General features: G+C 39.1%; 3 protein-coding genes and 1 pseudogene across 11 annotated transcripts; 2 read left to right on the forward strand and 2 right to left on the reverse strand.

The window, feature by feature from the left end:
- The first annotated feature begins 928 nt into the window (after positions 1 to 928).
- On the forward strand, positions 929 to 176,260 carry DGKH (diacylglycerol kinase eta). 6 transcript variants are annotated; one of them, XM_032873944.1, is made up of 31 exons: positions 929 to 1,203; positions 8,029 to 8,232; positions 80,570 to 80,680; positions 83,419 to 83,499; positions 107,552 to 107,656; positions 107,931 to 108,063; positions 114,592 to 114,698; positions 115,365 to 115,490; positions 119,989 to 120,091; positions 121,156 to 121,315; positions 123,323 to 123,431; positions 123,560 to 123,699; positions 126,957 to 127,041; positions 132,899 to 132,984; positions 139,524 to 139,623; positions 141,101 to 141,425; positions 142,371 to 142,493; positions 146,098 to 146,229; positions 151,600 to 151,717; positions 152,702 to 152,812; positions 152,951 to 153,047; positions 155,488 to 155,595; positions 157,232 to 157,345; positions 157,592 to 157,726; positions 158,967 to 159,130; positions 162,911 to 163,016; positions 164,616 to 164,708; positions 167,665 to 167,784; positions 168,117 to 168,225; positions 169,896 to 170,026; positions 175,231 to 176,260. In XM_032873944.1, the coding sequence occupies exons 1-31, from the start codon at positions 1,144 to 1,146 to the stop codon at positions 175,318 to 175,320; spliced, it is 3,786 nt and encodes a 1,261-aa protein (XP_032729835.1). In that variant the 5' UTR covers positions 929 to 1,143; the 3' UTR covers positions 175,321 to 176,260. The 6 variants fall into 6 exon arrangements, with proteins under 6 accessions (XP_032729835.1, XP_032729836.1, XP_032729840.1 ...); XM_032873945.1 differs by having other exon boundaries at positions 141,101 to 141,374; XM_032873946.1 differs by lacking the exon at positions 929 to 1,203 and adding an exon at positions 7,050 to 7,325.
- Positions 12,327 to 12,694, reverse strand: LOC116877310 (60S ribosomal protein L10-like). The gene has a single exon (XM_032873950.1). It carries the CDS (start codon positions 12,692 to 12,694, stop codon positions 12,395 to 12,397), a length of 300 nt encoding a protein of 99 aa, XP_032729841.1. The 3' UTR covers positions 12,327 to 12,394.
- Positions 12,755 to 12,880, reverse strand: LOC116877413 (annotated as a pseudogene).
- A 31,579-nt stretch (positions 176,261 to 207,839) lies between the features above and the next one.
- On the forward strand, positions 207,840 to 257,197 carry AKAP11 (A-kinase anchoring protein 11). Of its 4 annotated transcripts, none has more exons than XM_032873953.1 (12): positions 207,840 to 207,964; positions 221,665 to 221,774; positions 226,515 to 226,631; positions 229,849 to 229,896; positions 231,322 to 231,456; positions 232,755 to 233,019; positions 233,592 to 238,095; positions 241,690 to 241,845; positions 246,619 to 246,702; positions 247,480 to 247,526; positions 250,480 to 250,640; positions 253,274 to 257,197. In XM_032873953.1, the coding sequence occupies exons 2-12, from the start codon at positions 221,715 to 221,717 to the stop codon at positions 253,412 to 253,414; spliced, it is 5,718 nt and encodes a 1,905-aa protein (XP_032729844.1). In that variant the 5' UTR covers positions 207,840 to 207,964; positions 221,665 to 221,714; the 3' UTR covers positions 253,415 to 257,197. The 4 variants fall into 4 exon arrangements, with proteins under 4 accessions (XP_032729844.1, XP_032729845.1, XP_032729843.1 ...); XM_032873954.1 differs by having other exon boundaries at positions 207,846 to 207,997; positions 221,663 to 221,774; XM_032873952.1 differs by lacking the exon at positions 207,840 to 207,964 and adding an exon at positions 208,441 to 208,545.
- The last annotated feature ends 31,161 nt before the right edge of the window (positions 257,198 to 288,358 follow it).

The following is a 288,358-nucleotide window of genomic DNA, read 5'->3' on the forward strand; positions in this document are numbered from 1 at the left end:
ACCCGTGAAAAGCCATTCTTGGCTTGGAACTAGATGGAAACAGATTTCCACGCCAGAAAGATGATCGGAAACGCCATTTGTAACGTTTTCAAAGGGCTGGAGGAGGTGACTGGCCATTTATTGAGCACTCACTGGGAACCAGTCCCTTTCTCTAATATGAATGTACTGCTGGAACGGGAAGGCGTATCAACTCCGTGGCCGGATTTCTTTTCACGAAACCGTTAATCATTAAAAAGCAATAAAAGGCAGCACTCTCTCAAGCTCAAACCCTACCGCAGATGCTAACCCATCTGCAATCTTTTTAACATCACAAAGAATACAGCTGGTTCGCGAGCGGCTCTGGAGTGCAGCTACCTCCCTCGCTCAGTGGAAGTCGGTAACTGTCCAGTGCGGTTTCCTTCGAGCCTCAGCGCCCGCAGGAGGGGAGGTGCCCGCGGGCCCGGCAGCCAGCGTTCGGAGGGAGGCGGGCGCGGGCTGCAGGCACCGGCAGGGGCGAGAGGAAGAGGGGTGCCGGGAGGCGTCTCCCGGGACTCTCGGCCACCGCCGCTCGGGTGGCCAGCGCGCCGACCCGCCCGGGAGCCCGGGCTTTCCCCGCTGCTCCCGGAGCTCCCGGCAGCCCATCCCCGGGAACGGCTGCTCGCGTCCGCCCGGCCGCCCGGTGCCCGTGACCACCCGGAGGCCGCTTTCGGTTCCGCGCCTTATAAGGCCTGACAGGGGGGTCACGTGCGTCCCGGGCCGCCCGCTGGGAGGTGGGGGCGGCGGGGGGAGGGGCGGGAAGCGGGGAGGAAAAGGGGAGGGAGCCGGGGGCGGAGGAAGGAGCGAGGGGCGGATTCTGTGGCCGTGGGAGGCGGTGGCAGCAGCGGCGGGGAGCGGACCGCTCGGAGCTGGACCGAGGACGAGGAGGAGGAGGTGGAGGAGGAGGAGGAGGAGGAAGGGACCGGCGCGGGGGCGGGAGAGCGCAGCGCGGCGGAAGCCGGAGACGGCGGGAGGGCCGGTGGCTGGCCCCGGGCAGGAGCCGGGGCGGCGGCGGCGGCGGCGGCGGCCGAGAGGACCTCGGCGAGGGAAGCGCATCCAGCGGCCCCGGCTGCGGCGGCGGGGGCCCGGGTCCCCGCGCCCGGGCGGCCGGCGGGCGCGGGCGGCGCGATGGAGCCGCAGCACGTGCGCCCCGCGCCCGGCGCCCGCAGCCCGGCCTGGGAGGAACCGGTGGGTACAGCGCCCGCGCCCACCCCCTCCCACTTCTCCTCTGCTCCCCCCCGCCCGGGCCGGGTTCCGTTCAGGAAATGGCCTGGGATGAGGTCCCCAGCTGCTTCCCAGCCGGGGCAGCGCTTCCTCCGCCGCCCGGGCTCCTCCTCGCGCGCCGCCCGGAGCGCCTTTGTCCGGCCAGCCGAGGCTCTCCCGGAGGGGCCGCTGGCGAACCGCTGACGACGGCCCTCGGAGGACCGTTTCCTTTGCTTCATCGACTCCTCAACTTTTGACTTGATTTTAGAGCACGGGCGGTAGGAGGAGGGAGAGAAGAATCCCTGACTCTGGGGTCAGCGTGCGGGCTCGGAGGAGACCGCTCTTGCCTCCAGAGACCGCGCCCTGGCAGGCACCTGGGCGCACAGGTTCCCAAGGACCGCGGCGACCGCAGGCTGCTGGCGGCTGGGAGCCTGGAGCCACGCCTCCTGCTAGCCGCTACGGCCCCGGGTTTTCCAGGGTTCAAGGGTTTTGCCCGGGATGAAGCGGGGAGCTAACCTCGATCTCATGCACATGCCACCCAGAGGTTGGGTCATTTCAGGGACCGAGAGGAGCGTGTGCGTGTGTTTTGTGTGTGTGAGGATAAGGAGGAAGAGATCGGGGGGCTTTGGATTTGTTCCCTCAAACTCCTCCAACTTCCTTCTCTCTTCCAACTCAAGACAGTCAGAACCATCTCACATCCCTCCAGGGATTCTACCCCGGAATCCCCGTCTCACTCAGAGCTCTGTAATCCTGTGTGGGCTGCCTTTTCCTTGGCATCGAATTTTGGCTCTCCACGCCCTGCCTCGATGTTTGCTACTCCGTCCTGGTTGAAATTCTTGAACCTGTCTGGAAACCCTCGTCTGAAATTTCTGGCCTCACCCGTGTTCTGTTCAACGTATTCGGATGTTCTTTTCCCAGGGACTCTGCGTGTCTGCTCAGACTGGCCCCCTACCTGTTAAGAGTTTCTAGGTCAGGTGCCAGGCTTGGTTCTCCTTTTTCTTTTCTAGTAGGTACACTGTAGGCTCCTTTGCCCAAATGCATTTCTCTGCCTCTTGTTTCCCCGACCTTTCAAAAGTGTCCTTGGACTCTGACCCATCTGTATCTGCAGCTGTCTTTGCTTTTGCAAATTTGAACATGTTGTTAGGTTGCCCATCTGCTCCTATTTCTTCTATTGTGGTTATCACTGGGGATTAAATTGTTCTTGAAACTAAAACTACAATTCTGTTTTGAAGTTTAAATCAAAGATCACTGAGAACCAAATTCATTGACCTGGTTTTGTTACTTTTTATTTTTTAAGCTTCAAACGTTCCTATATGAAGTCCCTTTTGAACCCAAATGCTTTAAGCCAACACCAGTCACAGTGAAAAATGCCCTGTTATATAGTATTTTACTTTAGGCAACTGATGGCAGAACTACTTCATGCCTAGAAAAATAGAGAAAAAGTTGTTAATGTGGCATTACTTCAAGTGACAAAAATGAAAGTGCTTGTTTTTTTGCCTTTAAAACTAGAGCCCTAACAGAAATGTGTGAATGAACTGTGACACTTTATCTAGACTGCAGAACTCTCCTTAAAAAAATTGGGTTTATTTTCTTTAAACACTGAAGGTCTTTTTATTCACTCAAGAGATTTTATCCCTCACCTACTGTGTTCCAGGACTTTTGGATATAGCAGTTAACCCAAACACGAATCCTTGCATCCTCACAGAGCATACATTCTTAACAGAATGTCTTGTTTCATATATGTTAAGAGTTGAAATTCAGACAGTTAAAAAAAAAATCTTCAGAGATCTCATGTATGTGGCACAAAATGATACTTTAACAAAGTGATTTTATTTGCAAATCTGTGGTCCTACGGGTATGTCTAAGTCTAAGAATTCTCATTTAAGTTCCTTTAAAAAATGTTACCCAAGTTACTGAAAAGTGGCATAGACAAGAAACAGGGTGATAAATTGGGTGGGGGGAAGAATGCTTAAATGTTAATTTCAGTATTTGAATCGAAGGGAGGAAATATCAGCTTTGTCTAAACATGTTTTGAAAGGACACAAAATCCATCAAAATCAGGAATTCTGAAGTTATCTTGGGTCAATGAGCCCTTTAAGAATCTAACCAGACTTGGGGCACCTGGGTGGCTCAGTGGGTTAAAGAATCTAACCAAAGCTATGGCGTCTGTCCCCACAATGTATCTATGCAACACGCATATAAGAATAATAATAAAATTTCAGGCGGGTCAGAGTTCCTGAAGCCCAGTCCGTGGACCCTCAAAGACCATGGGCCAAGAACATCTGCTTTGACTAGGAGTCCGTTTGGCACTTATTGAAAATCTACTGTCTGATTTCAAATATCAACAATTTTAATACTTTACCATAAAAGTATACTCCTTTATATTTATAATAAGAATATTTCATATTGAATAGGAAATATTCACAACACACAGACCCTGAATTATTCCTTATTGTGTATAAAGACGTACCTATAAGGATTTACTCTCTTTGTTCTTTTTTGATGAAACCTAAAACATGATGATACGATTCTACCTAGAACTGTTCAGACAGATGAGTAAACATAATCTCAGGAATTGATGCTGAATAATAGTAAAGAGAACAGAACTTCTGGCTCGCAATGTACCCATGTCTGGAGCTGAGGGTCAGCTACTGGGCTTCATGACATTCTTTGTATTTGGAGATAAAATGAAGTTATTTAGTTAAGTGAGGGCATTTAAATAAACAGTTAGCCTTATCATTACTCCAGCTAGGGCATCAGGCCTAAAAGAAGATAAATGTTAGCATTCGGGTTTCTGTGTATTTTCCTTAATACTAGCTTTGGGATGTAATCAAATCTGTGGGCAGAGAGGCATTACCTAAATTCCTAATCAATACAAAAATATTTTGGTGGTGGGAGGGAAGACATTTACGGAAATAACCCTTACTCATAGATGATGTCCTAGGGTGGGGGTGGGGAGATGGGTAGCTTGAATTCCAGCCAAAACTCCGAAACTGTGGGAGTATTTACAAAGCAGACCTCAGACAGTGACACTAGGATATTAGGGTACATTTTACTTACTAAAATTTGTTTTTTATTTCCATATAGTTTTTATCTACTTGGCTTTGATGGAATGATTCAAAACTAATAGAAAATTAGCAAGGGAAGAGTTTCAAAGGAAAAGGGGCCAAAATATAAATGAGAGGTTATAAGCATATTTGTGCATTAGGCCTAGATGACAAAAGGTTTTTGCCTCAGGTACAGGGATGCCCATAGGTACATGTAGTTGCTATCATGATGAATCTAAAATCTCTTATTCAAGTAACAACCAAGAAAATTTTGATGGAGTAAAGTTTTGAATGTTGAATTTCAAATATATAACAGATAGTATATTGTGGAAATAGTTATAAAGTTTGACTGAAAGCAGACCTGTACTTACTCAGTGTTCTTTGCATGGTTCCCATTGACTAGGAGTATGAGTCCTAGAATGTCACTGTTTGAAAGTCCAGCTTGGGTTCTTCAGTACACAAGTGTAGAGTTCTACATATTTGTGATATAGTGTTTAACATAAAAGCATAGACCATAAGGGACTTAAAGGTTGCAAATGGATATGAAACTTTTTTGTTATAGATAATGATCAATAATAAGACTATAATTTAAAATATCTATCAGTAAGAATATGTGAATATGTGAATGCTAATATTCACAAAGTTGGTATCAGAATGAGAATTGGTTGTGATTTATACATCTTCAGAGTAATAAATTTTCCTTCTTTAAATGGGGCAGAAAGCCCTATAAAGTAGAAACCTAATTTAGTGGCAGCTTCTATTTCCATTTCATCCCAAATGCAGTGTCTGCATGGCTTATGTCCAAGGTTTTAATAGCGTGTTTGTGATATGTTATGTACCAAACAAAGATTTCAGAGTAACAATAATAAATACATAAGACTCATCTAAGAAATTATTTGAATAAAGTCTAAAAACACCAAGTAAGGTAAAAGTCAAGGGAATCTTGTAAATTGAAGAAATAATGTAATATGCCACATATTTGAAATTTGTTTCAGTTGCCATTCTGAGCTACATTAAAATGGTTGAAAATATGGCGCTCTTGACATTGCTATTATATTTTTAGCAGAAATGAAGTGCGTTGCAGGTATACGATATACAGATTGGATATTCATTCTGGAAACTTCTAATTTACGAATAAGAACTGAAAAGAATCTAATGGATCAGGTACTTTACATTAGGTATTACTTGAAACAATCTCCTCAGAAGAGGTAATTAAAGAAAAGAGGGTTTTCATGAACTGCCTTTTGAGGGAAATGAAGTGACATTCCTTCATTTGCCTACACACTGTTTTCACTCTGAGCATTCTATGTGCTAGGGAAACTGTAGAGCAGGGATAATTTATTTAGCATGAGTAGGCTAAGACTGGCTATGCTTTCAAAGTCACAACCAAGTTTTAGAACTCGTTATAGGAGTCTTTGAAGAGCAGGTACAGCTGAGGTTAAATTTTTAATGGAGTATAAATACCTTCACTTTGAGGTATTAATTGCCCAGCTCTTGCACATGAAACAGTTTTAAGGTATCTTTCAGCAGTCAGTGTCTGAATCAGAATGAGAAATGGATTCAGCCCTCTTCTTCAGATCACAGGATGGGCATGGGTGTTCAACAATGTGTTTCAGTTTAATCACTCTATCTGGACTCAGGAACATGTTACTATATAAAACTTGAAAGCCTAAAGTGTGAATACAAACATAATAATTGACAAACTAACTTTTGTTACATGGTGTGCTGAAGTGAATAGAATATTAGCATAGCGATCACCTGATTTTGACTTTGGCCCTAACTCATGACTGGGGCCTCACCGTCATTAAAGGAGAGGTCTGAACTAGGTTTATTCTTTCAAAAGGACTTTTGCTAAGTGTTCTTATCTACACTGACAAACCATTGGACTCATCAGTGACCAGTTAGGTTGGGCTGAAGGCCGTTACTTTGATTATTTTTCTCTTAAAGAATTCCCGTCACAACAATATGTTCTGTGTAGATCTAGAATCGCATATTTACAAAACCATAAGGCCTTGCTCTTAAAAGTTTAATTTGCCTAGCTCCTTCCCTTCCTAAAGAGGACAATAGAAGCTGGAGAAGTAGCTTCCATCAGTTAGTATTTCAAGGCAGCAATCTCCTGTCTTTGAAGATTCAAACCAGCACATTTTACACTTTAATCAGCAATGTGGATATATAGTATTGGGATTGAATATTGTTTCGTCTAACCTCTTTGAACTGTTAGTTTTGACATAGCAATCAAATTAGTGTTGAGAGTAAGATTACAACTAAAAAGAAACAAAACAAAACTCCAATAGAATGCTAGTTTGGAGGACCCTTAAAGGTCATGTCAGCTGAAAAAGTAGAAGGTCACATCAACTGAAAAACTAGGAACGGGGACTGAAGGACACGAACACCGAAGAGATTAAGTGCTTTACTGAAGTGTGAAGAGTCTCCCACAGTCTAGCGGGGACTTTTTGCCCTCCTTAAAAACACAGCTAAGTTTAGAGTTCTCTGAGGATGACAAGAGGAATCTGTCATCTTAGTGTCTTCTCCCCCAAGCCCTCCCACACCTACATGGGTTCTTTGACGCTCAGCGTGCACACCCCGCCGCGAGGCTGCTATTCCCAAGTGCCCGCTTAGCCCGCTAGTTTGGGACGAGTTGTGAGCGGTGGCCGCAGCCTGTTGATCCCATTTCCTCCCGCTCCGGTCCGGGTTAGGGAGTGGCTCTCCCAGGACCTCCAGTGTTTTCGTGCTCGGGCAAGGGTGTTCACATGGTTTCGGTGCATTGTTTTCTTCCAGGCAGTCTCGGCTGGCGCTTCAGTTTAGACATTTATTTTGCATTCTGTGGTCTTGGGCTGTGTGTACTCTCTTGTTTCTGCGCTCTCTCCACGCCCTTCCCAGTTTCCTGTTAGCCAAAGGGATCGCTCTTTCTGAACGAAAAGTTCTCAGAGCGGAGTGGAACCTCCCGGAAAATGCTCTTCTCTTCCGTGTGCGCCGGATGGAGGTGGGGGTGGGCCAGAAACTAAACGCCGCGGTCGGGATTGCTGAGAGGACCCAAACCCCGAGGCAGAGGCGGGAGAGGTATGGTTCAGCAGAGATGCGCTGAGGGGTCGTGAGACGGACAAGGGGCAGCGCCCATCCATCTGGGGAGGCGGAACTGCTTTTATTCAGTGGGGACTGTGCGGCGAGGCCCGAGGTTCTGGAGAGATTCTAGGTCTGGGGGTGGCAGGGTGTACCAAAGGGAGTCGGGAGGAAGCTGTAGGTTCCCTTTCTACTCCAGGGGCCGTTCTGGAATGGAGAAAGGGAACCCTTTCTACTCCAAGGGAGGGAGCTTAGCCGCTGCCCGACTCGCGGGGCTGGGCTGTGGAGGTTTCCTGCCCACCACCCCCATCCCCCGGTCCATCCTAGGGACCCCAGGCTCCCAGGGGAAATAGTAGGTCGCCCCGGTCCCTCTGTCACTCCCATGCTCTCTACCCGTGCAGGTCGTATTCTGGGTCAGGAACCCCGTAACATCCCGAGGCTGGGTGCACAGGGGTCCCAAGCGGGCGGGGGTCCGCGTCTCCTGTGCCCCACTGCGCTTGCCGCTCTGGAGCTGGGCGGAGGGGCCTTGGAGGGCCGCTGCTGGGAGGGCGTCTGATCCCCCGCGCCCCTTCCCCTGCGGGGGCGGCTGGGGGAGCGGAAGATGGCGGCTGCGGCCGGGCGCGGGTCTCTGGGCCCTGCTCGGACCGAGCGCACCCACTGACTGCCGCTGCCGCCCCCGCCGGGCGGTGCTGTGTCCCCACAGGAGTCAGAAAGGATGGCCGGGGCCGGCGGCCAGCACCACCCTCCGGGCGCCGCGGGAGGAGCGGCCGCCGGGGCCGGCGCTGCGGTCACCCCCGCCACTGCGTCGGCGGGGCCCGGAGACGATTCGTCTGACAGCGAAGCGGAGCAAGAGGGACCCCAGAAACTGATCCGCAAAGTGTCCACCTCGGGACAGATCCGGACCAAGGTGAGGCGAGCCTTCGGGCAGCGCGGAAGGCGGGAGGCTTCGGGGCGGGGAAGAGGAGCGAGGGCGCCTGGGGCGCTCGGAGCGCGCGCCGGAGATCCCGGGAACGTGGGGCGCAAGGTAAGGGCGGGGCCTGACCTGGGGGCGGGGCCGGCGGGAGCTGGACCGCAGCGCGGCCGGAAGGGATTCCCGGGCCCGCACCGGAGGCCGCCAGGGTGGGCTCCCGGGGAGCTGGCGGCTGCGGTGGAGGAGCAGGGAACGAGCGGCTCGGCGGGAGCGTGGGAAAATGTTGAAGCGCTCTGGAGAGTTCCCACCCAGGGAACTTAAAAGGACTGTTTTATTTTTTTGTCCTCCCTGAGTGCGGGGTTGGGTGGAGTATGTGCCTTGCGTAGGGAGCCCGGCGCCGGCCGACCAGCCAGAGATGCAAAACGCGCCCCCTCCCTTCCCTTCCCGCGGGCAGCAGCTGTCTCCTCCCCAGGACCACTCTGAAAGGGTGGGTGGGGAGGTGACAGCAGACAGCAGCCTTACCTCCCGCTGCCATTTGGAAGGCAGAAGTCAAGGCACGACGCCTGTGTAAATGATGCTGGCGGTTGAACACCCTGCGTGACACATCAGCAAGCCAGGCTTTTGAGTAGTGGGTTCCTGCTCAGCGCGGGGGTTCAGATCTTAACAGCCATGGTTATCTTAATGAAGATTAACCGCTTTGTGTAATATGTGCTGTTATTTGTGTGTCTGTAGCAGATGCTTTTGAGAGCTCAAAGTTGAAGAGTTTTAAATAGATCTTGAGCATATACAGAGGAAATGCTTACCACATTGAAGGGTTGTTTGTATTTTTAAGTTTTCATCGTACTTTAAAACACATCGTACTTTTTTTTTTTTTTAAGATTTTATTTATTTATTTGACAGAGAGAGATCAGAAGTAGGCAGAGAGGCAGGCAGAGAGAGAGAGGAGGAAGCAGGCTCCCTGCTGAGCAGAGAGCCCGATGCGGGGCTCGAATCCAGGACCCTGAGATCATGACCTGAGCCGAAGGCAGCGGCTTAACCCACTGAGCCACCCAGGCGCCCCACATCGTACTTTTGAAGTCTGTTATCACTGGGGTACTTTAATGGGGTTATTTGAAGAGAACCAATGAAATTACTGGGCTTGTGTGCTCTCATTAAAAGTAAATTTGTAAAAGTTAATTTTATACTTAGTTTTATGAGAATTCATTTTTTTAAGATCAATGGACTCCTATGAGAGTAGAACTTTTATTACATGTTTATGAAATCATGTTTTTTTAAGCCTGCATCCTTATTTTCTAGAATAAATAGGGGTAAGCACATGCAAGTGGTAACAAGATGCACTTAGCAAAGAGTCAAAGATGGCTTCTGTCATTTTTTTACCTGCCCGCTGTAAGTCATTTTAATAGTGACATTTCTTCATTTAATAAAAACTATGATAACTTAAGGATTTGGGTTTAATATGTTTTTAGAAGATTAAGGCTAAACAAGATAGGGACTTTCTAACAGTGCCTTTAACATTTGAAATCTCAATTTTAAAAAAGTTCATGAAACTGTATTACTAGTGAACAAAATGGCAGGTTTAAAAAGTGGCATATTTTATAGATTCTTATGTAATGGTTAAAATTCCATGTAAAACGTATCAAAATTTACCAGTACATTTATAATGCTTGAAAGAAAATTTAGAGATGGCTCTAATTTGAGTTAAGCAACAAATTTGAGTGGGTACAATTAAAATTTGTAGGTCTCATTAATTCATGGTAATAGCTAAGTTTATATATTTTAAATTTTATATTATCTATGGTTTGGGGTAAGGCATGTTTTTAAGACTAAGACTAAATTTAAAAAGTTCATTTATTATTGGTTTTCCATTTAACTTTCTAATAAAAATATTTAGCACCGGTTTTTTTCGCATGATTAGAGATAGTGATCATTAAATGAAATATTTCTTAAATTTCACAAGATGTATTGAATTTCAGAAGTCCTGCATTTTATACTAACTCATACAAATGCATGTAACTTCATCAGTGTTTTCATACATGAACAGCTGAGATCCAGGCCTAAAACTCCTGAGACAGGTGAGCCTCAGCCTTTCTGTGTGCCCCTCTCACCTCCATCCAGACTGTATATATATGCCACAGATTTCATCAGTTACATCTCTTTATCACACATATTGATTCTCAGGGAAGAGAGCTAGTGCAGTAAGGGGATTAATAAAGTGAGAACTGCTAAGTTTAATACTGGTTCCTAACCTGTATTAAATTTCCTAAATTTAATACCTGTTCATTTATGGTCCAGGTAAGAGTTAAGGGAAAAGATCTTTTAGAAAAAGACTGTGCTTTCTTGATCCTCTCCACAGATATGTAAGATGGGAGAGTCTAAAGGAGAATGAGACCAGGACTAGCCCAAGAGCTAGTGGGTTTTGAGACAGAAAGCAGTTCTGGGACGCTTAAGTGGCTCAGTTGGTTAAGCCTCTGGCTCTGGATTTGCACTCAATGTGGATGTGATCTCAGGGTCATGAGATGTGATGTGATCTCAGGGTCATCAGATCTAGCCCTGTGTAGGGCTCAGCACTCAGCATGGAGTCTGCTTGAGATTCTCTCTCTCCTTTGCTCCTACCCTGCTCATGCTCTCTCTCTAAATAATTAAATAAATCTTAAAAAAAGAAATAAAAATATTTATTAAATGAATAATGTATATACTATACAGTTATATATAATGCTTCATATATATAGGCATTATTATTAAAACATGTTTCTTATTTTGGTTTCCTTTAAGAGCCTTATGATCATGACGTTGTCTGGTTAGTTTAGGTTTGGGATGTAAAAGGCCACCAAAGTAATTACCTTATTTAAAGTGTTCTTTGTTGTAAATACTAGGTTGTGTTTTCAATAATTTGAATAATCTTAAATTAATTGTGGCATTTGGAAAGTATCCAGGTACTTCTTAACTGAAATAAGTATCGTGCACCCGTAATACGATATTGAACAGTGTGAGAGGCTATTCAGTGATGGGAGGGTATTCTGTGAAAAGTCAAATCTCCCTCTCACTCCAAACCTTCTAGTCTCCATCTCAGAGGCAATTGTTGGCATTTTTCTTGGTATACTTCCAGAAAATGTCTATGAATGTACATACGTTTCTTTAAAAAGTACAAGTGGGAACATTCTGTGCACAATGCTGTGTCTTGTTTGGAGTTTGAATATCATCATTTCCCTAATGGTGTGTACACATCTACCTCATTCTTTTTAATGGTGGGGAAGTATTCCATTATGGTAGGTTGAACTACATGAATTTGTAAGGTCAGTAGGTCAGAAATGGTCAAGAGTAGGTAAAAAATGGCCGAGGGCCTGGGAGGTCTGGGAACTGGGAAGACGCTTTTGAAAGGGTACAAACATTCAGTTCTAGAATGATTAAGTTCTGGGAATCTAATGGGCAGCGTAGTGACTATAGCTAACAATACTGTATTGTATCCTTGAAATTTGCTGAGAATAGATCTTAAGCATTCCTACTTTTTAAAAAAGATTTTGTTTATTTATTTATTAGAAAGAGAGAGAGAGGAAAGAGAGAGAGAGCAGGGGGAAGGGCAGAGGGAGAAGGAGAGAGAATCTCAAGCAGACTCGCCACTGGGGTAAGCCCCGACTTGGGGCTTGATCTCGTGACCCTAAGATCACGACCTGAGTCAAAATAAAGAGTCAGATGCTTAACTGACTGAGCCTCCCAGGCACCCCTAGATTTTAAGCATCCTTAAACATGAGCACGCACACACACACATTAATTAAGTGAGGTGCTGGTTATGTTAATTAACCTAATTGTGGTAATTTTTTCACAATATGTATGTCTATCAAATTATTACATTGTATACTTTAAATATAATTTTGTTTGTCAATTATATCTCCTCAAAGCTGGGAAGAAGTGGTTGAAAGTGGGAAATTTCATATGGTTCGGCCTAACATGATAGATCATCATTTAATTACCTAGTTCTCTATGGAACTTCTCTGTGGAAGTTCTCTATGGTTATTTTAGGACAACACTAATCTCAGTTTTGTTTATTTGTTTTGCAGTGGATACGATGACTTTTATTTATTTATTTATTTTTATTTTTTTGACAGGAAGTTGGATTTATTGGTGGGCATGAATATGACGGGAGGGGGTAGTACCAAGGTTTTCATGAGTGCAGAGCCTTCCATTTGTCCAAGGGACCATGGTTAGGGATGTATTTGACCCCACAGCCATCTGGGATAAGCCGCTTTTCAGCCATGTCTTCAAATTCATCCACATTGAACTTAGTAAAGCCCCACTTCTTGGAGATGTGGATCTTCTGGCAGCCAGGGAACTTGAACTTGGCCCTGCGTAGAGCCTCAATCACATGCTCCTTGTTCTGCAGCTTGGTACAGATGGACATGATGACTTGGCCAATGTGGACTCTGGCTATTGTGCCCTGGGGCTTTCCAAAGGTACCCCGCATACCTATCTGCAGCCTAAATTGAAGATAGCCATGAGGTCAGACCTGAGCATCCACCCAAAGGGCTGTCTCTAAGGTCCCTTAGGGCAACCCCTATAATCAACAGGCTGCGTATGCTACCACGGAGGCTACTTATGATGACTTTTAAAGTAAAAAATAAGACTGGCATGCTTTTTTTTTTTTTTTAAAGATTTTATTTATTTATTTGACAGAGATACACAGAGTGAGAGAGGGAATACAAGCAGGGGGAGTGGGAAAGGGAGAGGCAGGCTTCCTGCCAAACAAGGAGCTCAATATGGGGCTAGATCCCAGGATGCTGGGATCATGACCTGAGCCGAAGGCAGAGGCTTAACCCACTGAGCCACCCAGGAGCCCCAAGACTGCTTTTAAAATTAGTCTGATTTAATAATGAATTTAATAATTTAATAATGAAATTATTAAATATTTAATAATTTAAATATATTAATTTAATTTAATTTTTAATTTAATTAAATATTAAATAATTAATAATTTAATAATGAAATTCTCCCATACATTTTAGTATATTCCTCACATCCCCACTTTGTATACTCTTTGTTCTCCTTTTCATTTTTTTCCCTGTTTCTTTGCCCTTGCTGTGTACTATTTTTCTCTCTCTCTGTTTTTCACTTTTTCCTTTCTCTGTATCAGCTAAGTAGAATTTCGGGTAGTCTCGGCTAGCTACTCGGGTGCTAAACAGTAGATAATTTTATGGCTGCCTCTGTTACCCCAAAGGAAAAAAAAATCCTTTACTTAAAAAAGTGGAAATGGTGCTGATGTGAGAAAGCCAATGGGAGCTATCATTCCATCTCTTCCTCTCTCCTTATTGTTAGCTCTTATTCCTAATTCTTAGTTCTGTCTTAAGGAGGAGGTTGATTTTACATTCAGATTTACCATTACAGAAAATTTTACAGATATTTATTAAGGACGAGACATTCTGAAACAGCATTAATATAAACTCAGACCACCTTGGTTTTGAACATGAATGTGAAGAAGCTTTGTTTGCTCTTTTTTGCCCGATGGATACTGTTGGACCATGAATACAGGGACTGGCTGGAGGAACCTTGGTCAGATTTGCAGACTGAGATTGTTCAACCATCGTAAGCCATGTGGTATCAACAAAGGAACCATCTCTGACTTTTTCTGACAATGACTCATCTCCACCAAGGTCTTGAAGCTTCATGTGTCAAAAATATCTCCTAATTAGGTTTACTGTGCTCTCATTGATCTGGCATTTCTATGTATTCTTACAGTTAATTTGGAATATTGATGGGTCTTTCTTTTTATGGGTCTTTAAATTTAGGTGACACATACCTAACCCCCTAAATGATATTCAGAACTTTGCAACATTATATCTGGATTAAGACATCTCTTTAAGCACAGTAACAAAATAGTCATCACAATCTTCAGTTCGTACCTCAGTTTTACTTTAACATGAAGGTTGTATAAATAAATTCTTGTACCTTTACGGTAAGACACTATATGGAAATATTGATTTGTATTTTTCCCTGATTAATGAGATGCAGTTGGTGCAACTAAAGCATTATCTTTCACCGTAACTGTAGTTAGAGTAGTCGAGGGAAGAAATGCTCAGCATTTTTCAGATTGTAGGTGGGAGCCCATTAGTGGGCCATGATAGTTTACATCTAACATTTGAAACAGACAGAATAGATTAGAAACTATTACTCAAAACTTTTAACCACAATTCTGAATGGAATTTTTGGATGGGGTAGTGATCCAAATATGAGGAGAAGCAGAAACATGGCCAGAAGATTGTTAAGAAATGAGAATAAAATAATATTGATAGGTTTATTGTTCAGAAGCTCAATATGATAATGAGAAGCGAGTAGGAATTTTAGTATTTTGCTAGGTGGTGAGCAGGAAGGTATTTTGAATAATAAGAATAATTAACATTCATCTAGGGCAGAACTTGGTGAACTTTTTCTGTAGAGGTTTAGAGAGTAAAGTCTTAAGCTTTGTGGGACATAAAGTCTGTGTCAAAATTACTCAGCTCTGCTGTTGTCGTGTGAAAGCAGCCATAGACAATCCTTTTTTTTTTTTTTTTTGTGAAGATTTTATTTATTTATTTGACAGAGAGATCACAAGTAGGCAAAGAGGCAGGCAGAGAGAGAGAGGGGGAAGCAGGCTCCCTGATGAGAAGAGAGCCCGATGGAGGGCTTGATCCTAGGACCCTGGGATCATGACCCAAGCTGAAGGCAGAGGCTTAACCCACTGAGCCACCCAGGCGCCTCATCCATTGACAATCCTTAAGTGAATAAGTGGTGTGGTAACACTTTAAGGACATATGAAATTTGAATTTCATATAGTTTTCAGGTATTAAGGAATACTCTTTATCTTCTTTTTTTTTTTTTTTAAAGCCATTTGAACTTGTGAAAACCTTCGTAACTGATGGGCTATACGAAATCAGGTAGCCAGAAGAAAATGGCCCATACATTTGGCTGGCAGGCCATAGTTTTCTGACCCCTGTTCTAGATGATGGAAAATGGCACAGTTTGGTTTGCAACGCACTGCAAAGTTAAGGTGCTGCTCGATGCTCTCGGCATTTAAGGGACCAAATAAAGCTAGATTTCAATCCATTTAAAAATCTCATCTTTGTAGAACATTTTATTTTTAGCTTGGTTTGCGTCTTTGCTTCCATTTTAATGTGAACTAAATATAGACTGGAAACTCTGAGTCCTGGTACAGTTAATACATGGTATAACAGCTTTCTTTCCATTTTGATTACAAGTTAAACATGATATTCCATTATTAAAGATAAGAGACATAATAAATAATTTACTAAACCTTTACATCTAACTGAAGATGCCTAATTTGAAAGTATCTAAATTTAGAAAGCTCTTGCTTAGTTTAAGGTTGCATGTTTGCTGTTGTGGTAGGAGTGACAAAAGGTTATATGACACGACCATTGTCAACCACCCAGGGCTCCTTTCTGTTTCCAGGGGACAGGGTTTCACTCCTATTGGATGTGTTAGGCTTTCCTTACTCAGGAAATGTGTTTATAAGCAAAGGTTTTAATTAAAGAGAGTTTGTTTTATATCTAAGAATAGACCTTCGAAAAAGGCTGCAACATGTTAGTACATTATTTTCCCTTGGCAAATTTGTGTGGTTTTGCTGGGTATTGCGTATATTTCTCCATGAATATTTAGTCACTTGAAACACTTTTATATTTTTGATTTGGTTAAGTGGCTTAAAATGGCCTGTAACCATTATTGATAACAGTCTTAATTTAGGATTCAGTGCTCATTGTTTCTGCTTCAGGTAGTCTTTTTTTTTTTCAAATGAACATATATGGTAATAATCTCCCCTCCCCTTGCTCTTTGTTATGAGGATATTTGGAAGACTATTAGGCTCTTGTTTTATACCAAAGAAATATGATTAACTTTATCGTGCATGGAGTTGGAATTACTAACCTTCTCCCTGTGCCGTTTGAGTCCCATGACTTTTTCAAACCACCAACATGTGATTTACTATAATAAATCTTTATGTATAGGCTTGGGGCATTTATGTCAGAAATTTTAAAATACATTTCTACTTAGCATTTTATTGTTTACAGAGCAGTTTTTGTAACTGAATGAACTGAATAAACAGGAGCTTATGTAACAGTTCTGCAAAATTACCTAAATTTTACAAATCATAAATCCAAGACTCAGTTTAGTATCTGCTGAGTAAATGGCAGGCTGGAACTCAAAAGTGAGACTTGCTACCATTATTCCCTGGCACAGTGGACCCAATGGTAGGTTCCAGATTCCTTTTTTCGGGAGTTCCATCAGCTTCTTGGGTTTTGAAGCCTTACCTCTACAGGGTACAGGCACAGATGGGGGCCAGCTATCTCCACTTTCCTTCCCCACTCCACGCTTCCCCTGTCCCTGTCCTTCTCCTCTCTCTACCCCTTCCTCCTCCTTCCTGCCCTGCCCTTCATCAGTCTTTTTAGTCTGTAAGTATATCTCTCACCAATGTTATGGATTTTATAACGTCTTTTTGCATCTGAATCCCACATTTTTTGTGACACGTTTAAGAGTGTGAGTTTGCAAAGTAAATTTCTGAATAAAAAAATTTCAGCTGAAATTCCTCCTGATTTTAATTACTGTTAGCAAAATCGTGGAATCACTTTGAAAAACATCTTTAGAAGGACTAAGAAGAAATGCTTTTAGGTAGCTAACTCTTCAAGTAGGTTTTCAAAGAAAACTGTTAGTTTCACTTCCATAAGGTAAGATGCTATTTTTAAAAGGTCATGATATAGTATTAAAAAGAATTATATAAGGTAATTTTTCATGTGGCCCGTTAAAACATAGTTGAGGAGAAAGTATACATAGAATTTATTTTTAACTAGTTAAGAGATGAAAATGACATTTGGGGTGCCATTTTCTCCATCTACCTATTTTATTTAAATGAGAAATTTTGCCAGGCTATATACCTGAGCAGGTATACTGATTTGACTTGGATTATTTATGCAAACTCATATAGTACTTTAAAGTTATAACAGAGGTACATGGATGACTCAGTCAGTTAAGTGACTGATTCAGGTCATGGTCTCAGGGTCATGAGTTTGAGCACTGCTTTGGGCTCAGCCCTGAGTGTGGAGCCTGCGTCAGATTCTTTCTCTCCCTCTCCCCTCGCCATGTTCATTCTTGTTCTCTCTCTAAAAAAAACAATTACAATATTAAAGTAATGTTATAATATAATGTTAGATTATCATTAATATATAATAAATATAAATTTTATATATGCTTACATATATAAATGCATATAATGTGTATTATAGAAGCTATATGAACATAGTATATAATTATAATGTTCTATGAACATGTTATATGCATGTTACATATATAAACATATCTCTGTAATTTGTGAAGCAGAATGGTAAAACAAGCAGCCCTGAATCCATTGTAAGAACCAGGATATTTCCAGGCCCATATATCGACCCGGGTGCTCCTTCTCTTTTTTATTCCTTTGTTGCCCCTCAGTTCATTCAAAAAGATATGTATGGTGTTTCCAAGCACCTTCATAGGTGCTGGGGACTGAGCAATAAACAAAATAGACAAAAACCTCTGCCTTCTTGGAGTTCACATTGTACTGCAGGCAGAAGTTATAAACTCATAAATAATGTAAACTGTGTCACATATTAGAAGGTGGGAAGTGCTGTTGAGAAAAAACATGAGTGGGGGTGGGGTTGGAAGGGGAAAGGTCTTCCTGAGAAGGTGACATCTGAGCAAAGATCTTGAGGGAACGAATCACGGACTTCTGAGGGAAAAGCAGTGTAGGCAAAAGGAACAGCTGATGCAAAGATCAAGAGACAGAAGCTGTGATAAGGAGACAGATCAGTGCGACTGAAGTTGGGGGTGGTGGGAGTCGGGGGAAGCAGGTAGAAACAGTGTCAACAGTGGAAGTAGGTAAACAGTGTCAATAAGTAAGGTGGTACTATAGAGAAGAGTTCTTAGCTTGGGGTCATGCATTCCATAGCTTGGATGGGCTTTGCAGGGCTCCCCACATTTTATATCTGTGTATACATCCCTCAGAAGACTGAAACCATTGATTTGTAAAAGGGAATTGCAGGACGGACCATAAATAATGGATGAAAAAAAATACACATACACTGTAACCAACAGTTGTTGTGGCCATTTGAAGACATGCTACAGTGGGGGGTGGGTTCAGTGAAATGAATCATCTTGAGTGGGATAGGATAGCAAGGTTCCTTTCAGGAGTTAGTAGTATTGGGTTTGTATCTTGGCTCTTTCGGGTCCTACTAGGTGACCTTAGTCACGTTACTTAATGTGATAGAGAATGCTGTGCCCATCAGGTTCTATTTCTGCTCTTCTTCCTGGCCCACTGTTGGACTTAATTTCCCCTTGCAGATAGGTGGGGTTATGTGACTGAGTTCAGGCTCGGGGAATATGGAGGAGAGTGACGTTTGTTGTTTGCCTTCTGAAGTGTTTTATGGGACTCTGTGTTTTGCCTCTTCTCTCACCTGCCAGCTAGATGTAGATTATCTAGTGAGAGGAGCTTGGATCCTTGAATGACTTCATGGAGCAGAGCCTCTTTGCTCCTGTCCCTAAACCTCACTGGTCACATTGGATGGTGACACTAGAAGGAAATAGACCTTTACTGTGTTAAGCCTCTGAGATTTGGGCATTGTTTGCTGTATCAGTTAGCATACTGTTACCAATACAGTTCATTTCTGTGAAGGCCAGGGTTCTCATTTATGGAACAGATATAGTGATTTTTGCCTCATAGGGTAGGTAGGTAATGAAAGATAAAGAAATACACCATATGATTCTATATCCTTGATTTTTCTAATTATTTTTTAAAATTAAAAAAAATATTTTAAAAAATTGATATAAAATCTGGATAACTCAATTATTCACGATACATGTATTTCCTAAATAACTTAATCAGTAGGGTATATAGACTGCTGTTCTTTGTTGACTTTTTAAAAGACTTGATAAAACTATTATGTTCTATAGACCATTATTTTATCATCAAAAATAAAATGTCTTTTGGGCCTCTGGGTGGCTCAGTGGGTTAAAGCGTCTGCCTTAAGCTCAGGTCATGATCTCAGGGTCCTGGGATCAAGCCCTGCATCGGGCTCTCTGCTCAGCAGGGAGCCTGCTTCCTCCTCCTTTCTCTCTCTGCCTGCTTCTCTGCCTACTTGTGATCTCTTTCTGTCAAATAAATAAATAAAATCTTAAAATAAAATAAAATAAAATGTCTTTGCTACCATGAAGGGCCTTATGGATGTGTGAAAACTCACATTGCAGGAGCAATGAGGATAGGCTTACCCTACGTGATGATTTTAGCTAGGGTTAGTCTTATTTCTAGAGTAATGTATGTTATACATGTCTTATGAAAAAATACTGTAATAGGAATGAGTGACCACTTAGAATTGGTAGTAGAAATAATTGGCCTGGTAGGCTTTTAGGTGCTTTTGTGGCCAAGTTTACTTTACCCTGGAATGTTCTTCCTGACATCCTCCCTATCTCCTTAAGTCCTATTTACTCCTCAGTCCACACAATCTGGCTTTTGCCCCAACCATTTTATGAAAACGTCTTTTGCAAAGGTCACTACCACCTAATTGCTAAAAAAATCCAGTGGTCTCCTTTTAGTTTTCACTCAGCTGTATTTTGTGCCAATTTTGATGCTGTTGACCATTTCTCTCACATCTTTCCCTTTTGTTTTCAAGGTTTGAATTTCTCTTATCTTTCTTATTAGCTTTTTACTGCCTGTCCGTCTTTAGCCCTGACTCCTTTGGCAAATGCTAAACGTTTTTGTTTCCTAGGATTCTTATTCTGTTTGCCTCTGTCTTAGTTAATGTGATCGATTCGATTAGACTTCCTCTACCAGCTGTACCAGTCTTTGCCTAGCCTGTGCTCTTTCCTGAGACCTGGACCTGAATCTCCTTTGCCTACCAGTGCTGACTCTAGTGAGTCCTCTAGCCATCTCAGTCTTGACATTCTCAAACCCAACAGGTATGTTCACAGTCACTGCACCTACTAGGCACATTTTGCTTCATTACTTTTATATCTTACAGGATTTGCCTTGTAGTTAACTTTGACTGTTTATCTTGCTGATCATCTTCATTAACTCATTTGCTGTCAATAAAAGTGCATTCAGAGTCTACTGTGGCTGGCAGGGCTCCGTATGAGGCAGACACAACCCCCTTCCTCAGGGAGCTCAGTCAGCAGTCACCAAATGTAGTCAGTTCTGTTTTGTTATATGTTATCTCATTTAATCTTCATATCAAAGCTGTTAAGTAGGTAGGTATAACTATTATATTCGTTTTAAAATGAGGAAGCCAAGGATTAGAAAGTAACTTGGAGGTTGCACAGCTCTCCAGTGACTGGTTTGATGCCTGGTTTCAATCTGTGATGATATACTGTCCCTTTGTCTACTGGGTGTGTTTGTTATGAATTCATCCATTTCCTTTTATTTCTATTGCTACTTACCCTAACTTCATTAGACCTGCAAAATTTATCATTTCGATGTTTGCAGTGGATTTCCTCTTTGGTCCACTGCCAGAGTTCTCTCTATGAGAGGGACATATGATCATAACACATTTTGTATGAATCTTAGACATTGTGCCTTGCTAGTGGAATAAAGTCTAAATTTCTTAGCATAGATTAGTAGGTCTTTCTCAGTTTGATAGTAAAATAACATAAAAAATCCTAGCTACTAGATCTTACATTCTATCAAAGAGAAGTTAATACCCATATAAACAAATGTATGTCAGATGTTCCTAAGCATAATGAAGGAAAATAAGACAGAGTAAAGGGGGAGGGAGTGATGGGGTGGTGTATGTGTGCATGGAAAGTATTTGGGTTGACTAGGTCCAGGAAGGACTCTCTTTGGTGAAGTGATTTTGAACAGAGATCTGAATGAAGTGACATGAGCCATGCAGATATCTGGTGTTGGAACATACCAGGCAGAGTCAGGGCCCTGGTATTCCAGTTGTGTTTTCTATCACTGTCATCCTGTGGGCGATCGTGCCAAACTCTTCTCTGTTCCCAAAGTAAGGCAGGTACTGTTGTATCTCCCAAGTGTTTTCATGTGATATTCCATTGACCTGAAATGCTCCTTTCCCCCCGCTATTTCTCTGCCTGATTTATTTATCTATTTATTTAATTTTTTAAAAAAGATTTTATTTATTTATTTGAGAGAGAGAGAGTGAGAGAGAAAGCAGGAGCATGGAGAGGGGCAGAGGGAGGAAACAGGCTCCCCGCTGAGCAGGGAGCCTGATGCTGGGCTCCATCCTAGGACCCCTGAGATCATGGCCTGAGCCAAAGGCAGATGCTTAACCAACTGAACTACCCAAGTGCCCCTGCCTGATTTATTTCTATGTACTATTATTTCCCAACATTTCTGAAAATATTTGAAGTGATTTATATTCAATATTGTGTATCAAGCTTAGGTAAAATATAGATAGGACTATGAGACCAAGAATGTTAGGTTAGTCTATAAAGCAGGGTGTCTGTGTCCGATCTATCTATCATCTATCTATTGTTAAAGATGACTTATTAATTTGACCTCGAGCTTCCTGGTAGCCAAGCAACAAGATCATTTACAAAATTTTATTGTCATAGAAAAAAATTTTTTCTAGGTCCCAAGGAAATGTGTCTGTTAGTTGTCCGTCGGGGGGGGGGGCAGTGGGTCACTGAGGGATGAAGTGGATGCTCCCCTCATCAATATGTGTGGCAGGATGGGATCTTTTGCAGGCCTGATCTGGAAGCAAAATTATTTATCCAGAGGGGGCAGTAGATTCGGAAGGAGGTGCTTTCAGAAGCTCTTTTCTGATTATTTCAGTTTTCTTCATGGAATAAGAAGATCATCCCCTGAGAATAAGATGGGGGAGAGGATCTTAGAGATCTGGGAGAGAGGAAGAGGTGTGTAATAGGGGAATTGAATAGGAGAATAGGAGAATGGAGAAGACATGCAGGGTAAATATCAGGAGGCATTTTAGGCACACCTGAGGCAGGTGACCATGAATTGAAGGTAAGCACTGTCACCCTGGCTGTGGGACCATGTTCAACTACATGGCTGTAGGCACAGAATAAATAGAGAACTGGGTTAAATCAGGGTTATGGTTTGGTTAAATAAGTATGGCAGAGCAAGAGGGGATAGGGAGATTGAGGGTTGACACAGGGGAGGGATTACAATGATAAGCTCTGGGATTTATGTTGGGTAAAGAATGAGCACTCCAGGGGCGCCTGGGTGGCTCAGTGGGTTGGGCCTCTGCCTTCAGCTCGGGTCATGATCTGAGGGTCCTGGGATCGAGTTCTGCATCAGGCTCTCTGCTTGGCAGGGAGCCTGCTTCCTCCTCTCTCTCTCTCTGCCTGCCTCTCTGCCTGCTTGGTCTCTCTCTGTCAAATACATAAATAAGATCTAAAAAAAAAAAAAAAAAAAAAAAGAATGAGCACTCGAGGTGTCTTCAGAAGTGACTATGGGACCAAATAGCTAAGGAAGAGTAGAAGAGAAAATCATTGCAAAGAATTAAATTTTAGCCACTCAAATTAAAGAAGAGAGAAAGGAAAGAAAGTCTACTAAAAAACTGTAGAGTTCTAATTATTTTATTTAAAATTTTTTAAGAGAGAGATGGGGAGGGGTAGGGGGAGAAGGAGAGAGAGAATCTTAAGCAGGCTCCATGCCCAGTGCAGAGCCGGAGTAGGGGCTCAGTTTCACAACCCTGAGATCATGACCTGAGCCAAAATCAAAAGTCAGACACTTAACCGACTGAACCACCCAGGTAGCCCCAGTTTTAATTATTTTAAGTATGCTTTACAGATGCATTAATAATAGATTTTGCTGGGGGAAATCTCTGGATCATGTATGTATAGCTGAGGTCTCTTCATTAGTAAAATACAAAGAATATTTTACTCAGAACATGAGAATAGTTCCTCGAAGAAATAAATGGATCTGGGTTGGAATTTAAAAAAACAACAACATACAAATGAAAACATAACGTGCATTAAGTAACCCATGAGCCCTAATTCTAGTCCTTACTGGTTAAGTCAGGAACCTCTCCAAGTTTGAGTTTTCTCATATTTAAATTCTCATAAGGTTCTTGTGAGGATTGAAGAGATACAGTCCTTAGCTCAGTGCCTGGCACACAGTGAGTGGCAGTAAATGTTAGCCACATAGTCCAGAATCTTGAGGGGCACCTGGGTGGCTCAGTCAGTTAAACGTCTGCCTTCGGCTCAGGTTGTGATCCCAGAGTCCTGGGATTGAGCGGGGAGCCTGCTTCTCCTCTGCTCATGATCTCTCGCTCTCTCTTTCTTGCTTTCAAATAAATATATAAATAAATTAAATCTTTAAAAAAAAAAAAGAATCTTGAGGTGAAAGGCACTCTTTCTGAAAGGCGCTTTTGCACTTAGAACTATGCAAGGGAGCGAGTTGCTAGTGAAATCTTCAGTCATAGTGAAAATCCCTGTGCATAGCCCGCCTTTGGCAGGCCCGAGTCTAAGCTGTGTAATTGTAAACCTTTTTGAAGGTTGACAAGGGGATGGAGACGTTCTCATAGATCTAGCTAAGATTCTACAGTAGGAAGGGAAGAATGTTGAAAGAGATTCAACTTTCCCCTGGTAACACGGTTACCTCAACATCATCTATACGTATCATGACAATTCTAAATTATTACTGTTCAAGCATTCATGGTCTTTCCCCTCCTCTTCCTCCTTCTCTTCTTCTTCTTTTTTAAGATTTTATTTTTATATAATCTCTACACACAACATGGGACTTGAACTCACAACCCCAAGATCAAGAGTTGTATGCTCTACCAAAGGAACCAGCCAGAATCCCTTCCCCTTCTCCTCTTAAAGAGGAAGCATTCTAACACGTTCCGTCAGCTCCTTCATTCTCCTTTGTTATGGAATATGATGGTGGATCTAATGAGGGGACAGGAAAATGCTCATTCTGTGACATTATTCCCTTCAGGGTCCCAGTACGTGTGGTGTAATTAAGAAGCTGGAATGAACAGGGGAAGTCACATGCTCTGACTTTCCTGTCAAGGCAAACTGTGAACATACATGAGACATTCCCTGGGAAATATTTAGATGAAGGGGAAGGACTTGCTCCCACATGAGCAAGTAAGAGAAACAGACGTACAATATGGATTATTGTCATCACTGTGACCCCATGTATACCTATAGGCTGATAAGGCCTAGGAACTTGAGGTATAGTTTAATTAACCATCTATATAGTATGAGCACATGATATATAAAACATTTAACTTATAAAGCAGTTGGACACTCATGTTCATAGCAGCATTATTCACAGGAGCCAGAAAGTAGAAGCAACTCCAATGTCCATTGACCGTCGAATAAAAACAAAACAAAACATAGGATATACATGTGATTGGCTCAAAAAAAGAAAGAATTCTGACACCTGCTACAGCATGGATAAACTTTGAGGACATTATGCTAAGTGAAATAAACCAGCTACAAAAGAAATGTGATCTCACTTAGATGAGGTCCTGAAAGTAGTCAATTTCAGAAATACAGAAAGCAGGATGGTAGTTGCCAGAGGCTTGAGGGGGATCAGGGAAGGGGGAGTTAGTGTTTAATGGGTACAGAGCTTCAGTTTTGCAAGCTGAAAACAGTTCTGTGGATGGATAGTGGCTATGGTTGCACAGCCATGGGAATGTACTTAATGCTAGTGACCTGCACACTAAACATGGTTAAGATGGTAAGTTTTATGTTAAGTGCATTCTACCATAGTTAAAACCAATGATAAAGTAGGCGTCATAGGAATGGCCCACCGTAAACTCAAATAGTATTATAAGATTTTTTTTAGTGAGATAAAGATGAAAAATAAGTTTAAGACATGTACAGAATATCAGGAAAACAATAGAAACATCAAGAAAACTGAAACTTTGCTGAGATGCAAAAAGAATCTGGATGAATGCTCCAAGTTTTATCAAGTTTACTCTTCAATTTTACACAATTACAAATACATTTGCTATTTGAATTTGGGCTAACTCACTAAAATGATCTATAAGGTCTTAAAATAATACATGTCAAAAAGGAAGAGTAACAAGGGGTACCTAGCCAAGCAGACGTCATTAAAGTAACAAAGCTACAAAAATAATGAATGTGGCTTTGATATGGGAATAAATTGAAAGATAAATGGAACAGAATAAAATGTTCAGAAACTTACCTATAAATATATAAGAATATAGTTTATAATAATGATAATATTTCAAGTGGGGAAAAAATTGATTACTCAATAATTCCTCTTGAGTCAACTGGCTCACCATTTAGTCAAAAAAATTGGAAGCCCGATTCTTACCTCACATTATGGGCTACATACTTTCTAGATAGGATAAAGATCAAATTTACAATAAACAAATCGTAAAAGTACTAGAATAAATAGAGGTAAGTAATTGTATAGTTTCAGGCTTGGAAAGAATTTTTAAAATGTGACACTAAAAAAGAGAACATAAAGTAAGAGCTTGTGGAATTCTGACATATTGAAACTCACCATAAACTAAGTGACAAGGTGGGGTGCCTGGGTGGCTGTTGGTTGGGCATCTGCCTTTGGTTTGGGTCTTGGTCCCCGGGTCCTGGGATTGGGCCCCGCATTGGGCTCCCTGCTTGTCGGGAAGCCTGCTTCTCCTCTCCCTCTCCCACTGCTTGTGGTCCCTCTCTTTCTGTGTCTCTCTCTGTCAAATAAATAAAATCTTAAAAAAAAAAAACCCAACTAAGTGACAAGGCAAATAATTTCTCAAACCTCTTCAGTGTTTAGCCAGAAAGATTGTTTCTCATTTTTTGTTTATGATACAAATGTCCAATAATAAGGAACTGGTTAAATTAATTATGCTGTATCTATATAAAAGATTCCATCAGGTATGTGGCACCTTTCAGGCAGTTGACGTTCAGTAAATACTAAGAGAGTAGATAGGTGAACAAATTAACTATTAGCATCATCTTGACATGGAAGGTACTCCCATATATGGGGCAGAAGAGGAGATTGTAGTATGTGTAGACTCTGGGCCTCAGGAAAGGGCATATCAGAGACATAGTGGTTTCTCACTGTATTATAGAATTACGAGTATTTGCTCTTTTCTTATTTCTTTATTTTTTTTTTAATTTTAATTCCAGTTCGTTACCGTACGGTGTTATATTAATTTCAGGTGTACAGTACAGTGAGTCAGCACTTCCATACAATACCCTGTACTCATCTCAACAAGTACACTCCTTAATCCCCATCACTTATTTAACTCATCAGTTTGTTCTCTGTAATTAAGTCTGTTTCTTGAGTTTTCTTTTATATTTTCCCTTTTTTGCTTGTTTTGTTTCCTAAATTCCACATATGAGTGAAATCATGTAGTATGTATCTTTCTGAGATTTTGCTTAGCGTTGTTCTCTCTAGTTTCACCATGTCATTGCAAATGGCAAGATTCTAATCTTTTTTATGGTTGAATAATATTTTATATATAACATATATAAATGTCATATATATGTTATATATAACATATATAAAATTATATTTATATATTATATTATTTATATATGTTATACATAAAATATTATATATATATCACATCTTTATCCATTCATTTATCCATTATAAAATATTATACATATATATAATATCTCACATCTTCTTTATCCATTTACCAATCAATGGACACTTGGGCTACTTATGTTTCTTGGCTATATTGTAAATGATGCCCCCAATAAACATAGGGGTGCATATATCCCTTTGAGTTAGTGTTCTTGTATTCTTCGAGTAAATACTCTGTGATTGTTGGATCATGAGGCACTTCTATTTTTAACTTTTTGAGGAACCACTGTGCTGTTTTCCACATGGGCTGCACCAGATTGCATTCCCACCAACAGTGTGTGAGGGTTTCTTTTTCTCCGCATTCTCACCAACACTTGTTGCTTCTAGTATTGTTGACTTTAGCCATTCTGACAGGTATGGGGTGATATCTCATTGTAGTTTTGATTTGCATTTCCCTGATGATGAGTGCTGATGAGCATCTTTTCATATGTCTGTTGGCCATCTGGATGTCTTCTTTGCAGAAATGTCTATTCATGTCTTCTGCCCATTTTTAAGTTGGATTATTTGTTTTTTTTGGTGTTGAGTTGCATAACTTTTTTATTGGATGCTAACCCTTTATCAGATATATCATTTGCAAACATCTCCTCCCATTCCATAGGTTTTCTTTTAGTTTTGTTGATTGTTTCCTTTGCTGTGAAGAAGGTTTTTATTTTCATGTAGTCCCAATAGTTTATTTTTGTTTTTGTTTCCTTTGCCTCAGGAGACATACCTAGAAAGAAGTTGCTATGGCCAATGTCAAAGAAGTTACTGCCCATGTTCTCGTCTAAGATTTTTATGGTTTCAGGTCTCACACTTAGGTCTTTTTTTTTTTTTTTTAAAGATTTTATTTATTTATTTGACAGAGAGAGATAACAAGTAGACAGAGAGGCAGGCAGAGAGAGAGAGAGAGATAGGGAAGCAGGCTCCCTGCTGAACAGAGAGCCCGATGCGGGACTCGATCCCAGGACCCTGAGATCATGACCTGAGCCGAAGGCAGCGGCTTAACCCACTGAGCCACCCAGGCGGCTTCACACTTAGGTCTTTAATGCATTTTGAATTATTTTTGTGTATGGTGTAAAAAAGTGGTCCATTTTCATTCTTTTGTATGTTGGTGTCCAGTTTCCCAGCACCACGTGTTGAAGAAACCATCTTTTTCTTATTGGGTATTAATTGACTGTGTAGTTGTGGGTTCATCTCTGGGTTTTCTATTCTGTTCTATTGATCTAGTAGGTGTCTATTTTTGTACCAGTACCATACTGTTTTGATAACTGTAGCTTTGTAGTGTAACTTTAAGTCCAGAATTGTGAGGCCTCCAGCTTTGCTTTTGTTTTTCAAGATTGATTTGGCTATTTGGAGGTTTTTGTGGTTCCATACAAATTTTAGGATTGTCTGTTCTAAATCTGTGAAAAGTACTGTTGGTACTTTTTGGTAGGAATTGCATTTAATGTATAGATTGCTTTGGTTAGTATAGACATTTTATCAGTATTTGTTCTTCCAATCCATGAGCATGGAATGTCTTTCTATTTCTTTATGTTGTCTTCAGATCCTTTCATCAATGTTTTATAGATTTCAGCGTACTGGTATTTCACCTCATTGGTCAGGTTTATTCCTGGGTATCTTATTATTTTTGGTGGTATTGTAAATGGGATTGTTTCCTTAATTTCTCTTTCTGCTGCTTCATTATTGGTGTGTAGAAATGCAACAGATTGCTGGATGTTGATTTTGTATCCTGTGAATTTACTGAATTAATCAGTTCTAGCCTTTTTTTGGTAAAGTCTCTTAGGTTTTCATGATATAGACTATCATGTCATTGGTAGATGGTGCAAGTTTTACTCCTTCCTTGACAATATGGATGTCTTTCATTTCTTTCTGTTGTCTGATTGGTGTGGCTAGGACTCCAGTCCTATGTTGACTAGAAGTGGTGGGAGTGCACATCCTTGTCTTATTCCTGACCTTAGGGTGAAAGCTCTCAGTTTTTCCTCATTAAGGATGTAAGCTGTAGATTTTTCATAGATGGCCTTTATGATGTTGACGTATGCTCCCTCTAAACCTACTTTGTTGAGGGTTTTTCTTTTTTATTTCTATTTTCAGTTCTGTTTTACAGGTTACCTGTTTGCTTTTGCATAAGAAAAACCTTTAGTTTTTAAATTTGGATGCATCTCATTACAGAAAAATGCAAAGAGAAATTTTGAATTTTTTACACCAAAGGAATTCAAATACCAATGTCTTTGTATTAATAAAATGTCTGATAATTAGGTGGTATACTTCATATTTATAGAGGTGGATTAAACATTTCTGTAAGAATAGTCAAAGATAGATTGTATCACCCACCTAGAGTATGCATTAATTTTTCTGATTCCATATAAAGGAATAATCAAATAATAATTCAATAATTTATCATTTGTATAAAGACAGAAACAAAAAATACTCCCTACTAGTATGATCTGTATTTATTGATGTGATTATTATTAGGATGTCATTGAGATATTAGAAGCTGAAAGTCTGCATAACCTTATTTTTCTAAAAAGTAAAAGGTTAAATATTGATAATAAAACCAGTAGCCTCTAAGACAGATTGTTGAAATTTGCCAGATTTGTAAATAGAATAATATGGCTTGTAAGCTGAACTTACCTTCAGACTGACTTTGGTTTTTAATTTGTTTCTTTAGTAAATTAAATATTAATGTAAAAATCTTTATAATGAAAAGCCTTGGCTCTTGGTAGCATTTCTAAAACTTAACTGGATGAAAGTTTTTAGTAAACTGGAATGTATTACTACTACTATTACTGTATAACTATTACTATTAGTAATGTATTGATGGAATACTAATAGGAACTTGTTTGATAAAATGTACCTCTTCTGTGACAAATTCTGTTCTTTCAGCCCCTGGAACTGTATCAGCACATCTACTAGAAATTTTTTTGTATGCAAAAAACCATTGGACTGTATTTTGACATAATAGGACAAGATATATGACCCCAGCCAGTGATGATATATGTCCCATGACCAATAGTGAAATGCTGCTTTTGCATCACTGTGAGGTTAGAAGTCATACCTTCTGATATCCAGTCTTTAATGCAGCTTGCTGGTGCTATTGAGTGACACAGCACAACATTTAATACAGTTCTTCACACAAGAAACAATGTACATGCATATGCTTAACATTGTTTTGGGTGGATCCTCCTTATTCACGGATTCCGTATTTGCTAATTCACCTACTCACTAAAACTTATTTGTAACTCCAAAGTCAATACTTGCCATGCTTTTGTGGTCATTGGTGGACATGTGTAGAGTGGAGAAAAATTTGAGTTGCTGCATGAACTTGTCACCAGCTGGAGTTGATCCAGGTGACTGTCTGTCTTTCCCCATAGTAGATAAGTGACCTTTTTGTGGTCTGTTTATGGAGACGGTTTTCACATTTTTATGCTCTCTGGTGGTGATCTTGCTGTTTAAAACTGGCCCCAAGCCTAGTCCTGAAATGCTGTCTAGAATTTGTAAAATCAAGAACGTCGTACGTGCCTTAAGGAATAAATTGTTATCTAAGCTTTCTTGAAGTGTGAGTTCAAGTGCTATTGGCCATGGGTTCAAAGTTAGTGGATCAACAACAGATACTAAACAGGGTATAAAACAGGGCTATGTATTGATCAGTTGATGAAAAGGCTCACAAGAACTTAGCCCTGCATTTCCCCTAGGAGCTTTGGTTCAGTACTCACTAATTCAGTATTCATAGAGATTTTTTTTTTAGTTTCTTGAATTTTGAGGTATCTTTTTATTGTTGTTCTATTCAGGTTTTTTTTTTTTTTTTAAGATTTTATTTCTTTTTTTGACAGAGACACAGTGAGAGAGGGAACACAAGCAGGGGGAGGGGGGAGGAAGAAGCAGACTTCCGGCTGAGCAGGGAGCCCAATGCAGGGCTTGATCCCAGGACCCTGGTATCATGACCTGAGTCAAAGGCAGATGCTTAATGATTGAGCCATCCAGGCGCCCTCAGTTTTGTTTTATTTAAATAATTATATTGACTCTCCCTGATGGCTAGTGATGATGAACATTTTTTCATGTGTCTGATAGCCATTTGTATGTCTTCATTGGAGAAGTGTCTGTTCATATCTTCTGCCCATTTTTTATATGATTGTCTGTTTTGTGTGTGTTGAGTTTGAGGAGTTCTTTATAGATCCTGGATATCAACCTTTTGTCTGTACTGTCATTTGCAAATATCTTCTCCCATTCCGTGGGTTGCCTTTTTGTTTTGTTGACTGTTTCCTTTGCTGTGCAGAAGCTTTTGATCTTGATGAAGTCCCAAAAGTTTTCATTTTCGCTTTTGTTTCCTTTGCCTTTGGAGACATATCTTGAAAGAAGTTGCTGTGGCTGATATCGAAGAGGTTACTGCCTATGTTCTCCTCTAGGATTCTGATAGATTCCTGTCTCATGTTGAGGTCTTTTATCCATTTTGAGTTTATCTTTGTGTACGGTGTAAGAGAATGGTCGAGTTTCATTCTTCTACATATAGCTGTCCAGTTTTCCCAGCACCATTTATTGAAGAGACTGTCTTTTTTTCCACTGTATATTTTTTCCTGTTTTGTCGAAGATCATTTGACCACAGAGTTGAGGGTCCATATCTGGGCTCTGTACTCTGTTCCACTGGTCTATGTGTCTGTTTTTATGCCAGTACCATGCTGTCTTGGTGATCACAGCTTTGTAGTAAAGCTTGAAATTCAGGTAACGTGATGCCCCCAGTTTTGTTTTGAGATATAATAGCATAAAATACTATGTTAACTTTATATATGTAACATAATGGTTCAATATTTATAGATATTGCAAAATGATCACAGTAAGTGTGGTCAGTGTCCATCACCATACATAGTTACAAATATTTTATTCTTGTGATGAGGACTTTTAAGAGTTACTCTACTAGTAACTTTCAAATATGCAATTTAGTATTATTAACTACAATCACCCTGCTGTATATTATATACCCACGACTTATTTATTTTATAGCTGGATGTTTGTACCTTTTGACCCCTTTTACCCATTTTATAATCCCCCCCAACCCCACCCCAGCCTTTGGCACCTGTCTGTTTTCTGTATCTACAAGCCTGGGGATTTTGTTATTGTATTTTTTAGTTTCCACATATAAATGAGATCATATGGTATTTGTTGTTTTTCTCTGTCTGACCTTTCACTTAGCATAATGCCCTCAAGTTCCATCCATGTTGTCACAAATGGCAAGATTTCTTTCATTTTTTTTAGTATATGTGCTGCTGAAGCGAGCACAAGATTTCTTTCATTTTTTAATGGCTGAGTAATATTGCATTGTATGTACATATACCACATCTTCTTTCTCTCTTCATCCACTGATGGACATCTAGGTTGTTTCCATGTTTTGGCTATTGTAAGTCATGCTTCAGTGAACATGGAGGTGTGTATCTTTTTGAGTTAGTGTTTTCATTTTCTTCAGATTAAATACCAAGAAGTGAAATTGCTGGATCATATGGTAGTTCTATTTTTATTTTTTTGAGGAACCTCTGTGTTTTACGTAGTGACTACACCATGTTATATTCCCATCACAACTTCACCAAAAAAGGTTATTGGGCTTTTTTTTTTTTTCCTTTTTGATAATAGCTGTTCTAACAGATAGGAGATGATATCTCATTGTGCTTTTGATTTGAATTTTCCTGATGTTTGTGATGTTGCACACTTTTTCACATACCTGCTGGCCATGTATAGGTCTTCTTTGAAAAAATGTCTATTTTGTTTGTTTGTCTTGGTATTGAGTTTCTTGAGTTCTTTATATATTTTGGACATGAACCCCGTACCAAATACATGATTTGCAACTGTTTTTCATTTTTCTGCCTTTTCATTTTGTTATTGATTTCCTTGATTCTACAGAAATTTTTTAGTTTGATCTAGTCCCATTTGGTTCTTTTTGCTCCTGTTGCATTTGTTTTTGGTGTCAGACTCCCAAAAATCATCGCCAAGACCGATGTCAAGGAACTGACCATCAGGGAATTTTCTTTTAAGAGTTTTATGCTTTTAGTTCTTACATTCAAGTCTTTAATCCATTTTGAGTTAATTTTTATGTATGCTGTAAGGAAATGGTCCAGTTTCATTTTTTTCTACATGTGGTTGTTCAGTTCTTCTAGCACCATTTACTGAAGAGACTGTCCTCTCCTCAGCGGATATTCATGGCTCCTTTGTTGTAAATCAATTGACCAAATGTGTGTGGGTTTACTTCTGGGTTCTCTATTCTGTTCCATTGATCTGTGTGTCTGTTTTTATGCCAGTGCCATACTGTTTTGCTTGCTATAGTTTTGTAATATAGTTTGGAAGCAGGGAGCATGATGCCTCCAGCTTTGTTCTTCTTTCTGTAGGTTGCCTTGGCTTTTTGGTATCATTTGTTGCTCCCGCAACAAGTTTATAGAGCATAGCTACTGAGAATAACAGCAATCGGCTGTATATGAAACTATTTCAAAGGAAAAATAACATTCATTTCTAAGTTTTTCTTTTCAAAGAAGACTAAAACGGTCTGTAAAATCCAGTTTAGGAAATGATTCTACAAGAAAACATCTATTAAAAGACTTAACTTTGTTGAGTTTCTTCTTTTTATTCCTCAGGAGAAAAGAGTTATCAAAGATTTTTAAATACTTTTTATTATTCATGAAAGCGGAGTCAATATTTGAGTTGAAACCAATCACTTCAGAGCCCATCAAATCAGAATAGTATACCCCAAAATCTGTTCTGTCAGAAGAGAAACTAGTTTAAGTTTTGATTTCAAATCACTTAAAAAAAAAAGAATTTTGATGGTAGAACACAGAATTACTCATTTCATTAAGATGACCCATTTTTACCTACACCAAACACATATTTGACTTTGAGATAATCTGTTCATGTGATAGAAAAATGGCTTTTATCCCAGAAAGACCATAAAAGCTTGAAATGACAAATATATTCCATTTTGTGTTTGTGAACACCAATAATTTACATTAGTTCTTAATCTTTGGGTTTAATTATTAATTATTGCTACAATTGATCCAACAATTAATAATACATTTCTTGCTTCTGTGTTGATTTAATTTAAAAGGAACAACTCTGAGACGAGAGATATTCTTAGAGACAGAAGGATGTGGTTTACTTTTGTTTTTATCAGTTACATTTATTTCCTTTTCCTTGTTGTAATCACTCTTCTGGGATCACCATTCACTGAGTTTATGAAATAGATTCCCAAAATGGTCTTTAAAAATAGGGGCTGTATTTTGCTTCTAGGAGTTCATATTGCTTAATGTCTGAATTATTTAAAAAAAAAAACAAACCCTTGTTATGAGGTCTCTTTCCATATGAAGTTTATATTTGAAGAATCAATAAGCAGGTATGTTGAAATGCTGATATAATACAATTGCTCTTACCTTTGAGACAGTAAAGTGTTGTGGTTAAGAACATGGGCTTTGGTTTTTGAGAAAGACCTAGTCTTCAATTCCATTTGTCTAACTTACTGTTTAGGTGACATAGTGGGAATTTACTTAATCTCTCTAAAGCAGACTCACCTGTAGAATTGGGAAAATAGGACTCCCTACTTTACAGAATTGTGAGGATTTAAATGAGATAATATGTGTATTAGAGAATGGTTGGAACATAACTGGTACTCAGTAGAGGTCAGTTATTATATTAATATTAAAGTAAATAGATAATATACCATAGCAAGTTTGATGATTAAAATAAAATCAGCATCTAAAAAAAAAATTTACTCTGTGATGGTCAAGGGAAAAAAGTGTACCTTGCAAGGAAACATAGATTTGCTCATTGTCATCAGACAATAGCAACTCATTAGTTCTGCTTAAAGTAATTTCTAAATTTACTGGATTGTGAAATCTCATTATGAAAGCATTGATAGGGCAGTGTCTTTTTGGAGTTTTGTTTATTTCAACAACTTACAGAACATAGTGTTTTTAACCAATGAATTTTTAAACAAAGGAAAAGGTCTCCTTAACTAATAAGATTCCCTTCCTCCCCTCAGATGTCCCGTCAGTGAGACCTGCCCGGGGAATGCTTTCCAAAATTGCAAATCCCCACCCAAGCCTGGCATGCTTCAGTTTCTTTCCTTCTTTCCTTTCCCCTCATCACTGATCACCATCCAATACCTATATAGTATGTTTACTTCTCTATTGTCCTTCTTCTAACACTAGAATAAAAACTCCCTGGGGGGCAGAGATATTTGGTTTTTCCCCTGCTCTATCTCCAGTACCTAGAACACTGCCTGTTAGAAAGTTATTGCCTAAAAAGTCTTTGTTGAATGAATAAGGGAACAGTTCTAGTTTTGAGAAATTCTTTTATATATTTTAATTGTGGTGGTAATATTCATCCCTCCCTTCGATATCTCTGTGGTAGGAATAACTCAATTTTAGACTAGTATCCTGCCCGATAGATACTCAGTATTTTATGTAGCAAGGTACTCAGCATGCTAATACTTTTTTTCTTTGCCATTTATTAAGGGTTCATTCTGTGCTGGGAATATAAGATTAGTAGAACACAGTCCCTTTTTGTAGGGGATGGGTGGGCAGATACCTTGTATACAAATACATATGGTAATGGATGCAGGCTATAAGAGAGGCAAGCATAGAGGGCGCTCGTTGCTCATTGCTTGTCGCTCTCGTTGCTCTTGGGCAGATTGGAAGACTTCTGGGGAAGGCCATATTGATCTGAGCCTTGAAGAATGAGTAAAGGAAGTCAGGCCCCAGGGAAGAAATGCATCCTGGCAAGCTTCAACTGCACAATGGCCTTTTCTTCTGGTCCTCTGCTATATGAGTACTTTGCTACCCTTACTTTAAAACATATTTTTCTGTGTGTGTCCACTGAATTCAGTGAACTTTTTTTCAGGTGTTCTTATAGAATTACCACGACACTTTGGTTAGACTGTCTACAACAGGAAAGACTAATCAGAAAATTTAGAAAGTTCTGTTTATACTTTTATTATGGCCTAATACATGTTTTGGAAGTAATGATTTTTCTTTTCATTATATTCATTATGGTTTTAAGGTACATAGAAAACAACCACAGTTGAAGGGTGCTGATTTATTCTCCTTTTTTGTGTTTTGGACATAGGAGATTATTACTGAGTTAAGTGTGTTCTCTAAGGAGTAATGAAGCCATATTAAGTAATTCTTCAGAATCTGATTTTTGCCATGATTACACCCTATTATTCTTAGTTTCATGTCTTCGATAAGGTCGCCACATTTACCAAGACTTCATCCTGAGGATGGTTAAAGTTCAGGTATCTCACTCAAAAATCAGCTGTGAAAAGCACTAGATTTTATCTGCCCTTTCTTCTTTTTGTAAATACAAAGGAAATATTGGTAAACTCTTTATTTATTGTGACGTATTAAAATAAGTATTAAGATGACCCTGGAAGCAATCCACATTATGGAAAGGGGGGAAAAAAAGACTTCTGTGCCCTACCTTGGCATATGAACCTAACACATCTGTGTATCCACTAACTCAGGTCATGTTCCAAACAGGCTGCCTCCACTACCCATCCATCTACTGTCCCCCTAACACCCTGAATATAGGTACTATTTATGCACCAGTATTACAAAGATTAATAAAACACATCTTCGTATTAACTATTCACTATCTGGTATAGCTTTCTCACGTTGAATAATACCGCAAAAGTTCTAATAAATGCATGGTTTGATTTAATAGAACAAGTTGTGAAAAATGAAATAGCACATTGGATAGTAGATGCCACACTGAAAAGGAGTGGTAGCTGGTACTCTGTTTCATATCCAGCAGTAGAGCAATAGTGCATCATAATGGATCTTGCCTGGGTTTTTAAGCCATAGGGACCCTTCTGCCTCTTAACATGTACTGGTTGTATGCTAGTAAGTGAGTTAATGAATATCTTCAAGCCTCAGTTTTCTCATTTTCAAATTAAGATGAGTAGATCACTCCATGGGGTCGTTACAAGGATTAAATGGAATAAGATGGGAAAGTGAGCTTCAGCTCGCTGCGTGTCTCTTTTGAACTCTTTCCTGCGTTAGATCCTATTTCTGCAATTGGTTACACTGATGTTACATTTACTAGTGGTGTTCAAAAGTGTAATAATCCCTCCAGTTTGGCAACACATATAGAATATTCATTTTCAGGCTGGCAGGTTTGTAGTGGTTATGCCGTGACATTGTTTCTCGCTATTCTAAAGCAAAAGACTTTATAACTAAAATATTTACTTGATCATGGAAGTGTATCTCTTGGGGCTGAGGACATCAATGAACATGAGATCTAAGTGTAAAAGTGCAGTAAGTACTTGGCTGACCTTCCACGCTCGTTCTTTTTGCACCTTTGTTAATCTGTAAATAAGATCCTGTCATTCTTGTCCCTTAATTTGCAAATCTTGCAGAAGTCCCTTTGAAATTGGGCCCGTAACACATCTGTCAACTAGTCTGCATTGCTTCTGCCCGCTGTTTAGACTACTTGCATGTTATTTATTAATGTCTGTGGGTTGCTGGAGCCACTCGCTGAAATTTAGGGAGGGGCAATGTGAAGGTGGGGACTCTTTTGGTCCTCTTGCAGTGCTGGCTGTTCATTTGATCACTGTGGTTACCCCAAGAGCACCTGCTGCGACTGTCCCTGAAGCTTCTTTCTATTGTTTTCTATTTTCGGGCTGCTAGTCTACATTTTACTCACTGTCACCTCGGATCCAAAGGCGGTAGCTATTTCCGTCCTTGGATTTGTATGCTCCTAATTGAAGTTCCCTATTTTTCTTTTTGAAGGCTCTCCATCTCTTGAACAATTTTAGACAACATACAATACAGCCAGCTTTGAATCTTCTAACATAATAGCTTTTTCCTTTTAACATGAGCCCACGTTCAGTGGAATTCCATTTTTCACTTTGGATCATCACACGTAATCCTCTTATAACCTTTCTCTGGAAATTGCAGATGGTGTTTGTAAATATTGCATGCATGGTTTTTTATAAATAAACTTCTCAAAATTTAGTCTGTGATTTAAAAACAAAACAAAACAAGTCTCTAGCCTCCAAGACATAACTTAAAAAAAATTACTTGACTGGTAAAATTATTATTCATGCTCTTGAGAGTAAGATAGTTCAATCTTTCATTGGCCCATAGAATAAAAGTATTACTGCTGTAGACCCCATGTGTCTCCCCCAAGTTCATATGTTGAAACCTAATTCTCAGCGTGATGGTATTTGGAGATGGGGCCTTTGGGAGGGGCTTAGGTAGGAAGGGTGGAGCCCTCATGAATGGGGTTAGCGCCTTTATAAAAGAGGCTCCAGAGAGCTCCCTCACTGCTGCGCCCCTGCCGTGTGAGAACGTGGTAAAAATATATCCATTATGAACCAGGAAGCCTGCCATCACTAGACACCGAATCTGCCAGTGCTCTGATGTTAGACTTCCCAGCCTCTGTTGTTTATAAGCTCCCCAGTTTATGGTATTTTGTTAGAATAGCATGAATGGAATAAGACAATTACTATATAGCAAAAAGAATTCCATGCGTATATTTGGATGTATAATCTGTGCTAACGTAGTAGTTTATTTTCTGTTCCCTGTCATGGAAACTTTCTGCACTGGCCTTTTGGACAATGACCAGCTGGAGAAAGAAGAGGAATATCAACATCCAACATAAAGCTGGAAGGGGAAAGACATAATATTTATATCTGTAAAGTGTTTTGTAAGAAAACATGATGACTTTTTTTACTGCTCATTTTCTAGAAATCTTACTGCTATTCATGTTGAGTGTACCCAGGCTTTCTCTGATGGTGACTCTATTTCTGTTTTCTGTGACCATAACATTTTAACATATAATGTTGAGAATTTGATTATCTTTTCATAAGTAAGTTACAGCTCTTTTCCAAGAATTTGTAAGCAACAGAATATTGGTTTAAAGTATGTGCCATTTGGGGGCGCCTGGGTGGCTCAGTGGGTTAAGCCTTTGCCTTAGGCTCAGGTCATGATCTCAGGGTCCTGGGATTGAGCTCCGCATCGGGCTCTCTGCTCAGCGGGGAGCCTGCTTTCTCCCCCTCTCTGCCTTCTTCTCTGCCTTCCTTTCTTCCTGCCTCTCTGCCAACTTGTGATCTCTCTCTCTCTCTCTCTCTGTCAAATAAATAAATAAAATCTTAAAAAAAAAAATAAAGTATGTGCCATTTGGATGTGACAGTATGGTTCCTCCAAGGGAAACAGCTAAGTCCTGCTAATTAAAGGAAGTTGAGGGGCACCTGGGTGGCTCAGTTGGTTAAGCAGCTGCCTTCAGCTCAGGTCATGTATCCAGGGTCCTGGGATCGAGTCCTGTGTTGGGCTTCTTGCTCAGTGGGGAGCCTGCTTCTCCCTTTGCCTGCTGCTTTCCCTGCTTGTGCTTTTTCTCTCACTCTCTGACAAATAAATAAAATCTTAAAAAAAAAGTTGATAATAGCTCTAGTTTCTATAGTATTAGCAAAGAAGCTATTGGTATTAGATTGTTTTCTGTGTATGTGTAGTTTTTGTTTGTTTGTTTGTTTGTTTGTTTGTTTTGGTGGCTTCTAGCTTAAGACTTTTATTCTGGGGTGCCTGGGTGGCTCAGTGGGTTAAAGCCTTTGCCTTCGGCTCCGGTCATGATCCCAGGGTCCTGGGATCGAGCCCTGCCTTGGGCTCTCTGCTCAGCAGGGAGCCTGCTTCTCCCCCTTTCTCTCTGCCTGCCTCTCTGCCTCATTGTGATCTCTGTCTGTCAAATAAATAAATAAAATCTTTAAAAAAAAAAAGAATGCTGCATCCTTTGTAAGCTTTGCAGTTTAAAAAAAAAAGAAAAGACTTTTATTCTGTTAAAAGTTCTCAAAGTTTTTTCTTCCTTTTATACAATATAGAATTATGCACCACTTTCTCTTTCTCCACAATGTTTATTCACTCCCTTTGGCAACTCAGTTCAGATATTCCTTTTGGTGCTTTTAAATTGCTTATATTTGCAATAATCCCTCCACTTGACCATTTAATAAATTCAGTAACATAGCCCTTGAGAAACTGGACAGTGTATAGACAGACTTCAGTATTCTGCCCATATTATGAATTGAACATGTCTAAAAATAATAGACTATTATTTTCTGATGTAGCATAACTCACCATTTTATTAATACTTAAAAAGATGATGTTACAGACTTCAGCGTAGGGAAAGTCTATGGCTAGGGCCTTTAAAAGCTTGCATGGAACTTTACTATTGATTATTACTGGTGGCACTTGGCTTTATGTTTCAATACTAAAAGAATGAAATCATTTACTCAAGAAATAAAAAGGTATTTTAATATTCATACGAGGAATGATATACAAGTTTCTGAAAATTGTTTATTTGAAACAATTGAAATTGGAAAGCAACTTTTCACTGTCCTTGGCCCTGTCCTTGAACTTTTATCTGACTAATGGAAATGTTATGGTGGTTTAGGTCATCCTATTTAGAAATATCTTAGGGTACTTTGACTTTCGCTTCAAGGCATTCATCTGCAGTTGTGGCTAAAGGAAATAGAAAGTCCTGCTGACCGTCCAGATTTAAATGTTATTTACTTCTATTTCAACCAGATACAATTAGGATAAAAATATCTAGCTATAGTATGGGCTACAAGGGTAGTTTGGGATTATTGCGTCGGGATCCTAAGTGGTTTTACAGATTTCAGCCTTGGTTCCCTATAATCCTATTTCTACTCTACAGCTAAAATGAGATACTTATTTCTTTAAAGGAGAAATATTTTGGGGGAAAGGAATTTAGAAAGTAAAAGGGAATAGCCTTTCATATGCTACCATATACACAAATAATTTGGCTGAATATCATATTCTTGAGTCCCATTTTCCTTCCCTCCAAATTTTGTTCCATTGTCTTCTGACTTTTTTATTACGGAAAAATCTGAGAATAGCCTGATTTTTCCACATTGCCTTTTCTAGTGATTCTTTCTTTATCCTTGAAGTTAAATAATGGCTTTGTTTTCCCTATACCCAAATAGAACAACTACTATTTAACCATGTAATTTAGATTTCTTCATCCTCACCTATTGGTGCCCTCTGTCTTTATGTTTTTTGACATAGCACATCCCATATAATAGCTAATGTTTCTCAGATCAAATGTAAGAAGATTAAGGAAGACTTCTAACTTTTCAGTTCCACATTTATTTTAGACCTTATGAGATGCTGGGTTTCCCACCATATGGGTGGATGAGCAGTTTTTGAATGACATGAGTTTCTGTCCTCTAGAATAGAAGGTTGGAATGGGTGACCCTTAAGCTCCTTCCCAGCCTGGATAGTCCTTAATTAGTACTTTGTGACTTCCAGTATTAGCCCATACCTGGCAGTTTCATCATATTCTGGTGAAATTCTTTGGTAATTATGTTTGATGTAATAAAAATGAATGAACTAATTCCAGTTCTTGAAAATCTCTTAAAAATGAACTTCTGGATCAACTCATCTTTCAGAAATTTCCTTTAAGAGTTTTAGATTCTGGGAAGACTACTAAACTTGATTGTTGTTCATGTCGGATCTGCAGTACTAAGTTGTAACAGAATCTTTTATGGCTATTTTTTCCCACCCTACATTGTTTTTTTGAAGTCTGAAAGCTCCAGATTTGTGAGCATTTTCTATTAAGTAGACCCATTTTGGTTATTACTTAAATTTTTCTCAGAAAATTTTATTCCCAAGTGATTTATCTGAATTTTATATATTATAGTTTCATGTAAGATTTTATTTAGGGGAAAAAACGGCTTTCTTGAGTTGAATAGCTTAGAACCATGAATCTAGTTCATATCCCCTTACAATGAGGAAACTAAGAATCAGTGAAGTAGCCAAGGATTAGGAACAGCCTGTTCCTAATTGTTATGCTTCTTAAGCCACACAGTGCTGGGAAACAAAAGCTCAAATCATTCTTCATTAGAAATTTGTCATTTTATATATGTATCTTAAAATTCTAGACATATATATTTTTAAAATAATGATTATGGTATTTGCCAAATGAATTTTCTAATTTAATCATTCTTTCTGTATTTATTAGTTGCCATTCTACTAAGGAAATACTTTCTCTTATTTCCATCTATTTTTAAATTTATTTTTGTGTATGTCAGTATGGACTCATGACTTCCTATTGTGCTCGATGGGGTCTGTGCCATTACCGTTACTTATTTCCATGCCTGAATTCTTAAATCATCCAATAGGAGCTCTCTGGGGTTAGTTTCTCTATTCTTCTGGTATGTCCACATCATTCTTAAGCACTTCTCTACTTTCTGGCATAATGAAATATCCTAGAGATATGTTCTTTCCTTTCCCTAGCCTTGAAATAAGCCCTTTCTGCAAGAAAGCCTAAGTTCCTTTAAAAGGAGCGTAGAATTTAGAAATCAAGATCTGAGTATTAGTGGCAGTTTACGTCGTACTTGTTTCTGTATCTCTTCCTATTGAAAACCATAGTGTCACTCTGGTATTCTTCATTTCAGTCCAACACTGTTCAGGTTTTCTCCCTTTTCAGAGAATGGGAAACCTGGCTCCCATTATCCTAAGTATATTTACTTAATAGATCAGTGACATTTTTAAGACTCTCTCACTTTGCAGATGATACTTTATATGGAGAACCCAAAAGACTCCACCTCCACCCTACTAGAACTCATACAGCAATTCAATAATGTGGCAGGATACAAAATCAATGTACAGAAATCAGTTGCTTTCTTATACACTAACAATGAAAATACAGAAAGGGAAATTAGAGAATCGATTCCATTTACTATAGCACCAAGAACCATAAGATACCTTGGAATAAACCTAATCAAAGAGGTGAAGGATCTGTACTCGAGGAACTACAGAACACTCATGAAAGAAATTGAAGAAGACACAAAAAGATTGGAATACCATTCCATGCTCATGGATCAGAATAATAAACATTGTTAAAATGTCTATACTGCCTAGAGCAATCTATACTTTCAGTGCCTTCCCGATCAAAATTTCACTGGCATTTTTCAAAGAGCTGGAACAAACAATCCTAAATTTATATGGAACAGGACCGCGAATTGCTAAGGAAATGTCGAAAAAGAAAAACAAAACTAGAGACATCACATTGCCTGATTTCAAGCTTTACTACAAAGCAGTGATAACCAAGACAGCATGATACCGGCACAAAAACAGGCACATAGACCAGTGGAACAGAGTAGAGAGCCCAGATATGGCCCCGCAACTCTATGGTCAACTAATCTTCGACAAAGCAGAGAAAAATATACAGTGGAAAAAGAGAGTCTCTTCAAAAAATGGTGCTGGGAAAATTGGACAGCTATGTGTAGTAGAATGAAACTCGGCCATTCTCTTACACCATACACAAAGATAGACTTGAAATAAAAGACCTTAACGTGAGGCAGGAATCCATCAAAATCCTGGAGGAGAACATAGGCTGTAACCTCTTCAACATCGGCCACAGCAACTTCTTTCAAGATACATCTCCAAAGGCAAAGGAAACAAAAGTGAAAATGAACTTTTGGGACTTCATCAAGATCAAAGCTTCTGCACGGCAAAGGAAATGGTCAACAAAACAAAGAGGCAACCCACAGAATGGGAAAAGATATTCACAAATGACAATACAGACTAAGGGCTGATATCCAAGATTTATAAAGAACTCCTCAAACTCAACACACACAAAACAGATAATCACATCAGAAAATGGGCAGAAGACATGAACAGACACTTCTCCAAAGAAGAAATACAAATGGCTAACAGACACATGAAAAAATGTTCATCGTCATTAGCCATCAGGGAGATTCAAATCAAAATGACATTGAGATACCACCTTACACCAGTTAGAATGGCCAAAATTAACAAGACAGTAAACAACAAGTGTTGGAGAGGATGTGGAGAAATGGGAACCCTCTTACACTGTTGGAGGGAATGCAAGTTGGTCCAGCCATTTTGGAAAACAGTGTGGAGATTCCTTAAGAAATTAAAAATAGAGTTACCCCATTACTCTGCAATTGCACTACTGGGTATTTACCCCAAAGATACAGATGTAGTGAAAAGAAGGGCCATCTGTACCCCAATGTTCAGTCGCCAACTGTGGGAAGAACCAAGATGCCCTTCAACGGATGAATGGATAAAGAAGATATGGTCCATATATATATAATGGAGTATTATGCCTCCATCAGAAGGGATGAATACCCAACTTTTGTATCAACATGGACGGGACTGGAAGAGATTATGCTGAGTGAAACAAGTCAAGCGGAGAGAGTCAGTTATTATATGGTTTCACTTACTTGTGGAGCATAAGGAATAACACAGGACACTGGGAAATGGAGAGAAGGGAGTTGGGGGAAATTGGAGGGGGAGACAAACCATGAGAGACTGTGGACTCTGAGAAACAAACTGAGGGTCTTGGAGGGAAGGGAGGTGAGGGGATGGGTGAGCCTGGTGGTGGTTATTATGGAGGGTGCATATTGCATGGAGCACTGGGTATGGTGCATAAACAATGAATTTTGGAACACTGAAAAAAATTAAAAAAAAAAAAAAAGACACTAGTTTCCCTGGATTCACAGTACCATCTCACCTAGTATTTTTGCTGCTGCCCAGCAGGGGGCACCCTCTGGGAGGGGTTTGGGAATGGGCCTTGCCCCGCTCAGGGACTCCCTAGCAGAGGTTAGGCAGGGTGGTTAGCGCACTTGCCTGCAGTGGCCAGGATACAGATAGTGCCCAGCGCTCTCCCCTATAGGGTATTCTGTGGTCTCTATGGCTGCCCAGAGCAAGATTGAGAATCCATGGCTGGCACATGAACCCACCCTCTTCTTTTTGCAGACCCCCTTTCCTTTCCTCACTTAATCCTTGACTCTTGCTGCCTTGGGCTCGCTGTTTTCTAGGGTGTCTGAGCTGGGTACTTAAGATAGACAGCTTTCTCTGTCTTTAAGAGCTAAGGAAAATATTGAAAACAAAACAAGAAAAAAAAAAAAAGAGAGAGCCAGAGAGTGAGAGAAATTAAAAACAAACCAGAAACCCATTATGTTTTCTGGAGTTAAGTGTTATATCCAGATTTAAAGAGCTTCAAGGACACAGAGAGAAACAGCCTTGGCACTCCAGATAAATGCAATGACCACAGCAGAGGGCCAAATACAAGAGCAGATTAAGGTAAAGCCATATTAGGAACTGATACCCAAATTTTAACAATGATCTTTACATAGTGATAGAGCTCCTTGACACTCATATTTATGTAAATATATTAATATGAGAAACAGACATTTATACATATGTGAACTTTATATGTTTATAAATGTTTACACCAAAATGATTTAAGAAGAAAAAAATTTTGTATTATTTATTCACAGGTATATCTTAGAAGTTCTTTGCTGTTCATTTTATTGCTGTCCAAATAGAAACAGTACAATCTGTTCTTTTTTTCTTTGCTACCACATTGTAGGAAATGATCCCATCTGCTATTCAGTGTTGTATATAAGAGTGCTTGCGTGTTTTTAGTTTAGGTGTAAATATTTAAAACTACCAGGATTTTTTCAGGAAGTTATTCACAATAGCCTCATCCATCTTAAAGAGTTTTACTATTTAAAAAAAGTTGATACTAAGGTTAGCTTTATATGATCATGAGAAGATGTAGTTACCTTGAAAAATATATGTTACTGTATTTGAGTTTTAACATAGTAGGGCATTGCCTATATTCTTTTCACTTTGAGCAAACATTAAAATAACCTTTATGGTTATATTTGACCCAACCAATATATTCTTAGAATGTAATTTTACAGTTACCAAATCCTGTGTAGGCTATGGAGAGATAGCTAAGGATTTGATTTTTTTATTTCTCAAATTAGTAGTTTAAACATGCTAGATTTCTGTTTCCTGCAATATACCTATAATAATTTGGGTTGGTAGTGTGCTGGCAAAATGATGGGACTTTATATTTGCCTAGGTTCTGAGTATAACAGAGAAGTATCACAAATTTGGAAAACAGATGTTTGTGGTCAAAGTAATCCTGTGTTCTTAACCCAGTGAAAATTTTCATAATGCTTGCTCTTTGTTAATATAAAATAACCTTTAATCCCATAAATAGATATTGTGTATGCACTCTGGACTTCTGTTTACTATTTTTGCTCATGGTACTTTATGCTGCTATTTTTATCCCTACTTTTAAATATCCAGCAGTTATCCATTTTGAGCTAGTGATCCATTTTATGAATTTTACATATGATGCAACATAAGGAAAAAATACAAATTTAGGTTATATTAGTGGATGTGGTAGGCTAAAGTGATGAAAGTGTTAGCTGAGACAGGCTCTGTCACAAACTGAAAAATAGCTGGGGTGTACTGACCAACATTATATTTATAAAGCATATGGAACCTTTGAGACTATAACAACTATTTGTAAATCAGTATTATATTTCATATTTGTAAAACATATATGAACAAAATAGTCTCAAGAATTCTCTTCTTACATCCTCTACTCCCTCAAAATAATGGACATCCTTCCTCCATAACCTTCCCAGGATGGCCATGGCTCCATGGAATACACTTTGAGATGTATTGATATAGGGTAAAGTACAGTGATTGTGATCTGGAGCTTGTGGCAATAGATAGTTTGAAAGTTCTGACTGTTTTCAAAATAGAAGGAATGAGGCTGTTAGGATATAGCAAACATCTTGAAATGTTAAAAGAAATGATCAAAGATGGAAGTTTTGCAGCAGAGCTGTCTTTTATATGGGTGGAATGGATGTTTTGGGGAAAAATGTAAAGTAAAACCAACATTGTCAAAGAAATAAAACAGTGCCAGGATTTAAGATTGTGAAACAGAGTTGTATGCTTTTTTTTTTTTTTGAGGCTAGCAAAGGCAGAGTTTTTAAATTGTTTCTACTCTTGAAAAATCCAGATATCTGGTTACTAGATATATCTAAAGTCCATAGTTTGAGTTATGCCTTTCCTGTATAAATTTCTGTGACACTTAAGAAATACCTTTCCAAAGACATTGACTACAAACTGTGTGTATGTGTGATATCTGTATCTTTATCTCACCTTAGACTTTCAGCTTGTTATAAGAACAATAAGAGCAATGCCAGTTTATGCATCTTTGTATCAACCTTAGTGCCTAAAACACTGCCCTAGATATAGTCAGATAGTCAATAAATGTTTATTAATGAATGAATAAGTGGAAGAATCTCTCCTGCCATTTCTCTTACTTTGCAATCTCCACAGTATTGAAATACAAGGATAGGCCTGAAAACTACAATAACTTTGTTGTTACACAGTCAACCAGAAGATTGTTGTTTTACTTTTCAATGTTTTTATCCACTGAGGAAAAAGTTGTTCTAATATATATCCTCCCAACTATAATTTTCTACCTTAAGCAACCATTAGTTATAGTATGTTCCTTTTTTTTTTTTTTTTAAGATACATTTATTTGAAAAAGAGAGACAGAGCAAGCAGGGGAAGGGGTAGAGGGAGAGGGAGACAGACAGACTTCCATTGAGCATGGAGCCTGATATGGGGCTCCATCCTAGGACCTGAGACCATGACCTGAACCCAAACCAAGAGTCAGATGCTTTACTGACTGAGTCACCCAGGCTCCCCTATAGTAGGTTCTTTTAAAATTGGTTTGATTCAAACAGATGTTTAAAGAGAAGAAAAGTAGACAACAGTGAGAAAATAGTTTGCCTTCTGCCATGATGGAGTAACAGAGACTATCTGCCTTAAATAACCATACTAAACAGTGGTTTTCAGATAATAGATAGCACATGTCAGTGATCCCTTAGAGAAAGGGGGAGAGTGGGCTGTGTGGAAATCAAGATGTGAGCCCTATGATTGCCCCAACTTAATGCCTAAAGAGAGTTTCCAGGCTGCAGTGCAGGGTGGGGGGGGACCCAAAGAATGTTCTTTATTCTTGCTAAGTTGATGAAGTAGAATTCAGAGTTTGAGGAGGGATTAGAATTTGTGTGGAAAAATACTGAAGAGGTGAGAGCTGCACAGAGAGAAAGCTGTAGAGATCTATTGAATCCTCTTGAGTTTTCGGTGCAGAACTAGTCATTGCCTGTATAGGAGAATACTATCTGAGGAAAGAAATACAGAAGAAATACAGAAAGAAATACAGAAAGTAGGCAAAATAATTTTCAGAGCTCATACAGAGCTGGGAGTAGTTTATTTTCTCACTGGAGAGAGTGAAAGATGTGATAATATACAAAACATCAGATAGAATCCTCAGAAGGATATTGCCTCAGTAATGGAGACTAGCCCTAAGCTTTAGGTTATTCTGGTCATGACATAATAAAGCTAACAAGTCAGCCTCAAATTAATTTAGTTGTGTTCTACTATAAAGCCCAAAGATAGTTAAAGGAATACAATGAATTCCAGATCTCAGTGACACAATTCATAATCTCCAACATCTAAAAAAAAATTATGAGGCATACAAAAGCTGGAAAATTGGACCTTTAAACAGGAGAAAAAGTAATAGAAACCGAATTACATATGGAAGAGATGATAGAGTTAGCCAATAATCATTAAAACAATTATTATAAGTATACTCCATTTGTTTAAGGAGGTACAGGAAAACATGAACATGATGAGAAGAGGAATGGAAAATACAAAAAAGGACTCACATGCAACTTCTGGTATGAGAAATATGGTATCTGAAATGAAAAAAATACCAAGTGGGCTTAACAACAGATTAGATACTGTAGAAGAAAAGATTAATGAATTTGAAGATACAGCCTTAAATATCTCATATAAATCAAAGTAAAAAGTTGATGCTTGCTCATTTTTTTTTTCAATGAGCTGTGAGACAATATCACACCTAAAACACATGTATAATTGGAATCCCAATAGAAGGAGAGCAAGAAAGAAGAGAAACAGAGAGTGTATTTGAAGAAACAATGGCCACAAATTTTCCAAATTTGATGAAAACTAAATGTACAGATCCAGGAAGCTCAATCAACCCCAAGCAGAAGAATCATAAAGAAAATGGCACCAAGACACATTAAGATAAACTTGCTAAAAACCAGTGGCATAGAGAAAATCCTAAAAGCAGCCAGAGAAAAAAGACAAATTATATGTGGAACAAAGAAAAATGTCACAGCAGACCTCAACAGAAACCATGGTAGCCAGAAGACAATGGAGTGACATCTTTAAATTGCTGAAAGGAAAAACCTGTTAATCTAGAGTTATATGCCCAGAAAAAATATTTTTCAAAACTGAAGGTAAAATGAAGACTTTCAGACAAATAAATACTGAGAAAATTCATTACCAAGAGACCTTCACTGAAAGAAATATTAAAGGAAGCTCTCAGAGTGCCTGGGTGGCTCAGTCAGTAAAGCAGCTGCCTTCGGCTCACGTCATGACCCCAGGGTCCTGGGATGGAGCCATGCATCAGGCTCCCTGCTTGACAGGGAGTCTACTTCTCCCTCAGCCCCTTTTATCCCTGCTTATTCTCACTTGCACTCTTCTGTCTCTCAAATAAATAATAAAATCTTAAAATAAAGGAAGCTTTCCAAGCAAAAGAAAAATAGGACCAGTTGAAAATTTAGAAGTATAGAAAGGAATGAAGACCATCAGAAATAGTATGTGAGGAAATACAAAAGACTTCTGTTTTCATATTATTTTTACAAACTTAAAGGATAATGGGTCCTTAAAAGCAAAACTAATAGTGTGTTGTAGAGCTTATAACATATGTGGAAAAAAAGAAATGTAAGATAACAATAGCAGAAATGAGAGGGGATTGGAGGGAACTGGATGCTTACCATTATGAGATTCTTTTTTTTTAAATTGAAGATTTTTATTTCTTTATTTTAGAGACAGAGAGAGAGTCAGGGGCGGGGGGAGACACACAGGGAGAAGGAAACAAGTAGAGTCCCTGCTGAGTAGCGTGCCCACCACAGGCCTCATCCCAAGACCCTGAGATAATGACCTGAGCTGAAATCAAGAGTTGAATGCTCAGCTGACTTGACCCACCCAGGCATCCCAAACCATTGTGGGATTTTTACACTGAACATGAAAAGAAATCTGAGTGTGCACTGTGATAAAGATGTATATGGTAAACAATAGAGAAGCCACTTTAAAAAATACAAAACACTAAGCAACAGACACATAGGGACGCCTGAGTGGCTCAGTTGGTTAAGCCGCTGCCCAGCTCAGGTAATGATCCCAGGGTCCTGGGATCAAGTCCCACATCGGGCCCCTTGCTCAGCGGGGAGTCTGCTTCTCCCTCTGCCTCTGCTGCCACTCTGCCTGCTTGTGCTCTCTCTCTCTCTCTGACAAATAAATAAGTAAATTTTTTTTTTAAAAATCTTAAAAAAAAAGTAACAGACACATAACCAATAAGCGAATAACAGAGATTAAATTGAATGCTAAAAAAGATATTCATTTAATTTCAAAGAAGGCTAAGAAAAAAGGAGGAAAAGTGGCAAAGGACAGGCGAGACCAATCAAAACAAATAGGAAGATGGTAGATTTAAACCTAATCATATTGATAATGACATTTTAATTACATTTAATTTTATTTACATTTATGTAAATGTTCTAAATACTCTCTTTTGGTTATTGGATAAATAAGCACAGTCCAATTATTTACTGTCTTTTAGAAACCTGCTTTAAATATAAAGATACAAATGTGTGAAATGTAAAAGAACGGAAGATATACCATGCAAATATTAATCAAAAGATGGCTAGAGGTGTTATATTAATATCAGACAAAATAGACTTGAGAACAAGGGCTGTTATAAGGGGTAAAATGTACTTATAATAAAGTGGTCCCTTCATTAAGAAGATCTAAAAATCCTAAATGTGTATGGAGCTAATAACAGGTTTGAAATAGATGAAACAAAAACTAATCTGAATGGAGAAATGGCCAAATTTACAAATCTATTTAGAAATTTCAACACCCCTTTCCCAGTAACTGCTGGAACAAGCAGAAAACCATTAAGGATATTGTGACTTGACTTCCACTGTTCATCAACCTGATCTAACAGAAATTTGTAGAGCACTCAATCCAACAACAGTAGAATACCCATTCTTTTCAAATATATTTCCCAAGATAGACCATAGTCTGTGTAATAGTCAAGTCACAATAAATGTAATATCTTGGTTTTTGACTGCTGTAACAAATTACAAAAAATGTAGTAGCTTAAAACAACACAGTTTTATTCCCTTATAGTTCTGGAGGTTAAGTCCAGAATGGGTTTCACTGGGTTAAAATTAAACTGTTGGCAAGGCTCTGCTCCTTCTGGAGGCTCTAAGGGAGAATCTGTTTCCTTGCCTTTTCTAGCTTCTAGAAGCCATCCACAATGCCTGCAATGTTTGGGTGAGTTTTTACTCATAGTGCCTTCTCTTTGGTTCTGTTTTCTACTACCCTCTTCCACTTAGAAGGACTCTTGTGGTTATATAAGGCCTACCTGGATAATCTGGGATGCTCTCTTCAGCTTAAGGTCAGCTGCTAAATAAATTTAATTCCATTTGAAATCTTAATTCCCCTTTGCCATGTAAGGTATCATATTTCCTGGTTCTGGCTGGTAATTAGAATGTGAAACTTATTAAAGGGGAGCATTATTCCGCCTACTACATTTAGAATGATTGAGATCATGTTAAGTATATTTTTTGGCCACAACGAAATTAAATTAGAAAAAAATGTCAACACATTTGAGGGTCCACACTGTATCCTGGAAGCTAGGGCCGTTGCTGGCACATAGCTGGAGTTGAACATGCATTTGTTAAATGAATGAATATTAAGTATTTAGTGAGATAATAAACGTTTCCTGAACCCAATACATCAAACAGATACCTTGGTGTGCTTTAGAAAGAAAGCTGTTTTATTTTTTTTACGATTTTATTTATTTATTTATTTGAGAGAGATTGAGCATGAGGTGGGGAGAGGAGCAAAGGGAGAGGGACAGCAGGCACTGCTCTGAGGGCGGAGCCCAAGGCAGGGTTCAGTCATGACCTGAGCCTCAGTGCAGAGCCCAACATGGGGTTCAGTCATGACCTGAGCCTCAGTGCGGAGCCCAGCACGGGGTTCAGTCATGACCTGAGCCAAAATCGAGTTGGATGCTTAACCCACTGAGTCACAGGTGCCCCTAAAAAATAAAAATCTGTTTTAAATCATATGACTAAGTTAAAGGAAATGAAAAAAATGCTATCTCTGTAAATACAAAAGAAATATAAAAAAAAATTCAGAGCAGTCTTTAAAGATTTTATAAACAAATACACTTTGTTTGCAAACATGGTATGGAAAAAGATGAACATTTTCAGAAAGAAGTTCCATGTACATTGCTGAACTTTAGCATATGTGCCGTTAAGCAAAACGCCCAGCATTAAGTCCTTAATATCCATTTCGGAAAAATATGAGCAGCACAGATTCAATAAATTAAGGTCACCTGACTCAGCTGTTCCTCTTACATTTAGAAAAAAACTGCCAGATTGTTACATTCTTGTATAACCTTCTTTGTCTTCCCACATTTCCACGTGTGGTTCATGATGTTGCAAAATGCTGTGAAATTGCAGTTCTAGTGTCTTCTGATGAGTGTCAGTGCTTCTTTCCCTAGACAGGGGGCACAGTGGGAAGAGAGCAGGCTTGTCTTTGAGTTCTGTCACTTTGTATGTGCGCACGTCCCTTCAACGGTCAGACTTCATTTAGCTTATTTGTAAAATAGGCCAATAATGCCTAGTTTGTTGTGTGGTCAGTAAAGGAAGGTACGGGAAAGCACCACAAAGACTATGGTAGGATATTGGTAAATTTCTTCAGTCATAATGATAAATCAATGTTTTTCAGTGAAAAAGCACTGGAGTTGAAATTTTGCCTCCTCCAGTTATCGGTTGTTTGATCATGGGCAGGAGCCTTCACTCTTCTGAAGTGAGTAAGTAATACCTGCCCCATAAAGAATTATACCTACCTCATAAATTTTAAGAATTAAAGGTGACACGTAGGAAGTGTTCAGTAAACTTCAATTATAAAATGATTTTTAAAAGTACCTATAGACATGAAATCAACTCAAAATGGAATAAAGACTTGAACGTAAGATGTGAAACCATAAAACTTCTAGAAGAAAACATAGGTAGTAAACTCCTTGATGTTAGTTTTGGCTGTAATTTTTTTTCTTTATTTAATGCTGAAAGCAAGGCAACAAAAGCAAAAATAAATAAATGGAAATACATCACACTTGAAAAGCTCTATACAGCAAAGGAAACCATCAACATAATGAAAAGGCATCCTACTGAGTGGGAAAGAACATTTGCAAATCATATATCTGATAAGGGGTTAATATCCAAGACATATATAGAACTCATACAACTCAGTAGGAGAAAAGCCCAAACAATCTGATTGAAAAATGGCCAGAGGGAGGGCGCCTGGGTGGCTCAGTAGGTTGAGCATCTGACTCTTGGTTTTGTCTCAGATCATGATCTCAGGGCCATGAATGGAGCTTTGGGTCCACCTCTACACTCAGCAGGGAGTCTGCTTCTCTTCCTCTCCTTCTGCCCCACCCCTGCTCACACACACACACACACACACACTCACTCACTCTCCCTAAAATCAATCAATCAATCAATCAATCAGTCTTTTAAAAAGGTGGGCAGAGGAATTGAATAGACATTTTCCCAAAGAATACATAGGAATGGCCAATAGGTGTATGAATAGGTACTCAAATCACTCATTAACAGGGGAATGCAAACAAAAAGCACAGTGAAATATCGCCTCACACCTGTTAGGAGGACGATTATAAAAAAGATAAGAGATAAGGAGCGTTGGTGAGGATATGGCAAAATTGGAATCCTTGTGCACTGATGATGGGAATGTAAGATGGCGCAGCCATTACGAGAAACATTATATAGTTCCTCAAGAAATTAAAATAGAATTACCACGTGATCCAGCAATTTCACTTCGGGGTGTATACCCCAAAGAACTGAAAGCAGGGTCTCAAGAGTATTCATAGCGGTGTTATTCACAGTAGCCAAAGGTGGAAACCCTCCAAATGTCAGTCAAGGAAGGAAATTCTAACACATGTGATAACATGGATAAACCCTGAGAACAGTATGTTCAGTGAAGTAAGCCAATCAGAAAAAGAAAAAAAAATTTTACGATTTTGCTTACATGAGCTACCTGGAGTAGTTAAATTTCTAGACACAGAAAGTAAAGTGGTCGCCAGGGGCTGGGCGTAGAAGAGTTTGGGGGATTGTTTAAAGGATGTAGAGTTTCAGTTTTGCAAGCTTGAAAAGAACTCTGGAGATCGGCTGTATGACAATGTGAGCATAGTTCTCATGACCAAACTGTATAGTTAAAAATGGCTAAGATGGGGGGCGCCTGGAGCTCAGTTGGTTACACAATTGCCTTCGGCTCAGATCATGATCCTGGAGTCCCCGGATCGAGTCCCACATCGGGCTCCCTGCTCGGCAGGAAGTCTGCTTCTCCCTCTGACTCCTCCCCTCTCATTCTCATTCTCTCTCTCTCTCTCTCTCTCAACTATATAAATAAAATCTTTTAAAAAAATGGCTAACATGGTAAGTTCTGTGGTATGTGTATTTGACCCAAATTTTTTAGAAAAGCTTACAAAAATTGCATAAAGGTGCTTGTTAAAATAGTGCTCAGAAACAACTGCTCTGATTTGGTTGTACTTCTAGATTTCAGGCAGCTTTAAGAATCAGAAATTGACTCAGAAATGCTCAAAAGATGAATATCGTATTCTTCTTTAAATATACATTTCCAAATCATAGAGTAGAGTTGTGTTTGGAGACGTAGAATTTAGTGTGGGTCTGTGGAAAGCATCACAAAGTTTATAGGGATTTGTCCTGATATCTCTCTCATAGGGGTTCTTTCCATTTTCATGGTTCATAAAGGGTCTGTATTTTTCCTTCCTGTTTCTCACATGCCCGAATCTGTGTCATGAGCTGAGTGCCCTCAGCTGGATAGAGTTAAGGGATGCATGTACAACGTTGTACCATGTCAGAATTTCTGGAAAAAGGAGATTTAAATTTTTGTACAAATGGCTGCCAGATTTCACGTTCAGAATTAACTTTGTTTTATGCAAAGCCCACATGTTGTGTTACGCAGTGTCAGAAAGACAGACTGATGTACAGATTCCCACCCCTGTATGTCATGCGTCGTAGCTACCACTCCTTTGTTTCCTTACAGGTTTTTAGTAGTTGTGTTTTAACAGAAAACCATAGAAAGGTAGCAGAAAGCAAAGAGGTAGTGTGAAGTGTGTCAGTTGGCTTCCTGACTTGCAAAAGCCCTTGACATATAGGTGGAACACAGGGCAAAGCGGGGAGAGGGAGGGAAGGCTGGGGAGCGGGACATCACTGAAGGATGGGAAGGGGGTATGGAAGGACAAGCCGCTCTCCTAAGACACATCGCCTGCTTCACAGTTGTTCTCTCTTTCAACTGTGAAAGATGTTAGTACAGTACTTTCTCACATACAGCAGCTGCTCAATAAACGCTGACTACTTGTACTGAGTGCGTCATAACTATGGGAGGAGCAGATTCAATGTTGGAGTTAGGAATTGTGTTTTTCACTTGCATTATTAGAACACTGATGATTAGTCATTTTTTTATTACCTCCAATTTTCTTCCATAGTCTCTCACTTCAGAGAAAAAGTTGAAGACACTTATTCTAAGTATCTGGGTGGCTCAGTCGGTTAAGCGTCTGCCTTCGGCTCAGGTCATGATCTCAGAGTCCTGGGATCGAGCCCCGCATCGGGCTCCCTGCTCAGCAGGAAGCCTGCTTCTCTCTCTCCTACTCCCCCTGCTTGTGTTCTCTCTCACGCTGTCTCTCTCTGTCAAATAAATAAATAAAAATCTTAAAAAAAAAGGCATTCTGTTTTTCTTAGACCAAATTTAAAATTTTACTGTATTTCTGATGATGCACATATGAAAGTATTTATATCTATATATTGAACTTCCATAAAACAGTATTTGATGTGATCCCTGTGAATAACCATTGACCTAAATATTGTCATAATTAACACAGTTTAGTTAATTGATAGGTAACTATGTGTGGTTGGTAATCTGGCTTAAAAAATGTTATGTTTGCTTTACCCAAATTTCTGTCTAAATTTAGAGAGCAGAGCATTTGCAAATGTCCATTTGAAGTTATGTCATGCAACAGGGGTTGCATTTTCTTAATAGAGTTTTAAGTTTTTTATTTTATGAATAATTTTGTTTTGGCTTATGTAAATCTAGTAGTTATAGGTCAGAAGCAATTTTTGAGAGACTTCAAATTCAGCTTTGATTCCATTTATGTGGTAAACTTTTTACGATCATTCCAGACTGGCCTAGTTTATTCCATCAATTACTTTGAATAGTTTTTATTCAAAAAGTAATGCATCGCACATTCTGTGTGCTTGGGTGGATTTGCAGGATACATAAAATTGCTGCCCAGCTGGGAGACAGTGTTCCTGGTACCTGCCCGAGGACTCTTTGAAAGGGGAGGTGTCAGTTGAGGTGGGGTGGAGGGAACCACATGGAAAAGAAGAATGTGCAAAGATTATTCAGAGACTCATGGTGAGTCTGAGTACATAGGAGGAGAGGCTCCTGGGCAGGTGGGTTTCCATGTCTGAAGATGGTTCTGTTTTTCTATCACATAGGTTGGTGGTTTGGCTGAGTTTCGAATTCTACTTTGGAAGCCATTTTCCCCTCAGAACATTGAAGACATGGTTCCCCTATCTTGTAGTTTCCAGAAATGAGAAATTCTTTACAACTTGGATCTTTGATGCTTTGTGTGCCTTTCATCTCCTTTATTTTTGGAAGCTTCTGGGAAGTTCACTTTTCCTCAGGAATCTGAAACTTCACAGCAATATTCACATGGGTTTATTTTCATCCATTGTGTGGGCTTTTTGTATGCCCTTTCAGTTCTGAGAAATTGGCTTGAATTACCTCTTCTCTTTTGTTTTCTCTGTTCGTTTTTGGGGGGGGAATTTTTACGAACTTGATGCTAGACCTTCTCCACTTATCTCTTGTCCCATTTTCCTCTTCCCCTTACCTACCCCATTTCCCAGCTTTTCATCTTTTCGTCCTGCTTTCTGGGAGATTTTCTCAACTCCATTTTCCATCTCTTCCACCAAATTTTCTGTCTCCTTAGATAGCTAGATAGACAGACAGACATATATACACATAATTCAATGCCACATTTTATAATAGACTTAAATGCTATGAAAGGTCACAGTAGAGGGAAATCCATCTTGGCCGACACCCAACAAAGAATTGCTTCATGTCTGGACATCCTTTCGTAACAAAGGCTTATTTAAAACTCATCTTCTCGTCCATACTGATTCACATAGCATGGAGTTGTGAGTAACCGTAAAGATGCCGAGTTCACCAGTTCTTTCTCGGCTGATTCCAACCCACAGCTTCCCACTAAATACTTGCCCTGTTTCTGCTTGCACATCACAGTGCTTGGGCAGCCTACTTACGTGTCTCCTTGTGCTAATGGCACTGCTGATTGTTCCATTCTCCTCTCTCTCTGCTTCACATTATCAAGCCTCATTGATTCTTCCTTTGCCATATGTCTCCAGTTCATCTATTCGACTCTAGCATCTCAATATGTTTATTTAAGCACCTAATATGTGGCTCGGCGTGTGCTAAGTGCCGGGGCTGCATAAAGGTCCCTCAGGGAGCTGCTACCCCCTCATGGGCACAGTAGACATGGATTGAAGATTTCAGGAGAAAAGCAGACATGTTAGCAAAGTGTTTTGCAGAAGATCCTATGGGTGGCATGGGGGTTGATGCCAAATCCACAGGGGGGAAGGCCTGATGCCGCATAGGCTTTGGGTATAGGGTAGTGTTGCTGGTGTAGAAGATGTTCTGGCTGAGGCGATTTTCACTGCACGTGAAGCAGAGCTATAAACAAGGATGAAGGTTTGAAAGATACTTTACTCAGGGGCGCTGGGTGGCTCAATCTGTTAAGCGTCTGACTCTCGATCTTGGCTCAGGTCATGAACTCAGGGTCGTGAGATCAAGCCCTGCGTTGGACTCTGCACAGAGCATGAAGCCTGCTTAAGATTCTCTCTCTCAAAACAGTATGGATTCCTCAAAAAATTAAAAATAGAGCTACTCTATAACCCTGCAGTTATACTACTAGGTATTTACCCCAAAGATACAGATGTAGTGAAAAGAAGGGCCATATGTACCCCAATGTTCATAGCAGCAGTGGCCACAATAGTCAAACTGTGGAAAGAACCAAGATACCCCTTCAACAGATAAATGGATAAAGAAGATATGGTCCATACATACAATGGAGTATTATTCAGCCATCAGAAAGGATGAATACCCAACTTTTGCATCAACATGGATGGGACTGAAGGAGATTATGCTGAATGAAGTAAGTCAAGCAGAGAAAATTATCAAAATATCAAGTATCATACGGTTTCACTTACTTGTGGAACATAAGGAATAACATGGAGGACATTAGGAGAAGGAAAGGAAAAGGTAAGGGCGGGGGTGGAGATTGGAGGGAGAGAAGAACCATGAGAGACTGTGGACTCTGAGAAACAAACTGAGGGTTTTAGAGGGGAGGGGTTTGGGGAGATGGGTGAGCCCAGTGATGGGTATTAAGGAAGGCACATGTTGAATGGAGCACAGGGTGTTGTATGCAAACAATGAATCTTGAAACACTACATCAAAAACTAATGATGTATCATATGGGGACTAACAAAATGCAATAATAAAAAGAAAGATTCTCTCCCTCTGTATACAACCCCCACCAAAAAGATAGTTTGCTCATTCATTCACCAGATATTTTTTGAGCACCAACCATGTGCCGGGTAATTGTTTTGCCACTGGATGCAGCAGTGAACCAAATGTACAAAAATCAGATAGAAATATGAATTGTATAATCCTATAAAATAGAAGTATAATAAAAAAGTAGATTGCATAATCTATTCAAAGGGGATAGCTGTGATGGAAGCCAGCAAAGCAGGATGATGGAGATGGGGATCTTGAACCCTGACCTGTGGTTGAGTAATTTTCACACTGTAGTTCAGGGAAGCCTGAGGGCTTCTTCCAGGGGTTGGTGAGCATCGACATTAATTACAAAACCACCAGCACATACACTTAATGCCACTGTGGTAACTCCTGCTTGGAAAAAGCCTTGACTTTCAAACAGTTCCGTTCCGATTAATTGTCTTCGTAGCATATAATTTTATCCACTTAAACCTAAAGATGAATTGACTTTAGTGAAGCATCTCACCTACGTATTTGATACATTGAGAATCGATTGCTAATACTATCTGAAAACCACCTTGTAGACATTCAGTGTGACTTACTCTTGCATTATCCTAGCTGCCTTCCGTACCTTTAAATTCTCTCTTTCTAATCACTCTTGCATACCATTGCCAGAATTAGTTTTCTTAGAACACCGAAGTTCTTAATTAAATCCTTGAAACTAAACCCTGTCGAGGGGAAAAGCAAACCCAGATGTTACCTGTAGTCCTGCCACAAGATGCTCTGTGACCTTAAGCAAATCTTTGTGTTCTCATCTGTAAGTATCTTCTCTGCTCTAAATACTACCCCCGTGATTCTTTTCCTCCAGCTATTAGTGGTCTTTATGATCCATCCCTAGTTTATCACCCAGTCCCCACCCTGCCCTCATCCTCTGCTCTAGCATGCTCTTCCTTTTCACTCCTGTCTTTTCCCTTCCCCAAATTATACACCATTTGCTGATTAATTACTCTCTGAGTATGTCCATGCTATTTCCCCAAGCCAGACTGGGCTCTTTCCTTAGCCCATTGAATTAAATTCTGCACATTCTTTAAAAATCGTCGTCTAGAACTGATGGTCAAAGCAAAGTTCCTGGAAGAACACTGGTGGTACCAAATGATGCAGCTTTAACGTAGATTGAGAATTGGGAACAAACAATTTGATTTGTCTAGAACAGTGCTGTCGGGTACAATAGCCACTATCCATGTGTGGCTCCCTCAGTTAAAATCAACTAAAATTAAATACAAGAAGAAATTTTGTCTTTCAGTGCATTTCAAAGTGCTCAGTAGCCTTCTGTGGCTCATGGATGGACAATGTGGATTTAGAACATTTTCTATCACTGCAGAAAGTTCTGTGGGGCAGCACTGGTCTAAAGGTTCACAGATTACTTGAAAATTGTTTCAGGGACTTCTGGAGGAGCTGGTCAGAGGAAATGTTTGGTAAAGAAATAAAAGCGATGCGTTTAGACAGTTGGTTCTAGAGATTTTACAGTGGCAAGAGGGAGAGACATAGCGGAAAAGGTAATGGCCAAGTAAAAGGAGGTGTGTGGAAAAACATTATGTAGAAACAGAAGGACTGAATCTGTTACAGACATTGGAGGAAGAGTAAGTAGGAAGAGGCAGATATATTGGATAGTATGAAAAATAATCGAAACTTATGTTGACATAAGTTTCACTGTGTTTTGATTTTGGCTGAAGCCCCAAAAGGTTGCATAGAAAACAGTAGGTGGCAATGATACCCACATTCCTAAGGAAGGTTTACACCCCTTGGCCCAATACCTTGAAGGTGTGCCTGAGGCGGAAGAGGCCAAGATGGACTGAGAGGGCTGCAAGGAAAGGAATCCCTGCATTGCCCCTCTAGCTGAGTGAATGGGTCGGAAGGAGACCACTTGGCTCTTGTGACATGATCTGTGCCCTCTTGGGGCTGTGAGGACCAGAACATGGACCAGAGATGTTTAGAGGTCAATGCTGGGGCTATACCTGCCTGGCCTCAGAACAGGGGGAAGGCTACACTGGGAGCCTGCTGTGCCTTCACTAATCACAAGGTAGAGGGTCTGTCTTCCATGGACCCAGAGAGGCCCTGGTGGTCTTTTTTAAAGAGTAGCTCCAGCCAAGGGCCTTTCCTGCCAGATGCGGAGGCTGGAGGGCGCGCAGGCATTCGGAGTGATCAGGGCTAACCTTGAGCCTTGGGAGCTGCAGAAGAATGTTTCCAGAGGGAAAGTCTCTGCAGAACCCACAAAGAGGCCCCATTTGAGGAGTCAGACAGTGTGTGTAGGGAATTGAAGAAAGGAGTGGACAGATTCGAGAGAAGCCTGCTGTGTCTGCAATAGCCTGAGCTGGGGTCAAGGAGAAACTTTAACTTTGAATTAAGTTTGGAGTTTGGGCTGGACATTCTACTTACTGAAATACAGTTCTTTTGGGACTAAAGGTTACCAGAGGACGTTTAATTTTTGTAAATGACTGGGACGGCTTTGGAGTAGGTTTCATCATGACAATTAACAGGCTTCTGAATGGATTAAAGGGACTGAGGAAAAAGAATGTGGTTCCTGCTCTTGCTCTCAATAGAGCCCTGCCTGTCTGGGGCAATGGCTGAACTAATTAGGAGTTTGATGAGAGTACAGAATGTTTAGAAGAGCTTTTAGGAGATTGGGTTGAGAATTAATAAGGACTAAGTGTCAGAATGATAACCTGCAAAATGACCAGTTGAAGAGAGACAACAGGAATTTACTGCATCAGGCAAATGAAATTTTTGGTTCTGTTTCTGGGAACAACTCCTTAGTTTGGGATAAGGAGGAGATTGTTAAATATTTATCTGGGGTTTATAGTCTTGATAATTTTAAGCCTCACGGTTTTGTGGATTGTCATTTTGAAATCAGAGGAAAGTGAATGGAGAAAGCTATTTACCCTAGCTGAGCTTCCTGCTGTTTGTGGTGGTTCCTGTGTCCTTTGATGCTATTAGTGTGAGGGTAATTAAATATGGTTTTTTTCAGTTCATGATTGGGCTGGAGTGGTGTATTATCTCTACTTTATTTTTAGGATTTGTTCATTTATTATGTATATTCAATGGGGACTCTTGCTATACTTTACCAGCCAGGATGCCATCAGCTGTAGGGAACAAAAAACCCTAAACCATACTGGCCTAAACATATGGAGAAGGGGCCTTCTCTCTGTGATACTCCAGGTCTTGCCCTCCTCTTTGTGCTAGCTGTATCCTTAATACATGCCGGAATCAATTCCAGGTGTCAACAGAATTTCTCTTCAAGTATACCAAAGGCTGCCCCCCCCAAGAGACCCCCCACTCACATCTCATTGGCCAGAATTGGGTCACAGCCTACCTCTGAACTAATTACTGCTGGTAAGGGAAAAGAAATCCTCCTAGCAATTTATTAAACTATTCCATAGGTACTTGCTAAAACGAGGAATAGCGTCAGTATCCCCTGAACATATGACTTGCAGAGAAAGAGTGGATGTCTGAACCAAATCAGGGATCTGTTAGGAAGGAGGAAAAGAGAAATGGATGTTACGTAGAGTTTTGTTTCTATTCCTAGAATTATATATAATGACTAATTATAGATTAGATGGTAGGAACAGAGTGTATGTAGACTAGCAAATCTGCTGTGACAAAAGCCCCAAATTTTTTCTCACCATGAACAGTACAGAGGCATGTGGTCCAGAGCTGGTGGGGTAGTTCTAACGTAGTTTGAATATTACAGCTGCCATGTTGTGATGGCTAAGAAACCCCCCAAATTCAGAGGTAAGGAAAACAAAGAGGTTTCACTCTTATAACACAGTGTGAGGCAGTCTTGTGAGGTGAGGAGATATCTCTGCTACACTGGGCCATTCAGGATCCTTGTTCCTTCCATGTTGTTTCTTGGATGTCTCCCCAGGTTCATTGCCTGCATGGTTAAAGCTATGTCACCATTTCTAGGTTCTGGCCAGAAAATGACAAAGAAAACACAGAGGAGGTAGGCCCTGTATAGAGGCCTGGACCAGTGGCACCCAGGTGGCTCAGTTGGTTGAACGACTACCTTCAGCTCAGGTCATGACCCTGGAGTCCCGGGATCGAGTCCCGCTTCAGGCTCCTTCCTCAGCAAGGGGTCTGCTTATCCCTCTGACCTCCCCACTCTTATGCTCGCGCTCTCTCTCTCTCAAATAAATAAATCTTTTTTAAAAAGTAAGTAAAGGCCAAAAAAATAAAAATAAAAAAGTAAATAAAGGTCATTACTTTTGCCCACATTGTCACAAGTTCTTAACTATAGGGGGACATGGAGTTGCAAAAAGCCTTGTGTCTCTGTGCCTTTGAACTGCTATAACAAAGTGTTAGAGACTGGATGGCTTATTTACACCTTTATTTCTCATAGTTCTGGAAGCTGGGAAGCCCGGTGTCAGGGCACTGGCAGATTCACTGTCTGGTGAGGGCCGGTTTCCTAGTTCACAGCTGGCCATCTTCTCCCTGTGTCCTAACATGGCAAAGGGGGTGAGGGAGCTCTCTGGAGTCTCTTTCATGAGGACACTATTCCCATTCATGACGGCTCCGCCTTCATGACCCAGTCACCTCCCAAATTCTCTACCTTCAAATACCATCCCACTGGGATTGGGTTTCAACATAGGGATTTGGGGGGAACACAAATATTCATCCTGTCACACCCGAGAAATGTGGTGTCACCAGGCAGCTTCCAAGGTTGCTCATGGCGTCACCATTGCCAGCCAGCAGAAAGTGAGTTCAAACCCAGACGAAGTGTCTGTAAGGAGATGACAAGTTGTGCCCGTTGCTTCTATTCACATGCTCTTAGCCTAAACTCAGTCACATGGCCACATGCAAGGGAGGCCAGGAAATGGAGTGGTGCTAGAAGGCCAAGTATCAGGACAGGGGAAGAATTGGTTACAGTGAGCTAACTACTAGTGGCTTCTCTCACACAAAGGTTTCTCTCTGTTCTGCATAGGATCTTTCCATCTGGAGACTGTTTATTTACAAAACAAAGTTCTATTTAGTGCCTGAGACCAACAGTCACCCATCATAACATTTCTGAGGTTGGTTACTTGTCATTCTTCCACTATAGGAAAAATCAATATTGGTGGTAAACCAGTATTAGCACAGCCATTGTGAATAGAAAAATTTCCAGAGGTGCTTTTAATGAAAAAATATGCATGATCTTGGCCTTCTAAAATGATTTGTGTGGCTGTGTGTGAGTGTATGCATATGCGTATAGTTTTAAACTCAATAACCTAAGATTGTACATTTGATGTATAAAATAAAAAAAGAAAACAGCAGGCATTTCCTTGGAAGTAAGTGGTAAAAAAAATTTTTTTTGAAGCTCATTTGTACTTTTGATTATGCCTCTGAGGTGGCTGCTTGCTTTTTCATGTAGGAAACTATTCTTTGATAGTTCTTTGGCTATTGTCCTAAACTTTTATATTCACCCTCTTACATGCTATTTTCAGATTTTTGGGGGTCATACTTATGAACTAGTTTAGTAAGGTTTGTAAGTTGATGAATAGATTATATACCTTTTAGATGTAGACAAATTAAAATGAAATTAGTTGTTAAAAATTCTTCATAGGATCAATCTGAAGCATGATATTCAATATATTATTAGTTCCTAGAAGGCAGGCTTGTTATCTTTTTGTTTACTGTTCTAGCTCCAGTGCCTAGACTAGTTCCTGGCTTGCAGTAGACAATAAACACATGTTAATGGATGAAAAGATATAGAAAATACAATATATTCCATCGAACCTGATTTTCGCTTCTGCACTTCAGGAATTTATATTTCTTAGGCATCTGGGTGAAGTAGTCTTTATTTGCCTCAAATAACAGAGAACGAGCAGTAAGCGTCATAGAGAGTCTCCCCTGACTCTCTATGATCTCAGCAGACGGATTCTCTGTGCATTCAGAGAATTGTATATAATAAAGGTAACACGTGTAATATGGCCTAACATAGGCATCCAAGACATCAGGATAGGTGAATTGGAGTGAAGGAAAGGAAGTGTTTCCTTCCATCCCAACAGCAACAAAAGCATTCACTTTTTTTCCGATAGTTTTCTCAAGTTAATTGGAGTGTGAGTAGGATGAGGAAAAAATAAGATAATCTGGATCCTAGATGGACTTTTGAGGGTTAGGAAGATAGGGTTAAACAGAGTGGGTAACTTGACCTGTTTTATGATTTATTTTCTTTTCATACTGTAATATATTTTTCAGAATTCATATGCCACAGACAATATTGAAAATGGGAGAGATAAGCTTTTTAGAGTAAACATCATCTTAGCACATTGCTCTCCTCTGTGAATCCATTACCTTTTATAAATAGGGCTCTGTGAGGACTGAGCCCGTGATATTGCCTATGAGTGAACTGCTTGGGTGACACATTTGAAAAGGGGAGTGTGAAGCCCTACATTTAAGGGTGAGTCGATGAGAGGCAAGATCTTGGGTCTCTGGAAAGACTGATGTGGAGTCCCCAAGATAGGAGGATGTGCGTTTTTTTCAGGTGGTGGTGGGTAGACCAGTGTGCCCAGACCGGAAGCTACAGGGCTGTAAGGAGAGAAATTGCACCAAGATAGGAGGATATAAAAGCAGAAAAGGTGTGGACAGTCAGGGGCCCTAAAAGCAAAGTTTTTGTTTTACTCTGTGGTTTAGGAGCAACCAACAAAGACTTTGGACAGGGAAGTAATAGGATGAGAGCTGTATCTTAAGGAAACAATTCTACACAGAAGGAGTATGGATAATTAATTAGGAGGGAACACTTTATGTCCATATGATTTTCTTTTATGAACAATAGGACACATGGGTTGGATTGCAGTGTCCAGTGGGGGCCGGCCCCAGTTAGCTAGCATCCCTTATTCCTCTACTCAGAGGAGCAAGAGCTGTGAGGATGCGCCCTGGCCAGGCCAGCAGGAGGGTTCGGCTTCTTGGTTTGGGTTTGGAGATCTTGAGTGTGGTGTTTCTCTGAGCTTGTGGTTCTTGATGATAGGGGAATACCTGGTCTGCACTGGCTGGGGAAGCCAAGACAGAAATGTCCTGAGGTCCCTGTTTGGGCTCACAGACCTGGAGAACAAGAGGTATTTTGTTCATACCATATACCATGGTCCTTGGTGTTTTGTCCCTTTGGTTCCTACCAACCTTCAGCAAAGACTTGTTTGAGAGATCTGCCTTGCCTCTCTAATGAGTTATTAAGAGTAGAGTTCTTTCCCACATGTGGACCAAACTCACACTGGAGCAGCAGGATCTTCTTAATGAAGGGTTAGTGCTGCCAGTGGTCTGCCTCTTGTCTCCACAGTTCTTCCTCCAGTGCTAGTCCTGGTCACTTCATAGGTGATCAATGTTCATGTCTGGCTGAGAAATAGCAAAGTTGCTACGATTGGGGCAGTGGTGGTAGGAGCAGAAAAGAAGACCAGGATTTGCAGACATGCTGATGGCACTCTGAAGGATTCAGGAGGAAGGGAGAAGAAATGAGAGTTTGGTGGTTTGGGGATTGTGTGCTTAGGGAAATGATACCGCTGCTAACAGATGGGGTCACAGGAAGAGGAACAGAGTTGCTGTGGGAAGGTGCTGCATTCAGTTTGAATTCTGGATGGGTGACTTTTACCCAGTGTTGTGTAGTTATTACCTGGAAGTTTCAGAATTAGAATCTAGGTTTCCAGAACCCGAGCAGTGTTTTTTCCATTATACTAAGATGTATGTTACATGAAATGAAATGTACTTGTTGAGTTTCGAATGGTGGTAGCGTCTTCATGTGCAGATGTCAATAGGCAGCTGTAAAAGGAGTTGGAGTGAAAAACTGAGAATAAATGCAGACATTTGTTTTGGGAGTTATGCTATATTTAGAGGACATAATGGGAGCTATGCAAAGGGTAAGTTCACTCAGAGAGAGTTGGCATGTGGGGTATTATTGGAAATAGCCATAAGGATGTTTTCTTGAAGAAAAAAGGAAATTATCTAGTAAGGCTGAGGAAAAGGAAAGAGGCAGCAAGGATATTCTTTTTTTTTTTTTTTTAAAGGAAGGTTTGTAGTAATAGAGAAGAAGGCATAGATCGTGAGCTAGAATGTAATGAACAGGTGAAAAAAGTTTTTACTTTTTAAGATCAGACTTGCCCAGGGAACAATGGATGGAGAGGGAACAATTAGATATGAAGACAGAGAATAGTTGAGTTTGGATCAATAAACTGATCATGAATGAGTAGCACTAGGGTGATGGGCATGGTGCTGGCTACTAGCCAGACAAAGAAGTAAATGTGGTCTTGCCTTTGGAGAGTCTACTGCTACTAGAGGACAGGAGCAAGAATGACACAAGAAAAACTGATTTCCTGAGCGCTACGTGTCAGGAAATGTACTTTACATGCATTGAGTCATGTAGTCCAAACGACACCCCTGTGAGATATCTATCATCGTCATCATCCACCTTGTGAAGAAGAGGAAGCTTAGGTGCAGTAACTTGCCCAACATCTTTTTAACAACCAGTCAGCCAAGAAGCCATGATTTACACCCAGGCCATACTGCACCTCCACGCATCATGTAGAGATTATGTGAAGATTATTACATGTGAAGATCATTACAGTACAACATAAAGAGAGACAGAAGAACAATGTACTAAAGTAGCACAGAGGAAGGGGGAGTTAAATTTTTCTAGCAAGAGATGAAGTAGGGCAGGGAAGCTCTCAGAGGGGGATGGGTCCCGATGAAGGAACTCACTGTCATGACCAAAGTGTAGAACCCACGGTGGTATGAGGTGTGTATGTATGTGTTATACTGTTTCACCTGGTAATTTACACAGCCTTCATCTCTCATCTTTTTCTGCCCCATCCTAATCACAGAGGACACTCACGTTTGATTTTATCCATTTCTATGAACCTTAAGATTTTTTTAAAAAAATCTGATAGGATGAAGGGGTACCAGGGTAGCTGGGTTGAGCGCCAGACTTTGGGTTTCGGCTCAGGTCATGATCTCAGGGTTGTGAGATCAATCCCTGCATCAGGCTCCATGCTCAATGAGGAGTCTGCTTGAGAGTCCCTCTCTCTCTGCCTGCCCCTGCCCTACTCATGCTCTCTCTCTCTCTCTCAAATAAATAAATAAGTCTTTACAGGAAATATGAGGAACTGGGTTATTCTTTGAACAGTTATCAGTCCTGTCCATCAAAACCATCATTAAAATAGTTTATGATTTGAATATAACATATACATATCTCTCTGCCTACCCACTATCTGTTTATATATGAGTTCAAAGAACTGGGAAAAAAATTAAAAACAAAACAAAACAAACAAAACACAAAGAACTGGCAAAAATCTGAGAATTTCCTGCACATTGGGGACCCAAATTATATCTGGAGAAGAACCAGAGAATTTGAGAGGCCTATTTTTGAAGATATAATTGAGACTCTAGAAAATAAGCAGATATTTGCAGAGAATGGCTAATAGCCCTTTCTTTCTTTCTTTCTTTCTTTTTTTAATATTTTATTTATTTGACAGAGAGACATCACAAGTAGGCAGAAGTAGGCAGGGAGAGAGGGGGACGCAGGCTCCCCACTGAGCAGAGAGCCCAATGTGGGGCTCAATCCCAGGACTCTGGGATCATGACCCGAGCAGAAGGCAGAGACTTTAACCCACTGAGCCACCCAGGCGCCCTAATAGCCCTTTCTGAGATAAGTTTATGTAGTAAATAGAGGACTCCTGGTTATATGTGGCTGGTCTACCAGACCTGAGCTTCACCCCATTTCCCATCCCATTGTTGGCCATACCACTGACCCCCAGCTTCTACCTCAGCCGAATGGCAGTCTTAAGACTGGGAACACCAGGGAGAGCACCAGTTTTGTCAGACTCAGGCCTGGCATGAGGTTGTCTGTTTTATACAATAGTTACTAGCTTAGCAAATTAACATAGTGTTTAGTGGTTTATTTTAGGCCATATCAAAATGTCTGTTACATCCAAATAGTTACGTCATTGTGGCCTTGTGGGAAAGTGGTTACATCAGAACGTCACGTGTGGGCAAAGAGATTATTCTTGGAAGTGAGGAGGGGTGTTTGATAAGGGAAGAACTAAATTCAGAATTGGAAAAGTAGATGTTTTTCTTAATCCCTTTTACAACACAGTGTTACTATGTGCCAGTCACAGGTATAGGCAAGGACCCATCTTATTGCCAAGAGGCCTATCCGTGTTTTCGGTCTCTGAAAGAAAACCTGAGCATTAGGCATGACACCACTGCCACCCAGTGGTAATCTGTTGTAATTCACTGTATTTTATGAAGAAGGTATGTCTGTGTTGATAGGGCATGAACATGTTGTATGTTCTTCTTTAAATAAAAATGTAATAGCACTTTATAAAATCAGATATTTTAATTTCTTTAATAGTATTTAAAAAGTACATTTAGAAACTCCTTAAGCAGGAACATCTTAAAAATAGAGATAGAACTTCATCTTAGGAAAGAACAAATACAATGTCACAAAATAACTATGGTCTCAGGAAGGTTATTTATGTCTATAGATTGTCTCAAGAAAATTACAAACCAGTATAAGGGACAAAGTACTTTAGCCAGAACTGGATGGTTCATTGGTAAATAGGGTAATTATTTTTTAAAAAGATTTACTTAGTTATTTATTTGACAGAGCGAGTGAGAGAGAGCACAAAGAAGGGAAGGCAGCCCATGGGATAGTGGGAGCAGACTCCGCTCTGACTAGGGAGCCCAATGTGGGACTCGATCCCAGGACCCCGGGATCATGACCTGAGCCGAAGGCAGATGCTTAACTGACGGGACCACCCAAGTGCCCCTAAAGAGGGTGATTAGGATATGTTGGGTAACCTCCATGATTTTGCTTTAGAATGCATTAATTTACATTTAAATATAAGTATCCAAAATATTAGCATTTATAGTATTTCAAATAAAATAATGAAGATATTGTGAATATATTTTAAGTTTTCAGGAGGCTCAGTGGGAACGAGGAAACTACAGCTTCCCCCTTATGCTTCCCGTTGCATGTGTTCCCTCAATGTCTTGAGTAGCAGAGCTTGTCACTTCTCAGGGTCTGTGCATGTTGCAGCGTAACTGGCTTTTATTCGCCATTTTGGATTTTTTCCTCTTTAGGCAGGAGCTGTGATGGAAAGCCTTTTCCATCATTGGACTGAATGCAGCAGGATGAAAAACTGTGACGCCAGAGACCCATTTTAGTGTTTTATGCCTCACTTGACTTGTCAGCCACTTGTACGCACAGCGCTGGCGTCTGTAAGCTCCCCGTGTCGGACGGATGACCATACTACATTTTCCTCTCAACCTGTACATCTCAGCCTGAATTAGAATGCGTGTGCATGGGCGCCTGGGTGGCTCAGTGGGTTAAGCCTCTGCCTTCAGCTCATGTCATGATCTCAGGGTCCTGGGATCGAGGCCCACATCGGGCTCTCTGCTCAGCGGGGAGCCTGCTTTCTCCTCTCTCTCTCTATGCCTGCCTCTCTGCATACTTGTCATCTCTCTCTCTCTGTTTCAAATAAATAAATAAAATCTTTAAAAAAAAAAAAAGAATGCGTGTGCATGTGTGTTACATTTAAAAGTAACAATTCTGGTAATAATTAAAAGACACCAATGGAGGTTGCTTATTTTTCTGAGAATACAAATGAATGAACCGATTTAACAAACTTCTAGAATATTAAATGTCAAGGTTTTGTTGTATGGATACTTAATATTCTGTTTAAACACACATAATCATCTTGCTTCACCATTTTTAAATGGATTTCAGGGAGCTGCGGGATCCCTCTGAGGGATCCCTCTTCAATCACAGAATGAGGAGGCTGAGCTGGTCCGGTTCTGGGTTACTTCTTCAAAGTACCTGGTGACGTATCATCAGATTATTCTGGTACCCCAAAACTGCTTGAGGACAACTGTTCCAGGTGGCAACTTATAAAAAGGGGTTGTTTCAACCTATTCCATTATCATTAAACACCGGTTCCAGAAGCCCACCCTGTGTCCATTCTTCTGTAAGCTGGGGTACCTCTCGCTTACTGCATTATCCTCTGAGTCCCGACTGAAACATCCCCTCATTGTAACCACTACAGTTCCTCTGCCAGCATTTGCCTTCTTGGCAAGGTCAGGCTGGGGCCAGCATGGGTTTTGGGTAGTGGTGCAAGCTGGAGACATAGTAGGGAAAGGGGAGGGTAGGCAGCTGAAGGACTCCTCTCTCTCCCCATTACCCAGCCCTTGGTAGTGTCCAGTGCAAATCCCAGCTTTTTATTCCTTACCTTCCAATGCATATCAAATCTGTTTTGCCTCTGAATGATAGATAAACAGAACCTGGTTTCTTGTGGGCAGCTGGCTCTCAGGAGGAGGAATGGGAGAGCTGGAATGGGCATGCTCTGTTATTAAACCCACATTACTCCCCTCACCTCTGCTGGAGCACAGCCAGTGGGGGCGCGGGGAGGGTAGGGAGGCATGTGAATGGGGCTCCACACACAGAGAAAGACACATTTTAAGTGTAGAGTGTCTATACATTATTACTTAAATACTGTTTATGTGAGTGTTTATTAAGCCTGACTGATGATAACAGTCACCAAGAGAGCTTTTGATATGTGTAGGGTTCTATGCCCTATCCCAGATCAATTGAATGAACAGATGAACAGAGGTTTGAATGTCTGTAAAGTTTTCCAAGTTGTTCAGATGACCAGCCAGATTTTAGAACAACTGGTATATTTAATAGAATATATGTATAATATATATAATATGTATAATATATGTATATTTTTAGATTTTATTATATATGTATATTTTATGTAATATACATATATTACATATATGCACACATACACACATATATATACAATACATATGTATTTTATATACACATGTTTATAATATATGTGTATTTTTAGATTTTTTTTTTTTTAATTTGAGAGAGAGAGAGAGCATGAGTGGGTAGGTCAGAGGGAGAGGGAGAGAGACTCTGAAGTAGGCTTCCAACTGGGTGGAGTGGTTGATCCGAGGACCCTGAGATCATAACCTGAGCAGAAACCAAACATTGGATGCTTAATGAACTCTGTCACCAGGTGCCCCATATATAGTCCTTTTCATAAAGAGGCTCAAATTTGTTCTTAAGGGAGTCAGAAATCTCTGGTTGGATAAAATTCAGAAGGGAAAAAGATGCAAGGCATGAAACCCAAAAAGGCCCAGAATCAAGATGAACTGAGGGATATTTTGGAAGCTGAGAGAAAAGGCAGGCTTGAAGCATTTTAACCCGTGACTGACTAAAAGAGGTAGACAGACTGAATCAGAGTGAGATCCAATGGCCATCCTTCCAAAGCCGTGAGGAGAGAGGCTGCAGTCATTCAGTATAGCTTCTGGGATGTTTGTGGAGAAAACAGTTCTTATTTTATAATCACACAGAGAATATTTAGAAGGGCTAACCGAAGAAAAAAGCAATGTTACAGTAGGAGAGACCCAATTCAGTGAGACTTGTGATAAAGATAGATTTGTAGTTTCAGAGACATTGGATCAAAAGAGTGATGGATTTGACTGTCTTTCAAGCCAAATTATGTAAGTTCAGCTGTTGGGTAAAATATGGCAGGATAGAAAGTCTCTTTTAAACAATAGCCAATTTATACACCCTCCAGGTCTATCTGCCTTGTCTGCCACCCAGAGACAATGTTAACGTAGATAAGAGAGATGGGCTCCCTTAAGAATGATGAAAAAATATTTTTGTGGATGAAAACAGAATGGCTTTCAATTTAGGAAAAAATAAAAAGTAGAGTAGTCAACAACTAAAGGCTTATATTTGCTTCAAGAACATTTTCCAAGGAGAAAGTGATGGCCACAAAATCTCCTCTGGTTCTAGCTGGAAGAATGCTGGCAAGGCTCCTGCCCAGGCTCTCCCTTAAGAGCTCTCAAGCTAATGGAACCATTCAGGTTTCCTTGCTCCATTCATTCCTGTGTTCCGTGAATAAGGTTTAGGGGTGATTCTCCGTGCAAGGAACTGTGATAAGTTGCTCACAGGCTAGTTGGACGATAGATACATCAGTTCAATTAATTCAGCTAATGAATTTTGAGGTTCCAGTGACTCCAAGGCACTTTCTAACCTTACTGGCTCTTCTTAGACTGACATTCTAAGTTGTAAAATAATAATTTATAGTAGCTATAAATTCTGCTCCATTATTAAATACTAGCTCATGATTGCGCAATGTTCTTAGGTTTAATGTTGAGAAAACTTTATACATTTGGGGACCATACACCTTATGGGATTAAACACGGTCTTCATGGAAGTGGCTCCAAATCCACCACTTGCCAGATACGTCATCAAGGTAACACTACATTTGCTTCTAAAAAATGACTCAGATAAAGGTTAGGAGTACAGGATAGATCTGGAACCATTAAAACAGTGATTTTCAGGGGAGGTGTTTTGGAAATGTGTGTGTGTGTGTTTTAAATCATCCCAGTGCTTTTGGCATAGTGAGCCCTCCTAGCCAGCAATCCTACAACATACCAGGCAGGTCAAAACTTCAAAGAATTGTCCTCTATCATTTATGACCTTCAGATGTCCTCTAGGATATTAATTATAGGCAAACATGATTTATAAGCACCTGAGCTTAAAACCTAACTTCATGTAACACAAAATCTTAAAGCATTATTATAAGATATTAATTTTCCAGGTTTATAACTACTGTGTGTAAAAAGGGAGGTTATAGTTTGTGTGTTTGTTTTGAGAAGGGGCAGAGGGAGAGGGAGAGAGAGAATCTTAAGCAGGCTCCGTGCCCAGTGTGGAGCCCAATGTGGGGCTCCATCTCACAAGCCTGAGATCATGACCCGAGCCAAAATCAAGATTTGGATGCTTAAGACCAAGCCACCCAGATGCCTCTATAGTTTGTTTTTTGATCAGAATTTTACCAGGAGCTATTTACAACTTCAGAAGATATGTCACCAGTGGCCACACTGTTCACTCCGGTATCATCTGGAGTTTGAGGTTGATGCATTACTGGAGATTTTATGATAGATGCAATCATCTCTTTCCTCTGTTATGTCCACCATTGTAGTCATTTGCATATGGAAGTACACATTATCTATTATATATTACATTATATACATTATATATACACATTATATATTACTCCTTAAAAATGTCTCATTTATATTACACTTAGAATATTATATTAATTTTTTTACTATTTTTAGAATTCATTTCATTAAGATTTTCACAAAATACAAAACTCAAGCATAATTGTCTATGTCTACCACAAAATAAAGTAGAATAAGTGGTTAGTGCGCATGTGCGCGCGCGCGCGCGCGCGCACACACACAAACACACACACACAGTCTTTGATAACTTCTCTTTATGTAGGCATCAGGCCCTAGTTCAAGAGTGTTATCTCTTTATTTAACTTGTGTCAGTCCCACTTAAAACACCTTTTCCCACAAGTATGACCTGCTAAAATAGTACCTTACTTACAATACTTTATATGTATATAGCATTTGGGAGTTTGTGAAAGATATTTACACGTCATTCTGTTTCATCCCCAGAACTCTGAGGAATACGGGGCAGGTGATTTTATCCTCACTTTAGAGATGGGGAACTTTGGTTCATAGGTGTTGTTACTTTCATTTCTTCCTTGTTGTTTCCTGATTACTCAGTAAATTGATTCACATGTATTAATGATTTTCTTAATGTCAGGTTCTATGACTATATTACAGCTCTATGGAGGGTGGAAAAATAAATAAGATACAAATTTGTAAAAATTCCCTTACCACATGATTCATGCTATAAATGACGTATGAGCAAAGTGCTGCGAGTGCGGGTCAGCTGTGATCGCGCTCCGAGCCTTGAAGGATGATGGGATGGGGCGGGAGTTATAAGAAGAAGCAGAAGACAACATTCTGAGTAGAAGGAAGAGCTCTTGAAAGAGGCCGGACATGGGGAAGGATAGAGGGTTTGAGGAGTAGTAAATGCTTCTCTTCTACTCTGCTGTTAGGTGGATTCAGGAGGACTCCTGAAGGTTTAGCTGTAAAAGAAGGTGGGTCACTTGAGGAAGGAGGAATCTCTGTGCTCAGCTCACAAGGCTGGAATTATACTATGGGTGATAGGAAACCACTGGCTATATTAAACCAGAGTTTGGCAGGATCCCGTCTGTTTTTCAGGGATAATTCTGTCCATAGTGGGAAGAATGGACCAGTGGTGGGAAAAAATGATAGCATGAAGCATGAAGGACATTTAAGGAACGGCTGAGTTGAAGGGAGTTAAAGGAGATTGAACTAAGGCAATGGTAGGAAGAGTGGAAAGGGATGGACTGAGGAAGGGAAACCTTTCTATAATAAATAATACTTATGATGGGGGCTAATAATAGTCAAGATAATATCTTGCCATGCTACATTTAAACATTTTTTTTATATTACATTTTTAAAGAATTGTGTATTTTTTCATACCTACTGTCTCATGTGTCATTGTAGCACATGGTGATATACAGGTATTATTTCCAATTTAGAGATTAAAATCCATAAAACTAAAGAGGCTTACCATTAAAGAAAGTCAAATAGACTCACGATGTTATAGGTTCTGTACAGACACCTAGGAAGGCATAGACAGCTTTCTGGGAGCTTATATAACAAAATGGATAAGGAAATATATGTGTCAAAGAAAGATTTTCTATTTGCGGGGTAGAGTTGACAGAAGTTAAGAGAGATGCAGCGGGGGTCTGGGGGGCACCTGGCTGGCTCAGTCAGTGGAGTCCGTGACTCTTGGTCTCAGGGTTATAGGTTCGAGTCCCATTTTGGGTGTAGAGATTACTTCAAAATAAAATCTTTAAAAAGAGAGAGAGAGATGAGAACGATGGTATGAAGACTCTCTCGACCCATGTCTTAGTCTGTTCAGGATCTTATAAGGAAAACACCATACATTTGTTTAAAAAACAAATTCATATCTCACAATTCTGGAGGCTGGAAAGTCCCCAGTCAGGGCACCTGCTGATCTTGTGTAGGATGAGGTCTTGCTTCCTGGTTCATCGATGGCGGTCATCCTGCTGTGTCCTTATGTGGCAGAAGGAACTCTCTGAGGTCTGTCTTATAAGGACACACATCCTGAAGGCCCTACCTCCTCATACAAACAAATTGGGGGTTAGGATTTCAATTTTGGGAGAATACATCAACATTCAGTCCCTAACAACAAATTTCATTCCCATTCCTTAGAAGAGAAGTTAAGGGGGGTCATGTTAGGACAAGAGGAGGAAAAACTAGAGATTCTTCTGGAATTTTTGAAGACATCTGTAAAAGATGAGTCATCACTGACATTTCCATTTCACTATATCAAGCTTTTCACCACACCTATTTCGATGGCCAAAAAAAGTCAGCATGCGAAAATGTACATTTATCAGATAAATCAGGCAGTGACTGATTTTTCAAAAATTCTTAGCTTTGCAAAATGGCTCACTGAGTGACTATTAAAATTGTGCTCTCCTTGGGACGCTAAAGTATTATCCCATCCAAGTAGCTTCAACTTGTGGTATACAAGTGCTTCTAAAATTGTAGGTGAAATCTTAGAGCACTGTGTGTGTGTGTGTGTGTGTGTGTGTGTGATTATAAAAGAGAAATGACTTTTGTTTGAGCTACACAAGGAACATGAAATGAACAACTCTACAGCCTTAAGGCATTAGATTATAGACCTTCTTTTTAAAGCCAACTAGATAAGAGATTTTTCAACTTAAAGTTTATTTTATTGAAATTTTTTTTTTTCAAAGCCAAGTTTTTCATTGAACTTTGTGTTTTTTGCACCTGGAAACTGGGTTATTGGATTACAGTTAAGTCTTCATGGCTTTACTGACTTTTCATGAGTGTTGGGTAGTACTAAACCAATAGGCCAGTTAAATGTAAACATTTCTAAGCCTTTTCTTGATAGAAGGAAGAGTTTATCCCTTAGCCAGGAGATTGTGAAGAAAATAAAATTGAATTTTTGTACTTAATTTTAGCAGGTTTTTAATCATAACTCTCTTATCATAACTTTCTTATATTAGTTCCAACTTCAAATTGTTATTCTACTTGAACATCAACATTGAACATAATAAATATTATGATTTTAAAGAATGATTGCTTGTTTATTCACATAGTATACACAGTATTTGGAGATTTTTTTTGGGCCCACACATGTTTTTCTGTGAACCACGCTTTGATAATATGATTATATTTTCTAGAGCTATTGCAAATTAATCATATTTTGTTATGCTCCTTCTTTTATAAGAAGTGTTTGTTTAACTAGCCATATATAAACGAGTTTATTTTGAGGATTCACTTTGATGTGAATAACTGCCTTCTAGTTAAATGTTTTAAATCCCGTCTCTTAGAAGAAAGTAGCCTCAGAATGTTTTTTCTTTTTTCTTTTTTTTAAGACTTTAAAATTAACCATGTAACATAAAAAAGTTTGTAAATGCATGAAGATAAGGACTATATCTTACACATCTTTGTATCCCCCACAGCCTCACACATTGCAGATTAATTCATGCTTATGCAAGATTTAAAGAACATAAAGTGATAAAAAAAAAAAACAGATGAACTATTTGCTTTGAAAGTGACTATATAAGGATCATCTCTAAATTAGCAATCAGGATAGATAGACATTTTCCTGTCCTCTTCCCATCTCTCCCCAACCCCTCACCCAAGGAGTGCACCCAAGGGCACATACCCCTTTGTGCCTCGTATTTGCTGTTTTTATATGCATGAGAAGAAGCAGGCTCAGACCTGCTAAAGGCTGGAAAATATAAGGTCATATCCAGCCACTGGGTCCTGTTTTCTCATTCTTTCATTCTTTTAAAATACAAAGTTATCTGACATACTATTTTACGTTTAGCTAAAAGTTGCTCAGTAACATTTACAGAAGCCCTAAGGTGTTGACCGGTGTGTTAGATGGTGTAGGATATTGTCTTTGCTCTGAGGAAGCGCAAAGCATGGTGGGGCCATGCACATGGAACCTGATGCTCTCTGATGTCATAGATGCTGTTATACAGAGAGGATAAGGCACCTCAGAGGGACAAAGGTGGGGTGAGTGACTTCTTCCTCAGGGTCAGGGAAGCCAGGGGCAATGGCGTTGGATCCGAGCTGAGATGAAGAGGAGTTTTCAAGATGGGCCAGTTGACGAGAGGCCGTTTAGGGCTGAGGGAGGAGCATGAGGAGAGGGGCAGGTGATGAGGTTGGAGAGATGATGCAGGGTCCTCTGTGGTACTTGTGGAAGTCTGGGCTTCCTGCTGCAGGGGGAAGAGAATTAAGCTGTGGTATGACCTAATCAGGTTTTCATTTTGGAATATCACTCTGATAACCAGGTGGGGGATGAGGAGGTTATTTGATGCTTCCCTTAGTGCTGATAGAACATAAATAGACCAAACATGAAGTTGTCTTCCTCATGGCCTTAAACAAAACTGTACAAAAATCCCAATACATCCACTTTTAGAACAAATGGTTTGTTCTTTGGGTAAGTTATATTTTTATAGTATTTTATAGTATTTTAGTATGTTGTATTTATAGTATTTTAATATTTTATAGTATTTCAGTACTTTGTGTTTAAGAATGACACCTCTCTCCCTGGAGTGACACCAGATACAACGCCACTTCCCCGTCCCCCTTTTCTCGGTCTCTCACATCTAGCCAACAGCTTAGACTTTTCCTTGGTCCTTCTCCTCTCTCTTTCCCTTGATCTCTGCCAGGAAGTCCAGTGGATTCTGCCTCCAAAATAACATCTCAAATTGCTCTACTTCTCTCTAACTCAGTGATGCCACAGCCTACGCTCGAGCCGTTGGGGTGTCCCTCCCCTGGACATTTCCCCATTCTCGCTCTCTGCTTCAAACACTTCACTAGCTTTTTGCACTTAAAATAAAAAGCGAGCTCCCCATCGTGGCAGCCTCTCCTGGCTCTTTTCTCCCTTGACCTCATCTCTTGACGCTCTCCTTCTGCCCCAGCTGTTACTTGCCCTCACAGTGGCCTGCAAACACTTACTCTTTTCTTCCAAGAAGCTCTTAGAGTTTGGTGCCTGGCAAATACTCCCTGAACTTAATAGCATAATGATATCATAATAATAACACTTTCTGCCATTTATTGAATGTTTTCTGTAACCCAGACAGTGTGCTAAGTGCTCTCCAGTCATTACCGTATAATTAAATTAGATGCAACAAGCTTGTGAAGTTGGTATTATTATTCCTGTATTTCAGGAGAGGAAACTGGGACAGATTGCTGAAGCAACTCGCCCTATTTTCAGTGTGTGGTGGAGTCTGGCTTGAAGTCTGTCTGTCTGACTCCAAATCGAGCTCTTCGGTATGAAGTTGCAAAAATATTTTGTTAGCGTTAAAAATTTACAATTCCTGGAAGACAGTCTCAGAGCAAGCTATGGGGAAACTCTCATTGACATTGAAAGTAAACATTAATATAATTTGACTACCTTATTGGCGACAACACATTTTTCCCAATATTTAAGTCTTGTTCATAATAGAAGATGGCATAGTGTAGAAAGTGGGAATAAACTCTGGAGTCAATCAGACGTGAGTTTTAGTACCTGCTCTTCATTCATACAGATCTGAATTTCATGTATGCTAGATAATGCTTTCGGCACTTGAGATCATCAGTGGGCCATCCAGTGGGATGGATTTAAAATTTTGGTTCTATGAGCTGTTTTTGTCCTGGAAGCTCACCATCACATTGCTGCTCCCTTAGGAATTCAGTATAAATGTGACCCCTCTTGGACCCCATCCCAAGGGGATCCGTTTGAGTCAGTCCTGTGACATGTCTTCTAAGGACAATCTCAGAGGAAGACTGTACGTTTAGTTTGCCATAAGTGTAGTTGCCTTCTTCCTTCCTTTCTTCTTTCCTTCCAATTAAAATGAAACGTTGAATTTAATTTTATTAGACATAATAAACCCAGGTAAAGTCTATTCTAGTAGGGGTGGCACAATAAACACAATAAACATGCATATTACATTATACATTGGAAGAGGAAAGTAAGACCTTTGTGTGAGGGAGTAAATAAGATGAGGGGAAACTTGGAGATCACACTGTGGTATTGAATAAGAAGTCAGTGAGGTGCACCGAGAAGGTCAAAGACTTGAAGGAGGTGAAGGAGTTGGTCAGTCGGGTATCCAAGGGAAGAGCAGCCCGGGAGGAGAGAGGGGTGGTGTCCAGACCTAAGAAGAGCATGCAGGGCCACTTGAAAGCAAAGTACCATGTGGACAGTCAGGGCAAAGGGAGGGAGAGATGCTGCATGAGAGCAGAGGGTTCTACATATCTTGTTCATAATGAAATGAACTTCATACATGAAGCACTCAGCAGAGGGTCTGGCCCAGAATCACAGAGCCCCTGCCTCCCTTCTCCAGTCACATCTCCTGCCACTCCCTCACTGCAAACCCTACCCTGCATTTATAACTGGAAGTTCTTTGGAGAGTCCCCAAATATGCATGCTGTTTTAAACCTTTCTACTTTTGCACGCACCTAAAATAGGCTTCTCCCTCCCTTGTCATTCTGATAAATGCTTTGTAGACCCACCCCAGGGGAGTCTCCTCTGGGAAGACTTCTTTGCCTCCCTGTGACAGAGCTGATGCTTCCTTCTCTGGACCACCATGCTTAGTGCTTTGACTATGTTTGTTACAATAACACATAGCTAAGGTTAACATTTAATGAGTACTTACTGTATGCCATGCGATAAGTCCTTTCTATGCTTTTGATGTATTCCTCATAATAAACCTATAAGGTATGTCACAGAGTCATCCCCATTTTCCAGATGAAAAATAAAGGCATGAAGAAGTTCAGTAACTTGCCTAAGATCATCCAGCCACTAAGTGGTGGCATCGAGAGGTCAACAGGAGGTTTCTGGCTCCAGAGCCCACGGTCTTAATCATTACATTATATTGCCTCTTTATGTTTTCCACCATTATTGAATACTTCCTATATACAAGGCAGGGTACACATCATGTGGAATCGTATTAGTTTGGTGCACGTGCCTCCCGTATTACTTGTGACTACTTGAAGGGTAGAGAACCATGTCAGATTTTACCTTTGTTCATGAGGCTTTGCGCATGTGCTCCCTTGGTTGGACAGAAAGAAGAAGACAATTTCTTGTGTAATTTCTAGGACCTGGGAAATGATATATATGGATATATGATATATATGGATATATGATATATATGGGATTGTGTCATTAATTCTGAATTTTATTTGGTTCTGAATTTCATTTTAATCATGTTGTTGGCCTTCTGTTTCTCCCCAGACCAGTATTAAAGAGGGACAGCTGTTGAAGCAAACCAGTTCCTTCCAACGGTGGAAAAAGCGTTACTTCAAACTTCGAGGCCGTACACTTTATTATGCAAAGGACTCAAAGGTAATTTGGAAGAATATTGCTTGCAGGCGCTTGAGGTTGTGGATGGATTAAAAGTCTTAGTTCTATGAGCTTTTCGTCTTGGTGCTCGGTAAACATTTACTGTTCTGCGAATTTGGTATGCATGTGATCTGGCTTGGACCAAATCCCAAGGGAGTCTATTTAAGTCCATTTCATGGTGTCCATGGAAGATGATCCTCTGGGAAGGTTCTAGCATAGTATTCTTTCTTCCCTTCCTCTTTCCTTACAATTAAAGTAAAACATTAAATGTAACTTTATTAAATGTAATAAGCTGAAAATTTTGAGTTTCCCCTCTCTACCTTTTGCCTTCTATATCTTTCCCTGACCATGACAGAGAGTGATTTGCTAGAGTGGCTAAGAAGCTGTGCTCTGGTTTCAGATGAGGGATTGTATCCTACTTCCAGCACATTCCCCTGGAATGGCTGCAGGCAGTTTGTGTTGTACCGAGTAGGCTTCAGTGAGATAACACACATGGTACCTGACACAAAACAATCACTCAGTGATGCTAGTAGTTAAGAATAAAAACCATAGTGAAGTAAAATCAAGGCTTTAAATAATTTTTATGTAACAGTTGAAGAAACTAAGAATGATGTGGTTTGGGAAGAAAACAATTAATAATGACGAGCTTCCATTTAAGACTGATATCTTAGTGTTCCTTCAAAAGTAAACATTAAGATTTCTGGCTACTGTATCGGTTGAATAATTGATAATTTCCCTATTTTAAAAAAATGTATGCTCCTGATATAATTAGTAGAGTTATACGCTGGGAGGTAAAATCAAATATGCAAACCAACGTAATTCTTAGTTTATGCTGCTGTACAAGTAATAACCAAATAAAGTAATCTCATTTGAAAAGTCGTTAAGGTCAAGGTTGTCCCTGATCTGGCTCCATGCTGCCTTTCTCCATTTGTCTGTTGGCAGCAGTGACCACTTGATAGCCTTGGCCTTGCCCCACGTTTACCATCTGCAAATGACCTTCCCCTCCATCTCTACTTGATGAAATTCCCTGTTTTCCTTAAGATCCCTTCAAAAAGTCTTTATTCCATCATTCACAAGAGCAAGAGTTTGAATGTTTTCTGCAGGGGAAATGATCCGTGACCTTCCATAGCATTCTGTAGTATTTCTTCCCTTGCATTTTCAATAGACCATCTTACATTACCAATAGTCGTTATCTGTTTCTTCTCCTGCACTAAATTAAAAATTCTTTCTGGTTGGGGAGCAAGTCTGATAGTCATATTGGTTGGAGTGAAGTGGACTTGCATGCCCCTCAACCCCGCCAGGGATCTTGGGGGTGGTGTGGAAGCTATCAAAGGACCCATTTTCTTTTCTTTTCTTTCTTTTTTTTTTTTTTTTTGGTAAATTTATTTTTATTTAATTTTTATTTAAATTCAATTTAGTTAATGTATGCTATGTTATCAGTTTCAGAGGTAGAATTTAGTGATTCATAAGTTGCATATAACATCCAATGGTCATTATAAGTGCTCTTCTTAACGTCCATCACTCAATTAACCCATCCTGCCACCCACTTTCCCAGTAGCAACCCTCAGGTTGTATCCTATAGTTAAGAGTCTCTTATGGTTTGTCGTCCTTTCTGATTTCATCTTATTTTTCCTTCCCTTGCCCTATGTTCATTTGTTTGGTTTCTTAATTTCCACATATAAATAAAATCATGTGGTATTTGTCTTTCTTTGACTTATTTCACTTAGCATAATACCCTCTAATTCCATCCACATCATTGCAAAAGGTAAGATTTCATTCTTTTTGATGGCTGAGTAACATTCCATGGTATGTGTGTGTATACACAACACATCTTCTTCTAACATTCATCTGTCAGGACATCTGCACTCTTTGCATAGTTTGGCTGTTTTGGACATTGCTGCTGTAAATATTAGGATGCATGTGGAAGGGAACCCTTTTCTGGAATTTTTAGAGGTGCTTTGTTACCCCTGCCTTGCTGCAAGAACATCAAATGAGTGTGAACAATGACCAAATGACTGACAGTGGAAAGGATACATTTATTAGTAGAATTTTCTAATCTCTAAATCGAACGTTATTAAAGATTCCCTTTCTGTGGAGTTTTTATCATGGAAACTTTTTGATTGAAAACACTTTTAAGAGTATGAATGAAACATCATTTTATATTTGCAGAGCACACTTACCTTCTCATTCAAACCCATTTATGGACGAGGAAAATAAGTCTCAGAAAGTTTAGTAACTCCCCACAATCTGAGCCAGGACTAGTTCTCATTTCTCACTGAGCAGATGTGGGAGTGATGACGTTGCCTCTGCCTTCCTGGCAAAGTTGTTCTAGGCTGTTGTCTGTCAAGCAGTATAACTGTGTGTGTGAGAGTGTGTGTACACACGTGTGTGCGCGTGCATGCATGTGTATGCACGCGCAGGTGCACAACACACTGAGGAGGCTCCTATAGATTATGCTTCTAGAGAGCAGGGAGCATTTTGCATTGAAACTCTGTGCCGTGGGGTTCTTCAAAGACCTTTTCAGTTTGGGATTTATGAGTTAGTTGCACTTTGTGGTTTTACTCTTCCTAAGAAGATGTTGCAGAGACTCACTAACGACTTTTTCTTCATTTTCTATTCCTAATTCCTGACATGGCTTCAGAGTCATGTCCTGATGGGGAAAAAAAAAATATATATATATATATTGATGAGCATTGAGTTAGGTTTTCATTTAATGTGTTTGTGTTCTTTTTCATTAACAGTCTCTGATATTCGATGAAGTTGACCTCTCAGATGCCAGTGTAGCTGAAGCAAGCACAAAAAATGCGAACAACAGTTTTACGGTATGGTTATATTCTGCTGAATTCCTTCTCAAAAGTTACAGAAGGACCTTTCCTAAGTGCGTACAGAGTGTCTTCTTCAGTTACCAACCCTGTGTCAACTTACACATGTTGGAGTTCCTGCCGACACAGTAAACTTGATAAGTATGTTGTATACCCAGTACTGTTCACGATTGTTTGGGTCAAGAAGCCAACATATTAAATGTATTTTCTAAAAATATTTACAACATTTTCCACTTTAGGCCTTTTAATTTTAGTGCTTTAAAATTGTCACCTCTTTTAAATTTGATACTTCAACGAATTCCATTGTTTTGGAATATTCAAGAAGTCTGTTTCTTACCTTCAATCTTAAAAATAATGTTTTCCCTTCTCTTCTACTTTTCTCTGTTGCTGTGGTTCAGGTCTTCATTTAGTCTCATATAAGTGATTCATCTGATGGTTACTTAAGTGGTATCCTCTGTTCCAGTTGATTCTTTTCCAATTACAAATCACGCTGCTGGAAAGACCTCACTGGCTCACTCTTGCCTGTCAAGTTACAGCTGCAGCTCCATCCTCGAGTCCTGTGAAATCATACCTTGACATTCTAGTGTTTCTGAGACCGTTTGTCCTCTTGTACCCCACCAGTCTGGCATTTCTGTCCGTGCCTGGGCTTTTCCCATTCCCCCTGGCTTGACTCATTTCTCCTCCTTCTCTGGCTGTTGAAATTCTACCAGTTCTTCAAAGCCAGTCTCAGATATCTCATTCTTCTCATACTTCTTTCATTCAGAAAATACGATTTGAATCCCCACCATGGGCTAGGCACTTGCGCTAAGCACAAGAGATTTGGCGATGAATAAACAGATTGTTATTTCTCTCAAAATATTCAGAGTTCAGTGAAGTTCCTCTGGGGTAGTTTTTATAACCTCCTATTCCTAGGTCCTCTAAGATGACTTGCTCCTGCTATGTTGTTGCCCCCGTCCACACTCCCAGCCCCTGTTCGAGAAGCCAGCACTGCTGACAGTGGTGCGTTGTGTCCCATCTCCCAGGCTTGCCAGGGCAGGGAAGACAGACAGATAAACAAACACAGAGCAGTGCCATGATAGAGGTAAGCGCTGGTGGGGGTGGGGGGGTGGAGTAGGGGAGGGAGCAAATGCATTCGGATTTAGCCATATGGATTTACTGGCACGTGGGATAATCGTTGGTGTCCCTCCCACCTCCCCAGGGAGCTTTTTGTTTGAGGAGAGGAAAACCAAGAATAGAATCCTGGGAAAATGTTAAAATTTAAAGTTTGACCAATCAAGACAGAGCATTCTGAAGTATAGAAGGAGTCTTGGGAGGCGATGATGTTAGGAAAAGCCTGTGGAAGATAGTTTTAGGACGGAAGTTGTTAAACATCAAATACTGTAGCGAGATCAAGTCAAAGAAGAAATGAGAAGCGTCTGTGGAATTTGTTAACTTGGAGGTCATTGGGTCACATTGACCGGAGTGACTCCGGGGAGGGGGGGGGCGGGGGGAGGGGGGTTGCGTGCATTAGGCTGCCCTGAAGACCAGGTGGGAAGGCAGAGAAGCCAGGGTGGATTGCTTCTTTGAAAAGCTTGGCTGTTAGGAGAAGGAAAACAAGTATGATACTCAGGCTTCAAGAGAGTTTTGTTGTTGTTGTTCTTTGGATCTGTTTTTTTTTTTTTTTTAAAGATTTTATTTATTTATTTGACAGATCACAAGCAGGCAGAGAGGCAGGCAGAGAGACAGGAGGAAGCAGGCTCCCTGCTGAGCAGAGAGCCCGATGCGGGGCTCGATCCCAGGACTCCGAGATCATGACCTGAGCCGAAGGCAGCGGCTTAACCCACTGAGCCACCCAGGCGCCCCTGGATCTGTTTTTAAAACTGGTTTTGAATGTGTCTGTATGAAGAGAGGAAAAAAATTGTTGGACTCAAAAGTTGAAGCATCAGGAGAGAGAGGGGAGAATGGATGGAGCATGGGAACCAGAGAGCATTTAGAGATAAGCATTGACCAGCAGACAGAAAGTTGATGGAGGCAGGTGTGTGCAGGAAGCCTGTTTATTCCAAACCCAAATACTACTGTTCTCTCAGTGAAATTGAAGCTGAGGTCATCTGCTATGAGTCAGAGTTTATTTGGGTTTGGAGTAGCTTCTGTAGAAAATGAGAGTTGAAACTGGACAGGGACCTGGAGTAGATTATGAGGTAGTAGTCTAGCAAAGATGGAGATCAGGTTTACTAATGTACCTAATTCCTATGCCTTTTACATTTTTTTTTTAAGATGGGAAGAGAGAACAACAGCTAAATTGATCCAGGGTTGATGGTTTATAGCGCTTATTGGACAGAAAGACAAAGGCATTGTTGGATATTGGAGGGATCAGTAAGTCATCCATCTTCCCCTCTGTGTTACAAGTTCCTGAGATAAAATGTAAGGAGTGAGGGACAGCTTATTTGTTGCTGAACAAGATCCAACAACCACTAAATTCAGTGCTTCTGATAAATTGCTGGAGGCCTAACCAGTGTTTCTGATCAATTGTTGCTTCTTTTTCCTTCCTTACAAATGAAGGTGGGGTTGGCTGATGAACCACTTGCCTTCCCCCTAGGGAGTGATCCATAGTCCTCTCCTCTCTGTGGAGACTCATGGGGGGAGTGGGCAATAAGGGTTTCCCCTTGACAGGGATCTAGAATTTAGTCTGATAGAGGGTTCCAAAATTGAAGATTTGAAGGATAGAACAATTTCAGATGAAGACCAGGTCTAAGGTATTGGTGTAGATAAAGGTAAAAGGAAGTGAAAAGCTTGGATTTGAGAGAAGTTATTCAAATCCTTTGTAGAACTCTTTCTTGGACCTCCATGTACATTCAGTCTCTCCTACAGTGCCTTTCTTATTATAGAACTCACTATGTTCTGGGGCACTTAGGTGGCTCAGTGGGTTAAAGCCTCTGCCTTCGGCTCAGGTCATGATCCCAGGGTCCTGGGATCAAGCCCCACATCGGGCTCTCTGCTCAGCAGGGAGCCTGCTTCCTCCTCTCTCTCTGCCTGCCTCTCTGCCTACTTGTGCTGTCTGTCAAATAAATAAATAAAATCTTTTTTTTAAAAAAAAGAACTCACTATGTTCTGCCTTGTACTTAATTAGGTACTTACGTTTATTATAATCTCCTTGAGGACAGAATACTCTGTCATATCATTTTACCTCAGAGTACCTTATCCGTATTTGTTGATTTAATTAATAAGATGAAAGTTTATTTTACACATGAGAAGACTTTTTGTTGAAATATTTTCAAGAGATTTATCCACTCGACCAGATATTATTTCTGAAGTTTGTTGGACTAGAAATGTGGAGGCTAAAATATTAGGCAGATTGCTTAGAATTTTACAGCAAATAAGTTTGGTAGAACTTTCTAGGGCATACAATAGAATAAGGGATAGGTTTTCAACCAGTAATTAACAATCTTCCCTATCTTTAAATATTTAAATATCCTACCTTTCTGGATTGCATTGACTGCTATTGATACTGTTATTTTGGCTAGTTCATGTCAAAGGTTAATGGTATAGTTTAGTGGTATTACAACTGGAAAATACAGGAATGGCCATATTCAACTTTGCTACAGCTATGCCTTGAAGTCCCTGAGGATGATATGTTGACAGGGGACAGTAGTGAATGGAAAATCTGGGATTAGCAAATGGAAAATAGAAACGCTATGCTTTGCCTGAAAACCCAGTCCCAAACTCTCTAGTAAAATGGTTTCAGGAGAGCTCGGCAGAAACTGACTTCACATGGGATGTTACTCTGCATTGTTTCCACCGCATTCTGTCAGAATGAGTGAGTAACTCAGGTTGGCTGAGCTTCAAGGAAGGGGATAGAGACACCATGAAGGTCGCATCAAAGGATCTGTGGACATGGTTCAGACCTACCTACTCAGTGGTTACTTTTCCTTCCTTGCACAGTCCTGTGCTCCCATCCCTGGAGTTAATAATTATCTTGTTGTTTTGGTTGTCAAAAATCACTGTGGGTACATATTAGTTTTCTATTGCTTTGTGACAAATTACCACAAACTTAGTGACTTAAAAACAACACCCATTTGTTATCTGTTTCTGTTGGTCACACAGCATAACTGGGTTCTTCTCCTCCAGATCTCACAGTGTTGAAATAAACAGATTTTTAAATATAGATAGATATGTATACACACCCACACCCCCCCCCACATCCATGCATATTTAATTACCTTGCATGGGGTGAATTTTGACCTCTGTTGGAGTTTTGGGTTTTACAGGTGTCTTCTACAACAGGCACTCCTGATGGCATCAACAAGACACTGAAAGCATTTTCTGTGCATTAGGTGTCAGTGGTGTGATCAGGGAATGGAAAAGGACAACCCCTGACAGCCTAGTTGGTATTTTATAAGCCTTCAGGATTCATTAATATTCATCCCTAATTTATGAGTGGTTTATGCTCTCCCATAGCCTTGTCTATGATTGTGGAATCTATAATACATTCCTAATTTTTTCCTTCGTTTTTTGAATTATGCATTTCCTTTTTTATTTTACTGATTTCTGCATGATGTTCTGGAGTTCTGTTTTTCACATCAACATTTTTATCTTTAACACACTTCTGTGCTGTAGACAAATGTGTTCTTCTATTAGACTGGAGAAAAGAATTGATTTTTTTTCCCCTTGGTCACAATGATGAGCCCTTTGGAAGGGTCCCAGCCCTCCTGATGCTTAATCCAGGGCTCTTCCTTTTCACACAGTGTTCTTTCCATCTGGTTAGTCTTTGCCTCTGTTCTGTCTCTCTTCTCACATCTGCTTGCTCTCTTTGTCTCTTTCTCACTCATCATGATGTGTACCTCCCAGCTTTTCGTGACTTAGTCAGTTGCAGACCTTAGACCATGAAATAAAGTCAAATAGCATGGGTTTGTATGCTGGCTTGGCCCTCTCTAGCTATGTGCCTTTGGACTAATTTGTTAACCCCTGTGAATCCGTGCCCTCTGTAACTGAGGATCGTAGTGGAACCTGTCCCATGGGGTTGTGAGGATTTTAGGGCACTCTAATTCCCTAGCACTGTGATGGGCACATAGAGTTTAGTAAGTGCTAATGGCTGTTATTATCCTGAGGTTATCACCCTGCCTGCTCCCTTCACAGGTGGTAGTCTGTTGTCAATTCCTAGTAAGTTGGGAGATTTTAAAGAAGAATATGGGTGAACTTCATCTCGAGAAAACTGTTCACCCTGCCTCTCTTTCAGAGGTGTGGTGAAGATTTATTTCCACTTTTATCTCATATTAATAGATGCTATTGGAAAAAGCCACCCTTCTGTGATGAATGAAATGTTGATTGTACCTTGTTAGTCATTTGCATAGGCTAACGAAGAGCTTTTTTTTGGGCGGGGAGGAGAAGGGAGGGTCAACCCCTGTGGCCCGTCCTCTGCCCTGGCCCCTCCCGCCGGCCCTGGCTCCTGGCCTTTTTTTTTTTTTTTTTTTAACTAAGAGTTTTTTTATTGAATGGAGAGTCATCACAATCGCCATGGCATACCTTAGATTTTCAAAATGTGCTGTTCAAATAATTGTTTTCTTTAAATTTTAATGACAAGTAGGCTCAGTCTTAAGTACATAGTCATTGTTTTTAAAGAAAGTATTGTATTGACACTGTCAGAACTTTTTATGGAAGTTTGTAAAGAAAGCAATGTTTATTTTTAACTAGAAAGAAATATAGAGGTACTTTATTTGGCTTATTTAACTATCCTTCACTTTTTTTTTTAAGATTTTATTTATTTGACAGAGAGAGAGATCACAAGTAGGCAGAGAGGCAGGCAGAGAGAGAGGGAAACTGAGCAGAGAGCCCAATGCAGGACTCGATCCCAGGATCCTGGGATCATGACCTGAACCAAAGGCAGAGGCTCAACCCACTGAGCCACCCAGGTGCTCCCTACCCTTCACATTTTTAATGAGTGATCTACGAGTGTACTTTGAATCTCACAGTGACTGCACACCCACGCTGGCTTACTCGACTGTATGAAACACGGATACCACGTGGTAGTACTTATTTTTAGAGCTCACCGAGCACTGGAACAGAGTCATTTTAGTTCAGGGTCACTTGCCGCAGCAGAGACGACTGAAAGTTGATTAGCATTCGAATTAATTCCTCCAGTGAAGTTTCAAAAAATATGCATAAAAACAAGAAAATAAAGAGAACATCCGGCATCTGAAATGCTGAAAATTATACATTCATAGTACAGTTGAAATGAATGGGCTGTGTTTTAATGGGAGGGGGAAAATGTTCTTTTTTTTTTTTTTTTTAAAGATTTTATTTATTTATTTGTCAAACAGAGGTCACAAGTAGGCAGAGAGAGAAGGGGAAGCAGGCTCCCCACTAAGCAGAGAGTCCGATGCGGGGCTCGATCCCAGGACCGGGAGATCATGACCTGAGCCAAAGGCAGAGGCTTAACCCACTGAGCCACCCAGGCACCCCGGGGGAAAATGTTCTTAAAGAACTCCTTTCTTTAATGTGTACTTTCTGTTTATTTTGTTTTTTCCTTAGCTTCCTCTCTGTCATTATAATTCAGTTCATCTTCTCTCTTAAGAGAAATACCACATCCTTTGAACCTAAGTGTCAGTTTACTTATATCCATTAGTATTTCAGTCTTTAGTTACAAAGGAAGGGGCGAGATGTTATTTTCTCCTCATTTGTCAATGCACATCACAAAACAGGTGTTTAGATAATCATCTAAATAAATAATCCCTTAGATAAATAAGTTGCCTATTCTGATGGTAATATTTATTGTAACTATTATGTACCTCTTCTAAATGCTGATCATTCATTCTTTCTATCAGTCCTATAAGATAGGTACTATCATGCTCTCCATTTTGTAGATGAGAGATCTGAAACAGAGAAGTTAACACCTAACACATGTACTAACTAGAATCTGAACCCATCTGGGTCGTCTGACAGCAGTCTGTACTCTTGACCTCTCTGCTATCCTACCTCTTTATTGTGGACCTTTAAGTGAGTATGGCCCACATAGTTTTCCTCTAATTGTTCATTATGTTTCAGTTGTCCTTTCTCCCCCAAGTCCATTACAGAATCTTGTCATATTACTAGGTATGTAGTTGGCCCTGCTGGTCCTACTGCCAATTTAGAATACTACATTTTATTTGGGGCCCTTTATTTATTTATTTATTTATTTATTTTTTAAAGATTTTATTCATTTATTTGACAGACAGAAATCACAAGTAGGCAGAGAGGCAGGCAGAGAGAGAGGAAGGGAAGCAGGCTCCCCGCTGAACAGAGAGCCAGACGCGGGGTTCGATCCCAGGACCCCAGGATCATGACCTGGGCCAAAGGCAGAGGCTTAACCCACTGAGCCACCCAGGCGCCTCTGGGGCCCTTTATTTTTAATTGAAATGTTGATAAAGAGCTCACAGAGGACGGTAACCAATATTATACAAAGATCTGCAAAGTCATGGGATTGACACTAGAGACCACTTTTTTATCTTCAAGATTTGGGGAAATCTGACATCTTTTTAATATTTGAGGGATTGTCATGCATAAGAGGTGGTTGACAGGTTCTGTGTTACTTCAGGGTGCAGGACAAAGATTCACAGTTGAATTCACAGAGGGACAATTTTAGCTCTGCATAAAAGAGCTTTCTAACTTGAGTCATCTGATAGAACAGGCCTTTTGTGATGTAATAGCTCTGTCCATTATTTGAAATCTCAAGTCCTCTCATTCCCTATGAACTGGAAAAGGCTTTCAAGAACAGAGTTCTCAGAGCAGACTCAGGCTCACAATGCTGAAGTGAATTTCTCAAGGTTGGATGGCTAATAGCTATGCATAGCTAGTGTGGAATTTGGGGCTCCCAGCTCTTGGGGTTTACTGAGAGTAAGTGAGGAATAGTGGGTTTAGAGATTTCCCTGGCCCTTTCCACACACTCTGTCATTCTACCACACAGCAAGAGCTAAGTGACCATCCTTTGAGATGCTGTTGGAGAGATCTTTGCACGGTGTGTGTATATGTGGGAGGGAGTAAGGGGAGGTGGCAGAAACTGAAATTTCCTTGCAGACGCAGACTATCTTCCTCACCACTGGATCCCCAGGGCTAACACAAGACCTGGTACAGAGGGGAAAGCAATAAATATTTGTCAAACGCATGAAAGAATATGTCTTGTTGAATGAATGAATGTAAACTCTAGTGTTCCTTTGGGAGAAATTTGTCATTTCAAGATTTAGCTAGAGAGCACGGTTTCCTAATTTCCCCCAGTGAGGTTGGATTATAACATACCCATAAATACTTATATTCTAGTTGAACTCTATGTCGTGACTCAGGTGATTTTTAAATCAACGACAAGTCTTACAAACATGATTCTTGCTGTGATTAATGGTTGTGGTGGTCTCCTAATTATTCCATGCCTGATCTTGGCAGACCACAGATTTTTTATGTCTATGTTGGCTTAACTATTTTATGGTACTCGAAAATCATACCACATTAATGCAATTTGAGTGGATGTTTTGATTCTTAAAATTGACTTATATGCAGTTCAGATGGCTTTATTTGATGAAAGCTGATAATTTATAAGTGGAGTTTGAAATTGGCATTCCTTTTTTCTCTAACTTGGACATCAGGCTTTTAGAAATGAAATAGCTGATCATTGTTTCCGTAGGTATATCATGTTTATCTTTTCATTGAATGGTATAGCATCTTTTCCAAGAGTACACTTAATGTTATGATGAGCTTCCTCAGACCAAAGTCCTAGGAAACAAACCATTGGTCCTTTTGTGGTTAGACTAAAATCTTGAGGTGCTAGGCTCATAATGTAAGAAAAACCATCAAGACAAATCAGCTAATCCTTCTCCCTTTGGGAACCTTTGTAGGAATTTAGAGTTGTTGTTTTATACAAGTGAAGTGTTGCTCATCAAAAATGTCTTAGGTTGTACATGCCTTTTCAGGATGGATAAAAGCATGTCCACCAGTAAGGATTGACAGAGATGGACTTCAACGTGCTGCTGAAAAAGAAAGATTTTAACCTAAGGTTAAATACAGTATGACCAAGATAGGCACTTCACAGGTTAGGTTGTAAAAAGAGTTTTTTTTTTAAGACTTGGGTTCATCAGTGCCTTCACAGCCCACATTATCCAGCATTCACAGAGGTGGTGAAAAGTACTGTTTATGTGTGCCAAAACATACGTACAAGGCTACTTACCTATTGTAATAGCATGAGATTGGAAATAACCTAAATGTGCAAGTTAGAGACTGGTTGAAATGAATTATGAACTGTTTCACATAGTACAGTGTTACACCACCATGAAAAAGAAGTAATCAGCTCCATACATAATAATACACACTGAACTCCAAATTTTATTCAGTGTGAAAAGCCAGATGTGGAACAGTGTGCATGTATAAAATGTTACTCAGTGGTTTTTACTCTGTTTGGGGGTGGGGGTGGGGGTGGGGTGTTGTGTGTATGGGCCCACAGTCATGCATTTAAACCCTGAAAGTTCACATATATGTTGTATATGCAGAGACTATCTCTGAAGAGATACAGATAAGCTGACAGATATTTGCCTTTAGGAGGAAGCCTTGGTAGCTGGGGGGCAGACTTGGGAGGGAGATGTACTTTTCATCCTAAATACATTTAAAATTTTTTTGTTTGTGTCACAAATGCTCATTCCTTATTCAAAGAAAATTCTAAATGCTAAATGAGAGCCCTTTCTGGCAACTTCCTATCAGATGCATTTGACAAGAGTGATGGACTTAGCAGGAAGCCCAAGTTGGACACTGCTACAGTCCAAGGGAACCATTATAAGGGTATATCAAACCATCTGTAATCGGAGGGAAGGAAGTAATACATGAGGGCTCTTGTGGGAAAGACTGGAAAGGTGTGGCTAACAGGAAGGGAGAAGAGAGAGGAGGAAGCTAATGTAGAGTTGTTGAATTTGGGAGGATTGCTATATAAATGATGCCTTTAATTAAGGGTAGAAAATGAGAATACAAGTAGGTTTATTGGTAGTGAAAAAAGACATTGTGAACTGGACACTATGAATTTGAAATGATAGTAAGATACCCTGGTAATGTCTAGTAGGCAATTGAGAGATGCTTTAAAAACCTATTAAAATGGCTTAAAGGATTCCTTTAGTGTCATTTCATGGCTCTTTTTTAAGTTTCTAGCATATTCAGATGTCTTCTGTATTCCTTAAGTATGATCATGGTGTAATGGAAAATTTAGGTTTTAGAAATGTTTTAGTTTTGTGGTGACTGGTATAAACAAGATAATTGTTTTGTTTTGAACTTTCCCGTTACATATGTGTTCTGTACAAAGCAATTTACGGTTATAAACCAATAGAGCTTGTGCCAAGGGAATGAGGCTAATGCTTTGTTCCAATCTCTGGTACATTCTGAAAATATTAAATGAGTGGTAAAACTTCTGCTGTGTCCATTAACTAATACTCACTGCTAATTTACAGTAAGAGTGTATGTGGCAGCCTACATAAATCATTTCTAAAATCACTGTGATCCTTGTCATTACAATTAATACTAAAAATACCCCTCTCATTTTCCTGTGTATAATGTACAAATAAGATACTTATATGATTATGCATATGACATGTGTATATATATCATACTATATATGATAATATATATGATTATATATATCCTGTCAATATTTTGTTTTCTAAAGGTTCCTGGTTTGCAGAGACCCGAGTTAGCACATTTATTATTGTTGTTGTTTTTATTATTAATTTACTAGCACCTTTCCTTGCTCATCTTTAAAGTATATACAAGTATATATAGGATTTAAATACAACTGTACAGTTGCCCTAATTCTTTTTAAGAGGAGAAAAAGAGAGCAGCATGTGAAGGCTTTTCTGCCTATTCTTGTAGGGTAATGTCAGTAAATTCTTTACTATGCCTTTATTCTCTAGTAGATGGCTAGGAAGGCAGGCAGAATTTAGTTTCAAATCTTACGTGTCCTTTGTGACCTCTGGCAATTGACAAACCTTTCTGAGCCTTAGGTTCCTCAAGTGTAAAACGGGTTGCTACATTTGGGGTTGTGTAGACGCCATAAGATCTTGTGCCGTCTATAAATCTTACTTATCTTCTATAAATAATATATTTTATGTTTAGCACACCCAGGTCCTGGCCTGTAAAAATTACTCCGTAAGTGGTAATTCTTACTATTTTGGACTTGGAAGCTATTTCCATTCCAGATGTGAAAGCTGCAGTTGTCCAAACTTCTCCCTCATCATCACACCTCACAACCACATAGTCACCAAGTCCCATTAATTCTGTCTCCAAAAAACTATTGACTCTTTTTTGTGTGTTCTCTCTGCCCACATCTTCATGTCATGGTCTCATACACAACAGACCACTGCTGCCGTAACCTCATGTCCTGTCAGGCCGTTTCCAAAGGTTCATGAATCTTCCACTGGGTGTCAGTTGATTAAGTGTCAGACTCTTGATTTCAGTCCAGGCCATGATCTCTGGGCCTGAGATCAAGCCCCTCAACGGGCTTAGCGGGGAGTCTGCCTGGGGATTCTGTCCCTCTCCCTCTGCCCCTCCTTATTCTCTCTCTCTCTCTCTCTCTCAAATAAATAAGTAAATCTTAAAAAAAAAAAAAAAAAAAAAAAAAAAGACTTCTCTCTTGGGACCCGACCACCAAGCTGACCCCTCTGTACAACCGCCAGCCTCTGTCTAGAACGTGTGATTCCTGGTTCTTCCTGGCTGAAAACCCGTTAATGTGTGCTCTGTCACTGTAAGCTTCAGATCCATTCCCCTTAGCATGATAAAGGTTTTCTGTGATTACCTCTCTGGCTTTGCCTTGTTCTTCCACCGGTGGTGGCCATCTTATGCTACTCACAATACCCAGCTCTTATCTTGACCTTTCCTCCTCATGGGTTTGTATGCCCCTTTGTTTGCAGGATCCCTTCCTCCTCTCCCTTCTCCCTGGCTCCCTCCCCACAGAAATCTCCCTCCCCAAATCTCACTTGCCTCTCACCCTTACTTGCTTGAATATCACTTCCCGGAAAGCTTTCCCTGACTTTTGACCTTGGTTGGCTTCCTTTCACTGCATTCTAGGAACTCCCTGGGTGCTGACAAGTAAATACTGGTCCAGATCTTGAAGGAGCTTGGAAGCTAAGCCAAGTGGGTTTGGAAGATGGCAGTAACCTACTGTACTGGAATTAGGTTTACTTATCTGTGTTCCTCATTGAACTGCAGGCTCTGTGAGTATAAGGACTGGGTCTTTCCTCTCTGCGTCCCTGAGTTGCCACGTTGCTTGGCAAAAAATAAGGCACTCTGTGTTTTCTAGTGAATGAATGAAAATTTGGTGCTGGAGTCAAAGAGTGTCCGTTTTAAACTATCACAATAGGTATCACAATGTTGTAGCTCATTTACCCTGTCGTCGTTGCCCATCACTTAAGATTAATATGCTCTGCGCTAGAATTGTGCTTGGCCTTTGCAGTACAGTTGTGAAGCAGACACGAAGTGGGCAGACTCCGAAAAGGATCAAATGCTAATATGTAAGTGGACAGAAGTGCTGTTGAGGTAAGAATAGCAGGTCGTGGTGGAAAGTCAAAGTGGAAAACTTACATGAGGTTATCAGAGAAAGTGTTAGAGGCCCCTAAGTATCCTGTTTTTCAAGATCTTCACTATTAATTATTCGGAAGAAATGTCATTGGTATCCATGGATAGTCATAAGATAGGAATATAGTAAGAAAATAGAGGACCATGTCATTGATTTTCCAGTTCATTTTACAATATCAAAAGTTATAATTTTGTATTATATCTATGATACGCGGGTGGTAGGCTGAATGATGGACCATAAAGATATTTACATTCTAATGTCTATAAACTGTGAATATCACTTTATATGGCAAAAAGGACCTTGTAATTTTGATTGTGTTAAGGATCTTGAGATAAGATTGTCTGGGGCTATCAAGTCCACCTGGTATAATCACAGGGGCCCTTATAAGGAAGAGGCAGGAGGAATCAGGGAAGATTTGACCAAGGAAGTAGGAGGTTGACTTGATGCAAGGAAAGGAGCTTGAGCCCCAAGGAATACAGGCTGCATCTAGAAGGGAAAAAAGCAAGCAAACAGATTTTCTCCTATAGCCTCCAAAAGCAATGCACCCCTTTGGACACCTTGACCCTAAACTTCTGACTGCCACAACTGTAAGAGGAATAATTTGTTACAGCAGTGATAGGAAACTAGTATGTTAGGAGCTGACCAAACATTGATAGCTACAGTTTGTTTGAATGCTTTTTTTTTTTTAAAGATTTGTTTATTCGTTTATTTGATAGACCGAGATTACAAGTAGGCAGAGAGGCAGGCAGAGACAGAGGAGGAAGCTGTCTCCCCGCCAAGCAGAGAGCCCGATGTGGGGCTTGATCCCAGGACCCCGGAATCATGACCTGGGCCAAAGGCAGAGGCTTTAACTCACTGAGCCACCCAGGCGCCCCGTTTGTTTGAATTCTAAGAAACTTTTAATACTGACTTGAATCCAAACCTAATTAGTCTTTGAAGAAATGGTGGTTTATTGTTATACATGGAATTTATCTATACAAATAATAGAATAGGATACCACAGTAAGCAACACAGAAAGCCTTTCTTGGTGGACTCCCTGGGGCTTTTGCCCCAGGTCCCTTTTCCAGGGAGAGCAGGATACAGAAAGGCTGTCTTTATCTTCTATGATTTCACTATATCCTTCTACCTTTGGTTCTTCAGTGAATCAGAGACTCTGAGAAGTCACAATTAGGCCCATTACTCTGAAACAAAGTCTTAAAGACAAGATAGTCCCAGAAGATGTTAAATAGATTGCTTTCTTTAACACTTTTCATGTAGATTCTAGGACTATATAAATTACACAGTGTTGAATTCAGTTGCTTATTTGAAAACTGGATTCTGCCAGCTTACATGCCTCTATTTTATTGTGTTAATGTTTTATTAAATGCTTTTCAGTAAAATTTTGATTTTAGAGTATGTTGGATTTTTATATTGAAATAAAGGGAAAAAATCACTTTTTAGATTGTGAGATCCTATGAGAATACTGTGTATGTAGTGAGAACATTGGTACTTGACCTCATTGAAATCTGTGGTTTCTTTTTTCACGAAAACATATCAGAATTTATGTTTTATTTATATTTAATACTCTAAGGTAGTAAAAAACCAACATTAGGTTATAGAGGGAAATCAAATTAACATGGAAAATGACTTTGTTATGAAGCCATTATTCCTTAGTCAAGAAGTAGGTTTTGTGTCCTGCAAACCTAATCTTAAGCAGAATCATCGAAGCTCAAGAATTATGGAAGTGAGATTTGCATGGTTCTCCTCTGCTCTGACCATCCCACCCATCTCACTCAGTGATCAGAAGACTCACATCATTAGCTTCTGTGGACATTTGAGGTCATTTGGGCAAGGAGACCACATTACTCTCTTAATGTGAATTTGATACAGGAAAGGGCAGTTTAAAGTTCAGAAATTTGGGTCCTGATGGGTGTGGTCTGTAAGCTGAGTTCAGGCCAAGGGTTAAAAAGGGTCTACCTAAGAGAAGACTAAGATACCCAAATCCCTCAACTCTGTCCTTGTCCTTAGTTCCTTGAAGGGTTTTCCTTGTTCTCCAATACTTGAGTACATTTTTTCTTTTTAATTGTGAAAAAGCCCATATCCCCATTGCCCAGCTCCTACTACTATCTTGATGTTGCCAACACTTGCTTCATCTAGTCTGTCTTTCCCCTGTTTTATCTAGAGTGTTTTAAAGCGGATCTTTCACATCGTTCTACTTGACCCCTCATTCTTCAGGAGCCATCCCTAAAAATATCTTCGCCAGTTTTTAACTCTACTTCTTTTTCATTGTTCTCAAAGTCTGTGAAAGAGCTTTATGGAATTGCCTGTAGCTTCTCAATTCAGTATTTTACAGTGAAGGAATAATCCTTTGTTTTTATTTTTATTTTATTTTACTTGCTATAACAGTGCTGTTACTGTTTTTTCTTTTTCTTTTTTTAAAGATTTTATTTATTTATTTGACAGATAGAGGTCACAAGTAGGCAGAGAGCCAGGCAGAGAGAGAAGGGGAAGCAGGCTCCCTGTTGAGTAGAGAGCCCGATGAGGGGCTTAATCCCAGGTCCCTGGGATCATGACCTGAACCGAAGGCAGAGGCTTTAACCCACTGAGCCACCCAGGCGCCCCATTACTGTTTTTTATTAACTCCTCATAATAGAAGCATATTAACGTATGGTAGACAACTCATTTAGCTTTTACATTTGTTTTTCCCCTTCAATATGTTGTAACAAAATTAATCTCATGCTTAATTTACAGAGATGATTGAAGAATCTATGAGATATGGCCTTTTTGCCATAAGTCTGTAGTCAAGTATTCCTGTAGATAAGAAGACAGACATTTTCTTGGCAAAGATGTTCTGGTCTTGTCCAAAGGTTTTTTTCCTTTCTATAATTAGTACATTTCTCAGAATAGTAGTTATACATATTTACCAAAAAAAAAAAAATTCCATCAGAATCTATTTTGTCAATACTTAACACTTTTTTGTGGAATCTTTTCACAAGTGAGTAATGTTTCATATAATGCTACAGAAATCTCCATCAATTATTTATTCCAGAGTTTAGGTAATTACTTGATTTATAGTTTGATTTTTGAAATTAATATTATATATACAGATGATAAATGACTTAAAATAAGCAGCATTGGGGTATACTTCCTTGTGTCCTGACTAAATGTCTCCCTCTTTATTCTGAGAGTTGATGCACATGTTTGATACCCCAAGTCTACATTCCAGGCATGCCCACAAAGATCAGTAAGTTGTCTTCAGCTAGAATGACTCATCCATTGGAAAGATGACCAGTCCGTCAAAACCAGAAGGATGGAATGACTTGCAAAGATCCTCTTTAACTCTCAGTGAAGGGTGTGTATGTGCATTTGTGTATAAATCTAAACATGGCTCGAAATAGACGTCTGAAAAGATTTGTAGATCTTTCTGAAAGGGACTAGGAAGACCTTAGTTCAACTTCCAAGCAATATGATTTAGAATCCTGTTGACATCAAACACTGCCTGCATAGCAGAATTTCTTTATAAATTCCATTTATAAATAATTGTAGATTAATAATGAGGCTCTTGAGTGTATATGAATTACCTGCCAACCTCAGTCTTATCATTTAGCCTATTACATTGTTATATGTTATTTGACATCATTTGAGATATTGTCAGGTTTGTGCTCCAAGATGTTGTGGAATTACTCTCTGCATGAGCACAGAATGCAGGTTCCACAGTGTTCACAGCTCTATGAAGAATGTTTAGGGTATTACATCAGTACAGTAGGGTCTCTTTTTATTTATTTATTTTATTTTATTTTATTTTATTTTTAAAGATTTTATTTATTTATTTGACAGACAGAGATCACAAGTTGGCAGAGAGACAGGCAGAGAGAGGAAGAGAAGCAGGCTCCCCGTTGAGCAGAGAGCACAGCCCGATGCCAGGCTCGATCCCAGGACCCTGGGATCATGACCTGAGCCAAGGCAGAGGCTTTAACCCACTGAGTCACCAGGCGCCCTGATTTTTAATCTAAAATTCTGTTATTCAGTTGATTTGAATTATACTATCTGGCTCTTTCTTTGGTCTTGGTGCCAAAACCACATTTGTTGTGACAAGTTACTTTTCTTAGTCTTCCATTAAAATTCAAACACCACTGGGACAAAATAGGCACTGAACCTTTATCATCTATAACACCTCAGAAAAAATCACTTTTAGATCAGGAGTTGTCATCTTTGGAAATAGATGGGACTTGAGGCGACTGGATGATAAAATAGGGAAGTATTGACCCCAGCGGGAAAAGGAGTCAGTCTGTGCAGGACTTGCAACCTCAGATGCCTCCAGGGGCCCCTTAGTGACCAAAGTGTATGAAATAGCCAGCAGAAGAAAATAGGTTTAAGAGCAAAGTACATGTCTAAAATGATGGATTTTAACTTCTTGTCACTGTTGTGGTTTTACAACACAGCACTGCAGGATTCCAACAGGATGGCCAAACAAAGACATCAGAGATCATCATTTTGGGGCCTCTGTTATACACACGCGGTGGGGTAGGTGGTAGACTCATTCCGGTGGATCCCCCACTGAATACTGAATACTATTAGGGACAGTTGAGGGCACTGGAAATTTGGGAGCACAGTGGTGCTGAAAAAGGAGATAAGGAGCTATGAAGATTAAGAGCACTTTCATTCCATTCCTGAGACCAGATCCTGACTTGACTAATAGCAAAGTTGGATGCTTCTAGTACCTTCCATGATTAATACAGAGGCGTGTATCAGAATCACCTGTGTAGCTTTGCCAGACTACAGAGTACATGAAATTATCCACGCCTCCCTCTAAACTAAGATTTCAATGTCCGCATTGGTTTGGAGCATGGTTGGCTGTATTTTGGAAAAATCCTTGTCTTGATTTAGGTGCACACATATAGCTGAGGACCTATGCTCTTGGATGTAGAGGTTCCCTGGTTACTGTTTAAAATATGGGAGTAAGAATCTCTACTCTCATAATAGTCACTTAAGGGACTGCATTACAATTTGGCACATTTAAGTTGTCAGGGTGAATTATTTCATTTCATAAAAGAAGAATGAAAAAATGCAATATATACATAACTTAAGAGCTGGTTGTAGATATGTGAGAATGAAGAAGTAGGTACTTTAAAACTGAGCTGTTCGCAACTTCAGTCGCAAACCTAGTGTTAAAGAGACATAATTACACCTGAATTGGCTTTAACAAAAGTCAAATTATATCCCACAAGTTATAATAAACACAGGCAGTAAAAAATTGTTATGATGACAACTAAACTTTCTTTTTGTTCTGCTGTCCAAGAAAGGCTTCTTACTGCATATGAATTTTTATTTCAATCAAATAGTTCAGGTTTAATCACTAAAAATAAAAAAAAAGTTGCATTTCATAGAAATGGAATCACACAATATGTGGTCTTTTGTAACTGGCTGCTTTCACTTAGCATGTTTTCAAAGTTCATCCATGTTGCAATGTTGTCAGTCTCTCTCTTTTTTAATTCCCTGTATTTATTTAAATTTTTCCTTTTTTACTTTTGCAATTACATATCTGGAAAGCAATACTTTTGAATTTCAAGTTGGGATATCAGGTTAACTTTGTAAATGCATTTGGATTAAGGAATTGATTTGATTTAAATAGATGAATTATGTAGTTGTTATCAAACATGGCATCAATTTCTTTTATGTCAAACCTCATTTTATTTTTTTAATTAGAAAATTGTTTCCATTTTTTTTATTTGGGTGTGGGTGTGGTTGAAACACAATGTTACAGTAGTTTCAGGTGCACATCGTAGTGATTGGACAAGTTTTTACATTATGCTGTGCTCACCACCAATGTCGCTCCCATCTGTCACCATACAGCGCTATTACGGTGTCATTGTGTTCCTTATGCTGTGCCTGTTATTTCCATGACTTACTCATTGCATAATCAGAGACAAAGTAGATTTATTGTTGCCAGTGGCTGGGGGCGGGGCCAGGTTTGGAGGAAATTGGGGAGTTACTGTTAAGGGGGTTCATTTTTGGGGTTGTGAAAACGTTCTGAAACAGATAATGGTGATGGTTGTATAATGCTGTAAATACACCAAGAACCATCGAATTGTACGATTTAAGCAGATAAATTGAATTAGTATTGTGACTTACATCTCAATAAAGCTGATATTAAAAAATAAAAAAAAGTAAAAATGTATATAGTTTACTTTTTAAAAGATTTTTATTTATTTATTAGAGAGAGAGAGAGGGAGAAAAGAGAGGGAGAAGCAGACTCTCCGAGCAGGAAGCCTGACATGGAGCTTGATCCCAGGACACCAAGATCATGACCTGAGCCAAAGGCAGACACTTAACTGCCTGAGCCACCCAGGTGCTCCTGAAATATATATATATATATATATTTCCCAAAAAAGGACTGCCATAGGGCAAATATGATTAGTTTTATGTTGTAAAGAACTTTAGATCAGAAATAAGAATTTTCTAATGGAAAAAGTTGTTGGACATTTCAGATTACCACAGAAGTTTTCAGAGTTTCCTTCATTGCAGAATCAAAAATCTGAGTTAAAAGAAGGAAATGTCTGTTGGCATAGTTAAAGCGTGGTACCCTACTAGAGATGGCATGCCCCACTCTTCAGTATTGTGCAGGGATCTGATGTGTTTCGCTTTGGTAAGCCTTCTACCATCTTATATTCCCGCTGTGGGTGAGATGAGATGCTGTGCAGTTAAGGGGGGTTGGTTTTTTCCCTCATGTTTGTTGACATTTTCCCAGTACCTTCTAAGGAGCAGCTGATTGTCATCATTCCCCTTTTGGTGTGTTCTAGTCAGTGACTATTTTGTTGGCAAAATGCCTCCAGTTTATGTTATTTTTTTTTTTTAAGATTTTATTTATATATTTGATGGAGAGAGACATGGAGAGCAGGAACACAAGCAGGGCGAATGGAAGAGGGAGAAGCAGGCTTTCCTGCTGAGCAGGGAGCCCCATGTAGGGTTCGATCCCAGGACCCCGGGATCATGATCTGAGCCAAAGGCAGATGTCTAATGTCCCAGGCATCCCGAATTCATGTTATTTTGACTGTGGACACACTTTTAAAAGATATATATATATAAATCTGTACGTGTATACACAATTTCTGTCAGCACCAAGAACTGGGATGCTAATATTTTCGGAGCTTTGGCTTTCTTACAGACACTGTGCTGAATGCGTTCCGTGGATTGTCTCACTCACCCATACCACACTCCGTAGAGCTGGGAGTTAGTGCCTTATCCTCACTTAGCAGGTACCACACCAAGGCTCATAGAGTGGAGGGAACATTGTTCACAGCCATACAAGTGAGAAAGGCTGCTGTTGGTCTTCATTCAAAGTGGACTTAACTCCAGAGTGGAGGCACTGAATCTCTTTGCTGTTGCATTAGTGGCTTCTAATTGGGAATTTGCAGATTAGCAATTCCTGTAATTCACTGGGTTCTAGAAACATCCATCATTTTTTAAGTTCTAACAGTGTTGTGGGGAACAGCATAATAACTTTAGGGCACTGGTTTGCAAACGTACGTGAACTTTGCAATTATCTGGAAGTTAGAAAAAATAAAACCGGTGCCTGGGTCCCACCCTCATCTGTTCTGAGTTAATCAGTATGATTGTGGCCCGGACATTGGGATTTAAAAAATTCTCCCAGGTGATTCTAATGGGCAGCCAACTTTAAGAATTCCTGCTTTGAAACAACAGAGTTTTAGGTTCTGAATTCCCATCCTTCTGTTAGTTAAAAAATAAAAAATAAGTAATTATGTTTCATCACAATAGTACAACAAATTTGCTTTAGAAACCATAGACAAACCAAAAACATTATAATTACCTGTAATTCCTTCACTAAAAGATGACCAGTCCAGTATTTGTGTTTTTTTCCTGTGAATGTTTATGTACTTAAAGTCTTCACTATAATGTTACCCATCTATAGAATTTTATATATTTAATGCCAGATTGTCTCCTGTTTTATGTATCTGTATGCTTTATCAGACTGAGAAATTCTCGATTCTTATACACATGTATTAGTGTTGTTGGATTAATACTTACAGGCCAGTAACTCTCCAAATGGGTCTGTATGTCTGTTAATGGAGAGTTTGGATATTATTTGAGTCAGCATTTAGGAAACTGATTTAGATGTCTCTCCTTTGTGCTCATCTTCTACAGCTCTTTTTCGGACAAGCAAACCTTGGTTTACTTCCCTGTCTCTCTTCTAGATTACTGAGACAAAGCCCCTGTGGTTTGTGGCCTCGGGCTCTGGCATACCATACATGCTCAGGAAACGCTGGAATTTTCAGAATCTGAGGTCGAAGTGGTGGTTATAGTCCGAAAACTAATGACTGAAATAAGTTCAGATGTGCCTGAAAAAAATTTGGGGGGGATGTTGGGGTGGTGGAGGGAGAGGGTAAGAGTAAGGTCGAGATAAGGACAGGGGCTAGAGGACACTTGAAGATAGGTAAGTGGCAGATCCTTCAAGAAAGGTAAAAAGTAAAAAAATAAAATAAAATAAAAAGAAAGAAAGAAAGGCAAAAAGTCCTCTAGACTTCCTGGCCTTGGTTCCACTACCCCGCTGCCCCTGCCCCTGCCCCTGCCCCTGCCGAGTCTCAGAGAGCTCTCCCTGGGACTAGCCCCCTCCCCATACCTCTTATCTTTCCACTCCCCACCCTACTCATCTGTCATAATAAAAAGGCTGAGTATATTGATACTTTCAGAATAAGAACCAAATAATTTCCAGAGTTTGCTGCTTTCCAAATATTTTCCTAGTAAAGAATTGGATGAGAAACCACTGTAGTGTGATGGGGTTCAGTTAGGGTACAACCGAAGCTTATCAGCTAACAACTGTGACTGTCCCATTTTTTTCCTACAAAGGTGGAGGTTGAGGGAGAATTTAAATAAAAGGTGGGGAGAGGGCTCAGAGCTTTGGTAGGCTGGTTTGAGATTACCCCAGAAGAAAGGGCCAAACTGGGAGACTTTACAGGTTTACTTGGTGAACAGCCTTGTCATCAGCTGGGCCCAGATAACTTCAGGCTGCTGGAGGAGGTATTTTTGAAGATTTTATTTATTTATTTGACACAGAGAGAGAGAGAGAGATCATAAGTAGGCAGAGCAGCAGGCAGAGAGAGAGGGGGAAGCAGGCTCCCTGCTGAGCAGAGAGCCCGTTGTGGGGCTCCATGTGGGGCTCGATCCCAGGACCCTGAGATCATGACCTGAGCCAAAGGCAGAGGCTTAACCCAGTGAGCCAGCCAGGTGCTCCTGGAGGACGTATTTTTGATACTGAAGCCACAAAGCCAGACATCTCTGCATCACATGATTTACAAAGGATTTTCTTTTTCATACAGACTTCTTATAATGTAACTATAATCAGTAGATTTCTTAATCATGCTCAATCACAAGACCGGTAAATCAAAATTACTTATAAGTTCTTTTTGGCTCTTAAAACACCTTTTGTGTTATGATCTTTATTTGCTTATTATTGACCACTTTTTAAAGCATGTTTTTCTTAAAAAGGAGAAATTGCAAAAGTACACCTTTTACTTCCTTAGCAAATAAGGTGCATGCATGATTTATGTTGCTGAATTTTTTTAGGATTGAGGCATTTATATAGTTCCAAAAGCTATAAGAAAAATTCAAAGCTATTTCCCTATTTTTCTTTCTACTCTTCTTATTGAATTCACGGTGACTTTTAAAGAACATAAAGGCATTAATATAGTTAAAACCATCAGACATCCTGCTTTACTTCGAATTCAGTGATAAACAAAATGAAAGAATAAAATAACAAGCCTGATTTATTTATCTGAATAATGTGTGTCTCACTATAAGGTTATAACGAAAGCAGGGGAATCCTTAGAGTTATGTAGTATAGCAAATTATATAAATAAATAAATAAATAAATAAATAAAAGATGCTAGCGGTGATATTTATTCAGATAAGTATCAGATTTATTCAGTCAGTCCAGTGAAACTGGGAGGTTTCTGGAGTGCCCGGCTGGTCGTCAGAGCCAGGAGAGTATTATGATTTAATGGTGTCTTTTCTGCTGCATTTGATGAGCTGTCCTAGAAAAACATTTGAAGCAATAAAGTATCCATTTGGCTCCTAAGTAATGAGGGAGGCAGTGCTCTTTCATTAACTATTTATTCAGAAAGAAAAGTGACCAACTGCTAATAAGCTTTATCCAAAGAGGGTGGCGGAAGACAGGAGAAAATGCAGAAGTGAGGTTCTGTTCAATTTCATATGCAATTAACAAACACCCAAAGCTAAGTGGTTGGTGCTCCTCCTCCATGTGACTTCTGGCTGGCTGTATTTAAGTGCGAGTGCCTGTCAGATGCATGAAAGGCCCCTGGGTTTAAGGAAGGATTGTGCCGTCTACACCAAAGACCAAAAGAAAGGAGGCAATGAGCGGTGAGTAGCTAAGAGGGGGCTGATCTCTGTAGTTCTGAATAATGGGCTTATTTCCTAAGATGAACAGTAGTGATTGAGGCTTGCAGGGTTGCTCCTTTTGTTTTTAGATGATTACTGCTTTTTTAGGACTTCAGACATCTGCTCCAAAATGCAATATATAGACGATCACTTGATCGAATGGCTTCTAATTTGAGAAATTTCTTATTGGCTATGTAAGTAAGTATATGATTTGTTATTTAGAGAGAGTTTCAAGGTAGGCATGTAAAGGTTGCTTGTCTTCCACAGGTAAATATAGGGCCCCTTCTTTGCAGTGAATGCGTAGGATTTAGCAACTTCAGGATTACACCGAGAATACTGTATTCACACATAAATAGAGGCTCCTTTCAAGTCATTTCAGAATCTCACTTTTGAAGCACAATCTTCATTTCACTTGCTTAAGCCTTTTAATACAATAAATATACATTCTTTAGTGACATGATGAAAAGATGAAAGTCACAGTTATTTTCTTCCCTTAAAGCCAACTGAAGGACTTTTACGTTAATTCTTCTGCCCTGCTCTCACTAAAAAGTAGTAGTAGTTCTATTCGATGGGGGAAATATCCTTCCTATTTAAATCCTATTAAAATAGACAACAGAAAGGATATGTAAATCCAGCATTATTTAATAACAATATTCCTGATATTATCACAAACTGATTATGAATTATTCAATATTGCATTCCTTTGGTTTTCAGTTTTTTAAATTTCCATATTGAAAACTGTGTCTGAATTCTAAGCTTACTATGAATTATTCTGAAGTATATTTAAAAATCAGTTTTCAACATACATTCCATGAGATAGGAGTACATTGTTTATTTGCATTCATAGCCTTTGGTACTGGGCGAAAAAAGCCTAAGTAAGGAGCAATGATATTAAAGACAAGAAACGCCTCCTTGGAATTTTTCTTTCCTAGACCCCACTGTATCGTACTTAGAGAACTAAACTCTTTTATGTTACAGAGACTCTTACTGTCTTCATCAAGGAAATGAGGACTCCGAGATTAGAAATGGAATTTCCTCGTACGATTGATTGCTAGGTTTTACAATAATCTGTCTTGTTGGTTATTAACAATCATTAGATCGAATTACCCCTTTCAGATAATCACTCCATTTAGAAGACTGATGCTGTGCGCTGAGAACAGGAAGGAGATGGAGGACTGGATGAGCTCACTGAAGTCTGTACAGACCAGAGAACCTTACGAGGTAAAGTAGCATCTTTTCCCGGCACCTTCTGTTCTTGGAGAAGGAAAGTCATTCAAAGAGCTAAAGCTATATTCTGCAAAGAAAAGTATGTGTAGATTCATTAAGCAACATGCTTACATCTGATGTTGACCTTTTTAGATTTTTAACTTAAAGTGTTTCCATTTTAAAAAGTACACATTTGAAATTTTAATCCTAACTAAGTGCATCCCTGACGTTCACTGTCTGTCGTCTTGTTCTCTTGGTTGGCAAATCTGTGCTCACGTCTCGTTTCTAGGTGGCCCAGTTTAACGTGGAACATTTCTCAGGGATGCATAACTGGTACGCCTGCTCCCACGCGCGACCCACTTTCTGTAACGTGTGCAGAGAGAGTCTTTCCGGAGTCACCTCCCATGGCCTGTCCTGTGAAGGTACTGTAGCACGGGCTGGCCTTCTCCCTCACCACTGACCACACTGGGAACACACTGCCAGCCGAGCAGAGAAATGTGCCCCCTGGAAGCCATTTCCCGTGGGTGGAAGCAGGAACTGGGAGCACCTCAGTGGGAACGTAGCGTTTAAGTTTTACCGTAGCTTCAAGTGGAGCTCGTCGCACATAGGACCAACTTGGGAAGTGTTTTTGCTGAGGGAAGGATGAATACAAATCACTGGGAAGGAAGTATAAATCAAAATGTAGCATTGCATGTCTGAGGAACTAGCACCTGCTGCTTAAAAATCGTCTTTAGACTGTATCCATCTTTCTGGTTTTCTGGTCTTCTTTTTCTGTTCAGACTGGTTATGAGGACAAAACCTTCAGTGAGGACAGTACAGGCTTTTGGCAGAATTTCCCATTGTTATTTCTGTTTCATTGTTTTAAATGTTTTCTTTTACTTCACTTAATGTTTAATTGAAATGGATGCCATCCTTTTTAATTTCTTGAAAGTTTCCTGAAAATAAGCCCAGGGCTGTTGTTTTCATTATAGAATTTGTGGGTGGTGGTGGTGGTTTTTTAATAAAAAAGCAGTGGCCAGCCAAAGCAAATATACTAATACTTACCAAGAGAAAACTCATAACTTCTTCAGACTTACTTAATTCCATACCTCAGTGATCACACTACTGTGTACTTTCTGAACTAGATCTAATACTAATATTAGCTTTTTTCTCTAATATAAAAAATCTGAATTTTGAACATAACTTTATTAGACTCCATAATGAAATAGTAATAGAGTCCCAGCTTTCATTCACTTTAAGGTAGCTCCACGTTTTGACTTTTGTTTCCTGATCTGCAAAACAGGGATAATAGTCATTTATATTCACAGATGCTATGAAAATTAAATAGGAGAATATATCTGCAAGGAAACTACTTTTCTAGTCAAATAAATTGTGGAAGGTTGTAACTGTGCTCTGTAAGAAATCCGTCAAGTAAATAACTACAGATTGTGTCATGGCCTGAGGCATTAAAATTCGTGAAAATGAACATTTGGAAGAGATATTACACATTGTTTTTGTTTTTGTTTTTTTAATATTTAAAGAGTGGTTGCAAACGAGATGTAATTGCCCTTTATGACTTTAGTAATCTACAAGGGTTCCTGTGGCTCTGAGTTACTCTTAACAAGTGTAATACTCTGAGGTGTTACTTTGAAGGTCTTTTTAGTTGCCTCCTAGTCTCCCATTCCAAAAATCCTAAAAAATATATCAGATCTGAGATACTCTCTGGTACCCTACTGATTTGATTTATGCATTATTAGATATATTTAGTTGTTTTTATATTGAGTTTAAACTGGGATGACTAAGTATTTTTCCAAATCTTTTAAAAGAAAAATGAAAATTGTATTAACTGATGAGAATAAGAAACTTAAGGTCTTTCAATAAATTTATCATTATTCTGTTAATAATGAAGTCTTCCTGACAGTTAATGTCTCAGTTACTGTATTTTTGAATTATAGTTTCAGAAGAATATATGTTAGTCCTCATTTTCTCTGCTGATAAAAATTTTAAATATGTGGTGTCTTGCCCATTGGTACTGCTAGAACTGTAGCAAAAGGTTTTAAAAATCCCAAGGGTTTTATGAATGTATAAAGAAGTTTTTTTTTTTTATTTTACGAGAATGTGATTATTTAGGATCATTTTCTTGTAATCCAAGTCATACTTAAGCTTTAGACACTCCCCCCAAATCTGAATAAACTCCTTGCTTGACAAAAACAAAAGACATAGGATGCAAGAGGCTTTAAAAGAAAAAACAGAGATGCAAATACAAGAAAAATTCGTTCCACAATGAGTGAGTAAATTTATATTGGAATGGAATTCAGTTTCTAGTGTGTGAAGCCATCACTAAATTCACTTAATCCTTCTGCCCTTGTTTTTCACAGGAAAACAAGCCTGTACTGATTTGTCTTCTGAGTTTGTGTTGATTAATTACTAAAACTGTTATTTTAAAGCCTTGTATATGTAAAATATAGGAGTGAAAAATAGACAGAAAATACTTTTCATAAATGATTCCCTAAATCGAGAATGTCAGTAATAATTTCAGAGCCTATTTGTTCTTCACAGTTATTTAAACAGTAACTAAACAAAAAAGTTAAATGGTGATTTTTTTTTCTTTTTGATTCAACAGCATCAAATATGTTAACATAGGTACCTATGAATTTTTATCTTAGCCGCAATTGAACACTTAAAAATATTCAATGTGGTAGACTGAAAATTGCAATTAAAAAATCATAATTTAGTGACATGTCAGCATATTTTTTTTAAGTTCTGTGTTTTTAAGTAATAGCTTTGTAGGTCAGGGGAAAGTGCTTTATTTCAGAATAACTTTAGAATGGCCACCTAACAAAATTAAGGTGCCTATTAATCATTTCCATTCCTTAGTGACTGTAATCACAGTATAGTTTATTTTATTTTATTGTACGCTACATTAAGCACCTTTGCAATTTTCAAGACTCATTGCACGAAGCACTTTATTATTACAAGTGTGATTTTTATTTTTAATGAGCTATTTGATTTTTAATGGCAAAATTTTCAAAAAGCCATGAAATCATTCCCTGTTGCTCTCTTTTATTTCCTCCTTTTCCTCTTAAAAAAAACACTTATTGACTATTAATATCAAATACTTCGTTGTACTTAAAAAGCAGCCTGGGAATTAGTTGCAGATAAAACTAAAACTAGGACCACACTTTTGAGAAATACCGTAAGAGATGAAAGACCTAGAGTTCCTAATTAACCTCAGTTTTAAAATAGTCACTTGCATGGGAGCAAAAGGGAGCAGGTCATGCTAAAATTGTTTTTCAGACCAAGCTTACTTCCTTCGGTGCTCGCTTTTTACACATTTGTCTATCAACAATGAGATTCCATTGAAAAACCAGTTTATTGTCTATGAAGTCTGTGCTCGAGTCCCCAAGTCATTTATCACAAAAATAGTAGGATTTCCAGGAAAGAATTTGTCAAGGTACACAAAAGATCAGTTAAATGAAACATTTCCAATGTCTAGACTAATATTTTTCAAGGAAAAACTGACTCCGCTTAAGTGACCTTTTGCATATCTGCTCCCCATGACATCATGAAGCATTTTGAACATTTGGCTATAGACACTCAGGGATTTTACCCTTTCATTTGTGTGCTACAGTAAATTGGGACTTTTTTTTTTTAATTTTATTTATTTATTTGACAGAGAGACCTCAAGAGAGGGAACACAAGCAGGGAGAGTGGGAGAGGGAGAAGCAGGCTTCCCGCTGAGCAGGGAGCTCTGTGGGGCTTGACCCCAGGACGCTGAGATCATGACCTGAGCTGAAGGCAGACATTTAAGGACTGAGCCACACACATGGCTATAAATTAGGACTATAATTTCGGACTTTTTAAATCAGGACTTTTTAAAACAATGGCATGCATTCTATCATTTCAAACATGTTAAGGGTTTACAGTTAGAAGTGCAAAAATCATGTGAAAAAGAGCCACCTTCCATTAGCATTTAGGAGCAGTTACTTTTTCTATTTCCACTGACGTGATCTCTGCTTTTAAGTATCTGCGAAGTCAGAAACTGGTATAACATCCTTATCCACCAGTGCTTGGATAATTTGTATACTTAAAAGGATGAAGTTTAGTAGTAGTAAAGTTCTGATTTTCATAAGTAAGGGTCCCTTTCTCAGATAACCTGTGGCTTACTTGTTTTTCACACATGAGCTGCTGCTTTCCTGGTTGTTTCCTCTTATTTCTGTCTTTTGTGTTTTTTATTTGATATTTGTACAGATTGTAAACTGATTATCCAAATAGGTCTACTGAACGTCTGTCACCAACCATAGTTACAGAATTTTTCCCTTATGATGAGAACTTTGAAGACTTACTCTTATAACAACTTTCAAATATTCAAAGCAGTGTCATTAACTGTATTCACCATGCTGTGCATTACATGCCCATGGCTTATTTTATAACCGGAAGTTTGTACCTTTTGATGCCCTTCACCCATTTGGCCCACCTCCCTCCCCCTGCCTGGGCAGCCACCAAGGTGTTCTCTGTTTCTATGAGCTTGGTTTTTTGTGGGTTTTTTGTTTTTACAGTCCACATATGAGTCAGATCATAAGGCATCTGTCTTTCTCTGACTTACTTCAACTTAGCAAAATATCCTCTAGGTGCATTCATGTTGTCTCAAATGATTCATTTATATGGCTGAATAATAGTCCATTGTGTAGATACACATATGGATATCACATTTTCTTTATCTGTTTATCCACTGAGGGACACTTAGGTTGTTTCTGTTTCTTGGATGTTATGGATAATGCTATAATAACATGAGGGTACAAATGTCTTTGAATTAGTGATTTCATTTTCTTCAGATTAATACCCAGAAGTGGAATTGCTGGAATTGATAGTTCTATTTTTGATTTCTTGAGGATGCTCGGTACTGTTTTCCAGAGTGGTTGCACCAATTTGCATTCTCACCAATAGTGCACACGGGTTCCCTTGTCTTCAAATCCTTGCCAACACTTGTAATTTCTTGTCTTTTTGTAATGGCCATCCTAAGGTGTAAGGTGATATCTCATTGTGGTTTTGATTTGCATTTCCCTGATAATTAATGATATTGAGCATCTTGTCATGTGTCTGTTGGCCATCTATATGTCTTATTTAGAAAGATGTCTATTTAGATCCACTGCCCAATTTTTAAGTGGATTGCTTGGGTTTTGCTATTGACTTGTATGAGTTCTTTGTAAAATTTGAATGTTAACTCATTACCACATACATGATTTGCAAATATTTCTCCTGTTCAGTATGTTGTCTTTCATTTTGTTGATGGCGTTCTTTGTTGTGTCATAACTTTTAATTTAATGTAGTCCTGTTTGTTTATTTTTGTTTTGTTGTCTTTGTTTTTGGTGTCAGACCCAAAAAGATCATCACCAAGACTGATGTCAAGGAGCTAGCTGTTGGGGAGTTTTCTTCTAAGAGTTTTATGGTTTCAGGTCGTATATTTAACTCTTTAATCCATTGTGAGTTAACTTGTATATGTTATAAGATAGGGCCTGGTTTTATCTTTTTGCACATAACTGTTCAATTTTCCCAGCACAATTTAATGAAGAGACTGTTCTGTCTTCATTATATGTTCTTGGCCTCTTTGTCATAAATTAATTGGCCGTATATATGTGGATTTAATTCTGGACTCTCTCTTCTGTTCTATTGATCTATGTGTCTTTTTTTTTTTTTTTAAGATTTTATTTATCTGACAGAAGGAGAGAGATCTCAAGTAGACAGAGCATCAGGCAGAGGGAGATGGGGGGAAGCAGGTTCCCTGCTGAGCAGAGAGCCTGATGTGGGGCTCCATCCCAGGACCCTGGGATCATGACCTGAGCCGAAGGCAGAGACTTAAGCCACTGAGCCACTCAGGCGCCGCTATGTGTCTGTTTTCATGCCAGTACCATACTGTTTTGATTACTATGGCTTTGTCATATAGTTTCAAATTAGTGAGTATGATACCTTCCACTTTGTTCTTCTTTCTCAAGACTGCTTTGGCTGGCTATTCAGTCTTTTGTGGTTCCTTAAAAATTTTTGAATTATTTGTTTTAGTTATTTGAAAAATGCCATTGGAATTTTGACAGGGATTGCATTGAATAAGTATATTGCTTTGGGTACTATGGAGATTTTCGTAATATTAATTATTCCAGTTCATGAGCATGGGATATTTTTCCCATTTATTTGTGTCTTCAATTATTTTTCCTTCATGTCTTGTAAGTTTTAGTCTCTTTTTTAGGCTCCCTTTTGATAATATGGCTGGGCAGAATTAGTGATGGATATAATGTACTACCTCTTCATTATTTTCTTCTACATTATAATGTAATGATCTCAAACAGTAATACCTTTAAAAAACAATGCCATCTTTGTGACCTTTATCAACCTATTCCCTGTGACTGGATATTTTCTTGTCATACTTGCATTTTAAATCTCCTCCAGATTATCCTGTTCTTTATCTTACTGATATTTTAAAACTTTTCATTTTAAATACATGTACTGAAAAATACAAATATCAGAGGAATACAACTGGTAGGATTTTTCACAAATTAATGGCATTTATGTAATCAACACCCAGATTAAGAAAAAGGGTGTTCCCAGCACCTCTGTATTACTGAATTTTATTTAATTCTCTTTGTGTGTGTGTGTTTTCTCCTTTCTCCTAAAGAACTAGTTCTTTTGTATTTATTTCCTTTCTGTTTTATTTGTGAGTGGAATCTAAGTAGCAATCTATAGATTGATAAAAGTGCTTCATAAATACATAACCACATGTATCATAAATACATGAATATCTTCTGAAAAGATATTTTCAGAATACCTTTAGTATTGTTGAAGAGTAACTAAACTTTTTGAATTATTGTTTTTCTTCTTCCCCCTTGAAATTCCATGCTGTGATTTCCTCTAATCATTGTTCCAAAAGTATATATTTATTTAGAAACGGTTAACTTTTTTTTTTTTTTTTTTTTTTTTAGTGTGTAAATTCAAAGCTCACAAAAGATGTGCAGTGAGGGCAACAAATAATTGCAAATGGACGACTCTAGCCTCCATAGGGAAGGACATCATAGAGGACGAGGATGGAGTAAGCTCAGTTCTGTCTTTGGTTTCTTCCCAGTACCACCTCCCTCTTATTGTTTGCCCTGTGGAAAATGACAGAGTTAAGTGGGAGTATTTACTAGTAGGACTAAATGGAAAGCTTTGGTTAGTTAGGAGTTTCTATTTCCAGTTAGATCCTCCGTAGTTTCCTTTAGCTCTTAAATTTTGAGGGAAATGCGAGAGGGCTTGGCGATGATTGCTGTGCTGGGCTGGTGTTGGAGACCCTTACCTGATAGTAAAATATTCTTTAAGGCTGATCTTAGGTGTCTGTTCAGATGTTCGCTCCTAAGACATTGGGGCCTCCTTTCGGCAGTGTCCCCTCCACCTTTAAAACCTTGTCTCCATGGCAACTTACATACACATCTCTGATAGCACTTTGTAATCAAATCACTTCATGATAATGCCTTGACCTTCATTGCTCCTCAGTTAGACTACAAATCCCGAAGGTCAGGGATATGGTCTTGCTTATTTTTGTATCCCTGTGGTGCTCAGGTCATAATAGAGGGTCAATAAAAGTGGACTAAAATGAATGGGTGCCACAAGTGATACATATCTTGATTCCGTAGAATGAGAAATAACTGTAGACCTTCCCTAGGGTAAGAATGGTGTCCTACCATCTTTAATTTACCTGCTGTTTATTCTCACTGCGTAGGTAGCTATGCCTCACCAATGGCTCGAGGGTAACTTGCCCGTGAGTGCCAAGTGTGCTGTCTGTGACAAAACGTGTGGGAGTGTTCTGCGTCTACAAGATTGGAAATGCCTTTGGTGTAAAACAATGGTGAGAATCCTTTCTAATTCCTTCATAATTTTTTTTAAATCTATGTAATTTAGGAGTAAAGAATTTACTGTCAAACAGAGCATGGTAGCATACATACCCACTGTAACATTCAACTTTTTCCGAAGTATATTCCTTCCAGTCTGTTACTTTTTAAATATCCTTTTTGTAATGCCCTTGTCATCTGTTTTTTTTGTTTGTATTTTTTTTGTTTTTTTTTGTCTGAAGAACTTTTCCCCACAGTTTTGTTGTTTTTCATTATGCTATAGCCACATTTAATGGTTTACTATTTTTAGCCCTGTTTTACCACCTGTTACACACAGAAAGCCACCAAATTTTTATTGACATGTGAAGTATAATTTCAGTACAATACTACGCATGTTCTCTGACGGAACACCAAGTTCATTCAGCCATGCATAGGTATAATTGAAATTAGATTTTTTTTTTTAAGATTTTATTTATTTATTTGAGAGAGAGAGAGAGAGAGAGAGCATGAGAGGTGAGGGTCAGAGGGAGAAGCAGAGTCCCTGCTGAGCAGGGAGCCTGATGTGGGACTCGATCCCAGGACTCTGAGATCATAACCCGAGCCGAAGACAGTCGCTTAACCAACTGAGCCACCCAGGCGCTCTGAAATTGGATTTCTATATTACATATATATTATATAGATACATGTTTTAAAACTTTCTCACATGTGTAAGAAAGCAATGAGAAGTACGCATGGCATAACATGGAGCCAACGGCAAGGCATGGTCCTGTCTGTGCCTGACTGCCTGAGGACTGGGCCCGAGGCTTCATGAGGGCAGTCAGAGCAGAAACTCCGAGGGTGGACTCAGGCCACTCAGAGGTTGGCATGGTGCTCACCATAATAGAGTGGGGAGGCAACAGCTGTGGGTGCTCATCTCCGCGCTAGGTGATGCCGTCCAACCGTGGCAGCGATTGCCTTGCATTGGGCTGATTTGTTTCGTCTTGTGTTGAGTCTTGGAAGTCACTTCCCACCCACCCCCTCCAAAAAAGGGTGGAAAACTCATTTCTTTCAGTAAGTATGATGTAGATCCTCAAAGGAGAATGATGTGAGTACGCTGGGTTGATTTTGTAATCGGTGAGATTAATTCCATTTTTTTCCATGGGAAAAAGTAAGTCCTGCAGTTTTTCAGTTGGGCCTGATAGGTGATCTGTTTCCTCCTTCTTCTTTTTTTTTTTTTTTTAAAGATTTATTTATTTATTTATTTGACAGACAGAGATCACAAGTAGGCAGAGAGGCAGAGGCAGAGAGAGAGGAGGAAGCAGGCTCCCTGCTGAGTAGAGAGCCCGATGTGGGGCTCGATCCCAGGACCTTGGGATCATGACCTAAGCCGAAGGCAGAGGGCTGAGCCACCCCCACCCACACTGAGCCACCCAGGCGCTCCTCCTTCTTATTTTTAAATCAAACTTGATTCTATCCTCATGCTTTTATTATTCTTCATCAGTTACCCCTTTTGTCAGCCAGAGGTGTTACTTCTAATTTCTCTGATGCCCTGTAATATAATATATAGACTGTCTTAGGTATGTCTTTGGAGTTTTGGTGAAACTCTAACCCCTAAAACCCTCTTGTGGCACAACCCTAGGGTCAAGAATCACACGCTTCCCGACTGAGCCAACCAGGCGCTCCAACATTACTTATTTTATTTTATTTATTTATTTTTAAAGATTTTATTTATCTTTTTATTTAGAGAGAGTGTGTGAGTGAGTTGGGGGGAGGGGCAGAAGGAGAGGAAGAGCGAGATGCTCAAGTAGACTCTCCACTGAGTGCGGGTCCCAACATGGGGCTTGATTTCTGGACTCCTGAGGTCGTGACCTGAGCTGAAATCAAGAGTCAACCGACCGAGCCGCCCAGGAGCCCTCCTGGCATTTCCTTATTTTAAGAGTTTTCGCAGAAGGCCTGTAATCTAAAAATGTTATAAATAAATAAGAAAAATAAGTAAGTAAGTAAGTAAAGTGCTCCCATAAATGATATTTTAAAACTTCATCCCACCTAAGATTTCTCTTCAGGGGGGCAGCCTCTGATGTGTGCGCCTACTGCTAATTTCATTAGTCTGTACATCTGTTTCTCTGCTTCTGGAACTTCCGCTGTTCTCTTTTTGAAAAGAAAGCAGATTATGTATGTGATCAGTTACTTGAGAAAGGTTTTATAGAAGTTGTCTCTGCCTGCCGTGTGTAGGTCTCTACTTGTAATTTCTCAGTGGTTTTTCAACTTTCCTAACGTTCACAGGAGGAGTTCATTAGCTATTTTACTTGCTCACTCCACTCGCCCTTTTAAAAATTTCATGAACAGTGTAGAAGGGTGGCTACAGAATGTGGAAGGGGGCATTCTGGAATGTCTTCTCCCTCTTTTTTCTGGCAGAGTTAGATATCACCTTATCATGAAGTCGTTCCTGCCCTGTACTGTGTCTGTCAGACATTCAGGCCACTGTCTGAATGGGCCACTGTCACCTTGTCACCTCCTTCTCAGTCTTGTACTTCCTATACAATATCACTTACCTCTTCACACATTATTTTGTCTTTAAAATAATGAGTTTCTGACAGAATATCTAGTTTGTAAACCAGTCATGTAGTTTTTTTTTTTTTAAGATTTTATTTATTTATTTGACAGAGAGAGAACACAAGTAGGCAGAGAGGCAGGCAGAGGGAGAGGGAGAGGGAGAAGCAGGCTCCCTGCTGAACAGGGAGCCCAGTGTGGGACTCGATTCTAGGACTCGATCATGACCTGAGCTGAAGGCCGCTGCTTAACTGACTGAGCCACCCAGGCACCCCCCAGTCACGTAGTTTGAACAGAGTAAAGTAAGACCATAGTTCCACAACTCTAATGAGTCCGTTTTTCCAGTTGTTGTTCAGTCTCTGAGTACACTTTTACCTTTTTATAAAAAGAGTGAAGATACGATTTTATCTTCTGCTTTTTTCATTTAACTTTGGTATCAATATTTTTGTTTTGCTCTGTAATTCTCATACTTTATTTTAAAGATTTTATTTATTTTTATTTGAGAGAGAGGGTGAGAGAGAGCATGAGAGGGGAGAAGGTCAGAGGGAGAAGCAGACTCACCATGGAGCTGGGAGCCCGATGTGGGACTTGATCCTGGGACTTCGGGATCATGACCTGAGCCGAAGGCAGTCGCTTAGCCAACTGAGCCATCCAGGCGCCCAATTCTCATAATTAAAAAAAAATTCCTTTTAAAACTATCTGTGCATGCTTGTTTTTTTTTTTTTTAATCCATTTAAGGTGTTAATTATTATAAACAATATTAGGGAACTATGCAAAATTAGGTCACTACATAAACAAGAATCACTATTTAATTTCAGTTATTTTCTCAAAAGTTTTGATAAATAGGTGTTTAATTAAATATTTTATTAATTTTCTAAAAGGACTGATGAAATAAAGCTGTATTAAATTTAAGTGCTTTATGAAATGTCTGCTTTTACTGCTTAAAACATTTCCAGGCTCTTTAGGTAAGTACTTAAAGTATTGTAAACTCCCTGGGTTCTACTTAAAGTTAGCCCTGCTCCTGTTCACAATAGTATCTTGACTCACCTTGAAACTTTGTTTCTATGAAGTTCACACATTTACTGAGTGTCTATGATATATATCACTTTCCAGGATAAGTGTCCAATAATAAGACCTTTTCCTTTTCTTTTCAGAGCCAGAAGTCTAGACGAGAAAATAAGCATTCATGTATTTATACCTATAATAACATGAATATATAATATAATAACATGTTATAATATATAACATGTTATTATATATAATAATTATATATAATTATATAATAACATGTTATATATAATATATATATATAATATAATTATATATAATATATAATTATATAATAACATGTTATATATAAAAAAGGTGTGAATAGAAAGTTATAGGACCACTGCAGAAAAAGCAGACACATTACAAATTTTATTTTCATTAAATTCTGTAAGAACATTACAAGGTAGAGGTCATCAGTTTCTTTATGGATGATGACATTGACAAGTACTAGTGAACTTCCCTCCTTTCTCTTCCTCTCCCTTCCTCCTTCCATTCATTCCTGCCTTCCTCTCTCCTCTCCCCTTTCTTCCTCTGCACTCTGTTCTCCTCTCTTCCTCTCTCCTCATCTTCACTAGGCATGTCTTTCCTTTTTTTTTAAGTAATATCTACACCCAGTGTGGGGCTTGAACTTCCAATCCCAAGGTCAAGAGGCTCATGCTCTACTGACTGAGCCAGCCTGATTCCACTCAACAGTTATTTCTCTATATACCCTACTTGCCTGTGATAATCATAAAAGTAGGCTATACAGACCAAATCAAATTCCCATCTCTACAATAATCAGCCCATTCTTTAGCATTGTAAGTATTGTGCCATGAATTACTGAATATTTTGTGATATAGTTGATCTTCAGTGATCACTTCCTTAGGTGCAATTTATGCCATAATAAAACATTGATGTGTTTTTATGATTCTTGAAAGTTTGTTTGTTTGTTACTAGGTACACACTGCCTGCAAAGATTTATACCATCCTGTGTGTCCCCTTGGCCAATGTAAAGTGTCTGTCATACCTCCAATTGCACTGAATAGCACTGATTCTGATGGTATGTATCAGTAGTGTAAATATGTATATTCCTGGTGTATTAAATGTTGATTTGTACATTTACTTTCCTAGAACAAATTGAACTATAATTGGTTATTCTGGTCAGTTTTTATATAAATCCATTTAAATTGCTGAACAGTACATTTAACTTTTAAAAGAACATTGTAGAATTAAACCTTAACATGGCTATTAATACACTGGTGAAATTACTAAGCATAAGCCTTACAGATTTCACATTTCAGCAAGTAAAATAAGATCATTATTCTATAACAAAATGTAATCCAAAAGGTTAATTTTTGTGTATTCTTTTTTCCTTCTGTAATTGAAATCACTCATCAACATAGCTCTTATTAAAATCTGTTTTCCTATAATTTCTTTGGAGGAACTTATATTTCTATAAATTCCATCACTTTTTCCAGAATCTTACAACTTGGTTAAAGTGCTAAAGAACCCTGCCTTCCTTCTAAGCAAACCATATTACAAAAGGCTTTTACCATATGCTATTATTAAAGTTTTACATTAATAAAGTGCTTTATGATTTTCAGACTTTTTATGTTAATTATGCCAATAGATACTATAAATACGAGGATATAGGCTGCAAAAGATGTGATTTTTTAAACCTGTGCTATTAACAGCCCTCCCCGTAAGCCCTGATAAATCAAGCTTCTATTATTTATGATAAATTTTAAAGTATTTTCTAAAGCCTCATGAAGGAGAAGTTAAAACATTTTATAATACTGACTATGAACATAAATTCTTTGACAAATGTGAACTTGGAGACTCATTGGTGTTAAGGTAGGTGGTGTCTCTTCAATATTCTATGATTAATACTTTTACCATCTTTGGTAGGATTTTTCATTATAGAGCGTATTTTAAAAGATAAGTTCTGTAGTTTTAGTATGTAAATAAAACTTCTCTCCGTTTGGGGGGCTAAATTTTAATTTATTGTTCAAGCAATAAACAAGGTTCTTTATGAATTTGTGTTCTTTTCTCTGAAGTTTCATCAGTAGTAGTTTAAAACGGGCAGCCGTTCATTTTGATCCCGTGTTGTGTGTTCTTTTACAGGTTTCTGTAGAGCGACATTTTCATTCTGTGTTAGTCCTCTACTGGTTTTTGTCAATTCTAAGAGTGGAGATAATCAGGGAGTAAAGTTCCTTCGTCGATTTAAACAGTTGCTAAATCCGGCTCAGGTGTTTGATTTAATGAACGGAGGTCCTCATTTAGGGTAATTGATTATTGATAAATCTCATTGGAATGAAATAGCACTAAGCATGAAATGTGTTTGATTTTTCAGTTTGTGAAGATTGTCGATTCATCGAGACATCTCTTCCCACTCTTCCCTTTTTTAAAGCTCTAATTCTAAATTTTAACTTCACCTTTTGATATTTATATAACTTCCTTATGTGCTGAAAAATCCAAAATTTGTTCAGAAAATGTTTTAGAATATATCCTGCTTCAGACAACACTAATGGTTTGCTTAGCTCTAAGAAAGATCAACTTGTGTAAATATAGAAATACCCAGTAACTTCAGAAAATTATCTGCATGGAAGGCTAGCAACATTGATTTTTATAATCAGTTATTTAAATAATCAGTTATTTAACCAAAGCCCAGACACCGCTGTGGGTCTCAAGGATAGCTCCTCAAGGACTTGAGACTCAATTCCTACATGAATGACAAAAAACACTGGTGTTGATTGGTCTTTTCAGCTTTCTGGAATGTCCTCTAACTTACAATCTGAAAAAAATTTAAACGATTTTCAGTGAGGGAAAATATGCTTTATGGTACTTTTAATACATTTTTGGTGTGTGTATATGACTTTGTTGAGGAGGTGATACTGGATCACCTGAACCTGGGTTTCATGCAACCTCTTCATGATTTACTTCTGCCAACTCCACTTTTCTCTTGGGTTCCACTGTCACCTTAAAGCATGAACACAGTTGTAAAAATGGAGATTTTAGATACCCTGAAAAGGCCCTGGGTTTTTAATTTAATACTTTCCTGTCTTTTCTCTCACCTGCCCTCAGTCCGTCTGAGTGCCTCTGTTCACTTCTCTTCGGGTTTGTTTCTTCTTGTTTCTGTTGCCTTCTTGCCAAGTCTCAGGCCCTCTCGTCCTGTTGGTGTTGGTCTTCATCCTTTCCCAATGCTCCCCCCACCCCGCACCCCACCCCATGTCTCCTTGTACATGTCTTCCTCTTGTCTGGGTCTGGCATTTCCTCACCTGGCTTCACCTCTCAAGTGTGTCTCTTGCATTGCTGGTTAGCTGTGTCTCCCTTTCTAGCATGTCTGTTTCATAATCCTTCACAGTTCCTATATCTTATTTTATATATGTGTACTTTTCCCACCCATCCTTTATGATTCCAAGGAAGGCCCTTTGTGAAACTTCTTGAGATTGTCTCAACAGCATATTTTATAGGGTTTCCACAGTACTCGAGGTGTACAAAGGTACATTCAGGAGATGGGATGTGCCCAAAGTTAAGATGAAGGAAGGACAGAGGTAAAAGACTGACCCAGACTAGGGGACGAGGGGGAGGAAAAGCAAGTGGGTGTCCAAAATGTGGTATGTCGGCAAGGTTTGGTGGATCCCTTTAGGAACTGACTTGAGTGTCAATAATATCAGTGCCCTAGATTCTCCACCCCCAGTTTGTAATATGCCATTCTTAAGGAAATCACATATCCTTGTAATGAGAAGAAAAAAAATCACTACTTTTACCATGTTTTATCACTTACCTTTCATTTCTTTTTTTTCTTAAGATTTTATTTTATTTATTTGACACAGAGAGAGAGAGATCACAAGCAGGCAAAGAAACAGGCAGAGAGAGAGAGAGAGAGAGGAAACGGGCTCCCTATTGAACAGAGAGCCCGATGCGGGGATTGATCGCAGGACCCTGAGATCATGACCTGAGCCTAAGGCAAAGGCTTAACCCACTGAGCCACCCAGGCGGCCCACCTTTCATTTTCTTTCCTGGGTTCTGCTTCTTTGTTTTCTCATATCTCACTCCCCTTCCCTCCTAATTCTATCTCCATTTCTACTTATAATCCCCTTTCCTCTTAATGAGTAAGCAGTTTTCTCAAATTAAAAATTGCACTTCCATCTTTATAGTATCATTAATGTGTATGTAAGCATTCTTATATTTGATCTGAACACAAATACCAATGTATACAGAATAACAAAGAATTGGGGAAAATGATTTTTATTTATTTATATTAAAATAAAATACTTTTTGCTTTCAGTTTAAGATTATTCCAGAAGTTTGACAATTTCCGAATACTTGTTTGTGGAGGAGATGGAAGTGTAGGTTGGGTCTTGTCAGAAATTGATAAGCTCAACTTGAATAAACAGGCAAGTACTAAATCTTTTCATGACTTGTTAACATGAACGTATACTAACTGCTGACCAGAGGAGAGCAGAAGTGTTGTGGCTCCTGTTTCTCATCTTGCCTGTGATCTCCCTGTTGTGCTTTCTTCCAGTGTCAGCTGGGAGTATTGCCTTTGGGTACAGGAAATGACCTTGCCCGGGTTCTAGGCTGGGGTGGTTCCTACGACGATGACACCCAACTTCCTCAAATTCTAGAGAAGCTGGAACGTGCCAGTACCAAAATGCTAGACAGGTAAAAGTGAATTTTCTTCTAACACTAGCCTGAAAATGACATACTGACATCATTTTTGGTAGTTGAAATTTTACGAACTCTAAGCTCGATGAGGATGGAGACTTCCTGGTCTTACGCACTCTTTTCACTCCTGAGGTCTACTAACTTGCATAGAGTAAACACTCAATAAATATATTTTTGGAGTGGATGGATAAATTGTAACAAAAACTGAGAAAACTAATCTAATGAACCCACTGTTTTAAAAATAGAACATCCTGCTGGTAGAGCACTTACTTTTCGTTGTTGTTCCAGTCAGAAGACTTAAGCAGTTCATTTTGTGTGGGGGCTTTTGATGACTGTAATGGGTATGGCCCCATTGTCCTGTGGCTTCATTAAAACTAAGGAAGATGTATAAACTTGAGATGTGTTAGACTATCTCTTCTTGATTATGCATATTAAAAATGAATTGAACCAACAAAGAACTAAATACTAAAAAAGACAATCCTTTCCCAGTGACTGGGAAATACTAAGAACACCATATCAAGGAATTACTACTGTGTTTGTGGTATCCTTGACCACATCTCAACTTCTTTCTCTCTAAATGCTCCGTGTATAAAAAAGGAAATCACAGTATGTGTACCCTGAGTATTATAAAGAAGGTGGGTAGGATTGGGACCCAGTGAGCAGTAACCTGCCCTTCCCCCACCATAGGTAGAAGACAACTGTCAGAATATCATTATAAACTTAAGCTAGCATGAATCAAAACAACGTTGATAGGATTAGCCATCTGTGGAACTGTTCCCGAAAATAACAAAATCTCATCAGGGAGCCACCAATCTAAAATGTAATTAACTCTAAAATGAGCTATAACCTAATTAATTGTAACCTTGCCCATCATAAGGTAATGTATAATGGTTGATTCCTTTGCTGACAGGATATTTAAAAAGAGCTGGGCTGTAGAGCTTCTGTCTGTGGTTATCCAAAACTATTCGTGAGAGGGATATCCCCCTAGCTGGGATGTGTAAAATAGATTATGTCTCCAGGCTTTAAAAGAACCTGGAGGTGATTTCCCAATTCTGTGCTTACCAAACCACAAAAAAATGGCTTTTTGCACAAATTTAAACACCATTCTCGCTGCATCCCAGGAAATGCTGCTAGACATTTCCTCCACACTGGGTGTGTGCTTTTCCTTTGTATGTTAGAAAAATTAACTTCTCCAGGTGGTCCGCAGAGGAACAGTGCCCCCATGGTGAGAGTCTTTGTTGCAGACCTGCACACAACAAAAGAAGAGAAACATCAAAAGAGGCTGGAGAACCTACGACCGTTATTGGAAACATAAGACTATTTCGTTCTGGTGTTGTCTTCACTAAGAATACTGTTGGGAAAGAACAGGTGGCAGAAGTCCCTGTTTAATATTATTTGAATTACAGAAGCTTTTCATTTTTAATCAATTGATTTGCTCCTCAAAACAACACTGTCAGGCGGCTAAGAACAACATTATTATGACGATTTTACAGAGATGGAACTTGAGGCTTGTGGAGACAGTGAGAATATTTTTTCGTCTGCCTGGTACTTTTACTTGCTTTACTTATCTCATTTAATCATCCCTACACACCTAATGCTGAATGAAATTATAATCTCCATTTTACAGGTAAAATGGCTGAGGAGTGTCACATAGCTAGTAAGTGGTAGAACTAACTGGCACTCTCTTCTGGAATCCTGACTCTAGTTCTCAAGCTCTTTCCTCAGCACCGCACACTGTGTCTTCCTTAACCCACACATGCGTCAGATAGAGCCCAGCCTTCCGGCCTCTGACTTGGTTAGCTGGTCCCAGTATGCATCCTTTCTTCATTTGTCCCGCCACTTTCTCTTCTGTCTTTGGCTCCAGCCTTTTTCTATCAAGGGAGGAGGTACAGTATGGAAAGTACAGCAAACTTAAGACGTTTGGATTTCTTTCCCATTTCTTTCACTGTCCTTTGACCAGAGGAGTATTTCAGCTATAAGGAACTTCACTTTCATGTTTCTCGTGGTGGTCTTCCCTCTTTGCATATCTACAGAGTTTCATTATTTTATGTGTTTTCTGAACCAGGATATAAACTTCATTTGGAAAGTCTTAATCAGCATTCTGTTTCCAGACCATGGAACACTGTCTGTCATTTTGAGATGTTCAATAAGTGTCCATTGCATGAATGAATGAATGGCTTTTCGTGCCCAAATATCTATTCCTTGATAGTATATTCATGTCAAGAGTTGAGGAGTAGCTATAGGTATTCAGTTTTTACATCCTAACATACAACCTATGGCTTTGGGGGAGATTTTCTGGGAATTTGGATTTTTATGCAAAGACTTATTAGTTTGAATGATATACTCAGCTCTGTTTAAATACTGATGCTAATCTTGGGATTTTCCCCTAGGTTCCATTACTGGCTTCAGCTGTGATATGCTTTTCTTAAAATTCATATGTTATGGTACTGCTTTTATTATGCTTTGTGTCTTTATAAAATTGTGATTTCACATCCTGTTACTGACAACAGTAATGTCCCTACCCACTATTCTTCCCAAATTGTGAAATTATTTTAGATGAAGACTGGATTTATCTGGAGTTGATTGCTTTTAATAGCAGGTGATTCAGTGATTGGTTTGAAATTAATATTTACAGCTAATTGAAATAAATTTGCTTCAAGTGTTAAGAAGTTAATTATTATTTCTGTTGAGTTTTTCTTCTCAACCCCATGCTTACTTTCTTTCTTATTTTAAGAAGGGGTAGTTAGTTAGTCATTTCATGTGTGTATAACCTGACTGGACAAGATTGGTTGGCACACAGAGAATGATTTATCTTTCATTGGCACTATGCATTTGTTTAACTGGGACATTGTTTTAGAACTTTGGGATGTGATCCATTAGTAACCTATGAATCTAGTTAGTTACTTGTAGTTAACATTATTTAAGAAGTGAAAGAAAAAAGAAAAGTTAGAATACATTGCACTAGTGAAGAAGGGAAACTTTTGTTATATGTGTGCATTTCTTACTGTGGGTCATGGCCTTTAAAAAGTTTGGGAATCCCTAATCAGAGAATTGGTAAAATGGACATCGTAAAGTATGTTTTCAGAATTTTATGAGATTACCAAAATCCCATTTCTTTCCTAATGTTTGGTTGTTTTAGGTACAATAAACCACAATTTGTGCATATATGTGTACATGTATATACATGAGGTAAGAACAAAGTCAGTTTATTAAATTTTAAAGGAATTTTAGACCAAAGATTTTTCTCCCTTCAGGTGGAGTATAATGACCTATGAACTCAAATTGCCACCAAAGGCTTCTCTACTCCCAGAACCTCCAGAAGCATCGGAAGAATTTTATGTAAGACTTTTACCCTTTGCCTCTTTATCATTTGGAAATAGGGGTGAATATCTTGAACAAATAAGAAAACTTTATAAGATATGCTAGCATGTTTGGGGCGCCTGGGTGGCTCAGTGGGTTAAAGCCTCTGCCTTCGGCTCGGGTCATGATCCCAGGGTCCTGGGATCGAGCCCCGCATCGGGCTCTCTGCTCTGTGGGGAGCCTGCTTCCCCCTCTCTCTCTGCCTGCCTCTCTGCCTACTTGTGATCTGTCTGTCAAATAAATGGATGAAATCTTTAAAAAAAAAAAAAAGATATGGTAGCATGTTTGCTTAATTTTATGTTTTATTGTGTTGGGTAGGGGCTCATTGACTACTTCTAGTCCTCTGCCCCAGAAGAAAGAATCCTTACGATTTAGGTTAGAGTCCTTCTATGACTACTGTCCTGGGAGTGTGAACTTGGCCATATCACTCACTGTCACGGGCCTCCATTACTCTATCTGTAGAGCAAGTTCCTGATGTTGGGAGGAGTAAACACAGGACCCAATGTGTATAACGCACCAGGCATGCGAGTTCCCTTCCCCGACCCTCATAGTTCTCCCTCACCATTCCACCTGCCTGCTTCTGTTTACCAGCAGGGCTCTAGAGAAGGCCTGCAGATGAGAGGTTCCTGTTAGCTTTTACTCATCTTCTGCTTTGGCCATAGACACCTGACTGACCAGTAGGTATTAGCTCAGCAATTCGAAACCACCGGTGCTTGTGGGCAGAGTATGATATAATTTCTCTCTTCCTACTTTGCCTCTTCGTTGAGGATTCACCATTACAAGCTTCCCTGTGAAGCCTCTTGGTCATGAGAAAACAGTGGAAGAAAGAGCGCTCACTTCATCCCATCCCTGCTACAGACTGGTCATCACTCTAGTTCTTAGATGTTTAAAGATTGTTTTGACTAAACCTTAAAGCACTGGAGAATTGAAACCGATCCTAATTTTCAAAGGATTATCCTCTGACTGACAAACTGCTTGATCTATGATAACTTATTTTTCCCTCTAGGAAAATTCGTCTGTTTATTTACAGTTGAAATCTCTGTTTTGTCATTAAGAAAATTATGAACATGTCAAAACTAAGGAAAGGAATGATAACTAGAAATGAGACTATTCCTTAAAGAAGCTAGTTGTAATTGAACACTTTTTTTAATCTAAAAGTAACAAAAACTGCTTCTAAAAAATATGGAAAATACAAAAATAATTGAAAAAATAATCTTACCTATAGCCCCGACAAAGATAATTCCTATTAAAGATTAATATGTTTACTACTTTATTTTCACAGTATTTTTATTTATAGTATTATTTTATCCAACTATAAATATAATACTTGTTCTTATAGAAACCAGTCTTTTTTCTTAATAGTATCTTTGTAAATGATATTAATTTTCTCCCCAGAGGGACAAAAGTGGGAATTCTTTTGTTCTATTTACTTTAGAGAGGTCTATTTCCTAGACCTAGGTCTTTTACCTTTACAATAATAAAGGTAAACAATTTACTTTTATTACATATATATAGTCGTTAAATATGAGATACAGTTGTAACTACATGGAAAAAAATCTTTTTTTAGTATAAAAAGCTTTTGAATAAGACTTAATTTACTTTGTTATTTTGTTAAAATATTGTATAACAAAGGGACGGCATGCCTTAAGATTACAAGTTAAATGAATGTTGCATATCACTCCAACTAGTGGCCATGTGTCCTTTTTGCCTTTAAAACTATAATAAAAGCAAGTTGAACCTTCCTTCTTAGGCTCAACCTAATTCCCCAGCTTATATTTTTTTAAGTATTCATTTTAAATTCCCTTGTGCATGATTGTGAAATTATTATTTTTCCAGTTTTCCTTAAAAGGGCACAAATGTGGTTGAACTTCCTAATTATCTTAATAACTTAGCATTCCACTGGCATTGTAGAGTCTCAGAGCTTAAAGAATTATGACAGTTTTATTAATTTCTTATGGCCATAATTAAGTAATTCTGTTTGCTGTTGTACTTTTTAAACCTAGAAAAAACAAGGATTCCATGATTCCTTTCAGTAACAATGGTTCTGTTAATACTCAATATTAGGAAACATGTTGCTTACATTTAACATGAAATCCCCTTGCCGTCATGTACTGTTCTCTTACATCCCTTTGCAAATGAGTATGTGTCCCCGCAGTGACATCATGCTCAGTTCATACCTGTCCTTACCTCAGGTATCACCTGCTCCAAGAAACCATCCTTCATCCCCCAAGCCCTAGTACCCTTTCCTGCTTCACAAGTTCAATGGCCCCCTTCCATTATCTTGGTGCTATTGTACTGTCAAGACCAGGCAATGTGTTATTCATTCACCATTGCGTTGTCATCTGGTGTTGGGACTGGCACAAGGTGGACAATTAATAAACAATTCATAACGTCATTTTTTGGTCTAAATACCAAACGCTTTTGGAACTATGGGCATCTTGTCATCCAAGCCCTCTGGCCTTGTGTATTTCTTGGAAGCCCAATTCCCATCGCATTCAGATTAGATTAAAAGCTTTTTGAGGCAAGAGTCATCGTTTTCTTCTCTTTTGTATCCTATCCCTATCACACCAGTCTAGTGAGTCAGTAGCCGCTTATTTATTAATGGTAAGGTCATCAAAAAGAAGATGTGAGCTGCTGTCTCTTCACCAACTCCCTGAAAATGGGAGAGAATGGCTTCAAATCTCTGGAAATGAAATTCTTCCTATTCATTTGTTTTTAAATTTACTCTTATTGAAAGCTTCTCTCCCCTCAGTTCTTTCTGTTTCCTAGCTGTTTGGTTACAGCATGCTAAGATGTTATAACTTTATTTGTAAATTATATTTATTATTTCTTTCAAAGGGCTCTTAAGTTGTTAGGACATAAGTACTTATTAAGTTGTTTGTACTTAACTACCGTTAGGGATTCCTTTTGGCCTCGGGGTACTGTGACAAAATCTTTCAGACATTAAGGATGCAATGAGGCCAGAAAGTTGGAGAATCTCTGTTCTCGGGCGAGGGGCAGACAGTAAATGATCAGCTATGTTTAGGTTCTCTCCAGGGCGTAATGGTTGCACAGAAGAGAGGATGTTTCGTCTAGCAAGCTCAGTGACGTCTTTACAGAGGAGGTTGTACGTGAACTGGGTTTTTGGCACAAAAAAAGAGAAGTTGGAATTAGCCAGTTGAGAAAGAGCATGACATAGAACCTCATAGTAAGGACCTTGGTACATTTGGGGCCCTGCTGGTAATACTGTCGGGTTAGAGTGGGTGGTGCAAGGCAAGAGCATCAAAACATATGACAGGGAGAGAAGGAGGATTCAGATCATGGAGAATCCTGGGAATTATGGAAGGTCTTGCATGTTAGCTGAAGACTTTTGACTTTATCTGAAATGTAAGGGGGGGAGATCCCCTCAGACATGAGAGATATAGTGTGATCAGATTTGTGTTTTAGGAAAAAAAAAAAAATCAGTGTGCCATGAAGTGGAGAATGGTTTGAAAGGAAGAGGAGAGACATAGGGATCCCAACTACCACGCTATCATAATGATACACTTGAGAAATGACAAAATTTATATTTGACAAATACTGTTAACCAAAGACTAAGACTTGCTTGTGGGGGAAGGCAGCATGATGGGAAAAGCCACAGACCTGGCCCCTTAGTTTGTCTTTTCTTCATCAGCTGTGGGTCTTGGGCAAATCTCTCAACTCACCTGAGCCTAAGGCTCCTTGGCCTAAAACAGTACAATTAATGGGATAAATACATACAGAATATTTCGTCACAGTGCCTGATACACAATAAAAATAATCATTGTTACCTTAACTCCCTGACTCTAAGTGACTATGTAATAAGTGACATCAATTATTTTATCTTCAGACAGAGAGGTTATTTATTTTTCCTCTGGGAGAGGTTGTATTCTTTGCCTTTGGTTATTTTTAATGGACAAAACCTGGATTTTTACACATACATTCAAATGGAATTAATGAGAGTTTAAAATATGTTCCCCTATCTTCTTAGGCTTTATGACCATGTATCCTGTAGGGAAAAGAAATAAAACTAACCTTTTTGAAAAATATTTCCCTTCATGCTTTCTGAAAAGGTAATTTTCATTTTTCTGATCTTGACTGTAAAGAGGCAGCTTTTAATGTTTAGACTAGAAAATGAGCGAAATGGATTTATGAGTGAACACAATGTTGTGTGAGGCTTTGAGTATCCTTCCCTCCTGTCTTTCCCCATGAAGAAAGTAAGATCAAAATTCAAAAGGCAGGCATACTGATTAGCCACTGGTGGAACTGAGTGGAAGTCGGGAATGAGATCTTTTGGGAAGACGCTAGTCAGGAAGGCTTTAAGGAGGTGGAGGGTGTCACTGGATCTTCATTTCAATCTGAATAAACTGGTGTCAATGGGTAAGAAGCAATGAAAGGACATCTGAGTAGGGCAGCAGAGCACAGGAGGCCAACTTGAATAGAGGAGGTGGTTTACACTGGAAATTTCTGAACTTTAGAACATGGTATATAATTGAGGCAAACATTTGATGGAAGGCTCTGACTTGAGGCTGTTTAAATATTGTGCACATTTTTACTTATTAGGAAGATATGTTGTTTCAACAGAACATTAAACTTTGAGTCAAACAGAAAAGGGAACATAGGACTTCCCGAGCATTTTGATTCCTTCCTTCTCTAATCTATTTATTCACATGGTTGTAGGACAACGCATTCAGCATTCTAAAACTCTTCTTATTGAATTATACAAACAGAAAAGTGCACAGATCATACATATACTATTGGTAAGTTTCCACAAGCTAAACGGACCCATGTCATCAAAACCCAGATCACGAGGCAGCATTACCTGCACCCCACGAGCCCCCTGAAACCCCCTTCCGTTCACCATCCCCAACTCCCACCCCAAGAACCACTCTCTCAGCTTCTGAAAGCACAGATTATTTTTGTCTGTTTCTGTATTTATAAAAGGAATGCTTTTGTAAGCAGCCCTTCTCTGAATCCTTTCCATTCAACTTTATGTCTGTGGGATTCATCCATCTTGTGGCGTAGTTGTAAATCACGCGTTCTCATTGCTCCATGATACTCATTGCACAGATATGCTACATTCTGTTATCCATGCTGCTGTTGAAGGAATGCTGCTGTGAACGTTTTCTAGCACGTGTCTTCTGGTGAATGCACATCGTGTTTCTTAGCGGTATATATGTATGTAGAAATGGAATTGCTGGGTCCTATGCTGTATGCCCGTGTTCAGCTTTGATAGACACTTAGCAGTGTTCTGGAGTGTTTTTATCAGCTCCTGCCTCCCACCGGCAGTGAGTGAAAGTTCTGTTCCTCTAGAACCTTGCCAGGGTTTCGCACTTCCCAGGCGTAGTACTGTTTTTGCTTTCATTGTAGCTTTTCTGGTGGATACAGTGGAACTCCATTGTGGTTACAGCTTGTGTTTGCGGAAACAAACCCAAGCTGATAGCTGATGAGGCTGATCACCTGTCATTGATGGTGGCCCGTTGGTATTATCTTCTTTAAATTTCTAGTCTTTTGCCCATTTTTCATTGGTCATCTGGTGCCTTTTTGTGCCAGTGCAGATGGGTTCTTTAGCTATTAAGCTAATACGACATTTTTTTTAATTTAATGGAGTTTATGGATTTTTTTTTAAGACTCTAGATTAAGGAATTTCAGAAGCAAAAAGCCTTTTATAGAAAGGAAGTTTTATTTATTTCGTATGATGACTCTTTTGTATATTTCATTATCATCATTGCCCTGTGTCATTTGTGTCCTGAATGGTCCCAGTTTAAAAGCAGTAATAACAGCGGTATAAATGCCGGAAACAATAATACAGTGTAGGTTTTTTTTGTTTTGTTTTCAGATGACAATTTATGAGGACTCCGTTGCAGCTCATCTTACAAAAATTCTCAATTCTGATGAACATGCTGTGGTCATATCATCTGCCAAGTGAGTGACAAAGTTGAAGCCATGAAACAGTTACACGGTGAAAATGCTCATTCCTACCATTTATGTCAGTTTTTTGTGATTTTTTTCCCTTCCCCAAAATCCATGAAGTAGTTCACAGAGTTAGATCTACTAAACTTGCATTTTTTTTTTTAATCACTTTACTGTCTTATTTGCAGTGGAGTATATATTTAGAGGGGGTTTTTTTGGATGCTTAATCTGAAATATTTTTATCAGAATAGTGCGATGTTTAGAGTTTAACTGATCTAAGCTCCTATTTAAAGAAGCATTCATATATTAACTAAATTGAATTTAAATAAAAATTTAAAATAAATAATAAATAAAATAAAGAAGCATTTATAATTAATTATAATATGAAAAACACATTTCACTATAATTTATTATTTCCATAAACACTACTCTTTAGGAATTGTTTACATCAGGAAGGGGAAAATATTGAAGAGATTTTTCAACATGACATCAGCGTGTTTAAATGACATAATTATGTTTTAATTCAAAGTTGTCAGATTTTAGTTAAATTGATTCTGTACATGGAGCCAGAGCTACTTGATTTTACTATCCCAAATGTTGCATGCCTGGAACTTAGAATTTTGTTTTGAAGCATCCTACACTGATGTCCTAAGACCTAGAAAGTCAACTAGAGGCAAGGGCGAAACCCACTGCAATTTTCAGCTGATAAGCAAGGGTGGAAGCATGCTTTACAATTCTCACTTAGCAAGGAAATATTACTCTTCTACAGAAAGAGGAGAAAAAGAAGTAAAGAAAGAGAGTGAGAGATTTGGGAAGCGGTGGGGACAAAAATACACTGACTTTAATATATTATATACTTACTTTGCAAAGAATCAAGGGAAGACAAGATAAATCATTATAAACAGATTTGCTTGTGACAGAGTATAAACATCGTGACAATTGCTTTTGATGCCATAAGCCGGAGGAATAGGAAACAGGGCTGGGCAATAGGAGGAGTTGAGCAGCTTAAGGCAGGCGTGCACCCTGGTTGTCCAGAGAGGTGGGGGGCAGACACGGTGTTCCATGCATATATAGAGCTGCTGCTGGTTTTCTGTTGCTGTTGTCTGGTTGGGTGTTTTCTGACGAATTGTGTTGCCTTGTGGCGAAATGTAGAAATCTCCAGTTTGTCCCAGGCCTCAGTACTCCCTATTGTCTTCCTCATCTTGGGCCAAATTTATATACCAAAGTTATTCCTTAGGTACTTCCTAAATTACTTCTATGAAGAAGACATTTGCGTTTACCGCCCTTGCCCTGTGAGTCAGATACTTTTTTTATACGGCATTTAGAAGATCTTGCTAGAAAAGATGGAAAGCTGAAATGGAAACTTTTAAAAAGTATAATGGGTTATAAAAGAATTATTCTTTGATGCAGTTAAGTAAATATTTTATCTGGCCCCCTTTCATAGTTTGGGTATTAGCAAATCCATAATATTGGCCTTCATGTGTTTGATTACTGCCTTCTATACATCTAACATATTTTTAATTGAGAGATAATTGACTTTTAACATTGTCTTTTGTGAAATAAGATCTTATGTAGAATTGCAATATTTTAAAAATTAAAATTGTATTTTGTTGTCATTAATAAATTGGACAGGATTAAATTATTAGTCATTTGTGAGAAAAATTAAGCTACGATTATACATGACACCTACAATTTTGTATTTGATACAGCTTCTAGTTATTTCTGTATCTTATTTCGACTCTTGAAGACAATTTCCTTACTGCCATGTAACTGAAATAAAATACGGAAATAATTGAAAACTGCATCAAATATAGTCTAAGATTTGCACCAAAAAAATGTGAATTCTAAAGTAGAAGCTGTCATATTATTTGTCTCTAATATCTCTAATGATTATTTGAGCATGTAAAAAATTATATCCCACGTTTATAAATGAAATTTGAATCAAGTATTTGCAGAATCTTTGACGTATTTCTGGAAAACAGCTTGAACACCACTGGAGTAAATCACAACGTTGGACCAAGTAGAAGTCAATCTGAGGTCCTAGCTGAGATTCAGCCATTTGCTAGCTTTGTGGCCTGTGTCCTTTTTATCAAGTGTAAGAGAGGAAAGCGTGCCTTCATGGAACTGTTGGGAGAATTAAGTTGCATAATGAAATAAATATAGAGTTTATAAACTACAGAGTGCTATATTAAATTATGGTATCATCATCTCATGCTTTAATCAATTACCTTCAAATTTTTTGTTTGACCTTGGCCTGGCTCTTTATCTAGGCTCTACTATTAGCTTTAGCTTTGGATTTCTCTCTGACTTGCTCATTTGCCTTGAAACAGATTCTGTCCCACCCCTGGCCCCCTCTTGTCACTCATCTGTGTGCCCAGACTGCCCAGCTGTCCTGCCTTTATAACCCCAGATTAAAATTTTAGGGGATTTGCCATAAAGAGGTACAAGAGAGAAAAAAGGACAAAATGTAGTAAATTTGTACTAATAATAGGGTATATTTTTAAGTTTAATTTTTGTTATGAACACTTTCAAACATTCATAAAAGTAGAGAGACTGGTATAATGGTTTCCCACCATACCCATCACATGGCTTTAGTATTTATCAAAGTTTTGTCATCCACTCCCACTTTCTTCTTCTATATTATCTCTAAGCAAACCCCAGAAATCATTTTATTCTATCTTCAGTGTATATACCTAGTAATCTTGTTAAAAAGTCTAATACAATTAGTAATTCTCTAAGACTATCTATATACTCCATCCATATCCATTGTCCCTAGTTATCTCAAAGTTTGTTTTAAACAGTTGATTTTTTCAAATCAAAATCCAAACAAGTTTCAGATACTGCATTTGGGTTATATGTCCCTTTAAGACTTGTAAAGTCTGTAATAGTTCTCCATGCTTAAAAAAAAAATTTATTAAGGCATGATAACATGATAATTCTCAGGAGCTTAAGCTGTTTTAACTAATTTTAAAATTCTGAAAATACTGATGGAAAAGCTATATTCCATTAGCATAGCTGATATGTACGTTAACTAATGTAGTTACTACGGGTTAACCAACATCATGTCAACAGTTCTTTGATTTTGAAATTTTGTCAGTTTGGTATGGTAACATGAGTTACCTTCTGAAAATCAGAAGCATTAGTTAGCAATTATAGGTCTCATTTACTAATAAAAATACAAAGCAAAGTTATTAAGTAAATACAATTTGTTTTGTAGACAAAACTTAGAAAATGGGATCATTGGCCAGAAAAAATAATAAGATTAAATGATTTCCATAGGATCACAGAATTTCAGAGTTGGTATCTATCAGAGAGATAATTTAGGCAAACTCCCCCCCCGCTCACTGAATAGATGAGGTAAGATACGTAGTTGTTAGAATGTTTCCTCAGAGCATAAAGATAGCTAAGGGCTTTTCTAGATTATGCATTGATACTTGTAAATCATCTTAAATTTCTGCTTGTAACTTTTTTACATCATTTCAGATTCTCATAGGATGACCCCTGCCTGCCCATATGTGCATCTGTTTGGGCACCATTGCCATATTTTTCTTAGTGTAATGTTTGCATATTTTACTGTCATTTGCCCCTATTAAAAAATAAGTGGGGGAAAACTGATAAATGAAGATACTGCCACTATTGATAAAAAGTATAGATCTCATGAATACAATATAATTGCAATGATAGAGGAAATCATCAAGCTTGCTAAATATGGACTCTTGTTAGCTTCAACAGAATATTTGGTGTAGTATCAACTGCATATTTGTGCTCAACTTGGAAGGAAGAGAACAAAACTAAAGATATAAAATGCTTGGAAATATCTTGTCAAAATTATGGCTAACATTGATTTAAGGTATAATTAGGGATTAAAAATTTTTATAGCCCCATGGGAAAATCCACATTCCACTTTCATTTATTTGATTTTTTCACATCTTTTCCAGATGTCTTTATGCACTAAAATAGAGAACTGTGTCAGTTGGAGAATATCTTCCATGTTACCATAGCAAATATATCTTAAAATTGTTTTTCTGCAATTTGCAAGTTCCCAGGTGGTATGACTTTGAAATCATGCTATTTTTAGGTGGACATTTTATCTCAACTTCAAGAAATCTACATTCACTATTTAGGTATAGTAAAAGGTTCATTTCTCCAGAGTTTAATATTTTACATCTTCTGAAATTTGAAACTTATTGGATCCTAAGGTAAACCATTTCTTCTGATCCTTCCCACAACTTACATGGCAAGTCTTCTCTAACACAGAATCATACTCTGTTTCTTCAGTCTCCATCTGTCTGAGCAACGTGGCACCTTTGTTGCCCCTTTCATTCCTAGGCTGATTGACCTACAGGCTCTGTCCCTAGGAGTTAGTAAAATACCAGAAAAAGTAGCTATGGTAATGTTATGGCATATGCAATTTTACAAATTTTACAGGAGAAAATTATGTCAAGACATGTTATAATAATAGCAAGGAAAACATACCTTAGGGTTACATAAAGAGGGAGGACAGTGTCTACTCTCCTTAGAGGTGGGACATCTGAAAGAGACTTTCAGTAAAGCTCATAGAAAAAATTTAGTGACAGCCTGCCTTAATATTTCAAGAAGTTTTGTAAAAGTAGTATACATGAACAAAGAAGACAAAACTTGAGGTAAAGCACATGACTTCATCTCTAATAGTAAGCTGGAGTCTCTAAAGAGATGTGAATTAAAAAGCCAGCAAAGAGGAGCACCTGGGTGGCTCAGTGGGTTAAGGCCTCTGCCTTCTGCTCAGGTCAGGATCCCAGGGTCCTGGGATCAAGCCCCGCATCGGGTTCTCTGCTCAGCGGGGAGCCTGCTTCTTCCTCTCTCTCTGCCTGCCTCTCTGCCTACTTGTGATCTTTGTCTGTCAAATAAATAAATAAAAATCTTTAAAAAAAAAAAATTAAAAAAAAAAAAAGCCAGCAAAGAGGTTGGAGGTTAGGAAATATTACTTTTGTCCAAGTAAAAATCTAGAAATAGTTGCCAAAAAATAGCAAAGAAAGCAAAATTTATTAGGAATAATTCATAATTTATTTTTAGATGATAAATGTGAAGGTTTGGATTGTGCGTGCGTGTGTGTGTGTGTGTGTGTGTGTGTGTGTACTGTACCTAATGAATGGCTTAATGTCATAATACTTAAATATCTGGAAACATAATCAGTATGTCCATCATATGCCAGAGAAAATTGCAAGTTTAATAGAAAAAATAATTGCTGGAATCTGCTTTTTTTTTCCCTTCAAATTTCTCAATCTGTATCCATAATAAAGAGAAATACTTTTATTTTAAAATCATCTGATTTTGTTTTCAGACTCACTATTAGCCCTTGCTACAAAAAGCTGGTCACATGCCATTCTGTTGGGTGGTTTGTAATCCAACCCCAGTCCCAAAGGCTTTTGAAAGAGAGATTTTAGTTAGTGTTTAGGGTTTCAGATAATTTTTTCTTTTGATCTACTTCTCTTACAAAGAAACCAAATGTAATTAAAAGCAACAAACAAGTAAAACCATATATTGCTGACACTAACAAGATCTAAATTAAGTTAGTCTTGCGTATGACTGTACTGGTTACCTTAAGGAAAAAAAGAAATGGATTTACGGAGAATATAACTCAATTCAAGTGGCAGCTTGTTTACACAATCCCTTTCCTCTTCAGGAACAGTACACTTTCAAGATACCTGGATCATGAGCAGTAGAGTGACAGTGACAACATTAAGTGACAAATTTATCCTTTTTTGTTTTTTAGCATTGCAAGTCCTGTTATGAAAATATGTAAGAGGCTGGAGATAATGCTTTTTTAATTTTTAGTGATATAATATGTGGCTTTTAAATTTAAAAAAAATTTTTTTAATTAGCATCGGGTGTTAAATACACAACTAAGAAATTGTTACTACATCACAACCCAATGAGATACTATATGTTGGCTAACTGTACATAAGCCCTTTTTTTTTTTTAAGATTTTATTTATTTATTTGACAGAGATCACAAGTAAGCAGACAGGCAGGCAGAGAGAGAGGGGGAAGCAGGCTCCCTGCTGAGCAGAGAGCTCCATGCCGGGCTGGATCCCAGCTGAGATCATGACCTGAGCCCAAGGCAGAGGCTTAACCCACTGAGCCACCCAGGCACCCCAACGCTTATTTTTTTAATGAGATTTACAAATACTCTCCTCAAGAATTTAATTTAAATATTTGAGAAAGGCTTGTTGTGACCTTAAAATGATGATCAGTTAAATTACACAGAGCAGAGGGTTTTTTTTTTTCATTTTATTTTATTTCTCTTCAGTGTTTCAGAATTCATTGTTTATGCACCACACCCAGTAGAGCAGAGTTTATTTATGTGCATTTCCATTTATCACTCAGAATGTCTGGAACTTACTAGTAGTATGTGTTACACAGCACATAGAAGTGTGGGTTTTATATACAAATGGTACATATATACCTATACTTTGACAGTTTGCCTAATTGTGCTTGTTTTTTAAATATATTCGTAAATCAAACCAAACCAGTCCATGGGGTTTACTGAATTGCACTTTCTTTTCCTCAAAGGATACTATGTGAAACTGTAAAGGACTTTGTGGCCAAAGTAGAGAAGGCCTATGAAAAAACGTTGGAAAACACCGTTGCCGCAGATGCCGTGGCCAGTAAAGTAAGCGGATCACCTTTAGGGCACACAAGTTTTTTACTGACAACATTAACACTGCCCTGTGTCTCACAGCTAAATTGATCAAATGCCTTTCTTGCCAAAACATCTTAAATCAAGTGAAAAACTACTTTTAAATCAGATGTGAGGGATTAAAATATATTCTATTTTATGGTTACCCTTGAATGTGTAGGAAAACTGTACCGCTGATACTGTCCAAAATCCTGAATTTTATAAACCAACTTGCTTTTCCCATGGATTGACATCCCCAAGGAGAGATGCTCAGCAGTGGGGTCACATGGGGGAAAATGCTGGGCGGCTGGTGTTCCAATGGGGAGAGGAATGGCTTTCCATTTCCAGGCAAACTGGTCACCAGGCTCCCACCTAGTGTGGTTCTTCAGGTTCCCCAGGCATTATGGTCCTTGACCCTTTCAGGATACTGTTTCTTGCTTTGCCTTTTTCTTTATAGATTTTTCCCCCCTTTATGAGCTTTTGGAGGCTAAAGTAAGAACCTTAAAAGCTACTCTCTTTACTTTCATTTGTTCTTTGCCAGACATTCTTATAAAAGGTTTGGCTTTCTTGGGCTTGCAAAGGAATGATCTCATATGCTATGGATGGTGGCTTAATTGAGTGAAAGGAAAAGGAAATAGAAATGAACATACATTTGATGTTTTCAGCCTCTTTTTTTCCTTATTTTTCTCTGTGGAGAGCTTCAGAAAACAGAAGACCTCTAGCCATATTTTTTTTTTTTCTCTTAACTATTTCTGGAGGAGGAAAGGACAGGAATCGGAGTGGCAATCAAAGGTGTATTAGGACATTCGTAGCATCAGTGTCAGCCCTCCGTGTTTCTTTACCCTTAGTCATTCGAGAGAAGCAGACAGAAATAAGGGTGGAGTGCATGTTTTTCTTTCTGCATCTTCTTCTTCTTCTTTACCCTTGTGCATTTTCCTTTTTGCTCTTTTTTTGAGCCAGTAAGCCTGTAGGCACCGTTCACCCCTTTCACAACCAAAGCTTTGAAGGAGAGCTTACCAAGAACTCAGACAGACCTGCAGTTTATGATGCTCAAAACGGTACCTTACGTCGATTACTTTAAAAAAAGTTTACACAATGTTTTATATAAGTTTTGCCTAAGTTTTTTGTGGAATGTGTCACTTTGAAGTGAAGTGTTTGTTCTTTTAAGGAAAAATACCTATATAAAGATAATAGAGATTTTGTTTTATGGAAAAAATAATTACATAAAGATGGTAGAGTTGGAATATTCTGGAAGCACACATAAAAATTTACATAACTGTGCTCTTTTTTTAAAAAAATGATAAATTATTTTTTCTATAAGCTATCTAAAAGTATCTTTTATAATGGATAGCCAGTTAATTGGTAAATATTAATATAGGCATCTTTCCTCTAAAATCAGAAGTGATTCGCTCAAACTGTCCTTTTCCATTTCCACCCGTGGAAATTCATTGCTGTATTTTTGTTTTCTTAGTGTTCGGTCCTAAATGAAAAGCTTGAACAACTGCTTCAAGCTTTGCACACAGATTCCCAGGCTGCCCCCGTTCTCCCAGGCATCCACTCTCTCATCGTAGAAGAAGATACCGTGGAATCTTCCAGTGAAGAATCCTTGTGTGAAAGCAAAGAACAGCTCGTGGATGACCCTGCAAAACCTCCCTCCCAGAAAGCTGTCAAGCCAAAGGAAATAATGCTGCGGGCAAACAGTTTAAAGAAAGCTGTGAGACAAGTCATTGAAGAAGCTGGCAAAGGTACCCATGAACAGAGTTGGCCTTTGAAGAAGTTAGCTGCGTCCCCATCTTGTAAGCACAGTGGAATTTTCATATTGGTCAGACTGGACACACACACAAAATGTTCAGGCAGGATGGAAGATGAGGCCATTCGAATGAAATTTGTACTAAGTCCTATTTGCTGTTTAAGTAGGATTCACATACGATGTTAATGTGAGGAATGACGTATCAATGATACATAAAATAATATCTCAAAGATAAAAATACACTGGAAACATGGAAAATTACTTTAAGTTACAATTCTAAAATTTTATATCTTTTACCTAATGGGAATCTGTTGAGTTCTTAAAGAAAATCAAACCTGCAAACTACTTTGAAAATACTCTCTTAAATTCATTTCCTAAATGTTTATGTTGCTTTTTAAAGAGTCTATAAAGGTTCCACCTGTATTTTAATTTTTTGTATGAATATAATGGATATACTTCTCTTCGAATTTTAGTGGTGGTCTAAAAGTTAACTTTAGGGGCACCTGGGTGGCCCAGTGGGTTAAAACCTCTGCCTTCAGCTCAGGTCATGATCCCAGCGTCCTGGGATCGAGCCCCGCATGGGGCTCTCTGCTCCACAGGGAGCCTGCTTCCTCCTCTCTCTCTCTGCCTGCCTCTCTGCCTACTTGTGATCTCTCTCTGTCAAATAAATAAATAAAAATCTTAAAAAAAAAAAAGTTAACTTTAACATAAAAATTTAATATTCAAAATCACCTTATTCAGGTTGTAACTTATAGATGGACTTGTATTTCATTCCCAAGTTCTTTTATTTTTTTTTTCTGATAAAAAAGTAATGTTTACAATTTCAAGTATTTAGTTTGATAATCTCTAGTCCTTATGGTTATCACCCCCAAATTTATTACGTTAGTATTTGTGAATATGGAATTTCTTTTGCTTTAGGTTTCATTTTTCTTTTTAAGTGTATATTAATATTTATGGATTTTATTTTTACTTGTCCAAACATATTTCTCAGTTATGGATGACCAGAGTGTCCATCCCTGTGAGCCAGTTAGCCAGTCGTTCGATAACGACAGTACAGAAACAGACGAATCTAAAGAAGAGTCTAAAGACGATGACACAAGAGAGTCATTAACTGGTAAGAAAACTGTCATCCTTTTGGAATTAAATAGAGTACAATTCTGCTTTTCATTCTCAAAAGGCTTATCAGTTTGAAGTAAACTTTTTATTTTTATTTTTAACAAGGATTTTCAGAAGGTAAAGCTTAGATAGTTATGAATACTAAAATAATAACAGTAACATTTAGATGATTGTCAAATACTCCCACATCCCGCTTTATCATATAATCTGGAGATTATCATAATAAACTAAGGCTTATGGAACCAAACATGGCTAAGTATCTTAATTTTCCTGAGGAGAAGGGAAGAAACATCCAAATCAGCAGATTTTAATCTGTTTTTAGCCCATAGATGCCTTAGAGAATTATGTGAAAACTGCACATTAAAGTGAAGTTGTGGGCACATTATACATGCCCAAAGTTTGCCTTTTAAATAATTGAGCAGTCCCCTGGATTCCATTGATCAGCCTGGATGGTTTGCTAATTCTTACTGCTAAATTAATCTTCAAAATCACTGGACATCTAATTACAACCCTATCTCTACTGAAATTATGTTTGCCAGGAAATTAATATGTAGTCACTTGAAGAACATTAATTATTCCTCTGCCTCTTAAGTTTGAAGATGAATTTATACTTTTAATAGTTCAGATTGTATAAGGTAATAATTATTAATTTACTAGAATAAAGCAAAGCAGAAATTAAAGGATAATGAAGCTGAGAAGATAATATGAAAATAATTGCATGGTACTAATGAAAAGTCAACACTGTTAGCTCAGAACTGCAGTCGTTATGTTTCTGCTTCACTTTCATTACACATGCGCTTGGATGGATTGCTTAATTTCTCAACAGTTTCTTCATTTGTAACAAGGGGATGATGACGTGCCTACTGGTTGTGAAGGTTAGAGTAGTTGATATATGGGGAGTGCCTAGAATAGTGTCTTTTGCCTAGTGCTGGGAAGGAGCATTTGCTGTCATTCTCACTTTTATTAGTGCTATTCCTCCCACTGCTGCTACTACTAATTATGTCAGCTTCAAAAGAATATCCCTTATTGTATGTAAAACTCTTAGAAACTTTGAATGTAGCCCTTACAGTTTTCACATGTCTGGCATACAACAAATATGTACATATTGGACACCCATAGCCCTTTTAGACATGAAATGTACTTATGCCAGTATACAACTCAACTCTCTAACTTTATACCCTATAGACCTTAAAGGTCAACCTGTAATCCTATACAGGCATATACTTTATAACCCTCTTGACAGATGGCCATTTAGCCTTTGGACCACTCGCTTTCCTTTTTTGGTTTGTTTTAGATATTTTATTTTATGTGTTTAAGTAATCTCTACATCCAGCGTGGAGCTCGAACTCATGACCCCAGGATCAAGAGTTGCAAGCTCTACAGACTGAGCCAGCTGGGTGCCCCACCATTCACTCTCACTACATCCCATTCTTCAAATCAGCTTTTATTGTCAGAAAGTTTTTCTTTACATTTAGCTTTGTATTTTCCTCCTTCCGTTTCTGCCCGTGAGCACACTAATTAATAAAGCTTCACATATGATCACGGTAACAGCCACAACTGCTGACTTTGGTACGGTGCTATGTGAGTACCTTAAAAGCAGGCTCGTGTGGCATCCTGTCTTCTTCCCATAACTTAGTATCTTCTTTTCCACATGATCTCCTCAATTCTTTCCCCAATTATTAACTCGATTCCAAACTTTTTAGTTTTCCTGGTTGCATTCAGTTGGTCAATATCATGTCCCATTTTGAATGCAATCCCCCTGATATTTCATACTCTAACATACCACATTGATAGCCATACACTACTCATTCTGGACATTTTTTTCATGTTAGAAGGACCACGCAAGATTTCTTCTTGGCATGAAGTAATATCTCCTATTTTGTGCAAGTGATTTTTTAAACCTAATTAGAGTAGTGCATGCTCATCCCTATGAACTTTTATCTTTTCGATTTGGAGCTGTCATTGCATCCTGTCAAAATCTTTTGAAGCTTGACTGTATCATCTCAAATTGACTTCATCTAGAGTTTCATAAGTGGGACTTGTATGTCTTCACCCATTATAAAGCTGACTTTAGTAGGGCTGACAATGGGATTCTTACAGTAGGCTGCTTGATCATTTACCTTAAGACAAGGCATGGTTTCTTTGGAGGATTGGTTTTCCATCACTCATTGCTAATGGTTTTCCAGCCGGCTACCATCCCATCTTACTATAGTCTCATGAACTGAACACTTCCATTGTAGTCTGCAAAGAAAGCTAGAAAATAAAGGTAGGCAACTCTAGATACTGAAGTTGAAATAGTCATAAATTTACACAAATTACAACATTTGGTACCTTAATGTTGCAATATTTGTTCTTATTTTCTAGCTAGTAATCCAATTTAGTGGGAATCAGTAGTAATAGAAGTATTTCTGTTTTAAATAATCATTACTTTTTGAAGAGGGGTCACTATATGATTAAATTATGCAATAATTCATATGCCTGAGATGTACAGTGAGGTATATTAATATGATCAATGAGATGTTATGTTTAAGAAGAAACATGAAACATTAATTTAGTTACCATCAATGTTACATCAATCTCAGTCACTAGGACGCTCTCTGGTTTTTATAAGAGATGAATATCAAAAGGTTGTTTTTATTAGAAATTAGCTCCGGGTCTCTCATCTGTCAAAAAAAAAGTGGCTGTCTGCTACTTTTCTTTAGTGCAACTGGACTGTTTTTGAAGAAAGAGAAGAGAATGTAAGATTAATGTGGTTAGTTTGTAATTAGACTTAGGGAGAGTAAAGGTAATTAAATTTTTAAGTATTTTTAAATTGAATTTGAGAAATACTGTTTTTTTATTTAAACACCTGCCGATAGCTCCTAAATTAGTTAAAGATACTATTTGCTCTCCATTATGTTGCCATAGTTTAGACAGAATTAAATCTTTTTTTTGTTGACTTTGAGAGTAATTCTCTTTAGGAATAATCTTTTAAATGTATTGAACATTTTAGAGTATGATAGACCTATCTGGGGCAAATTTTGTTTTGAATATATAGTTAATTGAGAAGTGCAGGAAACATATATTGGTTTCATTTGAAAAAAAATACTATTTTTCCTTTTATGTATGGAAGACAATGTTAACTCACATTTCACGTATTAGCTCTGGGAATTAATTAATTACATTTGATCGTTCACCCAACATTGATGGCAAAAGGATTACACCGGTGGCGTACATTTTAACACACATGTATCATTTTCAAAAATCATCAGGCTTCAAAATTTCTTTTTGTCTTTAAATATGGCTTGGACACATTCAAATTGTGAGTATTACTGACCTTCAGTTATGGTAGGCCTATACTTTTTACTAATTTCTGTCTGTTTGAAATGATCTATCCGGACATCTACCTGTGGCCAAATCCCTCCGAACAGTAAATCTCAAAGAAGCGAAAACAATGGTAAAAGAATAGGTAAACACAATGTAATATCTTCAGTTCAGCTCATTGATTTAAATACACATTAAATTATTTTTATGTCCTGAATTTATTAGAGCTTGCTTATTCTTATAACTTTATCATTACCTCTTTTTTTTTTTTTTTAATCATCGGGAATTTTCTCCAATAGTTAAAGCGGCACCTGCACCTCGGTCTCCAGATGGCCGGGCAAGTCGTTCCCAAGCTGACTCTGGCTCTGGTCCCGCTGTGGCAGCTGGCAAAGAGAACCTCCCTGTGCTCAACACCAGAATAATCTGCCCAGGTAGTATAGATTTTGAAACATGGCGTATTTGTAAGCATTTCTGTGAAAATGTATTAAGTACTCATTTCTGTGCACTATAGAAATGTCTTCTTAGAGATAAATGTCCCTTTGGGAGAATGTTATTGTCACTCTTACAACCAGATTCCAGATCCTTAGACTTCTGTGTGTGTGTGTGTGTGTGTGTGTGTATAAGAGTTATAAATAAGAAGGAAAGAAAGGAAGTACTAAAATACATGTTTTGGGGCACTGCCCTGAGAAGTTTTAATTGAGTTATACTAGAATACAGCCCAGGAATCTGCATTTACTAAGTACCCTGGGTAAATCTTATCCTATATTCTACTACCTCTTTGATATCTCCATAGCTTTCCTCTTTGTTGTGAGCCACAAGTCTCTCCGTCATTTTTAGACTAGTAACACTGCTTCCTTTTGGAATATCTGAGACATCCATTCCAGCTCCGATGAGATGAATTGACCTTGAGATTGGGTTAGTACTAGTGGAAAGCAAACAACATGTGCAGCTATGGAGGAGGAAAATACAGATGTCTTTGATGTCTCCTTAAATACCAGTTGTTTGACTTAGTGAAAACTCTCCAACTTGGGTTGGACCCAAGTTACACCCCGAAAAGCAGTCTGTCCTACAAGTTCTTTTTTTTTTTTTTTTTTTTTTAAGATTTTATTTATTTATTTATTTGACAGAGAGAGAGATCACAAGTAGATGGAGAGGCAGGCAGAGAGAGAGAGAGAGGGAAGCAGGCTCCCTGCTGAGCAGAGAGCCCGATGCGGGACTCGATCCCAGGACCCTGAGATCATGACCTGAGCCGAAGGCAGCGGCTTAACCCACTGAGCCACCCAGGCGCCCCCTACAAGTTCTTTTTAAAGGTGAATTACAATTCAATAATGATAGTTGGAGACTTTATTATCATACTTTCAGTAGTTGATAGAAACAACTAGATAAAAATCAACAGGGAAATAGAAGACCTGAAAAATATATGAAACAAGCAGACCTATAGAACACTCCAGCCAACGACAGCAGAATATTCATTCTCAGTCTCATACACATGGAACATTTTCCAGTATGGATCATAAATTAGGCCATCAAACAATTCTCAGTAAATTTAAAAGGATTGAAATTATCAAAGGATGGTTTTTGACCATAGTGGAATGAATTTAGAAATCTATAACAGAAGGAAAGTTTGGAAATGTACAAATATGTGGAACTATGAGGGTCAAAGAAAAAAAAAAAGTCATGAGAGAAATCTTTAAATCCTTTGATGTGAATGAAAACAAAAATGCACCACACCAGAACTTACTTGATGCAGCCAAGGAAGTGCTTACAGTGAAATTTAAAGTTGTAAATGCGTATATTAAAAAGGTAGAAAGATCTCATAATCTAACTCTGCACCTTAATAAACTAGAAAAGGAAGAACAAGGATGCCCAAAGCAATTAGCAGGAAGGAAATAATCATATTGGTGTAGAAATAAATGACATAGAGAATAGAAATCAATACAGAAAATCAATGAAACCAAAAGCTGATTCTGTAAACATTAACAAATTGACAAGCCTTTGCTAGAGTGACCAAGGAAATGAAAGAGAAGATTTAAATTATTGAAATCAGGAATGTAGAGGAGAGATGTCACTAATGGCCTTACAGAAATAAGAAGGATTATAAGGGAAAACTATCAAATATTACATGCCAGCAAATTAGGTAACTTCAATGAAATGGACCAACTCCTGGAGACATGCAGACTACCAAAACTGATTCAAAAATGGAAGATCCACTAGACGTATAACAAAATTTCCTGCAAAAAACAGGCCAGCATGCATGAAGTTTTTAGTTAAGGAAAGTGAATAAGTTCTAGAGATCTGCTGTGTCCAACATTGTACTTAAAATACTGCCTTGTACACTTAAAAATTTGTTAAGAGAATGGAGCTCATGTTAAGTGTTCTTAAGTGTTCACAATAGAATAAAAAGTCAAAACAAACAAAAACAAAAAGAAAAACAAAAACAAAAACAAAAAAAAAAGGAAAGAAAAAATCTATCCCTAAGTCCTGGGCTCACCTAACTTATTTTTCTTTTCTAATGGTTAACTGGTAAGCCCTCATCATTGGTCTACCTCTTACTGATCTTCAAATGAATTAATTTCACATTTTGATCAGCTTTCCTATTTGCCCTCATAGTAAGGAGGAGTAGTTGGTCTGATCAAATGATAATCTGCCATCATCAAAATAGTATGTTTACTTTGTTTTTGCAAATTCCGGGTTGTTGTGGCTTCCCATGAAACTTTGTTCTCTCGGGATACCTAAGTGGCTCAGTCAGTTAAGTGTCTGATGCTTGATTTTAGCTTGGGCCATGATCTCAGTGTTGTGAGATTGAGCCCTGCATTGGGCTCCATGCCCAACATGGATTCTCTCTTCTCTCCCTCTCTGTCTACCCCTCCCTACTGCACTCTCTGTCTCTAAAAACAAATAAAAACAACGAAAAAACAAAAACTATTTTCTCTCATAAGTCAAAAAGAACAAATGAATGGATAAAAGAAAGAAGGAAGGAAAAGAGGGAGGGTGGGAGGGAGGAAAGAAGGAAGGAGAGACAATCCATAGGATAAGAGAAAATAGTTGTAAATGGCATACCTGATAAGGGACGAGTATTCAGGATATAAAAAGAACTCTTAAGATTCAACAATGAAAAGACAAATACCCCAATTTAAAAATGGGCAAAGGATCTGAGTAGACACTTTCCAAGAGAGATACACTGATGGCCAATATGCACATGAAAAGATGCTCACCATTATTAGTCATCAGGGTAATGCAAATCAAAACCACTATGAGATACCACTTTACCTTACTGGATTGGCTATGATCAAAAAGGAGAGATAATAACAAATATTGGCAAGGACATGGAAAAATTGGAACTTTCATACATTGCTGGTTGGAATATGAAATTTGAAATATGAAATTTGGAAAATCAGTTTGGCAGTTCCTCAAAGAATTAAATACAGAGTTAACATATAATCCAGTAAACTCCTAGTTATAGACCTATGAGAATTAAAATACATGTCTACACAAAAACTTGCACGTAACTGTTTATAGCAACATTACTCACAATAGCCACATAGAAGACAACCCAAGTAATCGTCAGTTGATGGAGAAACAAAATGTGCAATATACAGACAGTGGACTATTATTCAGCCTTTAAAAAGAACAAAGCACTGATAGATGCCACATGATTGCCTCCTAACATGTTATGCTAAGAGCTCTCTCTTAGAGCTTGACATAAAAAGCCACACATTATGTGATTACATTTATACGAAATGTCTAGAATAGTCAAATCCATAGGGAAAGAAAGTAGGTTGGTGGTTTCCAGGCTCTGGGGATGTGGGAATGGGTGGAAAGGAAAATGACTACCAACAGTTATGGAATGTGTTTTGAGAGTAATAAAAAAATGTTCTAGGGACGCCTGGGTGGCTTATTTGGTTAAGTGTCTGCCTTTGGCTCAGGTCATGATCCCAGAGTCCTGGGATCAAGTCTCCCATCGGGCTCCCAGCTCAGTGAGGAGTCTGCTTTTCCTTCTTCTTCTGCCTCTCCCCCCCACTTGTGCACACTCGCTCTTTCTCTGTCAAATAAATAAATAAAATCTTAAAAAATATATTCTAAGTTAGGTCATAACTGATCATTGCACAACTTTGTATATATATACAAACAGCTGAATTATACACTTACTTAAAAGGTGAATTTTATGGTATGTATATTATATCTCAATGAAATATTAAAATAAAAAAGATAAATACAGAGCATGTTTGGTTCTGGAAAGGCCTCCATGTCTAGAGGTTATATCTATTTAAACCTAGAACAGTGGGATGACTTTCTGGGCTAAAGCTGTGAATATGGCTAACCTTAAAATATTATACTGTTGGGGGTGCCTGGGTAGTGAAGTCAGTTAGGTCTCCCACTCTTGGTTTGGCTCAGGGCATGACCTCAGGGTCATGGGATGGAGCCCTGCGATGGGCTCTGCGCTTAGGACGGAAAGTCCCTCTCCCTCTACCTGTTCTCCCATCCCCTGTGCTTGTTCTTGCTCCCTCTCCTTCTAAAATAAATGAAAAATAAAAGTTTAAATAAAAGAAAATATTATACTTTTCTTTAGGCAGCTGGAGTCTGGTTCTTCACATCTCCAAACTGTTCTTTTTTTCCTCACCAGAACATTTTTTTTCATTTATTCACTTATTTAGAGATAAAAGAAACTGGCATGACTAAATATGCCATAATGCATTAAGCTATGAAATAAAATTCATCTTGATTATTTGATAATCAGCTAAACTTTGAGGCTAAAATAAATAATAATCTTCTAAAAGAGCACACAGTTGAGGAAAGGAATGTTTGCTGAAGGAATTTTTCCTAATTTCCTAGTGTTTCTCAATTACATATTTTTCCTCATTCTTCTTTCCCTTTTTTTGTTCACTTAGGCCCGTATTACTCTATCTTCTTTCCAGAGTTTAATGCTTCTAGAGTCAGTAATTAGTTGGGTAGATGATAGCTTTGAACATCGTAACTACTTAGTAGAAAACTAACTAGTTGTTGAAATAAGATTGAAGTTTTACATGTTTAGAGGTAAGATAAGTGCTTCATTTTTTATGTTCAAACACTATTTTTCTAAAACTCATAAATACCTCTGTTTACTATTTTTGTATTTACTCTTAACACCAACAGAGTTTTGTGTATGTCAGTTAATTTTTTTTCCAATGATTTTATTTATTGGAAAGAGAGACAGAGAAAGAATGGGATAGGGGGTGGGTAGGGGCAGAGAGAGAGGGAAAAGGACAAGCAGACTCCGCACTGAGCAGGGAGCCCAATGCAGGGCTTGATTCCAGAACCCTGAGATCATGACCTGAGCCAAAGACAGATGCTTAACCGACTGACCCACGCAGGCACCCCTCTGTTAATATTTTTAATTGAAACTATTATTATCTATGCTTTGAGAGTATGGACATGGTAACTCTGTAACATTCTTGGTAATTCACTCTTTATTGTAAATTCCTTATAGACTACGGCTTCATTTGCTATAACAAAGGAAGTAATATTTATTTGTTGAAGTTTTAGAATCATTAGAATGGTAAATGAGAAGCTGTCACAAAGAGACTCTTATTTGGGTCTTCATCTGCTGCATTTTTATGACAACATATAGATCCTAAGAAGGCTCAAAAATCTTAAAATTACCAGTGTCATAGTTCTTAGTTTTGGCTAATGAGAAGAGCAGACACTGAGAAACCATGCTTTGGGGGCAAGGTGTCTGAGACCAGGCCTGAAAACAATGCACTGGCTCTTTCTCTGTCTTTTTCTTAACATGTGATCCTGTATGTATTTATTTTTCTGGCCAGGTTTAAGAGCAGGACTAGCTGCCTCCATTGCTGGGAGTTCTATAATCAACAAAATGTTACTAGCAAATATTGATCCTTTCGGTGCAACGCCATTTATCGACCCCGATCCAGATTCAGTGTAAGAAAATAGTTTTGTAAATATCTTGTTTTGGCTTTTCTTGTTTCTGCTTTATACTAATGGTAACATTTTCAGTGCATTACAAGAAGTTTGGCTCCCCATACAAAAAGGGTCATCAGAAAATTCCAAAAGTTGATATAATGATGAGTACATCAATGCATTGGAAACACAGTGGTTTTCATGATCTGTTCCTGAGGGTAGGTCCTGTCCAGCCCATTGTCTCGGATAACAACCCTATGGCAAAATGAGGAACAGCTATATTCACTTTTCCCTAGAATAGTATATTCATCGGCACCTTCATAACCATATTTTTGCTATTCCTTTTTCCTCCTTTCTTCTTGGTCTTGCCAAATCGCTCATCTTTCCCCATCCAGCTTGTAGGTTTATTTACTTCAAGAAGCTTCTTGGTCCACATGGATCTCTTCCCTTCTTAAAACTACAATTTTTTTTTGGAAGTTCAATATGAACTTTTACTTCCGTATTTAATTTTGCTTTTGTTATATCTCATTTTTCTAAGGACAGTCCTCAAAGACAGTAAACGTCTTTATACTTTCCAAAGAAGCCTGAAGAGTGGACTGGACCTGGTCATGTTACCACTCAGTAAATATTTGTCCATTGATAAGAGTACAAGTGGAGAGAAATTTCCTTGCACCTGACTGCAAGGCCCTCCCATTTGTGTGTTTGGTGAGGGGCTTACAAAGGAAGCAGAACTAAGGTTTTATTACAATTAATAGAAAAGCATTACCATGACTCTGTCTCTGCTTTGCCTTGCTCACTATCCCTTTATATCATATGTACGAAAAATGACATATATGTACTGGGCTTGTACACATGGCATACGAATAGGAAATAATTCCTGCTAAGTTTTAGTCTCATCTATAAGGCATGGAAGCTTAAATACTTTTAAGTGCTATTTTGTGTGCAAATTGTAATTGTTGTAATGAATCTGAAGTTGACTTTATGTACTTTTCCTTATTATCACAGAGATGGATATTCAGAAAAATGTGTCATGAACAATTACTTTGGGATTGGATTAGATGCAAAAATTTCATTAGAATTTAATAATAAGAGAGAGGAGCACCCTGAAAAATGCAGGTAATTTTGGTAATAGTAATAATGTTATTACATGGAGGTAATTCCACTTTAATTTCATTTATTAGCTGTTTTGCTTGCTCTGCCTTTAAAGAGTAAATCAGTAATAGCTATTGAATTGTCTGCCAATATTTATTTCAGGAGCCGAACTAAAAACTTGATGTGGTATGGAGTCCTTGGAACCCGGGAGTTATTACAGAGATCATACAAGAATTTAGAACAGAGGGTTCAACTTGAGGTAGGTTCATCTTGAAGTAAAGATAGTTCAGATTATCTTACTTAGAAAAATAATGACATTTGAGGAGCTGATTTGGTCTCAGGGACTCTTCAAGTGTTTAAACACCCATTGGAGGTGATTGTCGACTTTATACTAAAGGAGGTATAGACACTGGCTGTGGATGACACATTAGTTATCATTATCATTAGCTCCTGAAATGTGGGTGGTTCTGTAGCATCGTGGAGCTCCCTGAGAAGGTGGAGCTATGAGACGACATTTAGAGGAGAGCATTTCTAACGAATTTTCACAGATTTTCTCATTTACGTTTACAAATTCTGACCCAATTCTATAATGCCTGACATTTCACATATCCCTGAGAAAAACATTCATAGCATATAGACTCTTTTTTTTTTTTTTAAGATTTTATTTATTTATTTGACAGACAGAAATCACAAGTAGGCAGAGAGGCAGGCAGAGAGAGAAGAGGAAGCAGGCTTGCCGCTGAGCAGAGCCCGATGCGGGGCTCGATCCCAGGACCCTGAGACCATGACCTGAGCTGAAGGCAGAGGCTTTAACCCACTGAGCCACCCAGGCGCCCCTTCATATAGACTCTTTTGATTGAACTGTGTATTTGTTCCAATTCTTACAATAGTAAATTAAAAAGAGATTTGAGCATTTAAATTTTTTAGTAGTTTTTACTAATGTAAGGAGGAAATTAAGGATGGCAAAAGTTTTTTAATCTCCTTCACTAATAGGAGAAACAAGATTGGGGGCATGGCTCTGAAAAGTCTAATTTCTGTGAATTTTATTTTCTTTCCCCCTTGTCCCGTATTAACAGTTGATGCTGATACACATGTCTTTCCTATCTTCTATCTTTTTATAACCAGATATCTTTAATTTAAGGAAAAGCCTATGTACAGAAAAGTGTGCAAATCTTAAGTCTACAGCTCATTAAATTAAACAGAGCATTATTATTTTAGGTGTTATCTAGACTACAGAATTGCTTGGCTCATTCATTATCAACTAAATAAGTAAAGATAAACTCATTATACCTTCCACTCTGGAGCACGTACACATGATCAGCTGGTTTGGCTTATCCTCGCTGAGAAATTAAGATGGACGTTACTGGCATATCTTCCATTTCCTTTAAGTTAGTTACATGTTTTCAACTGCTTATTCTAGGGGCGCCTGGGTGGCTCAGAGGGTTAAAGCCTCTGCCTTCAGCTCAAGTCATGATCCCAGGGTCCTGGGATCGAGCCCCGCGTCGGGCTCTCTCCTTGGTGGGGAGCCTGCTTCCTCCTCTCTCTCTCTGCCTGCCTCTCTGCCTACTTGTGATCTCTCTCTGTCAAATAAATAAATAAAATCTTAAAAAAAAATAAAAAAAAAATAAACTGCTTGTTCTAAAGCACACAAAGATACAGATTCAGAAAAAGTTTATTATTCTACTCAATACTTAATGTTTGTTCATTTTAATAAATACACAGTGAGCCTTAGCTATGTGCCAGGAATGGCCCTAGGTGCTAGGATAGAGTATAGACCTTTGAATGTATTTTCATGAAAAAGAAAAGAAAATATAAAAAATGCATGAGGGAATATAATCAAGTATAAAATATTCTCAGTTACCTAAATTGGCTGAAAATTGAATTTTCATTTGTTCTACAGTTTAGAGAACATTTCAATCAGGCATTAAAATGCAAGTTTTATAAAGTTATGTTAATTACTTTTTATTGTAAGAATTAATGAAACTATACATCTGTTGTACGTATGACCTCTGCAAGCTCTCCTCTTTTAAAATGAAGGAGTAAACCTTCTATTCAGTAAGAATTTGCTTACCTGTCATGTATAATTACTCACCAGCCAGAGGACATTTTTTCCCCTATCTAATGGTAATTTTTATTTTCACTGAAGTTGATTATTGAGAAGACACGGAGAATAAGATACTTCCCGACATTCATGGTTTTTCTTTCCTTAGTTTTGGTTCTGACTACTTGAGAAACCCAGCTTTGAGTTTGGCCAGCCAACTTAGTTACAGAGCAGGAGTGCAGTCCCAGGAGTTGAGAGACCCAGCTAGATGAGGTGGTTAGGATCCAGAAGCCCTCCCTGAACCTGCTTGCAAAAGGACACTTGACATGAGCACAAAGGTGACCATGATGCAAGTGAGAATATTATAAGTGATCTGAAAAAAACTCCAGAAAAGTACGGCCTGATTTTGACAGAAAGAAGAGGTACAATGTTATCTTAAGTTGGTTTTCTGTAACGACTTCTGCCATAGGAATGTATATGCTTCAAATTTTTTAAATTAGAAAAACAAGAGAAAGGTATTGTGTAGGAATATATTTGCAGGAAAAGCAAACATTGCCAATACACTTCCCACTGTCATCCTTTGTCCTGGGTGTTCGAGTGGCTTCCCAACTAGCAGTTTTGCTCTCTTTATCTAACCTCTAAGCTTTTTACCTTACAGTGTGATGGGCAGTATATTCCTCTCCCCAGTCTGCAAGGAATAGCAGTGTTGAACATTCCCAGCTATGCAGGAGGCACTAACTTTTGGGGTGGAACTAAAGAGGATGATGTAAGTATTTTCTTTTACCTTCCAGATGCTAGAGACTGCCCATATCCCTTGGCCTGTGGCCCCTTCCTCCATCTCCAAGGCCCAGAAAGGCAGCTTGAACACCCATTGCATCATTCAGATCTCCCCAACTGCCCTTCTCTTCCACTTTCAGTGACTTTTGTGGTTACATTGGGCCCAGTACGTTATCCAGGATAATCGCTCCTTCTCAAGGTCCCTCCTATAATGACATCAGCAAAGTCTATTTTGTCACGTAAAGTAACATTCATAACCTCAGCAGATTAGGACATGGACATTTTGGGAGTGGGAAGGGGGATTGATATTATTCTGCTTACCAAAATACCTTCTGTATTTTTTAACTTTCTAAATTTGTGTCTGTTACTATTATTTTTATGTTTAGAAATGTTAAGAGGGCTCATTTGGCCTTTGAAATTTAGGGCTGTGTTTTGACAGGAAAGTCAAAAAAAAGGAAAAACACAACCTAGCAAATGTAGTAAATGTTTTAAAAAAATAATAAAATGAAAGAGAAGGGACAATTGTTAAGATCTACGTAACAATAAAAAAGGATTATCGTAGTCTTTGAAGAATCACATGTAAGGAATGATAGCCCCATTTATTTCGGGCTTGTAATGCAAGAGCTCCCACTGACCCATTTTTTCAGGGTCCTTGAATGAGCAGAGATTAGAGTATAACATAAATTGGAATATATTTGTGATTTTCATTACGTGAATGTATTTCAATCTTATTGAACTATAAAACTTATGTTAGCAGCTAATTTTTTTCTTAGCCTGTAACTACTCAAATATTTTAAAGGGAAGAAATCAGTGAGATAAAGATAAAGCTAACAGCACCTACTAGGTAATCAGATAGTGTTCTCAGAACTTCACATTCATTACTAACAACCACAATTTTAATCTAAATTTTACCAGTGAAGAAACTGACACTAAGTTCAAACAGGAAGTAGCAGAGACGGGATTTTAAACCACACACTCTGCTTACAGAGATGATAAGAAATCATCAATGTTTGCAAATTCATGTCCTGATATTTTCAATGAAAATTTTAATTGGTATATTACTTGATACTGAACAATTTTTTTCAGAGGCATAAATGTTTATCATTATAGTCAAAGAGAGAATAAAAGGAACAAAGTGATACAGCTGGAATTTAATTTGTTTGATTCAATTAATTTTGTGAAAAATGCATTTAACATCAAGACCAAGTAAGCCTGCATGATTTTTATTCTCTGAGGTGTCTGTTGCCATCTTCTCAAATGCCTTAAAAAGTTGTTGTATTAAGATATTAAGCACATTTTACATACCTATTGCTTGTAACACATTGAAAGACTTGCCTTAGAACATACCAAGGGACCTGGGTATTTTACGATTCCTTAAATCACATGCACCATTTTATCAAGACATCTGAGTTATGTGCGAACAGATATTTAATACATTTTTATACAAAGGTGGATTATTTTGTCCTTGGATTATCATTTCCTGGTAAGGTTTACTTACTTTTCTACTTACTATTTTCCTAAGTTTTTGTTTTAATATGTATATTACAGAGTTTACATTGCTGATATGCCACTTCATGTAAACCTCAACCTCATCAGGGGAAATGTAATGTAGTTTTTCCTTTCAGATATTTGCTGCACCATCATTTGACGACAAGATCCTGGAAGTCGTTGCAATATTTGATAGCATGCAAATGGCAGTTTCAAGGGTCATTAAACTGCAGCATCATCGAATAGCCCAGGTTTGTTTTCTCTGATCAAACCTGACTTTGCAGCTTGGGGGACTGGGGAAGCTATTCCAAAGGGCTCCCGCTCTGTCTGTTCATCCATAACATGGTAACTTTCTCGTCATGTCAGTTATTACTATGTCATGATAATTGGAAAAAGATACATTCCATTCCACCGAAATGGACTAAAAGTCAGGCTTGAAGGCAGATTGTCAGTTTCTCAGGATGATTTGTTTTCTAAAATGGATCATTTTATTTCAGTGCCGAACGGTAAAAATCACTATATTTGGCGATGAGGGAGTCCCAGTGCAGGTGGATGGTGAAGCATGGGTTCAGCCTCCAGGAATTATCAAAATTGTGCACAAAAACAGAGCTCAGATGCTAACAAGGGACAGGGTATGTAAAAAAATATACACATATTCTTCTAGATTTTTTTCAAGCCTCTTAAAAATACTAAACTGTGGGGGCACCTGGGTGGCTTGGTCGGTTAAGTGTCTGACTCTTGATCTCAGCTCAAGTCTTGATCTCGGGGTTGTGAGTTTAAGCCTGCATTGCACTCCACGCTGGGTGTGGAGCTTACTTAAAGAAAATTCAGTTGTTATGGAAAATAGAAACCAAGGAAAAATACTTAAATTGCCTTGTAAATCTAACATTTAGGTCATTGTGGTTTTAAATATGAACAAGTATTTAGTTTTTTAAAAATTTAATAGACTAGGGACACCTGGGTGGCTCAGACGGTTAAGTAAACAACTCTTGGTTTCTGCTCATGTCATGATCTCAGGATTGTGAGATTGAGGCCCACATAGGGATCCACACTGAGCATGGAGCCTGCTTGGGATTCTCTCTCCTTTCCCCGCTTTCCACAGCCTGGCTCGTATGTGCACATGTGTGCACGCTCTCTCTTTCTAAAAAAAAAAAAAAAAAAGTTAATAGTCTATATTTTTATTATTTTTTAGGTTTACAGAGAAATTGACCAGAAAATACAGAGAATTCTAATTCTATTCCCACATATCTCCTTACCTCACTAATATCCAATCCCTTATTATTAACATCTTATATTAGTGTGGTATATTTATTATAGTTAATGAGCCAGTATTGATAATTATTGATTAACTAATGTCATAGGCTACTCTTCATGTTGTACATGTTACAGTTTTTAAGAAATATATAATCACTTATATCCACCCTGATAGTATCCTACAGGCTAGTTTCACTACCCTCAAAATTCCTTCTGTTCCACCTAGCCATCACTCCCTCTCTTACCTCAACCCCTGTCTCCATAGTTTTGCGTTTTCCAGTATATGTTTTAATTAAGATCAAAGACTGCCAGTATCCATCTTGACCTTGTCTATTATGCATTTCAAGTACAGATTGAAGCCTAAATTGAAGCTGTCTTTTAAAAAAACTTTTCAGTGATACCCTCCTCATCACTGATTACATTACTTATTTGTTATGATAACACTGGAAAACTTTAAGAATAGCTTTCCTGTATCTTAAGATTTATTTAATGAAGCTTCAGATTAGGAAAAAAAAAAGCAGTCATTTCAAAGTCTTTCTTGTAACATTTAAATACACTCTTATGTATGGGTCTCAGAGTTCCAAACTAACAGTTCTTTGCAACATTGTTGTTAAATAGGCTTTTGAAAGCACGCTGAAATCTTGGGAGGATAAACAGAAGTGTGATTCCGGTAAACCAGTTCTTCGAACACATTTGTACATCCAGCATGCCGTTGATTTGGCAACAGAAGAAGTGTCCCAGATGCAGCTCTGCTCCCAGGCCGCAGAAGAGCTCATTACTAGGTAGGGTGGTCCTGCTTGGTCCAGGCGAGAACAACTCTGGTCTTGACCAGGTTTGTTTTTTAGTTTTGATCGGTAATGTCCGTCGTTGGGACTATCTAAAAGAGATGCATTTACTCTCCTACCTCATTTATGCCTCAATTAAACCCTCTCCAACACACACACACACACACACACACACACACACACACTCCTGTGTTCTCTGCAGAACAGACTTTGGACTTCCTGAAACCTGGTGGAGAGCTTGGCTAACTTACCCTACCACACAGTGCTCTTTTCTGTTACTGTTTATTTTCCCAGTTTTACACAGTCTTTGTGCTCTACTACTTATGTGTATGTTACCTTATAATTATTAATTAAATGCTTCTGGAATGTAGAAGGAAATATAAATATTAAGCCCTGCTCCCAAGGAAATTTAGATGGGAAAATTCTGAGAACCAGTTTCCAAAGACATATCTAGAGATTGGGAGACCGACCACATAGGAGTTTATTCTAGTAGACAGAAAGGGAAGAGATGAAAACACAAGTTCCAGGAGCGTGAAACAGATAAAAATCACGATGACCCAGGAGTCAACTTTGTTGGGGGAAGGGAGGCCAACCATGGACAAGTTTCTTATCCCCTCTTCACCTAAATCTTCTCTACCAAATGGAGATAGTAAGAGCTACCCTGTAGGTCATTGTGAAAGCTAAATGAAACCCACCACATAAAGAACTTAATAGCACACCACGTCTGGAATATATAGTGTTCTGTGAATGGTAGCTATTATATTCTTTCCACTTTCATCTGGTCACTGATAAAGATGTTGAAAAAGAAAAGAAGGAAAACAAAGCTCTTTAAATATTTGTTGGAGGGCACCTGGATGGCTGAGTTGGTTAAGGGACTGCCTTCGGCTCAGGTCATGATCCCAGAGTCTCAGGATCCAGTCCCATATTGGGCTCCCTGCTCAGTGGGGAGTCTGCTTCTCCCTCTGACCGTCCCCCCCCAATGCTCTCTCTCACATTCTCTCTCAAATAAATAAATAAAATCTTAAATAAATACATAAATATTTGTTGGAAACCTAGAATGTACTAGATGTTAGAGATATGAGAGAAAAGATTTGAACTTCCTACTGCTAGACACCCCAATATTCAGAGTTAGAATAAAGTATGATAACTCAAGATACTGAGTGGCTTAGAAGCAAGGTAAGAGAATATGAGTATTTAGTTAGTTAAATGCACAAAACTGTATTATTGTACATCTCAGCCTTTTATCACAGAGAGATTCATTTTAGAGTAATATAAACAACTTCTGTGGACTCCCAATTTACAGGGTTTTGGGTTTTTTTTTGTTTGTTTTTTTTTTTTGCTTTTCCAGCTTTAATGAAGAAAATTGACAAAATCATATATATATATATATATATATACGGTCTACAAATGATAATTTGATATATGTATACATTATAAAACAATTACCGTAATCAATCTAACTAATAAACTATGGAAAATAGTATGGAAGATTTTTCAAAAAATTAAAAATAGAACTGCAGCATTTTCTTGAAATCAAAATATACTATCTGTATTATCTCCCTTGAAATCAAATATACTTCCTAAATTAACTTCCTGTCAACTAACCAAATAACCTTATCAAGAAAAGGGAAGTGAAGGTTGGCCAGACCTGCTTTTGGTCAACCTAATTTGTTTCCCCATATGCGTTGTTGTTGTTTTTAATTTGCAAGAGATGAAAATCAGGCTCACTCATCTATTTTCAGAACTTACTCATTCAGTATTCAACAAATAATTTTGAATCTCTTCTGCATGCCAATCACCATATTCAGCAGTGGGGGGCACCAAAATGGCTGGGTTGTAGTCCTCTTCTTAATTTGTGGACAGGATAGTAAGAGAGAAAGTGTGGCTAGAGTGCCATCACAGGGCTCAGTGGGGCACTGTGGATACACAGAGGAGGCCAAGAAAGCAAAGGAGGGCTGCCTGAAAAAAGTGATCTCAGCCAAGTCCCAATGGGAGAGTAAGAGAAGGAACATTCTCAACATGGGAACAAGCTTGGGCAGAGGTCCAGAGGAGTGTGAATGGAGTACTTTTAGGAAATCTCAGGGAACTGGGGATGGCATGGTATATGTGAGAGAGTAGGAAATGTGGTTGGAGAAGGGAAGAGGGTCCAGGTCTTATCCAGATGTTTCTGGAAGTAATGCGTAGCATTGTTTGCAAGATAACAAAGCAAGGGCAGGGTAAATGCTCTTAGAATGGTCCTGATAGGAAATGATGGACGGAGGTAGTAGAGATGGAAAGAAGAGAGACTTAAGATTGATTATGATCTAAAATTTCTAAATGGCCTGAATTAGGAGACAGGATGACCCTCAGGTTCTAGTGAATGGATGGTTGGACTGTGGAACCTTTGATGGAACCATAGGATTCAGGAGGGAAAGTAGAGTTGAGAGGGAAAATGACAGGGTCCGTGTTGGACTTCCAGAATTTAACCTACATTAGAAATATTTAGGAGGAGGGGCACCTGGGTGGCTCAGTCAGTTAAGCATCCGACTCTTGGTTTCCGTTCACATCATGACATCAGGGTTGTGAAAAAGAGGCTCACGTTAGGCTCTGCACTCAGCAGAAGTCTACCTCTGTACCACCCCCTCCCCTGACTCATGAACACATGTTCTCTCTCTCTCTCAAATAAATGAATAAATCTTAAACAAAAAAAAGAGAGTGAGAGATCTGGGAGGAAATTTTAGTGGGCAATTGGAAATGTTGATCTGAAATTGATTTATTTCTTTTCCTTTTTTTGAAAATTAGAATAACATTTACCCACCTGCATTTTTCTGATAAGATAACCTTTCTCAAGGTTATCAGTAGAAATATTTGAGATGACATTTGCAAATTTCTTTGTGGCTCGGATATCAATTGTATGATCTTGAGGAATTAAGCGCTCTCCTACTTTCCTGTTGATTCAACAATACAGGCCTAGTCTCTTTTCCTGTTTTACTCTTTCTAGTGCAAAGATCATTCTCCTTGTAGATGTTAGAAGCAAAAAGGATTCGCATAGTTTTGCCTTCTTGCTCATCCTCCAACTTTCCATCATTTTCCAGCAATTGGTGGAACTTGTCCTCTTTTTTCTTCTTTGGCCTTAGTGTCCTCCAGGATCCTGTCTGTTCGGGATATTCTTGAATGTTCCAAGATTCCAAAGGACTATGGTACAATAGACTTTGGAGCTGATAGACATAGATTCAAATCCTGGCTCCATGACTTCTTAGCTTTGCATATTTACCAAATCCCTCAAGGTCTTCATCTATAAAGTGGAGAAAATTAATCACAGCTACCTTTTAAGTTGTGAATATTAAATTAGATAATGTATGTAAAGCACTTAGCGTACAGATGATAAATATGGCCATGTTCTTCCCCTACTTTATTTGTTCCTGGTTGAATTTGCAATGAATAAAAGATGAAAAAAAAAAAAAAGGTGAAGTTTCTGCTCTGCCCCATCTCACTTGCCAGTGATACTTCAAAATGAAGTGTTGCTGTATTTTGTTCTTCCAAATTGTACCTCAGTGTGTTTCTCTGTGATTCTATGCCTAACTTTCCTATAAAGATTTGGGGTTTTACATGCTTTGTTGCAGCAGGGTCTGAATTTTGTAAACCTATGCTTTGTTATTCATAATTGAGCTGAACCCATTTAAAAATATTCCCTAATCTTTTTTTTTCCCAACTTGTCTCATTCTCCCATTTCTACACTTGCAGAAAATCAGCAATGCTCAAATTTTTTTTGTTCACCTGCCTCATTTTTGCTTTCAGGATCTGTGACGCAGCCACAATCCATTGTCTCTTGGAACAAGAGCTGGCCCATGCTGTGAATGCGTGCTCCCACGCCCTGAATAAAGCCAACCCACGCTTCCCAGAGGTGAGGCATTCGTGGTAAATTCTCATTCCACAGATTGTTATATATTACATCTATATTTTGATGCGACAACATGGGCCATGCCCTTTGAAACAGCTCTGAACAGTCTATAGGAGTGTCTGCCAGAAGGTTGTGATAACTTTGTGGCCATGTTTTTATTTTTCTTTTCCTGCCATTTTCCCATTCCATTCCTTAAAGTCTCTTCATTGTTTCCACATTTCTCTTTCAATCACTTGATGCCTTGCCATCTTCCTTGCACTCCTTCTCCTTCGAGCTACAGCCATCCCTCCTTGTTCTTTCTGTCACCTTCTCCCCTGTACCTTGATGTAGGGCAAACCATATACCACGCATTTTATTAGAGATGCTCATTCATTGTTGAGGCTGTGCACAGAAGTTATTCTCACTTCGTTTTGTTCTACGAAACTGGTAAAGTGGGTGAACTTCTTAATGTAGATGCTACAATTTTGTAACTTCTATGATTTTCTTAAGGTAGGTGTTTAAAAAAAGGGAAAGAATACAATTCTTTTGAAATACGGTACATGGTACAAGGCTGTGGCTTAGAGAAACCTGATGATAGCGTTATTTTATTCTTTTTTTTTTCTTTTCAGTGTAATAGAATTCATTGTTTTTTGCACCACACCCAATGCTCCATGCAATATGTGCCCTCCTTAATACCCACCACCTGGCTCCCCCAGCCTCCCACCCCCCGCCCCTTCAAAACCCTCAGATTGTTTTTCAGAGTCTATAGTCTCTCATGGTTCACCTCCCCTTCCAGTTGTGGAGATTCCTCAAGAAATTAAAAATAGAGCTTCCCTATGACCCTGCCATTGCACTACTGGGTATTTACCCCAAAGATACAGATGTAGTGAAAAGAAGGGCCATCTGTACCCCAATGTTTATAGCAGCAATGGCCACGGTCACCAAACTGTGGAAAGAACCAAGATGCCCTTCAATGGACGAATGGATAAGGAAGATGTGGTCCATAAACACTATGGAGTATTATGCCTCCATCAGAAAGGATGAATACCCAACTTTTGTAGCAACATGGACGGGACTGGAAGAGATTATGCGGAGTGAAATAAGTCAAGCAGAGAGAGTCAAGTATCATATGGTTTCACTTACTCTTTTAATTATTCAATGGAAGTTACCTAAATTGATTCATAAGTGCTAGTCCTCAAGGTGAAAGTCTAAAAAACACCCCGGCTGAAACTTCTGAGAATGAAAGTCAGTGGATAGAACTGAGTGTGATCTGAAAATACCCCATTATCTGATATGGCATCATTTTCTTTGACTGAACAGTTTTGTGGGGACATGTGTATGTGGTTGCGAGTATCCACACGTTTGTGTGTGGGAGATGGGGGCCTAAGTGTGTAACCACAGTCAGAGCACTCCTTTGGTTCTGAGATGTAAGGATTCGAAGAAATAACCCTGTGAACAAAGAGGAGTGTGAAATTGTTCAGTTATAATAGAATTGGAGTGGAGTTGTAAAAATACATGTGAGGTGAATTTATGGGAAGAATGAAATGTTAAGTATTTGCTGATGATTGAATCCCAAACTAATCCAGAACTACTTGTCTTTGATGTGTTGTTTTTTTTTTCTAGAGTCTTACGAGAGACACTGCCACGGAAATAGCCATCAATGTGAAGGCACTTTATAATGAAACAGAATCTTTGCTAGTGGGCAGGGTCCCTTTGGTAAGAAAGAGATGACTGGTAACACAGTGGTGACCCGTGTGTGGGCCTCGGCTTTGTTCATACATTCATTCCTCAGATTCTAATGCAGAGCAGCCTCCTGGCCTCCATCCTTGGGGCTTCCCTTTTACCTGGCTTTTGCCTTCCAGAAAATGCCTGGCTACTCTAGGGAGTTATGATTCGGGCTAACGGGGGGTAGAAGTCTCCTCTCACAGATGCCACCGGGTTGTCATGCAGTCCTGTTCTCCCCAGTCAGCTTTGAGAAACTTGAACCTTCTGCAGTGTAGCAGGCATTCCTCAGGAGCTCATTACTTCCTAGTGGCAGAGAAGTAGAGGAAATCATCGGCTTTGTTCCCGAAATTAACATTTGAAATATGATTGATGCAATTCTTAGCTTTACTGAAAGGGCAACACTTTCTAGACTCGATGTTTCAAGAACTAAATTCTCAAGAGCTAGCCTTACCTCTAGATTAACTCAGATCGGTGCTGGAAATGAAGCTTCGGGAATCTGACCACGTTCCGTGGACCTCAAGTGCTAGAAGTCCACAGATGTCCGGTTTGCTTTGCCCAGAGTCCGCCTTGTCAGCCTTTTATTCTCTTACTGGTTTCAAAAGTTCTAGAATATGGGGTCCTCTCGCCACCTAGCGTTCAACTGTGGGTTTTTCACATGCGCTGCTGTCACTGTGTAGAAAGCCTGATGCATTATGATGCATTTAGCTATTTTCCTCTTCCTTGTCACGATTCTGATGAACTGGTCCGTGATGATCTTACAACATTCCTCTTGACTGTAGTTTTCTCTCTGGCTTTGGAAAATAGACGCCTAAATTAAAGTGGTAGTAAAAGTCATAGTATCTGGCATAGTGGGAAAATGGGAGGTGTGTCACAGTCTAGTGAACGAAGTAACTGTGCTGGGAGTTTCTGTTCAATTGGAGTCCAGAAGGGCACCATCCTTGGAGCATCTTTCATCATCTGAAAAGAGAAGCTTCAGGGATGAATGACATCCCTGGCTCTTACCCATCTCCAGAGGAAGCTGAAGAACAACTTCCTCAGGGTAGGACGTGGCTGCCTATGCTATGGCCAGGAAGAAAATTTTCAGGAAGACACATTGGTTATCTTTTTTGATAAAACCAGTGGAATATTTTGCCAATTCTTGGCACTTCTGTTATTAACCAGAATCTTCTTGTTGCTCTTCTAAAATTGGTCCAGTGAAATCCAGTGAGCTGTGATTTTGATCCCATTTTTTAGGTGAAGGACATGTATTTTTTTTGTCTTATTTGAAATATAAAAGATATATTTTACATATCTGACAACAACTAGAAACATAACTTGTTCTATATTTTAGTTCTCTCCACCGAAAGCACCTACTGAGTGTTAGTTGATTAATATTTACCAATGATATTATGTTCTTATAGAAGGACCACGCACACACTCTGAGTCATTTTGATCTACTTCTGTCATTGTCAAGTATGAGTGCTTAGTTTAAAATGTTTACCAGTGAATTTTTTCAAAACCTTTGACCATACTGACATCATAATACAGTTCAATCATATTCGAGATCAACTAAGCTTTACACTTTCTTTTGCTTCTAGAATGAATATGCAATACCATGTTATCAACTTTATAAGATGTATATTCTTAGACTCAAAGGAAAGTGGTAAATTTTACATGACAAGGTGGAGAATCTCCATATTTTTCTTAACTACTAGAAATGGTAAATACCTTGAATAACCAAGGAGAAAGAAAGAACGACCATAATAAATAACAGTGACGATTTCACTGAACGTTCATTTTAAAGTTCTATGAACCTATATGTAGATGCTCGACAGTCTTAAAGTAATTTTTGAAAGGATTGGTTTGCTGGAATAGACCATAGAAAAAATCTAGTCACTCTACTATTTGTTAAGGAAGAAACTAAGACTCCTACCATCGGTCAGCCTTCCCTTGGTTGCCGGCTGAGTAACAAAGCCAGGACCAGAAGGCAGTCACCTCCCTTCCTGTTCTACACGTAACAGTGTTTATTTCACCTTTACTATTGAATTTCTAAGTGCTTTTTAATAGCTGCCTCAAATAAGTGGATAATAAGTGAGCGGTTAAATTCCCTTTAAAGTTTCCAAACCCTCTTTCAGATTGCAAACCATTGGGCGTTTTGCTCTTGCCCTGATTTTTACAACAGCTTTTTTGTTTGTTTGTTTGAGATTTGTGGGTTTTTTTTCCCCTTAAACTTATTATTTTAATTCCCTGGGAGATTTCTGTGCCAAGCAGTTCTTATGATGTGACATGTTTTTGACCGATTTTTAAAAATAGTATTATTTGCTTACTTAGCGGCCTATGGAAATCGGAAGGATTTTTGCCACAAAGAAGTAGAATAGTGAGATTACTTACTAACAAGTAGGCAGAGTGGGTGGATAGACCCATGGATTGGAAGGGAGGGAGAGAGGAAAGAATTTACAAAAAAAGAAAGAAAACCACCAAAAGCAATACTTTTTTTCTGTGACATTATTAAAGTCATACTAACTACTTGTATTATCTTTGAAAAGTATGGATAAATCTATCCAGATTTTTAAAAAGTGAGCTCAATATAAAATAATCTGTTCTTTCTTTCCCATATTCCTTTTTTCTTTTTTTTAAAGATTTTATATATTTATTTGACAGAGAGAGAGAGCGCACAAGTAGGTAGAGCAGCAGACAGAGGGAGAGGGAGAAGCAGACTCCCCGCTGAGCAGGGAGCCCCATGCGGGGCTAGATCGCAGAACCCTGGGATCATGACCTAAGCTGAAGGCAGTTGCTTAACCGACTGAGCCACTGAGGCACCCCTCTATATTCCTTTATCTTACTAACAATAACCTAGACTAGCCTCATAAGAGATGAGGATGTTCGTTGTCAAAATAAAACGAATTTCTTCTGAGATTGGTCACTAAGCCTTGTTTTATTTTGTTTTTTAAAATCTGCTGGTAAACAGCAGTTAGAATCCCCACATGAGGAGCGCGTTTCTAATGCCTTACATTCCGTGGAGGTGGAGCTGCAGAAGTTAACGGAGATTCCGTGGCTTTACTATATCTTACACCCAAATGAAGATGCGGTATGTGAAATGTGGCCCACTTCTCTATAAATGCAGACTTTGTGACAATAGAATTTGAAAAAGAGATATTCAAGGGAGAATAAATTTCGAGCACCACTTTCAAATGTGCTGCTCTTGAACAGGTGAGCAAAGGCTTTTCCGTGAACAAAGTGTCTCATGGGCATCAGTCCATTTTCAGGAGTATGTAGCATCATGCTCTCCAATTTTTAACAAGTCACCACTCCAACAGTGTGTTGTGTTCATAATCTATTCCTGCGCTGGCTTTAAGATCGGAGTGAGGTTTCCTTCTCTTCACGTCCTGAGCAAATTCCTTTCTTGCCCCACTCGAACAGGAGCCCCCCATGGATTGCACCAAGAGAAACAGCAGAAGCACAGTCTTTCGGATCGTGCCAAAGTTTAAAAAGGAAAAGGTTCAGAAGCAGAAGACAAGTTCACAGCCTGGTAGGTGATCCGCACTGGAAGGGAAAGTATAACCCTGTGCAAAAGATAACTTATTAAAGCCATGTCACCGAGGTGATAAAAATGTTCTGGAATTATTTGTGGTGACCCCTGCATGTTATGGAACTAAATGCCACTGGATAGTACACCATAGAATGGTTAGAATGGTAAATTTTATTTTATGTTCATTTTCCCACAATAAAGCAAATCCTGTCACACCTAAAGTAATCCACCCAAATGGTAGGGGTCTATAGCAATGAAGTACACAAGAAAACAAGGTGGGCGCTGGTTTGCTTCTACTCTGTTCAGTGGACATCCATGCATCTGTTGAGACGGTCCTTTGTCTCTTGTAACATCGGTGTATAATTTCTTTTTCTCCTTCAGAGTTCGAAGTCTACATCCCTTTGATAAAAGGAATGTAGAAACTTTCAGTTACTCCTTTAACTTGCTAAACAGACTTTTCCACCTAAAGTTACACATTGTTTTTCTCCTGTTCCAAGGACTTACTGAACCATTTCCACCCCAAAGACATGACAGTCTACAGTGACACTTGCATTCTCAAGCAAAGATTAAACTGCTTTTGGTGTTTTTTGTCTGGTTCCCTTTCCCCCTTGCCCTAGAAATTACTTTTAATGCGACAGTGTTGCCGAGGCACCTGCAAGTTCTGTGTACATGGTGACAGGTGCCTTTCACAATCCAGTCACTTTATTATCCTTCCAAGTGAGCTAGCTCCTTTGAAAAAGTGGTCTATGACCTAATTTTTGACAATTGTAGAGCAGCTGTTGAAGGGCATTTTAAAATCAAATATGGCATTTTATTATTTTTTTTAAAAGATTTTATTTATTTATTTGTCAGAGAGAGAGCACAAGCAGGGGGAGCGGCAGGCAGAGGGAGTAGTAGGCTCCCTGCTGAGCAAGGAGCCCAGTGTGGGACTGAATCCCAGGACCCTGAGATCATGACCTGAGCTGAAGGCAGAGGCTTAACTGACTAAGCCACCCAGGCATCCCCAAATACAGCATTTTACAACCAAATAAATTTGAATTAAGCTAATCAATGTTGAATAAAATATATAAAACGATGATACATATTGAAAAATAACAGTCCAACTCCTCTTAGCAGTATTGACAGTTTCCAGAGGACCTTAAAGTGAGCTAACAACACATTTAGTGCTATCCTTGTTAATTATTAAAATCAATGAAGTCATCACTTGAATTCAGCCACACCTGGAGTAAAATTCAGGAGCCCATGTCAGATTTTCAGTGTTCATTAGCACTTGTAGCTAATTCAATTTTAACTGGTTTCATATGTGGTCTTAAGGAAATCATCAGAGTGTATTTGGATCACGGACTGTCTGTCGATCCTAATCACGAGAAGTACATATTTTATTTGGATTGTGTGGTGTGGGTGGCTTGGAGAGGAAATTGAGCTGAAGGTAAAGGCACCTGTGCACATCAGTGAATGTCTCTGCATAGTCAGATCTCTGTGTGGATGGAGAGTCTGTAACCTGCATGGGGGAAAAAGTGAAATTGGGGTTTTGTGCAAACGACACCTTTAACCTTTCCCTCTGCTAGCACTGCCGCTGTACTCTGTTTTGCATCTTCTTTGGCCAACCTTTGCTTTGTAATGCATTGAGCATGTAGAAATTACGGGGGTTTTGCTCTTAACTTTGGTAGTTCAAAAATGGGGCACAGAGGAAGTTGCTGCTTGGCTGGAGCTGCTCAATTTGGGAGAGTACAGAGAAATCTTCATTCGTCATGACATCAGAGGGGCTGAACTTTTGCATCTGGAAAGGCGAGATCTTAAGGTATTTCCTTTGTGCTACTCTTCAGCTTTTGAAAATTTCCCGGCAAAACAGAATGCTCTCTCCTGCGCCTCTTTTGTTATATGCTTATAGCTTGGCTTATGTCCTGTGTCCTGCAAACGGGCAGTAATCTAATATGCATTGTCCTGTGGTCAGAGTTCCTTGTGTGCTTTTTAAACAAGAATGTCAGCAGTGTTGCCCGATCAAGTATCGTTCTCTGATTATTACAGCTAAAGCTTAGCATGAAGTTAATAATTTTTTTCTCTGCATCCATTGGTATGGCTATTCCTGTGCTAATATTTCCAAATAACCCATGTTTCCATCAGCTCATTTTATTGGATCTGCATGAAAGGTGATCACTGTTGCTGAAAATGACCAAAAAAACTAATAAAAGGTTAACCACTAAAAGTTAATTCAAAATACCAATAACAAAGTTTTCCTAATATGTGGAACTGGGTAAGAAACTCACAGCAGTGGCAATTGAGAGTCCTGTGAATTTGTTGTGTTTCTGACTGCCCTTTCAGAGCTCACATGAAAAACGAGACCGATAAGTTCAAATACACTCCCTGTGAGTTACTGTTATGATTGTATTATTCTCAAAAAGAAATGTATTATTTTCTTTAGCAAAAGAAGTAAAAATCACGCTTCACTTTTGCTAGAAGGTGGCAGAGAGCCAATTTGTCATTTACTGCAGAGAAAGAAAATCATTAATTCACGGTCTGCAGCAATTCCCTTTTATTTTCTTGGGTGGACACACAACATGGCCAAAGTAGACTATTCTATCCCAAGGTTCCGAGTAGAATTTTGTCATGTTGAATTTTCTTACCAAACAGTGCCATTTTTAAAATTCCAAGATTGAGTAATAAGCAAGTGACAAAGTCTTTAACCTATGTTGGAGTGATCCCTTTCCTGTAGGCCAAGTTCTGAACTGCACAGGATTAGGATACAGTGATTTCCTAACAAATTCATGAACTGTTGGTGCCTTTATCTATAAATAAGCTAGCAGAGATCTTAGAGCAATTAGTGAGTAATATATAGGATTTTATAAAGCAGAGTCATACAGTCTTAGCATATTAAAAGCGGACATCACATCTACCTAAACACTTTTAAACAGAATAATAAAATAATAGATTAATTAATTACCCCAGTTGAGATTCCCAAATCTGGAAAACAGAAAAATATACAGGGCTAGAGTTCCTAGAGTGGAGGTTGACTTCAAAACTTGGAGTGAGTGCATAAAAAAAAAAAAAGAAATATAAGGGGTCATTACATCTAACATATTTATGTAGCATCTTATATCCTTGTCAGGCAGCTACTGAATAGCTATCTTGAATTTATTGAATAGCTACAGATTGGTATATTACGCCAGCCTCTCTAGGAGCTTACATTTAATTTGCCACAAATAAGCATAAATTCCAGGGAAAGACTGAATGTGTGTGAGAATAAATAATTATACATATGGACACACAACCATAAACATACACATAACACGCACACATACACAACGAGTAAGGCAGTAAGGCAGATATTCGCAGGTTGGAAAAACAAAGCTCATACACATAGGAGGTCAAAGTTGGAGTGATAGGACTTGGCTGGAGGAAAGAGTATGAGTAAAAAGGAAATGGGTAAGAATTATTTTTGTAAACTTTCTCTTTTTAGCTTTATCATGGGACTTCTTGTTCTGCTTTAGTTTTACTTTTAATGCAAATTACATCCCTTACCTTAAAACTTTTCTTTCAGAAATTTGCATTGACATAGTCCTTTTTAACTCTTTTCCTTCCAAAATGGGGCTTGGAAGAATGAAAAAAAAAATAATTATCTGGAAAGAGCCTGCTATAGAGCAAAGCCGTGAGGGGAGCAAATGAGCTTCCCCTTGACCTCTGGCTGTAGCTGTAAGAGGGAGCAGACTCTTCGGAATGAACTCTTTAAGTCTTGCTAGAGGATCTCTGACTCCCTATGTAAACTTATCCATTCCCATTGCTGCAAATATGGTCCATGAATACATCCCTGGTTCACAGGTTTGTACCCCAAGGCCTGACCTCAATTTGGAAGCTTTAGGATTTTATCACCAGCTCCACTTGATAGTTGCCTGTCACACAGGGAGGGTTCTGCAGGTATCTTAGTAAAATCACCCCTCTCTCCCTCCAGGCTCTCAAGCCGGAGAAGCCCACGGTCATACTCAGCGCCTTCCTCTTCCTTATCCTTGTCTCCTAACTCAGTAAGCCTAGCACAGAGCCAGGTTTCTAGGCTGCATCCGTTTCTCTCTCGGCTTTCCACACTCCTACTGCGTGCCAGGGCACCGCTTGCCTGTGTGAGGCCGGGGTTCCTAACTGGACTTTCTGCTGCTACCCGCGCTCTCTTTAGCCCATTACTCACACGGCAGCCAGAGTGATCTCTTAACGTCAGATCACCTTTCCCACTTCTACTGGAATAAAGACTTGCATCTTTGGAAGGTCTACATGAGACTGACCGTTTATGGAAACTGCTGTGGAATCACTGGCCCCTTGCTGGGCTGTACCCCATCCACACTGGCCATGTTCCATTTCCCCGAAAATACTAGACTCTTGCTCACCTTTAGAGGTCCCCCTGCTACGGCATGTGTCTCCCACTACCCGTCACCTGGCTATCTCCTGCTCACATCTTGTCTGTTACTTTCTTATCAGCAAGACAACTAGAGGTAGCAATGTGACAGTGTAAAGGTGGGAAAGGAAAAATATTTCTAAGGTGCTTTAGGAAATAAAGAAACTTACTGTATTATTCTCCCTCTAGGAAGACAGTAGCCAAAAGTGAGGGGCACCAAAGACAATGGCAAAGATGCAATGGATTTGTTTGTGTGATTGGTTTTTGTTTTTCTTTCCATTTGGAAAGTTGCATATCTGTGCCTAGAAAGGTAACTGAATATCTACAAAGCATGTTTCTGCAAAATTAGACCTGTTCATCCAAAGAAAGAAAAGGTGCATAATAAAGAATCTGATAAAAATAAATTAAGAAAACTATAACAGATGTCACGGCCGTAACTTTATCACAATCTAACTCCTAGAAGTCATGAAGGTATTGAACTCAAGATAAAAAAAATATAGCTAGACGTTAGTGTAATTCTGTGGAAAACATTCATCTCATTACACCAAAATGGTAATTCTGAGTAGAGTCTGCTTCCCGCAAAGAAGTTTTTTATTCTTGAAAATAAAACGTGCATATGGCCTGAAGTAGAATATTCAGTATTAAATGTATTTCTTCATCAGATAATTGTTATCACAAAGCAGAAAGAGTATTAAAATATCCCACTTAAATAAATGCAACCGCAAATGCATTTATATTTCAGAGTTAGGTAGCAGGCCGCCGGCTCACTTTCTTTAGGATTTGGCCTTGCTTTTAAGTTTGCTATGTTAGCATACACTCAGGAAACACACAGTTCCTTGCCTTCAGACTGATTATAAATGACCTGGTGTCCTATGAGAAAATACTTTTTCAGGATCAGTTGCATATTGTAAAAATGTGACCCAGAAATTATCTCAAGCTTGACAGGAGCACTTGCTATATAGAAAGAGTATTTTTCAGAAAGATTCAAAATTGTCAGTAGAAAAAAAGAATTGTCAGTAGCTTCACTGCTATAGAATCAAAGAGCCCATAAAGTATACAGAAGAGAGAGAGAATGGGGGTGTGCACATGCTTACAATCGTCTCATCTATTTCATGTAAAGCTTAAAAATAAATAATGCTTGGGGTGCCTGGGTGGCTCAGTGGGTTAAGCCTCTGCCTTTGGCTCAGGTCATGATAGAGTCCTGGGATAGAGCCCCGCATTGGGCTCTCTGCTGGGCAGGGAGCCTGCCTCCCCTTCTCTCTCGGCCTGCCTTTCTGCCTACTTGTGATCTCTCTCTCTCTGTCAAATAAATAAATAAAATCCTTTAAAAAAAATAATGCTCTTAGCTTATGAAGTAGGACGGATATTTGGAATCTTTATCATCTCAGACACATAATTTTGTGGTACCTAGTAATCTTGTTTTCGAGGCTGCTTTGGAAGCCACCTTTTTGCTAATTTTATTTTTTTTTTAAGAATTTATTTGAGAGAGAGAGAGCATGAGAGGGGAGAGGTCAAAAGGAGAAGCTGACTCCCCGCTGAGCAGAGATTCCCAATGCAGGACTCGATCCTGGGACTCCAGGATCATGACCTGAGCTAAAGTCAGTTGCTTAACCAAGTAAGCCACCCATGTGTCCCTTTTTGCTAATTTTCAAATTTTTCAAGCCCCTCTGTTTTTTATACCAAATTGGTTTGACTTCACGTATTGGCCAATCAGTTGTGCCTGTTAACCTTAAAGAAACTTTAGGGCTCAGAGGCCTTCACCCTTTCTTTTAGTTTTTCGGGTCGTGAATATCACGGCTGTCTTGTATGCGTCTCCTTCATTCCCTCAGCAAGGATTTATTTGCCGAGAGCCTGCTGTGCGCTGTACATTCTGGAATCATCCTCCCTCTCTGAAAACTAACTATTGAATTCTTGGCCCTTTAAAGGAAGACAGTTCTGTAAGAAACAAGGAGGGTTCTGAGGGAAAGGAGCCACAAGTGTTCTGAGGAAAAGCATCAACCCACAGTTAGCCAGGTTGAAGTAATTTCTTATACTTTTGTCTCGCAAAATAGAAAGAATATTTAAACAGTCCACTCAAATCAAAGACTCTAAATGTAACCATAGATGCACTGACATTCCAAATTTAGGTGATGGCCCCTGATCTCTGTCTTTAGCATTAGGCTTTACTTTTAAGTACTATTTTAGGAAGAAAGTGTGTAGTTGCCGTAAGACTAGTTGCAGCAGCCCTGATGTCTTCTGTCACTGTTCTCTGAGATCCCAAAAGGACCTGTGTTTTGAAAAAGAAGAAGCAGAAGAAAAAAGAGACCCTAATTTTGACTCTGAAGAACCATCATTGTGTATAATTTCTGAGACTGTTACATTTCAGAGTTAGTGTAGGATGTGATTTTTTTTTTAACTTGTTGATAATTTTTCAATGTCAGGTTAGTTTTGCTTTATAAACTGATTTTCATAGCTTATACTTCCTAAGTCATTGAATATAAACTGAATGCTAATTACACTATTTGCTAATGAAATATTTAATCCCCAGTTTTCTCTTGTCAGTAAATGTCTTTCTTTTCCTTCTCCTTCTTTTTTTTTTCCTTACCTTTTCTTTTTTTTTTCTTTTTCTTTTCTTTTCTTTTTTTTAGGACCTGGGGATAGCGAAAGTGGGTCATATGAAGCGAATTCTCCAGGGAATTAAAGAGCTTGGAAGGAGCCCTCCCCAGGCTGAGTTGTAATCATACTGGTGCTATTCCTTGGAAGGGAAGTTATTGCTACTTAATACAAAGCTCTTAGAAGCAATGGTCTGTTTCTGTACTTTTCTGCCTAGAAAGCAAGTACCAGGGAAGCACCTCTATGGCTTGATATCTTGCTGTGGGTGAAAATTTTCATTTGAGGTATTAGGAAATATTTTTGTGCCAAAAAAAAAAAAAATACATTCCACAAAGCCATTTACTTATTGTGCAAACTTGACGTGTTCAGATATGCTCATATTAGTAAGAAGGTAGGAAGAATCCGAGATAATTGCACTGTCTGAAAGGTGGAAACGTTTACTTACATTGTACTTTCCTGAAACTTGGTCAGATGGAATGATCTTACCATATGACTGCATAACAATATGAGGCTAAAACTTCTAGGTTTCGTTATTGAAGGCATTGGCTTCTTCCTTAAAAATCACTGGTTAGGAGACTAAGATATACATTAGTTTGTGTTTTGAATGCTAGATTGGGTGTCAGCTGAGATTCCTAGCATTCAGTCGTCAGGGAACATGGTTGAAACCCCTCAAATATTATGAATGAATGCAGATCTTAATGCACGACATTCCTGCCTGAATGGTCTTTCTTTTTCTTGCATGTCACATGTAATATCGTAAAACTTAGCTTTAATGTCAGCTTTAATGGAATTTAATTTATTACTACCGAAGTTACCTTTTTGTTGGTTCAAGGCACTTTTCTGTTCTTTGATGGGGGATTTTGGATAAATATTCTGTATTTAAGAATTTGTGAACATGTGTCTGTGCCATAATCAACAAATAATACACATTTTATGCAAGCCAATTCAATGTCACTCTATCATCGACAGACATGCGCATTAAGAAACTCTCTGGATATTTTTATAAAATTACATGTTCCGTTGCTGAACTGAAAGCTTATTAAGCTTCCTAAACCAAAATTCCCACATTTTTTTTTGTTTAATTTAGTATTTATTTAATACTCTGTTTGCATTTATAATATAGTGAGCTATTGACATCCAGGAGTTTCCCCGAGGCCTCAACTGGGATTCATATACTGATTGGTCAACCAGACTTACCCGCTAGCTAGAGTAACTACTGATAAAACTTCTCAATGAGAGATTTAAATTTTTAAATTTTTTCTTAAGGGCTTTATATTATTATTATTATTATTATATTATTATTATTATTATTATCTCAATTCTTATATCAAGTAGATATCATTTTCCTTTTCCTAAACCACTATACTTCAGTGTAAGCTTATTAGGGTCAACATTACAATTACCAAATCTTTGAAAGCCAAAGGCATACATGTTAAAAAGTCATAAAAATATCCTTAAACAATCTTTCTTTAAACATTATATACCAAAAATTAATTGTAATATTTAAAAATCTTCTATATAAGAGAAGAAAACAGGGTATTGACCCGGTGGTGACAATTTTCATGAAGTAGCCTTCTAAGTAGGTGCTCAATAGAAAAACATACACACACATGTACATATACATTTCTACGTGTCTATACACACATGCATGTACATTCACACTTACATATGCATCATCTTGAAATATACTCTCATTGATATTTTCTGGACAATTATTTGTCAAATGCCTAATGAGAAATATTAGTGAGAAAGCATTTAAAATGAACACTGTCAGACATAGAATTTCATTATAGCAAAGAGTTTAAATATTTGACACTTTAGTCTTATTTATAAATTGGGCATTTAAGTACCAGTAAAATCACAAAATTTTGATATCTTAAAAATAAATGAGCCTGGTGGGTTCCTGACCAAATGTGTCTGACTATATGTTTTACCTAAGTTGTGAATAAATGGAAATTTCCCAAAGGGAATTACATCAAGTAGCGTGAAAGAGTCAGAAGCTACTCATTTAATATTATAATGTTACCCACACTTAGGAAATCAAAGGGCTTCTTTTATAGTCCTCACCTCTCCAACCCCTGAAGGTATCCTGCTTTTCCAGGCATTTCCCTATGAAAATAAAATGGAGATGCCAGCTGTCAGATCACAGAACCCTATCCAGCTCTACCAAAAAAAGAAAGGTAGGGGCAAAGAGGCAAGGAACTCTAGAGAAGAATTAATTAATATAAAAATCTTTACAGATTTTCATTCGCCCAAAATACCCCTTTGCCACTAGAAAAGATTTAAGCTATTACACGTTCGGAATTTGAGAGTAAGATGAGGATAATTAAATTTTTTGTTTGATGCTGATTTTTTTACTCATAGGTAGTAACTCTTATCTATGCTGTAAAACCTCAATTAAGGGACTCTTTAGTTAACTAGAATTTTCTTGCAGATGGCTTTTGGATGAGGGAAATCCTTTAAAATGACAATTTTGGTATCTTTTTTGTTGTTGTTAAATAAGAGCAATTGTTCCTGTATGCTTTGTCTGTGCATGATGGATGTAGGACCCAGATGACCTTATTCACATCTGTTGGTCAAGATGGTGTCCTCAGAGCCTCCCTAGGTGCCCATTAGCATCAAAGAGGAGCCAGCTTATAGTAGATGGGGCTACGAATAAAAAGTAGGAAGAACTGTTCTCTGGAATCTGATCACAGCTCAGGGGAGTGCAGGTGGGGCCTCTGTACCTTGATCCATTTGTAAGCTGAGCTGAGAAGCTTAGCCCTGCTCCCAGTTGCCAGCTGTAACTGCATGTTCCGCTGCTAGGCTCTCCCACACCTGGATAATTTGGGAGGGATGAAGGGGAATCACAGCCCAGCCAACATCCACTCCCTTACAGTCTTATTTTCCTGAGGAAGAATTTGAGACAGATATATGTGTGTGTGTGTGTATTTTTTTTTTTTTAAGATTTTATTTTTAAGTAATCTCCACACCCAACGTGGGGCTTGAGCTCACAACCCCAAGACCAAGAGTCCCATGCTCTACTAACTGAGCCAGTCAGTAAAGCATGGGACTTTCAAGAAGGAAAAGGACAGGGTCAGGCCTAAGTAAAATTTCAAAGTCCCCCCCCCCCCACTTTTTTCCCCCTTCAGTGTTACTCCACCTCCCTTTTGGAGCTCCCTTCCCACCTCCTGGTTTCCGGTCTCCCCCATGCCCATACTGAGACGGTTGCTCAAATCTTCACTGCCGTGTGCTACCCTTTCTTCATCAACTCTCCAGCCAGAAAATGACCCCTTTCATCTCTCCCCACTCAGGTGCCCATTATGGATCATCTAAGCAAAGTGTTAGGAAGAGAACAATTTAAAGAAACGAACTTTACAGTTTGCGTTTCATAAAAGGAAACCTGATAATCTAAATAAATTGGTGGGTTGGATAATTTGGAGACTGTGATGTAGATCACTCTGGCTGAGATGAGATGATCTGTGAATGTCTAGACCTGTGTTGTCCGATCTTGTAGGGACTAGCCACATGTGGCTGTTTCAGTTTACACTGATTTAATTAGAAAGTTAGTTTCTCAAGTGCACCAGCCACATTTCAAGTGCTCAGTCACTACAGTAGACAGTACAGATGTTGAACATTTCCATCACTGCAAAAATTCTACTGACAGCACTGATCTAGATCATTAGATCTAGACCACATCACTCAGATGTGGTCCATGGACCAGGAGCATCCATACCACCTGGGAGCTTAGAGAAATGCAGACTCTCAGGTCCATTCTGGACCTACCAAATATCAGTCTTCTTTTAAACAAGATTTGTCAATGATCAGCATGGCCTAGCCACATTTTAACTCTCCCAGGTATTAAGGATTTGAGTTCTTCAAAAAGCCCTCAGAATAGCTCATTCCCCAACTCACCACTTCCTTAGAAATGCCAGAAATGAGCTTTAGCTCATTCATCACCCTCACTGAGTTTTCTTCCCAATGCTTTTTCCTGATTCTGGTTCTAGATAAACCCTGCCTACCCATGGGTTTTATTTTGGTAGCTAAGGTAAAACAGGAGATTGGCTGACCAACACAGCTGGCCCCTCTCCAGCTCCCCATGTCACAGCTGAGTCACTAACAATCCACTTCTGCTCAGTTTCCCGCTCATGTGGCATTCTCATTTGTTCACAACTTAAGTCACAGGGAACATTTCAGAAGAATATGTACCGAGATAAGTAAAGACCGGGTCAGTCTCCTACAACTTGTACATTTCACTTTCTCTTATCACTAGATTATCTTGTTGACATAGTTCATACTTGAGGATACAGATAGCACATGCACACGAAATGAATCATGAGGCGTGGGAAAAAAAGAAAGAACCAAAATGAGTGCAAGTAAACTGAACATGTCATCAAAGCCCTCAAAGAGGGAGCATTTTGCTGGACTTTTTTTTCTTATTATGCCAAATTATCTTGAATTTTCAGATAGTTAATTCTGTAAAGTAGTGCCTACAATATATCATATTTTTGATCCTTAAAATACAAATTATTTAATTCTCTAATAAGATCTTTCCCAGTGATTTATTGTCAATACTTAATCATTTTTACATACTGATATCATTTACCAGAACATTACTGCCTAGAGATTCTTTAGCTAATCTTAAGGAATAAAGAGGGCACTACTTTAGTCCTAATAAGAGTTATTTTTAACAGGATTCAAGAAAGAATATATTCATGCAAAGCTATGACTTAGAAAATTACAGTGAAAATCTCTATATACATCATTTATGAAGTAAATTATCTATTCTGTCAGACTGGGCTGACAATACAGTGGACTTTCACATTATACAGATGTGAATTCTTAAAGGATAGAGTTTTTCGCTGAGCTCCATAAATGTTACATCTCTCAGCCTTGACCTTTAGGATCTCTCCTTCCCTCTCCCGGCAGAATGAACTCATCCTGCATTTTTCAGATGCAAACTAGGTAAATTGGTTCAGTGTGTGATAATAATACAAGTGGCAGTTTTAAAACACCAAGTTTTTATAATCAGTTGGAAAGCGTGAATCGTGAAGATTCTTCACATACTAACTACTGGTCAATGGCATAACCTCCCTGGCAGTTCCCACGGTGCTTGGCAGCCACGTTCCTCCCTCTCTGGCTTGCCCCCACCCAGTATCATGGGGCCTGGGACCTGTTTGTCTCTGCTAGGCATCTCCCCAGTGACTTTTGTATAATGATCTCTGTGTCAAGTGGTAATATGATGCCTTCGCAGTAGGATGCCTTCATAAAGAAACAACCAAAACTTCAAAAAGGCAACGACTATTAGTTTTTTAATACCCAAAGCATTCTTTACCTTTATTATTGCTTCTTTTTATTATTGTCTCCAAATTTCGTTTAGAGACATTTCTGTGGGCAGAAAAAACTATAAAGGTTTATCATTACAGAGAACAGAGAGATAAAAGACAGCTGGACTGTACCAATTTGTATACTTCTTTCTGTTATTTTCAGGAAAATAAGTTTAATAGTAACTGAAACTGCACTAAACTCAGTAACAGTGTTTTAGATAAAAACCCATATTGCTACTGTAGATGAACAGACTGATTCCCCTTATGTAACTAAGCTATTCTATTTACACATCTTTATATCTTATCTCTTAATTTTTGATACACACCCAAGCTTACATTGGAAAAACGGATACCAAGCCACTACTTAAAAGCTATAAAAGCTCCACATAAAATATTTCATTTTAGCTACAAGTTATTCATTGCATAGGAATTTATAAATAATCTGGGTATTTCATAGGAACTGCATTTCAAGAGTAAATTAATCTTATCTAAAAACATAGGGATACTTTTAAAATGCATTAAGATAAGTTCCATATTCAGTTGATGATACCATTGAAGTAGGATAATGCAGTTAGATAAACAAGCTAAAAAGAAAAAAGAATATATTTTGTGGTCCTTACCGTTTGCACTATTGTTTCCCACAGCTTAGCCATATCTGTTTGTATATTCTAAGTATTAAGCTGATATGTAGCTAAAGATTTCTTACAGTTCTGGTAACTGGTAACTAGTGCTGTGAAAGATTTTGGTATTGTAACCTTCCCAGTTTTGTGAGTTATATATTGTATATTGAAGATGACTAATAAATTGGAGTAATATATTTATCTAGAGCTGGGAAAATATGATAATTATTTTCAAGTCTTCAAGTAAGTTGTATGGAATTTGTTTCTTCCTCTCAAGTGAGATACAAGTCTCACTTTTATGTTAAAATGTCTATTTATACAACAGGTTTCTCCTTTTACTGGTTTTATTAATTTTCATATTAAAATTTTTCTTATCTTTTGATACCAAAATAATTATCATGCTGGTTATTCAGACTGCCAAGATGTATTTTAGTTTGCGGGAATTTTGGCAGACAAAATATTTAATAACAAACCAGCTTTGTATATTTTGTGGCTTTGGGGGCAAGAATTTTACCTTCGAAACTCTATATGAGGCAGTGCTAATATTAACAAAGTCAATGATAAGACAGTATTACTTGTGATCATCAGTAGAAGGTTTTCTCAAGTTGTATAAATCAGTGCATTTATTTATTATGTTGTGAAATTTAATCTTTATGCAAAATGCATATTCTAGCTCTTTTCTTTGTTACTGCTGTGGCTTAGAGTGTAATAGGTCTGTTAATGATTTACTTACGTACTTGAAGTACTCATTTCTGTCAAACAGATGCCCAGTTTTTCTCCTTGTTAAAAAAAAGGTATCTTTTTTACTATCATCAATAACTAAATAGTAATAGGGATTTGTTAAAAAATAACTTGCCTATTTAAAATAAATACAGAAAAGGGCATAATGCCAAAATGAAATCAGCAGTATTAAGAATTTAATATAACCAAGGGATTCACTGTGCCATATTTTCTCAATATATATTTTATCTTCAAGTCAGAACTTTTTTTTTGTGACAAACTTTCTGTTTTTCTTGTAAAAGAGATCTCAGCGATTGTATGCTATTCTAACACTCAATTGACCCCTGAGATTCTTGAACCCCAAAATATTACTGATTTCTAGGGCCCAGCTTTAGATTCCAGGGTGTGCATTTTTAAGGCATGTTTGCATTTGACTGGCCTACTTTACAAATAGTAACCTTGATGGATAATGCTTTATTTGTTCCTGTCAATTAAGTCTGTGGGACTTGAATTTGAGTTTTGAGTTACTTTTGTTTTAAAAAAGTATTCTTTGTTCAACTCTTTAAAAAAACTAGAAATTTAAAACACAAGGGCATAACCTCCCACAGAGAATAAAATCAGGTGTTTTTTAGGAAGAAAAAAAATGTCCTGACCTAATGTGAGGCAATGTTGTACACGAAAAGAACCGATTTAACAAGCCGCAAATTCAACCATTTATGGTTTTATGGTATGAGCAATGGGTGAACTGTGAACTGCTTAAGAACTATAGTAGGAGATTAAGAATTAATTTGCTCTAGTTTTAAAGAGAGTTTTGTGTTAATTTTACTGTTGCACAAGCAATTATTGAAGGCAGGAAAAATATAAGAGAAACAGCATATTGAAATACGGAAACATCATAAAGGAAAGGGAGCTCGAGCTGGTAATTTGGCCAAGATTTGGAATGGGTAGTTTGAACATAGATATTTTCCACCTTATTTCATAGAAACGCAGAACATGTGTGAGATGAAGGGTAGGCACAATACCACAAAACCCAAAAAAGTCACAATTTTTTGTGTGGTATCAAAATAGCCAGTGAATTCAGGGAACTCATTCTAAGGTTGCAGGTTAGAAGTCCGCGAAGAATGCAGTTTGGATGACCTCATCGTTTGTGTTTATCACATGATGCAAATTTCTGTGCTTTGTCAACTTCGTAATTGACAAAAATTAATTGTCAAAATTAATGGTATTGTAAATAGCTGAATCACATGATTCTGGAGTCAGAAATGTGGTTAAGATTTATTCAGTTCTGTAACTGACTGTGGCACTGGCTCACTGTGTCTTTTCTACAAACTGTGCATGTTTTGGTGTTTCAACATTCCCAATTAGAAACGGCACACAATGTTATGAATTTTAAGTACTTGATAATTTTTCTTTTACAGCAGAAATTATGTACGTGAGAATCATGCTTAAATTTGCCAATTCTTTCTAGCTGTCGTTTGATATACAAAGGACTTCCAAAGCTATAGTATGAAAATTTAAAGTCCAAACTAAATCCCTGATGTTCAGTTTGCAAGGAGAGTGAAGTTACATTAATACTGTCCATACCAGACTAAGTTATGGGAATTTTCATCTCTGTACTATAGGTTCATATTATTCATTCCCTCCCACTTCTAAAATCTTCCAAAATTTAGAGAAATTTTTTTTTCTACACTCAACCCAAACAACTATTTTATAGTAGCATATAGATACTTTTTTTTTTTTCAAATTAAGATCTTCATGTCTTATCTTGGATTAATTCCCGAAAGAGGAAAATGTCTCCTTATATCAGTGGATTCAAAAATGAAATACAGGACTTTCTTAACTTGTTTTACCCTGTGATGTCACTTACTCTCTGTACTAAGTGAATGCTGAGTGTTTCCCCTGCTGTTTGGTCTGAAGCTGGGTCATTTGCTTCCATTCTTTGGCTGCCCAATGGAGCTCCCTTATGCAAAGTACCTTCCCAACTTCCTGTAAGGAAACTAGGGATTGTTTTTCTTGTTACCGTTATGGAAATCTGAGTACAGTTAAAGGGGAAAAATCAGAATAGTTTTGTTAAAATTATTAAACATAGGATGAATTTTGACTTATATTTTTTTACCTGACATTTGAATTCAGTCACTGACTGATACTGAAAAATATCGTTCCTAAATCTGGTATTTATTATGGCATACTATGATAACTCGGAGCTCCTGTTACATCCCCTCCCCCTAAAAACATTGAAATGATGAGAGGGTGTAAGCTGTACAGTAGAGGAAAGAACCAGAATCAGAACTCATCTGCAAGGGATTTTGATCTGTCTTCATGCTACAACCTAGTTTTCAAGAAGACAGGTCTCTAAATGGTGATTCCAGAATGATTTGGTACAGTGACAGGAAGAAATTATTTGGGGATATTTGCTTCTCACGATGACCTGGTATGCAGATGACTCTAGTATAATTCAAGTATTGTAACTTTTATTAGAACCTACCGTGTTTACAAATCTCAGTCCTGCAACAGGTTTCTAATATACATGATGACGGGGAGGCAAGAATTGCAAACCTGAAGCTCTTTTCATTTCCTCACCTTCCTTTACTTGGAAAAGCTTTCAGAAAGCTTGTGAGAGAGGACAGTTTTCATAGCAACGTGACGTGATTATGTGTCTCTGCCAAGAAACTCATAAACCAAAATATGGAACAAAACTATGGCTTAACCCTAATCTCGGTTTTGGATTGTATAAGCAAAAGCATTTCATCTATGAAAGTTTTCTCAGTGTTTATGCAGTGGCATGTTTCATTGTCCATCTCAAAAGCTGAATTGGCATTTTATGTTCTATTTCTAATTGTTAAGTGAAGCGGTAGTCCCAGTGCTTGAGTCAGCCCTCAGTCAGTGATTTTTCTCTCCGGTGCTTTTGCCACAGTTTTTAGCAACCAGGTTCCCTACCTACATTGTCTGCTACCTCTAGTTCATCTTCCACGTGGTCCGTGGAGTGGTCTTTCTAAAACACATGTCACTTTGTCATTCCTTTGCTAAAAATTCTTACATAGGTTCTCCTCTTTATAGAGGAACCTAAGTCCTTAGCGTAACAGATAAGGGCTCTCTGGCGTTGTCTGGTCCCACCCGTAGAGCATCCTCAGCTACCATTTCCTCTAGAGACCTTTGGTAATTCAGGAATTTGAAGCTTCTCCCAGTTCGTTGCCTTGGCATAATCACTTGCCAGAGATCGATGCTTTCAAAACTCCGTTCAGATTTAACTTTCTGTGAAGTTCTACCTGACAACTCGTCCCCAGCCAGAGTTAAGTATTCCGTTCATGCTCCATAGCACCTTGAAACTTTCCTCTGTTAAAATAACATCATATTTCAATAATCTGTCTATGCCTGCCTTTCTGCCCTGCTCTCTGAATTTCTCTTTGTAGTCTCAGTGCAGAGTTAGCATGTAATAGGACTTCAATCAATGTTTTTGAAGGACTGAAGGTAGGAGAGCACCCGAACTTCTTTGTATTTTTATACTTTTACAAATGCAAGCTTAAACTACCGTGAGTCACGCGAGGGGGTGTGTATTCATGAGCAGGTGGGCATGCACACACTCTGGGCAAGCCAGCAGAGAACGAATGTCAAGGGAGAGGGATTGTTTGGAAAAGGAGAATCATTCGTTTGCTTTAAATCAGAAATATTTACCAAATCTGAATTCTTGTTTCTACAAATGAGACTTAGAAAATTTCCACATTACTGTGAAATTCTTGTTTATAATGCACAAATATGCCCTAAAGATTACCTTTCTCCTTTGCAGACAAATTCAGGGTTCACAGTTATTTAAAACACATACATTGGTCACCTACACAAAATAAGCTTTAGGAAAGAATCAAAACCAATAATAAAGGTGAAATTTTCTCAAAAGTAATAGTTAGCCAGAGATAGAGGCTGAATTTGTGTGATTGCAGGTCATTTGTAGCTAATGATTATTTCATTTTTTTATGATGCAATGTTAGATAGCTTGTCTGTACTATTATCAACCCTTATAGAACATAAAGACTAAATCTAATACCTAACAGTTTGTTTTTCTATCATGATTCTATGAAACCTTTCCCCATGGTACCAAATCATGATAAAGTTCAACACAAAAAGTTCTTCGTAGTTAATAATGTCTAAAAATGAAATAAATAGTAATAAAAATGCATGTCATTAAATTAAACGCCCTCTTCCTTTGCTCACTTGAGAGACACTTTTCTACCTGCTCTATACTTAGCACTTAATTAGATGCTAGAAAAACAATAAAGTTTGTCTTCAGAATTATTTTCTACAGCCTAGGAAATTAGGTGGGGACAGGTTTTAAACCAAATATTTCTCCGGTGACTTCAGAGTAGCCTTGTTCCACCCAAAAAATTAATCAAATTCTATGACATAAAGAATTGTTCCCATTTTTATGTCTAGTTTTTACACAACCACAAACAATGTTTGACCATCACTTTGTCAAATACATCTCTTCATCAATCTGTAGAACCCCGTTTCCACAACCATATGTGCTATGTGTGGTCCAAGAGACTAACAGACTTGTCGAACAAGGGTTAAATTTCAAGTTCATTTTAGGAAGGTGCATATCCCTATTAATGCCACGTACACCAAAATATATGAGGTATGCATTGTAAACCCACAGCAGAGGGGAAAAATTATAAAGTTATGCTTTCTGGTATACTTCAAAGACTCTGCTTGAAGTTATGGGTTGATATTTCCACCTCAATTATTTTTAATGGGGAGTACGGAGTACTAATATTTAGCAGGTAGCATACTTATTGAGAATATAGTAAATACACAACTTGTGTTTGTATGCCTTGGTGTCCTGATATAGATGAAAGAAAACAAAAACATTTGAGTCATAAAAAAATTAATTTCTCTGAATATTTATTGATGGTTAAGCAATAGGGTTCCTTTATGCAAATGGAAAAATTTTTTATCTTTATTGTTGGTAAGTATGGAAAAAACCTTACCTGTATGTGTATTTACATTTTGATGGGCATATTTTGAAGTCATTCTTTTCATCAGCATCAAGTATCAACCATTTCTTTGTTCTCTAGCAAAAGGGAATTCTTTCTTTGATACTTTACTCTTTGTTCGATATTATAAAAGGTCCACAAAAGAAGGGGGCTCAGAAGGCTGAGCACTTAATTTCACCTTTCAATGAAGCTAATCAGTAATTATTTGCCTCCTATTTACTATCATATTGAAAACCTAACAATAGAGCTCCTTTTGTCCCTTACATTTCAAAAGATAGTCTTAATCTAGCCTTTGCCCTATTATTTATCATTAAGAATTTACTACATTTTGGTAGTTGGTTTTGAAACTTTTACTTGTATCTGAAAGATGCAGATCATATCTATTTATTACACAATGGGCTCTGTTTGCTGCAGAAAAGAGTGAAACTTTTAACTGCTTAGCACACTTGCCAGTGAAATATACCTGACAGAGCAGAGGTTATAACTTTGGCTCTAATTACTTTTAATAATGGTAAGAAAATGTGTTTTGTTTGTTTACATGCTGTTTACAATGGCATAATTTTTTAAATATATACAATTGAGATATTTATTGCATACTATTTTAAAGATGTTTTATGTGTTTTCACCTTTGGAATATATTGTTACAGTTACTTATACAGATAATTTGGGTGGCTTTGTTAATGTAGCTAGTAATTTTTATGACTACTAAGTGACCAGTTTTCCGTGCCTTTTATTGTGGGATGCATGATTATGTATTTATTGTACGGAAGTCACTGATGTGTGTATTTTTGTACTTTGCTGAGAGTAATGGTTGATCTCGATGTACATGATGATGAGAGATGCCTTTCCCAAAGGGCACTGCCTTGAGATCGTCCTTCTCAAATAAAAAAAAATGCATTTGGAAAATGTGTGAAGCCTACTTTCTTTGTGGTGGGAAACCTTAGTTTTTTAATTACACTTTTTATTTTGAGATCATTGTAGATTCACATACAGTTGTATGAAAAAATATGGAGAGGGATCGTGTGTCCCTTTTACACATTTCCTCCCCATGATAACATCCGGCAAACCGAGAGCACAATATCACAAGCAGGATGTTGACATTGACAGAGTCCAGATGCTGGACAGTTCTCTCACTCCAAAGCCACACCAGAATCCCTTGGGTTGCCCTTTATAGCCACACCCACTTCCCTCCTGCCTTCGTCCTCTCCTTAACCCTAGCAACCACTCATCTCTCTCCACTTCTGTAATTTTGTCATTTCATTTTGTATTAGTGGAATCATACAGTATATGACTTTTTTTTTTCTACTCAGCCTAATTCCCTGGAGATGGGTCCGAATTGTTGCATGGAACAATAGTACGGTTCTTTTGTTGCTGCGTAATTCCCATGTGGTGGGGGAATTCTTAATGGTAAAACATAATTTAATTTACCCTTATAGCAAATGAGTCCTTGAAGTTCACCAATAAGCCCTTGTTAACTAATGGATGGCAGGTGCTGTCTCCAGTGGTAAGGATCTATGACCAGCCCTTTGAGATTGCTGTCTCGTGAGGAAAAAAGATTATTGGAACAGAGTGATGTGCACTGGTTAAAGAAAAATACATCACCAACTATGTGGGGAGCACGGAGGAAGGGAATGTGTAATGGAGGCTTTGGGGCACCTTCCTGAATAGAGGGACATTGAGTTGGATTTTAAAGCTGTTAGCGAAATATGTGTGTAAGAAAGGCAGAGGTAACAATGCAAGGGGAGACAGCAAAATGGGATGGCAGGTCCAGCTTGGTGTTGCTGAAGCATGAAGGGAGAGCAGCAAGAGACAAGATGGAACTTGAGCAGTGATTTGGATTTGAGACCTGGACAGATCAGTGGCTTCTGTGGGGTAGGATTGACCTGCCAAGGGCTGAAGACGGAGATCAGCTTGAGGTTGTAGAAAAGGTCTCGGCGGGAGGCGGTGAGGGCCTTCTCTAGGGTGGTTTTAGTGGAGCTGGAAAGGAGGGAACAGATCTGACAAATACTAACGTGTAAATGGCCTGCACGGGCAGACTGGCTGTGGATGAAGGAGGAAGAAGGAAGGGACTGGAAGAACTGGAAGGGAAAACAGCAAGGTCAAATTCAGATTCAGACTTCATGGGTTTGAGATGACTGGAGGATGTCTATAAAGATCTATGACAATATTAGGGGCACCTGGGTGGCTCAGTGGGTTAAGCCTCTGCCTTCGGCTCAGGTCATGATCTCAGGGTTCTGGCATCGAGCCCCGCATCGGGCTCTCTTCTCAGCAGGGAGCCTGCTTCCCCCTCTCTCTCTGCCTGCTGCTCTGCTTGCTTGTGATCTCTCTCTCTGTCAAATAAATAAATAAAATCTTTAAAAAAAAAAAAAGATCTATGACAATATTAGAGAGAGGTATGGGAAGGAAATAGAGATCTGGGATCCCTTGTCAGGTGGGTTGAAGCCATTAGAGAAGATGAAAGTGTCCTTAAAGATACTCAGGAAGTCAGAACAAAGACCTGTGGTGTGGGACTCAGACCTCTGAGGAGGGAGCGAGATCCATCAGATGGTGCCTCTCGAAGATGGGTTTGGTGGGACTGGCTCTGGGACTTCCAGAAGAAGAAACTGGAGAATAGGACCAGCCGCCTCTGCCAGGGAGAAGGCTGGTGTCCAGGACACATCAGCAGCAATGGTGAGTAAAACAAGAAAAGTGAGTCATTCCTCCTGCCTTCTGTTTCCCTCTTGTACCCCCATTGGCAGAAGGGATGGGAAACCAGCTGACAGATGTGGGGCTCCATTTGTACTGTGGATCCGGAAACCCAACCTCCCAGGGCATAGCATCGAAGGGTATATTTGGAGCCGAGACCTACCAGCCCAGTAAGTGGCCTCTAAAGCTGGTGAAGCACTCTTCTTTAAGGACAACACTTGTGGGGCGCCGGAGGCGGGGCTCAGTGGTTTAAGCGTCTGCCTTCAGCTCAGGTCATGATCCCGGGGTCCTGGAGTGGAGCCCTGCATGGGGCTTCCTGCTCCGTGAGGCGTCTGCTTCTCCTTCTCCCTCTGCCCTCTGCCACCCACACCTGCTCGTGCTCTCCCTCTCACTCTCTTTCAAATAAATTAATAAAATCTTTAAAAAATATTCATCACTTTCAGTGAAAAGTGGGGCAAGAAGCTGAAAGATTCTTAGTTTGAAAAAGAAAATTCAGGGATGGGGAGTGGGGGTAGATGTAGGAAGATAAGAGCTTGGACGTAAGAACTGTCTTCAAATCTTTGAAGGACTGTCCAGAAAGACTGGGTTTGCACTCGTCCTAAGTGAGAGAAGGGAGATTGACAAGAAAAACTGCCACATCTAGAGATGTGCTGAACTGTCTCATGGAATGTGTTCCCTTTTGAGAGAAGAGTTCAAACACAGGCTGCAGGAATGTAAACTCCACTTGGGAAGACAATTTGTTCATCAGTGTGACCCAGTGCATGGAACAGTACTCGGCACATGGTGTGAGCACAGTATCTATTTGTTGACTAGATCATAAGTAATTCAGACAACAGATCAAAAGACCAGAACACCTCAGGGTCCCTTTGAATCTTGCAACTGCTTATACATAAAGGAAAAATATGCAGGGTCCTAACCAAATTAGGAAACAAAGGAACCGGAGTTTAAACTCTGCAAAAGCTTGTCATCTAGCATTTGGTTTCAGAGCAACTGAAATTTTATGCATCTCCATGGTGACCTGAGGCACAGCTTGATTCTGAAGGGCTTTCTGAATCATTGTATTAAATTACTTTCACTTTAAAATGCAAATTATATTTTACTTTATACTAACTCTTTTTAAAGAAGTAATGTGTTATATAACTATCCTTCTTGATTAATCAGAAAGCCCCTTTCCTAATCTTGGCAGCCAGTGGTTCATAGGCTGTCTTAGTCCCTTTGGGGCTGCTATAACAATGCACGGATTTTGAACAACAGACGTTTATTTCTTACTGTTCCGGAGGTCAGGAAGTCCCAGGATTGGGACAGGGCACTGTGAAATTCGGCTTCTGGTAAAAACCCACTTTCTAGCCAGAAATGACATCTTCTGTGTCCTCACTTGGCAGGAAGGTCCAGTGAGCTCTCTGGTGTCTCCTATAAAAGCACTAATCCCATTCCTGAGGGCTGTACTCTCATGACCTAATCACCTCCCAAAGTCCCCACCGCCTAATACATTGGATTAGGATGTTAGGATTTCCACCAACATTCAGACCATAGCATAGTGCTAGCAAATTAGAATTTTCACCAGGAAATCTAAACACAGATTATTATTATTATATATAATATTAGTATAATATAATAATATGTCTTATTATTATTCATTATTAATTTTAGAAATCAGAGTTGTCCCAGTAGCCCAAGAAGTTGAATCTCACCTTTCCTTCCCTAGCCCTGGCCCCAGTGTGTGTCTCCCTTGGTCCCTGTGCCCCCAGTGGTGCACTCGCAAAATGTGACCATCAGTGCTGTGGTTGGTAACGTTCAGGAACTAGTCTTATGGTGGGGATGGGAGTACCAACCACAAAAATGAGAGGCGGCAATAAAAAAGAGTAGCATCCTAGCCCCATATAGTACCTTTTAGTTTGAGGGACTACATTTACTCCTCATAACAACCCCATAAATTTAGTATTCACCCCATTTCAATGTCTTCACATGCTGCACACAACTTCGTTGGTTCTCCTTCTAGCAATGAATGACATTTTGGACAAATATGGACATTGAGCACTACCCTTCCTTAAAGGAGTGACACTGATTTGCCAAGTAGGAAGCAGCCCCAAGAAGCATAGTGAGTAAGAAAAGCACGTTTGCTGCAAATCTCCTGTCCCGCACAGACCTCCCTCCCACCCACATCCATGTTGCACAAGCACCATGGAAACTGAAAGTCCACAAATGAAAGGAGCCTCAGATAATACAGTATAAATTTTTCAGAATTTTTTGGCTGCTACCCACAGTAAGAAATACATATTCCCCATTATGCATCAATATATGTAAACATACACACACACATACAAACATATGTATATGTCTTAGTAGATTTAATATAACAGCACTTATTTACCTGCAATGTATTTTAATATTTTTTTTTAAATACTGATTGCCACCTATTGAAATGATGTTGGAGCTCATTAATGAGAGGGTAAGCAAACTGTAAAGGGTCACACTAAGTAGTTTTGACTTCGTGAGCCATATGGCCTCTCTGTCAGGTGCACTCAAATCTGCCTCTGTAGGGGGAAAGCAGAGATGGTTAGCACAGCTGTGTTCCAATAAAATGTTATTTACAGAAACAGTAGCCCAACCCCTGCTCTAATAGAGCCGAGCCCACAGTTCCAAAAATGCAGCACTAGTTCAACAACATCCAGTGCTCAGCTGACTGCTTGAGAATCATCTGGAAAGCATGTTAAACAATGTCCAGGACCTACCCCAGTTCTACAGACCTACAATCTGAGGAGTCAGGGTATCCCTCTGATCACCCTCCCTCGCAGACTCTTAACCTGCAGCCAGGTTGGGAATCACTGAGCTGATCCAAGCTCTCTGTTCCCCATCTAACAAAAATAAAGGGAAGCTTGAAAGGCTGAGTTCTGGGCTCCAGGCAAATTGCCAACGAGTTTCAAGAACCCAGGCCCTATGAAACGGGGACTCACCATGTGCAGTTAAGTTGGAAATTAATAAGAAATCTGAAACAGGACATGAAATTTATCTCTTGTCATTTGTTCAATACATATGCCTGCAGAAATTCAACCACACTGATAACCAATCAAAGAACAGAGCCAATGCCCATTAAACTAATGATAAGAATATTAGACATCTCGGGGGCGCCTGGGTGGCTCAGTGGGTTAAAGCCTCTGCCTTCGGCTTGGGTCATGATCCCAGGTCCTGGGATGGAGCCCTGCATAGGGCTCTCTGCTCAGCAGGGAGCCTGCTTCCCCCTCTCTCTCTGCCTGCCTCTCTGCCTACTTGTGTTCTCTGTCTCTGTCAAATAAATAAATAAAATCTTTTTAAAAAGTAATTGTGAACTTAAAAAAAAAAGAATATTATACATCTCAGGCATCTGGGTGGCTCAGTGGGTTGGGCCTCTGCCTTTGGCTCAGGTCATGATCTCAGGGTCCTGGGATAGAGCCCCGAATCGGGCTCTCTGCGCAGCAGGGAGCCCACTTCCCCTCTCTCTCTCTGCCTGCCTCTCTGCCTACTTGTGATCTCTGTCTGTCAAATAAATAAATTAAATCTTGAAAAAAAAAAAGAATATTAGACATCTCAAGGCTCCTCTAAAAGTTTGTTCAGCCCAAAGTCATAAATGACTAAAAGCTCATTACTCCACAATGACAATTTTTCAACCAATAAGAAACACTAATATGTAACACTCGAATTAGCCTAATTATAATTTGATGAGCTATGCAATTTCAACTGGAAATCAAATTACTAAAGCACATCAGCTGAGTTGAAAGTGATTATAGCATGTTGGCAATATGTTTTACTTTTTTTTGGCCTGAAGTAATTTTTAAATTTAAAAGTAAAATTCAGTTTCTATTTTCATCAGGATAAATTATCTTGACATACACTTACCATGTGGACTTCAATATACTGAAGCAATATGAGTAAAAACAAAATGAGTATAAATAAGCACAAGCAAAAATTTAAAGTTAAATGCTAAGATTAGTGGATTAATTCATTGTAGACTCTGTGAACCCGACCTATATTCATATCTATAGCTGCTTCTGTTTGTTTTTCAATCTCTGATAACTTTAATTACAGAGTATTTTAGTTATTAACTAAAGTCTTGTCTTTCTGCTGTATATTTAGTATGAATGAAAGGAAAGCTTCCAAACCCTCCCCTCCATTGCTGGGGTTTTTTTCATCCTTTTCCATTCCATTCTTTCCTGTCTGCACATACAATACACACACACACACAGACACACACACACACACACAAACTATACTCTAAATTACATCCTTACTCTCCTACCTACCTCTACTACCAACACCACATCTTCTCTACTTGTCAAGCTCCTGCTTATCCGTCAAGTCTCAGCTCAAGAAATCTCCCAGTGGAACCTTCTAAAATCTGCCAAGACCAACTTAGACATTCTGGTCTCTGTTCCCATTACATTTTGTTCCTATTGCATACCTTGACAAGAGCCATCATATTGCATAATAATTATTAATGCAGCTCTCTTCCCTCTAAATTATCTGTTTCTTAAGAACAAGAGAATATATATTATTCATCTTGTCTCCATTGCATTGCACAAAGCTTGGCTCCTAGCTGGTCTTCAAAAAACATCTGTTGAACAAGTGAAGAGAGTATCTTACTCGCAATATTTTGTTAAAAAAACACTTATGTCTATATTTTTTTAAGATTTTATTTATTTGTCAGAGAGAGAGACAGAGAGAGAGGGAACACAAGCAGGGGGAGAGCGAGAGGAAGAAGCAGGCTTCCCGCTGAGTAGGGACCCCAATGTGCGCCTCGATCCCAGGACCCTGGGATCATGACCTGAGCCAAAGGCAGCCACCTTAACAACTGAGCCACCCAGGTGCCCATCTTATGTCTATGTTCTTAACTGACATTTCACTGTCCTTGTTTAGTTTGGGATTCAGTTTAACAGTAACTCATGATTTGAAGGAGTATTTCCTCTTTTCTATTCGGTGAAGGAATTTGTGTAAGAGCAGAGTTGTCTGTTCTTTGAATGTATGATGGAATTATCTATAAAACTGTCTAGGCACAGCTTTATTACTTCTTCCTATTTTGGGGGAGGGGTTTGTTCTGTTTTCATTTTCTGACTTCTTGGGTTTGATGCTTACTATATACTCTTTATTTTTAATAATATCATGTAAAATTATCAGTTTTCCTCTAAGTACTAATTTAGCTACATCCCACAGAGAATTTTTCTTCCCTCCCTCCTCCCCTCTTCCTCCTCCTCCTCCTTCTTCTTTTCTTCTTCTTCTTCTAAAAAAGGGATCTTGTATGGGTTTAAGATGATCATCTATTTGTCTAGAAATCCAAGGGATAAGTTCAATCACATCAGGGAAGTCAGTGTGCTGGAACTCAGGACAGGATTCCAACCCGCATTAGGAAACAGAGGCAAAATCCCATTCGGACCACCAACCCAGCATGGTAGAAATGACAGACTGGAGTTCAGTGGAGAAATCCTGTGCATGCTCAGACTAGAGAGCAAATGCCCCAAACAGTCAACTTGCAATTGCATACTAATTCCATATGATAAGCCTTCCAGTGCGCAGAGATCCATGTCCTGCTCAGGATTGAATGGGCAAGACTGGGCTTGCTGGAGAAGGTCTCATGCATCCCACAACGTTTATTTATTTATTTATTTATTTATTTATTTATTTTTAAGATTTTTATTTGTTTGACAGACAGAGATCACAAGCAGGCAGAGAGGCAGGCAGAGAGAGAGGAAGGGAAGCAGGCTCCCCGTTGAGCAGAAAGCCCCACGTGGGGCTCGATCCCAGGACCCTGGAATCATGACCTGAGCAGAAGGCAGAGGCTTTAACCCATTGAGCCACCCAGGTGCCCCTCCCACAACTTTTAATATGTAGCTTCATTATTACCCAATTTCAAGCATTTAATAGTTTGCTTTAGGATCTTTTTTATTTGATTCACAAGATTTTAGTAAGTGTTTTAAAGGCAGCTTTCTACCCTGGAGGTGGTATAGTCATAGCACATGGGATGGATTCATTTTTGATTCACTCTTACAGTGATTCACTCCCATATTCTCCCTGCCCCACCCCCGTAAGCCAAAAATGCCTTTTGGCATTTAGCTTAATGGAGGAGTGAGGATTTCCTATTAGACTCCCCACCTGGGGTGGGTTCGAGTTTGACTGTCTTGCTCCAAGATCCTATGAGCCATGAAAATAACAGCTCAGTTTAGCCATTTTGGCAAATGGCCTCAAATAAAATCTGATTCAATGGCAAGCTTAACTTTCTAGGTTCTTGCCTTCATTTTATTTCTTTTTTTTTTGCCTTTATTTAAATTTTATGCAGAACTTTCAGTTATTTAGAAAGGGAAGGTTGAACCAAATCTGCACTACCCAATACAGTGGCCACTAGCTATGTGTAGTTATAGAACACTTGAAATGGGACTCATCTGAATTTAGATATACACATCAGATTTTGCAACTTAATACAAAAAAATAATGAAAATGTCTCAACAATAATTCTTACTTTAGTTAAATATTGAAATAAAAATACTTTGGATATGTTGGGTTAAAGAAAATATATTATGGAGTTAATTTTGCATGTTCCTCCTGACTCTTAATATTGTTACTACAAAATTTTAAAATTATGTACATAGCTTGCATTAGATTTCTTCAAACTATTGTTGAATGAAAGAATAAGCAAGTTGCTAAATATACCACATGATACCATTTATCTAAAAATTTCAAACACTCAAATAGTTTGTATTGTTTATAGATTCAGACACATATAGTAAAAGTATAAAAACATTAATGATAACAACATGCATCAGTTTCAGGATGGTGGTTTCCTATGGAGAGAAAGGAAGAAGAAAAGATAATGAGAATAAAGCTTTAGATGGAACATTTTGCTTCTTCAAATACAATCTGTTATATTATTTTCAGTTTGCTTTAAATGTTTCACAGTTTAAAACTAGCATTCACATTGCGATGCCATCTTCTCTCTGCAAAACAACCCTGAACGAGGCTTTAGGATTTATCCTTACTTCAAAACTTCTTTTGGACACACAAAATATCCTAGTTTTGACTCTGATCTTATGCCCCAAGTCTAATAACTTAGTTTCCTTATTCATAGGTTGTAATTCTTCTCATTTGATTGAACCTGAGGTCCGTGGTAACTGAGGTATTAACCGGGGGTTGGAGGCCTCCCTTGTTTTGACCATTTTTCTTCCCCAACTCATGTCCCACTCTTCCACCCATATGGCTAGAGGCCATTTCACTTCTTGATATACTTTCTTAGTGCTTGCCAGTTGTCAGCCTGCATTGTTGAGTGTCTCTTGAGCCTAGATTCCTCAATGTTGTATTCTGTCTGCCTTTGGATCACCTCTTATACTTGGTATTGGATTTTTTTGACACCTGCTGCATTCATAAACTATTTTTTGGATATGAAATTCTGAGCTCCAGGCTGGATTTCCTCCCAGCTCTGTTGCCTAAAACCTGTCCCAAACTAGTGGATGAGTGTAATAGATAGCTCCACTAAGAGTGATGAAATTTTACAGCTCTCAGCACTTGCTAAGCTTTCAGACTTCCTTCCTAACCTGTGTCAGACTGATCAAATTAAACACTCGAGATCCAGACCCTCAAAATAGAAGCCCATTTATTAGAACACAGCTGTCTCTCTTTACTTTCCCTCACTCCTCAGCTTTGAGATAAAGTACTCCTTAGAAATACAACCCTCTGTCTTAGAGATGACTAGGGCATCATGAGTCCTTTAAACGTGCACCAAGGCATATCCCCAAACTACTTGCCTTGTGAAATACAACATCTGTAAGCAATGCTTTGCCTTAGTTTTCCTGAATAGTTCTGCCTTGGAACAGCTTGGCTCTTCTGCTATCTGAGGATTCCTCTCTGACTCTACTTAGATGGGCTTCTTGCTTCTCCCTAGGACTCATCGTTCATTGTCCTTTTAGAGACTTCTACAGCTCACGTCTGATTTAGCTTTTTTAGCAAATGGACCACACCCAAACTGAAGCCCCATTATCTTCAAATCTATGGACACTGACCCCAGACCTTCACTGCTATTTTGTCCTCATTCCTCAGGCAGGCAAATGAGAAGAGAGGATTAAAAGATAGAGTGGAGCAACAGAGATGTGTTTGTTGCCGGATTGATGCTTATGGCCCGATTCTGTCACAGACAGGAAAAAGCAAATGGTCCTTGCCTGCCTTCAAGGGGCACAGCTGTCAAATCAGTTGTATAGAAGCCAAAGTGATAGGTGAAGGAGGAGCCAGGCAGAGTCAGCCTAGAGAAAAGTATCCTATGAAGGTTTCCTGCCACATGGTTTTTCAAGAATTCTCAGGGGGTGTCAGATCCTTGGGGATAGGAGGTGATGCCACCTCCTTTAAGGGGACTGACCTTTTCTAGGGGCCAGATGGTGATAGAAATCCCAGCATTACAGGTCTCCGCCTCATCTCTGCAGGGTGGTGGCCATGGTCTTCAGATGGCAGGCTGAGATGAGGTGACAGGCTCTTCTGCTTTTATTTCATTTTTAAAGTACTGTTGCTGGTTTTTTTTCCAGTGCGTCCATGAATTTAGTATGACATGAACTATATATTTCTAAATATCCTTTGTTAGTATGAAGGGTAGGAGCTGAATTGGGCAAAATGGAGAGGCTAATGAATTTGAGAGCTGTAGAATCTGAGAGCATTTGGAAGCTAGAGTTCTAGGTCACCAATATGATAGCTATAATGCTGAGACGGTAAAAAAGGGTGCTCCGCAGTTCAGTGAAAGTCTTCAGTGAGAGAAGTTACAAAGATGTGATTGAGACTAGTAGCAGACAGTAGGGATGTCCTGGGGTCCACTGCTAACATATCCTTTTGAGGTCAAAATGGCTTCCTTGAGAAAGCCTGTCAGCTATCCATTGTGGCTTAGAATTTCTCCACATATTCTACAACCACAAACACTAATGAAGAGAAGAAAGCTCAAGAAGTTCCTTAGTTAGAAAATGTAGCTCATGCACATTTGGTATTCTGAGATAACAGTGGATGACATGAGTTAGATGGTGGAAAGGAAAAACAACCAGTTGGTTATCTTGGTAGTGGGGAGAGTGGAGCTGAAGATAATAGCTTTAGGGTTTGGCTGGTTATTTCTGTCCAGTTAGCCGTCTGGGTGGTATACTGGCCCTGGCCCATTTTGACCTGGCCAGGTAAAGAAGAGACTCTGTCTATGGCAGGATATAAATGTCATTATAATTTATTTTCTAAACAGATATTTTTGATAAAGAGGTGCTAACAATAGGTAAAAACTGTGAGTGTACCAGGATTGTATGTGATTGTACCAGATAAAAGTAGGATATAAAGCCGCCCTGAATATAAATACAGGGGAGTCTCCAGACCAGAGCAATCTTGTTGATGCCTTTGTGGAGGCAAAAGATGACCAACACGAGTATCCCAGTGGCTTCTGGCATAGGTAGAAGTGAGCCAGCCACTTGTTGGAACCTCCATGAAGTTGGTTTAATATTACTGAAAGGCAGGGAGCTTAGTGAGGAAATCCATTATGAAAGTGGCCCAGGGGAACTGAATGCTTGGCAGGGGCACCGGGAGCCTTTGGCTTCTCCCAGCAGGTATTTGTTCTTGCGTATAGTTGTACATCATAATATTCCATCACTTTCAATTTTGACCTGCGGTCATCAAAAGTCATGAGTCAAGGAATGGTGTACCTGGGTGGCTCAGTCAGTTGAACTTCTGACTCTTGATTTCAGCTTAGGTCATGGTCTTGGGGTTGTAAGATCAAGCCCCATGAGGGGCTCTGTGCTCAGTGTGGAGTCTGCTTGGGATTCTCTCTCACCCTCTGCCTCTTCCCCAACCCATGCTTGCTCTCTCTCTCTCTCTCTTTCTCAATAAAATAAGTAAATAAATCTTAAAAAAAAAAAAGTCACAAGTCAAGAAAAAAATAGACCCTTAAGTCGGCCAAAGTGAACAAGTGAACAGAGGACAAAATTCATGGTAATCTTCTATGACATGCAGGTGATTTGAGAGAAACCTCTCTTCGAGGGCAAGAGGAGGTTCTACCTGGCCTTTTCATATGCTACTTGCCATTTCCGGATGAGGGACAAGAAGTCCAATACAAACGGGAACAGAGGATGGAACATTGTGGTGTCACAAAACCCTGTTCCCAAGGGAGATGGTGAATCAGATTATTGAGAACAAGGAGAGGACACATTTGCCATGTCCTGGCAGGAGGGACTGATGGATTCTGTACAGTATCTAAGAAACAAGTGTTATTTCTGGAGAAAGAGTTGTCTCTTTGCAAAATGGCATTGTCCAGTCATGTTTTAATGAGAGGATGTTCTAGCAGAAAACAACATTGACCTTACTGAGACCAGGTAAAATGCAAGCACTTTAGTGTGTCTGGTGTGGAGAGGTAATAATGATTAAGAATCAAATAGGATGGGGTGCCTGGCTGGCTCAGTTGGAAGAGCATGCAACTCTTGATCTTGAGGTCATGAGTTTGAGTTCCACATTTGATATAGAGATTACTAAATAATAATAATAATAAACTTTTAAAAAATTGGATAGCACAATGTACATTTCAGCAGCCTTCAACTGAGGACTTTAGTTCCTCCTGGAACTTAGTTGAGAATTCTTAGAATTACATAAAGAGTACAGTGGAAGAAGAAGTGTTCATGATAATTTTAAAAGTTATGAAAAAAGGCAGGCAAATATTAAAGTTTGAATGGCACAGGATTTGAAACCAAAACCCAAGCAGCACCTTGTAAAATGTTGACTTCTGTTTCCCCACAAAAATTGACATTTCCTCAAGCCAGACACAAAGATTTATCAGACTTTATTTAATGGCACACCTATTTTCATCAGGAGTTTATATGGCAATTTCAAAATAGCTACTGAGCAGCTAAAAGAGAGAGAGAAGATTATAGGCCATTAAACTGTTAAATGGAAGTTCTGTAGGACTCTTGTTACACCTATTCTACTCTGCCTATAGGCATGATGTTTCAAGATAAGATCTTTGTAAGAATCTTATTACAGCAACTGATAAGGATAGCAACCTGTATCATCAAATGTGAGATAAGGACACACTTTCACAAGAAGAATTTTAAAATCAATTTAGAGGTAGGAGCAGAATATGAAAAAGAGATTAGGACCTTAAATATTTGGGCTCTCAAAGGGTGTTTTAAAAATAAATTGTATAGATGCTAAGAAATTTGATACCCACTGTTCATAAAGATAACCTTTTTCATTTTGAGCCAATGCTGATTATTTCCCCCTTTGATACGTGAACCCAAATTCATATCCTTTCCTCTGGAAGAACAGAAGCCTAAGATGTTTTTTGTAGCCTTTCAACTGGAGTTTATTCTATCCCTGTGAGTTTTCCCTTCTCCCGGTGAAATCCACACAGGTTCAGTTTAACCTATTCGTGTTTTCTAGTCCCCTCCCCTCTGGTCACATTTCAGTTGGTGAATGCAGATGTGGACTGAACAAGCTTAAGGGAGGGCCACCGCCTCTTTTGTTCTGCAAGCATCCTGGCTTTCATGTGGCCTAAGGTTGCACTTCTTGCTGTGCTTTGGCAGCCACATACTACAGAGGAAGGAGATCATCCTAACCATGAAATGATGTAGGCCAGTGAAGCAGAAACCAGAGGTAGTCAGCTACTTGAGAGCTCATGAGGACTGGCTCCGAAGAAACCAACTTTGTCCTGCACAAGGTTGCTGACATCACAAGTTCCATTGTGGGGAAGGGGTGCCAATTTGTTCCAGGATGTTCCAATTTGTATCCCAGGAAATATACATATAAATACAAATAAGAATCAACATTAGCATGGGGCTACACTAGACCTCTCTAACATAGTTTAAGGGCTTAAACATCTTAAAACATCAAGTAGAAGATGGATTCCTTAAAGCCCAGGAAGAATTCAAGGTATCTTAAAAGTTCTGCTACTTTACAGCCTAGATTTTTATCACAGCGTTTAATGCTTCCTGACCCATAAGTGGCATGCAATATTTATGCTCCGCATGAGTTGAGTATTACCTACTTTTAAAGATCTAATCACAGAAGGACATTTCTATTGAATTTCATGTGAGTTAACTAATAAATAAAGACATTCTTATCTGCATGTTAATGTTTCATTTGAAAAGCAAAGCAGCCAAACAATGAGGAGAGAGAGACCTGGGAACAGCTTGTTCTAGGATCTGTGTTATCTTGTCATAAGTTTAAGACAATATTCAAAGGACTTCCCTTGCCTTTTGGATACCTAATCCAGGGGAAGTTATCTAATATCTTTTTTTAAGTAGTAAGCATGTATGCCATTGGCTTACACGAAAAGGAAGTGTATTTCACCTTTGCAAAAGACATTTCTCTGAAGTTGTGTATAATATTTTTTTGTAAATTAAAGCAGTTACAATTTACTTATACTAAAGGCTTTTGAAATGTTCAATTACATTTCTGCTTCTTTGAATTAGAAATGTCTGTAACATAAGTTTGTTTGTTTTTTTAAGTTTATTTAAGTGATCTCTACACCCAATGTGGGGCTTGAACTCAGGACTTCTGGGTCATGAGTGAAAAAATCACATGCTCCTCCAACTATAGGTCACAGGCACCCTATAACATAAGCTTTTTTATAAAACTGTGTGCTTCTTCTTCTTCTTCTTCTTTTTTTTTTAGATTTTATTTATTTATTTGACACAGAGAAAGAGACAGTGAGAGAGGGAATACAAGCAGGGGGAGTGGGAGAAGGAGAAGACTCCCCACTGTGCAGAGAGCCCAGCACAGGGCTAGATCCTAGGACCCTCAGATCATGACCTGAGCTGAAGGCAGATACTTAACGACTGAGCCATCCAGGCACCGGTGCTTCTATTTTATAACTAACTCTGTACCAACAATTTGAAGTCAGTAGGGCAGTGTTATCATTAGGACTCTTTTATTAAGTAATTATATTTATGCATGATTATTTCTGAATTTCAGACAATAATATATTACATTTTCTTAAAATACAGCACATCTGTATTTTACTTATTGGAAGTTAAGTCAGTAATTTTAGCTATGACTATGACGATTTAAATCAGAAAACTTGTTCTATTTGAGCATGATATACAATAGCATTCAAACTTATTTTGCTAATTCAGAAGTCTTTAATTTGGAGTGGCACTTCTGAATTACCATCTGTACTATTTGCTAATAACTATAGTTGTGATTTTAGAAGTCACTGGGCATTTAATGAAGACCTGCAATATACGAAACCATCACTTCGTATCATGTTATAATGGTTGAGATGTGCTTTTGTCCTTCAAGAGATTCACTACAAAAGAATTTGGTAAATTATGTAAGTTAGGAAGTATATCAGACCGTGCTATAATATACATACTTTTAAGACAAAGGCATGATGAGATAATTTATCTTTTACATTTAAAAAGCATTTTACACAATTAAATGGCTAATGAAATTATAATGTCCACGTTTTTCCATTTACAGAATGTTTTACATTAGCTTATTAAATAATGAATGTAAGCATCCTCCAAAAAAGGTGGTCTGCCCCATTATCTTTTCCTGTATTGCCCCTCGCCCTGCAGCAGGAGTGTGTATGGATTTATCATCACAAAAGAAAAAACCAAAATCCAAAAACTGAGCATTGTGACAGAAAGACTCCACTTCCCTCTCTTGTAAGAACTGCCAGCTGGGGCCATCACTCAGGCAGGAAACAGGAATTCAGCGAGTGGGCCAAAGGGAGACTCAAGTTTTCCAACAGGAAGCGACATGGAATCTGCTTCTGGCTGTCAGAGATTGCTTGTGTAAAGCTCCTGGGGAAAGATGGTGCCTGCCTTTGTAGTCGAAAGGTCATTAGGGGGGATTAAGCCGAAAGGCTAGCTTTGTGTAGTATGCTTAGTTCCACTGATAGGTAGAACCAGACAACCAGCTAATTTTAGTCTGAACTATGGCATTTAGTGCTCCTACATGATCTAGAACAAATCATTCAAACTTGCCGGGCCATAATTCTTTCATGTGCATATAACCCAAGTGTCTTGGCTCCATTAGACTATGTAAACAAATGAAAGTAACATTTTCATTAAATAGCAAAATTACTTTGGAGGAAACACTACCAACTTGATTACTAGAAATTAACTCACTAAAATGTTCCTTGGGGACATGTGAGATGTTCCCCAGCACAATTTTAGGTGCGCTTAGACAGAGCCTGTGTTCTCTGACTTGTCACACTGGTGCCTTGGCTCCTTAGTACACCACTGTTTTTTCTCTCTCCACACCCCCTTCTATAGAGAGCACGGGCTCTTACACCATCCCAGGCATAGAACAGGCCTTCCATTAAACCCCCTTGCCACAGAGCAGATTTGATTTATAAGATTTATCAAGACTTTACTGAAGATTCCTAAGGTTAGAAAATGATTAAAGGAAACAATTTAGGTGATATAAACTTTCTTTCCCACTTCATTAAGTGGACAGTCTCCAGAGCTGTGAAGTAGGGCAGAAATCAGGAAGCTTTTCTAGAATGAAGGAAAAACAAAAACAAAAACAAAACAAGGACAAGGACAAGAAAAATAGAAAATATCGTACTGGCTGGGGCCACATGGTCAACTTTGTTCGGAGTTGAGAAAGAACAAAGAAATAAGGATAGAGCCCAGAGTTGGCTTGGTTTGGGGGGATTGGCTGACCAGATATACTGTCATTTTGGTCTTGTGGAGCATTTACATAGACAGGAAAGTTATTTAAGTTTTGGTTTGCTGAGGTGGTACCCTGGGCAGGAGCAGTGCCATCTTGGGCCTAGAAATTTATTTGAACCGCCTAGCAAGGGAGAGAAAAATAGAACATGGAATAAGCTGCGAGGATACCTCTCTTCCTCTTTTTTTTTTTTCCTTTCCTTCCCTTCCTCCTTCCTCCCTTTCTTCTTTCCTCCCTTCCAACGAACAGCTATTAAGTAACTAATAACACTATGTGCCAGGCATGTGTAAGTAAAAACAGATGTGGTTCTTGCTCATGGATTCTATGGTCTAGCAGAGGGAAAAGACCAAATAATCAATCAAATAAAGATCATTGTAAGTTGATAAATGTATTGAAGAAAAAGTAGAGTCCAGATGGGGAGGAGCTTACCTAGTCTGGGGATTTAGGACAAGAGTTCTTAAGGAAAAGAGAATACAGCCCAATGCTGAAGGAGTCACAGGCATCCAGAGGCTCAGGGGGTAGACAGAGGAAGACACTGATGCTGAAGGAAAACTTCCTGGGAAGGTTCCAAAGCAGAGAGGGTCTGGCCCTATTTTGAGAAACTGAAAGAAAGACTTTCTGAGAGGGAGAACTAATAGCAGAATAGAGTAAAGTAGATCATGGGTGGAATCATAAGACACCACCGAAGGTTTTTAAACAGGAGTGACACTGTCAGATAGGAGCTGCCCAAGGAGAAATGCCAGCCCAGTGGGGAGAGAGCACGTACTTCAAATAGCAGGCCTGAAAGACAAAGCTAGGAGCGAAGTAACTGTGCTGGGAAAGGAAATACGGATTTTGTAAACTAGATAAATTTTATTTTCAAGTATTAAAAAAGAATGATCACCATCCCCACAAAGCTTGTATACAAATGCTCAAAGCAGCATTATTCATAATAGCCAAAAAGTGGAAACAATCCACAGGTCTATTAATGGATAAAAGGATAAATAAAATGCACTTTATCTATACAATGGAATCATCATTTGGCAATAAGAAGAAATGAAATACTGACATAAGCTATATGCATGACCCTTGAAAACATTATGCTAAGTGAATGGAGACACCAATGACTACATGTTGTATAATTCCGTATATATGAAATGTCCAGAATAAGCAAATGTATAGACATAAAGTAGATTAGTGGTTGCTCAGGGCTGGGTGTGAGGTGGGGGATTGACTGCTAATAGGTATGGAGTTTCTTTTAGGGGAAACAAAACTATTCTAAAATTAAATTTTTGTGATGATTGCACAACTCCAGGAATATACCAAAACATATTGAATTGCCCACTTTAAAAAGGGTGAATTATATGGATATATGTGGATTATATCTCAATAAAGCTGTTAAAACAGAAAATAATTTTAAAGAGAATCCAGGCACTAGGGACATCTGTAGAAATGCATCTCAATCTTAAATTTCTCTTGCTTCATATTCATTGTACTCCAAATAATTGTAGTTAGCAAAAGACACCACAATGACTGTCTTGCTCGGGTGAGTTGGGAGGATTTATGGCTCTATTAATACATGTTAAAATGATAGAATTGAGCCCATTGTTCATCTAAATTAGCAGTACCAAGCAGCTGTTTCGGTTAATCATTATGAGGACTGCAAACAGAACTGAAAAGAGCACTCCATTTTTTCCAGCATTTAAAAAAAGGTCTTAATTTGTTAAAATAATGCCTTTTCTCTTTTTAGCATTTTTCCTTTTGAAAAGTAACCCCAAAATGTTTCTTGAAATCTTATTTTCATTAAAATTAAAGTGTTAGCTTAACTTTAAAATGTTGCCTCCGATCCTTGAATTATTTTCTATTTCTTCAATCTTGATCGGGAATATGTGAACCATTATTTATTAAATACTACTTAGATTCAAAATAGCTACAGGGAATATGAGGTTGAGCAGGTGGCAATGCTTCCGTTTTCACACTCTGAGAAGGCCAAGGTTTCTTAGGGAAGCATTCCTGGTATCTGTATTAACCAGTCTCATAGTTCCTCAGCTGGTGCGTGTGCGTGTGTGTGTGTGTGTGTGTGTGTTCAAGTGCAGGCGCATCCAATTTCATTTGGCTTGTGCTGCTGACTCTTAGATTTTACAAAAATTTCATTTCCCTTTCCAGCTTCCGTCTTACTGGTGCCTGCATGCCAAAGTGTAATTCAAGCTTAACCACTCCGTGTGTAGGCTAGTTAAATTGTCTTGTTTTATTTATGAGGAAGCTGACACTTAGGAATGATAAGGAACCTTGATTTGGTTGCTTTACCAGTTAATGAGAGGTCTTCCAGTTGGAATTTGCCCCCTGATTTCTGTTTCTTGTAGGGAAACATTTTCAGTTTTCTAGCCTTCAACCTCTGTCTTTTAAAATCTTATACTTAGAAATAAATATCTGCACTGAACACCACTTTATGTTGCTTTTTTCTCTAGAACCAACTTTAGGAATAGACAGAAGAGATGGTTATCTGAGTGGTGTATGTGGAGGGGAAAAATCAAACGTGACTTTCCTTTTGGGAAGTTCATTCTCCCAAGTAACAAAAAAATTTCCATTTATCTCTCTTACTGTAATTAAATAGCAGTAACTGAAGATGTATCCAGATGTTTTTAACAAAAGGGAGCAAACAGCACCAGGGCTCTGACCTAATGGAATCTAGAAAGGCAATGTCAAGGTCATTGGAAATTAAGCCTTTCAGGATTTGGGCTCTCTTGGACTACAAGTCTCAATCTCCTTGCTTCCTCTGTGACCTTCTTAAACTCAATTTTCTGCAGGGAAGCGCTTTAAACACAAAAGGGTAAAGAGTAGTTGTCTCTTCCCTCTTCAGAATTTTCCGAGGATTTCCCCTACATTTAAATTCCCAACTATCACTTTCTTAGCTTACAAAGTCTTGCAGGCTGTGGCCCATGTTTGTTTACTTCTCCAAGTTTATTTCTTCTTAACTTTCTCATATTTTCCCCCTCGAAGCCAGTTTAAGGCCTCTGACTTAGCTGTTTCCTTTGCCTGGGATGCCCTTCCCTCTGAGGTTTGCAAGCCTGTTATGCAAATCACTCCTTAAGTGTCTCTCCCAAAGTTCCGCCCCTCAAGCAGCCACCCAATCACAATCACCATCACATCATTTACTGTATTTTCCTTCATTGAGCTTAACGCCAACAAACATTTCTTCTTTCTCCCCTCCTCCCCATAAGCACTCTAGAACCTAGACTAGAACCTTGTCATCATCACTGCTCAATCGACGGCCTGGAGTAGTGTCTAACATTTGTAGTAGCTCAACAAAAATTTGTTGAATGAAGACGTGAACGTAAGAATGCACCCGTTGTTCCCTGCCCCCCAGTCCCCAAATAGTACAAAACTCATAATGAGGATAAACTTCAAAACGTCTTTCTCATCTATCGGGTATTCCACCCTTGAATAGCTGTTCATGGGGAGACTGTGCACCTTGACTGGGCTAGGCCTTACGATTCTAAATGTAAATAATCACGCATTAGCTTATCGTCTGGGGCTTGGTTTCTCCGTGGCCAATACTTTACTTCCTGATTCCAATACCGCGTGAATTGGTTAGGGTGAGCACTAGGGCCCGGAGATCCCTTGATGCTAATTGTTGAGGTTTGGATGGGGCGGTCGGCCTGGTGCGCTGTGAGTGGTCCTCCCTAGAGATGCTGGGGAGAAGGGGCGGAGCTACCCCAAAGGATGAGCCTTCCTTGGGCCGTCAGATCTGACGGGGCTGCCGCTTTGGGAAGAGCCCTGGCAGTCGGAAGACAGCAAAGCTAGCCTGTGGCGAAGAAGCCCAGCAGACCCCAGGCGGTAAGACCAAGGGGTCCAAAGAAAGGAGGAAGGGCCTGAAACCAAACCTGCAGGGCCAGCCAACGCTTGGGTATTTTGCCAGAGGAAAGGGTTAAACCGTTTCCAAGGTAACGGATCAGGAAGCGCGCAAGACGTTCGCCGCAGGTTCGTAGGTCAGCCAGGCGTTTAAAGCTCCCACGGCTGAGCGGATTCTGGCCAATAGAGAGGCCGGCTTCCCATCACGTGACGCGCGGGGCCGATCCGCTAGCTGCCCCAGAGCACGTGGGAAGGTTTTTCCTGCTCCTTTCATTTTTTAAAAGCCCACCCACTTTTGCGCGGGCTTGGTCACAGAGTTCTTCTCGCGAGAGGTGCCACACCCTCTCGCGAGAGTGAGTGGGAGGCGTGGGGACTAGGTGGTGTTGCCGACTGGAACTGCGGCGGCGGAAGCCGGGGTTGGGCAGTCCGGGGGCGGGCTGCGGGGAGGGGAGGGAGGGAGGGCCGGGGGCCGGTGCGGGAGGGGGCGCCCGCCTGCTCAGCGGCTCGCGCGACTGGTCGTTGCGGGCCGGTGACATGCCTGTGAGCTGCGGAGGCTGCGGCCCCAGGTGAGGCGGCTGCGGATCCGCCTGCCGCGTAAGCCGCGCAAGCCGCGCGTTGGCCGGGGTGGCGGCGTGGTGCGGGGCCGCGGTTGGTGGAGCGGTCCGGCTCCTGGTGCCCCAGCCTCTCCGCCGGCCCGCAGTCCCTGCTCTGATTTCGGGGCTGCCCAGAGCTGCGCCTTGCCTCGGGGGTGGGAGGAAGGCGGCAGGAGCTGGACGGTGGAAGGAAGCCCGCAGCACCGGGCCTGGGGGGAGGGTGTCCTCGGGCTCGAGAAGGGTCCCCTGGGGTCCAGAGTGTAGTGGCGGAGTTGCGGCCCCTTTGAATGACAAGCTCAGTTCCCATCCCCTGGACGGTCTTCAGAGCCGGGTATCTTCCGTGCGTCGCGGAGCGTGTGCTTAGTTTGTGTTGGTGGTGCGCACACCGGAGCTTATGCCGGAGGAGGACGTTGCACTTTGTCCCCGAGCAGCATCCTTCGCTGTCAGAACCCCAGAGCCTTGGAACCAGGCGCAACCCAAATCTTGTGACAGAAACGGAAGGCGTCGAGCAGCTCCTCGGAATGTTGGTGTTTGGATTTGCTGTCACATTTTCTCTGGGGCTGTTTGTTGTTAATGGTTAAATGCTGGCCATCCATACCCTGAATGGATTGGGTATACTTTTATTATACCAGGCACCTACTCTGTTTTGCACGAAAATATGTGGATGTGACCGAAGTATTAAACACGTTCGTAAAATGGCAATGGCAGTGGAGTCTAAACCATGGCAGTGGTATAGCTTGGTAGCAATTCTGCTTTCCGTCTCTTCCAAAATCTTATTAAACTGGAGGTGGTTTAGGCTTAAGATGTTAAGGAAATTTCAGGCTGAGAAATACAGTTGACACGTACCTAATGGGTTTAGTGCAAATCAGAGTTTAAAATTCTAGTTCTCTTTTCAGCTTTGTAATTATTCAGTCCCTCGCAAAACATGTAAGGTTACCTTGGCTTCTTCCCACCATGTGAGGGATGTTATAGTTACATTGACTGACACCGATTTTGGCATGTCTGGAAATACTCAGAAAATACAGAGTACTCAAAATATAAGGTACTCAGTAATGCAAAGATTGTTTTAATGTCTTGTTTATGATTTCAGAGTAATTGGCAACACCGTTCCTGGCATGAATAGTGTCAGTTAAAATAGTGCATTTTAATGAACCTTTTTAAACATCTAGTTACCTTTTTTGAGTAGTACCATGGTTTTTCTTACTTTCTTATGTTCCTTCTGGCAGAAATACCCATGTTGACAGTGAATTTCACTGTTAGTTGTGGCTGAGTAGCAGGGCAATTTATGAGAGATCGAAGAATTTAAGGCAGTCAGAACAAATGGATTCCCAGGCTGAATTGGTAACTAGTGATTAGTGGATGTGCCCAGATAACTGCAGTATTGCTAAGGGCCTAGATGTATACTCCTAGGCAAGTGATATTTCTGAGTTGTTGAGGATAGGGGCCTTGCCGAAGACCCTGAAACCACACTAAGAGCTTCTTTAGTTTCTAAATTCTGGGATAAATCTAGAATCTTAAAAAAAAAAAAAAAATGCTTCTTTACCTTTAGAGGCTGGTAGAAGGATAGTACATTTAAAAAAAATTTTTTTTAATTCCAGAAATTTACTGTCTTGTAAAAGAAATCAAGCCAGATGTTACACTATAGGTCATTTTTAGGGAAATTTCCACTTATTTAAATAGGCAGTGAAGTTCTGTTACATTCTCGAAGAAAATGTGGAAAACTTAGGGAACATCTTTTTGAGAATGGGCAAAAGAGACTGGGTCTAGATTTTAAAAGTTCCCTACCATTCCATCTTGGCAAACTGATTTTCAGGGAGAGAAAAATAGAATTTTTTGCTACTCTTTATAGCCTTTTGGTAAGGATTTCAAGCTTTTAGCATGTAGATATTTGTCGGTTTTGTCTTGCTTTTGAAAAATAATTGAAGCGGGGGGTGCCTCGCTGGCTCAGTTGGTGGAGCCTGTGACTCCTGATTTCGGGATTGTAAGTTTGAGCCCCACATTGGGTGTAGAAATTCCTTAAAAATAAAATCTTTAAACAAGAAGAAGAGTAATGAAGCAGTTTCAGGTAGGTTAATTATTTAGGTAAGCCGAATGTATTCTTTTTCTGTTAGGTGGCCTGCATTTTAGTAATAACGTCAGCCACTTGGAGGGAGGGAAGGTGGGACAGGTCAGGAAAAGAGCTACACTTAGTTTGGGCTTGACTTAAGGGTCAAGTATCAACTGGTAAGGTAGGGAAAGGAAAGAAAAATACTCTATCAGTTTCAAAACAGACCGAAGAGATCCGAATGTCTTTATTCTGCTGCTCATATTTGCATATACAACGTCATTTTATTGTTACATACTTACTAGATAGAGTAAAGGTGATTGAAGTGTATAGAGGCTGATCAGGTTAAAAGGTGAAAAGTTAGCGTTTTTGGATTATTCTGAGAATGTTTCATGAGAAAAAAAATAAGTGGTATGGTCGTCTGGAATAGATGGGATGTAACTTGAATGTAAATGAGGCAAAAGACAGAGTTTGGGCTTTGGAGTAAGGCAGACTGCTTACTGCTTAATATAGATGAGCCTCCATTTCCTCACCCGTGATGGTGAAGAGTCAAAATACCTCAAAGTTATTTTGAAGCACATAGTGGCTGCTTATTCAGTCTTTTTCCTTTGACCTCTTTTAATGGCTTTAAGATTATTTGGCTGCAAGAGTCAGAAATCCATTTGAATGAACTTAGTTAAAAAAAGCATTTGTCATAACCGTCGGAGGACTGCCTCTGAAGTCCATTGCATGAAGTCCAGCTCAGGATCCTGGGAACTAGAAAAATCTCTAAGCAGTTAGTTACTGTTCCAGTTTTTCTCTGGGAACACATGGTCTTGTCTCTGCTACTCTGGACTCTATCTGTTCCAATTTCTTTTAAATTGGCTCTCTAAAGCTCTTGGTTCCTGCTTCCCTCTGACTTCGGTTTGCATGAGACTTTGCTTTGCTGTGGTGGCAGCTCACTTTGTGTTTGCAGCATGCTTCTCAACAGGTTCTCCTTCTCTTCATTCTGAAATTCTGAAAAGATAGCCCTGTGGCCCAGGTATCAACTTGTGTAGTCCCTGTGGCAGAGGATGGAGGAAGATGGGAATGGGAAAATGGATGAGAAAGAGATGTAGGTGTGCCTCAGTTTGTACTTTTCTTTTAAGATTAAAAAGAAGTTATTTATTTGAGAGAGAAAGCAGAGTGAGTGAGAGAACGTCAGTGGAGTGGAAGGACAGAGGGACAAGCCGACTCCCTGCTTAGCAGGGAGCCCAGCATCTTGACCTGAGCGGAAGGTAGACACTTAACCACTTAACCAACAGCCATCTAGGTGCCCCCAGTTTGTACTTTTTTAGACTGGGAACTTACTGCAAGTTTTTAACAGAGGGGACAGACAGGGAGGAAATGTACTTTGTACTCTAATGTACTTTGGTGTACTTTAACATCCTGCCGTTTGAGTTTTCCCCCCAGTACTACACTGAACGTGCTCTCAGTAATGATCTCCTTCAAGACAATCTTCTAGGTTTGTAAGTTAAGGTGAATTATGTAAGCATTTTGTGCCTCAGTCTCTTTATATGTAAGGTGGGTGTAACAACACCAATTTCTGTTGTGAGAAATGTGAATTCTGGGGGTGCCTGGGTGGCTCAGTGGGTTAAGCCTCTGTCTTCAACTCCCGTCATGATCTCAGGGTCCTGGGATCGAGCCCCGCATCAGGCTCTCTGCTCAGCCGGGGTCTGCTCCCCCTACCCCTCTGCCTGCTTCTCTGCCTACTTGTGATGTGTCTCTCTCTGTCAAATAAATAAAAAAAATCTTAAAAAAAAAAAAAATGCTAATTCTGTTTAACAGCAGTTAAGCAGTGCCTGCATGGCGCAGTGTAAGGATGTGGTGTTACTTCTACTGACTGTGTGCTGTGGTTCAGTTTCCTGCAGCATTCAGAGATGGAAGAATATCATCTCTACCCTCAGGAGTTTGGAAGTTTTAATACTGACCATTCCAGACATAAAACTATTTCTTGTTTCCAGTGATACTAAATCTTCTGAATCTCTACTTCTCCTGCTTTTCCAACTGCCCCATATTGGTGGTATTTGCTTACCTGCCCAGCAACCCTTTATCATGGTTGTCCCCTTACATTCTTTCTTGATCTTCTGTTCTTTCCTAGTCTGTAGGATCAGCTTTCAAGTTCTGTATGTATAGATGGTTCCTGGAATAACAACTGTAGCTCTGACCATCCCCAACTAAATGTATGTATTTTAGGTATTTTTCGATACTATGTTAACATAAAACACTATCTTCCAGTTACCCTGTAATTGGCAAAGGCTCCACTTTTCTTTCAGCTCCCCAAGCTTGAAACCTCAAAATTATCTTTCACACTCTTCTTTCTTTTTTATGCTTTATATATCCCGTCAGTTAATAGGTTTTGCACAGGCTTTTAGGAATGCCTCATAGGTACCAAGTACTGGACCATTGGCAAAGCAGACCCATTCACTCATACCTGCTACTGGCAGATTAGGGTAGAGCCTTATTACTATTTGCAGGAGCTACTTAAATGTCTTTTCAACAGTATATTCTTTGATTCATAATGCCGTAGATGCCACTGATAAAGAGATGTTTTCCTGGGTTAAAATTCTGAACATATTTTTTATTAAAATAATCTTGTAATTGGGGGTTTTGTAGAAGATTAACAATATTACTTAAACTTCTAAGCTGTGTATTCACTTTGAAAAGCACAGCCTGAAGATTTTAGAGTTTGTTTGTTTGTTTCTTTCTTTTTTTTTTTTTGAAGCTGTGTTTATTGTTGGTATACAGGAAACTAGAGAAGCAAGGATCTTAATAGGTAATCATTTAGATCATAAACAAGTTAGGTCTTTTTTTATGATTGATTATTGTTTTGAAAGAAAACAAAGTAATAACTGATAGCTGTGGTATTTTAGGTTTTATGTCAAACGGCAAGTCTGTTCTTAAGGAAGAAGCAAACATTTGAATTCCTGCTGTATCAATTCCTTTTTTATCAGGTCCTGTTTGTACATATATTATGTAATTGCATTCTTATAGCAATCTGTGAAGATGAGCCTTAGCTTCCTGATTTTGCAGAAACGGGAGATAGCAGCACCTTTATGCCACTGTTTTCCTATGAGGTATTAGTCTGTTTTTTTTTTTTGTTTGTTTTTTTTTCCCAATGGTTGCTCTAGGGTTTATGAGATAACTTTAACTTATCAATATCATTTTTTGGTATACTGTAGGAACAGCATTTTTTTTTTAATTCTAGCCCACCACACTGTGTGCTTTATTTTGTCATGCCTTTTACTTGTGTATGTTGTAAACCCCATTATATGCTGCTATCATTTTTAGTTTAAATAGTTATTTTTTAAAGGGATAAATAAACAAGGAGAAAACATCTCTATAAAATATCTTTTGTATTACCCTCATATTTACCCTTTCAAGCATTCTAAATTCCTTGCTTAGGTTCAGACATCCATCTGGTGTTTTTCTCTTGCCTATTATTCTAGTGGTGGTTGGCTGCTGATGAATTCTCATAGCTTTTTTAGTTCAAATAATCTTATTTTTCTTCGATTTTTGAAAGAAATTTTCATTGGGTATGGATATTTCAGTTGACACTTTAAAAAAATATTTACTTATTTGAGAGAGAGAGAGAAAAAAAAACGTGCACGAATGTGGGGAGGGATAGAAGGAGAGGGGGAGAGAGAGCCTCAAGCAGACTCCCTGCTGAGCACAGAGCCCCATGCGGGGCTCTATCCCAGGACGCTAGGTGAAATCTAACCCATGACCTGAGCCGAAATCAAGAGCCGGACAGTCAGCTGACTGAGCCACCCAGACACCCCATTAGCTGACACTTTTTTGAGATGTTGCTCAATTATTTATGGCCCAGCATAGTTTCTGCCAAAAAGTCTGCTGTCTTTCTTTGTTCCTTTATATGTAATGTATACTTTTCTCTCGTTTCTTTTAAGGTTTTTCTATCACTAGTTTGCAGAAATTGTGTTATGATGTACCTTGATGTGGTTTTCTTTTTGTTTACTTTTCTTGGGGTTTGTTGATATCCCTTGCATCTGTCAGTTTACGGTTTTCATCAATTTCTGGAAATTCTGAGCCATTTTGTCTTCATGTAGTGCCTCTCTCCCCCACATTCTTGGGGATTCCAATTACCTTTCACAGTCAGTCACTGAGGCTGCTTTGTTTGTGGGTTTCTTCTCCCTGTGCTTCATTCTGGATAGCTTCTATTGCTACGTCTTTAAGTTCACATTCTCTTGCTGCTGTCTAATCTGCTGTTGATTGTACCCAGTATGTATTTTATTTTAGATTTATTTTTATCTCTAGAAGTTTGGTTTGGCTCTCTTGTATTTTCTGTTTCTCTCCTTATGATCATGTTTTCTTCTTGCTTGAGTATATGGAACATATTTGTAATACAGTTTTAACATCTTTTCATTCCATCATCTTTGTCATTTCTGGATCTACACTTAATGATGTTTTTCTTCCTGGTTTTGGGTCATATTTTTCTCCTCCACTGGCAATTTTTGGCTTTGTGCTAGCCATTGAGTTTTATGCTGTTGCTTGCTTGATTTTGTTGTATTTTTTTTTTTTAAGAGTGCTGGATATAGTTGGGGTTCATAGGTTATTTGGAACCTGTTGGATTGTGTTGAGTCTTGCCTTTAAGCTTTGTTAGGATGATGACAGAACAGCCTCTGGTAGTGCTGGCTTAGTCCCACAACTAACATGATTTCCTGCTATGGAGGCCATCCTTTGCCTGACATACTACAAGGTTTTTCCCACTCTGGTTGGTGGAAGTGCAAATTAGTCCAAGCCCTGTCTGGCTCCAGGTCTTGTTTGGCCTGCTGCTCTTTGGTAGTTAATTATTTCCCCAACCTCTGATACTTGGCACAGATCAGTATCTGACCAAGGACCCTAGAAGAACCCATCTGCAACTCTCTGATGCTTTCAGTCTTTGTGAGCTCTCTCTCCAGTGCACTGCCCTGCAAATTCTAGCCTTCTTGGCCTTCCCAGACTCTGATCTCTCTGTCTCTGCAACTTGGTGAGACTGCCAGACTGCTCGGACTCTGTGCTGTGACCTGGAAATAGCCAGCAGCTAGTGTTACCCTTCTTTTAGCTGTCATAGGCCTGGGTTACCTGTTGTCTGATATCTGAAAACTCATGTTTCATATATCTTGCCCTACTTTGTTGTGTTTATATATAACAGAATGTTAATTTTTAACACTTGGCCATTTGGAATTTGGCCAACATGTTTTTGGAGCATTTATTATAAATATGTTACCAAATATTATAGAATTAGAAATTCTTGAAAACTTTTATATTTTCACAAATAATTCATTAAATGTAGAAATACCTGTGTATACATTTAAAGATATACGTTCTTTTTAAAAGACTTTTTATTTTATTAATTCAGTAGATGTTTGAATGCCTTCTGTGTTAGAATACAAATACAATAAAACATTTTTGTCCTCAAGGAATTCACAAAAGGAAGGAAGCACCCAAACAATGGCACCAAAGGAATAAAGGACAAACCACTTTGTGAACATACAGGATGTGGCTACTGTTTGGGCAAAGAGGGATAGATGAGATGTGCCAGGTCTTCCTCAAGGAGGGAAGTCCTTGAACTGATCTATGAAGAGTAAGTAGCAGTTCAGCTGGTGGAAGAGAGGGGAGATTGGCGGGAAGTTTAGGAGGGATTGAGGATTGACTAGATGCGGTAATCTGTAGGGATTGAGGGAAAAGCCAGTTTCCAGATTGGCCTGCTGGTCAGTTGGTTTACTGGCTCTTACTAACAGAATGTAGAAGATTGTTTAGAGAGAAAGTTTTATTCAATTTTTGGACATTCCGATTTTGGAGTAACTGGGATATTTTGTCAGAAATATTTGGTAGAAAATTGGACCAAGGGGGGGCGCCTGGATGTCTCAGGTCATGATTATGGAGTCCCAGGATTGAGTCCCGCATCCGGCTCCTTGCTCAGCAAGGGGTCTGCTTCTCCCTCTGACCTTCCTCCTCTCATTCTTGTTCTCTCTTATTCTTTCTCTCTCTCTCAAAGAAATAAAATATTTAAAAAAAAGAAAAAAGAGAATTGGAGTAAGGAACTGAAACTCAGGTGTAGGAACTGAACTAGAGATAGGTATGAGGGAGTTATTTGCACAGTTAAAACCAAAGGTAGAGATTAACTATCCTTGGAAAACTAGGTAGAATGAGTACCACAAAGGACAAGGATGGAAGTTAGAAATGTTAGCATTTGAGTAACAACTTGTGAAAAAATTTAGGGAAAGAGACTAATGTAGTGGCTAGAGAGATACGGTGTTTCTCAATCAGAAACTAGAGAGGGTACTCGTTAAAGATAGAGATTTCAGGGTTCCAGGTCTCTGGATCTCTGGTTTCAGGTTTCAGGTCTGATTCAGGTTTCTGATCCAGGTTTCAGGTCTCTGAATCTGGATCACTGGGGGTGAGAGGGGTGTTAGAAATAAGCTGATCCACATGTGTACTGAAGTTTGAGAACCAGTGCCATAGGAAGAGAGTCAAGATAGGATAAGAGTGTTGGTAGGAGACAAGGTGTTTCAGAGACTCCTTGGCTTGGTTAACTCAGGCTATAAAAAGGTCAGGAAATAGATGATGTCAACTTGAAAATATCTTAGGCCAGAAGAGGGGAGCAAAGACTTATAAGTATTTGTTTTCTGATTATGAAAGAACTTATGCACATCCAGAAAAATAGAACTCTTATAATTGTATTTACCCAGGTCGTAGATGTTCGTTTTTACATTGCTTGTGTAAATACACACTTGTAGTCATATAGATTTTATACAAAAATGGGATACTGTGAACATGTGGAAACTTGTCTTCTTTTACCTAACAATGTATCATCTTCCCATACTATAGTTACATGACATTTCACAATATTAAAAAAGTCCCAGCTGTCATGCATGACCCCTGTCATAAGTTTAGTCTGTATCCATTATAGTATCTCCTAGACATGCAGGTTGCATGTGTATGTAATTATTTTTTAAAGCCATGCAGGGAACACATACTGTGTACACTCTTTTGCTACTTGCTTCTTACCTTAATATTTTATGGACATGCTGTCACATCAGTGTGTATTGATCTAATTCCAACAGCTGGTAATAATCAGTCATACAAATGTAGTATAATTTATTTGAATTGATGGACTTCTAGATTATTTTTAGCTTTTTTTTTGTTTTAGTGAACATTCTTTCACATATATCTTCATGAGTTTTGTGCAAGTATATATGTAGGATAAATTTTAGGAAAGGAAATCACAGGATCCAAGATAAGTGTAATTTATTCAAAGTGTCCCATATGTCTGTTTTCTATACTCTCTATAATTGTTTCTCTAATGCTTTCATCTGTTTTATCCTGTGATATTTCTTAAGACTTTGTTGGCGTTTCAGTATTTTAAGCAATATCCATTCTGCTTTTTGGTTGCTTCTAAGGGGATTTCATTTATTTCATGGTATTTTTATTTTTTAATTTATGATGTATTTGTTTAGTTTTAAAGATTTTATTTGTTTATTTGAGGGAGGAGGAGAGAGAGAGTGCATGCACACACAAGCAGGGGAAGGGGCAGTGGGAGAGGGACAAGCACGCTTCCCACTGAGCAGGAGTTCAATAAGGGATTCGATTCCAGGACCCTGAGATCATGACCTGAGCCGAAGTCAGATGCTTAACTGACCGAGCCACCTAAGGGCCCCTATTTCATGGTGTTGTTTTTATATGCTCTATTTTTATTGAGCTCCTCTACCAGCTTTCTTTTCAGTTGTTTGCCTTGTCTATCTGTACTTCTGTCTCTCATCTTTCAAAAGAATGATCTAGTTTCATTTTAATTTTCTTGACTGTAAAGAAACACACTTAGTTATTCCCATAACAAGGGAATCTTGTTTGTTTACCTATAACAGGGCACAAATCAAAAAAGCATTTAGTGGGAAGTTTATTATTATAACACAAAGGTGTTTAGGGGAAAATACTATAGTTTTGCCCCTCTTGTGAAGTCTGTTTAAAACTACATTCTCTCTCATTATGTAAGATGGTGAAGTAACCCTACTCTGTTGTTCTTTCTCCCCCGTTTGTCTTTGCTTCATTTCCAAAGATCCGCTTTACCCGAGTATGAGTCATACCATCTCAGGTTGGATTCACTTGAATGGACTGTCGCAAAGATGATTCTCTGATAGATTTTTCCCTATGTGAGATAGTATTTTACTTATGTGTTAAAGACAAAGAGATGGAGTAGAACTCAAAATGAGTGAAGATATGGAACTAAATATAGTTTCTTTCTTATTAATATAAATTCTGATGTACCATTCTGAAAACAGATAATAGGAGTTTTGGGTGGCATGATAATATTTATCTGTATTTTTTTTTCTTTCTTTAGTGTATATGTATTTGTGTGTGTGTGTGTGTGTGTGTGTGTGTGTGTGTGTGTTTAGTGTTCCTTCATAGGTCTGTTGAACGTTGGGTTCCATTTGCGTTAGTACTCAACTGTAAAGAGAGTGTTCTCTCTAGGAGTATTGTTGGTAGAGCACTGGGGTAACTAGAGGTGTCAAATCCAGACAGGATGTTGTCTCCGAGCACCCTGGCCGTCCCCAGCCTCCTTGTCACGGTCTCTTGTGCTTCAGGGGCATGGCTTGTCACAGCAGCTTCCTGTGACCGGCCCATCTAGATCATTGGCCCGCTTCTCTTCTGAGTCAGTGTGTAATCTTTCCTCCTGTGGACTTCAGTTAGCAGCTGCAAAGGTGATTGCTGTTTCCCATCTCTTTCCCCGATTTCAGTAGCACTGACACTTTCAGTAGTCAGAAAGTGAAGATGCTTTGTGTGTGCTGCTTCTCTGTCCTTCAGTGTTTTGAATGCGATCGCCTCATGGGGTATTCAGTCACTCTCCTGTTTCTGGCACCTAGAAGGCGGCTCATTTCTAATATAAAGTGTGATGAGCCGCTTTTCAGACCTTTACACACTCCAGAGGAGTCATTAGAAGCCTGGGTGTTAGACTTTGGTTTGGATTTGAATCTCAGCTCTACTGCTCGCTGTGTGGGCCTAGGCGAATCGCTCAACTTCCCCCAGCCTCAGTTTGTCTCATTGTAAAGCTGGAATACCATTCTACCCGTCCTGAGGATTACATGAGATGTTCGCGTAAATCCCTTAGCAAAGCACGGGGCGCTTTATACGCTCTCATCTGGACCCTAGATGCTTCAGGATCATTGCTTTCTTTGATGAATTCCCAGAAGGAGGATTACTGTTTTAAGCAGAGGAAGATTTTCGAGGTTTGGATCTGTATTACATGGTTGCCCACATGGAAGGTGCCATTTGACTCAGCTGCTGCGTTTGAGAATTCTCCTTTTCTGGAACCCTTGTGTTGGCCTTTGTATTTTATAAGCTTTCTGTAACGTTTAAGGCAAGTCCCTTTGCTTCTCAGGGTTTCTGACAGTTGAAGAGAACTCTGTGGGGAAAAAGGAGAGAGTTGGCCTGGGAAAAATAAAAAGATTATTGTCTTGCTTTGGCCACATAAACTTTTATATTTATACCTCGTTTTGAGCATTTGACCCCTTGATCACTTTGGTCCATAAGTAAATATTTTAGCTTTTCTTTTACTTAACGATGTATAGTTTCTGAAGTGCCTCCTGTAAATTATTTTCCATTTGGTTCTTATGGTAAACATCTCCAGAAAGTAAGTTGATATCTACTTTGAGGAAACAGATCCAGAGATACTGCAATTTACCTAGAGGAAACAAAGCTAATAAGAGGTAGAATAGGGACACAAATGGTACTCTTCTGAGAACTGGTATATTGTTCTTTATCTTGTGCTGTTGGAGCCTCCCTTGCCTTTCTCACAAGCCTGCTTCAATCCTAGTCAATCATATTTTATTGTTAAGGAGACAACTAGAATTAATTCTGGTTCAGAATAGGATATCATAATTCTTTGTTAAAAATTACAATCTAGAAGTCTCTAGAGGGAGGTGCATATGTGTGGGTGCATGTATATACCCTTCAGTTTTCTCTCTACGGTGAAAGAATATAAAATTAGAACTCCGCCAACATTTAGTTGGTTTGCCTTCCTGATGGAAAGTGGGTTCACTTTTGGTTTTGCGTATGTATCTCTCCATAGTGTAAATTTATATTAATCAGATGTTTTAAAAGCCTCAACTGGGTTATTCTTGGTAAGGCCAATTTGATTGAAACCCGTTCTTAAATTTTATTCATTCAGATTTTTGAGTTATTTAGTGATTTTGAATTCAGTTCCTATTCTCATTCTTTACTATAATAAAATACTTTCCTTCCAAGTATCTGAGCCCAAGAGGGCTGTATTGCTTTGTTCTCCTTGTATCCATAGCATGAGCACAAGTAGATTTTGAATGGGCAAGGTACTGTGGTTAGATGTGAATACTGAGTACTTAATGCCCAAGTTGATTTAAACTTTCAAAGGTACTTTTTAAAGACATTGATAAAAAGTTTAAGTTCTTAATTTTAGAGTTTCTTCCAAGGTCTCTGTGTATATGTTTGTCTGTGTATCTGTGTGTGTGCATGCATGTGTATGTGTGCATGTGTTTTTTAAGTACTCTTAATCATTTAACTTAGATGTTTTTTGAACTCTAGTCATTGGTGCTCTTAAGATTCCTAAATAAGGAGCTTGTTATTGTTTATGGGATTTTATTTGATAAATACAGATTTTGTAGTGTCATTTGCATATTATCAAATCTTTCTGCCCAGGAAATAAGGAGTGGAGCATTGACACATTCACAGTGGCCCTAGGGTTTGAGTGCCTTTTGGGAGGCAAGAAGGCTGGGATTCTTTTGTGATATTCGTTATTTTAGATTTTAAAAGGATTTCCAAACATTTCTTATTAAGACTTTCGTATACTTTCTTATTTGTAAAAAGCGAGACAAAACAAAACACAAAGGCAGTGAGATTGAATAAAGGCAAACTGCTTAAAATAATTTTTTATGTCTCAGAATTTTAAGGTTTTTCTTTTTTAAATGACTGAATTTAAAGAAGTTATTTTAGGACAGAATGTCTGCCTGAATCACTAAAATCAGTAAATTAGTTGTTTTCTTTTAATATGTTTTCCTTAGGTATTTTATGGATTAATTCTTCATTGATTACATACAACAGCAATATCGTTATGGCGACCTTCCAGACTTTGAGAAATAGTCACATGAAGACTAGAACATCTGTCAGAAGAGTAAGTTCACTGTATTAGATTCCTTTCAGTGATAGTTTTAATAAAAATGTGGATCATTTTTTTAAATCTTGTTAAGCAGCTATATGATATTCTTGTTTTTAAATGAGTCTTAATATTGTAATTAGTAATATTGTGATAATATTAGTAAGATTGGCATATGTGAAAATAGTGATACGAAGTAAATCAACTTTATCTCCCAAAGATCACAGTGCCTCCCAATTTCTGCTCAGCAGATAGTTTTCTGTCATCTCAAAATCTCCCCCATCTATTAACAATAGAAGCAACAGGTATAAATTTTCTTATGTACCTTTACCTTTACCCCTAGATATTGCCATTTATTCATTTATTCAATCAGCAAATAAAAATTTGAGTGTTTATTTTATGCGAGGCCCTGTGCTAGGTACTGGTTCTGTGCTAGGTACTGGATAATTAGCAAATTAAATATGATTCCGATCCTCTTTCTAGTCTGTGGAAGAACCCTCTCCTTCTCTTAAGAGAATTTGGTTACCCTTCCATTTCTTGCCCTCTTTTTTCTAACATTTTATTATGAAAAATTTCAAGCATACAGAAGAGTTAAAATCATAGCACTCCTAATCATAAACTTGCATACAGCCACCCTTGAGTAATGGGGGTTTAGGGGTGCCAACCCCCTGTGCAGCTGAAGATCCATGTGTAAGTTTTGGCTCCCCAAAAACTTTACCACTAATAGCCTATAGTTGACCGGAAACCTTACCAATAACTTAAACAGCCAATTGACACATATTTTGTATGTTATATGTATAATATTCTGTATTCTTAACAGTAAATTCTAGAGAAAAGGAAATGTTATTAGAAAATCATAAGGAAGAGAAAATATATAGCAGTAAACTGTTCACTGAAAAAAACTACACGTAAGTGCACCCATGCAATTAAAACCCGTATTGTTCAAAGGCCGACTGTACTTTGTTTTATTTGCTCTATGTGTACATGCGCACGTGTTTACTTTCTGGCAGAACTACTTGAAAGTTAGTCTTAATGTCTCTTTACTCTTAAATACTTGAGCGTACTTCTCCCAAGGATTACCATATCCTCCCACATAACAATAATTCACTTATCATATAACAATAATACAGTTATCACATTCAAGAAAATTATAATTCCCTAATGCCCAATGCCCAGATGTACTCAGGCTTCCTTCATTACCCATAAAAAGTCTTTTGCGTCTTCCCCACCTCTAACCACACTCCCACTTTGGATTCAGACTAGACTCCTAAGCCTTAAGTTGCCTTTGATGCTTATGACTTATTTATGTTACTTTTGGTCTGAGAGTTTCTTCTATCTATCTATCTATCTATCTATCTATTCATTCATTCATTCATCCATCCATCCATCCATCCATCCATCCATCCAAGACTGACTTCTTGAACAGGCCAGGCCTGTTTCTTGTGCAATGTCCCACATGCTAGATCTGTGATATTTAACTTACTCCTCTCTCTTCTACATTTCACAGACTCTAGAAGTTAGGTGTCAGAGCTTGATTAGATTCAGGTTAAACATTTTTAGCAAGAATACCCTACAGGATGATGTTAAGATAGAATTTCAGGTTTTCCTGTGATCAGTGATGCAAGAATTGCTCAGTTGATGAGAGTAGTAATGCTGCCAGAAATGTCCATTTTAAACGTGTGTTTTCCATTTTCTAGTTATTAAATAATCTATGAGATGATACTTGCTGTGTGTAAATATCTTGTTTTTTTCCAGCAACTTTTTATCTAATATTTTTGGTATCCTTGATGACCCTTTCCTGAATCTGTTATTTCCTAAAAGCTGCGAAATGAAGATTTTCCTAATGCTATCGTTCTTTTTACATTTATTAGCTAGAATTCTTAAAAGCCTTCCCTCATTAATCTTAATGAACTCCAGTATCTCCCATAAAGCCTGGGTAAATGCCTTTGAATTACCAATTTTCAGATTAATAATTTGGTGGAATAAACAAATGAGTTTATTTCCATTCATTTGCTCATTTATATTGCTCTGGATTCATGGATTTTAAAAATTCTATGTTTTACAATCTTTTATTTATTTATAGTTATTTATTCATTTACTTAAGTTGCTCAAGGGGTCTCAGATATCGTCCCCTCTAAGCTGGTGCCTATATCCTTTTGTATTAGGCTCTTAATTCTTTGATTGCTTCCCTACTTTCTAGTATAACAGATTAACCCAGTCTCACCTTCTACTTTCCCTTTCTCAGACTTGGAATTGGCTTTTCTCCAAAAAACCCCTTCTAGTATTTAGAAACCAGGTACTCTGGCTACTAGGAGTGCCCATTGCTCCTTCAGTGTCGTGAATTTATATTAATAGTTTAGGTTCAGATTTCATATTTTTTTACTTTTTTTTGAGTTGTTTGTATCTCAGCCTAAAAACCTTCACTCATTAATGAAAACAGAATCATTTAAAATTTAGAATACTTTTAAGCCTACAGAGAAGTTGAGAAATCAGTTCAATGAACACTGTACATACCCCTCACTTAGGTTCACCGTCTGTTAACATTTTGCCATTACCATGCTATTTGTGTGTGTATACAAACACATGTGTGCACGTGTACACACATGCACGCATCTACATACACACTTCCCTTTTGAGACCACGTGAGAATTGGCTGCAGACATCTCTTAAGAACATCGGCATCATTACCGCTCCTTGGAAAAATTGTTAATTCAGTAACATCATCTAACGTGCATTTCATATACAAATTTCCCTAATTGTCTCAAATATCTTTGTTATTTTTACCTTACTCTTCATCTAGGATCTAGTCAAGACTCATGCTTTATTTGGGTGTTGTGTTTCTTTCATCTCCACCCAGTATCACCAAATATCGCCAACATAAAGACATGTATCCTTTATAATTGGTACAATTAATAAGTAATCTGTAGGGTGATGCTGGGAGAGAGTGAGCATCCTGTTGCCCACTAGCTTTGAACCCAGTGATATGGATACATTGATAATCTTTCCCTAAATCAGTAATTACATTGGGATTTACAAATGGCATTTATAAATTTTGTCATCCTGTCCATATTTGTCATTCAGCATTCTTATTTAAACAAGTGTTCTTCCCTCATCCTTTTATCTGTCTCTTTTAATGGATTCAGTTTAAAAAAAATCCAGTTATCATAATTCATTACCATTTTTATTCTTTTGATGCCTAAATTCCAGTGGGAATTCCTTCATGTTGGCTTCTATTTTCTTTTCTTTTTTTCAAAAATTTTCATTCTAGTACAGTTAACATACAGTGGTATATTAGTTTTAGCCATACAATACAGTGATTCAGGACTTCTGTATTACTCAGTGTTCATCACAGTAAATGGGCCCTTAATCCGCTTCACTTGTTCCTGCTGTGTTCTTTTGAAATGACCCATTTAGTTCCTGAGCACTTCCTTGCTTTGTCACAATTAAGATGCCCCGCCCACATGGCATACTTTCTCTGCCTCCAGCCTGGAACCAACCATTTTCCCAGGAGCGCTAATTCTTTTTATTGGCAAAATGGTATTTAGAAACCAAAATCTGGGTGCATTACTACTGAGGGTCATTGCTTCTGTGATGTTTCAGTGGAAAAATGTAGTAGTTTAAAGAATGTTTTTAATGTGTTTAAGGAATCATGAGTTCATATTGATAATTCATATTCAAATTTAATATTATATTTTTTTCTTTACTGCTTTGGTTTCTTATGTATCTTGTCTTTTATTTTTATTTTTATTTATTTATTTATTTTTGTATCTTGTCTTTTAAACCAAAGAGTTTTGCTAACTTCTTATTAAATTAGCAAACATTTGTTGAGTTCATATCCTACAGTATGTGAGGTACTGAAATCTAAGGAAACAAACTGAATCAAATATAGTCTCGGGCTCAATAATTTGGTTTAATAGTAGGAAAGACCAATATATACAAAAACAGAAATGGTAGTATGTTGTGATGTGGATTAAATGATCTCAGTGTATAGATAGTACACTAGAAACTTTGATTTATTAGACTGAGGGGTGGGAAAATCTTCACAGGTCTTGGGCTCGGTAGAATTTCAACAGGGAAAGATTAGGAAATCAGGACATTTCTAATAGAAGAGCAGATCAGTAAATCAGTAGAAGGAGAAGAAGGTAGAATGAAATTAATGTTCTCTTTATGTCTGACTGTAATACTTATTATTTTCTTCATGTAATTTTTTTCCTCCCTCTATTCCTTTGTGTTTGTGACCTCTCCCCTACCAAATTCTGAAAACTTTCCCTCATTTTATCATATAGCTGCCCTAGGACCCCTGAAAAGTCTTAGCTCAGGTTGTTATCTCTTTTTTCCATCTCCACCTTCGTTATGAGAGTAATCACTTTTGTTAGCATGCTTTATTACAGCGTCTACATCACCTTCCTCCTTATATAGTTGCTGCTTCTGTTCTGCTAGTGACTTGGAAATCAGGTATGCAGTCTGTTGGGTTTTAGTGTGGAGTAAGAGTAAGCGAACCCAGAGTGAGGGCCTCATGAGCTTCTGGTAGATTGAATGCCTGGGCTGTGGTGTGTGTGTTTTGAGCAGGTGGAACTCTACATGATTAAGCCCTTTGCTGGTTCTTTCTCTCAGCTCATTTGAGGTCTGTATATATTCACAGGTGCCAAATGAATATTAATTGGAGATTTAGTGACTCTGCATTTAAAAATAGAATATCTCCAAGATCTTTTACCTTGTCTTAGAATTAAATAAATTAAGAATATCTTTTATTTTCAGAGCTTCAGTGAAGATGTGTTCCAGTCTGTCAAGTCTTTATTACAGAGTGAGAAGGAACTATGCAGTATATCAGCAGAGGATTGCTTAAAGCAGGATGAACATGCCAATTTGACTGAGGTTTGACATAATACTTTCTATATCTCTTCCTACTAAAACTGTATTTTCATGCTTCTTTGTAAAGCTGTGCCATCTACTTTTAAATTGCCTAAAATCTGTATGTATTAATACATGTATGAGAAGTACTTGTTTTAAATATTGGCTAACAGAGTTGTCTTAGTGTATTATAGTGAGCAAGTTTAATTTAGTGGATAGGCGTTGTTCACAGTCATGGACATACAGCACTGTATTAGATGATTCCTGCTATATTCAGTAAATTGATACTTTAATACTAAAATTTTTACTCTTAAACATGAAATGTATCTATATATTTTTAAAGATTTTATTTATTTATTTGACAGAGATGGCAAGAGAGGGAATACAAGCAGGGGGAATGGGAGAGAGAGAAGTGGGCTTCCTGCTGAGCAGGAAGCCCAGTGCAGGTCTTGATCCCAGGACCCTGAGATCATGACCTGAGCCGAAGGCAGATGCTTAACAACTGAGCCGCTGAGATGTCATATACTGTTTTCTTTATGCTTTTATTTTTTTTTTTGGTTTTTATTTTCTTGATTATTTAAATTCAGTACTTTGATAGAAAATGAAAAAGTAGTGATAAAAGTACTTTGAAATTAACATATTTACTACTCAGGATATAGTACTTGCTCAACTATTTCTGTGCGACATCAGTGTTTCCAGTCTTTGTTTGGACTTACTATATGAAAAGAAGTACATTTTTTCCTGTAATGTAGCCACAGTCCCATCAATACATTCATGTCACCAAATAAGAGAAATAAGGTATTAGGCTGTTCAAGCTCAAAAGTGATAAGTATGTTAGTTGAAAAAAAATTTTTTTTTTGAAACCAAGGATCTAATTAAAAAAAATATTGAGTATTCTTATTTTGAGGAAGGATTTTCTTTCATCTTCCTTGTGAAACTATATTTGAAGTAGTTGCAGAGGTATGGTGAGCAGACCCTTCAGGCTACAGTGTTCTCTGACCTGAGCCTTTTCCTTTTGGGTCAGCTAATTTCGGTGGCTCTTGACTATTATCTTCTCTGTTATCCTTCTGCTTTACTTTAGTAAAGCTGAGCCTCTCTTAATCTCCTCTGTTGTTGCCAAGTATGACAGATCTCCTGTGTCCTTCTGCCCTCGAACAGTTTTCCAGCCTGTATCTCTCCAGCTGCTTACGTAGTGCCTTTCCGAGCCCACATTCTTTGGTGAGGCCTTCCTCGATCAATGGGAAATATAAAACTACTGGCATCTTCAAAACCGCATGTCAGCTTATTTTCTCTTTTGTATTCAGTAAAAGGAAACTTGAAAGAATAGAAGGAATTTCTGTCTCACTTGAGGGTATGCATATCTCTAAGTGTTTTGTGAAGAAAAGAAAGAAGTTTGTTTTTGAGCTTATTTGTCATTGACTGTCTATGATGTGCAAGGCCCTTTCCCCCACGTTTTCCGATTAACCCTTACAATGTGGAAGAGGAGTTGTATTGCTCCAAGGTTTACAGATGAGGAGACTGGCTCCTAGAGCCTAACAGTTTACCCAGAGACCTGGAAATTAACTGTAGCACTTTTGGGAAGTGATAACCATAATTAGAATAACGATTCTGGGTTAATGTAATATTCTGACTTGTTTGTGAGTCATCAGAAAGAGATCAAAAGTATAGTCAGTGTTTCTTTATATTTTAACTGTGCTGCTTTCCCTTAATTCTTGAGAATTGATTTTCCATATTGCTATAATTTAAGTATTTTGTATTTTTAGTCACAGTACTTGCTTAGTTGACAGTTTACCATTCTGTCTTCAAATGGAAGATTTTTCTTCCTATGATGTCAAAGACATAAAGGGAATATAAATTTTAAAAATAATACTTTTGGGGGGTTACAAAAGTAGTACATGATGCTTGTAGAAAAATAAGAAATACTGCAAGTATCAAAAAGAAAATGCCTATCGGCGTGCCTGGGTAGTTCCATAGGTTAAGCTCAGGGGTCCTGAGATTGGGCTTCTTGCTCAGCAGGGAGCCAGCTCCCCCTGCTTTTGTGTGCTTGCGAGCTCTGTCGCGTTCTCTCTCTCTCCCTCCCTCTCTCTGACAAATAAATAAGCGAAACCTTAAGAAAAAAAAAAGAACATGCCTATCATTAATCTTATGAATTAGGGGCAAGAAACATGAAAAGAAGAAACATGAATTAGGGGGAAGAAACATGAAAAAAGTAGGAAAAAAATAACGTCACTTATAATTCCATCATCTAGAATTAATCGCTGCTTATAGCTTGGTGTATTGCCGTCCAGTACTATTTTTCATGCATATGTTTTTAAAAATAAGGTTGAAATTGTGTGCATACCTTGTATCATTTTTGTCTGTAACTTGTCCTTTTTACTATTTTATTTTAAAATGTGGCTTTTTTTCATGCCGTTAGATATTCTTTTAGAAACTTAATTTATATAAACTCCTGTAGAGAAATCCCTATATAAGGATGTTGAAGGAAATAAGTGATAATATCATAGGAAGTCAATAAGGGGTCTTGGAGATGTACCCCGAAAAGCCTTTCTGAGGGGGTGACATTAAGTTGGATCTTGAATGAGGAGGAGCAAGGCGTGTAAGCATCCAAGGTCTAGAGACACAGGTTGTGGGCCGTTACTGCATAACAGTAACAAACTGGGCATGTTCTAGACCCAGAAAGGGGGCCCATGTGTATGAATAAATGTGAGGGAAGGTTGAAAGCCCCGGCTAACCCAGAGCCTGGGGACCTTGGTTAAGACTTCATAGTGGGAAGCATGGAAAGATTTTGACAGGGGAGTGTCATGATTATTACTGAGACCAGGTGGGACAGGACCATCATGCAGATGAGAAATGGGGGCAGGGGGTGTGGAGAGAGGGAGATATTACAGGAGATAGGTTTGTGGAGTAGAATTGATTGAACCTGTTAATGAAGTGGATGTGGGGAAGGTTGAAGAGCTGCATTATGGAACCGAATCTTTGGTGAAAAACCTTTGTGATGATTTTGAAAAAACGAATCATTTTGTCCAAGACAGCCAGCATTTTAAAAATGTATGTATTTTTAATTGAGGTATAATCAACATGTAACCTATTGGTTTCAGCTGCACTACATGATGCTACATACAAATGTAACAGTCAGCATTTAAAGTTTTCTGTGCTTTTTTCTGTATCTCCGCTCTGTCAATAATCTAATTGTGATAAGACTTAAAAAACTCAAATTAATGGAGCTTTATTCCTTATTCAGGTCACATTTCTAGGTTTTAATGAAGAAACAGATGCTGCTCATATTCAGGTATGGTCAATTTATTGAACTGGGAAAGACCATGGGAGATTATTTGGAACAGATTTTGAGATCATGAAATTTGCCTGATTAGCCCAAAATTTACACTAAACTCTTCTGTTAAATCATTCCTATTTAAAGCTAAAAGATGACTCTTGAGTGTGCTTTGGACATTTTCACTTTTAGCATTTTCAGAGTATTCTTGTTACAGAAAGTAGTTTTAGGTTAGGAGACCACAGAAGTAATTTATCTGAGAAGGTTGCCAACCACAAGCTAACTTTTCCTCCATTTTGTGCATAATGTAGAAAATGAGACTTCATTTTTTTTTTTTTCAATTTGGATGGTTTTCCTAATCTGACTTCATCAGATCATTATATTTTTAACTGAGATAGAGTTCAATTTAAAAGGTGAAATTTGTAAGAAATAATGATTAACCAGTGCAAAATTTTTAGCCTGATTTAGGCAGGTGTTTACACAGAAACTGGTAGTTGAGATTATGATCAGCAAAGGAGAGCTTAACGTTATATAAAGAAGGTTGAAGCTCATGTAGATGTGGTAGGCATCTTTTTTTTTTCCCCCTACCTTGTGCTGCTGCTTAATATTTATGATTGCCATGTTTTTCCTTTTATGGCCGTTAAGTGTCTCCCAAAAGAAAAAGTAATACTGTTCATTTCTTGATGAATAATGCCTTTCAGGTGATAATGAAAATTGCTGTGTGTCTTGATTGTGCCCTTGCCTGAAGGAAACTATTTAGACAGAAGGCACAAGAGAAGATATACTCCTGAGAACATAAGGCTGCAAAGAGAAGTGTTCCAATGTATTTCTCTTAGTCTACTTCCTCTTTAAGAGTTATTGATAAAGTCATGTTTATAAAGGAAGGTACTCTAGGTGGGGTCAAAGACATTAATTCTTTCACAGGGTAAAGTCTTTACATAAAAAGGGCAAATGAGAAAAAAAAAATGTTTCCTTAATATCTTCACAAAATATTCAGCCAGAATTTAATATAATACTTTGGAGAGGAAAGGCAGAAAAACAGATATGTATTTTACAAATATAAAAACTTAAGCTCCAAGAAGCACATTCTACTGGGAAGAATCCCTATATGTGGGAAATAATCCGTGATTAACTTGAAGATTGCAGGTTGACATTTGCAGCTAAAAACTATTAAAAGGCTAGTTGTCATGAATGTATGAGGTACCATGTAAAAATACTTTAGAGTTTGATGTCAGTATTTTAAAAGTCTATAGAAATAGCAGGTATTAAAATATTTTAGTACATTTTATTTTTGAGTTAAAAAATTACTCACGATAAACTACATATGTTAACTATTTTGAACTGAAAGTATATTAACCAGTAGACCTTATGGTTTTTGAATAAGGCTCACATTATAGGAATCTAAACAAAAGTGTTATTTATTGTATTTCTTTTTTAAATTAGGACTTAGCTGCAGTTTCTTTGGAACTTCCAGATCTTCTGAATTCACTGCACTTCTGTAGTCTAAATGAAAATGAAATTATTTGTATGAAGGATATAAGTAAATCATCAGATACAAACAGTGGTCCTCTAAGTCAGGTAACTTTTATATATCATTTCTAATCTGTTTTTCAGGGCAAATTTTACAGTGACATTTGACGGAGAATGTTAAACTCTTAAATGCTTGAAGTTTTTTTTAATGCTATCTCAAGGAAATATGATTTGTAAAAAAAAGAACTCAGGAAGCTTTGAAATCACTGAAGGATAGAGTAATTTTGACCATAGCTTTAAATTAGATCTTTTCATGTGTGAAGCTCCCTAAATGATATGCAAGTGCATATTAATGAATTTTTTTCCTGAAAATTCATTTCTGGATTTCTTGAATTTCTTCTACCTTTGGTTAAACTATAGAATCTTTTCCCCCTTTATGGCTAGTTCTAAATTTATATGAATATTGCATTCAGTGTTTTAGAGGACATAGTTTAACGTGTTTTCTGTTAAAAAACAATTCATTATAAAGTTGACTTCTCACCATTTCAGAAGGTAGTTAGTTTTAAAACATTCAGCCTTTAGTTCTTAGTAAGTATTATTTTGTTGATAATGCGTCAAAGAAAAGTGCTTTGCATGTTTTACCTCCTAAAAATTGAATCAGTAGGTTTAAAGTTTGGGTTACTTATTCCAAGTATAAAAGACTGCTGTGTTCATTATGAGGTCTACAGGTAAAAGTAGAACTGCTTGCCTCATTTTCTTCATTATGCTTTTCATTTATATTTACTTTGATTTGTTTGCTAGGATTACAAGATGTGATTAGCTATTATATTTGATTTCCACCTTTTTTCACTAATATGTATGGCAAAAAACTGATGATTTCTATTTTTAATCAGAGCTATAAATGTTATTATAAAATTGTAATACTAGGGACATTTAGGTAAAAGGAGGAGAAGATTCTTTTATGGTAGAAGGGAATGTTGTGTCCTGCTGGAAGCTACTGGAAAATGGGATACAAAAATAGAATAGAACCTGGTTCCTACCCTCTAGCAGTTTACGGTGTAGTTGGTGAGTTCAGTTAATGAACGAGGAAACTCATGAGGCTATATAATAATATTGGAAGACATGTCAGAGATATGGATAGTAAGTTCCATAACATTTCGGGAGATAGGACAGGTGGAATTTGAGTAGCGATGAGAAAAAGATTGGGAGAAAGAGATGGGAAGTGAGAAATGTTGTAGAGAATCAATGAAGAAAAGAATTTAACAATCAGGGAGTCTCTTGGGATGAATGCATTTCTTTTTTTTCCCCTCAGATTGTGTTATTTCTAGGCTTCACTTCCAGAAAATACGCTTTAAATGTATGTTTTGAAAGTTGAATTATGTTTATCATCTTTCATCTTCCCCAAGAGTCAGCATTCTGGAATGCTCTGTGTCATGAGAGTGTCACCTACGTTGCCAAGACTCAGAATTGATTTCATCTTTAGTCTCCTAAGTAAATATGCTACTGGCATAAGATATACCCTGGACACGTACTTGTATCAGAGGCGCCAACCTGAGACTGCTAAGGAAGATGATGATGACACCAATCAGTCCGTGTCTTCCATAGAGGATGACTTTGTCACTGCTTTTGAGCACTTAGAGGAAGAAGAGACCTCAAAGCCATGCCATGATGGTTTGTTCTTTTCTAAACTTTCTTGAAAAGGGAAATTAAAGTTTAGCGTTCAGTTTTAAAAGTTTTCAGGCTGAGCTGTTCAATTAGAAATTATATGCAATTTAAACATTTTAACTTTTTTTTTTTTTGATTGTGCAAGGAATTCATTCTCTTGTGATTTTTAAGTTCATTGTTATCTGGTTCTTGGTTTTGCTATTTCTGTTCTTATTTTGGTTGTCCTGTTCAAGCACCGTTCACCTCAGTACATTAAGTATTTGGACCATCCTGGGTTCAAATTTGAGAAGAGTTACCTGGTAGAGAGACCACATTAGTGTTTCTAACACATAGGACAAGAAGCTAACCATTTCATAGACCAGATATTCCCAGATGTCAGGTAAAATGAAATTATTTTAGTAAAAGGTATATTAGCTCTCAAGTATGATTTGGGGTGAATCTGGTAAACCATATAGTGTAGAAGACACGTTACAAATAAATATTTCATGCTTAAAGTCTACTTATTCCCACTGATATAACTTAATTTTTAAAAGATTCTGTTCATGAATAATTTGATCATTTTATTCTTTTTTCTACAGGAATAAATATTACTGCACTAAAGAGCCAGTGTGATGCTGCTTCTCAGACTTCTTCTGGTCACCAGGTAGAAACCCATGATTTAAGGATTCTCGTCAGCTCTGGGAGGCAGAAGTCATTGGCTAAACCTTCAACTTCCTTAATAAATATTCTGGGACATAAAGAACTACCTTCTGTGAAAACTTCAGTGACTACATTAATTACTGAGCCCTGGATCCAAAAGAGTTTCTACAGGTCATGTAATGCTTCAGATAAAGGTGGTAATGCACAGAAAACGTTTTTTTCTTCTTCGCCTGCCTACTCCTCTGAATCTGAATGTTCCAGTCCAAGTCCTGTTATTTTCTTGGATGAAGAGGGTTATCAGAAAAGTTTAAAAGCAAAACTTGAGTTACCTAAAATTCCTGTGATGAAAGATGATATAGAGGATTCGGACTCAGAAGTGAGTGAATTTTTTGATAGTTTTGATCAGTTTGATGAACTCGAGCCAACTTTAGAGACTTCCTGTCCATTTCCAAAAGATCCTGTCCTAGGAAAGACATCACAAAAGAAAGGACACAAACATGAAAAATCTTGCTCTGTAACCACTGCAATGAATCCTCAAAAATTCAAGTTTGATCGTCCAGTCCTCCCAGCTAATGTTAGAAAGCCAACTCCTCGTAAGCCAGAATCCCCTTACAGCAACCTGTGTGATGCTCCAGATTCACCACGCCCAGTGAAGGCATCAGGGGAGGACAGCGGCTTGTTTAGCCCTGTTCGATCCTCTGCCTTTAGTCCTCTTGGAGGCTGTCCTCCTGCTGAGTGTTTTTGCCAAACAGATACCGGTGGAGCTCGGCTTCATGAGAGTCATGATTCTCTTTATTACACCTATGAGGATTATGCCCATAGCATTTCATGTGAAGTGCTGAGCTCTGTTCTTCATACCCAACACCCTGACATAACCCCAGACACGAAGAGTATTAAAAAAGGAGAAAATAAAACCATAGTTCCAAAGAGCGAAAGCCTTGAGCAAAAAAGTAAATCTAACAATAAATCCTTGATGATTAAAGATAGCATTCAGAAATTTGCATCTGATCTTGTGGAAAAAAGTTTGGGCAGTGCATTTAAAGACTTACAGAAGGGAGTCTCTTCATGTACCAACGCGTTGTGTCACTTAGCCATCAAATTGACGTCCTCTGTTTTTCAGGTGGCATTTAATGAACTGAGAAGGCAGTGTGCGTTTTCACTGAGAGAACGTGCCATCAGTGGGCTGGCTAATTTTTTGGTGAGTGAAGCTTTAGCAAATGCTTTACAGGATTTACAGTACGTAAAAAAGCAGATATTCACTAACACGGTTGCTAGGTTTGCTGCAGATCTTGCCGAAGAGCTTGTTTTTGAAGGCATCATGGAAGTGTGTCAGTTTTCCTATCCTCCAACACCCGCATCTCCACAGTGGTGGTCGTCAGACTGTGAGGACAGAGTAGTAAAGTCCTATGCAAAAGACTTATCTGAGTCTGTTATACAGGAAGCATTTATTGAGCTTTCGCAAGTCGATGTGACCTTCACGACCAAGGCAGCAGTTAGTGTTTCTACAGATAACATAAAGTGTGTGAGCACAGAAAATTTAATGCCATCGACACAGACTTCCACATTTTCCCCTGCTTGGAACAATCAGACCGTAACAGCAACAAGACCCATGCAGGACTATAAAAAGGAGTACACAGTACAGCAGGCCTTGTTTTGTACGTCTGGAATTGTTACTTCTATACCAGTGCCCTTGGCAGGAAGTGCCCTTCTCCCATACCATATTTCATCTAACATATATCAGGCAAAGTCTCTTCGGTCGTCTGATGATAGTAATTTGAATGGCGATTCTACCCAGACACATGTTACCACAAAAAGCAAAGAAGAGGAAGTAGCATGTCTCAGAAATATTTGTTTACCCTCAGACCATAATCCAGATAACCAGAAAGATTTTAAACCAAATGATACCGAAATGCAGAGCTCTTCAAAATTAACAAGCGATCCTGTGATTATTAGCAACTTTTCCACCTCAGTGGTGCACACAATTGTAAATGAAACATTAGAGTCAATGACATCCTTCAAAGGTACAAAAACCGTTGATGAACACACAGATTGTGTAACTATAGCAGTAAAGGGAAAACCCTTTCCCTTCCACTCTGATCAAGCAACACTGCAACGGAGCGAAGCTAGCAATAAGGACATGTTTGCTGATCAGTTATCTAAATCTATTATTAAACATTCCATAGATAAAAGTAAATCAACCACCCCAAGTGTAGATAAAAATGCCGGACCCAAAGAAAGCTTGCCTGTTCCCAGAGAAGAGTCACAGTTGACCTTGGAAAAGTTCCCCAAATTTCTTGATGCTCAAGATCACTTAACTCACTGTTCACTTTCATCAGGAAAGGATTGTGCTCCCGAATGTAAAGGTTCTTCGGCTCATGGCTCTTCTGTAGAGACACTCCCACCGTGTTCAACAACCGCCAGTCAGAAACCCGATCTGAAGGAAGCTACTAAAGACAAACCTGTGACAAAACATAATGTGAATAATACAGCACTTGAGCCCTTGTCTTTTGGGCAAGAGCACCCTTTTCCTCATTCACATACTTTCTCATCCACAGTGCTTCAATGTGTAGATGGTTTGCATGTAGACAAACAGAAAATTAGAGACGGAAATGTAATACCTGATACTCCTCCCTCCACTCCTCTCGTACCATCCCGGGCTGGTTCTGAATGGGATATCAAGAAGTTAACCAAAAAACTCAAGGGGGAATTAGCAAAAGAATTTGCACCTGCTACACCTCCCTCTACACCTCACAACTCATCTGTGGGCAGTTTGTCTGAAAATGAACAAAATACCATAGAAAAAGAAGAGTTCATGTTGAAACTCATGCGATCTCTTTCAGAAGAAGTTGAAAGTAGTGAAGATGAAGGGCATCCGGAAGTGGATGTGAAGCCTGAGCACTCAGGGAAGAAAGTTCAGTTTGCAGAATTGTTAGCCACCCACATTGTCTCTCTTGCCACGGAAATGGCAGCTTCCCACCTGGATAATAAAGTCATTCAGGAACCCAGGGTGAAAAGCCCTTGCTTAAATGCGCAAAGTCAAAGAAGTGTGTCACCTACCGTTTTCAATTGCTCGGAGGAAAATTTACAAACATTACGCAATTTTGCGGGTGATCTGGCAGCGGAAGTCATTACGGAAGCTGAGAAGATAGCAAAAGTTAGAAGTTGTGTGCTTTTCAGGCAAAGAAAGAATAGTTGTTACATTGACGGGGGCCGAGATGATCGATCAGAAGAGAAGCTGGATAGAGAGGCTGTAGCCCAGTCGAGAGAAGTGGATCCATTCATTCTTTCGTTACCATCAGGCTCCTGTATGTCCGGTCTGACCTACAAGTATCCCAGCTGTGAAAGCGTGACAGACGAGTATGCGGGTCACATTATCCAAGTGCTGAAACAGGAAGGTGGCAATAGTGAGTTGTTAATGGACCAGTATGCCAACAGACTTGCTTATCGGTCTGTTAAGTCAGGATTGCAAGAAGCCGCTAAGGCGGCCAAAATGAAGTGCAGCTCAAGAATGTTCCCCCTGCAGAGCTCACAGGTGAAGACCAAGAACGAACTGTTCATATTCTTGAATAAGGAACACCACCGAGAAGCAGATCAAGAACGGCCAAGTAAAAGAAGCGGAGGTTACCTTTGTAAAAATCAAACTGGCGAGTGGACGCAGGACACACATAACAATGAGTGCTCTGAACTGTATAGTTTTTCAGCCTCTCTTGCTCACAGCATAACAAGAGATGTTACAAAAGAGCTGACAGCGTCTGCAGGAGGCTTGCCAAAATCCTTGACAGATTCTTGCCTTTATGAAAAGTCTGGATGTGATGAAGACACTGAGTCTCACATCGAGCCAGAATTTCTTCAGTCTCTTCAGCCTTCCTCACAAAGTCACAGATTCTACCACAGTACGGGCAGCTTAAGTGGGTCTGGTTATGGAGAGAGTGTTGTTCAAGCTATAGAGCAGTATGCCAAGAAGGTAGTGGATGACACTTTAGGGCTCAGTTTAGGATCCACAGTTTTCCATGGGTCTGAGTCCACAAAAGCAGCCGATAGCGTCACGTATGCAGAAAAGTTGTCACCTCTTATAAACCGAGCTTGCAGATACTGTGACCGTAAAGAACTACACAACTGCACTGGAAATTCATCTCTGCACGCTTCCAGACAGGATTCACTTGCTAGTAGTAAGCCAGTTTCTAATTCAAAACTTAGCAACATCTGTCAGGAATCTAGAATTTTTCATCTTGATGTCCCACAAATTCACATTGGTCTCCATAAGAAGACAGTGCTTGCTGAGAAGATCGTTGCGGAAGCTATTGAAAAAGCAGAGAGAGAACTAAGCAATACCAGTTTGGCGGCTGATAGCGGAATTGGACAAGATGGCGTTAGCTTTGCTGAGAGCCTTACCACAGAAATAATGACGTCAGCAATGACGAATGTTGGACGTGCGGTCAGCAGGTGAGTTTCAGATTCCTTCTGGGTCTTTACGATAAAAGTTAAACTCGATCATATGTGTCTTAGGTCCTGTTAAGAAAGATGCAATTATTTTTAACCCCAAGTTAACAAAAACATTTTCCCTACTACATTTGTGTGGGGTTTCATATCCCATATGTTACTCTCCATCTCTGTTGTCTCATTATCCCCCCAACAGCCCTTTGAGGGAAGGTGTTAACCATTTCCTGAACTAGAAGAGGAGGCTTAGGGAGGATAGTCGTATTGCCCCCATTCGCAGAGCTGGGAAGTAAGTAAAGCTGGATTGAAGAAACACCAGAGAGTTTTAGACGGCAAATGTAGTGTGTTACTGTGATCATTAACTGCTCTGAGATTAAAATTTTTTTGTTACGGTGTTTTCTTTCCCTTCACAAAGGTAAGTTTTCTTATAAAGAGCATAATTTAACCAAACTGCTGTGAGGAGGAAAGCTTTAAAAAAAATTTTCCAAAGATTTCCATTACTGCTGTTACTTCTCTTGATGGGCTCCTGTTCTTTCCGATGGTCTCACAATGTCCTGTTCTTCAGTAGCTGTGCCTTGCGCTCAGGGATTCCAACCAACACCTTAGTTTAACTGTTTTTTTCCCTGGAAAGCATCAGAACCAATTTGTGTTATTAGTTTGTAGGATTTTGTTAGTCCCACAACAGAGAAAGTTCCTAGAGTTGAGGTGGAATTTAACAGTGTCACAGGATTCCTCAGATTTTTTAGAAGTTTTTTTCAAAGCCATGGCAAGGACCACCTCTCTTCTTAGCCATCTTAAAATAAGGAGATGGAGTTTGGCCAGGACTCTGGAGGCCATTTGTTCCAAGGCATCCTCCTGTGATGTTTCTGGTGAACCAAAGGAGGTCTCTTTTTGCTGTAATTGTGTAGCCTTCTTTCTCCTAGAGCAGGGGTTGGCAGACTATAACCCACAGGCCAAATCTGGGCTCTGTTTGTTTGTTTTTTATTGTCCGTGAGTTAAGAATGGTTTTTACATTTCCTCAGTGGTTGATAAATCAAATGAATACTATTTTGTGACATGTGAAAATTATATGAAATTCAAATATTAATGTTCATAAATAAAGTTATATTGGAGCACAGCTGTGCTCATTAATTTATGTATTGTCTATGGCTGCTTTTATGCTTTAATGGCAGAGGTGAGTAGCTGAAGTAGAGACATGGCCAACAATGCTTAAGTGTTTTCTCTTTGCCCCCCCCCCCCCTTTTTTTTAAAGACTTTATTTATTTATTTGACAGAGTGAGAGAGAGCATGAGAGGGAAGAGACACAGAGGGAGAAGCAGACTCCCCACTGAGCAAGGAGCCCAGTGCGGGACTCGATCCCAGGACTCTGGGACCATGACCTGAGCCAAAGGCAGCTGCTTAACCAACTGAGCCACTGTTTGACCCTTTATACAGTAAACATTTGCAGACCTGCATTTTCTTTGTCACAACTACCTGTCAGTTCTTAATACGATGGCAGACATATAATAAGTGGTTAGTAAATACATGAATGAATAAGTGCTAGTAAACTAGGCCTTTCCACAGCTGAAGCAACCTTCCTCAAGCAGAACTGGCCTCAGGCTATTTTAACTTTTTCTCCCTGTGCCTCCCTTAAGGCCCTGGGAGGAAAAAAGACTCTCCCCTGGATTAGACTCTCTAAGATATCCCTCCCAGGGCCTGGCTCATGCCGGTGCTATTGATTGCTCCATATTTTCACTTTTCCTTCTTAATCCCTTGGGTGAGTAAGTAGGCCTCTGGAGTATTCCTACAAGCTAGTGCTGTTCTGGTCCAACTTTCTACCAAGGCCAGTAGAATATTACTTTGTAGTTCTTTTCCCTTTTCTCTTCTTAACAATGGTGTAGGGTTCCGTAAATGCTGATTATGAAGAGCTGGCTCTGGTTCGCGCAGGGTCCTGTTTCCCATTTTCTATTTCTGAAGTTTAAATGGTTTGCCTTTCAAGCTTTAGAGGGATTTGTTCAGATGGATTATTTTTAAGGGTATCATTTGGCGTCCCCTTTCTTATAAATGTTTGATTCATGAAAATAACCATAAATATTTTACAAAGCGTAATGTACAGAAGGGTGGTATGTGGGTGGTATGTGAGTGTCAAATGGGGAATTATATGGTAGTTTATTTTTAGCAGAGCAAACATCTGAACTGTATTCTGAGCTATTCTTTCTGAGCCAGAATAACCCAGCATTCATTAAAACTCTTCTCTGGACCTCATCTAGTGGGTCATTTCAGCCAAAAAACCATTAGATTTCAGCACATTCCAGAAAGTGATAAAAATTTTTAAAAGAACAAAGTTGAGCTCTGTTACGGCTCAAAACTATAATGTGCCTGTCCAGGATAATTCTGGTTGCTGTATCTTAAATATAAAATGAGGATAGCCCCAGAGAGGGGTGGGGCAGTTCAGGACTTATTCTGGGCACTGGGGATACAGAAATAAGTAAAATAGTCAAAAATATGTGTTCTCTGGAGCTTATGTTATGGTAGAATAAGACAAGTAAAATAGCCGCGTGTGCCGCCACACAGCGCTAAGTGCTTTGGAGGAAAACTGAAGCAAGTAGGGAGGTGTGGGGGGGATGGTGGGGGCAGGGGGGAGCAGATGGGGATGGTTTGCAGTTTTGAATAGGTAGAGGGGGAAGCAACACTGACAAAATAACGTTTGAGCAAAAAGCCAAAGATGAAGAGAGAATAAGTCACATGGGAATTGGGGCGGAGAGTTCCAGGCAAAGGGATAGGATCATATGTGTTGGGGAAGGCGCATAGTGGCAGGCGTGGCTGCAGTGAGTAGGCTGGGGAGAGTAATAGGTGGGACATGATGGAGACAAGGAGAAGGTATAATATCAGCAAATTACGTTATAAGGATTTGGACCCTCACTCTGATTGGTGTGAGCCGCTAGAAGATTTTGATCACAAGGCTAACATTTTTACTCTTCGTCTTTGAAAGTATCATTTTAAACTGCAATGTTGAGAATTAAATATAGAGGGACAGTTACAGTAAATGAATAGTGACTGGCCTTTCTTGTGAAGATGGAATAAAAATATAAATGTCTCTTTTTCATTGAGAAAAAAATAAGAAGGGTTATGATCCTATGCTCAAAATCTTAAAGAGATTTTGGCTAGTTTGACTCTAGGCCTGATTGACAGTACTAGAATTCTTTGAACTATTGATTTTGTTCTTAAAGCCAGAAGGAGCTTCTTCTCAGTACAGATTAAAGTACTGTCTTACAAAGTAGGTGATAAACAGGAATTTGTGCTCTTCTGTAGTGGTCCCAGTTGAAACTATGAATTGCTTTAAAGAGAATTTAGATAATAGAGCACTTGGGATGGATCTATAATAGATACAGCTCAGTTGACTTGGAAAGTAGTATGCTTTCCTTCAAAGTCTCATTATTAGCAGACACGAAGGGTTGGATGGGCCACTGGTGTGGCTGTGAATGTCAATTCTTGTTTTTGTAATCTTTATCATCAAAGTGATAGTCTTAGAATTCAGAATCTGATGACTTTGGATTGATTTTTTTTTTTTCCTTTTTGCCCTCCCTCCCTCTCTTCCTTCTTTTTTTTCCTTTTTTTCAGTCCAAAAGAAATAGAAGAGTTTCAGTCAACGGAGTCTTTTGGCAGCCAGCAGATGAATCTCAGTATTGGTGAAGACAGCACTGGCAGCTGGTCCAATTTAAGTTTCGAAGATGAGCATCAGGATGAAAGTAGCAGTTTTCATCACCTAAGTGAAAGGTAACTAAAATTGTGCATGTGATTGCATAGTTCAGGTCCTCAGACCTCAGAAGTAAATTTAGACTAGGTGTTTAAAAATCATGAATTTGAAAATCTTTCATTATTTGTGGAATGTATTTTATTCTCCATAATGTGGTTCTAATGGTTTTTCACATTTATTAGGTACAATAATTAGCCAAGCTAAGCTTCTTCAGGTGTGCCAGTAGTTGATATGAAAAATATTGCATACATTTGATTTTATACCCTTAGGATTTTCCTGTACTTTTGTATTTCTCACTTTTTAAAGAGGGTACCTTTTTTCTTTAGAGTCTGAAAAAAAGACAGTGATCTATAAAAGGTATCTAAATGATTCTGTAATTTTTTTGTTATTAGTGAAAGTAATATCTTTTTTGGGAAGGATTCCTCACTTACCCTGCTATTCAGGAACGAAATGACTTGGAGCATTTATATTTGAATGACTGAAAATATATAAGTTCCTTATAAAAAGATGGTTTGGTACAGCAGAAGTCACTTACCTCATATATAACTTGTCTTAGTTTATTTTGTTTATAATACCAGCCTCCGCATGTTTTATTCTGATACATTTGTCTCATATTCTTAACTCTCTAAAGGCATTCCTGACTAAACTATAAAACACCATAAATTTTTATCCACATTAATTGATACTGGAAATAATAAATACCATCCAGGGCTGAGTCTGGGAGAGGAAAGGCTTCATAGTTTCAGGCTCTGGAAAGGACCCTGTGAGGCTTCAGTAGAACAGAACCCTTGGAATTGACTTACCAAGAGGAGTATGTGAGAAAACTGTGGGAGGAAGGAATGAAGGGAAGAAAATGGGTTTTCACCTGTTAGAGCATATCATCTCAGAGCATTTTGTCTGATGTTTAGATTAACTAGTAGTATTAATGTTTTATAAAACATCTATTTTGTCATAGTTTCTTAAAATGCTATATGTAAACCATCAATACATCTTAAAATCTGGGTCCAAAGACCGTCTTTAAAACTGGTAGTGGGAAGTAGGGGTGATATCACAAACATCTTTTGGCCCTTTCTATAAATCTACCTGGAATAGAATGTTAACACTTAAATTCTTCTCTCGTCTTGGAGAAACACAGGCTTCTAGAATTTCAGTAAGGGTTGACACTGCTGTTTAGGAAATCCTGGTGTTAAAATGGGTGAACTAGGGTTCATGGTGGGTGGCATTAAGGGGTCTGTAGCCAGTTGAACAGCTCTGTGGAAAATGTTGTTTGATTGGATGGCTCTGTCCTTGGTTCTGTCCTCTTTAGCATTTTATTAGTAACAGAGAAGAAGTAATCACCCTGCCCTGCCCGCCCCATCTGCAGTTTTGCTTTCTGTGGTTTCAGTTACCCATGGTCAGTCGAGGTCCAGAAGCAGATGACCCTCCTTCTGACGTGTTGTCAGAAGGGCAGTTGTTGCCCAGCACTATGTCACTGGGCCTGTGTCATTCCCCTCACTTCATCTCATCATGTAGGCATTTTATCATCTCACATCATCACAAGGATGGTAAGTACATACAAGAAGATACTTTGAGAGAGACCGACCACATTCACATAACTTGTATTATAGTATAATGTTATAATTGCTCTTTTATTATTAGTTTTTATTGTTAACCTCTTACTAGTGCCTAATTTATAAATTAAACTTCATCATAGGTATGTATGTAAAGAGAAAAACGTAGTATATGTAGGTTTCGGTACCGTCCATGGTTTCCAGGCATCCACTGTGGGCCTTGGAATGCATCCTCTGCAGATAAGAAGGGGCTGCTGTGCTCTTTATTGTGAATGACTTAAAACAAAGATGAAAAGATCATCTCATTAACAGAACTAAGTTTCAAAAAGACCAACAAAATCAGGCGGAGACTAAAAGAATTATGTTTAACATGGGTAAATGGATTTGGTTCAGAAAAATAACTGAATTCAGGTTGGGGAATAACTTGGCTTCACAGCATTTTGTCAGAAAAACACCTGTAGTTCTAATTGAACATAGTAATTAATAAGAATGATTATGTTATGTCGTTATTGAGGTTCAAGCACAAAGAAAAAGTGTAGGGCTTATCCAGGGTTGGTGGTATGCTTGTTGAACATACAGTTTCTAGAGAGATTAAGAGAGATTAAGATTCAGTAGGTCATTGGAGGTCCCAAGAATCTCAGATGATTTTAATGCAGGTGGTTCAGCGACCACATATAAGATACATGGCTGCACATGTTTTGTCTTTTGATGACATCTGGTGTAGGAACTGCAATTTTCTGGTACAGAGATCAGATAAAAGACTTCAGTGGTTTGGACACTTCATGTGCTTTTACTCCCAAGTGGAAAGTTTAGTAGAGGGCAACAGTTAAAAAAGAAATAATAATTTCAGGGTTTCACAGGTGTTTATGAGGAGTGTATAATTATTTGATCTGAAAGAGACTTGGTCTGTGAATGTGTGTCTTAAGCATTTCAAGCAGTCTGTGAATTTTTTAGAAGTTATGTAGTAGATTAGGTAAGAGATGAGATTGGGCTTACAGAATTTTTGAGATAATATTTACGAGATATGTCAAAATCAATAGTAGTCTTCATGTGACTGAAAACCATGATAAAGAGTCTTAGCCCTTGGGGTGGCTCAGTGGGTTAAGCCTCTGCCTTTGGCTCAGGTCATGGTCGGAGGGTCCTGTGAGAGCCCCACATCAGGCTCTCTGCTCAGCAGGGATCTTGCTTCCCCCTCTCTCTTTGCCTGCCTCTCTGCCTACTTATAATCTCTCTCTCTCTCTGTCAAATAAATAAATAAAATCTTAAAAAAAAAAAAAAAAGAGTCCTAGCCCTTGACCCCCACTGGCTTGAGGTATACCTGCTCTAAGACCTAGGAAATACAAAAAGATGGAAAATACACAGATAGGAATAGATAGATAGGAAATAGGAAAAGATTTAAAAGAAAATGATGGAAGCAAGGCAGTGTTCAAGAATGAAATAGGAAAAAAAAATGAATAGGAACACTGGTAAGTGAAGAAATTAAGTTATTTTATGTCTGATTAATGGAGGATGATTGTACTTCCCAGTTTGCCTGGAACAGTCTGGATTTACTTCTGCTGCTCTGGTATAATTAATGGTGACTTCTTTCATTTCCGAAAGTGTCCTGGCTAAATGAGGAATTATATGGGCACCCTAGTTAGTGGTGATGTTTTATAAATAACTGACTTGAAATCTGATCCATTTTGAGGGACAAAAGGAAGAGGGGGGAATGAGGTTAAATGGAGGGAGTTTGACTCTTTTGTCTTCACGATTTTTAGGTGTTATTTCTTTGCATGTTCACCTAAACTTGATAGATTTTGATAATTAATTAAAAGGAATCATTATTGTTGTCAGCGTATGGGTAAGAATTTTAATTTTGTAGTATTTTTGTCTGTTTAGAAAATCTATTTTATTAATAGAGGTTCTGTTAATAGAGATAAATGCAATGTGAGATCCTCAGTTTTTCCTTTCTGTTTGGCTCACAGCTGCCTGTCCATTCTGTATTTCCATGTTTTCCCATCTTTGATGGGTCTGACAGCAGGCTACACAGGCAAAACTCTGGCTGTTTTCATGGTTTTATAATAGAGCTATATTTGTTGGAACGTAGGTTGGAAAGTCACTGCTCAGTTTTAACTTTTCTAACACAGTGTAGTTTGTGACAGCTTGCTAGTGTCAGAGGAAATATGGATATGTAAATTTTTGAAATTGCTTGGAAACTCTTTAGAACTTTTAAATAATCATCCTTTTTTTGTAACCCTGTCAACATTTACTGATGTACAGAAGATGATTTTGCGTTAATTCAGTTTTTAGAACCAGAATTTTGGTTTATGTACATATTAATTTTTATAATTGCCTAATTTTATAATAATTCTATAATTGCCTAATGTGGGGGAAATATAAGCTGCTTATCACTGCAAACTAATGTGCTTACTAATTATTTTAATGACTAGAATTTTAAATTGCATGTTTAGGTTTTAGTCTGAAAATTTAAGTTTAGTTTCGTTTCCGAACACAGTCGCTTTTTGTTTCTTCCTGCTTTGCCGCAGTTTTAGAATCTAGTTGCTTTCTTCTTTTGATTCAGTACTTTAAGAAGGTATCTGTGTGGCATTAGTGGCTGGCCCACCAGACAGGTATGTTAAGCCTTGGTTACTCAATATTCTAAAGAAAATGTATGTTATTTGCCACCTACTGAATTATACATAATGTATGAAATGAAAGTAATTGACATAGTAAAAGTATTTTGAAATCATAAAACATCTTTTCTCCAAGTAGTTAGAAAAGGTCTATTTGGGACTATGTCTTGCTGCCTGTCATTTCATTCCCACCCCCAAACCCGTCAGTGTTTGCATTGTCTAAAGAGCTGAAAGAATGTTAACCTGTGGTCTTTTTAAAAATTTTACCCAAACTGAAGAATATTGCCTTTTACAAATGATATCCCAAGATTTGCCATAGATGTTAATCATTGAAACTTCTTACTTCACGCATTCATTTGCTGTCCTAAAAGTCATTCTGTTGTGTTCGTATGTAAAATAAATATAAATTGAGAATAGTTTTCCTGATTTATGGAGGACAAGTAAGAAAACTCCCAAATGTCCGAAGCTGCCAGTAGCAGTGACGGTCTCTCTACCTCTGCGGATGCCCCACTCCGCCGGGCAGCTTTCCAGCCTCCCACTTATCACCAACAGAAGCTGTTCCAAGGATAAACCGAGGACTTCTTTACTATTCGTTTTCTGGTTCAGCTCTGTTCTTTTCTTCTTCTGGCAGTAATGGTAACAGCAGTAGCTGGAGCAGTCTTGGTTTAGAAGGAGATTTGTATGAGGACAATTTATCCTTTCCAACATCAGACAGGTTGGTCCAGTCCAGAAACTTACAAACTGATGAGTCTTTCACACTAATGCATGATGTCATATTCTTAAAAGAACGTGGGTTACAGTGCCAATATGTATCAATCTGCTTTTCTCCTATGTTTGGACATGATTCTGCTTGATAATTTACATCTAATCAAAAACTTCAATTATGCTGAGATAAGACTGACCTCTAATTGCAAAATATGTTCCATCTATGCATGTATTGCTCTGCTTGCTATTTTTCATCCTACCAATTATTATCTCATTAAAAAGAGCTTGCTTCCTACAGGATTTCTGGTTTTTGTTGTTGTTTTTGTATGTAATTTTATTTCATATATAAGGAGAGTAGGAAAAATGTATTTTTACTGCATTAAAAATATGTGCATGGCATCAGTAGAGGAATTAATAAATAATTATTCATGACATTCTATGATAATTCACATGCTGTGTTATCCAAAACCAAACTAGTAGAATATTTTAACTTTAAATTATTTGAAAATAAATTTTATCATGAAATTACTTGGCGTTCTCTATCACGGTAAGGTAGAACTTCTTGGTTATTGATGACCTGTCTAGGCATCATTTACAATTCAGATTTTAACGTGAAATGGTGTGAGAAGCAAAGCTTCCTTTTTTTTATTGTCATCTCTTCCCTTTTTGAATGCCATATATCATATTGTAACATTCATTCTTTTCCACATTTTAAGAATTGGTTTTAATACCACTATTAATTAAAGCTTTTCTTTTTTTAACTGCTTCTGCTCTTTTATTCGAAAAGTGATGGGCCAGATGATAAAGACGAAGATCACGAGGATGATGGAGAAGGTAATTGACAGTTTGTTTTTCAAAGTGTTTGCATGTTTTTTTGTTCAGTTTCCTAGAAGGGTCTTCTCCTTGTGCGTTTTCATCACTGAGGCTCCAGGTTATTACAAATCAGGGTATTCACATTACAAATCAGGAAATTGTTGAACTAGTAAATCCAGCGGCAGGTCCTTTGTTGAACTATCTGTACCATTTGATTGCTAAACTAATGAAGTGCCCGTTGGTGTAAAGACTGAATCATTCAGTGATTTGAGAGGGAAATTTATGATAATCTCTCTATAATTATCTTTTTCTAAACATAAAACCCTTACATTATAAGATATAATTTATTATAATTATGGCATGTGCCCTAGTTTTTTTCTTCTAAACTTATAACTTCTCAAATTAGTGTTTAATGTTGATCTTATATAAATTAGTAAGTAAAAATTAAAAGATACTTAAAAATTGGTTCTTCCCTCTCTCATTTCTGTTCCTAAACTCATAAATATACATATTTGAAGAAAATATTTCATTCTTCTTTTGATGAATGTAATTCCAAATACATAAATACTAGATGCCTTTGGTCAGAGTGTTCTGGACCATGCTTTGTAATCCTTAATTCAAATATTAGAAGGTCTGCATGAAGGTAGAAATTTTCCCTATTGAAGCTGAATTTTCATTGTATTTAGACAGCTTATTTTTATTATGTAAATACCAATAATGTCTTCTATAGAGTGGCATCTAAAAATATTCATACTGTTTGAGATATTTGTTTTTGAGCTAGTGCTTTTTTTTCCCCATCATTTCTTTGAAGTGGACAAACAGAAAGTTGCCCAAATGAATTTCTCAAAATGTACTTTATAACACCTGAGTGACCGATGAATTTTATCGCCAATTATGCCTTTCTTATTTAGGGAAGTCATGTACTGGTTTCTGAGTTAAAATCCTCAGACTTAAGGTGATAATTTTTTAGTTCCAATATTTCTGCTAAGTAGACATTCTTTTTTTTTTTTTAAGTAAACATTCTTCATATAGGACTTTTAGAAGTAGATTTTTGTCATCAGGTATGAAGTAGGGGTAGGGCAATATTCTTAGAGTGAGAGATAAGCTAGGTAATATTTCTTTTCTTTTTGTTGACTAAAAGAGTGTTGACTTTGTCTAGGAAAGTTGTGTCCCTTTTCCAAATAATACCTGTGAGCAAAGTTGTTCCAAAGACTGTACATGATGTAAATGCATGTGGTGAGTATTTTCTCCAATGAACTAGTCATTACTTAACTGACTTTACTGAGGGACAATTAAGAGAAAAGAAAATAAAAGTTTATATAAATATGAAATTGATTCTAAAATTTTATTTTTGGCACTAGCAGACTCTTTAGGATTTCTTTTGTGAGTAGATAGAAATCAGATGAACTCTATGTAGATACATGTCACTTCCCCCACTTTCGAGATCATAGTCATCTCTTGTTATATAGAAAATTGGCCAGCTTTGAAATTTGTTAAATTAGGAATTGGTAAAGTAGGAGAGATTGATAAGAGGTTTATGGAAAGATTCAGAGATATGGAAATCCTAAGGCAACAAACCTCATTTCATTGTATTTTCAGTTGCAGGAGGTCAGCCACTTGCCTTTTCCCTGGTGTTGAGTGACCTCTCCTAGGCCAGGCAGCCAGGAGCCCCCCGAACTGAGAAACCCAGTAATACAGAGAAGTCTCGGGTGACTTGGCTTCCAACCCTGTGACTGCTGCAGGATTTACAAAATGGCCCAGAGACCATGTTTGGTTTCGTAGTGCACCAGACCCATTTTTGATTGAGAGTCAGTGGGGGGCGAGGGGGCAGAAGGCACTACATTTATCTGAAGAGAATGACGAGGATCCGTTTTTTAAGCGAAAAAATTAGGGACCAACACAGATCCTAAAAATGATAAGTAGTGGTCTAGAATGCCCTGTAAATTGTAAAAAAGAACCAGGGACATTGGCCAACAAATTTCCATGACTGGTACAAATTGGCGTGATGTCTGCCAGCAGGCCGGCTGCTCACCTCTTGTGTGGCAGAGCTCTTCCTTGTCTCAGCTCTGCCTTTTGCTCAGCCATTATTAAGCAGGAGTGTTAAACACATGATATCGGTCCATGTCATTAGTTTTACAGTCAACAGGGATTCATCCTTCTTTATGTTGAGAACATAATGTTCATAAAAAGAGAAACGAAACTCGAGAGCAGTATCTTATTTATAAAGGGGTATACCAGAAAATTCCCTGGTCTGGCTTTTGGGTTGTGGGTAGCTGCATGTGACATTTTTACCCCTCTCTTGCCTCAAGAATGAAGTGATTAAGAGCGTGGAGCAGACCGTGTGTTCATAACTTGGCTCAGCCATTTCCCCACTGTAAGATTCTGGATCTCTCTCTGCCTCACGTCCCTCACCTGTGAGATGGAGGTGATGGTAGTTCTGGCTTCACAGGATGGGTGTGAGGGTTCTAGGAATTTGTATATAGGAAGAGTTTAGAACAATACTTATGTTGTAATATGTCCTTTACAGTGTTTGTGGAGTCTGTTACTTCTTTTAGTTCAAGAAGCTTTCTTCAAGTCCATTTAATGTATTTATTTATTTGAGATTTTTATAAGAGATTTATATTTGGATTGTAATCATAGCCTTACAGTTTTGTTTTCTCTTTCTTTACCTGTGGACTGTATTTGACACAAATTATGCATTTATAGTACTTGATATTCAGTGCCTCAAAATAAAGTTTTGTATTTGTGCTCTTGGTAGATGATCAATGTTATTCCTGTGTTGTAGAGTTATTGTGCCCTTTCAAATAAATGTTTCAGTTGAGGTTAAGGTGGGGATAAGAAAAGACATATTTTTTTTTTCCCAGCTTTGATTGGAATCTTAAGAAATGGAAAATATTTCTCTATCCTTGGAAACCAGAGTATTGAGAGTTCAGTTGATGAGTTTCACTCTATATTGTTTAAATGTGAATATTAGGTTTGGGGCAAGACAGAAAGATCCTGCTCATTACGAATATCGACATGGAGCCGTGTGCAGTAGACCCCCAGCTGAGGGTTATTCTTCAGTGGCTCATTGCTTCTGAGGCCGAAGTGGCAGAACTTTACCTTCATGACTCTGCAAAGAAGGAATTCATACAAGTAAGTACCTGCCTTACGGGGTGGTTGTAAGGACACGTTTAACCGTATATGATGTTCTGTGTCACGTGGTTGATCTAGTAAGATGCCCCTTGGTAGCAGAGTGGGTAAGTGCTTATGCGGTAAAGTCTCATAGTGGGTCCGGACGTCAGCTCCGCCACTCTAGTAGTCTAAGCTTGGGTGGGCTCGCTAGTCAGTTTCCTCATCTGCACTGAGTAGATGAGTAGATGAGTAGATGAGTAGAACAGTTCAGAGGTTTGTGAGGAGTAAACATAATACTGTTAAAAAAAAAAAAAAAAGCTTGATCTAGTGCCTGGCACATCCCAAGTACTCAGAGTTAGATGCCATGACTAAGCATGTGTGCATATGAAAGGATTAAGTTATTCTTTTTTAAAATTGATTCATAATTATGCCTGGTAATTAGTATGCTTCCTACTTTGTTAATCCAGTCTTATCAGTGGGAGAAACTAGCATACTCAAAAGCCAGTGAGGCTTTGAACATCTTATAAGGGACCATGGACCACTTTGAATATTTTGTAGGATTCTAATAATAGAACAATCAGATTCGATGCACTAATAGGATGATTTTATTGAGAACTTAACTGTGTGCCAAGCACCTTATGTTGGTCAAGGTTTGTATTTTATAGGGGCGCCTGGGTGGCTCAGTTGGTTAAGCAACTGCCTTCAGCTTAGGTCATGATCCTGGAGTTCCGGGATCGAGTCCCACATCGGGCTCCCTGCTCAGTGGGGAGTGTGCTTCTGTCTCTGACCCTCACCACTCTCATTCTCTCTCTCTCAAATAAATAAAGTCTTAAAAAAAAAAAGATTTGCATTTTATAGTCTTAAGGTTTTTGTCCCAGGATCTTCCTTATCAGAATTTTGATTAATTTGATTATAAGATATAAAATAGTTCAATGAATAACCAGTGTAAATTGATCTATAACAGAAAAAGAATAGTCCAGTTTCTTGATTCCTGGTTCAGAGTTTACAAAGATATTGTTGAAAGAAGTATGTGAAAAAGATATTCAGTAAAAATAACTTTTTTTTTTTTTTAATTTGTTTGTATTTTCTTGGACTTTTTGGATTTTTCAGGTTTATGTTTCTGTTTTGGGGCAACAGGAGAAAATAAGACAAAGTGATCCTCAAGAAATGAGCTGTCAAAGAGAAGGAGGTGGTAGGAAAGGTGTTAGCACTCACTGGAGTGAGGCAGACGTTTTCAAGTCATTTAGTCTTGAATAAACTGAGGGCTAAGGAAGAGCTCAGAGGTGAACATGAGCATAATGGTGCTTGGTGCCACCACTGGGGATCCACATCCCCAAGTAAAGTAGGAAAACATTTTGGAAATTCCTCAACCAGTTAAACCTAGCATTATCATGTAAGCTAGCAATTCCACTCCTAGGTATGGAGCAATGAAAACATTATGTCCACAGCAACATTACTCATAGTAGGCCAGAAGTAGAAATATCCTAGATTAGATAAATAGAATGTGGTTTATCTTTGCAGTGGAGTACTATATTAGTCACTGAAAAGGAAAGAAGTGCATACATGCTACACCGTGGAGGAATCTTGAAGTCACATTAGGAGAAAGAAATGTCACCAGAGACCATACATTTTATGTTGACATTTATATGAAATGGCCCAAATGGGCAAACCTCTAGAGACTGTAGTAGATTAGTAATTGCCTAGAGTTGAGGGGTTTGGGAAAATGGGGAGTGTTTACTAACAGGTAGAGCTTTCCTTTTGGTGTGACAAACATGCTCTAACAGTGATTATAGTGATGATTGCATTCAGCTCAGTGACTATTACTAAAAACCATTGACTAAGTACACTTCAAATGGATGAATTGTATGGTCTGTGAGTTGTATCTCTTTAAGGCTGTATTTAACAAGGCTCAGCATATTTATATTACAAAATTAAAGTAGTTTTTATAGAACTAAATAGAAAAAAAATGAATGAAGACATGTTCTGATTCTGGTGACAATGGAGCTTATTTAAACCTTTGTTTATTTATTTTTTTTTAAATTGAGGTGTTACTGAAATATAACATTATATTAGTTTCAGGTATACAACATGATTTGATAATTGGATATATTGTGAAATGATCACCACAATATTTATTTACTCTTTTGGTGGCTTTTTGTTGAAACATTAACATTTCTTAACTTAGCTGTGTTTCCAATTGAGGCCAGAGTGTGTATTCCAGAAAAAAGCCACATTGCATGTAGTGGAAGGAAAAATCCACATCCTTCTGTCAAGATGGACATTGTCTTTATTATTTGATGTTCCTAATTGAGGGTGTGACAGAGGGATTTAGGTCAAGAATTTCGTGCAGAAATGGAGGCTGTACTCCCACACAGACTCTCAGGTGGGGGAGGTTTGTGCAGTTCCGTTTTCAACAATCCCAAGTATCATTCTCTGGAGGAGCTGTATTTGTTAGGGGCAGGAAGGAAAAAATGCTTAATTTGTGCAGAGGGATGGTAATTTAGGGGAGAAGACCTTGTTACACAACTAGGAAAGAATATTTTACTGCAGACAATGAGAGAATTACAGTTCTCTGATATTAAAAGTAAGCATGGAAATTTGTTGTCAGGAGATTGTTTTTGGTTAATGTGGGACATGCCTTTCCTTCTCCCCAGCTCTCCCGACGATTACAAGAGAAGGGATGGAAGGTGGGGGACGTCCTGCAGGCCGTGTTGCGGTACTACGAAGTGCGGGAGAAGCCAGGCACCCAGGAGAGCTGCCAGTCCCTGTTTGACTGGCTCTTGGAAAACGCGTAATACAGCCCTGCAGCTGGTACAGTCTACCGTCTGGGGAGAGGAAGAAACAGTTACAGGTGCAGAGGGTAAACTTTGAATATGAACACTGATAGTGAACTGGGAGGGAAGGAAATTGAGCTTTTTCCACGCATTCAGCCATCCCACGTTGTACATAGTTCATACTTTTGTAATCTCTGTCAGATATTATCTTCATCACTATTCTCTACACCTGTGTAGTGTGTTAAGACCCTAAGAACATTGATTTGAATGAAGGAAGGTGTGACCCTGAGGTTTTCAGGAACATTGACTGACAGCATTCTTTGCATCCAAATAGTGCTGCTACAGACCACACTGAGGTGGCTGAGGGGAGGCTCTAGGGACAGACTTCTCATTCTGCTCCTTTGCAAAACATGCTATTCTGTTGAGAACTACCCTGACAAAAGAGCTTTGAGGTCAATGGGTTCCCCCCCCCGCCATAGAATTTCTCTTTTATTTTTAGAAGTCAATTTTATTTTCATAGCTCAGCTATCAGTAGCTTTTTGAATCTCCCAAAATATTTAATTTCCTAGAAACATATTAGTATTTTAGGTTTCTATAAATGCCATCAGTGATAGTTTCCCCAGCCTTTCAGCAAATGACATTATTTGCTAATGTTGCCAATCCATCTGGCATGAAATTTGTGTGTGTGTATGTGTGTGTAAGGGAGTACTTTAACCTTGCCTAGTGGGTTTTTGTGCCCTTTTTTATTTTACTATTTTCTTGATTAGAAACCCACTGTTGACGTTTAAAAGGTGCTTTAAAATAAAATGTCTATAAAGATTGTGCAGTAAGAATTTTTCTTTTTTGACTATTTTGGGTCCCTAATTTATCCTATAAATGAAAATAAGGGTGCAAAACTTTAAATTTTAAAAATTAATATTAATACGGAAATGCATTTAAAGAAGCCCAGTAATGATTTTCATTGTCAGATATTTGAAGAAAAAAAAACACACACAAAACTCTCTGCTTAACAAGGATAAACTTTTTCTAGAAAACGGGGATTCCCAGCCCTCCTTTTCCCCCCAATAAAATGGTATCTGCTCTATTTTGTAAAGTCGCCTGACATGAGTTTTTTGGGTTCCATGTTTTCTACTGCTTTGTCTTTAGAAACCACAAGTTGACTTGAATAGAGGACCAAGACTGTGTCTTGGTTTTACATGTGAGGGTATGCCCGTGTGAATTTTTGGTTCTTCCATTAGCATAAATCTAGAGTAAAGTCACTTTTTGTTGGGGACTTTGGTTTTGCTCCATTACATTTTCTTTTTTCCTGAGCACTGACTGTTCTGGAAGCTGCACAAAGTGTAGAAGACCTAGCACCCAGCTAGGGGCAAGGAATAAGGCACTTACATTAATTTGAATTAATCATTATGGTAGAGAAATGTATTTTATAATGAGAGAGTAAAATTTGCCTTTTAAGAAAAATGCCAAAAATACATAAATAGTTTAAGGTTTAGCGTAAACTTTGGTTTTTCTCAATTTAAAATAAAGAAATAGAGCAAGCCTTAAACATAAATTTTCCTAAAGTTTCTTCAAGTATTTTTTAAGGTGGAGAAATGCAAGAGATCTATTTAGCCAGAATGGTTTCTGTCTTTAGCTTCTCAGAACTTGAGATGCAGCAGCACTGGACTGGGTTTGTACATGCTAGGAACTGGGTTTTTGATTAGAACATGGATTATTTAGATTGAATTTTCACAAGTATATAACTATCAAGTTGTGTTTATTAACTTCGATACATTGTATGGATTTGATTAACAACAAATTGAGTTCTGAATTTCTTTTAAACTAAAGTGAAAATATATTCATTTTGTAAAACTTTCTGCGCTTGAAAATGTTTTGTTTCTATCTCTTATGGTAATAATCATTTTGAAGTAAGATTTTCCTCCTATCTTTGTTTTCTCTGCAATTACCTGGAGCTGTGCGGGACTCAGAGTTCCTTTATGTAGCCACAATGTAATGACAGACCAGTATTTAGGTGTTAGCATGTGTGTGAGAATTCTAATGGAACTCTACCCTTGTATCAGTTTAGGGGCGTAGAGGAAAATATTAAGTATTGGCACATGTGAAAAGAAGCGTGAGTAAAGCTCCTTTCATGGAGAGAAGTATCTTAATCAAGGACAGTCTAAACTTACTTTCTTCAGAGGCACTTTGTGATTATTCCAAAGACATCTTATGTCTGTTTGGTTGCTCGGTTTGTTGAGAGGACCACCCTCCCCAACCCCCGTCTCATTTTATTACAAATCTCCTTGACATATTTATATTATAACATTGTAATCTTGCCGTTCTGTGCATTTTGGCCCTTATGAAATTACCATGTTGTGATGTGATATGCATTGAGTTGAATTCTCTGTTTACCAATTTCAGAACCCTTGAAGGATCTTGGGAAATAAAGTGAATGAGGCCTCTTATAAGGGTTTTTTTTTTTAGAACATTATTTTCGACTGAAATGTAGCTGTTCTTTCATATTCTTCTTTTCCCAAGCCAAGTTTAAATACATTTATATTTTGGAGATTATTAATGTTGATTTTGAAAGTATTTCCTGATTTATACAAAATGAATGATTCATTTATAAATCACAGATGAAAATTAAAATCTCTATTGGGATGGTTGATAGAATTTAATGGAGTAATAAAACCTTTAAGAGTATTCACTCAGTGAATATGTGTGATAACATCTTTATACTTTGAAAAATGTCCCACTTACCTTTTCAGATATTTGATGTGAGTTAATTCAATTCATAATACTTCCATTTTGCTTAAATAAGGGTTTTGTGTTGCTGGTAGGAGACTTTAATTACCTATTAAATGTACCGTGTATGAAGTGAAAGATCATTTATCCACATGGCTTTGACATCAGTGCACATTTCCTAAATGCAAATCTTAACCCTGACTCATCGCCAGAGTCCAGACTCAAGATGTCTTCTTAGTTAATTATTTAGCTAATAGTATTCTTTCATGGTTAAGTATCAATTTCCCATCAGTATGTTGCTTTAAATTCTGTATTTCTCAAAAGAAACTTTCCACAGTTTAAAAAATATATAATACGCATCCACACTCAGGGTATAGGGAAAATACTTTTCCATTTTAAAACCCTGCCCACCTGTCACCAGCATAAGACAGTTAGAGCTTCAGTGGGAATTCTGTGATTATACTAAAGTGGAATGCATTTTTTTTTCCATTTTTAGCAAAAGACCCCACATGCATTTACTCACTTACTGTATCTCTGCTCTGAAGATGCAGGTGCAGTGTTGGTCACTCTTGTCACTTTATTTATTTATTATTATTATTATTATTTTTTACCATCCATGTACATTCCTTTCACATGGGTAGAATTATAGCTCTAGAAGTTCATTGTTTTGTTTTTGTTATAATGTTTGAATACTATTTAATATCAGGTTTTAATATTGCTGGATTTGCTAACTTTGGTTACTTGTGCAGTGTTTAAAGTAATTTCACATTCTTGTTTAATATATATATAGCCAGAGCAGCTTTGAGTAATTGCAGCTATTTGTGCAGAATTACTACATTAAGATATTGTATAACAGTAACTTTTTTTGGCTTTTCTGTCCTTTGATATGTTCATTTACCAAAATACAAACTCCAGGATGCACTATACTTTTGTTTTTGCAGTGGCTCAAAATAAACATTTCAGAAATTACCTTTGTAATCATTTGCAATTAATTGTTCTTTTATCTTTTATGAGTTGTTTGTCTGTGATCTTTCCTCTCCCAAACTAAGAGTTCTCCAATAAACTTAAGAGATGCCTGGCCTTGGTTTCCTTCTGTAGTATCTTGTTAACTACTTTGTCCTGAACTAAACAAAGGCATAGAAACGGACCTGATGATCTCTGTGCTTCTCAAGTGGTTTCCGAGAACTGGGGAAGCTAGGTATATATATATATATTTTTAATTTACTTTTATTGGACAGAGAGAGAGAGAGACCACAAGTAGGCAGAGAGGCAGGCAGAGAGAGAGAGGGGGAAGCAGGCTCCCCGCTGAGCAGAGAGCCTGAAGCGGGGCTCGATCCCAGGACCCTGAGATCATAACCTGGGCCGAAGGCAGAGGCTTAATCCACTGAGCCACCCAGGAGCCCCAGGGAAGCTAGGTATTTTTAACCGAACGCTGGATTCTAGCTATATATTCAGGAGCCTCTGAATGCTGAATGCTGATGGGAGTGACCTGGAAGGCCGTCTGCCCAGTCTGTTTTGCATTTGAGTGCCAGGTAGAATATTATGGTTGCCTGTTGGGAAATTGTTCTGGCCTGGATGCAGCACTCCCTTTAGAGGCTGTAGAGAGCATCTGTACCTCCATCATGCCACGTAGCATCGGGCACTTAACAGTTAGGTGCTGATTGTTTGTTGCTGATGGAATATGACTTGTCTTAAGTAGATAAACCCCAAGAATGAGGCAATGATATTCTGGCTTTGTGTAAATGTTCTAAAATACTAGGAAATAATGAAAGGAAAAGTGGCTTGGGTGTGGTGGATCCCAGTCCACCAAGAAAACAATTCAAAAATGCTGAGAAAAGGTAAGCAAGATGCCTTAGCCTGGAATTCCACAAGGAAAAAGGGCTCAAAAGGAACATGAAGTTGTGACAAATGGCCTTTGAACAATTTTGCACATTGGGATCGTTTGCCATCTGTGTCTCAGCTGGGATAGCAAGGAGGATGAGGGACACCTGGGCTTGAAGAGTCAGCTTAGGTTTTTCAAAGTGTGAAAGATGGAGAAAAGTCACATACCCAAGGAGGAATATGCTGTTGGTGCTATTGTGCAAAAAGGGGAAGAGTAAAAAAAAAAAAAAAAAAAAAAAATCTAAGCTTTTGTAGCATTGCGTTTATAGTGAGAACAATGAATGTGTGAAGCTCACTCATCGGGAATGGCAGTAGCATTCTTTTCTCCTTTCTTGTAGGTTTTGGAATCACCTGGTTTTGTGCTCCAGGGTAAGGAGGATACTATTGTAGATTGGAAAGAGATTTAAAAAAACAAATATTTTCAGAGCCAACCAAAGCCCCACATTTGACTTTTTAGGGCACCCTATTTTAGAAGGACACCTGCATAGACTTCTGAGCTTCAAGCGAGCCATGAAGATGATCCCTGGGTACTAAATCCTGCCCATTGAAATGCTTTGGCCCAACGTGAGGTCATTATCAACACTTGAAGGAGATTTCACATTGGAATACATTTTGAATTTCAACTTCTCTTGAAAAATCAGAAGCTCTAGAACACTGTCCTTCTCCTGTGTGGCAACATTTTGGCAGGAGCTGAATAATGATGGCCCCTTCAGTCTGGGCTTAGTAGGGTTTTTTGTTTTTTGTTTTTTTTTTTTGCCTCGGTGTGACCGGTTCCATCCACTTCATCCATTTCTGTTGCCTGCTGGGGCCCTAGCAGTCTCTGTCATGCGGCCTCTGACTGAAAGCAGATGAGATCATTAATGTGCTTAGAAAAAATCTGAACAGTATTCTAGCAACACTTCCATCCTCCAGGATTACTCAAAGAGGGGAGGAAGGTTCTAGAAATTATAAACTTGAGTTTATTGCTCCTGCACAAGACACATCATAGTTGTTAAAGGCACAGCCTTTTATGTATGTAAACAATAAAGGAGAGACAGCGTAGGTTGACCGAGAGCAGATTCTCAGAACTGCATTTCCTTTTTCTTTCCTTTTCCTATTTATTTATTTATTTATTTAACACATAGTGTATTAATAGCCCCAGGGATACAGGTCTGTGAATCATCAGTCTTACACAATTCACAGCACTCACCATAGCACATACCTCCCCAGTATTCATCACCCAGCCATCCTATCCCTGCTCCCCATTCCCCCAGCAACCCTCAGTTTCCTGAGGTTAAGAGTCTCTTATGGTTTTTCTCCCTCCCTGGTCTCATCTTGTTTCATTTTTTTCCCTCCCTACCTCCCATGACCCCCCGCCCTGCCTCTCAAATTCCTCATATCAGAGAGATCATATGATAATTGTCTTTCTCTCATTGACTTATTTCACTTAGCATAATACCTTCTAGTTCCATTCATGTCATTGCAAATGGCAGAATTTGGGGTTTTTTTTTGATGGTGGCATAGTGTTCCATTGTACATATATATATACCACATCTTCTTTATCCATTCATCTGTTGATGGACATCTAGGTTCCTTCCATAGTTTGGCTATTGTGGACATTGCTGCTATAAACATTCAGGTGCACGTGCCCCTTTGGATCACTACATTTGTAACTTCAGGGTAAATACCCAATTGTGTGATTGCTTGTTCATAGGTAGCTCTATTTTCAACTTTTGAGGAACTTCCATGCTGTTTTCCAGAGTGGCTGCACCAGCTTGCATTCCCACCAACTAGTGGAGGGTGGAGGGTTCCCCTTTCTCTGCATCCTTACCAACACCTGTTGTTTCCTGACTTGTTAATTTTAGCCATTTTGACTGGTGTGAGGTGGTATCTCACTGTGGTTTTGATTTGTATGTCCCTGATGGTGAGTGATGTTGAGCACTTTTTCATGTGTCTGTTGGCCATTTGGATGTCGTCTTTGCAGAAATGTCTGTTCATGTCTTCTGCCCATTTTTTTTTTAAGATTTTATTTATTTATTTGACAGAGAGATCACAAGTAGGCAGAGAGGCAGGCAGAGAGAGAAGGGGAAGAAGGATCCCTGCTGAGCAGAGAGCTCAATGCAGGGCTCGATCCCAGGACCCTGAGACCATGACCCAAGCTGAAGGCAGAGGCTTAACCCACTGAGCCACCCAGGTGCCCCTGTCTTCTGCCCATTTCTTGATTGGATTATTTGTTCTTTGAGTGTTGAGTTTGATAAGTTCTTTAAAGATTTTGGATACTAGCCCTTTATCTGATATGTCATTTGCAAATATCTTCTCCCATTTGTTGGCTGTCTTTTGGTTTTGTTGATTGTTTCTTTTGCTATGCAAAAGCTTTTGAGCTTGATGAAGTCCCAGTAGTTCTATTTTTGCCCTTGCTTCCCTTGCCTTTGGGGATGTTTCTAGGAAGAAGTTGCTGTGGCTGAGGTCGAAGAGGTTGCTTGCCTGTGTTCTCCTCAAGGATTTTGATGGATTCCTTTCTCACATTGGGGTCTTTCATCCATTTTGAGTCTTATTTTTGTGTGTGGTGTAAGGAAATGGTCCAGTTTCATTCTTCTGCATGTAGCTATCTAATTTTCCCAACACCATTTGTTAAAGAGACACTTTTTTCCACTGGACATTCTTTCCTGCTTTGTTGAAGATTAGTTGACCATAGAGTTGAGGGTCCATTTCTGGGCTCTCTATTCTGTTCCATTGATCAATTTGTCTGTTTTTGTGCCAGTACCATACTGCCTTGATGATTACAGCTTTGTAATAGAGCTTGAAGTCAGGAATTATGATGCCACCAACTTTGGTTTTCTTTTTTAACATTCCTCTGGTTATTTGGGGTCTTTTCTGGTTCCATATACATTTTAGGATAATATTTGTTTCATTTCTTTGAAAAAAATTGATGGTATTTTGATAGGGATTGCATTAAATGTGTAGCTTGCTTTAAGTAGCATAGACATTTTCACAGTATTTGTTCTTCCAATTCACGAGCATGGAACGTTTTTCCATTTCTTTGGGTCTTCCTTCATGAGTACTTTATAGTTTTCTGAGTACAGATTTTTTTGCCTCTTTGGTTAGGTTTATTCCTACATGTCTTATGGTTTTGGGTGCGATTGTAAATGGGATCGACTCCTCTTAGTTTCTCTTTCTTCTGTCTTGCTGTTGGTATATAGAAATGCAACTGATTTCTGTGCATTGATTTTATATCCTGACACTTTACTGAATTCCTGTATGAATTCTGAAGTTTTGGAGTGGAGTCTTTTGGGTTTTCCACATAAAATATCATATATGCAAAGAATGAGAGTCTGACTTATTCTTTGCTGATTTGGATGCCTTTAATTACTTTTTGTTGTCTGGTTGCTGAGGCTAGGACTTGCAGAACTATGTTGAATAGCAGTGGTGATAGTGGACATCCCTGCTGTGTTCCTGACCTTAGGGGAAAAGCTCCCAGTTTTTACCTATTGAGAATGATATTTACCATGGTTTTTCATAGATGGCTTTTATTATATTGAGGTATTGTACCCTTTATCCCTAAACTGTGGAGAGTTTTGATCCGGAAAGGATGCTGCACTTTGTCAAATGCTTTTTCAGCATCTATTGACAGTATCATATGGTTCTTATTCTTTCTTTTATTAATGTATTGTATCACATTGATTTGCAGATGTTGAACCAACCTTGCAGCCCAGGAATAAATCCCACTTGGTCGTGGAGAATAATCCTTTTAATGTACTGTGGGATCCTAGTGGCTAGTATTTTTGTGAGAATTTTTGCATCCATGTTCATCAAGGATATTGCTCTGTAATTGTCCTTTTTGATGGGATCTTTGTCTGGTTTTGGGTCAAGGTAACACTGGCCACATAAAATGAGTTTGGAAGTTTTCCTTCCATTTCTATTTTTTGGAACAGTTTCAGGAGAATAAATATTAATTCTTTAAATGGTAGAATTTCCCTGAGAAGCCATCTGGCCCTGGGCTCTTGTTTTTTGGGAGATTTTTGATGACTGCTTCAATCTCCTTACTGGTTATGGGTCTGTTCATGTTTTCTATTTCTTTCTGGTTCAGTTTTGGTAGTTTATATGTCTCTAAGAATGCATCCATTTCTTCCATATTGTTAAATTTGCTGGTGTATAGTTTCTCATAATATGCTCTTATAATTATTTATATTTCTTTGGTGTTGGTTATGATCTCCTCTTTCATTGATGATTTTATTAATTTGGGCCCTTTCCCTCTCTCTCTCTCTCTTTTTTTTTTTTTTGGTAAGTCTGGCCCGAGATTTATCAATCATATTAATTCTTTCAAAGAACCAGCTCCTACTTTTGTTGATCTATTCTACTGTTCTTACTGTTCTTTTGGTTTCTATTTCATTGATTTCTGCTCTGATCTTTATTTCTCTTCTCCTGCTGGGTTTAGGCTTTCTTTTCTATTCTTTCTCCAGGTCCTTTAGGTGTAGGGTTAGGTTGTGTACTTGAGATTTTCTTGTTTCTTGAGAAAGGCTTGTATTGCTATATGCTTTCCTCTCAGGATCACCTTTGCTGTGTCCCAAAGATTTTGAACAGTTGTGTTTTCATTGTCATTTGTTTCCATGAATTTTTTAAATTCTTCTTTAATTTCCTGATTGGCCCATTCATTCTTTAGTAGGATGCTCTTTAGCCTCCGTGTATTTGAGTTCTTTCCAACTTTCCTCTTGTGGTTGAGTTCTAGTTTCAAAGCATTGTGGACTGAATATAAGCAGGGAATGATCCCAGGCTTTGGGTGCTGGTTGAAATCTGATTTGTGACCCAGGATGTCATCTATTCTGGAGAATGTTCCATATGCACTCGAGAAGAATGTGCATTCTATTGCCTTGCAATGGAATGTTCTGAATATATCTGTGATGTCCATCTGGTTCAGTGTGTCATTTAAAGCCTTTATTTCCTTTTTGAGCTTTTGCTTAGATGATCTGTCCATTTCAGTGAGGGGGGGGTGTTAAAATCCCCTGTTATTACTGTATTATTGTCAATGTGTTTCTTTGATTTTGTTAATTGTTTTATATAATTGGCTACTCCCATGTTGTTAGGGGCAAAAATATTTAAAATTGTTCGATCTTTTTGTGGGACAGACCCTTTAAGTATGATATAGTGTCCTTCCTCATCTCTTATTATAGTCTTTGGCTTAAAATCTAATCTGGTATAAGGATTACCACCCCCACTTTCTTTTGATGTCCATTAGCATGGTAAATTTTTGTCCACCCCCTCACTTTAAATCTGGAGGTGTCTATGGGTCTAAAATGAGTTTTTTGTAGACAGCATATCACTGGGTCTTGTTTTTTAATCCATTCTGAACCCTGTGTCATCTACGGCCATAACCAGCCTGAATACACCCGATTTTATCTGATACACTGTGTCTTTTGATTGGCGCATTTAGCCCATTTACATTCTTGGTAACTATTGAAAGATATGAATTTAGTGCCATTGTATTGCTTATGAGGTGACTGTTACTGTATATTGTCTCTGTTCCTTTTGGTCTTTTACTTTTAGGCTCTCTCTTTGCTTAGAGGACACCTTTCAATATTTCCTGTAGGTCTGGTTTGGAGTTTGCAAATTCTTTTAGTTTTTGTTTGTCCTGGAAGCTTTTTAATCTCTCCTTCTATTTTCAATGACAGCCTAGCTGGATATAGTATTCTTGGCTGCATAGTTTTCTCATTTAGTGCTCTGAATATCATGCCAGTTCTTTCTGGCCTGCCAGGTCTCTGTGGATAAGTCTGCTGCTAATCTAATATTCTTACCATTGTATGGTACAGACTTCTTTTCCCAGGCTGCTTTCAGGATTTTCTCTTTGTTGCTAAGACTTGTAAATTTTACTATTAGGTGACGGGGTGTGGACCTATTCTTGTTGATTTTGAGGGCGGTTCTCTGTGCCTCCTGGAATTTTATGCTTGTTCCCTCTGCCAAATTAGGGAAATTCTCTGCTATAATTTGTTGCCATTTGCCTTCTGCCCCCCTCTCTCTTCTTCTGGGATCCCAATTATTCTAATATTGTTTCGTCTTATGGTATCACTTATCGCTTGAATTCTCCCCTTGTGATCTAGTAGCTCTTTGTCTCTCTTTTTCTCAGCCTCTTTATTCTCCATCATTTGGTCTTCTATATCACTAATTCTGTCTTCTGCCTCATTTATCCTAGCAATAAGAGCCTTCATTTTTTATTGCACCTCACTAATAGCTTTTTTGATTTCAACTTGGTTAGATTTTAGTTCTTTTATTTCTCCAGAAAGGGCTTTTACTTCTCCAGAAAGGGATTATCTATTGCACGCTTTTTTCGAGCCCAGCTAGCACCTTGATCATCATCATTCTGCACTCTAGTTCTGATATATTACTAATGTCTGTATTGATTAGGTTCCTAGCCCTTGGTACTGCTTCTTGTTCTTTTTTTTGAGTTGAGTTTTTCTGCCTTGTCATTTTATCCAGATAAGAAAAGATGAATGAGAGAACAAAATACTAAAAGGGTAACAACGACCCCAGAAACATACTAAAAGGGTAACACTAACCAAATCGTAAGAGACCCAAAACTGGGGGTGGGGGGGCAGGCAGGGAAGAAAGGAGGAAAAAAAAGAAAGAAAGAAAGGAAAAAAAAAAAATATATATATATATATTAGACTGGTGAAGAGAACAGAGCCACACATTTGATTTGGGGTGTATTTTGGTCTGTTAGAGGAAACTGCCTCCCAAAATTTTTAAGAAAGAAAAACTTATATGTGTACAAAAATAAGGGCAAACACAATGAAGGGATGGAATATGACTGTAAAGATGTAAATTTAAAAAGATTCTAAAAAAGGAATTGATAATATAAGAAGTTGGTTGAAAAAAGAAAAGAATGTGATCAGGCTGGAGGCTAGAACAAAGCTATTCGCTAGATTTATGGTATATTTTGATCTATTAGAAGAAACTGTATCCCAGTATTTTAAGGAAAGAAAAACCTATATGTATACAACAAATAAGGTCAAATACAATGAAGGGATAGAATATGACTATAACAATGAAAATTAAAAATCTTTTAAAAAGGTATTGATAAGATATAATAGTTAAAAAATGTTAAAATAGGAAAGAGGAAAAATTTTAAAAATAGAATAAAAAATAAAATTTCAAACATTTAACATCGAAAGACTAAAGAATCATGGGGGAAAAAGCCATGAATTCCTGTAGCTCTGAAGTTTTGCAGTTCTCATTGATTGGTGAACTTGGTCTTGGCTGGATGCTCTTGTTGATCTTCTGAGGGAGGGGCCTATTGCAGTGATTCTTTAATGTCTTTGCCCAAGGCAGAATTGCACCACCCTTGCCAGGGACCGGGCTAAGTAATCCGCTTGGGTTGGCTCTCAGGAGCTTTTGTTTCCTGAACGGTTTCTGTAGAGCTTTGGAGGATGGGAATGAAAATGGTGGCCTCCCAATCTCCGGCTGGAGGACCCGAGAGCTCAGGGGCTCCACTCCTCAGTGCACCCTCAGAGAAAAGCAGTGAATCCCTCCCGCCTCCCTGGTCTCTGGCCGCGCTCCGTGCTCACCCAGCCTGTGACCGAGTGTTTCTATCTCTGACGCACGGTCCCGTTTGGAGTCTTCAAACCCAGCAGGTTCCTGCAGCCTGCTCCCGCTACACTCCTCCCAGAGAAGGAAGGTGAGTCTTTCCAGATCTGCTGCTTTTGGGGTCTCTGCTCAAAGAGCAGTGGCTGACTGTGCCACAGATCACAGTTTAAGGTAACCCTGAGCTGAGAGCACACTCCTCGGCTCTGTCTCTGTAGCCGGCTTCCCCGCTCTAATACCTGGGATCTCTACCACACTCAGACACCCCTGATCTTTCTGTGACCCCAAGGGTCCTGAGACCACACTGTCCCTGTGAGGGCTCCACCCCCTGCTTAGCCTCTGGAGTGATGTCCCTCCATGGAGCAGACTTCTGAAAGTTCCGATTTTGTGCTCCGCTGCTCCACTGCTTGCCTGAGGCTGGCCCCTCCCCCCATGGTCTATCTTCCCATTTGTTGCCTTGGATTCACTTCTCCACATGTCCTACCTTCTGGAAAGTTGTTGATTTTCTGTTCCTAGAATTGCTGCTCTTTTTCTCTTTCATCCCTGTTGAGTTTGTAGGTGTTCAGAATGGTTTGATAACTATCTAGCTGAATTCCTGGGACCTGATGATATTTAAGCCTCCTACTCCTCCACCATCTTGCTCCAGTTTCTGCATTTCCTTTTTCAATAGAATTGTTAGATAGAATTGTTGCCAGTAGGGCTGGTATATTAGAATACCAGAGACCTAGTATTTGTATTTTAACGAGGAATTTTCCTGGAGAAAGGAATGAACAATTGCAGCTTCTTGGCTTTCTGAGACTGGGTTCCCAAAGATTTGTAGTTAATAGGTCAGTGTCTACCTACAGGATTGGCCTAGGTCATCTGATATGTAGCTGGTTTATTTTTATATTTTGCCTTGGGTGAAGATTGTGTTGGAGTATACTGACCAGGGAAGCCTGTTGAAGAGTACTGGGAGCATTACCTGGTAACCATTTTGAAGGATAATATTCAAACAATTGCAAACAAACTAGGACAAGGAACTTCTGAATCTGGTTTGTTTGTTTTTTGTTGTTGTTGTTGTTTTGTTTTGTTTTCTTTTTTTTGGCCCTTCTGTCCTTGTGACTAAACCATGACTTGACATTTTCTTCCAAAGATGGGAAGGTTCTATGTTTACACACTTTCACAAATTGAATATTTTGAGCTCAAATATTTTCCTCCAAATACTATATTTTAATGACTTTCTAGGTATAAACTTAGTTCTCTCCCAGTTACATAAATTCTATGAACCAGGAACTGAGGCTTAGAGGGCTTATAAAGATGGTGGACTTGTGCAGAGTCAGAACAAGGCTGCCAGGAAAAAAAGAGAGAGAAGCTGCTAGAATTACATCTGAAATTAACCTCATCTCCTTTTCTGTTTATAATAATATGGGTCATTGTGGGACAAGGTGGCATGGATTTTGGGGAGATTGAAATGTTCTGATAATTGCTTTTCCAACTTCTTTTTTTTTTTAAGATTTTTTTAATTTATTCATTTGACAGAGATTACGAGTAGGCTGAGAGTCAGGCAGAGAGAGAGTAAGGGAAGCAGGCTCCCCGCTGAGCAGAGAGCCCGATGCAGGGCTCAATTCCAGGACACTGAGATCATGACCCGAGCTGAAGGCAGAGGCTTTAACCCACTGAGCCACCCAGGCACCCCATTTTTCCAACTTCTAAGTCTATGTGTTTGAGTCATCTCAGAAGCCATGGCTTCCAGGAGGGATCCCTGATTAAATGGCAGAGTCTGCAGTTGTCACAGAGCTAGGGAGATAACAGACAGTATGTTGAATGAGTCCGATCCCCCAAGGCCTCAGTAGGCCCAAATGGCTAAGTGTTCTGGTAAGGCAAGAGGTGAATACAAGGTCTGTGTAAGTACAGGGTAGTGGGAGATGGGAGACCCTCAAGGCTTCCATCAGAGTGCTAAGAGGCTGCAGGGAAAGTAAGCCATTGCCAGCACCCTTGTGAGAGTGGAATGTGTTTGAATGGGGAAAAACCCTATAATATTAGTCCCTGCCTTTATGGGGTTCATTGTTTAAAAGAAGAGTCATAAATGAGTAATTATATAGATAACTCTTTAGCTACTGTTTTAAGGGTGGTAGGAGCCTAAAACAGGAGCCTAATTGGGCTTCCCTAAGGATGTGCCACCAAAGCCATCAGCTAGGTTTAGGGAGTCCGGTGGCTGGGGGAACCAACCAGGCAAAGGGAATCAGGTGGCTGGAGGAGGCGGAGAGCTTCTTCAGTAGAACAAACAAACACCTTGAGGAGAGAAGGCCTGTGGCTTATCTGAAGAACCAAAGACCAGTTTGGCTAGAGCCTGAGGAATTGTGACATATCTTGAAAACTACATAGAACTCTTAGCTAGCTCTCACTCAGATGCTTAAAGAGTGTTTGTAGTTTTGTGTACTGCAACAGTGGGGTTTTTTTCTACTGTAGCAGTTGGGTTGAAACCTGTGACATGGTGGGCGATAGTCTTGCTTGACCCTGTGCTTTTTAGTCCGTGCCTGGAGTATTAGGTTGAGTCCCAGATACAATCTTACAAAGGACAGAGATCAAGTGAACCATCCACATCCATGACCATCGAATGCTGAAGCCGCTAAGGAAGGATTCATTTGAGTTTCCACTGAAAGAAAAGAGGCTACTTGGCCTGGAGAAGGAAAGTAGGGTGTGGGGTGACCTGAAAAGCTTTTTTAAACATACCAAGGGCTGTCAGTGGACACAGATTGAAACTTGTGACCCTAGAAGACCAGGTAAGGATGCGTGGGGATAGAAATTAGCAGATTTCCTCTTGTTCACCAACAGTTAAAGCTGTGTAACAATGGACTAGACCCTTTCCATGAAAAAGAGTGATGTCTGCTTGGAGATGTCTGCTGTGCTGGCTGGTCACTTTTTCAGGTTTTGATAAGAAATCCAAACAGCTCCTAATTTTGGAGTAGGTGACCTGCTTTCCCATACATGACTTAATTTTTCCCATGGCAGTTTAGGGAAGTTTGGGAAGTCAGCTATAGGGTTGAAAGAGCTTGATTTAAAAATCACAGTTCTGCCACTTGTAACTTCTCTGTATGATCTAGAGGAAAGTCTCGGGATGGTGGGATTTTCCTCCAAAGGGGATTTTTCATTTGCTTCTGACAGGTGCCTGGGGGCACAGCTAGTCTTGGAGCTCCTGAATTTAAATTCAAGCCTTGGTGGCTGGAAATTGTGCTGCACCTGCAGGCCAGGGCCTCTGTGAGAAGCGTGCAGCCCACCAGGGTTCCAACTTAGAGAAGGGGGTGAGTTTTTGAGAATCGCTTTGTTGGACAGGGAGGAGAGAATTGACTTTTGCCTTTCTAAAGCCCCACAAGGCTGCCAAAATACTACTCTGTATCACAGTTTTTCTTCAGGTTTGGCAAATAGTCCTAAGACAGAAAAGTGATGTTGAGAGCAGAGTTTATTGCCGGGGTTCTTTGCTTTTGCTAGACTTTGACCCATTGATTCCTCAAAATCCTGTGAGCTGTTTGATGCCTTCAAGAGCCTGTTTTGATATTTTATCCAATTCCTTCTCCCAGGTAAACTGCTCATAATATTTTAATTTACATGTAGTACTTGAATTTTTTGTTGTTGTTGTTATTCCCATGTGCTTGACCTTTGACACCCCTTTTATTTTTGCCAGTACTTTTATTTATCTTTTTTCAAAGGGTCATAAATGCCAATGACATTCAATTCCAAAAGGTATAAGGACATACAGTGACAAGTCCTTCTTACAGCTCTCCAGCCACCAAGCAGCCTTCCTGGACACACCCACCTTATCAGTTTCCGTTGGGCAGCAATTGTGCTAAATAGAATGTTTCAGCGCTTGGATTGGCTGTTGTAACCTGTTGTTGGATGTTAATTGGAAAGTGTCAGAAACCAGGAAATGGTTACCATGAAAGTCAACTTAGTGGTTACTCCTAGGGCAGAGGGATATCTACAGGAGGCTAATGTGTCAATAATACTCTAGTTCTTACCTTGAATTCTGGTTAAACTGTTCCTATAAATTTGTGCAATTCTGTGTATACATTTCGTTTAACATGTATGTGTGTGCGCATGCACACATATATGTTTAAAAAAAAAACAAAACTGCAGGGGTGCTTGGTGGCTCAGTCTTTTAAGCATCTGACTCTTGATTTTGGCTCAGGTCATGATCTTGGGTTCATTAGATCGAGCCTGGCCTTGGGCTCCATGCTGGAAGTGGATCCTGCTTCAGACTCTCTCTCTCTCTCCTATCCCTTCACCCCGCCCCCACACGCACTTTCTTGCTCACTCTCAAAATAAATAAATAAATAATAAATAAATAAAATAATTAATTAAAAAATAAAAAGCTGCTAAAACAACTAGAGAACACAGGGATTACCTGCAAAACAGCAGCTTGATTCACAGCAAGTCAACGGTTCTGAGAGAAGCCGAAAGATAGTATAGAATGATATCTTCAAGTGCTGCTTAAAGTCAGATCTAGAATTTCACATACTTCTCAACTATTTTCCAAGAATGAGCATAAAATTAAGGTAATTTCTGATAGCCCAAAAGAGTTTACAGGTAATTTACGTGTGCCGAGAAAAACTACTGCTGAATACACCACTTTCGTAAGGAGGATATTGAATGCTATGGAAACAGTGAAGAAGCAATCTTTCAAATAATAATTAAAATTGAAAAATGAAAGCAGGAAGGAGCAACTGCCCAAATGCAATACTCTTCTTATAATAATTTTCACTTATTCTCTATGGTCAGCTCTTCATGCCATTGAATCCAGATATCCACGTTGTCCTTATTATTACTATTTTTTGTGTGAGAAAAGTCAGGCTCAGAGGAGTTAAGTATCTCCCCAGCAGTCACAGTGCTAATGCCCAGGTCTGCCAGGCTCCGGTTCTACTCGTTACATTACACTGTGTCACCATATTTAAAAACCAAAATGTAGACAGTGACAAAATTACCTGTAATAACACCTAGAAACAACAACTATTTACATTGGCCTATTTCCTTCCGGTTTTTCTCCCATACATATATTTTATACAATTGGGATTTCTTTCATTTCATAAATACTTGCCAAAACCTTATTATTTTTTTCTTTTTTAAATTCCACATTCACCTTTGGGCTTTTCAAGTTTGGTGGTCGATGAATCTTTCTACTCTGTTGTCTAGAAATAACTTAACCAGAACTCTTTGGTCTGACTAATACATATAATGTTGTATTTTCTTTATGTTCCTATTATGTGGTGCTGCTTTGAGCCAAAGTTAGGACAACTGACAGTCTTTACAATGTAAGTATTGTAGATCTTTTGAGAAGGACAGTGTGCAAAAAGGATCTCTGGTTGGCTTCCAGAAACCAGGTAGAAGTATTTGTTATCTCGGCTTGACTGATTTTCCCCTTTCCAGCCTTCACTTTTTTTTTTTTTAAAGATTATTTATTTAGTTTTTTGAGAGAGAGAGAGCATGAACTGGGGGAGTGGCAGGCAGAGGGAAAAGACAGGGTTTCCACTGAGCAGGGAACAGATTGCAGGACTCTATCCCAGGACCCTGGGATCATGACCTGAACCTAAGGCAGACTCTTAACTGACTGAGCCACGTAGGTCCCCCTCCCACCTTCACTCTTACTTCATCCATCAGCACTGACAGCAATAAAGGGTATTCCATGCATGGGTTCATGTCCCTTGGAACATGAGAAGAAAGAGTTACAGAAAGGACAGATGTCCTTTCCCAGGTCTAGGCCCCTTTCTTCAGTTGGCTGGTGGCTTTTCCCTTTTGCCCCCTTATCATTTCATACAAAGTGCTTCATAGATCCCGTCCTATAATAAGCACCTAATAGATGTTATCAATTTTAAAAATCATTCTGATTTTATAACTTCTGAGTTCTGCTAGAAATGCCAGATGGTCCGGGTGGAGATTGCTTGTAAGGGTGAGAAGGAGAGGCTTAGGAAAGCTGTTTCCCAGTGTGAGTTCATTGTGCAAAAACATATATATTAAATATAACCAAATGATAAGAAAGATGGACAGATTTCTTAGAACAAAGGCATAGATGATGATGCAGCCATGGAAGAGACAGAGCACACAACCAGGAAACCTAGAAGAAGGAGGCAAAGCATTTATCCAGTACAAACAATGTAGGGCATTTAGGGAAACAAAGTGTAAGAATAAGAGGTAGAGGTCGAATTTTTCCTTTTTGCAATTCAATATTCAATTCTTGTTCAAAGGCATGTCTACCATCTTTAAGGAGGTCTACACAGGCTCCTAACTGATAGTGTACAGGCCTATTTAGGGAGGTTATACTTTAAGTCATCACCCCTAATTTATGATTTTTTTGTAATGATATTATTTCTGCCAACTCTTGTGTAAGGCAATTTCTAGACAACAGAGTAGAAAGATTCATTGACCACCAAACTTGAAAAGCCCAAAGGTGAATGTGGAATTTAAAAAAGAAAAACTGAACACAGGTGACGAAAACTTCCATCTTTTTCTTGATAAGGAGATGTTGGTGTTTAATGCAATCAAACTCTGGGATATTAAGAGAAGTAAGAACATGATATATGCATAGGGTAATGGTATGTGTGGTGGAAAGAGGCGGTGGAGGGTGGAGGGTGAATGGAACCGTACCTCAGTGTGGGCCAAACTGGCTGGAGATGAGGTGGGAATGTGTGCAGCTCAGAGCATGCCAGGGGAGCAGCTGAGAAGAGCCGAGCAGAAGACAGGTCCCACCACATCAAAGTAGCGGTTGTCTCCAGTTACCATGTGTGCGCAAGCAATTCCATCCCTTGCCTCCGTACCTCGAAATTACTGCAGATGCCTCCTGCAGCTAGAGACTATGCTGGATATCTAGGAAGTAAGTGGAAGAAAAACACCTGCATTCAAATCTACATGTCTTCAGAATACTTAGAATTGACCATGATTCAGTTTTCTGCCATCATACAGAATGGGGCTAGAAATAGAAACTAAGGTATCAACAAGAAAGCAATTCTATTTTTTAGGCCCCTGAATTGGAGGATTTAAAACTTCATACAACCAATACCTCCTTTAGAAATGATATTTCAGGGGCACCTGGGCGGCTCACTTGGTTAAGCGTCTTTGACTCAGGTCACCATCTCGGGGTCCTGAGATTGAGCCCCAGTGTCTGGCTCTCTGCTCAGCAGGGAGCCTGCATTTCCCTCTCCCACTGTCCCTCCCCCTGTTTGTGGTCTCTCTCTAAAGTAAATACATCCTTTTTTTTTTTTTTTTTTTAAAGAATTGGCTCACATATTATGAAGGCTGGCAAATTCAAAATACGCAGGTTAGGCAGCAGGCTGGAGACCCACGGAAGAGCCAATGACATAACTTGTATCTGAAGGCAGTCTGCTAGACAAATTCCCTCTTTCTTGGGGGTCTTTGGTCTGTTTTCTCTTAAAACTTTTTAACTGATTAGGTGAGGCCCACCCATTCCATGAGAATAATCTTCTTTATTCACCATCTACTGACTTAAAATGTTAATCTCATCTGAAAAATAACTTTATAGTAACCCCCAGGTGGTTCCAACCATATATCAGACACTGTGGCCTAGCCACTTTGGCACATAAAATTAACCATCACACCGAGCTTTGGGACCTGGTCAAAGTAAAGACCCCACAGGCCTATTCCCACAGTATAAAAGTGAAGTTGGGAGGGTGGAAAAGAATCACAGCTCTTCGGAGCATCCTGGGGATTGGAAGAAAACTAACCTATTCAAGATGTTAGTATTATCAAGCACAGAATATAAAGTAGTTATGTTAGATACATAGAGGGAAGCTTAAGTATGAACAGGGAACATCTCCACAGCCACTAGGATGGTGTAATTAACAAAGGTGGACAATACCCAGTGTGGGCAAAGATGTGGATAAATTGGGGCTTTTACACTGCTGGTGGAAATTGAAAATGATGCAGCCACTTGAAAAACAGTTCGGCAGTTCCTCAAAAAAGTAAAATAGTTACCATATGAGCCAATAATTCCACTCCTAAAGATATACCCAAGACACCTGAAAACACATCTGCACAAAATCTTGTACATGAATGTTCATAGCATTATTCATAATGGCCTCGAAGTGGAAGGGACCCAAATGTCAATCAACTGATAGATACAGAGAATGTGGTCTGTCCACATCGTGGAAGACTATTTAGCCATTAAAAGGAATGAAGTAGGGATATAAGCTACAACATGGATGAACCTTTAAAGCAGAGTGCTGTGTAAGCAGACACAAGAGGCCACGTGTTACAGGATTCCATTTATACGTAATACCCAGAATAAGCACATCAATAGTGACAAAATAGATTAGTGATTGCCAGGGACTGGGGTTGGAGAAAAGGAGAGTGACTGCTTATGGGTACTAGGTTCCTTTGGTGTGATGAACGTGTTCATGGTCGTACAACTCTCTGAAGATCTTAAAGTCCACTGAATTGCACCTTTTAAAAGGATGAATTTTGTGCTAGGAAATTATATTTCAATAAATCTTATAAAAAATGAGCAGAGAACCAATAAATATATTATACATATACATATATAGATATATATTTTGTAAGTAGGCTCCATGCCTAGTGTGAGGCTTGAACTCACGATCCTGAGATCAGGACATGAGCTGAGATCAAGAGTCAGATGCTTAATGGGCTGAGCCACCCAGGCACCCTGAGAAATTATTTCAAAAGCAAACTTCTAAAAATGAAAACTTGAAATGAGAAAACAGTGGTTGAGTTTAATGGCTGATTAGACATAGCTGAGAGAGAATTAGTGAATTGGAAAAAATTCTCCAGAATACAGTATAGAAAAACAAAGACAGGAGGCATGAGAGAAAGGTTACTGCCACTGAAGGAAAGGAGAACTAGCACGTGTAATAATTGCAGAAGGAGAAGAGGGAGAAAATAGGGTAGAATTAATACCTGAAAAGAAATTTGCTGGAAATTTTCTAGAAAGGACAGAAGAAACATCTACAGATTCAAGAAACCTAACAACTCTGAAGCAGAAACACACAGTAAGTTTTCTAGGAAGAGCTATACACATATTTGTTTACTTTTTGAGATTATTGAATAATCAAGCTAAAATGTCCAGAACAATCAGCAAGAGAATATATAAATTACATATATTCAGACCAGCAGAGAAAAAATATAGAAGTCAAGAAAATATAGAAAAAGAAACAGAAGTAGACCAAAAATTAGCACAAAATAAGATGGTAGATCTAATTCCTGCTTTCCTCTTCCCTTATAGGAGTTCCTAGGACCAGGTCCCCCCACCATGAACTTCCTACACAGGAATATTCAAATCTGTTTCCAGAGCAACCTGATTTGTGAAACTGGTACAATTGCTCTGGAAAATAACTGAGTATCACCTAGTTAAGTTGGACTTGTGTGCGTCCTATATCACAACAATTTTACCATTAGAAAAAACCTCTAGAGATAATCTTGCATACATAGGCCAAGGGATATGTGCAATGGTCAACAGTAGACTGGATGAATAAATCATGTTATGGGCATCCTATGGAATCTTTAAAAAAGATTTTATTTATTTATTTGACAGAGAGGGAGCAAGTAGGCAGAGTGGCAGACAGAGGGAGAGGGAGAAGCAGACTCCCCGCTAAGCAAGGAGCCCAACGCAGGGCTCGATCCCAGGACCCTGAGATCATGACTTGAGCTGAAGGCAGATGCTAAACTGACTGAGCCACCCAGGGGCCTCGCATCCAATAGAATTTTATAAAACATCAGCAAAAGGTCACAGCTATACACATCAGTATGGGTGCATTGCAAAAACGTTAACAGCAAAAAAGCAAGTCACAGAAGAATACAAGAAAATGAATCTATTTAAAGTTCAAAAACAGACAAAATCATATACTATGTCATTTTATATATACATATATATACAGACACACACATATATATACATATATATATACACACACATATACACATATCCCGTTGGAGTCATACATAACTATAAAAATACAAAGGAAAAATTAATACAAAATTCAGAACAAGGATTTGCATGTGGCAATTGGGAAAGGGAAAAACACACAACAGAGGTTTCCGAAAGCACCAGTCATATTCCATTTATGAGTGGTGAGTCCCTGGATGTTCAAACTTATTTCCTTCAAATTATATACATCCTTGATATAATATTAATGTGTGGTATGTTCCACAATGATAAAAATTCATTTAAAATAAATTACTCAACAAAATTCATTCAAAGGAGGCTCTGGGGTACCTTAAAGATAGTTTCTAAAAATGTTGAAAAAAAACTTTGAAGAAAAATATGTGAGCACAAACTGAGGATTAAGGAAAAATCAACACTTTTCTGTGCTTCCTGAAATGCCCACCTTCCTGCCTCCTCGCCCCGAGAAGGTATACATTACCTGGGTTTTCTGTCTGCCTGCCTTTGAAAGTTGGGGTGGGTCGGGGTGAGGGAGGAGACAGCTGTCCATGGAGGCAATCAAAGGGAAGCTATTACCATTGCCTGTCTCATCTCTGGGTTTGTCTTGGATCTCCCAGGCTGTATTCCTACATGTGGATTCCCAGCCCCTCTCCTAACAGATGCTTCATTATCCACACTTGCAGAGGGACTGGATCAGAGGAAGAGGCTGGAGGGAGGTGGGCAGAGGAGGCAAGGATGCTTTAAACCAGAGTCTTTAGCAGGAGTCTATCTGGGGGGAAAGGGAAGGACGCCGGTTAGCCAGGGGGATGTTGCAAAAGGTAGAGCTGCAGCACGGCTGGCCATTGTGGTCCCCAGCCATGAATGGGAAAATGCTAGCCTCCTGGGACACTGCCCTGTGATTCAGGCTGAAGAAATAGGACCTGCAACACTTGAAACAGGACCACAGCACTGCAGTGGTCTAAGGCGGTCATCCTTGGTCCCCAGGCACCCCACAAGCCAACTGGACTGGTCAGAGAGCTGCAGGGCTAGACGCAGTGCCCTTCCACAGAGGATAACATAACACAGCCTCTCCCACGGGGTTCACAACAGGGCAGTGCTCAAAACCAGCCAGGGGCATACAGCGTTGTATGACAATGAGAGGGAGCCTTTGCAAAGGGACTTCAGGAGCTCAGACTCACAGATGAACCCTCTGCTCTCTTAAAGCTGCAGTGTTCCTTTGAGCCTCAAGGTGGTACAGCAGCACAGTCTACGGCGGGTGAAAATCTAAGTTAAGCTTTGCGAAAAGCTTCCTTGGGCACAATTAGCCTGACTGCTTGAACCATCTCTCAGTCTTGCAGGCATTCCTTGTTTCAGCTGGCCTGGCTCCTAATCTAGCCTCACTCGCAAGGTCTTTTCTTGCTGGTCCATCCTCTTAGAGCCCCAGCCAGAACCTGGATCATTTTCTCAATTCTTAGGTCACTTCTGCTCAGGTTTGCCCCCGAGTTTCAGGTCAGAATGTCTGCCCTGTGATCCTGGGGCCTGTCCTCCCAACCCAGACCGTGCCAGGCACATAGGAGACATGCGTCCATGGGGCTCGCCAGACAGTAATATCCTGCTCGGCTGGGCAGACTGCAGACGCTCACCACCAGCGGTCCTTGTGTGCTCAGGCCACCCCCTTCCTTCTTATCTTACCCATTCCCACCCACCTCGGTCACTCCTCATGAGCTTTTAGGGAACTTTCTATTAGCATTTCATCATGTCTACGCCATTTAAAATTAGCGCTCATTCTAGATGTACTCTAAAAACCACTCCTGATACAGTCTCTGTTCAAAATGGCGCCTGCCATCACTTCTTATCCCCTTACATTCTATTATTGCATATCACTCGATTTTTCTTCTCAGCCCTTTTTCCATCTGAGAGAAGCAAGTATTTATCACCTGTTGGGCCCCCAGAGTGTAAGCTCCCTTAGAGCCTGGACTCACCAGTTTTGTCTTCTCCTGTGCCCTCAGACCTAGAACCGTATCTGGCCTGCAGTGGGCATTCAACCAACGTTTGCTGAATGAATGGGTGGATGGGTGGATGGATGGGCAGGGGTTAGCCCTTCCCATTAAGTCAGTGGCAAAAGCGGTGTATTAGGAGTTTGCAATCTAGAGTTGAGTCACGAGTCACTTGCAGGACTTGGAGCAAGTTGCTTGATCTCCCAGTGTGGCCTGTTTCCTAATCTGTAAAAGGACTTCATGATGTGCTCTCCAGCCTTGATGGTTTTGGTTTTATGAAAACGCTTCCAAAGGAAAACTAGGTGGCAAGCGTCATGCATTCTTGGTAGGAAACTACTGCAAATACTAACCTAGCATCAAAAGATGCATTTATATATGTGCATAAACACATAATTGTTTCATAATCTTAAAGTATTTAAAAGATAATTTTCCTAAGAAAATCTTGTATGTATTGGTCTTTGTCTATATTCCCATTTTGGTCTCTGGCTCCACGTGTTAAGGATTCTTATTTTTCTGACAAAGCTTCTTTTTCCAAATTTTTATTCCCCATTTGGGATTTTACTATGTTATTTCTTCTCATTAGTAATTTCCAATTATCTAGAGTTGAGAATATCCTATAGTAGACACACCTATAGGTTCCCGATTTGGGAAAATTAGTAACATTACTTTGGGAAGGATGGCATGCTCTTAGTGTGCTTCCAACATGGTAAGTACATTTTTAATAATAATATTATTATTATTAATAAATAAGAATAAATAATATTGATACTAATAATATTATTAAGAGCCCTTTGGAAAAAGAACTATTACCTTATACCATGATTTTCCTCTTAGTACTTAGCTGTGGTTGTTTGGTAGAATTGCCACATCTAGAAAACCTTAAAATACTTTTTGAATGAGTGGTCAGTGACATGTGAGAGAAAATATTCATATCTTGAGGGTAGAACTTCATGAAAGTGGTTCTTTCTTATTCAAGGGAGGAACTCTAAATGAGCTGGAGGACAAAAGGCAGTGCCTTTCCAGTACCTTGATGGATTCTCCAAGTCCCCAACTTTCAATGTCTATTCTTCTCTCTTTATAATAAAAAACAAAAACAAAAACAAAAAAAGTGATAACCAAAATAGGCAAAACAATGGCCTTCCCAAATATGTCCGCGTCCCTATCCTCAGAACCTGAGAATATTTTACCTCACATGGCAAAAGGGACTTTGTAGATATGATAAAGTTAAGGACCTTGAGATAGGGAGATTACCTTGAATTATCCAGGTGGGTCCAATCTAATCTTCTGAAGGTGGGAGACTCTTTTCTAGCTGTAATCAGAGGAAGATGTGAGTGGAGAGGAAGAGTCAGAGAAGGGGCACATAGCTGGCTTTGAGGATGGAAGAAGGGGCCAAGAGCCCACAAGAGAGCAGCAGGCAGCCTCCAGCAGCTGGAAAAGGCAAGGAAATGGATTCTCCCTTGGAGTTTTCCAAAAGGACATGGTCCTGAAGACACTGAGGTTAGCCCGGTGAGACCCCTGTCAGAATTCTGATCTACAGAACTGCAAGATTATGAAATCTGTGTTGTGTTATACCACTAAACATGTAGTAATTTGTTACAGCAGCAATAGGAAACCGATATGTTCTCTTCTTGTTTGAACGAAAACTTTGAGTTCACTGGAGGAAAAGAAGAGAGGCCAGGCCTGGTGTCTAGAGCTGAGCCACCACCACATGGGGCCATGGAGCACTTGAAATGTGACTAGTTCAAGTTGAGGTGTGCTCTAAGTGTAGAGTCACATAGATTTCAAAGATGTAGCATGGGAAAAAAAAACCCTCATTAATAATTTATTCATTCAATTACATGTTGGAATGCATGATTTTAGATATATTTATTTAAATGAAATATTATTTACCTGTTCTTTTTTAACTTCTAAAAATATGACCATTAAATAATTTCAACTACATTACATGTATCTGTGGCCCACGTTATACTCTGATTGTCCAGTGCTGCTATGAAGCATCACTGAAGGGCAGAGGGGGCTGATTTCAGGGTAGAGAGTTCTCCAGCCAAGTGGTGAGCTGTGATGAGAATCACTGGGGAGAGGCTTCCAAGAGGAAAGGTCAAGTTTTCTTGCGTCTTCCTTCCTGTCCTGGACTGAAAGAGAGGCTGTCCTATGGGTCTTTATATACTCGGCACCGAGCAGAGTGACCGGCAGAGGCTCCATATTTGTTTGTTGAGCACACATTTGATGCTGCTGACCTTAGGAGGTGTTCTGATGAGGCACAGCAAGACGATATGCTTGTCCTGAACAATAGTCCTGACAGAACTAGAAACTATGGTCTCACAGAAAACAAGATGCAACGAACAGCTTTTCCCATTTTGACCAGTCTTTGTTGCCCAGCCTTACCTCTGGACAGAGCTAATTAACATCTGCAGGGAAGAAAAACATCAAAAGGCTTAGAAACCAAACGGCAGCCTCAGCGTCCGAGCCCAGAAATCAAGAAGCATTCCATGGAGTGATTTCTGTCCAACGTATTTCTTATCTCGGTGGCAATTTTTCAGTAATGCAGAGATAAATGGCGTAAGCTTGGAATCAGGAGACAAATTCTTCCTCTGAACTTCTGGGTCTTCTCTGATTTGCTGCATGATCAACTTAGCTTCCCTGTGGTTTCCTCCGTCGTGCCTGCGTGAAGAGGTACGTGCTTGTATTTATCAGTACAGAGCCCTGGGAGGATAATTTAGTGGCTCTAATTAGAAGTAATTTTTTTTAAATGCCATGAATAATTTGCCTCAGAGACAAATGACCCTGGCACAGGATTTGGGACGCTGATCTGTTGCTTGGCTGCAGCCCTGACTTTGACATTTGCGGGATCGTTCGTGGTTCAACAGTTATCACAGGCCCCACCTACCGTATTTTGAGTGTCCAGCATGGCTATATGCAGTAAATGTTGCGGGTTATTTTTCCCTGTATGATGTCATTCGCTTAACTGAAATGAACTTTGTGCCATTAAAAATGGGGAAATACAATTGATTTCAATGCCATTTGAGTCTGTTTTGAGGTATTGTGGACGGAAATATCCTGGTTACTGGGTTGGGATGAATCATGTAGCAGAACAGTCTGGGGAATAAACTTTATCTTGTCCTTGTCTTTATTTTTGTTTTCTATATGGAAACTAATAATTTGAGGTTGGCAACGTGGATTTGGGCTGAATTTCCTCAATGAATTTTTTTTCCATGTTTCTCTACTTCAGACCAACAATCTCCATCCCTACGCTGTTCTCCAAAGGCAGGCCTACACATGGGCCGTCTGCAGGACGACAAGCCTGTCAGCCACCACAGTCAGCCCTTCTCCGAGGTGGGTGAGGCTCAGAATTCACTGCATTTTCATCAAAAACGGAGTGTCACAATTTATTTCCAGGAGCCCGAATGCAAGTTAGTCATGACAGTGTTGTCAGTGGAGACTGTTGCCTGGTACACAGGCCGAGCTCATTAGTCTGACCCCCATGCTGGGCCATGGGGTGTGAGACCAGTGAGAAAGTACCAACAGTCTGGCAATTGAAGATAGCCTGTGCTCATGTTCACAGCCCCGCTCACAGAGCTGTCTTCAGCAGACAGCAGGGCTGGTTGGTTGCACCCATGCACACACACACACACACACAGAGGCAGAATTATGTTTTTCCTGATGCTTCAAGAAAGTCTGTAAGTTAAGACAAATGATATCGCCTGGCAGTGACTGACCATCCCTGGGAAAACGCACAGGCATAGGAAATGGATAATATGGCGGCCAAAAAAAACCAGCCTATATTCATGAAGAGGTCAAGGCTTGGAGAAAATAATAAAGACACAATCCAACTATTTCCTAATAACCTATAACCACCTATTCTAATGTGATGGGTAAGATTGATAATACCCATCTATGTTTATCCTCTTCAACTAAACCATTTTAATGGTCCCAAGGCTCTGGTTTGAAACTGAAAACCACTCATTAGTTACAACTATCTTTCTTTTAGTTCACTAAATACAGACTAAACGTCTTAGAGTTCTGGAGAATACCAGTAGCCCATGTACTATGACTAAGCACGGTTGGATCCAGCTTTGAAGATGTGCATGTCACATCCCCTCCCCTGCTCCCCACATGGTGAGTGAATAGCTTTTGTCCATGTAATGTCATGTTCTGTTGAAGAGCCACTGGAAGCCGTGTCTTTATTCCCCTTTTGTTTCCTTTATTTTGCTAGCTTGCAGAGGCCATGGCACAGTCCATTATCATCATCACTGTTTAAAGCTTATCTTTGTGGATGCGACTGTACTTGGGGGTTGTCAAAACCTGAGGAAATGTGGCCTTTGGTGAATGGCTATGGAATAATATGACATTTTCAGATTGGCCCAGCACCAGGAATACTACTCGCAGGCCGGGCAGATACGAAGCAGTTCTTTTTGTCCTGGAAGCCACCGACATTCCAGTGTAGAGGGAGGTAGATGGTTCAGGGGCCATCCGTTTTTCTGCTTAAACAGATGTCTCTGGATTGTAGCCTTTTAACAAACCGTGTAGGCACCTGCTGTGGAATCATCTGTTTCGCCTGCTATCCCGGTTGATAGACCTGCTGGATCACAGCCTCTGGGGATGGGGCAGCCAGCCAGCAATCCCAACTGCTTTATTGTTTGTTTGTTTGTTTGTTTGTTATTGTAGTTGTTGTTTTTAGAGAGCACACTAGAGTGATAACAGGGGAAGAGGGGCAGAGAGAGAGAGAGAATCTTAAGCAGGCTCCACGCCCAGCACGGAGCCAGACTCGGGGCTCTATCTCATGACCCTGAGATCATGACCTGACCCTAAATCAAGAGTCGGACACTTAACCAACCAGGCACCACCAGGCACCCTGCCCCCTGGCCTCCTCCAATTGCTTTTTTTTTTCCTTTCTTTTTTTAAAAAAAAAATATTTTATTTATTATTTGACACAGGGAGAGAGATCACAGGTAGGCAGAGAGGCAGACTGGGGTGTGGGGGAAGCAGGCTCCCGGCTGAGCAGAGAGCCCGATGCAGGGCTGATCCCAGGACCCTGAGACCATGACATGAGCCAAAGGCAGAGGCTTAGCCCACTGAGCCACCCAGGCGCCCCTCCAATTGCTTTAAATGAACTTTTCATTTTAGAATAGTTTTAGATTTACAAAAAAGTTGCGAAGATAATACAGAGAGGTCCCATTCATAACACACCCAGTTTTCTTCATCAGTATCTTGTAGGAGTGTGGTACATTTGTTGTAATTATGAACCAGCACCAACACATTAGGAACTGAAGTCCACACTTTATTCTCATTGTGCCCTTTTTCTATTACAAGGTCCTATCCAGGGTCCCACATTATGTTGAATTGTAATTGTCATATAGATATCACCTCAGACTTCTCTTTGCTGTGACAGTTTCTCAGACTTTCCTTGTTTTTTATGACCTTTGAGGGTTTTGAGGAGTTCAAGAGAGTATTTTTTTTTTTTTAAAGAATGTTTCTCAATTGGGATTTGTTTGATGTTTTTCTCCCGGTGAGCCTGGGGTTCTGGGTTTCTGGAAGGAAGACCACAGAGGTAAAGTGCCCTTCTTGTCACATCACCTCATGGGTTTGTACTATCAACATGACTCACTGTTGATGGTAACCTTGAGCCCCTGACAGAGATGGTTTTGACAGATTTGTCCACTGTAAAGTTGCTCTCTTTCCCTTCTTTGTGCACTGTACTCTTTGCAAGGAAGTCATTGTGGGTAACCCACACTAAAGGAGTGGGGAGTTATTGTCCACCCTGAGGGGGAGAGGAGCTGCAGAACCGTTTGGAATTCTTCCACATGGGAGATTTGTCGATTCGATCATTTGTTTACCTCAGTATGGACTCAAGGATACTGGGTTATAAACCAATACTACTTTTGATCAAATTACTCCAGCTTAGTCCATGGGGAACTCTTTTAGTTGGCTCCTGTATCCCTTAGTACTCACTGTATCCCTTTGTTATATCCCCATTTTTGTGGGTTTTTTTCCTGGCACTCTGGAACTTTCTGCACCTGAAAGATGCACCAAGAATTTACATCTTCACCAGGCTCCAACACATTCTAAAATTCAAGATTTATTGTTTTCAGCCATCAAAACCAGAAGTTTCCAAATGGCCTGGTTATTGGTGGATGTGGGACAAAGTCATTTTTAAAAAATAGGATTACTCGTATCCTCAACATTTCTCTCCATTTATTCTATAACGTCCATAACCAAGACATATACAAAGAAGCTGTTATTCAAACCCAGTCAAGAGTCAAGGACTCATCTGAGGAGAATCATCCATAAAGAGTTTCCTGGGCACTTCAGGGCTCCTCAGCCACAGGCACAAATCTGGGTGAGGGCAGCCGTTGCCCTGAGCTAGCCCAGTCCCTGTAAGAGAGGATCTGGAACCATCTCGGCTGCTTCTTTGGGACTTTCTGGTGACTTCCATGAGAGGGAAGGTCAGAACAGACCTGTGGACAGCAAACCCAGTGGCTGGCTATAGACTGGGGCAGAGTCACCCTTCAGGGAGGGGTTGTGTGAGGGAACAGTGGGGCTATGGGTGAGTCCGTGCTGTTGGAATGGGAAGGAAGGGACTCTGTGTTTGCCTAGGGCATCAAAAGTGTGTGTGTGTGTGTGTGTGTGTGTGTGTCCATGTGGACTTGCACACATGTAGGGAAACATTTCTTCCACCTACCTTTGTCACTGTCATCTGACCTTTTATCCCTGGATTAGACTGAAAGCCAGTTGCTGCAGAATGGGTATGCTGTGTGGACACATCGAATATTTGGATGTACATCTAGTATTCATTTTATTTTATTTTTTTTTAAAGATTTTGTTTATTTGTTTGAGAGAGAGAGAGAGAGCACGAGCAGGAGGAGGGGCAGAGGGAGAGAGAGAATGGTCGACCAGACTTCCAACTGAGCGAGGAGCCCAACGTTGGGCTCCATCTCAGGACCGACCTGAGCTGAAGGCAGATGCTTCACGGACTGAGCCACCCAGGTGCCCGAGTACTCACTTCAGATTTTTTTTTAAAAGATTTTACTTTTTTATCTGACAGAGAGAGACAGCGAGAGGGGAATACAAGCGGGGAGAGGGAGAAGCAGGCCCCCCGTCAAGCGGGGAGCTAGATGCGGGGCTCAATCCCAGGACCCTGGGATCACGACCTGAGCCGAAGGCAGACGCTCAACGACTGAGCCACCCAGGCACCCCTTGCTTCAAATTCTTGTTAATCTGCCACAGTGATGACCAAAACACAGCCTCGGCACACAGAACCATCACAGCAGGAAGGTAACCAGCCCCTGCTTTTCTTGGCTCTTCCTTGGTTTCCATATTTGCCTTGGCTCCTCTGCAGTGGCTGAACATCTGTTCACCTTCTCAGAATGCTGCCGGTAGTATTTCTAATCAGCGGTAACAACACACGACATGGAGTCCTTGACAGGAGGGCATTCTAAACGGCTGAATGCCTGATGTCACGGCTGGGAGTTGCTGACCTGTTGTATTACACATATGTGTTGCTATTACACATACATATATGTATGTATATCAATACATAATTGATTCTTCTTCCCCTTCTTTACCCAAATGCCGCTGCTCCTGCCCCCCCTCCTCCTGTGCACTTCTTCACCCGGCGCTGTGGACGACAAGTCAGGACTTCCTCTGGCTGATCCTCTTCTGGCAAGCTACACCTCCGGCAACAGCCACCCTCCAAGTATGATTCTTGGCACACTTCTACCGCATTCTGGAAACACTTGCAGGCATTAGCGCTGTGGCCGCTATTGATTATTTTTATTGGGGATTGGGGATGTTGTATATTGTCTCGCAGGGCTTTCCCCCCATCTGTTGCTGGGCTCGAGTTTTTGGCAGAGATTCACTGGAAATGGGATTGCGGTCTTTTTTTTTTTTTTTTTTTCCCATTTGAGGCAGGAATGCAGATGGGCTGTCTTTTTAATTCTTTTGCTGCCACCTGGGAGGAATGTGTCATTTCATTCCTGAAGTAAAGAGGAAAAAGAACCACATCTGAAATGATCTAATGCAAGTGCGTACCCACACACTTCAGCTACTCCCCACAACCTGGCGGCTCTAGTGACATCCATAATGTGTGTGATTCTCTGTGCCTTAGGCTCTGCTGGTAAGAAGCTTTCCCTTTGAGCTTCCACTCAAGGTCTGGAACAATGATGATATAAGTCATGTCAACCACAGCAGTAAGGTAACTTATATCAGTTGAATGGGGTCTAGCTGCAAAAAATCCTTCCACATAACTCAGTTTTCACAATGACACGATGGGGTAGACATACATCCCCACCGTACAGTTGAGGAAACTGATGATAAGGGTTTTCTTGTTTTTCTCCTTCAAACTCATGAAACTCCTAATGGTGTCCCACGATTCTTTCACTGGAGAAGGCACGTGAATAAACCAACAGTCGAATTATAAGAGGGCTAGTATCCCATGGGTGGAAACACAAAGCAAAAAAAGATCTTGGCGTGTCTTTGTGGATTTGCAAAGCGCTAGGTGGAGCTCGGGGTCTTGTCTCTAGGATGGCAACCCAGGGTTCCTGCCTGGGATCTGCCTCCCCACCTCTTTCTCCTGGGCCCTCTCTTCTGGCCCCAGGCTGTGCTGCACTTCCCCTAGCCAGTTCCTCTCCAGGCCTGTCCCCCACTGAGAAGGTACTTTCCTGTCTGTTCCCCATGGATTCTCATCTGGGCTCCCAGCCACCCAGCACTGACCTTGCAGTGACCTCCTTCATTCCCTTCCTCTGGGAGGTCTCAGTGGGATTCTGCGCTAACCCCTTCCCCATTTCTTCTTCCCAAACTGTTAGAGAGCATCTAGAATGCTACTGAATACTAAGGCAGGTTCTAGTTTTCCCTGAAGCCTGGTTTTTAAGCAATGAAATGCTGAGAACTGGCTATTGGGTCCTACCCCTCGATGACTGTCACAACTCATAGGCTGGTGTGGTCCATCATCAAAAGGGTCCCATCTTCCTCATGACCAACTGGGAGCACACCAAGAGGCTGAAGGTGGTTCAGGCATGTCTCTGGGGGCTCATCTTGGGTTTCCTATGGACAAGGGAAGCCGATCCTGCACAGGCTTCCAGAAGTACGGCTTCCTCTTGGCATTTTGTCCATTTTCCCTTTCCATCTCTCCCTTCAGGGTTCTGCCTCCTCCTGCAATGAGGATAGTTTCTCTTCTTGTTTGAGTGTGGACAACCTCCATTAACTCTGGATCCCTGAGATTCTTCCAAGCCAAGTATACACGAGATTTAAACCTTGCTAATATCAAAGTTGATGCGTCTTATGCCACTACCTTCCCACCCTAAACCCACACAACACACAAACTTGGGGTGAGGTTGGGAGAGTGAGTGTGAACAGAGGCTCATCTTCCTCCATTGGCAATTCCTCAGTGGCCTCGAGGCCACTCTCTCTCTAGTTTTGGAGCCGGCGTTATGTAGGTTTCCCTAAAGCAGGATGCCTGTGCCCTCGGTTGCTTTCAAAACATGCCCTTCCTTTGACAGCAAGTTCCTGCTTCTCATGAGAGGGACACCTTCATCTCATTCGAGCAGGGGTAACTAACATCCCAGAGCCCAGTGGTGACTGCTCAGACTTCCCGCGTTTCCATCCGCCCGGGTTTTCTTGATGACTCATGCCATTCCCTGTGTTCCATTTCTTGCAGACCTTCATTGAATAGTTAGTCAAATATTGTGCCAGACAGTGTGAGGGTGGTAGTGCAAATAATGGAAAGATTTAGTTCTTGCTCTCCCGAGACCCACAGTGCAAGGGGCAGGTATCTGCTGGATAGACTTTTTCATAATTTACATTTCCTTTGCATTATTTATCTGTGCATGTATTTCCAATGAGTGGAGCATTAAGACAGGTCCAGACGAAGGAGAGGTGGGCTTTCAGGTAGGGGATCAGGAGAGTCTTCTCGCAGGAGGTGGACTTGATCGTGACCTTGGAAGATGTCTAGGTCTCTGGCTGGTAGGAATATACATTGAAAGAACGGCTCAGGCAGAACAGAGCCTAGGCATAGGGCATGTCCCCGGGGCCCCTCGCATAACTAGGCACTTGGGGAGAAATGTGGGAGGAGGAATGGGAGGGGATACGGGAGTGAGGCTGTTCGGGGCTTCCACAGTAGAGGAGCGTTTTTCCATTATCCTGTGATAATAATACAAAATGTACTTGCTATGTACATTAAAGATATCTGGCATAATTCTCTGCAGGGGGAAGGCAGCTATACCCACCAGCACACTCTTGCCTCCGATTTTGAGCTTTTTAGAAGATGTGGAAAACAGTATGTACCGGTATTCTTGTACCTGTGTGGAATTTTTTTGCTCCCACGTGAATAATTTATTTGTTTGAATCTGTTTTGACTTTGTAAATGGCTTTATGACTTTTATTTTTGTTTTGTGCTCATAGCCTGTATATTTTGGGGCCAAAGAATGCAGGCTGGGGGGCCCGATCTGGGTTTCGATCTCAGCCCTGCTGCTTCCCAGAGGTTTGATGGCGGGCCAGGTACTTGACTCCCCTGTTTCTTCGTTTCTTTTTCCATAGAATGGAGATAAAAGTATGCAGCTTTCGGGGTTATTGTAAGGAATCAAGGAAATTATACCTGGAAAACCCTCACTGCCTGGCACAGAGTACATAATAAGTTTTTGCTGTTGTTATTATGCTTTTAGAAATTAAACCAATTATTCACATGGTTAGGGAAAGAACTGAAAGCGTAATACATATCCATGGTGAAGCGACAACCACTACCACTGCTCTCTGTGAGCACAAGTGAGCAGTAAATGAAACTCCCCTGGCTCCAGGCTTCCCGCCACTCCCCAGCCTGAGGCTGTCGCTGTTGTATCCCACAGGTATCCTCCTAGAATCCTTTGGAGTTTCTAGAATATAATATGTGTGTGTGCCTCCCTCTCTTTCTGAATCTGAAATATGTGTGTGCATGCATCTTTACACATACACACTTACATGTAT

This window comes from Lontra canadensis, unplaced genomic scaffold (genome assembly GCF_010015895.1).
Source record: "Lontra canadensis isolate GAN:19392208 unplaced genomic scaffold, GSC_riverotter_1.0 scaffold51, whole genome shotgun sequence".
NCBI lineage: Eukaryota > Metazoa > Chordata > Mammalia > Carnivora > Mustelidae > Lontra > Lontra canadensis.

Coding starts and splice junctions, on each gene's coding strand:
- LOC116877310 (XM_032873950.1), bottom strand. CDS start 12,694: ATGCGGGGTACCTTTGGAAAGCCCCAGGGCACAATAGCCAGAGTCCAC.
- AKAP11 (XM_032873951.1), top strand. Junction 229,897..231,321: donor CAGATGCTGCTCATATTCAG/GTATGGTCAATT, acceptor TTTTTAAATTAG/GACTTAGCTGCAGTTTCTTT. Junction 241,846..246,618: donor TTTCATCACCTAAGTGAAAG/GTAACTAAAATT, acceptor TTCTTCTGGCAG/TAATGGTAACAGCAGTAGCT.
- DGKH (XM_032873944.1), top strand. CDS start 1,144: ATGGAGCCGCAGCACGTGCGCCCCGCGCCCGGCGCCCGCAGCCCGGCC. Junction 114,699..115,364: donor TCATAGAGGACGAGGATGGA/GTAAGCTCAGTT, acceptor CTCACTGCGTAG/GTAGCTATGCCTCACCAATG. Junction 159,131..162,910: donor GCAGAAGAGCTCATTACTAG/GTAGGGTGGTCC, acceptor TTTTGCTTTCAG/GATCTGTGACGCAGCCACAA.